Source organism: Triturus cristatus, chromosome 11, assembly GCF_964204655.1.
Source record: "Triturus cristatus chromosome 11, aTriCri1.1, whole genome shotgun sequence".
NCBI lineage: Eukaryota > Metazoa > Chordata > Amphibia > Caudata > Salamandridae > Triturus > Triturus cristatus.
The window spans coordinates 733,364,911-733,653,268 of NC_140594.1; the positions used below are offsets into that span (position 1 = coordinate 733,364,911).

General features: G+C 42.8%; 1 protein-coding gene across 5 annotated transcripts; it reads left to right on the forward strand.

The window, feature by feature from the left end:
* Nucleotides 1–21,123: 21,123 nt before the first annotated feature.
* MFF (mitochondrial fission factor) lies at nucleotides 21,124–213,132 on the forward strand. 5 transcript variants are annotated; one of them, XM_085634381.1, is made up of 10 exons: nucleotides 21,124–21,283; nucleotides 48,313–48,376; nucleotides 53,722–53,865; nucleotides 72,059–72,276; nucleotides 88,617–88,789; nucleotides 111,625–111,713; nucleotides 120,552–120,710; nucleotides 193,963–194,025; nucleotides 199,452–199,536; nucleotides 212,312–213,132. In XM_085634381.1, the coding sequence occupies exons 4-10, from the start codon at nucleotides 72,060–72,062 to the stop codon at nucleotides 212,441–212,443; spliced, it is 918 nt and encodes a 305-aa protein (XP_085490507.1). In that variant the 5' UTR covers nucleotides 21,124–21,283; nucleotides 48,313–48,376; nucleotides 53,722–53,865; nucleotide 72,059; the 3' UTR covers nucleotides 212,444–213,132. The 5 variants fall into 5 exon arrangements, with proteins under 5 accessions (XP_085490507.1, XP_085490510.1, XP_085490511.1 ...); XM_085634382.1 differs by having other exon boundaries at nucleotides 21,136–21,283; nucleotides 53,722–53,769; XM_085634383.1 differs by lacking the exon at nucleotides 21,124–21,283 and adding an exon at nucleotides 46,992–47,011 and having other exon boundaries at nucleotides 53,722–53,769.
* Nucleotides 213,133–288,358: the final 75,226 nt, after the last annotated feature.

Here is a 288,358-nt window from a genome sequence, read left to right on the forward strand (position 1 = left end):
TTCAAGGGCCGCAATCTCCTCCTCCACTTGCCGCACTTCGCAATCCCTCCGATTCTTGGCAGTCACCACCAGGGAGAGGGCCTCCCCCCGAAGCACGGTCTTAAAAGCTTCCCACAGCGAGATCGCCGAGTCCACGGTTCCCAGATTGTCCTTAAAGTAATTATCTACCTTCTTTACCAGGGCGCTGCGCATCTTGGGGTCTCGGAAATACCATGGGTTAATGGGGGCCACCCTCCCTCCTCCCTCCCGACCGAGATCCAGCCGGATCCACACTGGCGAGTGATCAGAGATACCACGTGCCATGTGCCTCGCCTCGGATATCAACGAGGCATGTGCGGCCAGAGTGAGCAGGTAGTCAATCCTGGAGAGGCTACCATGCGCCCCGGAGTGAAACGTGTATTGACTCTGTGTGGGGTGCCGGAGCCTCCAGCAGTCTATCAGGCCAAACGTGTCCAGGAGGTCTGGAAGCCATTTCTGAGCCCCCCCCGTGTCCCTGGGCGGGTATCTATCCAGCAGTCCGGAACCCACAGCGTTGAAATCCCCTCCCACTACCAGCATGCCCCCCGGGAGAGTCAGCAAAGCCCTGCCCAATTCAGCAAATGTGGCGGCCTGCAGGGCCGGCGGGACATAAACCGAAACCAAAACCAAAGTCCTTCCTTCCCACCGCCCCGCCACCGCCACAAACCTCCCCCTATCGTCAACAATGGTGGAGTCCACCTCAAAAGGCAGCGATGCTCTAACGAGGATGCCCACACCCCTGGACCCAGAAGAGAATCCCGAGTGTGCAATGAATTTATACCCCTTCCTATTCAGGGCATAGCACGTATTGCCTATGAGATGCGTCTCCTGCAGCAGTACAACGTCTGGCATTGAGCGTTTCAGAAATTGCAAAACAATCCCCCTCTTAATGCGATCCCCCAAACCATTAACATTCCAGCTTATAACACTTAGGCCTCTACCCCCCATCCTCAAACGGAAAGAGGCCCACCCCACACCCGAGGCGCCACCATGGAACAACCCTGAGGATAATCATCATGCCTTGCAAAAATAACCCCCCCAACAACAAACTCAAACTCCCCATAACTCCCCCCACCCTGCACCCCTGCTGCAGCTTAAAAAGCCCCCCCAACTTGCAGTGTGCCTGTCGCCCTACAAAAACAAAAATCTACAAAAAGTACCCCAAGGGAGGAAAAGAGCACCCCTCGTCCTCCCGCAACCCTCCACAGTTACTGCACTCTGTTCAAATCTTCAAATATGGTCAAATCAAGTCAGGCCGGCTTTGAGATATCAGCCCTGTCCATCTCGGCCACTGTCTCCATGCTCAGCTGTGTCGTCCCCGGTCCGTCGCCGGGGCAAAGCGTCCAGCCATTCGTCAGCCATAACAGGAGAGTCAAAAAAGAATGTCCGATCTTCATGCACCACCCGTAGTCTGGCGGGGAAAAGCATGGCATATTTTAGGTCCCGGTCCCGAAGTCTTCGCTTCACCCCCAGAAAGCTCTGTCTCTGTCTCTGCACCTGCTGGGTGAAGTCCGGATAAAAATTCACCGACGCATTCTGGAAGGGGACTGGGCCCGTCACCCTCGAAGCTTGCAGGATAGCGTCCCGATCTCGAAAATGAAAGAGCCGGGCGACAATCGGCCGCGGCGGGGCACCCGCCTTGGGCCGTCCGCCCGGCACCCTATGGGCCCTTTCCACCGCAAAAAACTTTCCAAGGCCCTTAGGCTTCAGATGATTGAGGACCAAATCTTCCACAAGCAGGTCCGCCGAAGCCTCATCCGAGGACTCCGGGACCCCGATGACGCGCACGTTGTTGCGCCTGGACCGGCTCTCGAAGTCCTCCAGCCGGCGGGCGGCGAGGTCACTCTCGGCCCTCAGCTTCCGGACCTCGTTCTGCAGATCCGCAACCTCATCAGTGAGGCCCGTGGTCTTGTGGTCCAGGTCCTTAACGCGTTCGTTTGTCTTGCCCAGGTCCGAGCGGATCAAGTTGACATCCACCAGGATGGCATCCACCTTATGCGCCAGGGCCTCGAATTGCCTCCCCATCGAGGTCTGCATCCCATCAAGCGCGCCCATGACATCCTGCAGGGAGAGCTCCGGTGTCCCAGGCGAGTCCTCCTTCTGGGCATCCGGCGCCTGGCTCGATCCACTCGGCGATGTCTTCAGGAGGGCGTAGCGGTCCATACTGTTGACTTGGGAATACGTTCCCCGCCTGGTGGACTTAGTCTTCGGCCGATCTCCTTCTGCCTTGCCCGACATAATGGACTCCAGGCAGTCCAATGCAGTGAAGACCGTCCCCTCCCAGAGAGAGGTATAAAGAGTGAGCAGGTCCGCCCTGTTCTGCCAAAGTAGCCCACCGAGCGTCCCCGGGGTTATAAAGCCACCCAGAGCACTACAGTGTCCGGGCAGACAAAGGGAAAAAAACCGAAAGTGAAAGAGCGAGGGCCTCCGTCCGACAGTTCACACCTCACCAGGCCGTTGTTGATCAACTAGGAGTCGGGCATCCTGCCAACTCTAGCCCCTGGCATCTCCGGGAGTTAGGCCGCAATCTTTCGCCAGTCTTAAGTCCGGTTCCCGATGGGCGATCCGACCGCGGGTAGCATCAATCGCCTCCCTGACAACTCAGCAACACGATGCCATGCATACCATCAGGATTTGAGACAGGATAGTCGACGGAGGGCGCGAGGGTCTCGGGAGCTCTAAGCTCACGCGGCCATCTTGGTCAAGCGCTAGGCTCCTCCTCATTAAGACATTTCTTAACCAATTTTGGCATTTTTGTGGAATGACAAGCATACAGCCTGTCTCCATTTTTCCTGGCTGCACCTGAGGAACCCTCTGTACAATTGGATCTCTGGCTTGATATGTTTGAAGCTTATGTGGATGTGTTAGAAGATGGAGAATGCAGGGCAGAAAGACAGTTATCTCTACTCAGACATAGATTTGGTGCCATAGGTTTAAGGGAATTTAAGAATGTACCTCCTTTAGTAATGTGGATGTGTATTGGTATGCTATCAAACAGATGAAAGAGAGGTATGGTAGGAAAATTAATGTTGTCCTGGAATGGTTTAAATTCTGTTCAAGAGCACAGGAGGAGGATGAAACAATTGATCAATTTGTTGCAGTTTTAATAGGATTAGCTGTAACATGTGACTTCATGCATATGTCTTATGACCAAGTTTTAAGAGATCAGATACTGATGAAGATGGAATCTAAGAAAATACAAGATAATTTATGGTTGTGTGGGGAAATGACTTTGAAGGAAGCTGTGGATGTTGCTAGAAGTATTAAAGTGTCCGAAAAATGTATACAAGCAGTGAGAAAGGAAAGTGATGTTGTTGTGTCGATATCTGGGGTTGGTGGGGGGAAGATACTAAAGGTAAAGGGAAGATTTATGAAGCAAAAAAGAATGAAGTGATGCAAACTGGAAGTAAAGGGTTGTTATGTTATAGATATGGATCAAGTAGTCACTTGGTTATTTCTAAAATGTGTCCTTCTGTAAGTAAGATATGCAGTATCTGCAAGAAGAAGGGACATTTTAGCAGAGTATGTAAGAGCATAAGTAAGAAGGTTAATTATATAACTGAAGATATTGATGATGAAGAAGGGAGCATGAAGGTAGAAGTTATAACGTATACAGGATGATCTTGCATTTGATGGAGAGAAAATTGTGAAATTGCCCAGTTGCACCGTAAGTATAGATGTAGTACTAATTGAATTGATGGTTGATTCATGTGCATGGTATACGATTATGAACAGGAAAATGTTTGACAAGTTATCTCCTGATAGACAAATGTATGAGTCCATCAATTGTTTCTTTTGCATTGAATCTATTGGAAGCCTGCATAGTTATTTGGGTCATAGGATTCCAATGCAAGGATTTATACGAGCTAATATAGAATTTGATTCCAGACAGTGTCATGGCAAGGTTTATGTGGCTACCAAGGGTGCTATGATTTTGGGTTGGTCTCACATAATGGAGCTAGGCATGAATCTAGATCCTGGTGCTAATACCCCGGTGCATTTTGTACATGATGTGGCACAAGTAACAGTTGTGATGAAAGAAGAATATGGGAATCTGAAGGATACATTTCCATGTGTAGTCAGTGGAGGTTTCAGCAAACTAAAAGGGTTCAAACATAAAATTGTGTTGTGTGATAACACTTTGCCGATTAGACAGAAACTGAGTAATGTACCCTTGAACTATAGAGAGAAATTAAAAGGGATACTACAGAATTTATGGAAAAAAAAGAATCTGTTGAAATTTCGGATTGACTTTCGCAAGTTGTGATTCACTCAAGACTAATGGTTAGTTAAGACTTTGTGTGTATTTGAGTTGCTTAAATGAAGCTATTGGGTAGATACTTTTTCTCTACCTAATTTGCAAGAATTCATGTCTTCAATTGGTGACGCAACAACTTTTTTCACGATCACCCTCACAAGGGAATATCACCACAGAAGGAATGTTTCAGTACAAAAGAATGCTGCTTGGTCTCGCAAGTGCTTCCGCTGTCTTCCAACAAGAAAAATCTATAATTTTGCAAGGTGTAAAAGGTGCAAATGTATTTCAGGATGACATTTTGATTTTTGGTAATTATCAACACGAACATGATGTGAACATACGACTAGTCTTGTCAGTACATATGGAAAATGGTTTAACTCTAAAGAGAGAAAAATGTATCTTTGGGAAGCAGCAAGGTGAATACTTAGGCCATGTAATATCTAATGAGGTTATTTGTCCTAAAGTAAGTAGTATTGAAGCAATTGTAAATGCACCAGAACCAAAAAACAAGGAACAATGTATGTCCTTTCTAGGGATAACAGAATTTTATTCAGAGTTTGAGGAGGACTATAAATCAATCAATCAGTCATTTGTAAAGTGCAGCACTGTCATCCTGGGGGTATCTGGGTGCTGTTTCTCTATCGAAGAGTCAGGTCTTGGGCCTCTTTCTGAAGTCTGCCAGTAGAGTTGGAGGGGAAAGTTATTCAAGGTATTGGCAGCAATGTAGTAGAAGAAGCGGCCACCACTGCAGCAGCGACAAATGCAGGGTGTGTGTGCGAGGGCAAGAGAAGAGGAGCAAAGGTGTCTGGAGGGCTGGCGGAACTTCAGCCGATGGTTGATGGTGGAAGGTCCTAGGTCGAGGAGGACTTTGTAGGCGCGCAAGAGGATAGTGGGATACACTTTCTCTGATGGAGTGTAATTATTCAGTCATTGAGAAGGAGCTACTGGCAGCCACGTTGGCAGTGCAGCGGTTTGGATTATATAGTATGTGGGGGGAAGTTAAAAATTTGCACTGACAGTAAACCAAACCACTGATAAACATTTTAAAACCTGATGGTGGAAGAAATCTTATTCCGAGGCTAGCAACGTTGGCATCGAAATTGCAATTTTTTTTAATGAAATTGTGTATGTGCCAGGAAAGAATAACAGCATTGCTGACGGACTGTCACCATTTCAGTTGGATGATGGGAATGTATTTGAAGCGGATCAGAATGAATGTGAGATAGGTTTTACATATTAGGATGTTGTTTTGTGTAAATGAGAGGAGTATGGGCAGGAGTTATCTGAAGTGGTGTTGATGTGCAAAATGGACAAGTATGTGGTTCTAAAGATGTTAAAAGAGTATATTTCTGGTGGTTAGTCTAGGAAATGGCAATTACGAGGGGAATGTACTGCATTTTGGAAGGTGAAAGATGAGCTATCCATGTGCAAAAGTATTGTGTAGAGAGGAGACAAGATTGTACCCCCTTGTGATATGCATGAGGGTATTATCAAAATAGGTCATGAGGGACATGGAGGAATGTCAAGCACAAGAAGAAAAATAAAAGAGAATGTTTGGTGGGCAGGGTTAGATGCTATGGTTGCCCGTTGGGTAAGGGCCTGGAAAGCATGCAAGGAAGGTGATAGTGTTGTTAAACCTTTATGTGTACCTTTGCAATGGTGGAGTTACCAGATGGACCATGGCACAAGTTATACTTTATAGGCCTTTCTCAGCTTTATCATCCAGAGAAACATATGCCATAGTATTTATTGATAATAATTAAAAACGGGCAGAAGTGCGCATGGTAAGCAATGTTACTACTGATGTGGTAGTTGAATTCCTTGAGGATGATTTTTCAAGGTAAGGTATTCCTGAAGTACTGGTATCAGATCATGGGGTGCAATTTACATCATAGAAGATGCAATCATTTTTAAAAGTTTCTGGAATTAAAAATGTGAGAGTATCTTTGTACCACCCAGAAGGAAATCAACAGGTAGAACGCTTTAACCGAATTGTAAAAGGAGCTATTCAATTGGCCTTAAAATCTGGTTTGTTGTGGAAGAAGTCTCTTCAGAACATGTTGTTGTCTTACTGAATTACTCCCCATTCTGTGACAAGCAGGATGCCTTTCGAGCTGCTGAGAGGAAGGCATCCTTCTTCCAAGTTGGTTCCGTGGTGGTTAAAAAAAAGGAATGAGATGAAGTCTGGAAGACAAACGGATCATGAAATGAGGAGGAAGATGGAATTGTTCTAGGAACAGACCAAATGTAGACATAATGTTCATAGTAAAATGGCCATCATAAACAGAGGACAGTATGTACGGGTGAAAAAAACAGGTTTTGTAGAGAAGGGTGGATCACATTAGTCGGAACCTTTAAGAGTTCTCAAATTTTTAGGAAGTGCAATGAAATTGTAGGATTAAAGAGTATGGAATTTATGATGTGTAAGTCCTTGTAATATGAAAAATATGATTGAGTGACTAAATGTTGTGAAAATGATATTAGAAGTGATTACATATGGTACTGGTTGGACAGATTCAGAGGCCGTGAGTATGATTGAGGACAGAGTGGGTGGAAATGAGCGTGGTGAGGAAGTAGTGGATGAAGGTAGTCAAGGAAGACAAGAGATACTGGTGCAGCATAGTACGAGAGAGAAGAAACTATCTGGTCATTTCGATGGCTGTGTGCTAGGGTAGTCACTCAGGAAGCTCCTTCAGGGTCAGTTGATTTTGTGGGATAAATTATTTATATAGGTGTAATTTTTATATTCATATTGCTTCCTTATAAAAGCACATTTTGTAAATTTGTTTGGTTGTATTATTTGGGGAAGGTATGTGGGACACATACATGGTATGAGAAGAATGTTGGTGGGATGGAATGTAGAATGGGAATGGGAAGTAAGATTCTGAGTGTGGCTGTTGGTGGAGGGCAGTTGATCTGATGGTCGCTGCAGGAGGTTCCTGCACCGCACCTTCCTTACATACATTATTTTAGATAAAGGAAATTGTATACCTACTTACCTGCGTGGACATTGTCTTCCTAACACCTTGCTCCTCAGATTCATCAGTTAGTTCTCACCTTTATTTAGCGTCTTTCTGTTAGTTTCTCACCTTTATTTTGCTCCTTGCTTCTGGCCTTTATTTTGCCTCTTTCTCCTTATTTCTCACCTTTATTTTGCCGCTTGCAGCTGGTTTCTGACCTCTATTTTGCCTCCTTCTGCTCTTTCTCACCTTTATTTTGCTTCTTTCTGCTCATTTCCTCACCTTTATTTTGCTGCTCATTTCTGACCTTTATTCTGCTTCTTTCTGCTTTTTCTCACCTTTATTCCACCTCTTTCTGCTAGTTTCCCACCTGTATTTTGCCTCTTTCTTCTCATTTCTGAACTTTATCCTGCCTCTTTGTGATTCCTTCTGACTTTATTCTGCCTCTTTCGGCTCGTTTCTGACCTCTATTTTGCCTTTTGCTGCTCCTTTATGACCTTTATTTTGCCTCTTTCTGCTGCCTTCTGACCTCTAATTTTCCTCTTTCTGCTTGTTTCTCACCTTTATTTTGCCTCTTGTGGCTGATTTCTGACCTCTATTTTGCCTCTTTCTGACCTTTATTTTGCTTTATTCTGCTTGTTTCCTCACCTTTATTTTGCCTCTTGCTGCTCCTTTCTGACCTTTACTCTGCCTCTTTCTGCTCATTGCTGCTGTTATTTTGCCTGTTTTGTCTCATTTCTCATCTTTATTTTCCCTCTTTCTTATCATTTCTGACCTTTATTCAGCCTCTTTCTGCTCCCTTCTGACTTTTATTCTACCTCTTTCTGACCTCTATCTTGCCTTCTGCTGCTCACTTCTGTCCTCTATTTTGCATCTTTCTGCTCATTTCTGACCATTATTCTGCCTGTTGCTGCTGGTTTCTGACTTCTATTTTGCCTATGTCTGCACCTTTCTGACCTTTATTCTGCCTTTTTCTGCTTCCTTCTGACCTTTATTCTGCTTCTCGCTGCTCGTTTCTGACCTCTATTCATACCTCTTTCTGCTCGTTTCTGACCTTTATTCTGCCTCTTTCTGCTAATTTCTCACCTTTATTTTGCCTCTTTCTGCCCGTTGCTGACCTTTATTTTGCCTCTTTCTGCTCCTTTCTCACCTTTATTCTGCCTCTTTCTGCTTGTTTTTTACCTTTATTCTGCTAGTTTGTGACCTTTATTCCGCCTCTTTCTGCTCATTTCTGACTATTATTTCGCCTCTTGCTGCTCCCTTCTGACCTTTATTCTGCCTCTTGCTGCTCGTTTCTGACCTTTATTCTGCTGCTTGTACTCCTAAAAAGTAACATTGTTCTTAGATACAAAAAGTTCACAGAGGCCCAACTGTAGGAAAATAAATTGTCCACGAGCTTCCACTCCAGCCATTCACATCTACCTTAAAGATCTTCATCCTCCGCATGTGGGGCACATGATGATCGCCTTGCACCAGAAAAGACAGCAGACCAGTAACCCAATTTCTAACAGCACTATACTGCAAGTCCAGAAGCAAGTGCAGTGTGCCTTGTGTGTTGCCTTGCCTCTGAAAGGGTAAGACACAGACTGGGGCTCTGAGGACAGCAGCCAACTGATGCAACTCAGGCAAATCACTGGCAGCATAAAAACTGTGCAGAACTACTGCCTACAAACTATATTAATATTATTGTTTTTAAATCATTTTATACGTTAGTACTTTGAAAATGCAGTAATATGTCATAGTTACACATGCTATTTACAACAAAACTAAAATGCTTTTTGAGTGCAAACAAGTCAAAAGAAATGTATAAGATACTAAAAGTTATAAATTAAATGTACATTTCTATTATTTTATATTCTGTATTTCATTCATGAACTGAATTCAATTTAGATCTGCAATGTCCTTACTTTGCTTAATTCTGGTCTCATGGAAAGGTCTCAAACTTACAATGTGAAGAGAAACTATGTCTCATAGGGAGAGTTTCCATTCGCATACGAGAACTGCTTGGAACAATTTTGCTAATTTAGGAACATCTGCCATGAGAAACTGTCCTCTTGAACTCACTCATGTGCTTTTGCAAAAGTACTATTGTTTGGAAGTTATACATACTGGATGGTTCGAGCTGCATATGTGAGGATCACCAACTTTTTGCTATAAAAAGGTGTCTTCTTTATGCTGCATGTCAAGCACCCTATACGAACTGACCAATGGACTGAGTGGTCTGACCAGATAAATGACCCAGGAGGTGTCACCCTGGAACTTGAGGATTATATTATACATTGATGTGATGGAAAACAGAGAGATTATTTGTTTCTCCTTACTTTTGGAACTTGCTTGCGTACTCTACTGGCTTTCCTTTGCCTGACGCATACGCTGTTTGCACTATTCTTGAACTTCTTTCACTATCATGGGAGAGTACCTTTGAGCTGTCATGGTTTATGTCCCTTCCTGGACTTTCCCTGAGATTTGGTAATTAATGGCAAACTCAAATTTTGATTTAACTATCTTGTACTCTTAGGTCCTAATTGCCTGGTATTGATGTAGTTACTCCTTTTAAAATTATGTTAAAATCTAACTTTAACTAAAACCGGTTTCTGTCTGTCCATGATTCATCTCCAATAATTGAGTGTGCATTCCAATTGGGTTATCAATGGTTGGAGGGAATTATAATTGAGAGGCCTCTAGACATCAGATGCTAATGTTATTATTCTGCATACCTCTAACTGAATAATTGGTTTGTATGATTGTGGACTGACTGATTTTCTTCAACAGATTTGACCTAGCAGTGGTAATACTTTACTTGTATATCTTAGTTCTGAGAGTTATATACATGAATCTAATTATGGGTTTGCAGGTCAGTTACCCGATTCCTGGTCCTCATTGGATAACTGGAGTTGGATACTGTTATATCCTGCTTATGTTATCTTATCTATCCCTGGTTACCTATCTCCTAGCTGCTCAGCCAGTGTGAGTGTTGAGAGTGGAATGTCGGTGTGACTGTGATGCTTGGAATGCTTGGGTGACTGTATAGATGAGTGGTGACAGTTGGAAGATGGGCTGTGCAGCAGGTAGGCTGTTCCTGGTGGGGCAGGAGAATAAGGAATGCCAGACTATTGGACATTTGTACATAATTATTATCCTGCAACAAGAAGTTAATAATTAAACCTGCAAAACTCATCTCGGCTACATGTGGTAAGATACAACATATTTTTGATGACGACCTGGACCTGGAATCAAGCGTACTTCTGGTCTTAAAAGAACTGTCTATGATTTGAACAAAGAGAAACTGAAGTAGCCAAGAGAAACAAAAAGTAAAGCATCAAGAATAGGGCTCTAGGAAAGCCAGCCCCACCAGTGTCCCTGTCAGCAGGCGGACCCAGCCTGGGCATGCTTCATTGGACTTTTAAAAATGACATTAATCCATGTGGGTAAGTGGTGCGAATCTCACTACTCCACATCTCAATTTGGGTATTTTCTACATCCAAATGGATCTTCATGTTTGGGTGGTGCTTAGAAGCATACAAGTTATATATCTGGGGCGTTTACAAGCACCATGGGCATATGGACGTGTGAGCAGGAAGGGAGAATGCTGCACACTGTGCTTTTGTTCCATTACTCTTCCCTGCAAGAGCAGTACTCTTCTCTGGTATGTCTATACATGTTCTTTCACTGCTGGTGCTTGATCACGGTGTTCGTACCACGCGAGAGACTTTTGCGTTTGGGACATTATTGTGGAGCCTACTTTTCCACACACTGTATTACTGACTGAGATTTGCCATGTTTCGAGTGCTACAGAGGATTTTTAGAGGTGAGCCATGCTTTGTTTTGACATTGTTTTGTCTCCGGAAGCCCCCTTTACACGTTGCAGTTTAACTGCAGCTGTATGAATTTGAAAAAGAGAGCGCATGTCATTCTCAGCATGTGCAGTCTCAACTGCACTTTGGTCTCCTGCTGTGCCTTTGTGGGATCCTTTCTGATGTCTTTGATTCTTTGTACCATAGGGCTGCTGAGGGACACCATGCTGCACAAATGCGCTGTGAGCCATCCGGCACAGCGTCCAGTATGTGCCGCCATCTTGTGGTTGGATGCTGCTGCTTTTCCGAGTTGTGGGTTCTGTTCTCCTTTGGCCAAGCACGTTTTTGCTTTGGTATGGCAGGCAACATGCACGGCAGAAGAGACGTTGTCTTGGAGTACGTCATCAACGCATTGTAATTTATGACGACACTCAGAGTTTGGTCATGGCAAGCGGCATTCTTAGGAAGGTCTAGTCCGGCGCGGTAGAGCTCAGGACTGAGAGCTTACGTCTTGATCTGCAGCGCATTCTCAGTGCATTGCAGTTACTGTGGTTTGGTTGAAGTTTTTCCGGAAAAAGAAAAGGTACATTTATCCATTTGTGACTGTCGCCGGCCCTCAACATTGTTCCATAATCCAGTTTTGGTTGTGACTGGTATAAGTTTCACGCTTCAAGAGGAGCCAGGGGGGAGATTTTTTTTTTTTTTTAAGTTCGGTTTGTGTGTGACATTGAACACAGGAGTTTTTGGCTGGTTTTGGTCTGTCTACAATTTTTAAAAAAAATAATACAAACACAAGAGACAAAGACAATGTGTTTACTTGTTTTATTGTTCGCATTTGTGTTATAGTAATTTCTGGCATGTGTATTAGTGATGCCAAGGTTCCACATGTTTCATTTGTTTTTTCAACAAGTTTCAGGTGGGGTGCACTGTACCAGAGTGTGCCAGCAGTAGTTCTTCTCAGGTGAGAGTTCCCTCACCGGTGATGGGTTACAGGTTAAAAAATTTACAAGAGGAAATAAAAAGAGTTTCCATTCGTCAGAGATTATTTTGTTTACATTTTCATCTATAGCACATTGTTTTAGTGATGCCACAGTTTGGGTTTCCTTACACATGGTAGGCTCTTGTCTTTTAGTGGGTGGTGGTCACATTACACTCCCTTACGTGAGGGATGGGTATGGAGTTTGGTTCCATTTTTACACTGCACTCTCTTGGCGAGTTGTTTCCCATGTCTATGTGTTGTAGTTACACCATACATATTGTGTTTTGTTGACTGTGTGTGAGTCGCCTTGCGCTACACGTTTGGTCTGTTATGTGTGTAAGTCACCAAGCGCTACATGTCTTGTCGGTTCGTTGTATAAGTCGCCATGCGCTACATGTCTCGTCTTCTTGGTGTGTAAGTCGTCATGCAGTACACCTCTTGTTTGTCTAGTGTGTAAGCCGCTTTGCGCAACAGGTGTTGTTATTGGGTGTGTAGTCGCCTTGCGCTTCATTTTACGTACATATGGTATGTAAGTCACTTTGTGCTACACGTGAACTTAGGTTTTACACCTTCACACAAGGTAGGTCTCATGGGTCGTGTCCCATTCACATTGTTTTCACCCTTTTGACAGTTGTGGGTCATAGGTGTTTGTCAATGGGTGTGGTCCACCTTTGCTACATTTTAAGCAGTTTTGAAAAACTGTTTATTGGGAAGAAGGGGTTATATTGTTTGTCAATGTTTTATTGTTTCTTGTCAATATTTACCTTTTCTTTCAGGTTACGTAGTGTTCATACTCTTGCAAAGTTGTATTTTAGGTTGCTTCCCTGAGTCTTGAATTTTTTTCTCTGCTTTTGTATATGATTGTGTATAGTTACTCCCATGTTCTTTTCATTTTTCATTTCAAAGGAGGGGGATATGTTATATCCTGCTTATGTAATCATATCTATCCCTGGTTACCTATCTCCTAGCTGCTCAGCCAGTTATTTGTACATAATTATTATCCTGCAACAAGAAGTTAATAAAGAAATCTACAAAACTCAACTCGGCTACATGTGGTAATATACAACAGATACGCTAGGTCCGGCCCCTCTTGAAACGTAGCAAGATCCATCGGAGGACCAAGTGAATGAAACTAAGGCAAGTGATAAGATACAGTTAGTGATCAAAAAAGCCCAGCGATGCTACTGAAATACTAAATCCCAAATACATAAAGTGACCAGATGTCCTGGATTTTCCCAGCCAGCCATGGTTTTGAGAAGATTGTCCCTGCATCCTGCACTTTTCTCATTTTGAAATTCATGTCCCTATTTTTTGGACAATGATAAAGTCATCCTGGAAAGCAGAATTGAACATATGCTTTTGATTTCACATACATCTCTAAAGTCTGAAACAATTTGCGTAATTTATTGTTTTCTTTCAGGCAGTGCAGGAAAAGGTCATCTACGTGTTCCCAGCAGAGAGGAGACAGAGAAGTGGCAGTGGAGGGCAAGGGGTCACAGGGTGGAGGTCCTGCCATAGCTAATGTTACATAAATGTAGCCTTGTAAATTAAGAATTTGGATGTAAACAAGTGTTAGAAAGTTACCGCCACACATCATAGGTGCCACGTTTACCAGGTCCATTTATGATGTGTTTTTTCAGTGCACGTTTTTTACTTTGAATTTTGGACTTGAAGTGCTGTTTTGTAATGGAAAAAACACAAGTCCCAGAATTCAAGCAAAAAAACCTGGACTGGAGTAGCTTATCACTGTAATGGCCTGGGGAAACCTGGCAGGGCAGACACATTGTGTGCCTGCCTCTCTCTATATTTACCATGCTCAATGTCAATGTTTAGTCCTATTTCTATGTCTGGCCTCGTCTTTGCTTCTCAAAATCTGGTATTCTCAAGTATACATTTAAACGAGTGCGCATTACAACCATAGAAACGTTACTATTCCCTTCTTCCTCCTTCGAACTCTTATCGGACGACACCCACCACAATTGAACAATTCATTAAAACGTTGCAATATACTCTTTTGTTCTTCTCCCTTACTGTCAGGGACACTGCACAAATCATAACTAGAATAATGAATACTATGACGTGCCTACACGCATGCGCCCTCCAGAAAGCGCATGCGCAAAGGAGGCGGAAGTACTATCACTGCACACCAGAATGTCAGAGTACGGCGTCTCTGCTGGTACAAACTGACCATTGTCATTTAACCTGTGTTTGTTTCTCTGTCGTTCTAATCTTCAAGTGCACTAAGCAACGGCTTCAAATATCGGTGAGTGCATAGAAAGCGCAATTCAGAAGAAAGCGGATAGTGTACATCTGCGCTGTTCGGACTAAGTATTGCTTGTTGCTCCAAAGCATTAATTGACCGCTGTCTTCCCATAACATTTTTCAGAGACCACTTGCCTGTTTGCCTGCCGCCTGTTGGTATTGCTGCTGCCCTGCTGCCCTGGAGGGAACTGGCCGCGCTGCCGTCACCAACACGCTGCTGCCACCAACACGCTAGCGCTGCTAGCGCCACTCGCCTGTTTGCCGCCGACATCTCACGGCAGAGAGCGGGGACTACAGCCCCCAAACACCCCTGCGGCCGCTGACGCTGCAAACGCGCCCGGAGGCGCTTTAAAATCTCGCGCCTTTCTCCGCGTCGCGGGACGCGCGCGGGCGGCGCCGGGCTGAGCCCGGGCTGAGCCCGGGCAGAGGGCGGGCCGTCTGTGGCCGTCCGGGGTCGACGAGGGTCGGGTTGGCCAAGTCTCTGACATCACGTATCAGGTATTTCAAGGTATTGCTATCTGGTTTATGTGCCCATGTTCTAAATCCAAGTCATGGGTAAGAGAAAAACCCCGGAGGGTGGGTCCGAGCCATCAAGATCTCTGGCCACTAAATCCAAGTTGAGGAGGACTAAAACGAAGAAAACCTATCACCATGCGGGGAGTAATTGTGTGATGGACCGCATAGATGTCATTATTGACGAATGCGAGGACCTACTTAATCCTACCTCTCAAACTGCCGTTGGTGGGAGGAGGGAGATTACCAGAGGTGTTGTTACGGTTCCGGACATGTTTCTCCTGAAAAAGGGTGGGGAGGATATATCTAATTTGGAAGTGGGTAAAGTAGTGGCTTCTACTACCCCTACAGCATCATTGTCTGAAGGACAAGCCCATTCCCCCAAGCCTCCTCATGCCTCTATTGATCCATCTGTGATTGTTTGCAGCAATAGGTTTTCTGTATTGAGTGAAATTGACATTGATACTAGTACCCTTGCTTCGCCTCCCATTGAACCCTTGGTCCCCAATCCGGGTGCTTCTGCATCTGGTGGAAGTTGTACCACGAATTTAACAGAGGTTCTTTTGGGGCCTGAGGCTTGCAACCAGGATGTGAAATCTCTAGTGGTGACAGTGGAAAAACTTTGCTCCTTGATTGAAACCATGCAAAACAAGATCGATTTGTTAACGGTTGTTGTTAAAAAACTAGAAGAATCTAATTTGGGCTCAGGCACCCACCATGACTCCATCTCCGCTGAAGGGGTTCGGCCTACAGCCCCTCCTGAAGTGGTAGATGGCTTACATAAGTCATTTAACATATGTAGTAGGACTCTGCCTCATGTCTCTCGCCCCTCGAGAAATCAGTCCCGTTCATTAGTTCAATCTAGGGCTAATGTTCATCAAGCTGTTATTCCAGCTCTTGCTAGTTATCCTACTAGAATCCCCCCTGGTCCCCCTGGTATGTGTCAGAATACTTTGTATGCTGGAGGACTCTCACGTGACGATGTAAGATCAGGCACCACCCCTAGGAGTATCTCCCATCTTCAATCACAAAATTCTGGGTCACAAACACGTGTTCCGCATCCTCGGAAAATCTATATGGTGAATGTCCCGAGCCTATCCTCTGGCTCTGATTATGAAACCAATGAATCCCTGACCAATAAGGTTATCCATTGGATTAGGCACGTAAGGGGCTGTTGTTCTGTAATTAGAGCCGACATAGCAAGAGTAAGTAGGATCCCCCAGGTTGGTAGAGGGAGGGATTCTATTGAGGTTACTTTTACTGACCCTACTATAGCAGACAACCTAATTAACCTCGAGTTTAGAAGCTGTTCCCCGGACAACTCTGCTATTCAAATGAGGTCTACTCCCACTGGCTCCTTTCGTCTAGATGGAGCCTCTAGTTTGCCCATGGGCAAGTCGTGCCTAGAACAAAATGACTGACTGCATAAAGATTGCAGCCTAATAGTCCATCCTATTTGCTCATTGCTGTCTGATAAAATCCCAAATGCTGAGCCAGGCACTTTGGCCTGTGTGGAAACAGAAGGCCTTTCCTTAGATCTGGCAAGGGCAAACCAATTGAGCACTATTCCGGTGACCCAAAAGACGGGCAGTGCATCACAAGCAGAGTTCGGGATGCTCTTGTCCTGGAATATTGCAGGGCTAAAATCTAAATTGGAAGATCCAAATTGGGTAACATTTATTAATCTTTATGATATCTGCTTATTCCAGGAGACCTGGATACTTGAGGCCCAGTTTTTGCTGGGTTTCCTGAATTATAATGTTTTGGCGATCAAGGGTAAAAAGGGTCGCCCTTCTGGTGGTCTCACTATTTGGATCAGGCAGGATCTTGGTCTCATTGTAAAGGAGCTTCCTACCTCACACCCAGATATCCAGTTGCTTAACCTCAAGTTTAAAGATGGAAAGCTTCTGGATATCTATAATGTTTACATTAGAAGCACAGGTGGAAAGAAATCTGATACCATAGGCCGATTGGATGAACTTATGCTTTTATATTCCCAACATTCCTATGTTATTTTAGCTGGTGATTTTAACACAACCTTTGAACCGCTTCTTGGTGTTGATCGGAGTATTTCAGTGGTAGAGGATGACCTATGGGGTGTCCCTAGTCTAGACCTTGAACCTGCCATTCGATGGACTGAAATAGCAATCCAGATTAATGCCCTTTGTTTGAACATGGGGCTTCGTGCAACAAATGGCAGGGCTGCACATGATAAGCTAGGGAATGCTACCTTTAAGTGTGGTTGCCGTACTAGTAGGATTGATTATATCTTATTATCATTAGAGTTGTGGGAGACCCTGAGGGACATGACGGTTATAGACAGATTGGAGAGTGACCACAATCCTCTCTCCCTGTCTATTTCGTATTGGGTGACCACCACTGCCCATAGTGATTCTCCTCCACAGTATCAACAAGATGTAGTTATTACTACCGATTTGCGCCATGTTAAGTGGACTAAGATTGTCCAAAGTCAAGAATGCTTAACACGTATTTTAAATAGTTTAGAGCTTGCTACCCAAGATTTAGGTGTTGTATACGACCAGTGTCTTTTGGATTCACATTCCACACCTGAAATGTCGATCCACGATTCTTTCTTCCTTGAACTTAAAAATATTTTTGTAAGGCCCTCCAGACTACCTAAGCCCAATCATGATCTCTCAACACGATGGTATTCTACTGAGTGCAGAGATGCCCGTGAGAATTTGGGAATTGCTTTGAAATCTGGCGACAGTCTGAAAGTTCGTATCGCCAGATATGACTATAAGCAAGCTATCTTTATAGCAAAGAGAGCGTGGGACTTTCAAAGATGGGAGGAACTTAGGGAAGCTGGTGCCCAGAAGGATATGAGACGTTTCTGGTCCGTTTTTAAATGGGGTACTGGGGGTAATCCTGAAAAACCCCAAAATTGGGTCTCGCAAGACGCTTGGGTCAAGCATTTTGAGGCCTTGTATGCTGCTGAAGAAGATACGTGCCCCTTTTCTAATTATCAAATTATTTTTTATAAGGAAGATGCATTTTCTTTAGGTGATGTTGACATTGCCCTTAAGACACTGGTTCCTGGAAAAGCCCCTGGGATGGATGGAGTCCCTGCGGATATTTTTCTGAATAATTGTAAATCTTGGGGAAATTATATTTTAATTTTAGCCAACTTGATAGCTAAAGGTGCCCCGATTCCCACTTCCTGGAAAGGGGCTGAAATTATCCCGGTGTTCAAGAAAGGAGATAAGTCCCTCCCTGCCAACTATCGTCCAATTAGTTTGATCGATACTACACAAAAGATCCTAGGCAGGTTGATCCTGAATAAAGTGCTGGACTGGGCTTTAGAGAATACAATCCTTTCCCATCTACAGGCTGGTTTTAGAGCTAGAATAAGCACCATTGATCAGGTGCTGCATTTTGCTATGCTCTATTGGAAAGTAGTCCACTTAGGGGGGGGCAGCTTATATGCTGCCTTTATAGATCTTAGGGCAGCATTTGATCTTGTCCCCCGGGCATCCCTATGGACCACCCTAGACAAGATGGGGATGCCTGCTGTCTTAATCTCCCTAATTGCCAGACTTCATGTAGACAATTTTGCACAGATCCGATGGGGTGGTGTCGGCCAAGTGACTAAACAGTTTCCTATCCAGAAGGGGGTCAGACAGGGATGCGTACTTGCACCAACTTTATTCTCCCTGTATATTAACGATGTTGCTGCATTACTGATAGATGCAAATGTAGATGCCCCCTCCTTGGCAGGTAAAAAAATTCCTATTTTAATGTTCGCTGACGATTGTCTTATAATTTCTAAAACGCCGAGTGGCCTCCAGAAGTCTCTAGGTATTTTTGAGGACTTCTGTCTAGCCCGCGGCCTTGAAATCAATGTTTTAAAATCTAAATTTATGTCTTTTAACCAGTCAAAATCTTTTAAAAGTAAAATATATATGAATAACATGCCATTGGACCAGGTCCAAGATTTTACTTATTTAGGTATTTGCATTCAACATGATTTGGGATGGAAAAAGCAAGTAGATTTGGCATCCCTTAAACATTCCCAGCTCTCTGGCGCGTTAAGCAAAGAGCACGCCAAATCCCTGACTAAACCCATTAACCCTGCTCTTCGGGTGTATGATGGCAAAGTGGTTGGTGCTGCGCTCTACGGGGTAGAGTTGTGGGGTTTTGATAATGTATATAAACTATCTACCTCTGAAAATAGATTCTTGAGGAATCTCATTAAACTACCTCAGAGTACTCCCCTTTGTCCCTTGTCCTATGATCTAGGTATAAGGCCAATAGCACTAATTGCCCTGTTTCGCCCAGTTTTATATTGGAGACGCCTATGGGTGACCCCTGAACTCAGGCTTTTTGCTCTTGGCCTGATGGATATCATTAAATTGGATACTTTTCATAAGGTCAAGTGGCTTTGTAGAATGCGTGATTCGTTCCAAGATCTGGGCCTAAAAAACTTGTGGGAGGATCCACTAAATGCTAGCTTCCCGTCTAAACAAGTATTGAAGGCTCTATACTGGGAAAAAGTAGCAACTCGAGTTTTTAGTTCCACAGCCCCGCTTTCATTGTCTGGTATCTTTCTTGATTTTAAGGATACTATTTCTCTGGCACCTTTTTGGGATGACATTACAAATCCTTTGGACAGGAAGCTATACTTTCAATTTAGGGTTGGCAGTCTCCCAGTTAGAGAGTTTACTTCTAGGTGGGCCGTGTCTAACGTGCTTAACTGTCCTGGCTGTACTGCACCTATTGAATCGGTCAATCATTTTCTGTTCCAATGTCCATCCTATGTAATTCCCCGCAAGCTCTGGCTAAAATCAATGTGCCGACTCCTAGGTACCAGAAATGCCAAGGTGGCAGTGCGTATTATGCGTTCTGCTGAAATCCCATTTGTTTACATATCTGTTGCCAAGTTTTTAGGTAGGGCATGGGTGATCAGGAATAAAATGTTGGCGGGATAACCATCCCGATATTTTGTAATGTTAATCCCTCTGCAAATGCCTTTATTTATTGTCTTAAACCATTTTTAATATGCTATTTGTAAATTGTGTATATATATAAATTTTGTATGCTTTTATGACAATCGTCGAATAAAGCTTTCTTGACTTGACTTGACTTGTTACTCCCATGTTCTTTTCATTTTTCATTTCAAAGGAGGGGGATATGTTATATCCTGCTTATGTAATCATATCTATCCCTGGTTACCTATCTCCTAGCTGCTCAGCCAGTTATTTGTACATAATTATTATCCTGCAACAAGAAGTTAATAAAGAAATCTACAAAACTCAACTCGGCTACATGTGGTAATATACAACAGATACGCTAGGTCCGGCCCCTCTTGAAACGTAGCAAGATCCATCGGAGGACCAAGTGAATGAAACTAAGGCAAGTGATAAGATACAGTTAGTGATCAAAAAAGCCCAGCGATGCTACTGAAATACTAAATCCCAAATACATAAAGTGACCAGATGTCCTGGATTTTCCCAGCCAGCCATGGTTTTGAGAAGATTGTCTCTGCATCCTGCACTTTTCTCATTTTGAAATTCATGTCCCTATTTTTTGGACAATGATAAAGTCATCCTGGAAAGCAGAATTGAACATATGCTTTTGATTTCACATACATCTCTAAAGTCTGAAACAATTTGCGTAATTTATTGTTTTCTTTCAGGCAGTGCAGGAAAAGGTCATCTACGTGTTCCCAGCAGAGGGGAGACAGAGAAGTGGCAGTGGAGGGCAAGGGGTCACAGGGTGGAGGTCCTGCCATAGCTAATGTTACATAAATGTAGCCTTGTAAATTAAGAATTTGGATGTAAACAAGTGTTAGAAAGTTACCGCCACACATCATAGGTGCCACGTTTACCAGGTCCATTTATGATGTGTTTTTACAGTGCACGTTTTTTACTTTGAATTTTGGACTTGAAGTGCTGTTTTGTAATGGAAAAAACACAAGTCCCAGAATTCAAGCAAAAAAACCTGGACTGGAGTAGCTTATCACTGCAATGGCCTGGGGAAACCTGGCAGGGCTGACACATTGTGTGCCTGCCTCTCTCTATATTTACCATGCTCAATGTCAATGTTTAGTCCTATTTCTATGTCTGGCCTCGTCTTTGCTTCTCAAAATCTGGTATTCTCAAGTATACATTTAAACGAGTGCGCATTACAACCATAGAAACGTTACTATTCCCTTCTTCCTCCTTCGAACTCTTATCGGACGACACCCACCACAATTGAACAATTCATTAAAACGTTGCAATATACTCTTTTGTTCTTCTCCCTTACTGTCAGGGACACTGCACAAATCATAACTAGAATAATGAATACTATGACGTGCCTACACGCATGCGCCCTCCAGAAAGCGCATGCGCAAAGGAGGCGGAAGTACTATCACTGCACACCAGAATGTCAGAGTACGGCGTCTCTGCTGGTACAAACTGACCATTGTCATTTAACCTGTGTTTGTTTCTCTGTCGTTCTAATCTTCAAGTGCACTAAGCAACGGCTTCAAATATCGGTGAGTGCATAGAAAGCGCAATTCAGAAGAAAGCGGATAGCGTACATCTGCGCTGTTCGGACTAAGTATTGCTTGTTGCTCCAAAGCATTAATTGACCGCTGTCTTCCCATAACACGGGTCAGTCATCTTCAGCATTAGTCATCAATGCCTAAGCGAAAGGAGACCGCCTAGCTCACTCTCTTTAAAAAGGAACCCTCTTTTAGCCACTAAGCAGATGATCATACAGCGAGGAGAACTGACTCTCTAGAGATGCTACCCGGGTAGAAAGTACCCCTCGCTCTCTGTCATCAGGGAGAGGACTGCCACCTTACCATCTAGAGTGGGAGCCGAATCCGAAAGAGAGATAGGATGTCGGGGTCCACAAACCTTAGGGATGATCTTGCAAAACGTATTCCCACCCCTATAGATAGAAGCAATCCACTCCCCAGGCCCTTCCGATAATGTTTTATATAGTGCTTTATATTATCTTTTCCGTTTCTAGGTGCTGTAAGTAACCGCTTGCACAGTGTAATGTTACTCAAGATTAAGGACCACATAGACCGCAGAAGCCCCCATAACCCAAAGGGTATGAATTTGCCTACTTGGCCCCAGAAAAGTAAGGGTAACAATAGTAAGCCGCCTTCTGTAGCTCACGTTGAGATCCACGCCATGCCACGGCCCTTTCACACAAAGTGTTGCGTGTAAAAGGGCCATATTTACAAGGACACAAAAAGCCACTGTGGCATTACGTGTCCTTGTAAAGATGGGGCAGCGGGTTGCGCTTCGGGTGCGTTATAAAAAATTATGCACTGGCAGCGCAAGGGGCTTTTAAATAAGTCCCTTTATAAAAATGTATTAATGTAATTACACTATCAGACACATCTGACATTATTTTAGTGAAAGCAAATCTCTAACATAGAGGGATTGTCTGTTAAGCCCTTGTGAACAACCTGAGTGTCTTAATTTCACTCCATGCTGTTGCCATCAAGGTATTTAGATGAATTTGTGTTAGCAAATGACACCAGGACAAAGTCAGCATAATTCGCTAGGACTGGCCCAGATTTAGGAACCAGGTCAATAATAGCTACTCGTTTCAGGATTTGGTTGGATTCCCCTCACAAACTTATAAACGCCTGCCACAATTTGAGAAAAACTCTTTCTTGTAACATTATTTCCCCAATTTTTGGAGAGAAGCTTACTTTGCAAAGTAATGCCTTGGCAACTTTTTCAGCACACCTCCCCCCACAGGAAACTGTAGCCATTGTAAATGTTCGCTTCACCAGGAAGGATGACTCAATAGGAATGTTACGTTGATAGAGATCCCCACTTTTAAATATAGCCTTCAGAAAGAGCTGTGTGATCCATTCTACTAACAATACCTGGAAACAAGGTTTTTGTTTGCAACGGACTTGGTCAGTACAGCACAAAGACACCGACAGCAGAATGCCTACTTTCAGCAGTACTCCTGGGAAGAGTAAGAGGTGTGTGCAGGATTCTGACTTCAGTGTTAAATTAATTTGATGATAGGCCGTTTATAGAGTCCACTAGCATGAATATCTCCCTCATTGTCCTTCTAATTTACAGTACTGGTTATTGTTGTTGTAGTCTGTGAATGTGGTTCTTCTGTTTGCTCTCCATAATCCGCAGAAAGAAGCTGCATGAAGTGAAACCCCATAGAGAGCTGAAATTATAATTTCATGTTAATATAATAATTTGCATTTTCTTCAAAAATCCTCAGTGTAGATTCCTGAGATTACTGCTTAAGTATTATAAGAAATGCAATTGATGGACGAAATGCTAAACAATGTCAAACACTCACCCACAGTACAGAGAACTGAGCCTAAATCCATCATTTTTTTTGCTCACCATCATTCCAGTTTAGACCCACCAATATGCAAATCAGTCTTGGGAGCAGTCCAGCCCGAACTGGCAGGTCAGGTCCTCCCCGTACCGTAAGCAAGTATCCTGGGACTGGTTTCGGGGTACCATCCCTCATCAGCAAGGCTAGCTTGACAACAGTGGGCATGGTGAGCACAGGGCCCACTTCTGGGCATACCTGTCCCACTCAGGGTGGCAAATGCAAAAAGTACAATTGATTGACGGAATGCTGAAAAATGTCAAACATTCACCCCCAGTACAGCGATCTGGGCTTAAATCCATCTTTTTGTTGTTCATCATGCCATTCCAGTTTATAACCAACCAAACGATGGATTAAACTCAATGTTTGCATTGTTCAGCATTCTGTCCATCATCTGTTCTTTTGCTTTTGTCACACTATGTGGGAAGGGTATGCAGAGACGTGGGTCCCGTGTTTACTGCTCCACTGGATTCAAGCTATCCCGGCTGATGAGGGTTGATACTCTGAAACCGGTCCCAGGATGCCTTTTTCCAGTCCAGAGAGGATCTGGATTGGCAGTTCGGGCTGGACTGTTCCCATGAGGAGCAGGGTTAAGACTGATTTGCACATGACTGGGTCCAAACTGGGGTGGCGTGGTGTGCAAAAACATGATGGATTAAACCCAGATCTGTTCACTGTGGGTGAATGTTTATATTATTCAGCATTCCGTCCATCATCTGTTCTTTTTTCTTTAGTACTCTAAGGAGCATTTATCATTTACAGAGTATTGTTTGATGAATGCTGCTTTAAAATGGTTTATCCAAAGCGATGAGTCGTAGTTTGAGAACAAAATGATCTGTTTGACATGATCCTTTATCCAAAGAATTAGAGAGCAGGGATCCTGATCCACAACTGCCTTAACCATATTTAGAAGCAGTGCATTTTTACAAATAGACTACCATTGTTCTCGGCGTAGTAACGCATGGCTGTCCCACATACTCTTCCCCTATAAGGAGTTAGCACACTCCAGTCGTTTGTGCAGATCTGGCAGCGTGTTGAAATAGTATGACTTAATTAAATGTATTTGTATACAGTCACATTAAATATGTTTAACATTAAAAATAATAAAACATGTTAAAAATCCAAAAAGATATTCAATGTAAAGAAAATAATTGAAAAAATTCATAGGATCAGATATCTCAGTTCTTGCTGTGCAGTTGTTAAGTCCATCAGGTACCATTTCTCTCCATAAAAAAGTTGTTAGTGTCGACGATTTCCTCCTACCATGGGCAGACTGTTAGAATATCTCCCTTTGCAAGTTGTCTATCAGTTGTTAGACCTCCTAATGAGCTGGGAAGAATGCTACTCCATCTTGATACGTCTTACTATTCGCGTGATGAATTGCCATGAAGTTACTTCAGCTGTTTGGAATTATTCAAAGCTTTAAATCTAAGCGAGACTATTTGAATGAATTTTCAAAATCAAGCCATCTCAGTTATGTTGCTGGAGTTGTAGCAACGTGATAGTACATCCTTACAGTTGTAAATTTCTTTGTTTAGAAACATAAATTTAACGTATTGCAACATGATTGCATAAATTCTGGGCAGCAACAGAGCAGATGGGTGAGGGATTTGTTTCTTTTTTATAACACATTTATTGTTTTTTTCCTAATGGTTTCATCACAGGATACGAAACAAGATAGCAACAATATTACATTGTCTCTTTTTCCCTGGTGTCTCCCAAGCCCACACCCTCTCCCGGGGCCTTCCCCGATTAAACTGAACTTCTCAGTCCATCCGAATGCAACCAGGCGCAGTCATCCTGTATGCGTACGGATTTCCATTTCTAGTGTTCTGGCTTGTTACTCCCCTGATGTGATAGTGATTCCCATTAGTCTGCTCATCACTTCCAGATTTTGACCTATTTTTGGGGGCTGCGTGTTGCCTCATATAAATGGTTTCTCTCTGCTCATACACTAGCTGAGACACCAGTGCCATTCCTTAACGGAAGGAGGTTCCCTGTCTCTCTATCTGCGAGAAATGTCTTTCTTAGCCACTGTCAAGTCCAGTCTCAGTAATATCATTGTGCTCTTGATTTCTTCGAGGCCTGTAGTGATGTGCAACAGAACAAGCTTTGGGTCCTGAGGCGCGTTACACCCTAGAACTGTCCCCTGGCACGAAAATACCTGTCTCCAGTACAGCTCTATCTTAATGCAGATCTTTATGCTGTGCAGTAATCATCCTTCCTGTGTTGTACACGGAAGCAGGTGAGGGAAGCAATCACCTGCTTTTTGCACATTTTGCTTTGTGGGTATATTCTATGAATGTATTTCAGCTGATTGAGTTGGAACCGCATCAAGATTGCCAAGTGTCATGGGACGGTTCTCACCTCTACCCACCCTTCGTCCGTGAGAGACTGAAGGCCCCTTCCCAGGCGCAGCAGAGCACAGCAAACGTGACAGGCATGTGGTGTATGAATGAGTGGGAAACCTGCATTACCTTGTGTTCCTCCATAAGTAACAGTGCTTCCAAGGGGTAATTTTGTGGGAGCTCTTCAAGACTCTATATACAGGGTATTAGTGCATATCGTAATAGGAAGTAACAGTAGAGATGGATTTGTTTTTACAATTGGAGAACCTGCATTTCATTGGGTAGGTTGTGCCATTCCTCCAGTTGGCTCTGAAGTCATTGATAGGCAAAGTAATAAGTCTTGCAACCAAGATGTAACTCTTACATACCCGGCTCAATGATTTTTTTAGATAATACGGCGAAGGTGATGTTTCGTAAGAGGAAAGAATTTGTTTGAACTGATCATATGACTAAATGTTCTAGGTCTGATTTGCTTGACAGCACCGCAACTTGTGTTTTAAGATGGTCTTTAATACCGAATAGGATAGGAGTTGCTTGAGAGGGTGTTCAAATTCAGATCTAAATCTCCGATGGCTGTGCCTAAGTATTAAGTACAATTGTTATCCAGTGCCTTAAAGAGCTCTTTTAACACCATCTTTAGCGACCCATCTTATGAATACATTAACTGATAGTAGTACATAATGAAGGAGGATTTGCATTCTATATGACTTGTTTTAGCAAACCTTTTTCCAATCGTATTTGGGAGTGGCGAGTATACTGAGGTAGCTCAAAGATTTGCCTATATGTCATACATTGCAGCTTGTTGTGCTGATTTTTAGCTTTAAAGATTTGATAACCATATGAGAGGGTGGGGGTCAGCTTTGCTTTTATAACCTTTATGATAGCTTCTGCCGGGGAGATATTTAGTTTTGTATTTAAGCAGCAGAAGCGAAGATTAGGTTGTTAGCTTTTTTATTATAGCTGTTAAGTGAGAAACTGGTTTGCCCATATCTGCAAGCCAGAAATCGAGGAAACTATATGATGTTGTATAAGCGATTGGGACTGGTCCCAGTTTCCAAGATAGCTTTGAGTTATTCTCGTGTTTCCCAAAGACCATCACTTTAGTTTTGTTTCCATTTGCCACCACCTTATTGCTTTCATTGTATTTTTGAAGTTCTTCCAGTGATCGCGGTAGACCTATGTTTGGTTGACCAAAAATAATGAAGTTGTCTGCATATTGTAGAATTTGAATCTTATGAGGACCTAGTCTTGGTGGGAATGCCCTCACCTTTTTTAATGCACATCCAAAATCAGCAATATACAGGTTGAACAATAATGGGGCCAATATAACTGACTTGCTTGTTGCTCCTGTTTGTTTAAGTCTTCTCTAAAACTTTGTCCCCTTGACCCAGCTTGATACTCACCCATGTGTTAAAATAAAGCGCTATTATCGCTTTGAGTACAGTTTGAGGAATACCCCAGTTGTATAATTTTCACCATAATATTTGTAGCTCCACACCGTCACAGGCCACCTAGTAGTCAACAAAACATGCAAACGGGGGCGGTTGTAGAGGCCGGTATGAGCAATATGCCATTTACGACAGTGCGACGATATTGTCTATGGTGGATGACTTATGCCTAAACCCAATCTAATGAAAAGGTATTACATTTTCCTTTTCAACCCATTGTTTTTGCTTATTTAGTAGAATTTTAAAGTGCATGATTTTTTTTTTCCCCCTCATTTGACCTTTGTAGCTATAGCAACCTCTCGGCCTGATCCACCCCTGCTGCTTATAACTTGGGGTACCAGTCTCAGCAGATGTTCTTATGGGAACCACCCGCAGCATACATCCTGAGCTGACCAAGAGGTATAATAATCATTGGAGCTTATCCTGTAAACTAGTCCAGTCTGATCAGAGAGTAAGTCATCTAGCAGGTTCCAAAATAACCCAGAGTCTGATCTTTCTCTATATGCATTAACCTTCTTGTCTAAATCTCTATAGTATCTTAATGAGTTCTACCAGGCACTCAACGTTGGGGGGTACCACCTGATGCCATAGTTTACAGATCTCCCTCCTAGCCAACAGGATCAGATAAAACACCAATTTGTTTTGTAACCTCATGGATCCTAACACCCCTTCTGGCGTCTATACAGTGCCAAACAGAATCAGAGTAGGGCTTACCTCAACCTCGGTACCCAGGGCCTTGGAGAGAGTCTTACCCACATTTCCCCAGAATTCTTGGATCTTGGGACAAGAAGCAAACACATGGATATCGTCCTCCTTCTGGGCACCACATCTCATACATTTGGCTTCTCCACTGCTCTTTATTCTGGATATGTTAAGTGGGGACCAGTATATCTTATGGAGTGTAAAAAAGTGGTTTCTCCTGAGTGAAGCAGATTTAATCAATGGGTAAAGTGTGTCTACAGATACTTGCCAAAGCTCTTTCAGCTCCTCGCTCGGCAAGCACTTCTCCCAGACCACGCATGGATGTTCCAACTTCCTGTCTACTGCAGCAAGGAGATGATTATACCACTGTGCTACTTCTTTCCTTTTTTGGGGTCAGGGCTTGTAGCCCATTCTCCATAGAATTGTCCGCCAGGGATCACCAATGTTGGCTCTTACACCATGATGAAATTTGGTAAACCTTAACCCTGGAGAGAGCTCTGCTGGTGAGATTCCTCCAAAAGTCCAAAGGAAGACAGTTGTTGCCCACCACAATGTCCTTCCAGTGTGTGACTCCCACTTCTTTTAGTGGCTGAACTAAGGAGTCCAACAGACATTCCGGTGTTCCAGGTGAGTCCCACACTGAGGCCCAGTTCCTGTAGTAGGAAAGACCAAAACAAACCGACAGTTCGACCAAAGCTGGGCCGCCATACACAACGTCTTCAACCGAACTTTAAAAAAAAAAATTAGGAGTGCCAAATTTATACATAAATCCTACCTCCTCTATGTCGGTTAGCATGGCTTTAAACATGCTACCAATCAGGGAACTATCTGGAGTAAGAAGTAGCATCCTACAGATTTGTGTGAGAATTTGCTCTTAATTTCTTCCAAGACAGACTTATCCCTTTACCTGCCCAAATGAAGGAGGAAATCTTGCCCTGTATTTTAAGCAGATCAACTTCACCAAGCTCCAGGGGAATGTTATTAATCAAATAGGCATACTTCAGGAGCACACAAATTTTGATCAGATTCACTCACCCGTAGTAGGAAAGCGGGATATTCTGCCATCTTTTTAATAAAACGTCCACCGCCTTAGAAATTGTTTCCAGGTTAATTTTTGGGATCTCTCTGAGATCTTGGGTTATTCTTACTCCAAGGTATCCAAGCACCTTGGCAAACTTCACCCCTTGATCTATGATGTTCCATGCCATGATCTCGGTTTTATCGCTGTTGACTTCATAGTCACAAAGTTTCCCAAAAACCTGGACTTCATTAAGAAGCTCCGGTAATGTGATATTAACATTTCAGGATAGTAAAATTAAATAATCCGCATATAATGCTAGTATCCTCGTGTACCCATTTGCGACAAAGGGGATGATCTTTTCATTCTGCCTAAAACTCTGGGCCAGAGGCTCGATATATAAGTCGAAAAGTATGGCAGAAAGTGGGCATCCCTGCCTAGTACTACGCTGTATTGTGACCACAGGGGAAAGGCTGCCATTAATCAAAATCTGAGCCCGAGGAGCTTTATATATTTTCATAAGGACCTCCCTAAAACCGTGGCCAAAACCAAAAGCCTTCAAGGTCCTACTCAAGTAGTGCCAGTTCACTCGATTGAAAGCTTTAGCTGCATCGACGGAGGTGATTGAAAGAGGGAGGCCCCGTGCAGTTGCCAGATCAACTGCACCAATTAGGGTGTACACCAAGTCCGACATCTGCCTGCCCGGGAGGAAGCCCTTTTGATCTTCATGAATTATCGGCCCTACGATCTTACAGAGCCGGGCATTCAGAATCCCTGTGAAGATCTTGTAATCGGAGTTTAATAATGAAATTGGTCGGTAAGACTTGCACTGGGTTGAGTCCTTCCTGGGCTTCAGAATCAGTGTAATGACAGCCTCACTCTATGAGTCGGGCAGAGGGGAAGTACCGCCTAGGATTTCGTTAAACAATTTCAACCAAACCGGGATGATTTCTTCCACCATTAGAAAATAAACCTCAATTGGGATCGCGTCTGGTCATGCCGCTTTCCCTTTCTTAGCTTTATTTAGGACGGATAGTATCTCACTCCCTGTTATTTCATGGGTGAGGATTTTTTGGCTATCCAAATTTAATTTTGGGAGCTGTTTCTCGGGAGCTGTTTCTCACTAAGCCACCTATAAATGTCCTCTTCCTCAACCAGAAGATCTTCACGATATAGCCCCTGAAAGAATTCCGCAAAAGCCTGCTCAATATCCCCTTTATCCTCTGTAATTTGAGTGCCCACTTTAATCTTACTAATATAATTGCAAGATCTATCTACTCTACTCTTCATGGCGAGAAGTGTGCCACAGTTCTCACCCTGATCAAAATCCTTCATTTTGCTTACCTACCACTTTTGAAGTCATACCTCCTCAAGCTTGAGTGTAAACTTCAGCTGGAGATCTTCTACTCTCCTTAGTAGGCTTTCTTTCCCTACTGCAGATGGCAGCCTAGCCTTTAGATCTGCCTCTGCTAGCTGCGTCTCTAAGTCAGCCATCTCTTTTTTCTCAGCATTAGCCCAACCCACAGCTGCCCCCTTTAACGTCCTTCTCAACCAGGCCTTAAAAGCATCCCACACAATATGTAAGGGGACTGACCCCAGGTTATGCTGGAAGAAGATGGCTGATTCCCTCTTTGTCAAGCCCGGGATAGATGGTTGAAGGAGAAGTCTCCTATTCAAAGTCCATCTCTTTAGCGAGAGCTCTGGGGAACGTTCCAGATTCAAGGCTTTAGCTCCATGATCGGAGAGGTGAATAGGAAGATATTCAATTAGACTTACTTTAGCAAGTTCTGGCTGTTCCAAAAATATATAATTGATTCTAGAGTGTTGTGAATTCTTTTTACTATAAAAGGAATACTCCCTAATATCCCCCATTTTTTTCCGCCAAACTTCACAAAGATTAAGATTTTTTAGTATTGTCAGAAGATGGGCTTTGACACGCGGTGCTGCTGTCTGGGATCGAGGGGAATATCTATCTAGCTTATTATTCAGAAGCAGGGCTCGAAAAATCTGAAAAATGGTACTGGTCCTGCAGGTCTAGTACCTTGAAAAATCTTCTTGACCTAACAGTAACCTTCTTGACCTCCGTCTTTGAAAGCGGAGCAAATGTGACAAGATAACAAGATTTAAAGGCATCTTTATTGCTCATTTGCTTTGTGAGCAATAAAAAGGCCTTTAAATCTTGTTATCTTGTCACATTTTCTCTGTTTTCAAAGACAGAGGACAAAAGTTAGTATGTTTTCCTACTCGCCAGAAAGGGCGAGTAGGACCTAAAAATACCTCGACCTCATTAAATTTAGCTCGCAAATGCGAGCTGTCGAGTTGATTTGTCGAGCCCTGAGAAGCACATTAAAGTCCCCACCTAGTATCAGTGGAGCCTTAAAATATGCTAAAGCAAGACAAGAGATTATTCGGAGGAGTAATATCGTCCTCTTTGAGACCATAGTAACTAGCTAAAGTATATTTAGCATCTTGACATTTAACTTCAGCTATTGCCCAGCGTCCTTTATCATCTAGCTGGGTCCTGATAAGCTCAACCCCTGAATTCACTTTAACAATTATGGTGACCCCCTTCGAACAGCATTGTTGGTCAAAAGCTACAATCTTGGCAACCCATCTTTGTTTATCAAACAATGCTTTACATTCTGATTGAAGCAGATGGGTCTCTTGAATCATAAGAATCCTAGCTGAACTATCTTTGAGATACTGCAAGATCACGCGCTGTCTTCTTCTGACTCTTAAACCATTCACATTCCAGCATAAAACTTCAAGATGTCTACTTCCTCCATGGGTAGGTCTATCCCTGGCTATGTCTACTGGAGGTTATTACGTCACATGAGGTCTCTAGTATGGATTTTTTGTTGTTGATTTTTTTCCCAGTGCTCCCCACCAGCACATGTGCAACATCCCCCAGCACCCCACACCACCCAAGGGAACCCTACCTGACCACTCATTGGCAATTAATGATAATTGCCTTTTTGAGCCGGAACCCAATAACCTCTTAAAAAGAAAACACAGTTACAACACCACAGATCTGAACTCCCTACAACTTTAAACTAAGGTTTGTTTTATGCCAACAAACTATCCACTTTCTCAGGAAACCTGAAATTATACATCTTTTTAGCCCAAACTACTTTTAGAAAGGCGGGGAACCGTAACTGTACTTGAGCTCCAAGCTTTCTTAATGCATCCATCCTCTTACCCAGCTCCCACCTCTTATCCTCTGTAACCCGCGAAATATCCGACCTTAGATGCATCTTGGACCTGTATAGTCTTAAGCTTAAGAGCAGTCCGAAGTAGCTGTTCCTTAAGAAGGTAGGATTGAATATATACCAGGATTTTCCTGTCCAGGGTCCCACTTTAAAAGGGTCCCTGTGGACATGCTGGATCTCCGTTTCCCAAACTAATGCCGCAGCGACCTGTGGGTAGGCTTTAGTCAAGATGTCAATGACATAGGCCTTAATATTCTCTCCTTCCAGCCCTTCTCTCAAGTCCAAAATCCTGAAATTATTCCTTCTGGAATTGTTTTCAAGCCTCTCCAATCTTTCCGCCAGGTCCCTTTCTCTTTCCTTCAGCCTGACCACTTCCTGAGTGTTATCCTTCGCCTCCAGCCCCAGCTCCCTCACTTAATTTTCAAGGGCCTCCATCCTATTCGCCAATGCAGACAGATTTTACTCCAAGCTGGTACAAGTAACCTGGATCTTCTTTTGGTTTATTTCTGAAGTAGAGAAACGTTCTTTGATCTCCACGGATTGCTGGCTCAACATCCCTTGTAGTGTGTCCGAGCTCAGTGATGCTGCCCCCGGGGACGCATCTCCTGACTGGTCTCCTTCGTTTTGACTGCCCCCCCGGAGTAGCAACTGACTCAGAGGGGAAAATCTGTTGAACAGAGAGATGGCATGGTTTGATGGCAGAGGGTCGGTCCCCTGATACTGATACGCCCTGTTTAACGTTTTTGCTTCCACATCTAATAGGGCTATTAGCCGATAATTTGCTGGGTCCCTAGTATTGCCCGTTTTGTGGATTGGGTGTAAAATGGATCTTCACCATAATTGTGGGACCTGTTCATGCATGACAGAAGCTTGGTAAAGCGGTGTTAGGTGTGTAGACCAGAATTCTGTATCTACTTTAAAAAGCAGCCCATGCAGTCCATTTGGGCCCAGGGCTCCATCTACACTTATCGACTTTAGCACCTTTATAAGCGTTCCATTGATCCTGTCCTCCTTCTCGTTTTATGTCCTAGGGTTATTCTCTGATAATATAACTTCCTGTGCTGTTTCTGCAGTTGTATATAAACCTTTTATGTATGCGATACGCCATCCATTTTTTTTGTTGAATGCCATTTCTGTTGGTATAGGAGGTTTCATTCAGCTGGTTTATATAATACCAATATTGTGCCTGATTGTTCTGCCCCAACAGTGTGTGTACTTGGAGCCACTTGTCTACATAATTTTCAGTTTTAGCTGTGCAAAGAGATAGCCGATATTCTTTTCTTTAAAGAATGGTGTGCTGCTTTATTTGATGTATCTTTCTTAAACGTTTTTGTTGCATTTTTAAGGGCTATTTTGCATTTTTTAACTGTGCAGTTGTAGCAGGAGTTGGATCTAGGGCGTGCAGCACTCCTTGATTTCATCAGAGTTGTTTGCCTGTTTCCCTCTAAACAATTGTTTAGAGAAGCAGTTGTGATGGGCCATCTCAGTATTAGGGTTTTACCTTTAGTAAAGTTCTCAACTAACTCTTCTTCAGTGAACAAAGTTTGCCAATGTTTGAACCGATCATGGACATTCTTTGTTTATTTTTTTTAACTTGTTTTTTTATTAAACAAAAGCTTAGCAACACACTTTGCTTTTCCCTCACAGTCATCATGAGGATTCCGGGGTCTTCATGCACACCCAGTACAATTATTCCAGTATCAAAACAGTGTAAGTAAATTCAACATCAATGTCATTCTATAGGCTTGTGAATCCCCCCCCCCGGCACAACCCCCCCCACCTCATCGTCTATGGCTGTATTGTCTTCAGTAACCTCTATACACCACCCACTGGCCACAGATCTTATCCCATTTCCGTGGGCATACCTGACTCTGGCACGCCACTTTTTCAGCTACACAGCACCAGTGAAGACCCACCTTCCATTCTGTCACCCCTGGAGGTCGATCCGTTCCCCATGACCTTGATATATTCCTTTTCGCAACTACGTCTGCCACCATTAGCCAGATCTTTGAGTATTACGGCCGTACACAGTACGTGCCATCTAGCCTCTAGCGAAATACCCTGGCCCACCACTCCTGACATAACCTGTGTTATCTCTTGCCAGTATTGCTGAATTTAAGGGCAGGGCCAAAGTGTCTGAAAGAAGGTGCCCACCTCCTGACAACACCTAGCACAACAGTCAGTGTCACTGCGACCCAGATGCCCTAGATGTGTATGGCCTATGAAAAATATTTGTGTGTGTATATGTGTGTGTGTGTGTATATATATATATATATATATATATATATATATATTTGTATAAGGAAAAAATGCACCCTTACAGCTACTTACCCTGGGACTCTGTATTGCCTCCCTCAATCGTCATCCTCCAGTATGCCCAGCTCAGCCTCCCGCAAGGCTCCCAGTGGGTCTGAAATGTTGTTCATTATCTTTCTGTATGTCAGGGAGGTGGCTTTTTTCTGGTATTGGGTCTAGCAATAGCCTGTCCTTAAGGGGTGTGTGTTCTGGTATTTGTTCGACCTCCGGGATATGAGCTCTCAGCGTGTGTCTTAGTTGCTAGTGACAGAATTGTTCCTTGTCGGGCATCTGATACTCTGCTTTTAGGTCTTCAAACGTAATAAATGGTTGTTCCCTCCAGATGACTCCTAGGTAGTCAATCCCCAGAAGTCCCCATTTACGAAGCCCTTCAATCCACCAACCTCACGCCCGAGGTCGACTCCCACAGAGGTGTCATTGGATCTTTCAGAGATATAACGCCACAGGGTATCCCCTCTGTCCTGTTGAGTGGTGATCAACCCTATAGGCATTATCCTCCCATCCCCCAAATACCTAGGCATTAATTATAACCAGTTGTGCAGCCCAGTAGTATTTCCTGAGGTTGGCAATCGCCATACCCCCTTGAACTCTTCCCCTCTGTAGCTTATGTTGGGCTATCCTAGAACTTGCCCAATCCCATAAGAGCTGTCGTACTTCACTTGTATGTACTTTTTCTTCCGCCCCTGCTTCCCTAGCTAACAACTTCTGGCTAGAGAAACAAAATTTGCTTATGCTTCTATTTGGAGGTCCCCTATTTCAACTTACCTACAGGAAATTGGCCGGCAAATTGGGCCTCGTGAATTGAAAATGCCCAATTATAAATTTAATTAAAAAAAACAAATCAAAGCTGAATCCCATAATAAGGATAAAATTGTTTTAGCTGCAAGGTATGTGATTAATTCACACCAGTCTTTATGCATCCAGCCATACCTTACTGCTATTTCTCTGCAAAAATAAAAAACACATTTTTAAACATCAATGTTGTCTGAGAAAACCCCCAGGTTTTTCAAATAAAAATTTACTGCCACTACTACCTCATAGCTTGCATGTCTATAAAGTAAGTCTGCCAAAGATTCACAGAAGTTCTCTACTGTATCTTTGGTGCTTGAATGTGAATTTACCTTGAAGGAATAAAAGACAAGAAGCGTTTGGCAAAACAGGAACAGTTGGTTTAATTAAAGCTGTGGCCGGGAGAACAGTGACAGATTTGTGGTCTGAGACTGTCTCAAAGTACATTGGTTTTGGCCGTCATTATATACATTTCATGTAGTGTCACAAAATGTGTACATTCCTTTAGAGAAAGAAATCTGGACCTAGTCACGGAGTCCTAAATGTGAACACCTGGTATGGAGCGCAGGTGGGTCTTGACTTTCCGTGGACACAGTACAGGCCTGTGCGTATGTGTGTTCCAGATGGTGAGCGCATGATCACTGGGTGTAGTGTGCATGCTGTGTTCTGATTGGCTAAGTGTTCCGAACTTAATGTGGTATCTAACTTTATGGTGTTTAGGGAAGGTGCACCCCTCCTGCCAAATGTGTTTTCATTGGGGCCAATCTCCTTGGACCATTGTGGTGCCGCTGCCTATCTGTGGGATCAGTCTGGAATTTTCATGTTTCGCGTTTTTCTACGGGCTACCTGTCACCCCACCTGTGGTCTGTCAATCAGTTGCTTCAGGCCCAGGTCACAGGACCTGCCTGACCACGCATTTCTGACTTGGGGCTGATGGGAAGGTCATTTTGGGTGGATTCGAAAACAATGATGGAGGTTCGTTGTTATGCATACATATATCATTGCGTATATTGACATTGTATTTTCTAATATTACCATTCCCACCTCTAGTTGAATTTTCATCTACATTATTTACCCCATACTTCATGCCAGTCACATTATTTGAGATTCCGTGTGTTTCTGTTGTGCCTTTTACTACTTCCATAGTTACTTGCACTCTACCTAATTTGAGGACTGTGTATTTACAGCAAAAAACCCCGCTTGTTGGAACCCACTCAAAAATAATAATCGGAAGCAATGACGTGCATAATCTGGTCACGCACCTGGGGAGCCAGGAAAACCAATATATTAACCAGTCCTGCTCAGTGGCACATACCTCCTTCATGTCTGCTTGTAGATGATGCAGTGCTTGGATGGTAAGAGCTAGCGTCCCGTTGTCTAGATCGTTACTGGGGATAAAAGTGCAGCAGAACACACCGATTGTGGCACACACCCCACCCTCCATTGTGATCATCAAGTCCAGCACATACCGATATTGCATCAACATGAGGCGGATGACTCTTGGTTCTTTGTCGATAGCATTTAGGCTGAGCACAGTATCGCTGCCCATCTTAAGTATTTCCCACCTGGTTATCTGCAACCAGCGGTAGTTGCTTTTGTTTACAGGGTGATGAAGGGTATGGACCCTCCCGCATTTAAGTGTCAGAAAACAATCTGAATTCTTCATGAATGTCCTTGTACTGAGCCCAGCCATTTGCAGTTTTTTTTTTCAAGCCTGATGCAATAGAGTTGTTTTCTTATGTAGTGGATGTTGGAACAACTCGGACGGGTTTTCTCCAGGGATGACCAGGGTCGAGGTGTTTATGGTTACAAGGGCACATGTCCGGTAGCGGGGTTCGTGTACCATGTGGTGTGTCAATTCTCGACTTTAATATGCTGTACTACCTGTTATGACTCGTTAATTGTCTCTGTGCCAATCTGTTCATGCTGAAGTCATGCTGCAGGGTGTGTCTTCTGTTCCCTTTGCCATCCTCACCCTCTGCGTCATCCATGTAAGAAACATTAATAACCTAGAACAGTGTACCCCCCGCCGCCCTGCAATCTGGGTTTGAAACTACCTGCTTCCCCAACTATGCAGAGTGCCTGTCACCATATCCCAATCTGAATTCTGGGGGACTGAGGTTTCTCTCCTTTGTCCACCGAATCCCTCTGTATTTTAAGGGTAACAGCACTTATTACAACTGTACGATTGTACTTATCCCTGCTGCTACATGTCATTCAGCTTAGCGTTCATTGGGGACCACCCGCTGGGGACATTAAACATTCTAGAGACCCATGTTTTTAATTGAGATTATTTATTTGAAAATGTTGATATTGACAAATCAACGTTTATCAATAATACATCATGACATCTGGCTGTCTGTATTAATGTGATGACACGCTGACAAAGCCAGTAAGCCTGCCTTATTTCGATGACACCCCATTATATTATATTGTTGCATCTGGCATAGGTGTGCGGAGGGGTATTTTGATTACAGAGTATATCCTGAAGGACATATTTGTAACTTCAAATGTGTGTGTGAATAAAATTGACTTTTTCTTTTTAAAAGAATAAGCACAGACTGGACATTAATTTATTGAGTGTTGTTGTGTACCAACAAGCTGGGGTTATTTGCCCACATCACCTCCCCTGAGTAGGCCTTGGACTGCTCTGTTTCGCTAGCCTGAGAGTCAAGCCTACAATGGGGTACTTTATTCACAGTAAAAAGACAATTGTGGATTTATTACTTGTGATGTACTCACATTCTTCGCAACTAGTACCCCAGTTTCTTATAAAATGTTAAAGTCCTTGCATTTTCTCCAACACTCTCTAGCTTGCCGCGAACTGAGAGACCTCATTCTACAGTTTGATCAGGTTCTTCATTGCAATTACTGTTCTGCTTAAATTTTACAAGAAGGGTAATTGGCCTTTAATTATCTGATTGTTATATTTAGTTGCTTATATTATCCATAGAGTGGACTAGTGTGGATACAAGTATACTTTGTTTGATTCCCCACCGGTTTACGTTCCAACTTTTTATTTGCGCTGTTGTCTCTATAAAAATGTTTAACAAATATTGTAAGTAGGTAGGGGGAAACTTGCTTTGAAGCTCTGGTTAAATACATGGGTGTATTGAATGATTTTCTTGCTATGATACGTAAAAAGGAACAATATACTTCATAAAAACTATTTCACTCCTTTCTAGCTAGCTGAAATACCAATTACCACATTTAAAGTTTTTTTTTGCTTTGACTCTCAAGATAGAATGCAGGATGTTGGCGTTGTGTACAAATAACTCTTTTTAATATTTTGTGTTCACACATTGATTTTCTTTCTTCCTTGAAACCCCCCCCAGGTCGGAAGCCAGTTCTTGATCTAATCAATTCCTTCTTGACTTTCACTAGAATGTTAGTACTAATCGCATGTTATTGTCAATCCAGAATCAGACTACAAGTGTCAGAAATATAGAGTAATACTGGCCTTAAATTGATATATTTAATTTCACATGTTTAAGAAGTTCATCCATATCAAGCAACTCTTTTTCCCGAATAAATGTATCCTTCTATGGTTCCACAAGATATTGACGAGAGCACTATAAACTTTGCTGCGTCCCTTGCATCATTCAGGATTGCATTACAATAGCTTAGTCAGTTTTGTGGTAGATCATTAAATTGTGTATAACACCTATTTTCTGTTTACTCCTGTTTCAAATGGACTTAACTTTTTGGTGTAAGAATGTAAGATCTGTTCCAAATTACATATTAAATATAAATCCATCTGACCAGCTCAAGCTATTTTTCCTCTGAATAATTTTGAAGTGAATATATTTTCTATTACTTCAAAGTAGAATTCCATCTATTTACTTATAAAGGGAAGGAACATCTGTTATGCCTTGCCCTACTCTATTAATTGCTGAAAAAGTTTCTTACACCTGTCTAAAAATCTGTTAGCTTTTTATTATATTTAAGGATTGGAAGACTGTCTCACCAGGTGTGCTTAGTTATTCAGCTTCTCCAATACATATAGTTCTTTTTCAAAGCATTGTCCAACTGTGGTGCTTCAAAATGTGACCAACAATTTCTTGCACACCTTTGGAGTATTTACAACAGAAGGGAGGATTTGAGAGTCTTATTAATTTCGTTCTCAATAAAAAGAAGAACATTTAGGGGCCGATTCTGATTCCGGTCGGAAGGGCTCCGACCGATGGTCGAAGCCCTTCCGACCGATTCAGATCATGCCGTCCGGATTCCTTTCCGACCGAGCCATTCCGATGGGCTTGGTCAGAAAGGAATCCGACACAGATTTCCGGATTGTGGATGACAGGCTCGGAGAGCCCGTTCGCCGTCCGGAAATCTCCCAGTACTCCCCCGGTCGCCTCTTTGCGACCGAGGGAGTACGATGGCAGCTTTTCACTGCCTTTAAAAGGCAGCCGGAAACAGTCTTTGGGGGCCCCCAGTAGGGCCCCCATGGGTGCGAGGCTGCCGAATGGCAGCCTGGGGGCACCTATGGTGCCCCTCTGTGGATCCCTGTACCCGGTGGCAGGCACCTTGGGGTGCCGCCCACAGGGTGCAGGGATGAACTGCACCCCTGCTTTCAAGGATGCAGGCATGCATTCCACTCGGAATGCATGCCTGCATTGTCTTGTATACGAGTGCGACCGAACCCTGTTCGGTCGCATCGTACTAGCAGGGCCGTAACCGACGACAGCAGGTCAGTCAGTTACGGCTCCTGACGGATGTCAGACGGACCTGAGTCCGTCCGACATCGGAATCGGCCCCTTACTCATAAAGTCAGCAACTTGCTTTCATTTGTGCACTATTTAGGGGAAATGGCATTTTCATGAAGCCAAATGTGTATGTGTGAAAAGCAGTCCAGAATTAGAAAACAGTCCCTCCAAAATGACATTCACAAAGCAAGGAATGCTGGATTTCTTTTGGTCTCCTGCAGTTCCTCCAAATATTTTTTAATTGACGGTGAAATCACATGGAAAAACATAGCAAAAGAGTTTTGGCAGAATAGACACTTTAAGGTATCTTGAAGTGACAACAACCGATATTGTTTCATTTAACGTCTTCGTATATTACTTCAATGTTGGATTTAAGTTGCAGTCATTATCAACCATACACCCTTAAAAAATCTGATCTATAAATGTTAAATATTTTTGTGGCCTACATGATATATTATGCGGTAAATATGAGCTTTATGTCGATATCAAGTGTTTGGGAGGACTTCCATTCTGTTCTATTTATCTGGGTGACCAGATATCATATCATATATATGAAACCTCAAAAGATCAAACCACATTTTATGATTCTTAATGATTTGAAACCATTAATAATGTATCTGTAATACTAGTTTTAATTGTCACCAGCTGGTTGACTTTCTTCATTTATATTATTGAGAAGGATGGAATGGCACATTACTTAATCCATCATTTTATCGATGTTCTGGATGTCCTCACTCCCTTACCAGCAACTGATGAAGCCTTTCTGTGACAGGTCAACTAGTTTATTTTAATACATTCACCAACCAATTTGCAGGAGCTTCAGAGGAAAAAATGTAGATTTTCCACAGCCTTGGTGGGCTGAAAATCTGGATTTTATTAAGGACACGGAGGCTAATATTATGCAATAAATCCTTTATTAATACCACCCAGCAGCAAGAAAACAAGCATCATGTTCTTAGAATAAAGAATATAGAATCTCTAAGAACATTCCATCACTAACTGACATTGCCTGCTAAAAGAGAGAAAAAAATTCATAACATGTTTCATTTCTTTTTAGTCCATGAGCACGAGACAATTCCATCAAAATGAAAATCTTCTTTCATTATTCAACGAAGAGATGATACTTGTCTGAAATCGGCCAATCCCAAAACAGTCTAATTTTGCCCAAGATATAAACATTAGGGTTGGGAACAAAAAACAAGGGAGGGATAATATTAGCCTCCGTGTCCTTAATAAAATCCAGATTTTCAGCCCACCAAGGCTGTGGAAAATCTACATTTTATGGCATGACACGGAGGCCAACATTATTCAAGTTCAAAGCATATCAACAATATTTTGAGCTGCACTTTCAATAGGTTTAAAATAACATTTTCTAAAAACATAATCTGATGGCCAATCTGCGCATTTTAAAATGTCTTGTAAGCTACCTCCCAAAATTCTTGCTTTTGATGCAGCTGCACCTGTCACTGAGTGTGCACCAAACTTACTTCTATCTATACCTGCTTTCTCCATTAACGTTTTCACCCATCTAGCCAAAGTGGGTGAAGAAACCGCTTTATATGGATACCTGAAAGCAATGAGTAATTGATCCACCCCAACTGGTCTATTAGGCCTTGTTCTATTTTCATATTCCTTCACACAACGTACCACACAAAGTTTTTCCTTATCTTGAAAGTATGGATAGAAAACAGCATCAGAATTTGTTTTTGTTCTTTGTTTAATATAAAAACAAACACCCTCGGGAGTGAAGCACCTGCTTGTTATTTCTAAGGCCCGAACATCGGAAACTCTTCTAAAAGAAAGTAGGCATAACAACATCATAAGTTTAAATGATAAATCTTTTAGTTCCAATAGACTATTATCATCCCATGACTCGAATAAACGCAATACTATGGACACGTCCCAAAGAGAAGTATACTTCGGGCCAGGTGGTTTAGCTAGTCTGATACTTCTCAATAGTCTCTTCACCATTACGTCTTGCCCAACAGAAATTCCATTCAACAAAACATGCCCAGCAGAAATTGCAGACCTATACAAGTTCACTGACCTATAAGCCAAACCTCTTTTATACAAATCTGTCAGGAAATTCATAACAAGAACTATATCTGCTGATACGGGATTCAAATTCCTTTCCACACACCAACCATTCCACTTATTACATGCAGACTTGTATACCTTCCTTGTTTCATGTGCCCAAGATTCCTCAATGAGTTTCGATGCCTCTGATGAAAGCCCTGGCTTACTCCAGACTCTCCTGAAAGTCTCCATGCCAATAGCTGAAGTTGACTTGAATCCACCAAACTGTGAACCTCCCCCAGAGGGCCCCGCAAGACCCCCTGAAACATAGGAATTCGAATTGGAAAATCCACACTCATCTCCAATAACATAGGGTACCATGCTTGTGAGCTCCAAAACGGAGTGATCATCACCACTGTTTCTTTCCATTTCCGAATTTTCCCTGTCACTCTGCTTATCATTGAAAACGGGGGAAAAGCATATGGATGTAGACCCCTCCAATCCTGCAGAAAAACATCTATTCCCATAGACACTGGGTCCGGATGCCAACTGAAAAATTGCTCTATTGAGTGTTTATTCTGTTCGCAAAAAGGTCTGTTTGAAAAGGGCCCCAAAACTGGTTCCACTTCGAAAATACCATCCTGTCCAACATCCAGTCGCTGGAATCGTAAAAATTCCTCGAAAACCAATCTGCCACTGAATTTGAGTTCCCGGAAAATGTTCTGCTTGAACATAAATATTCCTCTCCAAACAATACTCCCAAAACATTCTCGCTAGGTCTGCGAGACCTTTCGATCTCGGTCCACCCATCCTGTTGACATATCGTACTGCAGAAATATTGTCCATCCTTAAAATGACAGAACACCTCGTAGTCTGTTCCCCAAAACATTTTATTACAAAAGATACTGCTAATAATTCTAAACAGTTTATATGTAGATTATTTTCCTGACTTGTCCATCTCCCTCCAGTACTTACTGATCCGCATCTTGCACCCCAGCCTTCCAAGCTTGCATCGGATTCCACAATCAGATCTGCATTCTCTCCAAAAATTACTCGCCCATTCCATGCTTCCATATTCCTCAGCCACCAAATCAACTCCTGTCTTGCCTCCTGCGATAGACATACACTCTCTGAATATTTCAAACCATTCCTTAAATGGAAACCCTTCAACCTCTGTAAAGCCCTGTAATGTAATGGACCTGGAAAGATAGCCTGAATTGTTGAAGACAGAAGTCCGACAATGCGAGCTAACATTCTTAGGGAAATGCTGTTCAATTTCAATACGTTTTCCAATTCTTTCCATATCCTTTTAAATTTTTCCCTCGGAAGTTTCAAAATTGCTTCCTCTGTATCTACTACAAACCCCAAAAACTGACTTTGTTGACTGAGAACACATTGAGATTTCATCCTGTTCACTACAAACCCCAGAGACTCTAATAGATCTATTGCCAAATTCGTATGAGAACGAAGTGCATTCCTGTGCTGATACATTATCAAAATGTCGTCTAAATAAATTATCATTCGAACACTCCTCTCCCTCAGAAAAACTGCCACCGGCCGTAATACCTTTGTGAAGCACCATGGAGCGGATGACAGGCCGAAAGGTAGACACACAAACTTCCACATCTGGTCTCTCCAAACAAATCTCAAATACCTCTGATGCTTTTTCCATATTGGAATTGTCAGATAAGCATCCTTCAATTCCAACCTTGTCATCCAATCTCTTTTCAATAACACATCTTTTAACAGATGTATCCCTTCCATTTTGAAATGGTGATATACTACCCAATCGTTCAATTGTCGTAAATTTATCACAGGGCGCATACCTCCTTTGTCTTTCTTTTCCACCAAAAAGATATTGCTTACGAACCCCTCCACATTCTCTGTCTCCTTTTCGATTGCTCCTTTCTTTAGCAATTCTTTTACCTCTAAGTCTATCAATTCCATTTGATCTTTTTTGAAGAGCATACGATTTGGAATTTTTTCCTGAACTGGTTCCGCTAAAAACTCTATCTTGTAACCTTGAACCGTATCCAACATCCATGGGTCCTTTGTTATTGACCACCAATTCTCTATAAATTGGGCAAGTCTGCCGCCCAATTTTAAGTGGGTAACAGAAGGGTCTCGACTTACCAATCGAACCTCTTCCCCCGTCTGTCTCCTCTATTAAATCTTCCTCTCGGTCGTAGTCTTTGTGGAAAAAATCCTCCACCGCAAAAAAATTGTTGACCGTGGTAGCCTCTGCTTCCAAAACCACGTGAGAAGGAGCCTCTAGTGATTCCATTTCCTCGGCCAGGGAACCGACTCCCGGCCGAACCAAAAACACGCTCACTAAACACCTTCTTTATCTCTCTTTGAGATTTTTGTAGGCTGCTGAATGCCCCTACATACCTTGATAAATCTTTTATAAATTAATCTCCAAACAGGAGACCCTTAGCCAAAGGCCCTTCCTCTTTTGTCGCAAGGTCTACCAACTTCGGGTCAATTTTAAGTAGTAAACTCTTCCTTCTCTCTATTGATAAAGCTGTATTTGCATTACCTAACAAACATATAACTCTTTGAACCCATTCTCGAAGTTCTTGTACGTCTATATTACTTTTACCAACATAGGCCTCGCCTCCTCTGCCATGTCAAATTTTTTTGAAACTGGTCCAATCACACACAGTAACCTATCTTGGCAAGATTTTAACCCTCTATCAATTCCTTTCCTAGGGTGACGAACCCCTTTTGCAATAAAATGCAATCATTTTTGGGTCAAGTTCTGGCGTCATTAACACCTTATTATCGACCAAAGGTCGTGGGCACTCGGATCTGAGTCTTACTCTCACTTCCTTTGGAATTTCTCTTCTCGTCCAGTATTCCAAATACTGCGCAACGTGTTCAGATGGTGACCATTCTGGGGAAAATGGATGTTTGATAAGTAATGGGTCAAACATATCATCACCCAATGCATCTTTAATATTTTTGCTCACTGTTCTTGAACTTTCATCCTTTTTTCCACTTTTAACTTGTATGTCTTCGTAACTGTCATCCTTTTTTCCACTTTTAACTTGTATGTCTTCGTCAGAATCAAAATCATCACTACAACTCCGTTCTATCTCTGCACTCTCAGAGGAATCTTCACACACCACAGATTTATGTCTGCGTACACCTCTTTTTGCTTCCTCACTTGGGCCTCTTACTTGCCCTTCATTTACTCCCGAGGCTTCCACTATTTGCCTGTCTGAACAGCGATCATATTCCATTTCACTGGCTTTTGATTTCTTACCATGATCTTCTTTTGAAGATAAATGTTTTCTTTTTCTTGACGCCTTCTTACTGCTACTTTGCGCAGTTTCGTTCTCAGGAGCTGGCCAAAATCTTTCTTCCTCCTGTCTATTTGATTTTGACTTTGCTAATAATTAATTTCTTTTCCATTCTTAATGAAACTTCTGTCATTATTCTTTCTATTGCCTGATTTAATCTCTCCTCCATTGTTCCTTCTCCTTGTTCCATTTTTTTAAATTTTTTTTTTTTTTTTTTAGCTTTCAACCTTTACACGAAGGTAATCTGTCAATTAATTTTTAATTATTTGGTAACCTCTTATTCATCTTTAATTTATTTGCCTCTCTCAATCAAATTTTATTTTAATATTTTCCCTAAAATAATTTTTATCCAACTGTAAAACTAAATAAACTTATTTTTACTCGTTTTAATAATCTCCCTGCTCTCCGTTCCAAAAGCTTTCCCTCGTGATGTTCCTGACTGAAAAAATCACCGAGTCTCATGCAAAAACATCGTTGCTAGGCAACCAACATCTGTATGAGAACTTTAGAGGGACATTACTCTTTGTTCCTCAAGCGCGTTTCCTGAACAAACAAACGCGCGAATCACAGCATTCTTCTCACGTCGCATCAGACTATGCTTTCACGTTACGGTGAGCGCGTGAGCTTCGCTCGTATTTTTTAATCTTTACACTCTTCGCTCGTTACTCTCACCAACCGGCATTTAAACTATTTCCCTTGATTATCCAAATTACTCTACTCAAACCTCATTTTCCTTCGATCGGGGATGTTTCTTTTCAATTTTCCTTTCCTTGTCTAACTAAATAATGTGCTTATTTCAAAATAATAAGAACGGGCTAAACTCTTCCTATATCACATAAACCCCCAAGCGACGGTCATTTTCATCAGAATACTCACCAGATATATTACAGGCTTTAATTTTTTAAATCATTTGTTAAATGTTTCATTTTAAATAATTAATCTATACACCTTCAGATTTAACCAAACCAATGTTATATCCCTGTATCTCTCTAAATATATACCAACATTCTCCAAGCCTTTAATTTAAAATTACCAACATTAATATTCAAAATAATTTATACTTATCTCTTTGAGCAGCAGCAATAAAGAAGGGAGAGGGCATGATGTAGAGGAGTTTTGTTAGTGATGGAATGTTCTTAGAGATTCTATATTCTTTATTCTAAGAACATTATGTTTGTTTACTTGCTGCTGGGTGGTAGCAATAAAGGATTTATTGCATAATGTTGGCCTCCGTGTCGTGCCATAAAATTATGCATTTTCATTTTAGAGTGACCCGTTAGATTTAGTGATTAAATATTATTAAGCTTACATACATGCAGCTAAACATGTTTTGAATATACTTTCTTAATATTGTACATAGCAGGTACAAAATTACATTTATAAGCCTCTGATAAAAGTCCTCGTGAATGTATCCAGACCTGACACCTATTCCATTCTCATCCAGCTAATTGCCCTTTATATTTCTGCAATTTCATTGAGCATATCAGTCATCCTTTTTTCACCCAATGGGAGTGTAGGCACTTGAGGAACTTCAACAAGAAACTGGCACTTTTACTTTAGAGGTTTTTTATAAAAATGTTAACAAAAAGATGTTTACCTTCAACTTGATGTCACACTGTTTTTGTTCATATTGTCTGCATTTATTTTCCAAAATCCTTGTCAGTTGCAAGCTGCTTGCTAGTATATTACTCACAATAATCCAAGACATATGTGATATTTATACAAAACTGCAGTTTCTAGCTGAGCATTTATTTAAAATAATTTATTTTATCTTGACAGATTTTTCATTTTCACCAGTACAAGTGCAGTTTAGTCTCTGTTGCCATCTCGTAGGACCACGATAATTCATGCACCAATCTGAACATCAGTGCAGTCAGAGGCCATTGCTCTAGTTTCACATTAAAAGACCCCCCCCCCCTCCCGCAACTGTCTTGGAAGAAGTCTGTGATGGAGTATTATGAACTGGAGGAAAAATGTCCAGTTCATAAAAAAAGCATTTCTCCCACATTTCAAGATTGAATGCTTTCATAAAGGTATATCTTTTTAATATTTTTATGTTATTGGTTTATATCAGAGCATCAGTCTGAATATGCTTATCGTGACTGTATGTCCATTTAAGTCTTGAGGCCTATTTTCGGATTTCAAAGAATTACGTTTGGATCATAGACCTTTCCTTATATGATTAGGTTATTATCAATAATCAAAAGAAGTATCTTCTTGTTCCTCTGAATTCTGTCTAGAAAAAACACAGTTTGCTATTGAATCTGATCTGTAGACCTTTTTGCAGCATGACATTTTTACCTTGTGTCATTTATCAGGCACATGTACTTCAGTAGTTGCACGTCATTGCAAGAAGCCAAGAAATATAAGCTCCAACTAAATACATTATCTTTGCACACCAAAAATGGGATTCCTCTCTTAAATGAGATTTCACTTATAGGCTGATACACCTAACTTACAAACTTTAACTCCCAGAATGACTTAAAGCAAAGGAAACACTCTGAAACTCTCATGCCGTCAACTGTCCTGTACTGACTTATTGTCATATAATAGCAGTGATGACTGGCAGCATTACATTCCCTTAAACCTTACTTCTGCTATTACTTGTGACATTAAAATGTAGTATATTTACCACCTAATATGGCCTTTATATATTTTGGAGAAGTACTGTTTTTCAAAGTATTATGCTTTACAGTTTTATGCAGCCTGATTCGTTATCCTGTGTACTGTTTAGGATTGATGCAACATGTTAGTTAAGTGTTTTATTTCATGGTAAGAGCTTATTTGAGCAGCAGATAGCAAAGTGTGGTGTGGCAAAATAAGGATTGGCATTCTGAGGGAGAGTTTCTCTTAGATATGGAAGTTACCAATGCAGTGTTGCCTGAGCAGTGATCTGATGTCGCTTCAGGAGTAGGAAACTAGACTGTACCTCTCTTGTTATGAGGAAGACCTGTATTGTCCCATGATTTGTTGAATCTTTCCTTTTATTTTTTTACTTTTATTGTGTAGGTATTGCAAACATTAGACCTCTTTAATTGCAATCTTTCCTTCTGCACACCATAAGCATAATTATCAGAGAAATGAAAGATCAAATGCTTTACGCCTTGTGTCAACCCTTACCATTGCAACGGTTTTGTACTGATTAAAGACAGCTAAATAAATGGTTTATTTTAAGTTGGTTTAGGGAAAGGAGTTAATACACTAGATACAATAGTCAGTTATTTTTGACCTGGATTATACAAAAACATTGTTTAAACTGTAACAGCGTGAAGCTTATCCAGGAAACATCAGTATTTATATCTCGTTATAATTAGGTTTTTGTCTGTCTTTTCAGGAAGAGAAGAAATTCTTGGACTTTGTGATTTCAATGCAGTGTTCTCTAGTTGTGATTCCCAACGGTAAGCATGATTGTGTTTTCAAGTGGAAAAAAGTGAAACCGAAATCTATGTATATAATCTCTTGTATTTGACCACTTATACCTATACTCTCCGACGTGAGTCGACTGTACCTCATTGTGTCAGGGAACTAAAAAATGTAAATTTGTTTTTTAAAATGGAGAATACACCAAGAGATACAAGGATTACCTCATGTCATTCACACCCTAGCATTTCTTTGTGGTCATATTTTAAGATTCAAAGCACCAGCATCTTATTACTTCCCCAATTGTTTCAAAGTGCCATATTCCTCTGTAAACAAAAGATCTTTAATGTGGCACGTTTTGAAATTTTTGTGTTTCAGCACTGTGGATCACCTGTCTAAAATCAACATGTTGCGGCTGTAAATACAGGTTGTGACCTAGAGTTTGTCCCATTCTATTTTCCAAGCATAGTATGCTGAAACAGAAACACTGCAAACTGCTGTTGCCTCATCCAGCCTACCTTTTTCCCTCCTCCGCATCATGCTGCATTGCGATCACCTCCTTCAGCTTGTCTGGCTCAGCCCATCACAGAGGAGGTTACTCACATTGACTGATGCCTTGGGACAAACCCCAAGCCTGGCAACCAAAGCAAAATGTTTTAGAATCATCTTTAACACTTGAGTGCTCTTTGTTCCCAGATAACATGTGGATGAAAATACAGAAAGCCAAGTATCATTGTTGAGAAAAGTCTGCCTTTTTCTACAATCTTTCTCTTATAGAATAGGTAGAACCTCAGGGTCAGATGTATGAAGATTTATTGATGTTGCAAAAGCCCGATTTGTAGAATCAGGCCGTTAGCGACAGATAAAATGCCTTATTACATGTACCAGACCAATTTTGTGATCGCAAAATGGGTTAGAGATTCAGTATTAGGAAAGGGCCTGTTTCATTTAAGGAAAACGGTCTGCATTAAAATAAAACTAAAAACTATACTTTAGTTAAAAGCAAATGCAAGCATGGTGGTCTGCTGTCCCCCAGCAGGCCACCACCCCTGTGTTTTTAGCGATTCCCTAAGGGTCGCAAATTGCGACCTACCTCATGAATAATAATGTGGTAGGCCAATTGTGACCCACTGGGAATCGCAAACAGTGTAAAGCACACTGTTGTACATAGCTGTTTACGATTTCCTCTTAGCGCATCGTAAAAATTTGATATTGGGGAATTGCAAACTGAAGTCTATGTACACCTGGCCCATAGTCCTTTCAAGGTTGGATTACTGCAGTATCATCCGCGCTGGGCTGCACAAATTACACAACCAGGAATTGCAGAGAATTCAAAATCAGGCTGCCAGAATGTGCTGAACCTCGAAGAGTGCAATCCCATCTCTCCTACCCAGAGTGCTTTTATTGATATACACTACAGCAAAAGATCAAGTTTTAGGTGTTACTTGTCATGAACAAGTCACTACATAAAACAGACCCACTTTGTGGAATCTCGTCACATATTATTGCCGCAGGAGGAACTAGAGGTCTTTAAATGCTTCACACCTATACCTAGTAAAGATCAGAACATGGAACAAGATCAATGAAAGGCAGGAATGATTCTTTTTTTGCAAACTATCCCTGAGCAGAGTATCCTGGCTCTACACAGGGTTGCCATTAGTCCAAAGAAGAGCAAAACATTAAGCTGAATACACCAAATATTTGCAGAGGATAAAAGCTCTCAAAAGATTGTGACAATGGAAATGTTGTAAGGTTCTTTTCAACAGAAAGATAGTCATCATTCCTGCGGAGTGGTAAAGGAAGAGAAATCCACATTTTTGCCTCTAAAAATGAGAATAATCTATAGAGCTAAGTCTAGTTCTCCCAAAAGGTGCAATTTTAAGAAGATTATTTTCTGTGTAACGAAGTTGTCATGGGCGGTTGTACTGTTTAAATTTCTATTGCAAGAACAGAAGACCCCAGTTGGGAAAGGAACGGTTGACTATGCATGTAGCATTAAATGTGATATTAAAAGGAGAGGGTAGCCAATGTAGTATGCTCATGTGTAAATAGATGTGGGCGTATTTAGGAAGATGAAAGTGTAGACTTACAGAAGAATGTTGGATATGGACCAAAATATTCATGAGGCTTTTAGGAGACCTAAATAAAGTGGGTTATAGTAATCTAGTCACGGTAAGAATACTGCTTAAACTGTAATTTGAGCGGATCGGTCTAAGAAAGGGATGATTTAAAAAAAATAATAATAATAATTAGTTTAAAGAAGCCAGATCAGGAGTTTTTGTTTGTTTGTGGTACCAATGACAGTGAGTTGTCAAATAGAAAGCCAAGATTGTGTACATTTTCAACTGGTACCAGGAGAGGGAAGTCAGGTATAATGGCTACTAACACAGCAGTTCAGAAGTGTTTGGTTTACCTATACATACAATTTCAGTTTTGTCAATATTAACTTTTAAGGAATTCTCTGTCCTCCGAATGAGAACTCCAGTAAGACAATTGCAGAAGCCTCGAATGCAGATGGATTATTCTCGTCCAATCTCACCAGGTCTGGTTGTAATCTGCAAACAATTTAAAGTTAAATCGAAATGAACAGATTAGATTTGCGAGGTAGTCCACATTTAGGTTAAATTATGAGCTGACCGATGAGCTTTGTGGTACACCTGAGGTGGGTTCCTGGAAAGATGATGTAAAGGGTGCAAGAGACTGCTTGTGATTGGTCATTTGATTAGTCTTTAATCCAGTCAAGGGTTATGCCATTGATTTCTGCTTCGTATAGACTGTTGATCAACACCTGATCAGATATGATGTCAAATGCTGCTGACACATCAAGTAAAATGAGAGCTGCTGAGCCTCCTTGAACTGTTGGCATACACAGGTCATCAAGAATGGCGGAAAGGTATGATTTTATGCTTTGCAATGCTCTAAAACCTGTTTGACAATTTTCTAAGAGTTTGCCCTTCTGTAAGTATTGAGTAAGTACATTTTTTACTACTTTCGCAAGTATTTTTTATTATTATTGCAGTTCGGAAATGGGTCCGTAGTTACTGGGAGAGGAGGCATCTGTGGTGCATTTTTTAGTAAAAGCTTCACAATTGGCTATTTTTCCCACATTCTGGAAGAAAACAACAACAGTGAAGTTACAGATCGGAGTTAAGGTGGGACAGATTCTTTGTGAACTTTTATGCATGATACGGGCCTAGCATGGATCGAACAGTGAGCCGAATTTGATTGATTACATCACTAAGCATGTTCTCTCCGCCATGAGCTGACTAAAGTCTGTTCAAGATGGGAGTGGACAGTTTATAATTTGAAGAGGTAAAAGGACCCAAGGGCTGATTAAAGCAATTAGAGAATTGTGAAGTTTGTCACTGAGTTGTTTTAAGGGAGAGATGTTCACATGACAGTAATTCAAACTGTACAGTGAATTAGCAATTTTAAAGATTTTTTTTTTGTTGAGTTGAGACCATCGTGATTTTTTTCAGTGTAATAGGCTTCCTGTATGGTACATATTAATGATTTATATGCCTGTGATACAAATTGGTTTTTAGTACAAGCTACAAGCAGATTGGGAGTATGAGGACCTCGATGCATTTGCCGCCTTTTTTACTGCTCCGTTTAAAGTCCTTCAGCTCTTGGGTGTGCCAAGGGGACGATGGGTGACAACATACATTTCGTGTCTTTGTATGGAAGGCACTGCTTTGCCTAATGTGGATGAAATCCCAAAATAAGAGGTCAGTTAAACTATACTCAATTTAGGAAACACTTAAAGCCAACCTTTTCAGAGGCACATTCAGCACACTGCTGTCTTCATGGGTTCACTGGGCCTGGGACTTAATGGCTTTTTTGATATTTTCCAAGTAGACTCAGATCTCTCACTTTGATATTTGCCCAGACTTCACGGTGACTGAGTCATTCTGATTCATTATTCTGTCTGCAGTCTAGCACTGTTCCGAACTACACTGTTTCAGTCACCACCTCGTGGGGAGATATTGGTCACAAGGTGACCTGTCAGTGCTATATAAAAATCATTAAATAGATGAATAATTAAGAGGAAACATAAAGGAGAGGGACTAAGGCTGTTTTACTTGTGTGGGTGTAAACCAGTAATATGGGACTTTGTTTTACGTATGGGAAGTGGCAGGCCTGGGGGGAGAACCTCTTTTGAGAGATCTAGGTCGTAGAATACAACTTATGAGTCTGCTTTTGATGACACGAATTGGGCCTGTTTTGTACATATCAGGGAATGCAAGTATGCCTGGTTTGGCTCCTTTTTATGAGTTGGAGGACTTAGCAGGACAATTGGTAAGCGGTCTGATTTGGTGAGTGCGGGGATACCAGGAACAAGGTCGTTTTTGGGTGTGGCAAGAAGCAAGATATCAGATCTTTATTATGGAAGTCTGGATGACAGTCTTTTAGGGAGAGTTGGCAGCGTTTCTGGTGTGGATGGGTCCATATTTAAAGATGGGTGCAATATGTGAATAACTGATAGGGTCTATTTTCTGAGGATTGCTTGGGATGCCATGCATGGTGGTTTTGCGTGGTTGGGGACCAGATTTGAAGATAATGTGCTGAGTTGGTGTAAAGAATGCAAGTTATTGGTTTTATATTTTCTCAGTCAAGCATACCTCCTAAACCCATTTCCATTTTGTTACATGAGTCTTCTGCACCCTGCATCTTAGACTGGATTCCTCCAACTCTGCACTGTGTAGTATTTGTGCACTGTTTTGCCCCCTTTCTACAACACTGTCTGCCAGCATAAAAATCCACGTTTATTATTTATACTGTTAAATGCGACATACAAAATAATAATAAAACCTGTTTCCAGTTTAGTATGCACCCTACTTACCATAGTAGGTGATATTTTGGTTACGTACATTGTCGTAAAGAAACGTCATCATTCTGAGGAATAATGTCTAACATTTATTGAGGTTAACAGAATTGGACTGTACGAACACACTCTTGATGTCTCACTGTCTCAGCAAAATTGGAAAAGCATGATTTCCAAAAATGTGTTTGTGTGCAAGAAATAAAACCGGACTGCTTTTATTCTCCATAGTTAGAATAAATACTGTGTTGATTTTCAAATTTACCATTTCGGTTTTCTAGCTTCTCCCGTGTTCCCTTTCTTCCCTGTATACAAGCAGCTTAAGTATCAGAGTAAAGATCTTTAATTCACCCGTACCATATCGTAGATGTGTATATTATGCCAGTTAAAAGCACAGGAGACTATGTAGCCGATACCATATACTGAGGTAAATATCAAGCTTGTGGTGTTTTAAGAAAATATTTTGATTAAACTGACCTTTATAAAGTTCTGGATGCTTGATGACTCGGGACCCTTGACCTTTCTTACTAATAATAATCATATTTGGTTTGTTCTTTTCAGACAAGGAAGACACTTCAATGTAGCTTTCTCATTCTTTGATTGCTGACGGTAAGCATGGTTGTGCTGTGAAGAGAAAAAAGAAGAGTCCCAACTCTTCTCAGTTGTTTCCATCGAGTGACCTGAAACACACTGTCTGTATGCCCTGTAAGTAAATAGAGAGGTGAACCTCCATGTGTCTCACCACATCGCCTACTGTGCACTTAGAATTTAATTTACTATACATTTGTGATAGAGGTGCCTTGTATTTCACAGTAGAGAAAGAGAATATGGGCTCTGGCAGCACAAAGGTTTGCTGTTTGTACTAAATGTCTTTTTCTACAACTATTGCATCTTTGCCTACTACTCTAAACTTTGTGAACGCAGTCCATTGCAACAAACCTGAAACCCCAGCAGTCACAAAAATAGTGAAAGCTGATCATTTTAATAAAGGATAACCACTATGCAGAAACGTTATCAAATTCCGATACTGATATATTCATTTCTAATATGAGTACTCTCGGTCTTGCTGAGATGGTGGTTGGCTCCATCCTTTGCGCAGGCCACACACTGGATCTTCTTTTTACGAATGTATCAGAAATGATTGTGGAATCCCCTGAACCGTTATTATGGACCGATCATTACGTACTGAAATTCACTATTCCTACTATTCCTAAAGAAAAAATTAATTTAGATAGCGAATTCGTATTGCTTGGCGCAAAGTAACTCCGTCTCTTTTTCAAAATAATTTCTGTCCTGACCCGATAGACCCAGAAGCAAGTGTTAATCATGTGGCACTACAATTTAATAAAGCTATTCTGACTACATTAGACTTAATTGCCCCTGTACGGAACATTAAGTTTAAGACTAGAACTGCCCCCTGGTTCACTGATCAATTAAAAACCATTAAAAGTCTGTGTAGAACTGCCGAAAGACTATGGCGAAAAAGTAAAAACCCTGTAGATCGTGAAAGCTATAAGAAACGGGATCACGGCTACATGAACGAAATAAAATTGGCAAATAAAATCCTTTTGATCAACCGGATAAAAATGGCAGAAAATTCCTCCAGGGAACTCTATCACATTCTCAAAGAATTTACTGTTCCTATAAATCATCCCACAGTGTCTGTTTCCCAAAATTGGACTGATTCTCTATCTGAATTCTTTGAGGAAAAAATTATGAATATTCACCGGACTTTTCCACCCTTACACAATTGCACCCATTCTGAAGAACCACCCCGTCTCTTACCTGATCCTCCCTGTATTCTAAATGAGTTTATATAATGTGACCGCAAGTCTGTTACCTCGGTCATGCTAAAGATAAAATCAGGCTCCCCCGCTGACCCTTTTCCTTCAAATTTTTTTTTCTATCATGGCACCTAAAGTTTTAGATGGATTGATCAATCTATTCAATAAGTCCTTTGCAGAAGCTGACTTTCCCTCAATCTGGAAGGCAGCCAGAATCAGGCCAATTCTAAAGAAGCCGACGGCCGACCCAAAGTACTCTTAAACTATCGACCCATTTCTTTACTTCCCTATTTTGGGAAAATGCTGGAGTCTCTTATGAATCAACAGCTGGTAAACCATCTTGAAAGCCACGGGACTTTTAGATTCTTCTCAGTCCGGCTTTAGAACAGCGCACAGTACGGAGACAGCGCTGATCGAGGTTACTGACAAGATAAGACTAGCTCTGGATAAACATCAATCAGTTTTCCTCATCTTGCTTGATCTGTCTGCCGCCGTTGACACCATCTCCCACAAGATTCTTGAACAACGGCTTTGGGAGGTTGGTGTCAGAGGGAATGCTTTAAAGGCTACCTATCAGAACGTATAACTACTGTTCAGATGGGAAACATCACCTCTTGTGAGAGACCAGTAAAGATGGGTGTCCCACAGGGCTCTATTTTGAGCCCCACCCTTTTTAATCTTTACATGACCCCTTTAGCTGAGGTGATCAGATTATATGGTTTTGATGTCATATCCTACGCAGATGACACGCAGATTCTGGTCACCTTAGGCTCAGACCCCAATGATACTAAGCAACGTTTTAAAAACTGTTTGATCCATGTTGATAAATGATGAGATCTAACCATCTCCAGCTTAATGGGGGCAAGTCCGAGATCATGCTCTTTGGTAAAGCTACTGACCATTGGACGCACGACTGGTGGCTACCTAGACTGGGCTCGTATCCTGCTCCAAAGAACGTAGTCCGTAATCTAGGATTCTATATGGACGACTGTCTATCCATGGGGGGTCATGTTAATCATGTCGTAGGCACCTGTTTCGGTGTTATGCGTAGCCTACGAAAGGTTTTTAAATGGCTTCCCTTAGAGGCACGAAGACCCTTAATACATGGACTGATAATTAATGGAATGGACTATGGCAACGGTTTATTGCTGTCAATAAATGAAGATCTTACAAATAGACTTCAGTTTCTACAGAACACGGCTGCTGGATTAGTCCTCGACCGCCCATATAGATCTCCTTCTGCAGCATGTTTAAACACTCTTCACTGGCTCCCAGTGAAAAAACGAACCCTTTTTAAAATGCTATGCCCAACTCATAAGCATATGTATGGAACCTGTCCAAAATACTGGCTGCCAAAGTTACGCTGGTATCAACTGTCCAGAATGCTGCGCTCTAGTGATATGGCACTGCTGACCCCCCTTAGAATTCACACTGTTAGGCAAGGGGGTCGAGCGTTTTCTTCTTTGGCACCAGCATCCTGGAATAAAATGCCTTTCTATCTTCGCAGTACTCCAGACCACAGCAGTTTGCGCTAAAAGTTGAAGACCTGGCTTTTTGGAAATCAGATCTAGTCCGTCTATCAGAGCTGTCTGCAAGCGCCATGAGACTCGTGTGAGTGATATGCGCGCGATACAAATGTTCTTGACTTGACTTGACAGTCTAGTACCTTAGTGCATTAGCACTTCAATTGTACTTGGGCTCTGTGTCTCTGCCACAATGTGCTAGTATGTTCCTTATTTCTATGTGCTGGGCTGGACTACTTCGGTATCGGTTAAAAGAAATAGGCCTATTCTTCTACAGAGATACTGCTTTAACTGAATATTGAATTCCAGTGTGCTCAATTGTTATCCTACGTCTTCGTTCTAAATTGTTTCACGGCTCCTTGAATAAAGCTTGAGCGCACTCCACCCTCCTTACAAATGGGAGAGTTAGTTGTACAAATAACATTAACTGGGTGTTACCCATTTGAAGAGCAATAGTAACGGAGACCAAGGAACACCAGATATATATTGGAGTACTCACCATTTACAGTGCTCAGTATCCAGTAATAGCCCATGGGCCCAGATAAGAGGCCTCATACCCCTCCCATTCTCTCATGTTTGATAATTTCATTGGATTTCCATTTTACAGTATTTTCTTCTTTAAAGTTTCTTGCTTTTGATCCAAATGTATTCAGGGACTCACTGTATGTTTTTTCTTTTTTCTTAAATTTCTTATCAAAACTCCTCCCAGAATATGTTGTTCCTGTTTTTAACCCTTTCCTTTGACACCACATAATTCTTGTGCTGCACCCTGCTTCCTGTGGTCCTGCCCCATTCCCCTTTCCACTACAAACTTCTGACCATTCGTACGCACATCTCTTCATGTGTACCTTTTGACGAAATCTAAAAACCTTCTTGCATATGCTTGCCTCATTTAAAACTAATTAGTGTAATTTGTGTCACTGATCAATCAATACGTATTATCTCAACTATATCTTACACCTTACCCACTTATGTTTGTTATAGTTACACTTGGAGTCTTGATCTGTATAGATCTAGTTTATTGAATATGTCTTAGGTTTGTGCTGAATGATTCTAAGCAAGGTCACTATGAGGATACTGACATCTGATTCACTATCTGATGTAGATTATGCTACTCTTATTGCATTCTACCCTGTAATCCGATTTATAACCTACTGAAGCTTATTTGCTTCATCTGCTCCAAGATAATGATTCTCTAATCCAGGGTAATTGAGTTGGTTTAAATGTGATGCATTAACATAGTTTAAGGGAAGCTCAGACAACTATAGAAAGAGACTGGGAGAGACAGAATGTTGGTTTCCTTTCCGATTAAGGCAGTCAATTGAAGGAGTGGAGGCAGAGATAGTGCTCATTACTTGTAGCCCAGTTTCCCCTTGTATGGATACATATCCCCACAAATGATATCTACCCTCTGATTCCGCTGGTGGTCTAATCTATTGCAGAAGCACAGTGAAAGCTGTGCAGAAGCTTTGCATCATAGGAGTAGCCTTTTGACAATCGTATCTAGTGTCCTGTCTGTTTGAGGCAGGGAAAGATGGGTGAAGGGCTTATTTCATTGCAGGAAACGCTGTCTCACGATCCCACGTTACTGCTTGTCCAGACTGAGACAGATTTAATGTTTGAATCCTCTCTGCCAGGGAAAAATATTGCAAGCCTGATTAATGTGTTTTTTTGTTGTATGATTGGCTCTTGTAAATCTTCTCTGTAGGGTTTTGGCCTTCTATTTTGAATAAATACTCTTGATCTTTTGGTGGTATGTCATTAGAACCCATGATGCTATATTAGTGTTGCCCTACAGGGTATGAACTATTGCATGATCAGCACTCTAAAGATCTAAACTCTTTAAAATGTTTAGAGAGGTTATTTTCAGAATACTATTTGATGATCTTTGTTTTCTAAGTTCATCACTTACCAGGTGTTTCAACATAAGAACCAAGCCCATACAACTGCTTAGCAACATTTTCATCAAACCCATTCTTTACCTCAGCTAACTTACATGCTGATGACAAAGATATACTTGCATCTCTTTTGCTGTAAAGGTGCATTCTCATTCTGGTCCATCGGTCGAACAGCTATTCAGACATGGATTGGACACAACCGCAGAAAGCTAAATTTGGCGACAATAAAATTTCTTATGCTGTATCCAACACTGCTCCACAATTGCTTCTCTATACCCCTACTCGCTTTCTTCAAAGAAGCCGCACCCTTACAACTTCACTCTTCTGATATTGCAAATCACAAATGTGTTCTATGGCTATATTTTTTATTATTTATTCAATCACTTTTCTAGAGTACATATGTTGTTTTACGCTCATTTTAGAACGTTGATGCAGAGTATCATAATAGGTTCTTGAAACTCAGATGGCTTTCCTAATAATTACTATATGCCCAATTAAGACTACATTACACAGTAAAAAGTACACTTTCACATATTTGTTGGGCAGCGCTATGGGAAACTGGTGCTGTGCGCTTGATTGCTAAATAAATAAGACTATTGCCTACAATTGTGCATGCTACTCATGTGCACGGAAGATAACCGTGTACATGTATGGGTTCACCTGGTGCTCTGTGAATTCTCAGACTACATGCACCCTTTGAGATCAGGCCTCGATTGGGTGAATTACCCAGATCTTGAATTCAGCTTTAATACATTTGGGCGGATCACCCACACTGCTCAATTACCCCAAAAACTAATTGGGGCTATGGAGACCATAAATTAACTTTAATTGGCGGTTGGCACTGCTCACAGTAAGGAATAACGCAATATTTGGAGAAGTCAACTACATTAAATTTAAAGTCTGCATCCACTCGTTGTGCAATTTTTCATTTCACTTCTAAATAAGAAGCTCTATTCTGGGAGGAATATGAAGAATAGAAGGCTAACGTGGAATAAATTTAAAGGCATCATTAGAAAAGCTTGGGTCCAGTTCATGAAAAAAATAGTAAATCTGTAGCTGCAGGTTTCGTTTGTGTGTGTGCAGAAAACCTATCTTGTAATTCACAAATATTCCCAATAGTATAACTGGAAAGTTGCACTGGGTGCAGACTTCGAGATTACTACTGGGAATGTCTAGTCACTATTCCTGTGGGGTCTTGTGCCCCTCTGTGGAGTTCACCATAGTGGAGAGGTCTGTAAAATGGGACGAAGCCCTCTTGCTTATGCACAATTTACGTTTTTCTTTTCTCTTTGTGGAAACATTTTTCCCCCTGCCAAAAGCCCTTCTTCCTACTTCCCCATCAAATGTACCGGTAGTCTTTTTCTTCTAATCCTGGAAGGGGAGTTACTGAGTAAACCTCTGACCTTTTCTAGAGTAGGTAATGGTTGGGTCAGAGTTTGGGAATACCCACAAGTGTAGGTATTTGTGGATGATCTCAAACTTCCAAGGCACACCTTGACCCGGAATGCCCATTCCCACCCCTTGAGTGTAATTTATGAGTTTTAGGTTTATTGGCATTTGTGGCAGAGACGTCCGTGTTTGTTAAACCATTTACACTTGACAGGAATCACTTTGTGGATTTTTTGGAGGGGTAAAAAAGGTACATTTGGTTGTAATCCTACATTGTACGATGAAATTTAACTTTGTGAATTTGGCCCAAGTATTTTTGCTATCTCTCACAAGGACAATACACACTTCATACAAGGACGCTTTAAATAATTTGGATGTTAAATTAAAAAAAGCTGTTGAGGGCAGAGTCTTGAAAAATAACACTAATTCCTCATTTTTAGTGGCTATAGTGAACGCTGAATAGGTGAAAGGAAAATGGAGTATAGATTAATATGGCAGATCGGACAGACTACCAAATTCTGATTGTGTTTTAAAAATGGATTCACCTAACTAAAAATAATTATTGCTTCATTTGAATTAATGAAGCAACAAACTTGAAAAAAGCTGTTTATTGTCAATGTTGTGCTAAAGAATTTAGTAGACTCAAAACAGATCAGCCCCTTCACAGTCTCTGTGATAAACCAGTTTTATTTGTTTTTTTCTAGAACTAAAAATATAAAGAAGTAAATAAACAAAATTTTTTGGGTAAAATACTTATTAAATATTGTACCTTTCCCTTTCATCGCCTAAAAAAAAATCTCCTCAGATAGGAAGACTGCAGAACAAAATCAAATGTTCCAAGCGCTTGATACATTCACGCTATTAGTTAGGGAACAAATATTAAAGTTACTAAATCATGCCAAACAACCTGCTCACCAAAAGACTCACTTCCATGTAATGTCAATAAATCGTTGCTCAAAATGTTCAGTGGTTGCCGAGAGTATGCTTCATTATATTATATTACACTAGCACAAGGCATGATCCTTAATGTGCTTAACCCCTTGTGTGCCCATGACGAGCTGGACTCGTCATGGGCCGCGGTTGCGCTGTGCCCATGACGAGTTCAGCTCGTCATAAACCCCGCCCGCTAATGTAACGGCCGGCACAGGGCGGGGAAAGGGCGTGGCACACAAGGGGTTAAAGTAATATTGATCATGCCACTCATGAAAAGCCCTTCTCTTCTGATACCCCGTTTGCAGCCAAACATTACATTGTTTTCCATTCAGCATTGATTAAGAGACAACCATGAAAGTTAGGACATTGGTTTGGATATATTTACCTGTAAAATTACTATTTATATTGGGTTATGTTTGCAAACATTGAAGTTAGAAGTTCGGAGTTTTGGTTAGAGGATGTGTAGGTCTCTTCATCTGTTAAAATTTGTCAGTCTTTCCCTTAGAGAGAGGATTACCATCCTTAAATTATTTTGTGATGGTGTACTGCTAAAACTTTATTTACCTTGAAATATCAAAAGACAAGAGGCGTTTGGCAAAATAGGAACAGTTGGTTTAATTAAACACTGCAGCTGGGAGTACAGCTTACAGAAATGGGTCTGAGGACTGTCTCAAAGTACAGTCAGAGTGATTTTTATACAATTTTGGGAGCAATTAAAGTACATCTGGCATTCCTTGTTTGGAGAAATAATGTGGGCCCTGTCATAAATAAAAGGAGGTGGGCCTCAACTTTGCGGGGACACAATGGGGCGAGCGGGTAGTGGGTCCAGATGTCTGGCATAAGGGGCACGTGTTCACTCCTGTGTGTGTGAGTTGTGTCCTGATTGGCTGCGTGTCCCTTACTTTGTGGCATATGACATTATAGTGTTTTGGGACTGAGTGCACCCCTCTGGCCATGTGTGCTTTATTTGGGCCAATTTCCCTGGACCATTGAGTTGTTGCTACGCTTATCTGGGGAATGGACCTCAATTTCCTGTTCACACGTTTGTCTGCCATCTACATTCCACCCCACCTATGACTTGTCAATCAGTTGCCGCAGGCCTGGGTACAAAGCCTGTCTGATCACGTATTTTCGAATCCGGTTGATGGAGAGTTCGTGATGGGCAAATTTGACAATAGCGATGCAATTTTGTTTGTGTAAGCGTGTTGTACCATCATAAGCATTAGCATTGTTTTTATCAATATCACCAGGTTTACACGTTGCAAAGAGCATGGTGATCGTAAACCATAGATTTTTGGTGCATCTTACTACTTGTGTGTGTTATGTTGTGATTTATTGCTAGTTGTTATAATGTTTGTCTTTATTGTGATGACTATCTTATACTGTGCCTATTCTCGGTCTTCACACCATTTCTCATGGTTCAAACTTTCACTGGTCAACCAAATTACCCTGGAGAGGCAAGACTGGTTTGGAAGCCCTGCTTTCCTTCGCAGATCATGTGTCCAGTATCCTGGTAAATAGGGAAGCATGCAGTTTCCCCCTTAATACTGCTAGGTGCCACTTACAACTCCTAGTATCACAGCAAAAGGCCTGAAGCTAACAAAGCTCTCAAAAACGTTTCTCAGCGCTTTCTCTGTTTGCCTGTCCTGTCTCTGTTTGCTCAGCCTCTGTTCTCTCACCAGCCCTCTTATTTTTTAAATCACGGGAACAACAATTACAACTGTGCTTTTGCACTTGTTAAAGCTAGGCTGCGTCTTCTATACAAAAAACTGTCCGTTGTTCTTGTTTGTCCCCTGCTTAGGACACAATACTCAATACATAGTTATAACTTTAATTAGTTTAGTTATCGTCTGATGCTTGTCAATTGCCAGTTTATAGCTTCGGAACTGTAGAAGACTGGGTATTAGACATTCTTAAAATATTAAGGACTCTAAATACAATGTTTTAAAAGCGTGATAGCATGTAGGGAAATATGGTCATTTTGCAGCAAGCTGATTGAGGCCTATGAAAGAGCGGTGGATCTTGGCAGAGTAAGCACTTCCTAACAAACAAATCACTTGGACCATTCTGCCAAAGCTACTCACCCTTTACTCCGCTTCAGCAAGATTACTTTTCATAGTATTACACTGTTTCTTTAGGTATGAACCAGTTTTTCTTTTTTCCCCCAAGGCTGAATAGTTTTCCACTGTCGAGCAAGTTGAGTTATTAGGTGGCTTACAATACAACTCTGGTGCATTCATGTGTAGGTGTGGACATGGGTGGGCTGTCAGTGCTGTGTTATTATGAGTGCTGAATTATGGATTGTTTGTTGTGTTGTTGGGAAACATGCAGAGCCTGATAACTGGTTGTCTTGCTGTATTCTGTGCAGTGTACTTGATAAAGATTTCATTCAATCTTGAGAGCATTCGTTTTTGTGCAGATTCTATTTTTCTTTTAAGGAGCATCATTGTGCCAAATATTTGGCTTTGGGTTTGTATTGTGCATATAAGTTTACAGGAAGTATTTCTTTCATGTTCTGTTTCTGAAAATGATGGTGTTAAGAATAGGTTATACTGTTACGGAGCATAGTTTTGGCTTTGTGCGACTTTAAAGCTGGTTGTGTTTGTTAGAATGTGGAATGTCTGTTTACATGTTCCCTTGTGGCTGTCATTCTTTTGTAGCTTTCAGAATACTTAAGAGGATGCCTACCGTACAGATATGTACAATGCGATGAAACAACTTACAATAGAGCAAAGAATCTTGAAAATCTGATCTAAAAGTGGTTAGAGACATTCGCTTAAACCTGTACTAGCATTCTCCAATACAGTAGGTTCCGTAACGTTCTCTGGATCCTGCAAGGTTTGGGAGGGTGGGGTGGGGGAGGTGGGGGCTGACATATCTCAGTCAATAGGAAGTTTCAGTTTCACACAGTTCATATGTACACAGCTCTTAGATCTCCAACCATCATTATACCATAGAAGCTGTTTCATCACTAAGAAAATCATGCACCAGAAATCTAAATCTGGTATTTGTAAAGCGCGGACTACTCACCCCTGAGGGTCTCAAGGCGATGGGGGCCATAGGGGGCCCTAAGTGAGCTATTGTCCAGAGTCACATGGTGCTGAGGTGAGCTGCTGCCAGCGCCGGGGATTGAACCGAGAGCCCTGTGCTCCGGAGTCCGCACCCTGGCAGCTGCGCCACACCTCTCCCTTGAGGAAAGACACAAGACAGAGGAAACCCTAAGTTCCACTCAAACTAACTGCCTCAGCTAACACTCCACATAAGTTGAAGAAAATAGCAACACTTAAAATAAGATGTTCCAATGATTTCCCATAATGTAGGACCTACGTTGTTTTTTTTGCTCCAGATCCTAGTACTTCTGTGCATAGTTATTTTATTCATATCTTTTTATTGGGATCAAGAACACCTGGGGTAGTTGTCTGTGGCGCGATGATGTTCTAAGGTTTCAGTACAGTTTGGGGAGCCTGACATCCCAAATATAGTAAGGGAAGAAGAAAGCAGGGAGGTAGAGCCTTCCTTCCCGAATACTCCCTCATCTTTTTCGTACACTCTGCCCTCCCCGTCTGCTATAACTGGCTACACAAGGGGATGCATTGCCTTGATTAGTATGGGTTGGAGGCAAGGGGTTGTCACAGCTAACAGAAGCCATGATTTATATGAATAAATTATGTCTACGAATTATATGTGGCAATTTGCTGCCCACCACATAGCAAGTGAGAGAATATTTTCCAATTCATTATTTGCAGAATCTTCATGAATACTGCCAACTCTCCATCTCTTTTAACTTCTTGAAACTGTTGGCGTTTTGTATTCATAAATTATTAAAGGGCTGATTGGAAGGATCGGTATCATGTGTGTCTCAAAAGACAGGGTCCCAAGGCAAATAGAGGAAACATACACAAGAAAACATTCGAAGTACAAACCTTGAAGGTTTAATTGAAATTAAGAATAATTATAGAAAGCAAAAGGTAAAATGGTTAATAAATTCAAATCTGCATCTATATATATATATATATATCAAGAGACAAGTCTTAAGTAGAGGATCAGCAAGGGGACCAACAGGAAGTCTGCTTCTGGGGAAAGCAAGGAAAAGACTAGCACACATCCCAGAAAGCTCACTTTTTATAGGCTTTCAAACAGTGAAAGTCATGCTCATCATATGATGTGAAATGAAGTAATAATGTGAACACCCCAAATAGTTTCATAAGCGCATGATATGTTCAGTGAAACATTGCGACAGACGCCTTCAGAATGTATAATTAATGCTAATCCTTAGCCTAAGCACAGGAGAACAGCGTTACATCTTTGCATGTATTAAGTACACTGGATCTTTTCAGGAACAGGAAAAGTCATGGCTTGTTTCAAGTGTGATTAGAACATTGGAATGTTGGTAGCTCCATTGAAAACAATGGAGTGCTCCGGGTTTATAATTGCTGGTATAAGGCCGGAGCGCCAACATTCCAATGTGTCTTTGTGTTAACAAAGACTTCAGGGAGCCTGAGGGGATTTCAATCCCCTCGCGCTACCTGAAGGCTTTGTTTTGTTAGAACATTCTGCCCTCTAGTGGCAGAATGTTCTAATAGCCTTATAGCCCTTCGTAGCAGGGCTATACCGGCTTTTAAAGTCCTGCTGCTTTGTTAAAGTCCCTCGCCTTCGGCTCAGGCCTTTAACGCTGCAGCGGGCCTTTAACAGCCGGTATAGCCCGCTACGGCGGGCTATAAGGCTATAGTACAGTCTCTAGTCATGGGAATATGAGAATCGCAATTTCATTACAAGAACGGAGGCTACATTATGCATGTTGGTAGCTTTGTAAAACAACATCAGACATATGTTCAATAGGCTTGCAATAATGACGTGCAAAGGTGCTAGCATTGGACCAGTCAGCAGCTTTGAGAATGTCGTCCAACTTAACTCCAGACCAGAGAGATTTACTGGCCATAGCACCTCTAAGGGAGTGAGCTTGACATTTCTTTAAGTCAATACCTGCTAAACTCATAACAATCTTAACCCATCTAGCAATAGAGGTCGAGGTTATGCCTTATTGAGGTTTAACAAAGGATATAAGTAATTGTTTAACATCCTGAGGGCGAAGAGCAAACATTCTGCGATCATACTCTCTCATGCAGTCCACGATGCAAAGTTTTGGACATAAATCAAAACGTGGGTAAAAGATTTAATCAGAGTCTTTGTTCTACTATAAATCTCAAATTTAACTCCGAACATGTTATAAGATCTATTCGTAATCTCTAGGGTTTTGACATCAGAGACCCTTCTGCATGAGATTAGGTATAGTAGAGGAGCCAGGTTAATGGAAAGGTTTTTTTCCTATTGGGGAGAGTATTAACACTAAAACAGGCCAGTTATTGAAAAGATCAAGGATTAGTTTGACACACCAAAGACTTTCATATTTAGGTTTAGGAGGTCTTCTTAAACGAATGCTTTTCATCACTCTAAAAACAATGACATTTTTACCTACCGTTTTACCATTGACCAGAACATGACCAGCAGAAATAGCCGATCTATAGCAATTGATAGTTCTATAGCTAAGACCTTTATCAAATTGTTTAACAAGGAAGTTAACTATGTCAACAATAGGTGCTTCCAAGGAATCCAGGTTCCTTTCCAGGCACCAACGTACCCAGATTCTCCATATGTTGTTATATCTGTAGTGAGTGCCTGGAGCCCAAGACTCTCCGAGGAGAGTTTCAGCTGCTTCCGAAAGCCTTGAGATTTCATTGGATCTCCTGACACTCTCCAGGCAAGAAGGGTTAAACTCCCATTCTGAATTAGGGGGTGATCTACTCCGTCTACATCTGCAAGAAGATTCTCTAGGGTAGGAATTAAGAAGGGGGTTGCAAGCTAGTTCTAGAGTGGTGGGGAACCATGCTTGGGATGGCCAAAAGGGAGTTATTAGGACAAGGAAGCACTGATCCTGTCTCACTATCTGGAGAACACACTGAATCATGACAAAGGGAGGGAATGCGTACACATTGGCTCCTTTCCAAATTGTAGTTAGGCGTGGACTGCTGGAGCACCTGGGTCAGGCATCCAGCTGAAGTTGTTCTCCAGTTAGTCTGCTTGCAAATACGTCTATCTCTAGAGGGCCCCAGATCTTGTTTGGGGTACTGAACACGGAAACATTCAGTTTCCAATTGCTGTGATCTAACAGGAATCTTGAGTTCCAGTCTGCAGTGATGTTCGATTTCCCCGGAAGGTATTCCGCTTTGAGAGCGATCTTGTTTTCCAGACAAAACATCCAAAGTTTCTTTGCTAGATTCGAGAAGTCCGCAGATTTGGTGCCTCCCTGACGATTTATATAGGCTACCGCTGAGATGTTGTCCATCTTTAGAATGACTGACCTCCCTTGGAGAGAGTGTTTGAAGCTCATGAGGGCGTAAAGACCAGCTGTTAGTTCTAAATAATTTATGTGGTGAGATGATTCCTCTTGTGACCAGATACCACCAGTGTTCTGATTGAGAAGGCAAGCTCCCCAGCCATGAAGGCTTGCATCTGATTCTAAAACAAACTCTGGTTTTGAACCAAAGATTGCTTTTCTGTTCCACGCGTCTAGGTTCTCGAGCCACCAGGCTAGTTCCGATTTGGCTTCTTGATCTAGACAGATCCGATCTCCGTACCAGAGGCCAGATCTTAGGGCTCTAGCCTTTACCCTTTGAAGGGCCTGATAGTTGAGGGGAACGAGAAAGATGGCTTGGATGGAGGAAGAGAAGAGACCCAGAAGTCTGGGTAGCTCTCTCAGAGAGGAGTCTTGCTGTTTCCGGACGTGTCTTATTTCCTTCCTGATTTTGGTAGTCTTTTTGGAAGGTAGTAAAAGGAGACATCTCAATGCGTCTACTGTGAAACCTAGGAACTCCAGAGATCTGGAAGGGGACAGAATTGATTTTTCTTTGTTTATGATGAAACCGAAACTTTCTAGAAGATCCATCACAGTCTTCAGATCTTTGGCTAGTTGTGAAGGATCTTGAGACATTATAAGAATGTCGTCTAAGTAAATGATTAAACGAATGCCCCTTATACTTAGAGATAAGGCAACAGCTCTCATGACCTTGGTGAAGCACCAAAGGGCAGAGGAGAGTCCGAAGGGGAGAGCCTGAAATTGGTAAAGGTGACTTTTCCAGACAAATTGAAGAAAGGGTTGGTGGGATTCGGCCATAGGAATGGTGAAGCAAGCATCCTTTAGGTCCAGTTTGACTAGCCTCTAGAAGTAAATCCCTCAAGAGATGGATGCCCTCCATCTTGAAGTGTCTGTAAACCAAATATTTGTTTAGTTCTCTAAAGTTTGACAGGTCTCCAACCTTAGTCTTTCTTTTTTACAAGAAAGAGTGTGCTTATAAATCTTAAAGTTTCTAATGGGACCTCTATTATGGCTCCTTTCTGAAGCATAGAGGAGATCTCCTCCTCTATTATTTTTTGTTGCTCTGGAGAGAGAGGCATGTCTCTCCGGAAAGAAGTTTGCAAAGGTATGCGAGTCAAATCCATCATAAACCCATTGACAGTGTTGAAGAACCAAGGATCTTGAGTGATCAATCTCCAATTAAGAAGGAAGTATTTGAGTCTGCCACCCACTTTTTGGGGGGGAGAAGGGAGACGGGAGAGAGGTCTCACTTGCAGGGTTGTTTGAGATTAAGGTTCCACGGGATCTAAATCCTCTGATGCGTTGGCCTCGAATTCTCTAGGGCTAAAATTGAGGCACATTGTACTGCTGATACCCTCTTCCGAAACCACAGAATCTTGGAAATGGCCGTTGATTGAAGCGGCCGGTAGAGAGGCCCCGTCTTCTGGCCCACCCAAAAAGGTTAGGATTGAAAACTCTGCGCATATTTTGCTGTGCATTGTCCAGGGCGGTGAAAGTGGAGACGTATTTACTCAAGGATTTAATGAGGTCTTCTCCAAAAAGTAAACCTTTTGGGTTTTGCAAGGGTTTTTTATCCGCCATGTCAGTTAGGTTTGGATTTATTTTAGTCAGAATGACTCTGTCTTTCTGCATTAATGCTAGCGTTGGCATTACCCAGTAGAATTGATGCTCTCTGGCTCCATCCCCTGATGAGATTGGTGTTGAGAGGGATGCCATTGATGTGGTTGTCTTCTGCGGAATCTAGGATTCTGGCTAATGGTCCCAGTACGTCGAGAAGGCGGTCTTGGCACCCTTTCAGGGATTTTTCCATCCCTTTTCTTGGATCACGTCCAAGTTTGAACAGGAATTTAATGAGTTCAGGGTCCACATTGGGGGTATAGCAGCTTTTATCCTCAGTAGAAGGTCTAGAGCATTAATTTCTGAGGATGTTCCGAGTGTCCCTTTCTAAGAGGTTTCTTATCCATTTTTTAATGAATTTTGTGACGTGGTCCTGAGGGAACCACTCAGAACTTCTTGGGTGTTTCAGATTTAATGGGTAAAACATTTCTTCCCCTAAGGGCTCAAGGATTATGTCCTTAGAGGATGATGGGAGTTCCTCTTATGGATTGTAAAATTCTTGATCATCTTCATCAAGATCAAGGACATACTCATCAGGTGTGTCTGAGGATTCTATAGCATTAGATTCGTTATCTCCCATATTGTAAAGAGCATTATGATTTTTTGTGCCGCTAGGGACACCCAGATGTTTTGTGCCGCTAAGAACACCCAGATAAGTCATGCCGCTAGGGACACCTTGGGAGTTCGAGGTGTGAGGACCTCCATTAGAAGTTGAGGTGCTAAAACCTCCCTGAATTGATGAGGTGCTTGGACCTCCTATATTGCTCTTATCAATGTTTTTACTTTTCTTTAGTCTTTTACCCCTTAATTCAGTGATCTTGTCAGAGTAGGGGTTTGGAATTTCTGAGATTTCGTCCTCATCAGTGAGTGACCTTTTAGAGGACATGATCTGACTTAAGGTCTCAAACATGCAGGACCTCAATTCCTCATGAAGTATTTTTTGCAGGGCTTTGTTGTCTATATTAGGAGTAGAGGCAGAAGCCTTGTCTGAGTAAGAGTCAGACATGGTATATAGAAAATGTTAACTTGTAAAAAGTGGTAAAGCCCTTTAATGAAAGATAATTAGTGAGCATTTCCCTTAATAATCGTGACAAGGTTTATAGATGAAGGAATGTCAAGAGAATAATTCCTTCCTTATTATAATTAATTTTGTTTTAGAATGTTGAAAAGGCCATTTAAATGAGGATTTCCTGCTAAAACCCTTTTTTTTAATGAATACGTTTGTAAAATAATAACTACTTGCGGATGAAATCCGAAATAGTAAAAGGTAGCGATGCAGAGCCGCGTTGGAGTGCTCGGCCTGCATCGGTGGAAAGCGGTGAAAAACGGGAGTTAAACAAAGACATTAGGTAAGCTAATTATGGCATGAGGAAGTAGAACAAGGATGAAATAGAAGAATAATCGTTTACACAAAAAACTAAATATTAAGTTTCGATTCAACATCTAAAAATCTTTAAATATATTCAAACATTAGAAATAGTACATAAGCTCAAAGAAAAGGCAGGTTAATCTGGTCAGTCATGCAAGGATGGGACTAGGGAAGGGGGTGTAGGGAGATCTCCGTAAACTGGAGATCGGTATAGAGGCAGTAGGAAGGGGGGTAGGGTTAAGCCACACACAAGGAACTTCAAAATAGAGATAAAAATGAATAATGGTAATGAAGGAAAATGAACTTATCTGCTTGGAGCCGCATTTAAAAGAGGCAGATTGTTGATGGCTCATGCCTTTCATGTGTTGCTATTGTTCTATTCTGGAATCTTTTAATATTGTGATGTAAGCAGCTGCTTGGACTGCATTAAAGGAATAATGCATAATGTAGCCTCTGTTCTTGTAATGAAATCAGTCCTATTCCCTAACAATTAGTGCTTGTGTCCCCCTTCTGCAAGCCCTGCCTCAAATTAAGAAGTGCTTTAGTTGCAGTTTTCACTGATTCGTGGACACTTTTTGTAAAGTAAAATAAAATGTGTGTATGCCAGCAAAGGAACTAATTATGTAGAGAGCACTGACCTGTGTTTGGGGCCTCCGGGACTATTTCCTTGCCCGCCCCCTTTAGTGGAAACTACTACAACACTAAAAGCGGTTTACTCTTCTTTTTTTATTACTCGCAGTATGTTAATGTCACATAAGGCAAGAGGTCTTCTAGTATGCGAACAGAGGGAACAACTGGTTTGTCACTTTTTGTAGGGTCCACAACTGAGAGCTTCTTTGGTTCCCCTGGTCCCAGGTTCCTCCTCACAGTCAGGCAAGCATTGACCCAGAAAGCAAAAAAAAAACAAAGACAATAGGGCTCAGGCTACTGTTTTCTGCCACAGACCTAAAACGTAGGGGAAGGGGAAAAACGTGCACCGTCACCAGAGCCGAATGTGTGGCGTGTTTAGTGCTCAGGGAACAATAGTGCTCTCTCACTGGTTTCCCTTTAGGCGTGCCCACAGCCCCTTAACCAGCCCAGAACATGCACCCGGCACTTGCCATCTCCCACGACCCTCCTGGGCCGTGGTGATGGGAGACCCAGCCTCCTCGCCATTGGGGAAAACAGTGGTCCCGAGGGCAGTGCTACTTGAGCAGTCGTGCTCTTTCTTTGCTTCCACCCGACCGGTGTATGGGTCCCGTGTGGTCCGTCCTCAACTGGTGAAGCCGACGTCTTCCTCCTTTGGATCTGCGCTCCTCGCTCTCCGTTCGTCCTCTCCTTCGGGTTGCACGGCGTCCTCCTCTCCCGCAATCCACTCAGCAACATCTGACGACTCTCTCGGACGCCACCTGTCCTCTTCAACGGCCGCGTCCACCCAGCTTTCATTCACTAGACCGTCAACCGCACTTCCGGGTTTCTCGGTGGCGGCCTTTTTGAGTTGGTCGGCTGCGTCCGATGGTGGCAAACCATCACATGACCATAGGCTCCTAAATGGAAAATCGTAGTGAAAAAGTGTTGTTCTTTTTTGGGAACATTGCCTTCCAAAACAGGTAGTTTTGAACCATGGTAATATTACGTAACTACTGATATTTCATGGCTGCTATTAAGTTAGATACATTTTCCCCGATTAAGTGTGTGCTAAAGGGAAAGCAATTGTAAAATTGTTGGTTTCAATCACTGTGTTGGTCTTGTTAAATGATGTTTGTAAGGGAAGAAAAGGTAAATGCCAAAATCCCTTGCTTGCGAGAGTCCTGCAAGTAAGTGCAAATTTGTTAGATGGTGTGTAGCCTTTAACAAGGGCCATCCATTGAAAAATGTATTTTGGGACATAAGCAATATCTTTTTTTTTTTTTTTAAATAAAATAATTCCCTAATTTTCCTGGCTTTCTGTGTGGAAATGTTCCCTAGTTGTATTTTTTTACATTTATTGAAATTATTTTCCTAACTATGCTTTTTTATTCTTATTTCATCAGAATGAGCGTGGCAGCATTCCCTTCTCCTACAGGAGAGATGGCAGAAATGAATCGCATTCAGTATGAAATAGATTACACACATGGCATAAGTCAACGAATGAGAGTCCCAGAGAAATTAAAAGTTGCACCGACAAATGCAAACCTTGACCAGAATATGCAAGGTGGGATTCCAAATTCTGGTGCTATTATGCAAGTTCCAGAGAGGATTATCGTGGCAGGTTTGTTCCAGTACTAACATGTTTATTTCCTTATGTTTATTTTCACTGCTGTTTCAATAAACTGCAAAGTTGTAAACCGATTTTAGGGTGCGGGGGTGGAGGTGGCTTGTGTCTTTGTCTGTGTGTCTGTCCCTTCCTTCCTAATTTGCACGTATACTCCTTCAGTCGCTTCAAATAGGGTGGGCAATTATTGTTGCTCTCTAAATCCCTTTGACCCCAAGTCTTTTGTTTCCACTTTTTTTAATAGCTTACAAACTGCTTGTTTCAAAGATTTTAACCAGGCATAAGTCCACGCCAGGTTTTTATTGTCCAGTGAAAGATTTTATAGCTAAAACTGATGCCTTCTCTCCTGTGAGCAAAAACTAAGAAGCTGTTTAGTTTAAGAGTGGAAGGTCAAACTCCATACCTGAACCTTTTGTTGAATCTGTCCAAGCAGACACACTATTGCGTACTCCTCGTATATCCTGTGCAGCCTCAATTTAGTGAATACTGATTCATTAGGGTTTAATTCATCTGCATTTTTTTAAAGTGTGTACATTAGATGAAATATTAGTTTGTTCCAGAACTAGGAAAGGATGTACCACCCAAAGCATTACCATTTGTCCTCAAAGAGTTGCTGTCAGAGTGACTTTAACTGTCAATTAGGTGACAGTGCATAAGTGCAAGTACAGTGAGCTGATCTTGATGGACACTATGAAAAAGACAAATGTCCTTTAATGGCTTTTGGGTGGCTGCATGAGATCAGCAGGAACAGTACTTCCAACAGCAATCTTTCCTATGAAGTAGAACTGTTTGTTAGACTCTTGTGGTGACTGCTACCAGGGAGAAGTGTGGTCATTCAAAAACATTTGACTATGAAATTAAAGCAAACAAAAAATCCTAATGCTTTTTAAAACATTAGTTTACACTAAATTGAATGTATGGAAAGCAAAACAACCTGCTTTGATCACAAAAAACTTTCCCCCATTTTGACAAATTTACACAGACCGTTCTAAAATAATACATGCAAGCATATTTGATGTTTGAAGTTTTTGTGTGGATTGATCAGGACAGACTGCGGTAAGTTTAAGTAGATCGTCCTAAAAGTTGAATTTCACATGCCAAAGGAATTTTGGCAGTCTGCTGCAGCAAAATCTGCTTGGTAGACCTACACCATACTTGGAATGGATAGAATTTGTTCCATCTTTGACCCTTTGGTGTAAATTTGCTAAATAGTACTTTCAGAAATTTGTAAAACAAAATGTAAGGGCCTCTTGGCAATTAAATACTTAACATTGTTAACAAACCAAACAATTAGAGATGGAATTTGGTCCACCTTTGTCCCTTTGCTTGCTCTGGTGTAAATATGTTCAGTAGTTTTTCTATAAAGTTGAAAAGCAAAATGTGTGGATACCTTGTCGGTCGGATACTTAAAAAGGGTCACTAATCAAGAATTTTGATCTGACCTCTGATTAGCTCAGTCATTTTTTGTTTTGTTGGTCACTTTGCAGTTCCCAGTTCTGTGTGTTTACTCCAAAAGGATGCAAATTGCCTATTTTCTTGACGATTCAAGATTGAGATACAATATCCATGAACTGTCTGCCTTTGGTGATTAATTAATCGGTTCAACTGGCTCAAGAATCTGCTTCTGCAAAACAATTTCATGTGGCAGTGTCAAGTGCTGGAGGTGACTGTCTCATCTGCTTCTTTCGCTCAGTTTGTCCGAGATAAGGGTAGCTGCTTCTTATAGCCACTATGATTCTTAACACTTCCAAATAAAACAAGAAAGCAACAGACGTCTCTCTGAAGGGCCACTAAATAGATGAAAATGTCAAGTGGCATAAAAAATTCTAGGCTGGCAGGCGAATCCAACTAGAGAATAGTAGAAGAACCCACACTCTCAAACTCTGGACAGGCTGTAGAGAAGGAACAAATCTTGTTGAAGCAAGGTTCCATGAGATGGATAAGGGTTCCACATAATGGAGCGCTAGTGCAGGTAATGGGGCGGATTTCAGGTGCAAATAACCAAAAGAGAGTAACCCAGCACCAGAGCTGTTGCAACGCATGAAATGGCAGATTCAGGCTCTTTAAATAGATAAGCACAGGAAGTTGAATATGAGAAAAGCAGGAAGTGACACAGGGAATACCACAGCCATTATGGTTCGGAAAAAGTTAGTTGACTGGGAGTGCATATGTTACCATGTTAGTTTGGAACAAACAAAACCCTTCTCTTCCTGTCCTATGACTCAAAGCAAGATGGCCTGATATAGGAGAAGCATGCAAAATGATACAAACAACCTTAGAATGGAGTGTTAGAATCTTGTAATCAAACAAATGGCTGTTTTGGGTGAGGAGAAATCATGCTGAATGAAAACTATTTGCCTTGGGTGCAAGAAAAGCAATTAACATAGGAATATGTCATCTGCAAAGCTCCCAGGAACGCCTAGGTAAAAAGCCATTTTGCATCCATAAAAAGCGATCTCTTTAAGACAGTGTGGCAGTTCTCTTGGCCGGAGGATGGAGACGGCCTAAGCTGTAGCCACAATTTATAACAAGCCATGTGGGGGCAAATGGAGCACAACTCATCTGATCAGGAAGAGGGCACAGCCTACTTAGGTTGAAATTCCTATTTCCTCATTTAAAAAGTAAAATATGAAAACCTCTTTATGAAGGGGACCCTTACCTTGCCATGGTTTGTGAAACAGATTTGCCCATGCACAGACTGATTCGCACATTTTAAAAATAGTTTTACCCCTGGGATTCCAAAAATCAGTTAAGGAGGTCTTGGAAAGTTCTGTCAGATTGAATGGACTCTGATTGTGGCCTAATATATATATATTCCTCTCCAAAGCGTCCAGATCTTAGGGAGGCACACGACAGCTTGCATCTCTTCAACCTCCTCCAGCACTCCCGAATTCTCTCACTCATGCCGACGCGTTTCGAGGTAAAGACCTCTTCTTCCAGGGCAATATGTACACATGGAGCGCAGTGAGTACTTTCCTATTGGCTCAGTGCCTTTAAATTGATTGGCTTAGTGCAACTTCCTGTTGGAGTGCATGCTGGTTTAGTACAACTTCCTGTTGGAATGCATGCTGGGATATTGAGTCCCTAGGCAAAGTACAATTATTTTCCCTAAGTGGGCCACTCGCGCTCCTGTATTTTTTTTTGTCAAAATTGTTTTTATTGTAATTAAACCACAGACACAAACAAAAATAACCAAAGAAAGAAGAAGACATGCGACAATTCCGCCATAATTCCGACGCAGGGGAGTTGCATAAGATGAGGGGGGCTGCTATGACTAGCAAAGGTCCTGTTGTCCGGCCCAGCAGGGTAGTCGCGCTAAAGAGGATATGAGTGGCCGAGGCCAGTTCGCCGGATCGGGTGCATTACGGGTGGGCAAAGTCCGCCCTACTAACATGTACACCTACAGGTGGACCTCCAGGGCCGGCTCATCCAAGTTCCGTATCTCGGACCCGTCCCTCACAGATTCCGGGCTGTCACAATAATCATTCAAACCAAAGAAAAAACAACCAGGGAAACCCCCCCCCCCCCCCACCCTCCAGTGGTGGAAGCACGCACTCACACATACCGTTGCTAGCTTCCTGCGGTATTCACACTTGAAATAGATGTAGGGCTCTAATCGACGGTGAGCACACTGCAGCTGGTAGCCCCCGAGAGAGGAAGCGCACTAAGGGCCCCCAGCGGAAAACAAAGTTCTTAAAGTCCCCCAAAAATACGTCCGCCATTCGCTCCATGCTCAACAACTTCCACAACCTCGCATGCCAGAGAGAGATCGCTGGGGCCTCCCTCTTTTTCCAGGCCGCTGCCAAAGTAATTTTAGCCGCCCCAGTACAGAGCCAAAAGATTTTTTTGTCCGCTCGGGTCTGATGCTCTAGAAGCGGGTCTCTAAGGCCCAACAGTACTTGTTCCAAGGAGTCCACGATAGGGTACCCCAGGATGTCTTTAATATGGGCCAGGATCTCTTCCCAATAAGAGCGGAAAATCGGGCAGTCCCACCAGATATGGCGGAAGTCCCCCAGCAACCCACAGCCTCTCCAACATCTATCCGAGGTGTTTGGGAAGATGCGATGGAGATTGGCAGGGGGGAGATACTAGTCCATCATGGTTTTAACATGCGCCTCCCGCAGCTCCAACGAACGATTGTGTCTGGCCAAATCGCGCCATAGGTGGGACCACTCCTCGTCCGTGATGCCACGACCAAGGAGATCCTCCCAGTGACCCATATATCGTGGCCTAGGTGTGGCAGCAGTGGCAAGGAGGTAGCTATAGATGAAGGAGATAGCTCCACGCATGGTCGAGGTGCGGGAGAGAAAGGCCTCAAAGGGGGTAGGCGGCCGAGTTGCCGCCTCCCGTAGCGCTCCTGTATTTTAAAACAAATTGATCGAACTGATCGAAGTGAGGCGGAGCCAGGAACCATATCCAGGCAGAGAAGCACAGCGAGCCAGAAAGGAAGAGAATCCTCCCAGGCAGCTCCACACCCTACTATAGGGGATTAATTTGTTTTAAAATACAGGAGCGCAAGTGTCTTATAGTGCCTTAAAGTGCTAAGAAATAAGTGTCTAAGTGTCTAAGTGTCGCAGAGGAGTCTTTGATCCGTTTTGCCTGCTGTCTTCTGGAGCCCCGTTGGGCATTGGCATCTTTGAACCTGTGTGCAAGGAGCCCCGTTGGGCATTGGAAATTGAGTGGGGAGCTGCTGTGCAGGAAGACGGGACTGCGAGGCCCAGCAGGCTGTGCGTGTCCCATCGAGCACACCTGCCGCCTCTTCCCGTGACTCCGCCCCCTGCTGACCCGTGACTCCGCCCCCTGCTGACCCGTGACTCCGCCCCCTGCTGACCTGCTGACCACTGATAACCCCTCGCGGCCCCCGCTTCGCGGGAGCCGCTCGCAGAGGAGTCTTTGATCCGTTTTGCCTGCTGTCTTCTGGAGCCCCGTTGGGCATTGGCATCTTTGAACCTGTGTGCAAGGAGCCCCGTTGGGCATTGGAAATTGAGTGGGGAGCTGCTGTGCAGGAAGACGGGACTGCGAGGCCCAGCAGGCTGTGCGTGTCCCATCGAGCACACCTGCCGCCTCTTCCCGTGACTCCGCCCCCTCTATCCACAGTCAGCATAAGACCTGAAGTCATTACGCGTCAGCGGGACGCGTGTGCGGGACATCACCCGGGACAAAGCCCGGACTAAGGGCGGACCCTCTGAGACCCACAGAGACTGGACTGGGCCAGAATCCCTGGTCGATTACTGAACAGCCTAGGACTATTGTGTAAGTGCTTGGGGGGTACATTATATTACCAATCATTATGTCAATCAAAATACTAACCCCGGAGTTGCCTGGCCCTGAGAAGCCGGTGAGTTTGATAAATGGGAAATTAGATAATTACTTTAAGAAAACTCTCTTGGATTCTCCAACTACCCCCACCCTTGAAGAACTTCGGGCTGAGCGACGGCGGTCGGTTGAAAGCCGAAAGAATAGACCATTCCCGGTGTCACCAGTGTTAATTAGCTCTACGGGGGACGGAACTCTTACTGAAAATATCTGCACCCCCTCGCAGGACAGCATCCCTCTAATATTTAGAGAGGGAACACCTACGAGCGAATTTGAACCCTTAGGCACTACTAGTAAATTGTCAACCATTGTTACCACTCCCAGTACAACCAAATCTATTGTTATAACCAAAGCACAAATTACCCCTATCCCTAAACAAACAAAAGTAGGGCAAAAAAAGTCACGCCAGTTAAAATCTATGGCCCTCCTCCGACAAAAAGGCGTAAAAAATCTGACCTTCCAAAGAGGAAAATTAATCATGCAGACTTTGGCATTAAAAAGGACGACAGTACTAGGGGAGGACGGGTTAAAGTAACAGATAAAGGAAGGATAGTTAAATCACCTACGCATCCATGTGTAACTCCCCTTACCGACCCTGTCATCTCCACCGCCGACAGCCCCCCCACGGTGGTGACGTTACAGGAACCTTCAAACAGGGCCTTGATCGATAGCATAGAGTCTATAATGAGGACCTATACTCTGGCTATCGTAGATAGACTTAGTAAATTAGAAGACAGACTTGGGAAGATAGAACATGAACTGGGAACCAAGATAGTGACTAATAAAGTGTTGCCTAATCCCCCTATACAAACCCCAATTTTACCCTCTTCATCAGGTATTTTTGCTATAACTACTATACCTACCCCTGTTCAGACTACCATTCTGCCTCAATCCTCAAATAATATGAGTGGAAGTACATCAGGGAGTAACCCTGTTGGACCTAACAGTAAACCCACATTGTCCCTGGCTGTAACGTCTAATGGACAGCGGAATAATCTTGGTCAAGCCCCAGGGAATAAAAATAGAGAGAGAGGAAACGAGCGGCCGGCTCGAGGTAATTATAACAAGGGCCCCCTTCCAGAACTTCCACCAGAAGCTGTACCCTTTGTAGTAGTCCTTACTGGGGTACCAGAGCTGGAGAAGAACAAACTGGAGGGCTTTGCCCAGTTGAAAAATAAAATATCGCATTGGTTAAGTCTACACAGACCTATTGCAAATAATATCAATGGAGAAATTGTCCATGTCCGCCGCCTTCCTTGGCTGGGAGGAAGACCTAAAGATATTGAGGGAGACATAGTGGTCATTAATTTTAGAGATCAGAATGCCGTCCATTTTATACTTAACTGGCCGTCTGACCATGGTAGTAAATCTATTACCCCCCGTCCCCTAACATATTTTTATCCTCGCTCAGTGGTGTTCCCACCTAATCATCAATCACAGCGAGCCCCCCCGCCCCCGTTATTGAGGCAAATGCTCTCAAACCCATATCGTCCACCTGTCTACAATAACGGCCCTATATTTAACGACAAGCAACCACCTATAGCTGTAGATCTGTATGGGTGGAATACTATAGGCCCAAGGTACAACTCCCTAACACACAGGAGAATGGATCATCTCAAACCTTTTACACCCCTAGATACCACCAACAGGTTTGACGTGTTTAGTGGCCTGGAAGACTGTGACTGATGCCATCGAGCCACAGGGGAGGGGGATAAGGAATCCTGTGGAGACACAGGGGGAGACACGGGTGTAGGCACGGGGGAAAAAGGCTCAACTGATATTAACCCACCCAATGGGTACAATGCTACTTGTAGCTCTGGGGGTAATACACGTAATTCTGGGCAGCTTCACTGTAACTCAGATACTCCTACCCCGGCCAATGGAAGTACAAGTCCGACCTGACTATCTGAAGACCCCGTGCCAGGGGAAGTAACCCATGTCCACACCTTACCCCCACCATCTATTGAGGCTGTTAGTCTAACAGAACGGGGATATAAGATGGCGAGTTGGAATATTGCTGGGTGGAATAACAAGATAGATCGTCTAGGATGGTTAGAATTTATAACCCAATTTGACATCTTGTGTCTCCAGGAGACTTGGGCGGCCGAAGATGTCTATCTTGATGGGTATGTTGCCTATAATTGCCATGCTCAGCCATCCAACATGGGGAGAGCCAGTGGTGGAATGGTGATATTGCTCTCTGTGAGGTTACCGGTTCGAGTAAAAATCCACCGGACCGTCGGTCTGCACTCTCAGTTGTTGTGGTTACAACACAGGAATGGGCGAAATGTTTTAGTTATAAACCACTACAACAATGTCTTTAACCACTCAAAAACAGATATGGTTGATGAACTTGAAGCGGAGGTGGTAAGGTTATATGGGCGCAGTGATGTGTCTTTTGATATTTTGTGGGGCGGAGATTTCAACATTCACATGTGCCCATTTGTTGGCAAAAGGGTGTGTGGGCATGGGGATGAGGTGGGGGAAGATCAGACCCATTTTTTACATTCGGTTTATGGGGAATCCCTAAACACTCTTATGCTTAAAATGGATTTATGCATTATGTTACCTGGCGTAGACAGTGAGGGCAATTCGGTACCGACCTTTATTGGTAGGAATTGTGCCACGGTTATCGACTACCTCATTGTCTCCTCCAGTATTACAGCTTTGTGTTCCTTACCCGTAATAGTAGACCCAGCCCTAAGCGATCATAACTGTCTAACAATGTATCTCTCCTTGGGGGGGGATAAAGAAAAGGCGTTACATGGTGTAGTGACAGATGTAGTTCCACATAGACCCAACGGCCCTAGAATTAAATGGGGTAGGCAAAATGAGGAACATTTACTATGTACCATTGTGTCTGCTTGTATAGATGAGGTGGAATGCTGTCTCGAACCCGAAAAGGATAATGCTGATATTCTAGCTAGTTTCGACATCATTAATAAAAACATTGCAGAAATCTTAACTGGAAGAAAACCAAAGGGCCCTAGGATTAACGGGGGATGGTTTAACAGGGAATGTACTAAATCCTTACAAAGACTCAAAGTTGCTCTTAAGGGTAAACCCAGAGATAAGGAAGCAGTTAAAACCCTCAGAAGGGAATACTCAATTCATCTGAGGGATAGGAAACTGGAACTAAGGGAAGAGGCCTGGAACAACCTGACTAAGGCAGTGGATCTTAAGGATACCAAGCTTTTCTGGTCCACTGTCAATAGTCCCTTCCTCCAAAATGAAGAAGTCCCGGTAATGTCTGCCCAGGTATCTGAGGAACAATGGGTGGCTCATTTTACTAGTATTTTTAACCCCGAAGGACTAGCTGTAGGGGGGGATAGGGAAACCCTGGCTTTTATCCCCATACCTCTTAATATCACAGTCTCTGAGGTGGATGCTGCCATCCGGGTCAGTAAGGGGGGAAAGGCGCCGGGCCCTGATGGGGTACCCGTTGACCTTTATAAAGCCGAGATTTCCATATGGAGCCCATTGTTAACGAAGGTTTTTAATGCTGCTGCAATGATTGCGGCCCCACAGACTTGGGGGGAATCAATCATTATCCCGGTGTATAAAAAAGGGGAGAGGGGTGAGGCAAAAAACTACCGCCCGATTTCTCTCCTCACTGCTTCCCTAAAAATTATGAGTAGGGTATTACTGAGTCGCCTGGAGGAATGGGTAGAAGATAAAGGGATCCTTGCGGATTCTCAGTACGGATTCCGCAAGGGGTTAGGCACCATAGAACAGTGCATTAATTTAGACCTTATTATATGCAAATATACACGGGCTAAACAAGGCTCGTTGTTTCTTTGCTTTGCCGACCTGACCAGTGCCTTTGACTTGGTTGACCATGGCCTTCTGTGGTCAACCTTGTTGGACATGGGTGCTCCACAGGATATTATCTATTTCTTGGCCCAACTTTATAGGAATCTGACGGCTAAGATACGATACGGGCAATCGGGGGAGTGTACACCCAGTATTAAAGTAGGTTCTGGAATTAGGCAGGGATGCGTCCTTGCACCTCTTCTTTTCTCCCTTTTTATTAATGCAATCGAGTCGGAACTACGGACCATCAGTGCAGATGCACCGACTGCTGGCGGCCTTTCCATCCCAATATTGCTTTACGCGGATGACGCGGTTCTGCTCTCACAAACCCCTCTAGGGTTGCAAAAACTTATGAATAAATTTGCAGATTTTATTAATGGGAGAAAATTAAAAATTAATAATTCGAAAACTTTTATAATGCCCTGTGGGAAGAAAATTAAAAACTTAAGGCCCTTCACAGTTATGGACCAAACTATAAAAGTGGTGGACAAATTCTGTTATCTGGGTATCACTTTTAACAGTGGGGGGATGTGGACACCTGAAATGATTAATGTAAGAGCCAAAATGGCCAAGTGTTCTTTTGGCATATTTAGGTTTGCATCCAAGTTAGGCTCAAGACGGATACCAGACATGTTGTACCTATATCGCCATAAATGTGTTGCTCTGGCCCTATATGGCTCAGGAGTGTGGGGCCATTGTAATAACAACATGCTCCAGGTTGAGGAAAACAAATTTGTCAAAAAACTCCTGTGTTTACCATCTTCTGCCTCAACAAAGCTGATCCATCAGGAGGTTGGTCTAGAACATCTATCTGACTTGATCAGATTAAGACCCCTGTTAGTATGGAGATCTATATGGGCTAAGGAACAGACTGGTTTTACAAGAAAGATTATTTTAGATTGTCTTCACATGGACAAATGTTCCCGCATCCCCTGGCTTAACTATATTATCCGAACATTTAATGATGTTTTTAATCTCACGGTGCGTGATAACCCTTCTTGTGTTTTAGATCTCCCGAAGAGTGAGATTAAACATGAATTTCTGAGGGTTAGCATGGTGAAGCGTAACGCAGCTACTGCTCAGTTCTCCTCACATGTTTTTTACGACAGATACACTAAGGAAGAAATGGGGCTTTCAGGATACCTTAAATTGGTTACTATCCGATCCCACCAATATGTATTGACAAGATTACGGATGGGGATTGTTCATTTGCTTGTTGCGTATCCTGTAATGAAGACCTATACTACTGCCCCCTGTCCGTGTGATGGGATCACAAAGCAAAGTACGGAGCATTTTTCATTGTTATGCCCTCTTTATCTCCACCTTCGAAAAGTATATCTGAAACCGCTTTTCAAAAAATATAATGTATCCACTATTGTATCGGCCATGGGGCTTTTATTTGGACTTAATTCACAGGACATCTGTTTTTTTACTGCTGTATATATTTTAAAATCGATACGCTTGAGGAAAAGCACCCTCTTTTGATATGTGATTAACTTAAAACCTGCTGTACCCTCATGTTTTATTACTTATGTATGTATGTACTTTTATGATTATTAATCAATGATCGAATAAAGTTTTTTTTTGAATTTGAAGTGTCTATAGTGCAGTCAAATCCCGGAGGATATGCAGTTATATGAAAAATATGACTATGGATAGGATTCGAACATATTGAGAATACCTCCTGAAATATAGACTCAATTTTAAGATTTTAATCGAAATAGGCTGCTCAAACATTCTCATACTTCTTAAGCCCCCCCAATTCGCAGTGCATTGACTTTTTCACTTTTTTTTTTACCTGCTTCATTTTCCGAACCCATTCACCTTTGGTTGGTATAAGATCTGATCGCCATCTCTTAAGCAGGAGTGATCTAGCGACTGCCATTGCGATATATAATAAGTTGATCACCTTGTCAGGAAAATGTAAAGCAGGGTCATAACCAAACACTTTCAGCCGAATATTTGAATCTATTGTGATTGAGCATTCGGCAAAAAATTTCATTCCAGAACCTGTGATATGATGTGTGTCCAATTGGCTGACGGATGGTTTAGACAACGAAAGCACTGCCCAGATTGGTTGGGATAAACCTTCGATAGAAAAAGTGGGGTTCTATAAAGCAGCCATTTGCTAAAGAATAACATCCTACGCCAGTTGGCCCCCTTAGAGTGCTAAAGTTAGGTTTATTTAATACTGACCACATACTAGCTGTGATTACCAACTCCTCATGTTTTCCCCATTTAGTTATTGCTTTCTCTGCAAGATCTATACCCTTGATCGAGGCTAAACCCTGTTTCCATTCCCTGGGTTTCTTAACTAAAGTTTTGTCTAGTAATTCATATACACAATTTTTACGTTCGATAATCTGTACCAAATCGAGGTTACTTAAAAATGTACTAAAAATATTATATGACCCAAAGAGAAGGAAGTCCTTCGTAAATAAATCATACATTTCAGCAATATTCAGCCATCTATCATTCCTTAAGAAATCGGAGATTTTCCCAAAGCCAACCTTGGCCCATTTTTGTGTGATTACAGTCGAATCTCTAATCCCAGATAGTGAAATGAGTTCAGATAACGGAGTTGAAGAGTTAATTACGGGGATTGAATATCTTCTATAGAAAGCCTGACCTTTATAGAAAAACCACTGCATACACTTATAACGTACTAGTTTCGGAGATTTTACGATTTTTAGTGGGCAGCATATCTGATTCTCTTTACAAATTAACTTCATGAAATAGTTTATAAATAGACCTGTTTGTGGTTCTGGTTTAAACCTTGACATATATTGTGCAAAATATGCAAAGTAATAATCCCTGCGGTTGGGGAGAGCTAATCCCCCATTTTCCAGTTCATCATATAAAGTGCTGAGTGAAATTCGAGGGACTTTTACCCCAGAGAAAAGATGTAAACATGGACTCTAATTTAGTAAAAAACAAAACAAAAAAGAAGCCGTTAATACACAGGGGATCGCAGAAAATTAAAAAAATGTATAACGGAAGAACAGACATTTTAATCAATACGACCCTGCCCATGGTAGGTAAGGGAAGGGAATTCCATCGAAGGAATAAGTCCTGTACTTTTCGCTGAAACGGAGCAAAGTTTAAATCCTATAATTCAGTAATTCGAGCCGAAAAATAAACACCTAGATATTTTTTCGGTTTAGTATTTAGACTAGGAAGGTAACGGAATACAAAATAAGGTCTCCCAAACAACCAGGTCAAATACCTTCTCGGTGTCTAATAAAAGGACCAAAGCTGGTATCTTCTGAGTCTCAAAATAATCAAGTGCTTCAGCCAAATAGTGTGTATTGGTCCCGAGCTGGGATGGATCAGGTGCGAAGCAATTACATTGAATCGGTTGGCTAAAAGTTTAGTGATCATTTTATAATCCGAGTTTAAAAGCGTGATAGGGCGATAAGAAGTCGGGTCTTCACAATCCTTTCCCTTTTTCAAATAACTATATTTCCTTTTCTGAATGAAGATGGTATTAAACCACCCTCTAAAATTGAATTAGCAATCAGCAAAAGATATTCCAAAATGGCACTTAAAAAGGTTTTGAAAAATTCAGCCGGAAGACCGTCCGGGCCACAGGCTTTGCCACTCGGGAGATTTTAATAACATCCCCCAGTTCTTCTTTAGAGAAATGATGCGTCATTCTCATTTTATCAACATCAGAAAGTACCGGCATTTCATTTCTCTGGAGAAAATTTCCCAAAGATGCCTCGTCAATAGACTGTTGTTGGCCATATATATTCCTGTAATGTTGTAACATTATATCCCCTATGGCCCCTGGGTCTTCAGAATGAAGACCAGTTATAGGGCATCTCAGTGCACTTATCCGATTGCTTACTGCCTGCTCCCTGGCCTGCCAAGCACCGAGATGCCATATTGTTAAGGATTGAAATGGTTTCATTTGTTATAGAGATTTTAATTGGGTAAATTGTGCCAGAGGTTGTCAGTGGACACCACCAGCACTTATTTCAGAGGACTTGAAATCTTTACCAACTCCTTTACCATCACTAATCATGTCAGATTAGTCCTTCCTTTATTTCTAGTGAGCATAGAAATAGAAGAGGGACTGGCAATACAGTGATCCTTCACAATTTCACTGTAAAGGAAGCTCTTCTTAAATTTCCGCAAACCACGATATAAATGAAAATAGGGTATTGTGCTCTCTTCCGCGCGATGTGCATGATACTTATCCACCAGGCTGATGGTAAAGCTGACAAGTAGGCATTATTATAGTTGATGAAACCAGTATGCGGCAGTGGTGCCCTAGTTAAGGCTTGACTTCTACTTTTGGGGACCAGCTCTTATTTATTTATTTTTTTACAAATTAATAACTGGTTTTAGATGGGGCATCTTCCATTGCCAGATGAAATATTTTTCATCCGCTTTGTGATCAGTCTCTTCAAAGTTATTTATTCAGATTGACTTTCGATTTGCCAGCTCCTTCTACAAATTAAGCAATGGAAAAATGCTGAATGTAACTGTCTGGTTCGAATTCCCATTACCTCCAATGCTGTGAAGTGGCCAAGGTGGCATTGTGCGCATTATGAAACCTTTTAATAATGATTAATCACTCCTAACAATAACTATGCTGATTACACTCTATATACAGAGACTCCTATCTAGGTGCAGATAACCAGTGGTGATATATCTTGACTCTTGGATCGTTTTTATCAAATTTACAAGGTTCAGAGGATGAATGAAACTGTTGACTGTCAAACTTGTGACCATTAGATTACGGACTGATTGCTGCACATTCTTGACTTTCTTTCCAAATCGTGAATGATCCAATTAAGATAACTATTCGCTCCTTATCCACGAGCAAATGGGGCAGGGAGAGGCACACAGATGCAGAAAGAGGGCATATTGTCACCATTGCTATGTCTTTCAGTGTTGATAGTCTATAGATGATAGCATCTTCCCACACAAATATTTGGATCTCACAGCATGTGGTGACAGGTTGTGGGCTTTTTTAAGTCCATGATACTGAAGGTCTTAAGGTGGAGGAAAATAAAAAATACCTGCCTGTAGCATTAGCTCTACAATTTTGCATCCATGACCACTTTGAATTTACATGTGTTCTAGGCAGCCTCCCCTACTCTACACACTTTTTGCTTCTTTCTTTGAGGAGCACTGAAATATCTTGGTGGTGGGTTTTATTTTCTGGTGCTGCAAATGTGGTTGAAAAAAAAAGTACTCGTTTTTATTATGTATTCTAACAACAAGGGAATAAGGAGGGAAAACCTACCAAGGAGCATGTCATCCTAATCATAATAACACAACAATAAATACTGCTATTCAACTGTCATACATTTGAATATATGTCTGAGCTATTTCTTAAAGGACAAAGTCCCTCTCCCACCTAATGTAGACATACTCCATCTTGGTGCCCCTCCTCAAACTGACTACACCTATGATGCCTATGTGGGCTTCGACCCTCCTGAGAGGGGAACCTTTGTAGTAGGTGGAAAGATAAAAGGGGTTTCTCTATGGGGGTGATGTGATTGCGAAGGTATATAAATTGCTGAGTGAATAATAAAGGCAGCTAAAACTACCTCCTGGTGGCCTCAAAATTGTATTACCTTAAAAGATCCCCCAAAAGATTAGAAAGAAAACTGGGGTATCATTGGTAAATCATCGCAGGTCTCAGTAGTACGTGTTATCTTCCTGCTTGCTGAAAGAAACACTTGTACATCTCTTGAAAAAGAATGGATTGCCAAAACAAATACTCCTCATGATGACAGGGCCCCCCGTCAGCGAAGTGCAAATCAGGGAAAAGTGCTCAGTGCCTGCCAGTGTGCTCAAATATTATGTAGAATGTAGTTGGTGTCCGGATAGTCTTTTCAATATTTCCTGGCTGTTTAGGGAACATGGAGCTAATAAGGGCGGTCACAAGTATATGGCCGAAATCAGTGTTTTTTTACTTTCTGTTAAAAATAGTCACAGCATAAAGAAATGTTTACGGCGGTTGAAAGTCAGGAAGCGTACCTCAGTGCTTGCCAGGCCCCGATTGGCATCTGTACAATAAAGAGGTGGTCTCCACAGCGTCATTTAAATGCACTGATGGGCGCATTCGCACACATCCAGCATGATGACCTAGGCCACATGCAAGTGTCCACCTAAGATTTATGGTCCCCTCGTTATCTGATCTCTAGTGAAAGTGTGGTATTGTAGCCCAGAAAGGGTTAAAAAAGGTAAGGGGGGGGGGGGGGTTCAATGAATTGCATCGACCAGTATATTTATTCAATTCAAAACCTAAATCATATAGCAATTTAATATCAAAATGGGTCAAAGATATGCAGGTTTTAAGAAGGATGCTTAAGTGGCTGGCATCTATGATGTCCTAAATAATTGTGTGAGAACCTGCTCATCCAGTGGCCATGAATAGGAGCTGATCACAGGGGATTTTTCATAGGAGAGGTTAAAGTGCTTATTGGAGATTATTCTCCTGCATCTTGCAAAGTATTACAGGGTGTGTTGTCACTGAGGCCCTCTAAGTGGGTATTGAGTTTAAAAGCCCAGCGCTTTCCTTTCAAAAATAGGAAATTAAATAAATCATCTGTGGGACAGGAGAGCCTAGGTTTTTCAATACAAATGCCTTCACGCGTCTCTTTCATTTGAGGGTACCATTTAGGAAGAAGCGTGACCTCCCTTACTGGATTGTATTACCCCAGCAGTTTTTTTCCTTCTACTCACTGGTTCCAGAAATTCAATTTAGGAACCACCAAGATGTACTTTTAGCAGAACTGATGTTTCCCCTCTGCAATTTTCATTCCTTCTCGCACTCAAACCCCCCTTTGAGGATCTCCACTTGTTTTCTTAGCTACTTCAAGAGCTCCCCTTTCAGAAGGGTCATAGTGAGGAGGGGCCCAATGATGACACTTGCCACTACTGGTTGCCTGGCAGCCTTTGTCCTTTAATGTAACTGGAGCAATACACCTTAAATATATGTTTAATTTGACAGTTTACTAAAAATATTAATTGTTGTGTTATTAGTTTTGATGATTACTTTTTTGCTCTTTATAGCCATGGCACTTCTAGCTTGGTGAATGTGTCGACGTGAGTCCAAAAGAAGGAACGTCTTAGGACATGTATTTTATATTTAGTGGAGATGCCCTGCCAACAACAATAAAAACCAAAATGCTAAGAAAAATGTTAATAGTAGGATTTCTTATAAGAAACTCTCCCTGCTTCTGTAGGTGATAATGAAGACATTCCATTTGCAAGACCGCCAGATCTTGACCTCATCCAGGCAACTCCCTTTGAACCGCTAGCTCTAAAAACTCCTCCACGGGTTCTCACGCTTAGTGAAAGACCTCTTGACTTTCTGGACTTGGAACGACCCATTCCTGTAACTCCTCAAAATGAAGAGGCAAGTAAATTTTCACATGAACATGTTTGTTAATTCTCTTTAATTTAGTGGTGTGTGGTTGTATGAGTTTGGTGCATATTTTGCTGTGTGCAATTGAACAAATTGCCTTGAGATGTATTTTCAAATCAGCAGACTTTGGTTATAGATGTATATTCCCTGGCTTGGAAAATGTTACGGGTAATATGCATCTCGAATGATTTTGTTTATTTACCAACGTAGGCCCCCCTCCCCCCCCTTCTGTTTCATGCATAGCTTTTCCTGCTCTGCAGCTGTTCTTCTCTAATTGAAGAACAAACCTCACTTGAAGTTGTTTTTTGCAGTCCTCCTTAATATCTATCTGGTCATTTGGGAGATCTTGGTGTGGCTTAATGGACTGTTAAACATTTCCCTCCTAATGTTTGAGTCTTTTCCCCAGAATAAGCTTGCTTATGCTTATTTATTTATTTTTTAAGATTTTTATTTGGTGCTACCAGCCACTGGAGGGAGCCTGGTTGCATGATGTATCAAATCACATCACTATAGAACTAGAATTTTACTGACTAATAAAAGGTAAAAATGTAAAGCATCGAGGTCATTCAGCGTAGGATTTAAAGTTCTCTTATTTCACCATCTTCTCTGAGTGGCAGTATTGCAGCCATCAATAAGAAAGGGGGAAATAATAAGATATGTTCATCTCACTTGCCGGTTTCACATCTTACCTGAGATAGCAAACCCTTAGGAAAGATCCTGGATAATTGAATAAATCCTTTACTGACCGACATAGTCTCAGCAGAGCAGCAACACTTTATCCTTGGGAGTGATACTATGGAACAAAACAATTTGGCATGCATTCCTTTTGATATGGCCCCAAATTAGAATTGACCGCTGGCTATTGGAGAAAGCATTTTTATAGAGTAAGTTGTTTGTTTCTCCAAGTCATTGTAAAAAGAAGCCGGTTTCCATAATCCGTTATTGATGCTTTTAGGACTTTGAATGTTATTTGTGTCTATCAGACTCTATTGCATGCCTTCAGTTTAGAAAGATTCATGCTCTTTGTCCCCAGAAATATTACGTTCTACCATATTGGATCTTTCATATAGTCACTTGCTTGAATTGTACCCCATCGTCAGGCCGGTAATCTTCAGGACTTTAAAATAGCAGTAACCAGTGTTAAAATGGCCATAGGCCCACCAGCAGTGTTTGTTTTGTAGCACATCCTCCCCATTTGAAGCAACCTGAAATTCACCCAATGAGGTAGAAGTGCCAGCTTTCCTACTGCCCCTAGAGACCACCATAGTTCAGACTTCTACCCCACATCCTATATGACGAAGCCCATAGGCAGAGCTCTGCTCTTAACTTTCAGTGACCTTTAAACTGTTACTTTCCTGGTCTACCCTAGGACTGAACGTACCCTATCTTCAAGTACCACAACTCCATGAGTTGTTTTAAGCTATCACCAACTGTCATCATGACTGGCATGGAGGAAGATGAAAAAACAAATAAGTCTATATATTCGGATATAGACGAGTAGGAAGGGGATCTTCCACAAGGAGAGTATGGAGTACAAATTTAGGTAATGACTTCATCACTCCAAAAAAAAGAAATAACTTGTCCAATCCACTGGATTCGTTGGATGATATATCTTGCTTTCTCTCCTTAATGGGAAGGGTTGCCAAGACGTTCAACTTGCCAGTGACATCAGCAGAACAGCAATGTTTCCTTTGACTTTAAGGAACAACCCCGAAAACCTATAAGAACTATGTCAATCCTGGATATCATCTGGCCCTAATGGCTAATACTAATGAAGGCACTTGCTTCTGTTCCAGCGGTGATACCATGCCTGGAGAAAAAGTACAAGATCCCAGAATCCGCACCAGCTTGCCTTACAAGTCATCCAAAGCAATATTTATTGATAACTTTGGCTACTCAGAGAGATCTTGGAGCCCCAGGAACCTATTACATGATCCTCTGGTCCTCGAGACAAGGATAGCAGACGTATTGATAATCTTGGCCAAAGAATACGTCCAATGGCACATCTTCTATCAAGGTAGGCAGTACACTGGCAATTTTAGGACTTTACGATCGTCTGACGTGAAACGACATTGCATTGTGCAACTTAATCCCAGAGAATACAAAAGACTGCTAAAGCTATCCTCCAGGAGAGAGAACTTACTTCATAGCCATCATTGATTCAGCAATGGAAGCCTCAAATGCAGGCTTTCAACAACTTGCAGGAGGAGCTGTCTTAAGAAGACAAGGAGGGTTAAGATCCATTGACTTCCATCTGAAGTTCAATCGAACATCCTGGATATGCCTTTCACTCTCTCTTTTCTTCCACCAGGCGGGATTGTCTCTTGTATCTGAGACCATGTGGGATCTACCATGTGAGGAAATAAGGTTTAAAAATACTGCCTACCTTTAGAAAGGACACATTTTTATTAAGAGGATCAAAGGTAGTGGTATGATAAAACCAAATGTGACATGTGAAAAGAGAGGTATTGGGTGTCTCACATCTATCTCTGTAAAAACCAGGCCAACATGTTTCAGCCAACTTTGTGCCCTATGGTCGATGGCTTTCGTCAGGACTGAAAGTTTTTTTTTTTATAGGATCCCTTCATGAAGTCAAATCAAATGGGACACTTTCCCTCCAATTTTTGAAGTATGTTTCTTCGTTTTGGCCATTTGGGACTCTTTGTCCAGTCCTAGAAGTAGGCAAAAAGACATGGAGAACAATGCATTATAATCTAGTATTGACGTTGTCCCATATTTGTAATAATGCATGCACCCAATGATTTCTATAAATGTGTATTTTTCCTCCATTAAATGTGAACATCTTCTACCCTTTTGGGGTCATTAGTCTATGTGAGCAAATGTAATGATTGCTCATGTATTCCATACTAAGACGGATCTTAATTTGGGGGCTTTATTATCAATGGGTGAAGTACATTACAGTTAGGTTGAGTAGATTATTCAAGTTACTAGACCTGCAGGTTCACTAACATTTTTATGCTTTTTAGAGGCCTGGGTAGTGATGGTAAATGTCCCCAAGTGCTAAAGAAATCACGTGTTTTACTCCAGGTCTTTTTGATAAGAAAGATGACGGGCAGTGGAGACTAATTCTGGATCTCAGACAGCTCACCAAGTGTCTGATAAAACAATCTTTTCTGATGATTACACTTAAGGAAGTCTTACTGATGATGCAAGAGACTACCTGGTATCCTTAGATCTTGGCAATGCATACTGCCTTACACCCATCCAACAAAATTATAGACAATACCTCAGTTTTCTGTGGCAGAACAATATTACCAGTTTCAACGCACTTTCTTTCGGTCTCTGATCGGCACCTTTTCACCAAGCGCCTTTCTCCAATCCATGCCTTCCTCAGGTGACAGAGTCACCAATGGTACCTACTCATTACGACTAGCTTGTTAAAGTTCCATCAAAGGAATAGACAAGGACTTCCTCAGCAGCCTGCCCTAATTTCTTTCAGAAATTGAATCTCACGCTGGGCATGGAGAAAGTTTGCAGCCCCACATGAAAATCCAGTTTTTGAGTGCAATACTAGACATGCAGTTGGCAAAGACATTTCCACTTCCGGAAAGAGCAATTCAGCTCCAAGCCATTGCAAAGAGACTGTCTGCAAAACAGACAGTCACGGTAAGACAGTACATGTCCCTGTTAGGCCTAATGCCATCCTGTATAGGCCTCATCCCTTTTTGCAGGATTCGCTGAGATTCTCCAATAAGAACTGGACAGTCAATGGAAACAAATCAACGGCTCATGGAATGATACTGACCAACTTACGAAATGACTAAAAAAAGCACTGTTGTGCTGAAGAATCCCAGCAAATCTAAAATCAGGTTTCTATTTCCAGCCTGTAACAAAAAGCTTGTACTGACAATGAATGCGTCAATGGATGGCTAGGGAGTTCGCCTACAAGAACTTTCAAACAGAGACCTCTGGTCAGACACCGAAAAGATGTTTCACATCAATCAGAATGGACCACACAGCATCTATGTTCTACATAGACAATCAAGGGGGAACTCTGTCCTGACCCATTTCCAAAGAGGCGCAACACCTATGGGACAGGGCCATATCCTGCAAATCGACACTGACGTGGGTCACCTACCAGGTAGCCACCAAAACAATCAGGCGGATGTTCTCACTCGACAGCTGTCAGACTGCCACAAGTGGGAACTACATATGGAACAGAAAGATTACATATTCCGGCAATGGGGTCATCCTGTAATCAATCTCTTTGCCACCCTGATCAACACAAAATGTCGGTAATTCAGAAGCAGATTTCGACATCATGGGAACCATGGGCAATTCCCTTTCGATCAGTTGGTCCTAAATTATTGCTTACACTTTTCCTTTGTGTAAGGAAATGGGATTGTTGTAGATGTCCCCTGACATTTTGCCCCCATTTGGACCACTAGCTGCTGGTTTTTTAGGTCTCGCCTAGCGACGAAGCGCATGCGCTGCTCGCCTTGGCGAGATCTATTGTCATCGGTTTTGTTAGCGAAGGGGTACAGGAGATGTGCACGAGCCCGGACAGGCGTGCACGAACGCGTCTGGACAGGCGATGTGCACGCGTACGGCTCGCGCGTTCAGTACAACGCGCGCATGGCGCGCCTGCGCTCTCACTTTGTTTTTTTAATGGTCTTTGCTTTTGATCGATTTTCCTTGTGCAGAAAATGCATTAGAGAGATGAAAGAGAAGGTGCCTGTCCACTGCTTCTTCACATGAGGGTCCTACAAATCCCCAGCCTTCCCTGGGCCCAAGTCCCCTCCATCTCTTTATCAGCCACACTGGCCGGCAGTGATGCTCTGTATACAGTGGGAGACAGGGCAGCGAGCTTTGAAGTGAAGGCCTAGTCCATGCCCATGCCAGGCCTCGGAACAGCAAACAGAACAGGTTCAGCAGGAGTTCTCATCGCTGCCTCGTTTTTCAAACTCCGTTTCACTGTCACAAACATAAGCAACATTGAACACTCAGCCTCGTGGAGAGATAGGGCGACAGCGCTGATGGCAGCACCGCGGCCTCTTGAGGGGAAGGTCAGACTGAGAGAAGCAATTTTCTCTTTGTTGGGTTTAAATTCAGCATTGTGTGACTAACTTGTTTTTAAACGTGCCCAGTTTTTATTGATCAAGCAACTATAGGCCGCGAGATTAAGGGATTTCCCCTGGGATAGAACCACGCACTTCATGGAATTCATTTTTTTCTGCAGGTCCTCACATAACCATTAACCTCTACTGGATTGGCCTCAGCTAAGGAAGTTGTCCTGCCTTTGTGCTCCCCTTAGTAATTCGAGATCAAGTTATTTTAGGTCTGAGAATAAATGATGTTGGAAATACCCCACTCCCACACCGGAAAGGGTGGTGGTAACGGGGTCTCTCCAGACATACACAGTGGTAGCTTGGCTCGAGTGGTCAGGAATCAGGCACCGTGCTAAGCATACGTCATACCCATACAATAACCATGCGTGCATCCGTTCCAAAAACGACTCTACACCGTAAAAATTATGAAAATATCTCTGTTTATCTTCTTTTTCTCTTAGTTGCTGATTAAATAAATAATAACACAATCACCATATACAAGGCTTTTTCTCTGGAAGGGTACGTCAAATAAATACTGTCTTAATGATTCAATAAATAGGGGAGATCATAAATAATTAAGGCATAAATATAAGTGCATCACATACAGGCAATTAAATATTATGAGGCAATAAATACTGCAAGTCAATAAATATTGTGCGACAATAAATACTGTGGAACAATAAATACAGTGAGGCAATAAATAGGTTAAATACAATAAATACAGTGCTCTCAATAAATAATTAAAAGCTGACAGTGACACTCATAGAATCAGATCACATTTAGATTTCTATGGGCTGATTTGGCCCAGTCACAGCTTGTGGTTAGATGGATGGCTTGAGGGTGTCTACTCCCTGGCTTGGTCAAGGCTGAGGCCTAAACTGAGGTAGATCAAGGGGGGGAATTCTAGAGACCTGGCTCCCTCACTCTACACAACCCCTCTGAATTAGTCTCAGCTCACCCCTGGCACAATCAAGCTGGTTCCAGCACCTCTCTAGCCCCTAGGGTAGTCTCTCAGGATTCCACAGGGCCTTAGGCGCCCTCTATTCCACTTACTGCCCTTTTTCTGAAGCTCTGACGCCGCTGGAGTCGTGTCGACGCCGTGAGGCGGTTCCGGTTCGATGTCGGCGGCCTCGGCGCAATGTCAGTTCTTGACGACGCCGGTAGGCGGTTCCGGTTCGATGTCGGCGGCCTCGACTCGATCTCGTCCTCCGGTTCGATGACGTCGGGCAGTCTTGGCTCGATGTCGACTTCAGGCGGCTCCGGTCCGATGGCGACCTCAGGTTCGATGACGCCGGCCGGCCTTGACTCGATGTCGACTTCCGGCGGCTCCGGAGTGCGATCCCCACTCCCGACCTCCGGTGCTCCTCTCCTCAGGTTCCGGCGACTCCGGAGTGCGACCTCCACTCCCGACCTCCGGTGCTCCTCTCCTCAGGTTCCGGCGACTCCGGAGTGCAATCTCCACTCCCGACCTCCGGTGCTCCTCTCCTCAGGTTCCGGCGACTCCGGAGTGCAATCTCCACTCCCGACCTCCGGCACGCTTCACCTCGGTCTCCGGCGACTCCGGAGGGCGGACTTCACTCCCCCGTCGACGCCGCTCACTCGACCTCGGGTGACTTCCTCCTCGACCTCTGGTACTCTCGACGACCTCCGTCGGCGCCCTCTCTCGACCTCTGGCGGCTCCGGATACGACGTCTGCTTTTCCAGTCAGCGCCGCCTCTCCACCTCGGGCTCCGGGTCTCTAGGCTTCTCGACGTCGGACTCCAGGAAAACCAATAATCAGGTCAGGACTTTGCTGTTCTTTGCTTCTAAGGCCTGTTCCTGCTGTCCAGATCCTTAAGATGGTTTTTCTTGCATCTTCCCACACAGGGCTCCAGGCTGGGCTCAGTCAGTAGGGACTAGTATCAAGGGTGGGTTTATGGACCCCACTCCAGGCACAAGTTTCCACCCCTGCTGCCTCACTCCTTCCTCCTTCAGGTTTCTGCTGCTCTCTCTTCACCAGTCAGGTGCCAACTGCCAGCTCCAACTGCCAACTCTCTGTCTTAGCTTCCCAACATTCTAAACCGCCTCCAACTGTCACAGGGCTCCAGAATGTTGCAGAAGGTTCTAGTAGGTTCCAGTGGGTTCTGATGATGTCACAGGTGGCCACCATTTTGTGCTCCAGGCCCTCAGACAGAAGTTCCAGGGGTAGATAAAATGGCTCCCTGAATCTGCATCAATACTAAAAAGTCTGGTGGTTCCCAAAAAGATAAAATACTAACAGGGCTTGAGGCAAAAGTGGGACAAAATAAATAATGGAGAGGAGGGACCACCCAAAGGGCTGACAGGTCTAACACGCGTCCCCCCCCCAGCTGAAAGTGGGGAGAGCTACCCAACCCCTTGGGAGTTCTCTTCACTAAGGCGGAAATACCTTGAGAGACCGTCTGCATTGGCGTGGTCCACTCCAGGCCGATGTTCCACCTGAAAGTCCATTCCCTGTAGGGAAATAGACCACCTCAACAACTTGGGATTCTCCCCCTTCATCTGCATCAGCCAACGAAGGGGTCTGTGGTCGGTCTGAACCAGGAAGTGCGAGCCAAACAGGTATGGCCGCAACTTCTTCAGAGCCCATACCACTGCAAAGGCTTCCCGCTCTATTGCACTCCACTTCTGTTCCCTGGGAAGTAGTCTCCGGGATAGGAAGACCACGGGTTGATCCAGACCCTCTTAATTGAGTTGCGATAACACTGCCCCAATGCCATGTTCTGATGCATCCGTCTGGACAATGAACTCCTTGGAAAAGTCTGGGGCCCTTAAGACCGGGGCCTCGCACATGGCTTGCTTCAGCTTCACAAAGGCCTGCTGACAAGCCTCCGTCCAGACTACCCGTCGAGGTTGTTTCTTGGACGTGAGCTCCGTGAGGGGGGCTACAATGGTACCGTACCCCTTCACGAAGCGGCGGTAATATCCCGTGAGGCCCAGAAAAGCTCGGACCTCAGTCTGTGTCTTGGGGGGGTTCCCAGGCCATGATGGCCTCGATCTTCGCCTGGAGGGGTGTCACCGCTCCCCTACCCACCAAGTGTCCAAGGTACACTACCGACCCCTGCCCGATCTGGCACTTGCTGGCCTTGATCGTCAATCCAGCTTGTCTCAGGGCCTGGAGAACAGCTTGCAGGTGACGCAAGTGATCCTCCCAGCTGTTACTGAAGACGGCTATGTCATCCAGATAAGCAGCAGAGAAACTCTCCATTCCGGTGAGGATCTGGTTTACCAGGCGCTGAAACGTGGCAGGTGCGTTCTTGAGCCCAAAGGGCATCACACAGAACTGGTAGTGGCCATTGGGCGTGGAGAAGGCTGACCTTTCCCTTGCTCCATCAGTCAAAGAGATCTGCCAGTACCCAGAAGTAAGGTCAAAGGTACTTAGATATTGGGCAGCTCCCAGCCGGTCAATCAATTCATCCGCCCTAGGGATCGGATGAGCATCCGTTTTGGTCACTGAATTCAGTCCCCGGTAGTCCACACAGAACCTCAGTTCCGGTTGGGCACCCGGTGGTGCAGCTTTTGGTACTAGTACCACCGGACTGGACCAGGGGCTGCTAGAAGGTTCGATCACTCCTAGCTCCAGCATCTTAGTGACTTCACTGTGAATGCTGGCCTTCACCTTGTCTGACATCCGGTAGATCTTGGACTTCACAGGTGGGCTGTCTCCTGTGTCCACGTCATGGACGCACAGGTGAGTCCTACCCGGGACAAGGGAGAACAACGAAGAGTACTGTCCCAGGACCTGGCGGCAGTCCTCTTGCTGTTCAGGAGTTAGAGATGGGGAGAGAATCACTCCCTCCACCGACCCATCCTTCTCTTGAGATGCAAACAAATCGGGGAGAGGCTCGCTTTCCACGTCCTCTGCTCCGTCAGTCACCATCATCAAGATGACTTCGGGCCTCTCGTGGTGGGGTTTGAGGCGGTTGGCGTGCAGCACCCGTAGGGGCTGACGAGGGGTTTTAAGATCCACCAAGTAGGTAGCCTTACCCTTCTTCTCCAACACCTCAAAGGGTCCTGACCAGCGATCCTGGAGGGCGCTAAGCTCTCCTGGTTCGATCACCCACACCTTCTGGCCAGGCTCCAACTCCACCGGGTGAGCATTGTGGTCAAACCACGCCTTCATCACTGCCTTACTGGCTTCCAAGTTGTCAGAAGCTTGCTTCCACAACTTAGCCATTTGGCTCCGGAAGGCCAGCATGTAGCTCACCACGTCCTGGGGAAGCTTTCTGGGAGTTCTTTCCCATCCGTCTCTCACCAGGTTGAGAGGTCCACGTACAGGGTGCCCATACAGAAGCTCGAAGGGGCTGAAGCCCACTCCCTTCTGTGGCACTTCCCTGTAAGAAAAGAGTAGACAGGGTAGGAGGACGTCCCATTTCCTCCGCAGGCTTTCAGGCAGACTTCTGATCATGCCTTTCAAGGTTTTGTTAAACCTCTCCACCAGACCATTGGTCTGGGGGTGGTAAGGAGTTGTGAACCGGTAGGTCACTCCACACTCCTTCCACATCGCCCGCATGTACGCTGACATGAAGTTGGTCCCCCTGTCGGACACAAATTCCTTGGGAAAACCCACTCGGGTAAAGATTCCCATCAGGGCCCTAGCCACAACAGGTGCTGTTATGGTCCTCAGAGGTATTGCCTCTGGGTACCGTGTGGCATGATCCACCAGAACCAGGATAAACCTGTGACCAGCTGACGTTGGCGGATCTAACGGACCCACAATGTCGATGCCCACCCTTTCAAAGGGGGTGATAACGACAGGAAGTGGTTCCAGGGGAGCTTTCAGCTTCACCCCTGTTTTCCCACTGGCTTGGCAAGACACACATGTCCGGCAGTAGGTATCGGACGACACTTTCATTTGAGGCCAATAAAAGTGTGGGACAAGACGGGCGAAGGTCTTGTCTTGCCCCAGGTGTCCTGCCAATGGGATCTCGTGAGCCAACTCCAGAAGGAAGGCTCGATAACGTTGAGGGACTACCAAGGCTCGTGACGATCCGTGTAGGGGTGCCTTGGGTTCACTGTAGAGGAGGCCATCCTCCCAGTAAACACTGTAGTTCCCTTCAACGTTCCCTGCTGCCTGGGCTTGGGCCTGACGCCCTAGCCCCTCAAGGGTAGGGCACTCCCTCTGGCCCTGGCAGAATTCCTCCCTGGACGGGCCTCCCTCCACGTGCCACTCGGCCGGGATGGGTAGGTCCTCCAGTTTGGTAACGTCCCCCACCGCAGACTCCTGGTCCACCACCTCCGGTGGCCTATCCGTCCTACGGGGTGTGGACGCCGAGGCAGGCTCCTCCTGTCCTCGGTTCTTCCCTTGACTGGCAGCTGGCTGGGCCTTTGTTCCAGGCTCCAGCCGAAACGAACTCCCTCTCCGGGTAGTCGCGGACCCTGTGCTCACACAGGCCCAGTCAGGTGTACCCAGCATCTCAGTATGAGTCCGGTATTCCACCTCCTTCCAAGCATTGTGCTCCATGTCATTCCCCAGTAGACAATCGACTGGCACGGCAGGGCTTACGGCAACTCGAAGTGAACCTGCAACCCCCCCCCCCATTCAAAGGGAACCTCGGCCACTGGATAGTGGCCTGTTCTGCCGTCAGCCATCGCGGCTGGGTGGAGTACATCGGGAATTACCTGCTCTGGAGACACCAGTTGACTACGTACCATAGTCATACTGGCTCCTGTGTCTCTCAGAGCCTCCCCTCTTTGGCCGTTGATGGTGACCCACTGCCCATACTTTACGGTATTTGCGGGCACCTGGATCTTAGGAACCATCTCCCGTTCTCCCAGGGACACTAAAGTGACACCCGCCCACTCTCTTCCCTTAGTTGGCTGCTGACTCTGGCCAGGATTAGGGTTTCTGGGTGGGTTAGCCCTAGGAGTGAATTCTGTTCCCTTCCCTTGGAAGTTATTTTGGGGGCCTTTGGAGAACTCCTTTTTCTTTTGCCCTCCCTCTTTCTTCTGGGGGGCGCCCTGTCCGGCCTTTTGAGTATCCCCTCCAGTCCCCCTTGTGGACACCCGGGTACTAGCCCAAATGTCCGCCTCCTCAGCAAGCTTCCGGGGACTGGTCAGCTTGCTATCCACCAGGTGTTGACGCAGTTCAGGGAAACATTTCTCGAGCAGGTGTTCCTTCAGTACTAGATCAAACAACCCCTCGTAGTTCCTCACTTCACTGCCCTGAATCCACCCCTCTAGTGCCTTCTTTGCATAGTCCAGGAAGTCCACCCAATTCTGTGTGCCCAGTTTGTGACTACCCCTGAACTTCTGTCTGTACTTTTCGGGTGTTAGTCCAAACTTTCTTATGAGCGCCAGTTTCATGGTGGGGTAGTGGGTCTGCTCATCCTCCTCTAAGGCCAATAAAGCATCCCTACCAGCTGGAGGCATGTACTTGTACAATCCCGCTCCCCAGTACTTCTCTGGAACCCCATGGGCCCTTAACGAGACCTCATAGGCCGCTAGCCACTTGGCGATATCGTCAACCACCCCATAGCTAGCTACTATGTCCTTTGGCAGGTAGGGTTTGGGTTCCCTGGTGTACTCTCGTTCTTCGCTGCCACCGTTGGGTACAGGGTGTGCCCCGATTCTCAGGATCTGAAGATCTATCTCTTTCAGCCTTATCTCATGAGCCATCCTCTGTTCCTCCTTCTCTTTCTCCAGCCTTGCTAAGTCCCATGTGAGCTGTCTTTTCTCCCTCCGGTCTGTTAACTCCACTTCAGACAAGCCACCGCTAGAGGCACTGCTGCCCTTCCTGGAAAGTGTCCTGGGCCCCGCTAACAGGTTCCCCACCTCAGGTTGGTACAAACCAGCTCCCTCACTGTCGGGCTCTCTATCCCTGTCCTCCTCCTCAGCCTTGCTTTCTCGGCGTGCCTCCCCCCAAGCCCTTAAGCTGGTTTGGAGTGCACCCTTCTTTGCTCCTGGGGGACAATACACCCCCTCCCGCTGACAAAACTCCCTGATTTGGGCCACAGTGTACGTTTCTAAATTCTCCAGTACAAACTCCATCTTGCCCACTCAGGTCAGAGGACAGTTATTTGCAGTAACTATGCAGGGGGGTACCTTATATAATACCTCCTCCCACCACCAGAGTAAATTTGGAAAAACAAAAGCTCACAATTAGGAAGGCCGCTTTGAGAAAACTCCCGGTGTAGGCCTATGGACTACCCACAGTTATTGTCGAGTATACGTAGGCACAGCTCTATCCCACCACTGAACACCAATTATGTTGGAAATACCCCACTCCCACACCGGAAAGGGTGGTGGTAACGGGGTCTCTCCAGACATACACAGTGGTAGCTTGGCTCGAGTGGTCAGGAATCAGGCACCGTGCTAAGCATACGTCATACCCATACAATAACCATGCGTGCATCCGTTCCAAAAACGACTCTACACCGTAAAAATTATGAAAATATCTCTGTTTATCTTCTTTTTCTCTTAGTTGCTGATTAAATAAATAATAACACAATCACCATATACAAGGCTTTTTCTCTGGAAGGGTACGTCAAATAAATACTGTCTTAATGATTCAATAAATAGGGGAGATCATAAATAATTAAGGCATAAATATAAGTGCATCACATACAGGCAATTAAATATTATGAGGCAATAAATACTGCAAGTCAATAAATATTGTGCGACAATAAATACTGTGGAACAATAAATACAGTGAGGCAATAAATAGGTTAAATACAATAAATACAGTGCTCTCAATAAATAATTAAAAGCTGACAGTGACACTCATAGAATCAGATCACATTTAGATTTCTATGGGCTGATTTGGCCCAGTCACAGCTTGTGGTTAGATGGATGGCTTGAGGGTGTCTACTCCCTGGCTTGGTCAAGGCTGAGGCCTAAACTGAGGTAGATCAAGGGGGGGAATTCTAGAGACCTGGCTCCCTCACTCTACACAACCCCTCTGAATTAGTCTCAGCTCACCCCTGGCACAATCAAGCTGGTTCCAGCACCTCTCTAGCCCCTAGGGTAGTCTCTCAGGATTCCACAGGGCCTTAGGCGCCCTCTATTCCACTTACTGCCCTTTTTCTGAAGCTCCGACGCCGCTGGAGTCGTGTCGACGCCGTGAGGCGGTTCCGGTTCGATGTCGGCGGCCTCGGCGCAATGTCAGTTCTTGACGACGCCGGTAGGCGGTTCCGGTTCGATGTCGGCGGCCTCGGCTCGATCTCGTCCTCCGGTTCGATGACGTCGGGCAGTCTTGGCTCGATGTCGACTTCAGGCGGCTCCGGTCCGATGGCGACCTCAGGTTCGATGACGTCGGCCGGCCTTGACTCTATGTCGACTTCCGGCGGCTCCGGAGTGCGATGCCCACTCCCGACCTCCGGTGCTCCTCTCCTCAGGTTCCGGCGACTCCGAAGTGCGACCTCCACTCCCGACCTCCGGTGCTCCTCTCCTCCGGTTCCGGCGACTCCGGAGTGCGATCTCCACTCCCGACCTCCGGCACGCTTCACCTCGGTCTCCGGCGACTCCGGAGGGCGGACTTCACTCCCCCGTCGACGCCGCTCACTCGACCTTGGGTGACTTCCTCCTCGCCCTCTGGTACTCTCTACGACCTCCGTCGGCGCCCTCTCTCGACTTCTGGCGGCTCCGGATACGACGTCTGCTTTTCCAGTCAGCGCCGCCTCTCCACCTCGGGCTCCGGGTCTCTAGGCTTCTCGACGTCGGACTCCAGGAAAACCAATAATCAGGTCAGGACTTTGCTGTTCTTTGCTTCTAAGGCCTGTTCCTGCTGTCCAGATCCTTAAGATGGTTTTTCTTGCTTGTTCCCACACAGGGCTCCAGGCTGGGCTCAGTCAGTAGGGACTAGTATCAAGGGTGGGTTTATGGACCCCACTACAGGCACAAGTTTCCACCCCTGCTGCCTCACTCCTTCCGTCTTCAGGTTTCTGCTGCTCTCTCTTCACCAGTCAGGTGCCAACTGCCAGCTCCAACTGCCAACTCTCTGTCTTAGCTTCCCAACATTCTAAACCGCCTCCAACTGTCACAGGGCTCCAGAATGTTGCAGAAGGTTCTAGTAGGTTCCAGTGGGTTCTGATGATGTCACAGGTGGCCACCATTTTGTGCTCCAGGCCCTCAGACAGAAGTTCCAGGGGTAGATAAAATGGCTCCCTGAATCTGCATCAATACTAAAAAGTCTGGTGGTTCCCAAAAAGGAAAAATACTAACAGGGCTTGAGGCAAAAGTGGGACAAAATAAATAATGGAGAGGAGGGACCACCCAAAGGGCTGACAGGTCTAACAAATGATTAACTATATAAAATGGTATGGAAATATCTTGAATCCTATTTTTAAATAGGAATTTAACATGAATATCTATCTTGTAGTTAGGACTGATGTTAGTTGAGGAATCTTCACATCCATGACCTACATGAAAACGCATTGGATATAGAAATGTCATATCACACAATTATCACATTTTTACAGATGCATGTAAAATTAGGATCAATGTACTACTATTTTAGAATGTTTTATATTTTTGTTATGCTTATTCAAAAGTACATATAATCGGGAGAAACGTTAATTGAGATTATTATACATCTGCTTTGCCTCTTAGAGAAAATATAGAGCTTGATTCACAAAAGACAGTGCCAGCTTTCCAGGTTTATTTCAAGAATGTTTTGTGAATTGGCATTTTTGTTGCTGTGACTGTACATCATGTACAATTACGTTTGCTGGCACTTTTTCCACAGGGATTATACTCTTGTCTGTGGAAACCCCCTTCCTCTTCATCCTGCTCCAGAATTAAGGGTGTTCCCTTTCCTTTACCTCCATGTAAATGTCAATAAAGCGAAAAATACATTTATTCATATCACAATATTTAATTGAATGTACACATTATAAAAAGTATATCATAACAATTGTTTAAACCTACAAAACAGGCATTCCACAATAAATACATCAAGTTTTAAAAGAATTAAAAGCCAATTCTTGGTGCAATCATAACAATAAATTCTTCCTCTGGAATGTGCCTAGTACAACCATTGTGCAGTAGCATCTCTCAAACCTATCTTGGTAAAACAAAGCTTTGCTTTTAAATTTAGAAACTGCCTTTACCACTTTCTGGCCTAAAGTGCTAAAGTATTACAAAATTTCAGCTCACTCTTCAAAATTATAACCTGAGCTCTCACAAGAAATGTTTTGTGACTGTATTTTCTAAGTTCTTAGTTTAGGGGACATGTAAACAAAAATGTGTAATTATTTCTAGATGGTCCTCACAATGTAAACATTTATCTGAGATCCCATAACCAATTGCCCACCTAACAGCAGTCAAAGCCACTGACAACAACCCATTTTTGAGTTTTACATGAAGTTTGAGTTACGGAAGGACATATGTCCAATTGAAATAGGATGCTCTTTCTGACTCACAACTTCTATCTCAAATTCTATAATTTTGCATCTATGCAATTTGCCGGTCATCTCCTCTCAGTCCATTCCCAAACTTGGGTCTTAACAATCAATGACCCCCTTCCCTTATAGGCTTTACATTACTTGCCCTGACCAAGATTAGAGTTTGTTTTACATACTTTAACAATGGTAAAGATCAGCACCTGAAAACTCCACTACCCCTTTAATTCCCTCTTATAAAATCCAAGATGTATGCTTCACAATATCCTGGTCCTCCAAAGTAATGGCCTCAATACCATCTCTAGTTCAAATAATCATATTTATTGTTCACATTTGAGAGGAATAACCAGTGTCATCTTGGGAAGGGCCAGAAGTTGTTCCAACAACAAATTCTCTTATTTGGCAGTGACCATAACACTCTGCCCCAAAGAGAAAATGGGCTTTATAACAGATCAACATACTCCCCTCTTACCAACTTCGAATTAAAAGTTAATGTCGTCCCCTATCTACATGTGAATGTTTCAGATATGCCTGTGTCTGGTCAGTACATAAAGCAGAACTAATACATCTGATGCCCATATAGTCATACCAAACTATTTCATCTCATTGTGAGCCAACAAACCTCATTTGAGCAATGATTTTTTGGGTATCTAGATCACTGTTTTTGTTTTGGCAGCTTGACGTCGGGCCTATTTTCAAGGTCAATTGAATTAAATAAAGGTAAAAGATTTTGCAGCCCACAGCAATCTTAACACAAGTGAGGAAGAAGAAATGCACCATCCGCAAAGATAGAGATAGGACAACTCACCCAAATCAAGTAACCTCATGGTGTACTATTTACACGTCAAACAGCAAGGGAAAGTGGGCAGCTTATTCAACAACTATTTACAACACATGTTTGAGTGGATAACCAAAAGGTATATCTACAGGTAATTCAGAAAAAAGCATAAGGAGTGATTCTGCCAAATAAATATGTGCATAGGTCATTCTTTTGTGATGTGATTGTGAACATAGGTGGCATAACCTCTGCTTTTTTCAAGGGCAAGAACAAAGTGAGCTCTACCTTTCTTGATATGGCTGGGAAGCAAAAGGTCTTAAGCTCTGTAGGTACCATTTGATAGATCAAATGTTGTACATGGCTGGCTGATTAATTCCTCCAGCTTGTGATGTATAAAGTATGCAAAAGAGATTCTGTATCATCAGGCACTTCTGAGAATGTTAGTTAGTTAGTCAGTCAGTCAGTCAGTCCAATACAATGCCAATAGCTCAAACTCTCGTAAATGCGAGACCTATTGCATTACAAATGCTTGTTGATTCAGAGAATGCACTGAGGCCTGCTAACCAGACCTCTGTGCCAGTGTCCTTACCCATTACAAAATGTATGTCAAATTGGCTATCCCCAGTTGGGAAGTACTGACTTACTTATAACTCCTTAGTATATGGTACTCAGAGTACCAAGGGCATGTAAGGTAGAGTGTCCACCCAGGGCTGCAGCACTTTTTTGTGCCACCTTGTATGTGACAAAGTACAAAATGGCACCAAACCTGCCACTGCAGACTGGAAGGGCAGTTGTCACACTGCTAGTTTGACATTGCCATTTCCGATAATGGCAAAGCTGCCCCGTCCCTTAACAATATATGTAAGTCTCCCCCAAGAAAGGCCTTGGAGCCCTAATGTCGGAAGATGTATACTATTAAGTAGGACATGAAGGTTTATATGTGTCTTATCAGCAAAATCCTTAAAGATGTCATTTTTATGTGAAAATGTTAGTAACTCCATTGGCTGACAAAGAGTTACCGACTGCCATCTCAGCCTGGCTAACTTCTGAATGAAACTACCTAATTGAGTACTGTAAGGTCTCAAATTAATGGTGGCATTAAACCCAACCTGATGCCCAGGATTTGTCACTATTAAAGTAATGCAACTTTTAGAAAGTTGCCACTCAGTGACCCGGCTGGGCTACTAGCCTTACATGAGCACTGGCCCACAAACCACTTTATGCTTGCCTTGGGAGTTGTGCTTGGAAACAATAGCAGTCAGCTGCAGAGAGAGGTGTTGCCTCCCCCTTGCAGGAAGTTGCTCAGGGTTGTAACCAAAAAACATTGTCAAATGTAAAGCCGCCTTTGGTGGGCAAATGACAATAACACTCCAGAGGGGCTTCCCCTTGTTTAAGTAGATAGGCTGGAGACTGGGACAGAGAGTGGAGACCAATGTTCAAACCTGTTTCTCGTGGGTGTGTGGTCCCCAGGTAGCCCCACCTCTAGGGTGGGCTACCATGCTCCTCAGTTGATGTAAAGTTCACATATCTTGAAAGTGGCCAGAATAGTGTACTCTGGGATTGCCAGATGCCACACATTGCTGGAAAGTCATTACCAAGATTAAGGGGACTTTGTAGCCCGATGGCTAGTGACCACGTTGTCCCCTCTGGGCACTTTCCCAGTATTAATATGGCAACCCTGGCACCATGAACCTCAGACCATGTCAAAATCGGAACAAGGATCGAAGAAGGACTGCCCTGTTGCCCCTGCACTGCACAAAGAGAGGCTGCACTGTCTGCTAGACTGCAACTGCACAAAGAGAGGCTGCACTGTCTGCTAGACTGCAACTGCGGCACTTCGGACTAGTGAAGTTAGGATTGTGCCTGTAGCTCCTGGCTTGGTGTTAGTCATCCCCTAGCCCCAGACTGAAGCAGTAACTCCAAGGGTCAGTTGGCTAGTCCCCTGGAACAGCACCGGTGACATTAAAGCTGAAGAAGCCCAAACCAGCAGGTTGCTAGCCACTTCAGAGGAATCGCTGCTGACTGCCCCTAAGAGACTGATGCTCAACGGCCAAAAGTTACCCCTGAGTCCGCTGGACCTGAGGGTGTCACCAAAGTCCAGATTGGTCGCCTAACGGGACACTAGCCCCCTCAGTAAAGGATATTGCGGTGTGCGGAGACCGGTAGTCTAGCCACAGCTGGCCTTTCAGGGTCTCAAAATCACTTCACATCAGCACCCCCATCGACTGTACTGTAACTGGAGCATGAGAATCCTTAAGCATTTTTTCATCCTCTTTCCTCAGCATCCGACCAATTCCATTAAAGTCTATGGCGATCGTGCCATAAGGTTTGTTACTGGACTTGAAAATTCTCTGGTGGCCAGACAGCTGTCCAAATCTACCCTATTGGCCCCCCAGACCTTCTTCCTGTCTGACTTGGTTGCCCAGGCCGAAGTAGCCAAACTAAATTTCATAAACCTTTCAAACGTTTGTAAACGTTTGATCAATTGGCCAATGCTTGTTTGCAGTTGAACTAAAAACTGCAAAAACCTTTAAAAATCTGTATCTCCGCAATCCTCCAGTGGAATTTGCTGATTAAGGACTCTAAAAATTAAATTAAAAAAAATCTATTTTTATAAATTCTTGTTGTACATCTCTCGTTTTGTGGCTTTCTTATTTTGTTGTTCAGTACTGTTAAATGCTTTACACTAAGTTCATTTGTTCAAACCTTGCTGCTTGGAGCAATAGATACCCAGTGTTGAGCTTAAAGTTGTTCAAACGGGCCTGACGGGACCCAAGACCGTTTTTAAGCATGTAGTCCATGATAAGGCTACACAGCCATACCATATATTAGACCCATATCCTCTCAACCTGTTTTCCATGATCCCGCGTTTTTGAAGAAGACGAAGATGCATCATTGTACCCATGATGTGGCAAATCCACGCCCATACTGGTAGAGCGTACTCCTTCAGCAGTTGGCACTTCCAGACATTTCTCTGAAATTGCATTCCAGGCCACTTTCCAGACATTGCAGACATACCACACCATGACCCCATGTTGGTGATCCTGACAGCATGCTATATGACCACCTAAAGTCTGGCAAATTGGATCTACCACAAGACTGCTGAAACATCCGAACACTGGCATGTGATCCGGCAGCTACAAAATCTTTCAACGTCAAGTGGAAGCATTTGTGTGTCTGGTGCAAGAGCACAGATTTTCATCCACTTCAGGTGCAACCTCATCAATTTCTACCAGACATGTGGGGTCCGTCCAAGAGTAGACTCCAATATTATTCAGTTACAGTCCTTCTAGCTGCAATATGAAGATGCAGAAGAACTGATTTATTGTTATCTACTCTATACTCCCAACGCCTCATAAAGCAATTTAGGAGGGGGCTTTTCTAGGGCATTTACACAAATATGATGCTTAATACTGTGTTCAGTTAGTTGATGCTACCTCCCTTTGAATCAATACGCAAACCACACTTAAAATTAATCTCATGGAAGACGGAGCTTCTCCGACCATTAACATCAGCAAGGAGAGTAGAGGAAACGCAAGCATTCACCATCAAGGAACGTTTTCTCAGGTATACACACAACATAGTCATCCCGAGAATCTATGCCGGGTTCATACCCTGAATTCCTACTGACTTTGGCTTGAATTAAACAGTCATTCTATGATCTTTCTTCCCAAATTCATCTACGCCAGCAGAATGATCATTAAATTCATTGGACTTGCGTAGATGCCTCAGGTCCTACATTGCTAAAACAAAAGACCTAGTCTTATCAGATCAGCTGTTCACCACTTATGGACAGCCAGGAAGAGGTTGCCCCTTGTCCAAGCAGTTAATAGCATGTTGGCTCTCAGCCTGCATTGCCTTTTGGCACACCAAGGCTAAGCATCCACTCCAGGGAAGATACTGGAGAATTCCACCAGAATCCTGCATCAACTGCAGCACTATGTGCTGGTGTGCCCTTGCTAGGTATCTGCCTGACCTCCTGGAAGAGCAGGCACACGTTAACAAAGCATTACTGTGTTGAGGTGGACGCAGAAGCTGACGTAGCAGTGGGAATGGCAGTCACCAGCAACCGGTTTCGGTAAAAATTAGGCTGCTTCCCACTTTTATTATATTTCTTATATGTATACTGCTTACTAGTCTAAATCAAGCATGTTAATATATGAACGACCCAAAGTTATTGAACAAACTAGTCACTAACCTGTACTTCCAGTTCTCCAACATTGTAATCTTTCATATATTTACATGCAACCCTTTCTCCTCCCTTGTCAGAGGCTCACTTATTGCATACTCTACTCACACTTTGTGCTATGTAACCTGAGTTATGGTGGTCTCTGGGGAAGTAGGAGAGCTGGCACTTCCACCTCCTTGGCTGAAGCTCGGGTTACTTCAAATTAGGTGGATGTACTGCAAAACAAACACTGTTGTTCTGGTTTATAGCCATTTCAACATTACTATTTAAATGTGCTGGGGATTCCCAGCTACACTAGGCGGAATGTTTCAGTCGTGACTATATGAAAGATTCCAATGTTGGAGAACTGGATTAACAGGTAAATTGCTAATTTCTTCTACTGGGAGCCTTTGGTATTGGCAGCAGAAGAAGTTCTGTATGTCTTTCGATCTACTACAAGTGACCTAGCTTTCAAAGTTATGGTGCTCACAGATGAATGTGCTATAATTAACTACCAGCTGAGGGGGTAACTCAAGAGTTTGAAAGGTATTCAGGTACAGGCCTAATGCTGTGGAGTACTAAGTAATGCAAGACTGTATATTATCTTTTCTAGGAATATGAGGAGATTATCGATAATGTCTAAGCTTTCTTTCTGCAAGGCTTAATATATAGATATTTTGATTGTTTAACCATTGTGTTAGTGTTTTTGCAAAGTTATAAACAGAAAAGGTGTAGAGGGCTAGGTTATTATTAGGGTCATCCCTCACTGCCTTATAATGGTCAGCATGTTACCACTCTACAGCTGTACCGAGCTTATCACAGGCCTTTCTTCAGGACAAACAGTCAGCCACTAGACATTTATAGTAATGTCAAACTGATGGTGGTTAAAACATTCTAGTCTGGGCCTCCAGTACCTTCCATTAGTCTGTATGTTGAATTTTACACCTGTAGAACGTTAGCAGCTGGTGATTCTGGATAATATGTGTTGACTGGTGTTTATGTGAAGGGGCAGGCTTAGTACTTATGTTTGCAACTCTAGAGAGGCACTGGGATTTCCTTCCCACCGAATTGAGTGACACAGTGATCCTTAATATGGGGACATCTACTTTGAGGATAATGTTTGCCATGGTTTACAGTTGCTAATTTAATTACGGCACTAGCTTGGAAAGTTGTTTGCCCTATTTTAGGTGAACAGTGGTTTGAGAAATTATTGCTTTTTTTGCTGGAAAAAAAATCAAGGGAAACGCATGTTATTAACCAAAGAAAATGCAACTACTTTGTCAATGTAACAATATATCAAGGAAATAGGGGGAGATGGAACAAGATACTAGTCTCAAAATGTCAGAATTTGTGAGCAGTCTTTTTGTCCCCAGTATCTAATTTTGTAAAACTACCTATGTATATATAGGTTCCTTTGCAAAATTTCGATTCTGAGTGGGTCGCAGTCCATCATACCTAATGAATATTCATTAGGCAGGTCGCAAATTGCAACTCTTACCAATTGGCACTAGCACCGGAACGGTGGCCTGCATGGGACAGCAGCCCACCATCCCTGTGACTGCTTCTGATAAATGAAACTTAAGGTCTTAATTATTCTCAACAACTTCAGTGAGCATTGTCAATTTTCTGCTGAAACTTGCATGGCAAGTCACAAAATCGAAGAGGCCCAAAAGGTACCCCTGCACATTTTGTAAGTTACCACCTCTACTTGGGAGTTTTCAATGGTTTTCGACCGGATTTCCAGATGCAATCCCTTGATACATCTGTTACCGAATTGTGGTTTCAAAGGGATGCCTTCAACACTCCCTTTACAAACTGGGATTTAATATTCTGTCGCAGTCCCATTTCAGGAGTTTGTAAAACTTTACTGACTCCTAATATCGTTTTGTACATGGGAAATAACTTTTTGCAGTGACAAACTCTCAATCCTAGTGTTTACAATTGCAAAAAAATTTAGTACAGTACAGTTTTATTTGCAACACTGGAGATGAAATCTGTCCTGCTTAGCCAGCATGGAATTGTAAAGTTGTCAAGTGTTCAAAATGTTTGTATTGTTGTATGTTTCATTCCCTTACATCATTATTTTATTTTATTCAGCAGTATTTAACCTATTGATATATTTTCATCTATTCTCTTTATCGCCTTGTTATTTGATTACTGATTTAATTTCGATTTTTTTGAAATGTGGGTATTTAGCTGCTCTCGAAAATGTATGTTTTTCAAAGGCCTCCATTTGGAGAATGAGTTCAAAACCTCTAAACTATATGCAATAGAAGAGGCAGTATTTGTTTATTATGTAATGTTAATGGAACAACTATTATTTAATACATGAGTCCTTTAATTACTGTGGCATCGGTTCTCATCTTTTCGTTATGTGTCACAAGTATTCCAAAATAGATAATGGAAATGGTCTAAAGAGCAGTGTCTTTGTGAATTTATTTTTTCCCCTTTAGGGTCGGTCAATGGGGCGATCGAAACGAGAGCGTTCCATGAGTGAAAACACAGCACGTCAAAATGGCCAACTAGTCCGGCATGATTCCATGTGAGTTTAAAGCGAAGATCATTTAATATCTAAGTAGTTTATTAAGTTGTTTATGTAAAAATCTGATAATAAGTTTGTTTCCGGTTTCCTTTGTTGAATTGCTTTATTTAAGTCAGAACGATATGTGGCATTTAGAGTTTCTATCAATTTATTTTTATTGTTGATAACTAATTTATATAAAGGGAAAAAATTCTGTGTTCATTTTTTCTTTTGCAGTTGATTTTGTCTGTCAGTTTGATGATGGCTTGAGATTCATGGTGGGATGACCAACCATTATGCATATTTACAATGAAACCTAGCAAGAACAGCCACCCAGTTATGTTATAACACAGTATATTTTGGTCCAAGATAAATTCCACACAAATAACATGCAGATATATTGCAAACTTTCTATAAACTCTAGTAGACATAGTTCTGATGTAAACCACTGATAGTCGTTTCAAATCAGTATGTCTTTTATTGGCTACCAGTGAGTTAAGTCATGATATGTTTGGACGTAGTTTCCCGTTAGACTTTCTGTGAAATTTAAAGTACTTCTTCCTAATTGTTTGAGGTCAGTCCTTCATATTTTATTGTTGGGTCTAATTGACCTTAGGTCCATGTAACTCAAAATACATAAGCGGTTGTGACCTTAATGTTTTCCGTTAGCCTGAGGTTGATTAGAAAGAGTCAAATGCTTTAACGCTGAGCTTGTTTAATCTAGTACAACATAATCTTCTGGGATTGTGTTAAGTTTCATCCTAATTGGTATTTGAACACATTATTCCATTGCTTTTTCAGACTCTTTTAGCTTAATCTGAATTTTGAACAAATATTTGTTGTTGTAGATTTATGTTTGGAAGATGGAAAAAAAATCTCGAGTCATTTGAGTTGATCCACGGAAAATAAATGGAATATAATTAGCTTTACACATTCTCAGTCTAATTTGGTGTGACACTTACCATCCAATATTTTACTTCAGATCAACTGATACAAAGTTGGTTAACATTTGGAAGTCTCACTTATAGATGTGTTAGTCTGCCATACTCTGGGCTTTCTACTTTAAGTACCTCTGTTAAGGAACTTTTTTAATACGTGCTAAATAATAGGTAAAATAAAGAAACAAGAGGGTTTTAGAGGTCAGATAAATACTTTTAATGGTTTTGGATTGAATACTTTTTGCTTTAACCCGCCAAATATTATGTGGGACAAACTAAGTGTAACAATTTTGTTTGTGTGTGTGCACAATATTGACTTGAATGAAAACTATGTGCTCAATATGCCATTGGACCAGTCCCAAATATTTAAAAAAATCTGAATTTGTACATACTGTTTTTCCACTTTTTCATTTTGAATTGCATTTAAAGTAAGGAAATTTGGTCTGTCTGCCGGCAGCTTTCCAATAATCCTACAATGGGTGCATGCTTCAACATGTGTTCATTTTACTAAATGTTTATATAGTTTTGTGTTGTTCTGAATCCCAGTCATATAGCAAGTTCACACTTTTTTGCTTGGAGGCGCGCTTTCCGGATGCCATTATTTATTTTCTGCTTTTGAAGCTTGCTCATGGCTGTAGAATATCTGAAGACCTTTTCCATCACCATCTTTACCTGCATGCAGTTATGTATGTTTTTTTATTTTTTTTATTTAAAACTTTCTTGTATGAAGTAATTTGTTGCTATTGCATTTACCATAGTTGAAAGACCAATGATTAGCATTGATGACCACATCTATTAGATTGAACAAACCGATTTCAACTTCAAATCACCATTATATACAGCTTCCAAATTTTCTACAATACAGTATTTCTTCCAGTAGGTGCCACATTTTTGCTTTGGTTTATATTTAAGCCAAGGGTCATCCAGCTATTTTCTTTGATATTCTTCTTTGCTCACGCAAATTATTTGTTTTTAGTAATGCATACTACAGTAGGTCTCCCCCAGTTAAATTAGCTACAGTTTAAGGATCTTTGTTAATTTTTGCTTAAATTAGCTGTTTAGGTAGCCATCACTGGAAATTAGTTTGTGTAAATAACATTAAAATGCAATAAATCATCAATAATAGTAAACATTTAGTTGCATGCTTTTTAAAACATTGTCCATAAAATAGGTTTTGAATCAGTATTCTGCATTAATTCTTTGGAAGTGCTTATCGAACTCTAGTTTTAAATTTAGGGAAGAAAATGGTTTGCTATTGCGGTTATGATCCATAGGTGCTCACCAACTTTACAAGTAGTAGTGCGTAAATCATCATTCTGATTTGCATACGCTTGACATTTTCCAGGGTCATTATGGTGTAGATTCTACACTGTGAATGTTAGGAAAAAAACTAGGTAAAAAAAGTTCAGTTTATAGCTCCGTATTCAAATAATTTGTTTAAAAGCTATGGGTGTTTAAAGGTACTGCTCAGTAGGCCTGCATGAAATATTCCAACACTTTAATGCTGGGCTGTGCATACCTAATCATTTTGAAATGGTTTGGAACCAAGGGAAAAGAAGTGGTGCACCATCTCATCTCTCCGAAAACTTACAAAAATGGAGAGCTGGTGGTGCATTTTCATCAGAGTGGCCCTAAAAGCTATAGGTTTACAGGCAAGTTGAAAAGTATGCTATTTGACGTACCTTAAGATTTTCAAAATGTAAGTAGTCATCCTTCATTTCTTTTCTTTGTATTGGTCCATCCCGCTTGACTAAAGTAGATTCCAAGTTCTGAAAATGACTCAGACTTCTGGTAGTAGATCGAGGAGCTACCTCTAGGGTTAGATATATCTTAGAGGCACAGACAACAAAGCTACCACTCTGGTAATAGAGACTGTACAGGTTCAGACAGCAGAATTATACCTTGAGTTACACTAGTTATACAGACACCGTTGGTTTAAGACAACATCAGTGATAAATAATCTAATGTAAAATGTCAATATAAATGATGAAATACCTCAGCTTAAGTCACTAAATAGCAGTGCTTCACCAAATTCCCTTTGGCACCAACAAAATGGCATCAGCAATTTGTGTCCCTAATTATCACTGAACTATCAGCTTTCAGTATAATTTAGAAAAGCACTGGATGCCATTGAGAGCCCTCTAAACCATCAAAGCACACCACATGCATATTCAACCGCAAGCCTGCATAGATATGTCATCACACTATGTCTCTCTTTCTCACGTTCTCAGTGCTATTCTTTTACTCTCTATATCATTCCGTCACATCCACCTCAGTTCACAGCCTGACGTGATAGTGAGTAGGTAAGCCTGCAGATTGCGCTTTATTGAACATAATTAAGCACCATGCAACCCAAAATATTTGCTTCTTTTCTATTCCTGGGCTAAACCTCTGCCAATCAGACATGAGGCAGGACCCTGGTTGCTTTTGGGCCTTTTATCTTTCTTCATTAGATAAAGCTCTGGTTGAATAGACCAAAGGAACAGACACCTGTGGATTGTTTACATTTGGTAGTGTCTTAGGTGAGATTATTTCTTATTGACTTCGGGTAAAATTGTCTGGTTTTTCCTCCAATGTGAGTTTGGGGCTAAAGCCATGCTTGATGGGATTTCAAGTTATAGTTAGTACACTAAATCTTAATTGGTGAATTCCAGTGGTTCTTATTTTAACATTAGCTTGTATCCCTTTACCCAACACCTAACTATAATGTCACTTTAACAGTTTTTTTTTCCAGTGAGATGCTTTTTGTTCGTTTTGTTTTAGCATAAGTTGAGATCTTGGTACCTAGCATAACTGTAACATTACTTTAACCAGGCCTCAACACATTATACATTGTTTACCAGACATACAGATCTAGTGACTTTAATCTACTCTAACTGTAAGGCACTTGACCCCTAAACTGGTCCTAAACTATGTGAACTTAAGCAAGTATTTTATTTCACAGTCCCATTTTTCTTCATTATCACATATGAGAGCACAATCAAATATGTGAATTTAGCATGTCTGCTGCACAAAAAACTATTTTGTTTTGATTTAATAGACTTAACTTTTGCTCTACGTATAATAATAACCAAGCCCCTGGATAAGCTACACATGACCCCTGATTTGTTTATTAGTTCACTAAAAGCATTGTCATTAGGGCGGTGGCTGGAATGTTTCTAAGTTAATGGTATAAAAATTAAGCATGATGTGGTAGAGCACTGCCACTTACAGACAGCACATTTCCATTGAAATTATAAAACTATATAGCATACAAACGATAATGCATGAAAATCAGGTTTCTGAAAATATTTATTATTTGCCCATCACAAAGTAAAGTGTTCGGATTTGTTTTCATCCTGTTGAAATCTGTGTTTACATTACACTTAAGAATTACCAAAATGTGCTTTACTAACTGCTGATCTATTTTGAAATATTTGTACAGTTCATTTACAAGCTACTTAAATGATGTGTGTTGGAAAAAATCTGACATCCTACAACCTTTCATCTTACACTTCCTGTACCACAGGATTAATGTCTGACAGTTCACTTTACAAAATCATCTAACTTTACAGTAGAGAAATAAAAGGTAAACTCCAATCTCTATGATAAAATAAGCAGTAATTTGTAAGAAGATATAAGCTGACATTTTACCTCTGTGTTTGAATCAGCAAATTTGGCAACATAGAAACAGATGTAAAGGCATCTTTATTGATCATTCATTTTCTGAATGAACAGTACACCTGTTCTTTGCTAGCTTGAGCTCTCTTGCCAGAATGGGCCAGTAGGCCCTAAAAATAGCTGGCTGATGTACCCTCCCACCCCCGTTAGGTGCACCTGGATTTCAAATTGAAGATTTCTTCTTCATTAACACATTTCGGCAAAAAGCCTTTGGCTCCTTCTTTAACAATTGTTTGCCACTTTAAAAAATACATTATGCCTGAAATTACTAAACCTAATACCTCCTCCCCCCCCACACACACATTTTAACCTGGTTGCATACCTACATTAACATCTTAATACTCGTTTAGTGCCTGCCCCTTGGGAAAAGCTTTAAATTCAACTCCTCTTAGTCCAACAAAATGGTGTTTGGGAAAGCCTCACTTTTGTCTTGAACACTAAATGTTGGTGCTCATGTTATCCATTAGAACTCTGGTGACACAACAGTTGATTACTGGGAAGTTAACTGGCAGGCTTCTGCTGGAATTAGGTTTCACTCCACGTTTTACTGAAATAGATGAGGAATATTTTTGAGAACTCATGGAAAATGTGTCCTCAGTTTAAAATAGTGCAAAAAACATAATTTCTTTGACAAAAAAACACCCTCATTTTTTTTTTATTTACTACAGTCTCCTCTGTAAAATGAATTACATTTTTTCAGCTTCATTCCATCAAGGTGATGTTCGGGTGTGCCACATTTTTGTCATAAATACAGAATATTAGCACTCTAATTTTTCATTAGAACACTATTGTTGGAAATACTCCACTCCCACACCGGAAAGGGTTGGTGGTAACGGGGTCTTTCCAGGACATACAGTGGTAGCTTGGCTCGAGTGGTCAGGAATCAGGCACCGTGCTAAGCATACGTCATACCCATACAATAACCATGCGTGCATCCGTTCCAAAAACGACTCTACACCGTAAAAATTATGAAAATATCTTGCTTTATCTTCTTTTTCTCTTAGTTGCTGATTAGATAAATAATACACAATCACAATATACAAGGCTTTTTTAAATAGTGCAGGTCAAATAAATACTGTCTTAATGATTCAATAAATAGGGGTGATCATAAATAATAAAGGCATAAATATAAGTGCAATACATACAGGCAGTTAAATATTCTGAGGCAATAAATACTGTAAACCAATAAATACAGTGAAGCAATAAATAGGTTAAATACAATAAATACAGTGCTCTCAATAAATAATTAAAAGCTGACAGTGACACTTATAGAATCAGATCACATTTAGATTATTATGGGCTGATTTGGCCCAGGCACAGCTTGTGGGGATGTGGAAGGCTTGAGGGTGTCTACTCCCTGGCTTGGACAAGGCTGAGGCCTAAACTGAGGTAGTTCAAGGGGGGAATACCAGAGACCTGGCTCTCTCACTCTACACAACCCCTCTAAATTAGTCTCAGCTCACCCCTGGCACAGTCCAGCTGGTTCCAGCACCTCTCTAACCCCTAGAGTAGTCTCTTAGGATTCCACAGGGCCTTTGGCGCCCTCTATTCCACTTACTGCCCTTTTTCTGAAGCTCCGACGCCGCTGGAGTTGTGTCGACGCCGTGAGGCGGTTCCGGTTCGATGTCGGCGGCCTCGGCACAATGTCAGTTCTTGACGACGCCGGTAGGCGGTTCCGGTTCGATGTCGGCAGCCTCGGCTCCGATCTCGACCTCCGATTCGATGGCGTCGGGCAGTCTTGGCTCGATGTCGACTTCGGGCGGCTCCGGTCCGATGGTGACCTCAGTTTCGATGACGTCGGCCGGCCTTGGCTCGATGTCGACTTCCGGCGGCTCCGGAGTGCGATCCTCACTCCCGACCTCCGGTGCTCCTCTCCTCAGGTTTCCGGCGACTCCGGAGTGCGACCTCCACTCCCGACCTCCGGCACGATTCCCTTCAGGTTCCGGCGACTCCGGAGTGCGATCTCCACTCCCGACCTCCGGCACGCTTCACCTCGGTCTCCGGCGACTCCGGATGGCGGACTTCACTCCCCCGTCGACGCCGCTCACTCGACCTCGGGTGACTTCCTCCTCGACCTCTGGTACTCCTCACGACCTCCGTCGGCGCCCTCTCTCGACCTCTGGCGGCTCCGGGTACGTCGTCTGCTTTTCCAGTCAGCGCCGCTTCTCCACCTCGGGCTCCAGGTCTCCGGCTTCTCGACGTCGGACTCCAGGGAAACCAGTATCCAGGTCAGGATCTTGCTGTTCTTGGATTCTAAGGCCTGTTCCTGCTGTCCAGGTCCTTAAGATGGTTTTTCTTGCTTCTTCCCACACAGGGCTCCAGGCTGGGCTCAGTCAGTAGGGACTAGTATCAAGGGTGGGTTTATGGACCCCACTCCAGGCACAAGTTTCCACCCCTGCTGCCTCACTCCTTCCTCCTTCAGGTTTCTGCTGCTCTCTCTTCACCAGTCAGGTGCCAACTGCCAGCTCCAACTGCCAACTCTCTGTCTTAGCTTCCCAACATTCTAAACCGCCTCCAACTGTCACAGGGTTCTGGAATGTTCTGGAAGGTGCTAGTAGGTTCCAGTGGGTGCTGGTGATGTCACAGGTGGCCACCATTTTGTGCTCCAGGCCCTCAGACAGAAGTTTCAGGGGTAGATAAAATGGCTCCCTGAATCTGCAGCAACACTAAAAAGTCTGGTGGTTCCCAAAAAGGAAAAATTCAAACAGGGTTTGAGGCAAAAGTGAGACAAAATAAATAATGATGAGGAGGGACCACCCAAAGGGCTGACAGGTCTAACACGCGTCCCCCCCAGCTGAAAGTGGGGAGAGCTACCCAACCCCTTGGGAGTTCTCATCACTAAGGCGGAAATACCTTGAGAGACCGTCTGCATTGGCGTGGTCCACTCCAGGCCGATGTTCCACCTGAAAGTCCATTCCCTGTAAAAGTTTAAAATAGTGCAAAAAACATAATTTCTTTGACAAAAAAACACCCTCATTTTTTTTTTATTTACTATAGTCTCCTCTGTAAAATGAATTACATTTTTTCAGCTTCATTCCATCAAGGTGATGTTCGGGTGTGCCACATTTTTGTCATAAATACAGAATATTAGCACTCTAATTTTTCATTAGAACACTATGGTGAAGCTACATCAGAGCACTGGGTAATCAACTGACAGGCTGCTGCTTCTTCTGATGCATTTACATGCATGACTTAGAATTTCAGCCTTTGTTCTGACATGGTTGAGGAAGATAGTGTGAACCTATAGAAAATGTGCTCTAATTTTCTCTTCTGGAGTACCTTTAGTAACCTTTATGAGAAAATCAGGAACGATTTCTCTCAAATACCGTTCATCATATCACAGCAGAGGGGCAGCATTTATTACAAAGTAAAAACTGTGAGGTCACCAGAATTACTAAAATTAGTATAAAACCAACAGCAAATGATTTATGTTCTGACTAAAGTTTATCACCATTGATATGTGGTCCTTTTAGTGACCCTCAAAATGTGGCATTCACTATAATGCATTTCAATCAGGACTGTGTCCCACAGTCCTGTAATAACTGTTACAACATATTCTTCATGTTGTGGCCAGCTAATCAGGTTTGACTAGTCCCCTTTAAATTAGCAAATAAGAGTATATCTGGACACCAGTGGTCCAATATACCGAACTGTTTAACCCCTTCAGGACCAATCCAAGCCCCACTTTCTACGCTAAAATTTATTGGAAAGGTATGAGAAGATTTGGTAAACGCCACCGAAGTTATTAGCAAAACAAAACAAACACCACTTTGTAATACATGTAATATGGAATCAAATAGTTTTACTGGGCAGTATGATAAGGTTTGAAGCGATCTGTGAGAGTAGGCACATTCTACTCCACAGCCAATATATAGTGCTTTTGGCTGTCTCCTTTTGCTGATATCATCTTGCTAGGCCTTTGTACTATTTAAATGGATTTGTCAGTGTTTTTTGCTCACCTTCATTATTTTCAGACTACTTTTACCAAAAGTGAATGTTAAATGTGCTTCAGAAAATCATTGGAGTTTATAACTTTATTATTTTTATTTCCTTCACCAAAAATCCATTGGATAATTAACGTCAAACTCACATGCCCATAACATTTAAAATTCTGTAATTATTTTATAGTAGTTTTTATTTTTTACCCGCACATTGCTTTATCAGTTTCTGGTTTTGTTAAGAAGTCAAAGAGATGGAAAAAGGTTCTCTGCTTAAATCTGACTGCCCTGTTTCTTTCCATGTGCTATGCTTACATAAACAGTGTGACACCATCACCACAGCAGGTTCGTGTCTGTCCTCCCCCTATTCAACCCGAAGAAGGAGCTAACCATTACTCTACCCGTGGCATTTTGTCGATTCTTCAGTCTTCCACTCGTAGGGCATATCAACAGGTCTTGGATGTGCTCAATGAAAATCACAGGTGACTGGCCATCAGTGGTTCTCCTAGCCTTGCTCATATTTAATTTGAAGATATATTTTTTGCATTTATTTGCTTGCACAATATGCTTGTTTTTTGTTATGTAATGTTCAAAATTCACATTCTACAACATATATTTAGATAAAAACTGGGGTCTCGGTCAAAACGTTGGAATCTGTAATACTATATTTTCAGAAAATTTTAATTTACAAAAAAGTATAGTCTTTTATTTCTGTTGCAGTAAGAATATTTGTAAATGTGTGTGTTTGTGCACATTCACAAAAATATTTAAAGGGAAATTTCGTACATCATCAGTCTGGATTAGTGAGATCTAAGGTGCATGTTTTCAGCTGGTGATGTTTGCCAGCTGTCTTAAGTGATATCCATTTGCCAAGAGCATTTGTGTTCTTACACTGTGAGCTCTCTTAATCTTCTCAATTTATTTGCCAAATCTCACTGGATCAACCTTAAGGTTATTGATAACCTAAGCAAAGAAAATTGAATACAGTATTTTTCAAATTCAGAAATATAAATGGTGCACCAAATTATATTTGTTTCAATGGTTTTTGACATTTTAAAGTCCGTTCCATTCTGCATTGTTTTCTTAGACACTAGTTAGACACTAGATATTATTGCTTAGAGCTGAGGAAATGGAGAATTGTCTTTATGGTAATAGTTGACCCTCCACTGTGTTTCCATCTACTCCTTTGAAGTAACTGTACCAATTGTGTTCAAGAGTTTATTTATTAAAACTATATTGTCCTTTTTCAGTTAATTCATAGTTCATTTAGAATTTAGCAGTTACTGGTACAAAAAGGAAATCCACAGATACTTCCGATAGTAATGCATAAAAAATATAATTTTATGTAGTAATACTTTTGTTTTAATTGACAAATGTAACATGCGAGGAACTTCTGAGATATTGCAATGCACTAAATGTGAGACAGTCTCCTTATAAACAATAAAAAAATCCTATGGGCTTTTTTTTTTTTTTAGAGTTTTTCTGACAGTCAATCCGTCACAAACACGATGGATATCCCGTCCACCCTATTATAAGTGTATCACATCCTTGGCACTTGTGATAAGGCTGAGGGGATATCCATCACATAGTAACCCATCTGCCAACCTCTTGTTCAGGCACATAGTGTTCTAAATATATTTACATTTTTGGTTTTGCTTAACACCATTTCCTTGCGTTTAGTTTCTTTAAATTTCAGAATACAGTTCAGTAACTATTTTCTTTCGTTATCGAAGTTCACTTCGATTAGGTTATTAAAATACTTGATTGTGATCCATAGTGGAAGGATATTGCAAACAGTACTTGCCCAAAATATATCCTTTTAGATATTTGGAAGATAATGTTTATTTATTAAGCCATTGTGATTTCCTAAAAATATATATGTCAATGCTAGCTCTCGTAGGAGGGAAGGAGAATGTATAGACAAATAACTTTGAAAAGCATATGCAAAATAGTGGCTTTAGATGTACATTTACATAACTGGTTATATTATTGTGATTTGATAACCCATACAATCTTAGTTTAATGTATACATGTTTGATAGTTTATTCATTTTGATTAAAATTTTATTCATAACATTCAAGTATATTAACTAAAATTGTCATACAATTCCAATTGCCAATATTTTAAGAACATTAATATACACTTTTTACAAGGGACAGGAAACGAGGCCGAAACTGTTTAGTTCTACCTTCATACCTAAAACACCTATTTTTGGGGGGGGAATGTAGAAAACAATTACTGGATAAATGAAACACATACACTGTTAAGAGAACGTGAATTTTGGATGAGGCTTCATTTGCATGATCTTAAGAGATGTTTTTAACCTTGTTAATCCAATTGCATTCTTTATTTTTGCCATCATTGTAGCCTTGTTAATCAAAAATGTTTAATAGCATGTCCTTGAATTTGTTTTAATACGTCCCAAGAATGTGATAAGAATTGCACATTAATCTGCTCTTTGCTTCCCAGTAATGCATGTTTTTTTTATACTCCTGCATTCACTCCACGTATTACTAGCTGTGATAGATTTTAATGCTGTTAAAGTCTGAAAATATTTATCAAGGCTGAAGATGTAACTTGCCTGCTCTGTGTGTATTTTGTATGAATAACAAGTTTGCGCTAAATCAAAAGGGCCTTTCTTATTTAAAGTACAAAATACTAAACTACAATTCGGTTTAAGCGCTGATCATGCCTAACAAGCAGTTATTTTATTTGGATTATTTTATCTTTATGACTTGGGAACATACGTTTAACTCAATTAGCTTTTCCTACAAACTTCCATATTAGGTCCTCTATATTCGCTTTGAGAGCTCTGCAGGGGGCACTCTACGGGAGCACCTGCTTAAGATGAACTTTCAAAACTAGAGATTAGTCTGCAATAGCAACTGAAGAACGTGTTTGTTATAAAATCCTGCCTCCTGCATAGATATCCGAAGTTGGAGCCTTTTATTTATGGTGATTTTTTATTTTACCTTTCACTGTGGAAACTGTGTTTCTACTTGTTTAATTATTGTTTCTGAAGTTAAGATAATTCATAATGTCCTTAATTCCCTATTTTTTATTTAATTACTTTGGATTTACTTATTTCAAATTATTTATTCAAAAATAGTGGGGACATATTTCTAAACCAGTTCTTTTATCACTGACTAAATGCACCTAAAAGCTATGAAACCTGTTTTTTTTTTTTATGATAGATGTGTTCCCTTGTGTTTGTGAGTAACCATCACATTTTCCTGTTTAGAAGGAGTTTATAACTTGTTCAAACTAAAGTTATTACATTTGCTTGGCAGTTGGTAAAGATAGGAGTCCCATGAGCAAAAACCCTTTGGGAACAAATTAAAACTGCTGTTCCGTTATTTGAAACAAACTAATTCCCAACAATACGAGCGAGTCTGATATAGAGCATTGTAATTATTTGTTTATTAAGTCAAGGGTAATGAAAGAATTAAAAGTTGGAACAGTCTATTAGTGGTTCAGTTAAGTCTGAAGAGCTGCAGAATGGTTACATGATTTCGCAGCTCTTTCATGAGGTTGATCTAAGAAAACTAAAGGTTGCGATATGGTCGAGAGTGCGATATATGAAATAAATAAAAAATTAAATTTACTTATTAAGCATATGATACATTGTCATTCATTAAAATCCTAATAAAGTCTTGAAGTAATACAAAGTCCTAATTTTGACAACTTGTAATAGTTTAGAAAATAAGGTTGAGATACTGGACTTGATCCCATTTTTTCTTTTCAGGTTGTAGCTACCTGGACTCTAGCATCTAGGGCAAAATGCCTTTGACTCTTAACATTTAGTACAGCACTGTTACTATAACAGGGATCTGTGTATTCGTGTCCGATTAAGCTAATGCCAGTGTCTGGAGCCCCAGCCCCATTGGCTCTACTGGCACATTCTGTAATGCTCCAGTTAACTGTATTTAATCTGCATCCAAACTTTCTATAAGGACCATCAGGTTCAGGGCAATTTTCAGCAGATGAATTTTCAAGTTTACCTTACAACATGAGGACATACTTTGGTAGACGTGGGCATTGATCCTCATGTCTGAATGGGTGAGAGTTGGATCTAAAGAAGTAGTGCTTCTTGCGGCTAGCAGAAGTTATTGAGAACATTAGCCCAGATTCCTGATAAAGAAGCGTACGTAAGTCTTGTCATCAGTCTCTGCCTCAACCTCCTTCTCAAGCCAGTGCTCATCTTCAATCTTCAAATTCTCAATAGAATCAGGAGGTCCAAAAAAAGCCATGCTCTGAGACATCATTTTCAAACTTTCTGATTAAATGAGTATCCAGCATGAGGGACATTTCCATCTTTGCCTCTGGATACTCTCCTGCTCTCTCCACCTGTCTAGCTAATTCTTTCTCAGTCCAGTGTAGAATCACACAGGAATCTGCACGGTTACCCATTTTGTTTAACATCTACACAAGCTATCTAGTTAAGATCTTCAGCTAATTTTGCTTAGACTATATCTCATTAGCCTATGACACTCACCTCATCTTCAAACTTGACTGCCCTCAGGAAGAGAACAAGCATTTTCTTCATTTTTGTTTCCTGGCCATTAAAAGACAGAACAGTACTAACCTGTTAAAACTGTATGGAGACATCCCGAGATGGCATGGCTAGATAGAGTTTGGAGTGATGTTTTTTGACAAGGAACCCTTTTTGGAAAATGAAGCCAGTTCAGTTGTCCCTGCTTGTTTTTTCTAGCTAAGACGTCTGAAAAAGTTCTCCTCCTGATCCCCATAAAATGAGAGCCATATCGATAGATGCTTCAGTCTTGTCCAGACTGGATTTGTCTAATGACTGTTACCATTGGCTTAGTGCCTAGTCCATCACCAAAACTGCATCTAATGCTGAATGTGGCAGTAAGGCTGATTTCTCAGCTGGGCGAGTTTAATAATGTAATGAAAGCCTGCTGCAAATTGAACTGGTTGCCATTGGAAAAGATAATCAAATTTAAATCCCTGTGCCTGCTTAATCAGTATTATATGATTCTGACGCTCCTGCCATTCAGCCTTGAATTTCATTGCATTTGGCCTTACGCCCACTTCATTCAACGTGGCACATTAAGGCAGCAGTCGCATTTTTTAAAATGCTTATTTTGGAGGCACAGCCTTTTCAGTGGTTTCTCGATAACTAAGGGACTGTTTGTATATTTCTGTTATCGGCTTAACTAACCACATTTCCTTTTGTAAATCTCTGAAAATTCACTTGTTTCAGTAGCACTGCCTTAGATTTTACTCTCAGATTAATATATTTCATTTGAAGCTCCAAGAGGCCTATGGGTAAATGTGCGCTTATAAGTTTTTCATTCATTCAGTTGTGGTGCCTACCTATCTTAGCGATATATGTATATATGTGGCAAGGCCTACCCATATTCTCTAGGGAGTGTGGGTAACTGAAATGACATAAAACAGTGGCTCCCTAGAATTCACTTAGCAGTGATTATGAATCATCAGTGCTAGTTTAATAAACCTACGTGTATTTAAGGAGGAGTAGACAACCAATCCTATATCCAAATTGAAAACAAGCTTTGGCAATGCATTTAGGTCTGACTTAATTGTGCTGCACTCACAGACATGGTGCTCTAGCTACACTTAGAGGTACACTACTCACCCTTAATTCACGTTGGCGCTACCTACAGTTACTCATTGAGGTCATCATAGATCTCTGTGCTGAGGACTGTGTTGGTGGGAGGGTTCGGGTGTGGGGGGGTGTAATACTGATGATCTTAGTCACTTTTCTTCGTATGTTTTCCGTGCAATAGCGGAGACTGCAGGTGAAAGCTCTGCGGGGATTGTGAGACCACCAGCGGCTTGTCGAACCTCCGTAGCCTCAATGAGGCTCCCCTGTACATTGGAGGCTTTGACTGCAACACTGATCCTCACCCTCAGAGGTGGTATGTAGGTTGGACTGTGTCTGCGCTGCGGCTGCTACTTTGTGTCCCTGGGAAGGTGAGCAACCCCTTCTCTAGAAGACTATGGAAGGCTTCTAGTGGTCAGGGCATGTGAACTGAATCAGGTTCCAGCTGAGAGTGTGTGCTGCGTGATGGATTAGCACGGCAGGATAGGCCTATTACTGCCAGCTTGCCAGGAGCAAGTACTTCTTGCTGTACCTCAGGTGCTACTCATAGGTTGTCTGCTGTTGCAGGTCGGTCATCAGGTCAAGAATTGTGTAAAATTGGAAGCTGTGTAGCTGGAAGGAGACCTCCCTGCCCCTCACCACTTCATTACAGATTAGGTATTTCTGTGTGTTCACTCTTGATTAGAAAGAAAACCCAAAGAGAAGCTAATCTTTACAGCAGGTAGTACAGTAGATCTCACAGTCATGACGTTGGGTGTCCTTAAATTCTTGGTTACAGATCATTTTGTATTGCTTATTCCCCTTCATACCTGTGGTGGAGATGCACCTCCCTTCCCCAGTGCAGTTCTACTGTTGGAGAGATTCAGATATCGCCTCTATATGCATTCCATGATATCCATTATCAGAGCCATTTTTGAGGGCATCCTCTATTTTTGAAGAATCTTTTTCCGCTATGATGGATTTATCCATGTCCCTTTCCCTCTTCCCCATTGATGGTATGTCCCCTACTCTCCATTTTTTAGCAATGTTACGTTTGGTTAGTGTCAACCCCAAGGAGACCCAGAATTGCTCAGTGCGGGTTAGATCAGTAGCCTCCCATATATTAAGTATGCCGAGCTGCGGGTAGATGGTAATCCCCCCTCCCCTTCCAGTTTGGACGTGTGACTCCCTCCCAGAATGGTTTAAAAGCGGGGCAGTCCCAGAACGTGTAAAAGAAGGATCCCTCATGGGTACAATGTCGGGGACATTCTGTATCTGTTCTCTTCCCCATTTTGACCAGAGTTCTCGCTGAGAGGTAAGTGCAGGATTTTAAGTTAAATCAATTTGTCTCATGGGAATGGCTACTTCATGTGGGTAGGACAAAGCATCTTGCCATTCCTTCACCTCTAGGTCACCCACACCATCTGGTCCAGTAGCAACCTGTCCTCTAGTGGAGATGCCTCAAGGAGAACTTCCCCATCTGGAATAACAGCTTATGGGGTGTGCCTGATTTGTAAATATCTAAATGTGTCGGAGTGTGCTAGTTGACATTCCGCCTGCAGTGTAGCAAAAGAGATCAACCCGTCTATTTTCCACAGATCTACCACTGATGAGATGCCAATTATGTCCCATCAATCAAATCCAGGGCAAGAGCTCCGTCTACCAAGCTGTTTTAACTCCCTAAGAGGTGGTGTTTGCGTTATTTTCTTGTGCTAGACTAGTTTTTTATTAAATTGGTGCCAGATTGCTATGGCATCAAGACCACCGACTCTTTGTCCCACTGACTCATGGTCAGTGAAATTGCTCTCCCCCTCTCGCAGCTCCACCATCAAGTGAGGTCTTCCCCCGAGCCCCTGCACTCTCAAGTCTGGTGTTCGAGGCCCTCCTTCACCCGCAGGTTTTACCTGCGCCTCATCCCTGGTGGTCCAGTGGACCTCTGTCTCCTTTCTCTCGCTCCGCTCTTTCTCTCCGTTTTCACTTGTTTTTCACTGATTTCAATCTCCCCCTTTCACTCCCCGTCTTTCCTCTGTTTTCACTCGTTTTTTACTGATTTAATCTTCCCCTCTCACTCTCCTGTGTCTTTCCCCCACTTTTCTTGCACCTTTCACTGCCTCATTTTCACTCTTTCCTCTCTTTTTGTCTTTTCTGCCTGTTTTTCCTGCCGCTGCTGCCCCTGCGGCCCCTCCCCCCCACAGCACGACCAACGCGACCGGCCCAATCCAGCTCCCCTCCTCGCTCCCGCCTCCCAGCTGTCCAGCCCTCCCCGACCCCTACTTAATGGCGGCCGCTGCACGTCCAGGTTTGCAGTGGGCGTGCCGCTGGCGCGCTAGAGGCGCACCAAAGGCAAGCTCGTCTGCACCCGTCTGCGACCGGACCGTGACCAGCGCCAGAAACCCTGGACCTCCTCAACGCCAACGCTTCGACCCAGCGGCACTCCACGCTCTCAACCCAGGACGCAACAACAACTACAAGCTAGTATCACCTGCCGACACCCACGGACCCTTCAGCTGTCACAGCTACCAGCACACCTGCAGCACCGCCAAGACCACGGACCCGGCGCAACCCACCCGCAAGACCACAACCCAACCGAAGACCCTGCAATGCATCCTCATCAACATCCGATCCCGCCACAAACACGCCACCGAAATCTGGGACCTCCTTGACAGCACTACCCCGGACGAAGCGTTCTTCACCGAAACATGGACCAACACCACCTCTGGACCGAACATCGCCATTACCCAAGGATACAAAATCTCCAGGAAGGACCGCCCCACCCGCCCGGGAGGAGGAATCGCCATCGTCCACAAATCTAACCTCTGCCTGAGCACACTCCCTCACGAGCCCACAGACCTGATGGAAAACCTTCACTTCAAGATACTGGCCATCCCTACCACCACCACCCTTCGAGGAACCCTCATCTACCGACCCCCTGGACCCCGCTCACTTTTTGCCAACTCCATCACGGACATCATCTCCCAGCATGCCATCACGTCCCATCAACCACACCCTACTGGAAAACCTCAACTTCCACCTCGACAACCAACTGGACCCCAGCACCACATCCCTCCTGGACAACCTCCACAACACTAGACTCCGCCAGATCGTGACCGAACCCACGCACTCAGCAGGACACACCCTCGACCCCCTCTTCACAACAGGTAACTCCATCACCTTCAGCCACATCACCAAACTCCCATGGACTGACCATCGATGCGTCCACTTCACCTTCAGAACACCCACCATCCACAGACACCTGCACCTACTCCCAGGAAGAAACTGGACCAGAATCGCCGAAGACCAGCTAACCTCATCACTACGCAACTCCACCCAAACCATCTCGGAAAACGACGACCCCAACACCGCAGCCCGAGCCCTGCACAGATGGATCTCCGACAGCGCCAACACCATAGCCCCCCTCAAGAAAAACAACAATACCCATGCCAAGAAAGCCAGATGGTTTACCACCGAACTTCGAGAGTCCAGAAGCACGTGCCGCCGCCTCAAAAAGGCCTGGAGGACCACCAAATCCACAGCAGCCTACAACAACTTCAGAGCCGCCACCAACGCCCACCACCAACTCATCAGAAAAATGAGGAAAAAAGCGATTGAAGACCGAATCTCCACTCACGCACACAACAGCAAAGAACTCTTCAACATCATCAAGGAGTTCTCCTAACCCACCAGCGAGTCCACCGACATCTTTCCCTCACAAGACATCTGCGACAAACTCAGCACCTTTTTCCACCACAAAATCAAGAGCATCTATGACAACTTCGAAGACAACCAACACACTGAATCCTCCCCAACCACCCCCGACACCCTGAAGCCACCGATTGACAACTGGACAGCCCTCGCCACCGAAGACACACTGAAGACGATGAAGTCAATCCACTCCGGGGGCCCCAAGGACCCCTGCCCCCACCACATTTTCAACAGAGCCGCCAACACCATTGTACCCATGCTCTGCCACACCATCAACCGCTTCCCGATGACTGGAAACACGCCAAGGTCAACCCCCTCCTGAAGAAACCCTCGGCGGACCCCACCAATCTCAAACTACAGACCCATCTCCCTGCTCCCGTCACCAGCGAAAGTCACCGAGAAAACCATCAACGGCACTCCAGGTTACAGAACGAGATGGTCACTGCACACAACTCCGCATTCATATGCAGCTATAGGCACACATGGCACACACTAGCCCTGTAACGGACACTACGGATAACCTGTCCCAAAACCCTGTGGGACCGCCCCCTCCCTTCACGGTGCTGTCGTGGAATGTGAACGGACTGGGACATAAGATCAAACGGGGCCTGGTCCTACAGTACATAAAACTTAAAGGTCCTGCGATAGCACTTATCCAGGAGACCCACCTCACGGGGTCAGCTACCAAAGCCCTAGACGGGTGGAGATATCATATGGCGGTTTACTCGGAATTCACCACCGGCTCTCGTGGGGTGGGTATTCTGGTCCACAAACGCTTCCTGTTGATACTCACTAATTCCGCAATAAACGACCAGGGACGCTTTGCAACGTTCACATGCCAATGGGAGGGGCGGCCCTATAATCTAGTTTCAGTATATGTCCCATCAGCGTTGCATCAAACGACCTTCCCAGCATTAGGGGCATTTTTGCTATCTCTGCCACAAGGAGAAATCATTATGGGGGGAGACTTCAATGCCGCAATAGACGCCTCTATTGATAAGCACCCACACAGGGACCCTGGCATTACAAATCTCAGTCTGGCGGACTTCATAGACGCCATTGGTCTACTTGATGTGTGGAGAGCCAAACACCCACAAACTAGACAATACACCTACCACTCGGGGGTGCACAACAGTCTTTCCAGGATTTATTACATTTTCACGATAGTGGCTGGGATGGAGCAGGTTATAGAGATCCAATACCTGCCACGCGGAATATCAGACCATTCGCCTCTGTACATGCAATATGAATCCTATAGCACAACACAACGACTGGTATTCCCAATATACCCAGGCTATCTCAAAAATCGCAAGATAACCAAGGGACTCTGCACGACAACAACACAGTATTTCGCTGAAAATGAAAATTCGTGTCCTCCCCATTGATACTATGGGATGCCTATAAAACAGTGCTGCGCAGTCATGCAATCTCATTGATAGCTGGGCACAAGAAATTGCAGAGGCAACAGTTGGAGGACCTAGAACAGGGGGTGGCCGAGGCAGAGACGAACCATGCACGCGACATCACTGTTGACACCACGCATGCACTAACATTAGCACTACAGGAATATAAAGCATTTGCGTGGGAGACAGCGAAGTCCAAATTCACAACTACACAACACACTATTTATGAAGTGGCTGACAAGGCAGGCAAACTTCTTGCCTGGCTGGACAAAAAGAACCGCGCCAGTAGATGGATAGCCCAACTCCATTTAGAGAGTGGAGATGTGACATCGGACCCCCAGCAAATAGTAGATGCACTTGCTTCACATTACGCGACAACATACATGCCCACAGCCACAAATTCTATTGATTGAAAACCTGGCCTTCCTCAAGGACATTCGTATGCCCACGCTATCACATGACGACGCGTTGGCACTTGACGCCGAGCTCACCGTAGAAGAACTTAGCTTGGCGATTGGGGCGGTGCATACGGGGAAGGCCCTGGGACCCAATGGCATCCCGGTAAAATTATATAAAAAATTAGCAACCCAACTCCTTAATATGTATAAAGCCAGCCTGAACATGGGAGAGCTCCCCAGGGATCAACGCCTGGCAACCATAGTTGCAATCCACAATGCGGGCAAACCACCGCATGATTGCACGTCCTACCGACCTATCTCCCTAATAAATGCTGAAGCGAAAGTATTGGCCAAGGCGCTTGCAACACGACTTCAGCCATATCTGACCATGCTTATTCACCCGGACCAATCTGGCTTCATGCCCTGTCGCAAAACTGCCCTGAATCTCCGGAGGCTTCAGGGTGTCGTGGCGCGACAGTCTACCATTGCTGAAGACGCGGTGATCTTTCGTTGGATGCACGGATGGCTTTTGACATGGTCGAATGGCCCTTCCTCTTTGCAGTTCTCCAACACATGGGATTTGGGCCCAAATTTTGCGACTGGGTACGCCTACTATATACGAAACCCATTGCACATGTTGTAGCAAACGGCCGAACCTCCAGGGACTGGCAGCCCTCTTCAAAATGATGGTGTTACCCAGATTTTTATATATCCTACAGAACATCCCCTTTAAGATCCCCCCCCCCCCCCCCCCATCCTTTTTCGTGCTCATAAACACTGAAGTGACTAAACTCCTCTGGGATGGTGGATCAGCCCGTATCGCCATGAAAAAACTAGTGAAGGGCTGGTATGATGGAGGAATTGCCCTCTCACATATACAAACATACTACTGGGCGTCGCAATTGACCGTCATAAACCAGTATCTACATGCGCCACAGGAAGATCCGGCATATCGTATGGACCGGCATCTTCTTGATTCAGAAGGAATAATGGGGGCACTCTATAATAGACCTATGAAATCACGGTACACAGGCCCCACGGCCCATACACTACAAATCTGGCATGCGGCGCAGCGAGCAATGGGTTGGGACACCACCATCCCGCAGATGACACCACTTTGGGACACCCGTAAACTAGGACGATTAAGAAACATCAAGGGATTCTGGCAATGGGATTTAATAGGGTTCTCCCGGGTGGGGGACCTTTGGAAGAAAGGCGAGGTTGTTCCCTTTGCTCAGCTACAAGCCACCTATAAATTAGCGCAGACTGAAACATTTAGATAAGCGCAGATCCGACATGGTCTTCTAGCAGTGATTCCACCAGCCACACACTTACCGGAGGCCTTCCCACTGGAGGATAGACTCCTTACGGATCACCTCCAGAAAAAGGCCATTTCCTTTACATGTAAGAAAATAACAAACAATCAAAAAGACCCAACAGGGACATTGAAGGAGAGATGGGAGGTGGACCTGGGGGACCTAGACGAAGATGACTGGCGGGCGGCCGACCTTGGCATCCCCACAGGAAGTTGCAATACCCTCCACACTAAGGTTATTGCAATTAAAAATTCTGCACCGCATATACTACACAAGAACCCTGCTACACAGATTAGGCAAGGCAGATACTACTCTATGTCTCCAACAATGCGGTGCCGAAGGCACCTTCTGGCACACAATTTGGGTCTGTCCGAAAATAACTCGCTTCTGGGAGGCCATTACCAGAATTAAGATTCTGACTAACCCAAAACGATGCCTACTTAACTATTGGGAGCCCACGGATTTGAATTCTACAGACCAAGATTGGGTAACGCTCGGAACTGCATTAGCTAAACGTAACATAGCGCAACCATGGGGCTCGGGACTATCCCTGACACATCAGCAGTGGTGCCAGGATATGGACCGCACGATGGTTACAGAGAAATTGGTGTATATTTACCGGGGCTGCCCCCAAAAGTGTGCGCGTATATGGGGAAAGTGGAATCAATTTCGGGGCAACATTTGTGAACCTCCCCCGATAGAGCAGGAATCGGATGATAGCGATTGATTGGGATGAATGGACCAGACGAGCTATGTATTACCGCTAATATTGTGTTTCTGACTACCAGGAGCTTGTAGATGCTTGTGTGCTATTACACAAACTGTACCACTATTGATGATATTTAACTTATTTTTGATAATTGCCATTGAGTGATCCACTGTAATACTGATTTATCGTTCAAATACGTTTCAAATGCCAATAAAAATGTAAAAAAAAAAAAAAGAGAAAACCAACATCCAACTCGCCACATTCATTGGCGAGCACAACATCCTTGACTCCTCCCAATCCGGCTTCAGAAAAAAACACAGTACGGAAACCGCCCTCCTCGCTGCAACAGACGACATCCGCACCCTACTGGACAAAGGAGAAACATCAGCCCTCCTCCTCCTCGACCTCTCAGCGGCGTTCGACACAGTCTCTCACTGCACCCTAATATGCAGGCTCCATGATGCAGGGATCCAAGACAAGGCTCTCAACTGGATCTGCTCCTTCCTCTCCGGCAGAACGCAGCAGGTCAGACTTCCCCCTTTCCTTTCCTCTCCGACCCTACACCTGCAGAGTCCCCCAAGGGTCCTCCCTCAGCCCTACACTCTTCAACGTCTACATGGCTCTGCTCGCCCCCATCGTCAGAACCTACGGACTCAACATTGTGTCATACGCAGATGACACCCAACTCCTCCTCTCCCTAGCCAACGAACCCAATACCGCCAGACACAATTTTCGAGAAGGCATGGAAGCCGTCACCAAATGGATGAAAAACAGCTGCCTACAACTAAATACCAACAAAACAGAAGTACTGATCATGGGCCCAAACCCCGGCGCATGGAACGACACCTGGTGGCCCCCTGCCCTCGGAAGCCCGCCCACCCCCACTGACCACGCACGCTACCTGGGAATCATTCTGGACTCCAAGCTCAAAATGGACCGCCAGATCAACTCCGTCTTGTCCTCCTGCTTCCACACCCTCCGCCTCCTAAGTAAGATCTTCAAATGGATCCCCCTCGAACACAGAAAGTCCGTCACGCCCTGGTCACCAGCAGACTCGACTACGGCAACACACTCTACGCCGGAATAAACAAAAACCTCACCCGCAAGCTACAGAACATCCAGAACGCCTCCGCAAGACTGGTCCTCGACCTGCCAAGACACTGCCACATCTCCCAGCACCTGCACAAACTCCACTGGCTCCCCATCAAAGCTAGAGTCGCCTTCAAGATGCTCACCCACGCCCACAAGGCCCTCCACGACACTGTACCAGCATACCTGAACAGCCGACTCAAATTCCATGCACGCCAGAGGACCCTACGATCTGCCTAGCTCTCCTACGCTGTGGTCTCCCGCACCAGAAAGAACAGATCGGGAGGCCGCTCCTTCTCCTTCCTCGCAGCCCGAGCTTGGAACTTCCTGCCACTCCACCTCAGATGGAGAAAATCACTCCCAATATTCACAAGAAACCTTAAAACCTGGCTCTTTGACAGACCCACCCCCCCTTGATGGACTGGAGCTTGCTAACCCCCCTAAGTGGCTTGAGACCCTTACGAGTGAGTAGTCGCGCTTAAACGCCTGATTGATTGATTGATTGTGTTGGTGCTTGGGAATAGTGTAGAGGGCTCTACGGTATCCACCCTGGCCCAGTAGCCATTTGTCCATTTGATAGCTCTGCTCGTTTTGCGGGCAGTGGACCCACTGATTTAAATACTGCCAGTTGGGATGCCTAGTAATAATGTTTACCGTCCGGCAGGGAGGCGCCCGCCCCCCCCCCGGTACAATATTCTCACCAATTTTTGCGTTGCGATGCGAGGCGTCTTCCCATCCCACAGCAGATTCCTCACCGCACTCTCGATGTTAATGAAATATGTGTCTGGGACCTTGAAGGGGGTATTTTGCTATACATACAGAAAACGAGAGAACTCCAACATTATGAAAAGGGTCGCCCGTCCCAGAAGAGTCAGGGGGAGGACCCGCCAGTGTCACACATCAGCGTGCAGGCGGATATGTCGGCTCTGTCGGTTAATGTTGTGAAAGAGAAGTGGATCAGTGGTGATGAAGATTCCCAGGTAGCGGAATCCTTCGGTTGCCACAGAGACCTTACAGTCTGTTGGTAGTTTTAGCATTGGACCGTGGATCAAGTATAATATAGATTTAGCCCAGTTTATGATATACACTGACTCTCGGCCGAAAATTAAAAATAAGTGAAGGAAACAATGAATCGATATGGTCGGGACGGCAACGTATAATAGTATATCGTCTGCATAGAGGGAAATTTTGTCTTCATGGTATTCTGTCCGCCTTAAGCCTCTAATCAGGGGGTCCCCCCTTACCCACGTCTCCAGCGGTTCCAGTATTAAACCAAAAATGAGAGGTGACAGGGGACAGCCCTGTCTGGTTCCCCTTCCCAGTTCGATTTGTCGGGACGTGTGGCAGTTGACTACTATCTGCGCTTTTGGGTCAATATAGAGGAGTTTAATCAATTGTATGTAGTTAAGGCCGAAGCCTATGCGCTCCAGAACGGAGAATAAGTAGTACCATTCAATAGTATTAAATGCCATTCTGGTATCGAGTGACAAAAGAGCTGCATCCTCTTGGATCGTACCCCGACCTACCTAGCATCCCATGCAATCGGCAGAGATTGAGAGAAGCGTTCTACCCGGCATGAAGCTTGACTGATCGGTATGCACTATCTTGTTGATTATAGGAATAAGCCTGTTGGCTAGCGCTTTGGCCAGAATTTTAGGCTCTGCAGTGAGCAGTGAGATAGGCCGGTATGAACTACATTCCTCCACTGGTATGTCCTGTTTATCTATCACTACTATCGAGGCTAGTCTAAGCTCTCATGGAAGGGCACCTTTCTGATAGCTTTCCAGATACATGTCCAGGAGAAAGGGTGTTAACTTAGAGGCCATTAGTTTGAAAACTTGATTGGGAGCCCGTTACGTCCCATAGCCTTTCCGGAACATATACCTTGTATTGCAACTTGTAACTTCTCCTCAGTAAATCTCTGGTATCGAGGGCAGAGGTTGTGGTAGCAGGTGTATACATTTTGTCAAAGTAGGAGGTGAATGCCTCTGCTATCTTTTGTGGATCCTGCACGTCCTCCCCCTGCACCACCCTTATGAGGGTAACAGACGATAGGCCTGATCTCGTTTCTCTAGCCAGGCCAACAACAAGTTCATATATCTTGTGTTGTATGGCTTTTTGTTTGGATTTGGCTGCATCTGTCAAAAGCTGCATATAGTCTTGCTTCTTAGCATCCAGGATTTGTCTGGCTGACTCCTTGTTCGAGAGAGCTATTTTTCCCTCCCCTATCAGGATCGCTCTTTATAGTGTTTCTATGCGTGCCGTCAATTCTTTTCTATGCGCTACTATTAGAGCAAGAGCCCGTCCTTTGATGATGGCCCCAAATGCTCCCCACAGGGTTTGCGGAGAGGTCACTGTGCCAACATTTTTGTTAATGTAGAAATCTGCGTCCTTGAGCAATTCTGCTTTTATATGTAGAATTTGTAGCGACCATCGGTTAATCGTGAAGGTTGTGTGTCTGGGTTGAGTGCCCAGCGCCATCTGGACTAGCACTGGGGTATGATCGGAGATGCCTCTCGCCAAACATATGGCCTCTGTAAAATTAACGATGTCCTCTGCATGCGTCAATAGATAGTCTATACATGCCTAAATATCATGGGCTCATGAGTGGAATGTGAACTGGCGAGCCATCGGGTTGAGATGCCTCCAGATATCCACAAGGAAAAAGGCAGAGAGGAAGTCTGCCAATTTTGATCTGTCATGTGGGTCTCACCTGGGGGGGCATCTGTCCATTCACAGTCAAGTTGAAGCTGCCACTAATTACCAAAGTCCCCCCTGAGGAGTCTAGCATAATTTTACCGAGCTCTGCTAGTGTTAATTGTTGGAGGGCTGGGGGAATATATATAGATAGCACGTTAAGTGGCTTCCCCTCTCACATTCTGGTCACTGCTGTGAATCTGCCCTGTGCGTCCACTCATGTTTTATGTGCTTTATAAGAGCAGCTCTTACGGATACGAGTGCCTGTCCCCCGGGAGCCCGAGGTGAACCCTGCATGGGTTACTAGCTTGTATTCCCATCTATCTAGGGCCCTGCAGGTATTGCCAACTAAGTGTGTCTCATGTAGTAGGACTATATCAGGTGCCTGGCGCTTTAAGTACTGACGGATGATCTCCAGTTTGAGTTTATCTCCAAGTCAGTTCACATTCCAGGTGAGGAATTGGAGAGCTCTTGCATTTCTGCTATCCATAATTATATTTGTGTGTCGATCGGATTGCTATGTGTTGGGTTAAGTGTGAGGTTCCCATTTTATGGCGGACCCAGAACAGAATCACCCCAGCTGTATTAAGTTTGTGGACCCAGGTGTCCTCCCTGTCGCAAAGACTGACCTAGAACAAAACTTGGCCCCCCCCAACCCCCAACTCGAACATGCCCGTCCCTCCTTCCTGCCTCCCTGCATGGCGGAACTGGAACCTCCCGCCACCCCAACATGGCATAAGGTCGGTGGTGCGTGGGCCAACTCCACCCCTGGCATCAAAAGTAGACTATATTGAAGCTTATTCATTAGTCATATGGGCACAAATTGCTCTTTCTAGTTTAGCATATCTTGGTCCCCACAAAGCACCTTATATCGTTAGCAGGCCCCGTTCCAAATGAGGCGTGTGCAGTTCAGGTTGTTCTTATTTCTGCCCCCCTTTAGACTCTACATTCAGCTCAATCAGTCATTAGTGTCCACGTGAGGCCCCTCCACTGTCAGATTAGTGTCCGACTCGTCTGCCACATCGCGTTGTTCTCGGGTCAGACTTGCTCGCGTCTGTCTGTCTGAGTGTGCTTTCCAACTGTGCGCCATCCATCGAGCCAGTCCTAGGCCTCTTCCGTTCTGTAGAAAAACCATACCTTGCCTTCTGCTTCGACCCTCAATTTGGCAGGAAATTATATGGCGTATTTAAGCTCTTTCTCCTGTACGGCCTTTTTGATTTCCAAGAAACTGCAGCATTGTCTCTGTACTCTAAGCGTGAAATCAGATTTTTATTTTATTTTACTGCTTTCGAAACTGTTAGGTGGTGTATTGCGCTCTGTTTGTAGGATTACGTCCCTGTCTCGGAAATTAAATACATGAACCAGAATGGGCCTCGGAGGTGTACTTCGGTCTCCCCCCGGGTACCCTGTGTGCCCTTTCTATCGAAAAGTACTTTGACAAGCCACGGGGTTTCATGACTAGGTCTTCTACGAAGAGATTTGTTGCTGGGGCCCCTGTGTGCTCTGGAACACCCAGGATCAAAACGTTGTTGCGCCGCGCTCTCCCTTGAAAGTCACCCAGTTGGTTTTCCATCCTCTCTGTACATACTTGTATGTCCTTGATTTTTTTTTTTGTTGAGTAGAGATGTATCCGTGACTAGCAAGTTAGTGGTGGTCTCCATTTCTTTAATTCTGGCATTCGTGTTACGGATGTCTGCCCTAATTAGGGAAACTTCAGTGGAGACTGAATCCATCCTAGATTGATTCTAGAGAAGTGCGCACCGTGGTAATTGCGGACATAATATCCTGCAAGGTCAAGCCTGCTTGTGTCCCATCCTGCTGCGCCCTTGCACTCCCACTGTGAGTTCCTTCATCTCCTTTCGCTTGTGTTGGTCCCCTTTTGCCAAGCATATTTGTAAAGTTTCGCCTGCAGCGAGGTGAGGCCGCTCCTTCCTTCCTTCCTTCCTCCCGCCATTGCCGCACCCATGAATCTCCAAGGGTGCGCACAGGGAGGTCGGAGTCCGCCGGCTACTCACCACCACCTGCTCGGGCTGAAGGCCTGTCCGGCCTGTCTGTTTTCACCTGCCGACCCACCCCACTGTTGCGCACTCACCTTTCTGCTGTTACCGGGCCCCAGGAGTGTTTCCGCCATGCTGGTGTGCTACCAGGGTTCCCGTCAGGGCTCTGGTCTCCGTCTGCCTTGGGCCCCTGATTGCTGTCTTAGCCCAGCCTTAGATTTACGAGCGTTCACCTCTGGACGTCAATTCTGTGGGCCACTGATTTCGAGTGCCTGCCTTCAGTTTTGTTATACGGGGAAGACCGAAGCTTCAGTACTATTAATGGATTTGCCGGTGGGTTAATCTGGTTCAGTTCTACCAATGAGTGTCTGACCAGATCCCATCCCCCATGGGGCCTGCTCCGTGTGGTTAGTTCGCTCATCACCGAAACCGACAACCCACGGGTGCATTCGTACCTGGAGCCGATCGACATGCTTGGTCTCTGCTTCCCTGGATTTCCGCCGTCCAGCCTACCAGGAACTCGGTCCGCTCATGTCCATTTGGACCAATCTGTGGCCTTCAGTCGTTTGGTGTGGGCCGACCCGTCTCCCACAGTCGTATCAGTAGTGGGCAACAGCCGCGGCCATCACCACTGCGATGGGTCAAGGCGGGCGCCCCCAGCGGTTGACAGACTCGCGATGCTTTTATCTGAGAAGTAGCAAGCGCCCCTCCAGTTATCGGCAAACCGAGGGAGCAGCCAGCAACCCCACCTAGCACCCTCATCTCCGGTAAACTACACGCCCACCGGAGTCTCACACTCCCGTCCCGGCAGCCACTAGTGAGTGCCTATATCTGGGGCATTCGCAGCGTGTCTTTCTTCCAGGCCTCTCCGGTCCGGCAGGCTGGTCCGTTCCTTCGATTCTGGGCGAGAAACTTCTGCTCCACTCGGTCGGGGGGCTTGCGGAGTGCTGTTGACTCTATTGTAACTTGGATTCAGCTCTCGTTCCTGGATTAATGTACCGATTTATTTGCTGCCGGGCGTGGTGGGCCGGAGGCGTGTTAATGTGCGACCATCTTCCTCTGCAGTCGGCCACGCTCCAGCTTAGCTATTTCTGGCAGTTGTCAAAAGGCTGGGTGGAAAACAATTGCTTCTTCACCAAATTATGGATATTTGTAGACTAGTTTTTCTCAAAACAATGCCAATCTGTATGCCTTACTAAATTCATATCAGTGAACAAATAGAAATATTTCTAGCAAGAGGGCACTGAAATCCTCGCAGTAAAGTGCTCCATCTATTCTGTTGTATTGGAATGTCTTGAGCAGAGACGCGTTGTTGCATTTCAGCACAGCTACCATCTTAGATGAAGTGAAAACCTGCACAGACAGTGCTATCACGGCATAGTGGAGAGTTTAAACCTTTTCTTCGCTGCATCATAAACAGTTTAAGGTGGAAGCCGTATTAGGTAAGAGGAAGTGAACCAGGAGTATAGGAGTGCAATACAAGCATTTGGTGGAAGCTCACAGCTTCTGCAGAATCAAATTCTGTCAGACCGCCTAGGGTCTCCTGAGGCAACAAGTACAGCTGTCAAGCTAGAGCTAAAAAACCTATACTCGTAGTCATGTAAATTACACATAGTTGGGCTTTCCTGATTTCAGTTTCTGTTTTTGGTAAATTCTGGTGGTGGTGTTTCAGTGTTTTCAATACCTTAAAAGAACAGTGGTTATCCGTGGGTACACATTTTTGCACATTACAAACAGAAACAGTGTTTTTCTGGTGTTTATGGAATGTTTTGCTTTTACTATTGCTTGCTTTCTGCACTCATAGTGCATGTGTATAGGCAGTGTGTGTACAGGGTATATGAGGTTCAAATACATTTTTACAAATCATACTTATTGTAGGATATTATACAATACTTCTTTAATGAGTCTTTGGTCATGCGTGCTTGCTTTTTCCTTCCCATGTAAAATTTTATCTGTGAAAAGGCACTCCCAACAATGGCACTTGGGACGGGCAATGCCAAAAAAGCCAGTACACAATTTCTAACTCTTGCCACTGACATAGCTTTCCATGTCAATACTAGTGCACCTGAAGATTGCAATTCTCTTGGACAGGTTCTGCAACATATGCTTTGAACTGGGCGCATAAGCTCTCAGTTATTGAAGAGGTAAAAAATGTAAGTAGTACTTTCAATGTCCAGAGAAAACTTTTCTTTAAGGAAGGAGTCTTGAACTTGTGCAGAGAGCCACAGTGAAGCTTCATTGACTTCAAATGTCATGGTTGGTGAAGGGACATTTCTATGCATCATTGCAATCCATTTCTCATGGACTGTAAAATAAAATTTCCTGAATTGCTTCTCAACATTTCTTTGCTTACCAAATGGCAAGAATTCTAACATAGAATATGTTGCAGTGCCAAAGTTACTAAAAGTATCACCCAGCCTACTCTCAAGGAGATATTTCACATTCAACCAATTATGCTGAACACTTGGTAGACAAGGGTGTTTTCAGACTCTAGTTTTTTGATTACGTCCACTACAGCAGTCATGTTTTCTTGTAAAAATGTAAGAATGCAGTTAAGTTTACTTTTTTCACAACACTATGAATATGCAACCAAAGAGCCTTACATTTCTTACCATTGTTATTAACACTAAGTAAAAATTCTATAAAAGTCGCCACATGGATAATCTAGCATTCACGGCCTCTAGGAGTGAGAACCACTGGCTAAATGACACAGTTTGGATGACTCTTACTTTGATGCCACACAAAATGAGAAATATTTGCATTTTAGTTCCTGCACATAACGAAACAGCACACCAGAATGGATTACAAAGTCAATAGCCTTCATTAACTCTGAAGGCTGTAAAGATCCTTTCAGTATACCATCTAGCAAGTGGCAAGGATCTCTTACAGTGAAACACTTCAGCTTAGGTATCGATTTTGACAGGTCTTCACACAACTTTTTCATATACGTAGCTGAATTTCTGCAAATACAAACAATATCACTCCAATCTTTGTTGAACTTGGTAAAAGCTTTTTGCAGCAGTATTCCTACTGACACTGTTTTCTTGTTTTCCAAACGTTTGGTGTCATGTTTTGAACAGTATCTCAGAAGCTTGGTGACAGCACTCTTATCACATATAGCTGTCACTACACCTTGCATTGAAAGTTTAAAGCCTGGAGTGTTTGGCAGTTGTCCAACTATCAAAACTGACTTGCTAGAAAAAGGGGCTGATGTATCAAAGGGTTCCACCCACTCTCTGTCTGTGGGTAAATGTGATGGTACATATTGGGAAAGAATCTAATGAAACCAGCCATTGTACCTCTCAGTGAAAGAATCACACGTAGACAAAATATCAAATATGATTTTGATATTTCCTGATTCTCTATAGTTTATAAAATAATTGAATAAGACATAAAACATGCTTCCAAACTCTGCATCTTTAGACCGAAGACCACAAAACTGAAAAAAACAAAAGGAAGAAGAAACCATCTTAAGGTTCATTCTGCCAGGGCTGCTACCACTGCGTTGGCACGTAGACTTCCTATCCTGGGCATTTGCCAGGTTGGCTATGTGGGTGTCCTTCCACACGTTCACGAAGCACTGCTGTTTGGACAGCCAGATTTGCCGACTTTTCTGTTCGAGGTGATTCACAGACCCACCTCTGAATGGGTATTGTTTTGGTATCTATTCAAATGGTGAGGAATCTGCATTTCAAAGTCTTTATCAGAAGAACAAGTTATGTACCTTTGGTAACACTCTGGTAGCAACTCTATCTAACCACAGATTTTTCACCGTCCCTCCCATCCTCACCGCTCTGTGAATCTGATTCTGACACTAAAAAGACCCCAAGTCTGACAATCTAGATACTAGTCGATGCTGTTGCAGCTCTGCTGTTGGCTCCACATGTCATTTCCGGAGTGGAATGGCATCCGAGCAGAGCCTCATGGCACCCCCTACTGGCACACACAGGTACTGTTCACCAAAAGTTTCCTGACCCAGTCTGACGCTTGGGGAAATATTCAAAAGGTGAAGAGTCTGCAGTTAGTCATTACCAGAGTAACTACCAGGAAGACCATTAAGTAACTTATACTTTATGAGGTCAGAATTCACCACATTTGGAGGATTTTGCTGACTATCTTTGTGAATTCAGCCAGATTATATTAATGAGATGACTGTGTATATGGGAAGAAAGGTGTGTCTAGTGAATTATTTACCACAATGTTTTTTTGGTTGTATACAAAATAGATTATTTTTGGAGCGCAATTGGTTTCCATTTGTTTTCCTTACACACATCTATCTACCAGGTAGGAGAGTGATGCATTCTAGAAGTATTTAATTCTCAGAAAGCTGGAGAAAAATGAATTATTCTGTCTAAAGCATGGCATCAACCGTAAAAGGCGACCTACAGACTTTTGGGTTTTATTGACAAATTAGTAGTCCAGAAATATTGTTGACTGTTTATGCTTTAAATATTAGGCAGGAAAGAAATCATTTTATACTAGGAGTATACGCATATAGTTATGAAGATTCACATGATGATTTCTCCTACTTTAGCCTGATTTGTGCTTAACTTTTTATTTAATTTGAAAAACATTGTGGTATATGCATTTCATTTATGATGTTTTTATTACATCATTTGTGTAGCTTATACATAACTTATACACGTGTGCCATATTTCGATATTTTGATGGAAATAGTGGTACTAGATAGACTTGCCCAAGAATATTTGTCTTTAGTTTGTGAGGGCTTATGTCATTCTTGCATGGGCCCATGATTATCGCAAGAGGTCTCCACTTTCACCGATCTATTCCACCCGAAGCCAAAGCCGGAAGAGTAACGGATAACCAGTCCAACACATAAACCTCAGGAGATACGTTGTGCAATCCATTGACTGACTGGTAATGGATCCCTCTGGTACTCTCTTCGGGAGTTAGACGGCACACAACTTCAAATGAGATCAAGCCCCGGGCAGGTGATCGGAGGCAAGTGTAGTGTTGCTTCAAGCTTTATTTCTAGCTCTCTTGCATAGAACAGGAAAGTGCTCAAAACCTTTCTTGGGTCTTATCTCAATCCTAGAAAGCACAGGGACATCCAGGTTCCTTCGAGTGAACTCCGTTAATGAACAAAGACCTATTACTGATTAAAGTACCAGCTCTGAATGTTGAGTTTCTTTTATATCGCTGTCTCATACTGAATCCGATTTCTAAACTTTTGCCCTATTCCTGTACCAGGGTGTTACAGATCAAACATACTACCCCTTCTAACACTATAAAGGTAATACATGATTCTGTAATTGTAGTGGAGTTGTGGCTGAGACCCTCTGATATCAGTGGTAGATGATAGTATCCTCCAAGTTTACTGCCAAGTAACTAATAACTTCTACAGCATACTGGAAAAAGGCATTAAAAAATGGCAACCAAACAAACAACTGTCATGCAGGACATGCTGCTACTCCTTTGGATAGTGGGTGATTGATAATATAGTCTTAAGCTCCTGCTGCAGTCTGTGGCAGAGCTTAAGGAGCTGTTTACCACTAGTGGACACTAGTGAATGGTATGTTCACCCTAGCCCTTCTACTGCCTCCCATTTGCCCTTCCTTTCTCAGTTAATGCCATAATGAACCGCATTTTAGGTTAACAGTACTGATCTCCCCAACGTAATTCTGCACCTTTCATTTTTGACTGTGTGCTCTTGTGCATTTCAAATCACCATATCGAACTACTAATAATACAGTTCATTTGATATCAAGAGTGTGAGAGACTGTGAGCTCCCTGAGATATCTAATGATATTACCGACTGGCGGTCGCCAGTAGGTAGTTATAGTTAGGACCTATTATCCATAGTAAAATCGTAACATTCTATTCCCAATAACTTTGGCGCCGGTTGACGAATCTTCGTAAAATTTTCAAAACTAATGGCCCGTTCCGGTCAGCGCCTATCCTGAAAGTTTGGGGGTGATTCGTCAGGCGGGGGCTGAGAAAAAAGGGTGATCCCAAAACGCGTTTTCCCCATAGGAAATTTTAGACACGGCTACAGTCCGAACTGCTGAATGGAATTACACCAAATTTTGCTAAAAGGTAGCCCTTGGTTCAGAAAGCGCCCTTTTTAAAAAAAAAATAATGGTGTAAATCCGTTCAGTAGTTCCTGAGGAATTCAAAAAATAGTGGTGAAAAATCATTTTCCCATAGGAAACTTTAGACACAGTTATAGCAAAAACGGAATAACACCAAATTTAGCAAAAAGGTACTGTTTAGCTCAGAAAGCAACCTTTTAAAAAAATGGTGTAAATCCGTTCAGTAGTTTTTGAGAAATTAAGAAATAAAGATAGAACTATCTATGGCCACTGTGGATCCGTGCACCCTCCCGATCACGAGCTTCATGCTAATTGGCTGTCAACACTCCAAGCCAGGAAGTGTTGGCAGCCACCTTGTGCCTTGGTAGAACCGAACAAAACAAAAAGAGATGCCAGTGCTGCCCATGATTTAGCACCAATTTATATTTCGAATGTGGTCAATGAAACACCACACTACTGACTACTTTTTCTGTCGGATTTAATCCTCAAGTATTTTAATTTATAAAAAACACATAACCATATATTGTGCCCCAAACCTAAGAACAAAATTTACAGTGATAAACATTAATTAATATATACAAAACTCATTTTTTGTTTTGAGACACAGAAACACAACAAAAATATTTGTACACAACACATTAAATACATCAGTCATACCCATTCATACCACTCATAACATGTACGAATTACAAAATACAACAACATTGAAAAAGGCCATCAGTGCAATAGAACTCAGTACAATCTATTTGGATTTAAACTGAAAGATTGGCCTTAAACTACAGGTCGACGCGTTTCAGATCCCCTTTCATGTGGAGATCCTCATCAGGACCTATGCGTAACTGAAACACAAAAGAGACAAAAAAGACCTCATTTACCAAATGACCCCATATATTGTGCGTCACAGGCTACCGACTCTTTCAATGCAAAGCTTACCTGCAACAATGCAGAGACAGAAACAATGGACCTAAGGAGGGGTGGAACAAAGAGACTCGAGATATAGTCATACTAAGTTGCAAGAAAGCTACCGTCAACAAAAACAACAACAACCGTCAATGTTTTATGTGTACCAAATCGATTCTTACTTGTGATATCTTGATGTTGTGTGGACCCAGCTGCGGGCGGCGGTGGAGAGTAAACAGTGTGCTAGAAATGAATGGGCGAACAGCTGTAAGAACAGTGTTTACAGGGGTGAAACAAGTTATCACACGCTGTTGGATTTTTGAGAAAATGATACCTTTAATCGTGGCGTTTCCCGGTTGGGGACAGAGCAGGACTGGTGAGGACTTATTTGTATTGTCCGACAATTGTTAGATCTAAAAATAAAAATAAAAACGAGCGGATTAACATGCTATATAATAGCGATTGTGCCGATCGATTGCCCAGTGATGGAAAGGCATAGTTCGTAGTCTTTACCTCTGAGTGAAACAGTGTCCTGTAGAATCTCTTTCTCGAGTTAGCGCCTTCTCCGAAGTGAATTGCCTGTCAGGATCGCGTAATCTCGCGATCTTTATTGCCGCTGGGAATTGTAGTTTCTTTTCCGTGTCCGCCCTCGAATCAACAAGCTTTATTTAAAACCTGAGGTTTGTAACACTCTCCCTCGATATATAGTTATTACCCAAAGGTTTGGGACAGTATATCTTTACTTGGTGTGATAGAAATTAGACAGGAACGAACTCACTTGTTCCGATTTGTGGTAACGACTATCCGTGTGGGTCCAGCTGTTCTAGTTCGGATGTTTCACAAGTGGCCTTCTTCGGAGAGGCACTAGTTTGATGGAACGGTGTGGTATTCAGAAACTTGGTCCATGGGCGCTGTTCTTTTAATTCTGTAAAATGAACACTACAAGTTGTAAATTTCAGATAGTTCATTAAGCCCATCTGTAGATGTGTTAAATTTGATAATAAGCATCGCCTCGCGTTGTAATAGTTTAGAGTCAAGATCACCTCCTCTCATGTCCTGTTCAACTTTGGAGATGACGGTCCATCTCAGATCCTTTTCTGTATGGTCGAGAGCCACCCAATGATTTACCAATGGTGCATTCTGCACTTTTTTCCGTACTCTCGATTTGTGCTGTTGGATCCGTAATCGGATCTCTTGATTTGTTTTTCCAATGTATAATTTGTCACATGGACACAATATTCCATACACAATATACTTGGATCTACAATTGGAGAATTTATCATGTTTCCAATGTATTTCTTTGTGTGTGAAAAGTGCTCCTTCGATGGTAGATTCACAGCACACACATGCGCCACATTTGTGGTGGCCCTGTATGGGTGGCAAGTTAAGGAAGCCTCTCATAGTCATATTTTGGGTTTTCGGAAGGGCTGCTCTGACTATATGGTTGGCGATACTTTTGTCCTTTTTAAACGCAAAGAGGGGAACCTCTTTGAGAGTTGGATCAAGATTTTTTACTAGGTGCCAATTTTGATTTATAGTCTTTTTGAGCCAGTTAGAAGTCGGACAATACGTAGACACACAGACAATCCTGTCTGTTATTCTTTTATCTTTTCTTTGAAATAACGTGTCACGTGGGGTCCACCATGCTCGTTTGATCGCTCTTTTTAGAAGCTTTTTGGGATAACCTCTGGCTGCTAGATTGTTCTTAAGTACCTCTGCGTTTGCAAAATATTCATCCTTATATGTGCAGTTTCTTCTAATACGCAGGAATTGCCCGTAGGGTAAATTGTCTTTAAGGCTTCTCGGATGACTACTGGAAAAATGTAAAGCCTTGTTCCTATCTGTCTTTTTCCTGAAAAGTGTGGTAGCTAGTTTATCATCTGCAACGTACACTTCGACGTCGAGAAACGGCATTTTTGTTCTAGAGTGATTCATAGAGAATTTAATATCTGCTGTTCTGTTGTTAAGCCAGTTAAGAAAAGACACTAGTTGATCTTCTTCACCATGCCAAATCATGAAAACGTCGTCGATATAACGAACCCATGTTTTGATGTTATTTGCAAAGGGATTGTTGTCATAAATGAAGGTCTCCTCATATTTTGACATGAATAGTATTGCCAATTCTGGGGCAAATGGACACCCCATAGCCACGCCCTTTATTTGGAGAAAAAATTCATTGTTGAAACTGAAAAAATTGTTTTTTAAGGCAAAAGTCGCAAGGTCCATGATAAATTGTGTGGGCACCCTTTCTGGTTTAGGTCTTTTATTAAGCAGGCTTTCCAACACTGCTAAGCCTTCATCTTGTGGTATCTCTGTGTAAAGTGACATGACGTCTAATGTCACTAGAAGGTCATTGTTTTTTTCAAAATCCATTTGTTCTAATTTATTAAGGAAGTCTGTGGTGTCTTGTAGGAAAGATTTCACTTCCTGAATAAATGGTTTTAGAAAGAAATCGACAAACTTAGAGATCGGTTCCAAGAGAGATTCACAACCAGAGACTATTGGTCTTCCCGGTGGTTTGGATTGGTCTTTGTGTACTTTTGGAAGTACGTAAAAAATCGGAATGCGGGGATGTTTGTTTTTAAGAAACTCATGTTCCTTTTTGCCCAGAAATCCTTGGTCGAAGCCTATTTGTAGGATGTTAAACAATTTGCCTTTGAGTTCCACTGTAGGGTCAGATGTTATTTTTCTGTAGCAACATGCGTTGTTTAGTTGTCTGTTGGCTTCTGAGATGTACCGATCGGTCCCCCAAACAACAATTGAACCGCCTTTGTCGGCTTGCTTTATCGTTATAGATTGATCCTCTTTTAACTCTTGTAGTGCCTCTTGTTGGGCTTTGGTGAAATTAGTTTTTTTGTATTTTTTCTGCTTTTTTTCGGCTTCTGAAATGGCAGATAGAATTACTTTTTCAAAAAGGATAACCTCCTTAGGGACTTTGTTTGATGGTGGGCAAAAGAATGATTTTTTCCTCAGTCCTGTTGTTTCTGACTGCATCAATACTGGGTTGTCTTTAAAGAAAGTAATCAAACGCACTTTTCTGCAGAATTCTACCACTTCTGTTTTTATTTTAATGAAGTTGGTTACTCTTGCTGGAACAAATGTCAATCCTTTTTCCAATACGCTTATTTGTGCATCCGTCAGAATTTTGTCAGAAAGATTGTAAATTGGCGACACATTTAGTTTTTGTAGTGTTGTCGTCTCGTTGACATTTCCCATGGCTGGTTGTTGAATCTCACTCGTCCTCGTTGTTTCTGTTGGCCTCTTCCTAAAAAAGACGGTTGTTGTTGGTAATTTTGTTGGTAATTTCCACGTCTATTAAACTCAGGGCGCCCGTCTGGAGTTTCTAGATCACTACCACTTGAAGATGACGTTGTGTCAGAGAAAGTGATGAATTTGGTTCTCGATCTACCTTGATATTCCGGTAGAAACTTGCGTGCTTCCGGACGAGAGTAAAAATCAGTCTGAAGATACGGGTACACTTTGTCCAAAGAAAAGTTTTTTTTATCTTTTTCAAATTTGTTCCCCTTTTGATTGATTGAGAAATCTTTAAATTCTAGGATTTCCTTTTCAACTTTCTCAAGTAGTGATTTGGCGTCCGTGATTAGTTGGTTTGTTTTTATGTCCGCTTCTAAGCCAGCAATTTCATCTAGTTGCTGTTTTGACAGACTGAAACACAAAAGAGACAAAAAAGATATATTTTTGTTGTGTTTCTGATCCGACAAACTGATCCGACTCAAAGAAAAAACAAATTAGGACTGACCTTCATGGCCATTTTTTGATTGAACATCTTAGAGCTGGAACCATCCCCAGCGGACTACAGATACGTAATGTACCTGTGATCTTTACGGAAGATCCCACTTACAAAAAGGGTTATAGCCAGATTGAAACCAAATGCAGCAGAGACCTCATGGTCCTCACTGTCGAAACAGCACAGCGTCTGTCAAAACAGCAACTAGATGAAATTGCTGGCTTAGAAGCGGACATAAAAACAAACCAACTAATCACGGACGCCAAATCACTACTTGAGAAAGTTGAAAAGGAAATCCTAGAATTTAAAGATTTCTCAATCAATCAAAAGGGGAACAAATTTGAAAAAGATAAAAAAAACTTTTCTTTGGACAAAGTGTACCCGTATCTTCAGACTGATTTTTACTCTCGTCCGGAAGCACGCAAGTTTCTACCGGAATATCAAGGTAGATCGAGAACCAAATTCATCACTTTCTCTGACACAACGTCATCTTCAAGTGGTAGTGATCTAGAAACTCCAGACGGGCGCCCTGAGTTTAATAGACGTGGAAATTACCAACAAAATTACCAACAACAACCGTCTTTTTTAGGAAGAGGCCAACAGAAACAACGAGGACGAGTGAGATTCAACAACCAGCCATGGGAAATGTCAACGAGACGACAACACTACAAAAACTAAATGTGTCGCCAATTTACAATCTTTCTGACAAAATTCTGACGGATGCACAAATAAGCGTATTGGAAAAAGGATTGACATTTGTTCCAGCAAGAGTAACCAACTTCATTAAAATAAAAACAGAAGTGGTAGAATTCTGCAGAAAAGTGCGTTTGATTACTTTCTTTAAAGACAACCCAGTATTGATGCAGTCAGAAACAACAGGACTGAGGAAAAAATCATTCTTTTGCCCACCATCAAACAAAGTCCCTAAGGAGGTTATCCTTTTTGAAAAAGTAATTCTATCTGCCATTTCAGAAGCCGAAAAAAAGCAGAAAAAATACAAAAAAACTAATTTCACCAAAGCCCAACAAGAGGCACTACAAGAGTTAAAAGAGGATCAATCTATAACGATAAAGCAAGCCGACAAAGGCGGTTCAATTGTTGTTTGGGGGACCGATCGGTACATCTCAGAAGCCAACAGACAACTAAACAACGCTTGTTGCTACAGAAAAATAACATCTGACCCTACAGTGGAACTCAAAGGCAAATTGTTTAACATCCTACAAATAGGCTTCGACCAAGGATTTCTGGGCAAAAAGGAACATGAGTTTCTTAAAAACAAACATCCCCGCATTCCGATTTTTTACGTACTTCCAAAAGTACACAAAGACCAATCCAAACCACCGGGAAGACCAATAGTCTCTGGTTGTGAATCTCTCTTGGAACCGATCTCTAAGTTTGTCGATTTCTTTCTAAAACCATTTATTCAGGAAGTGAAATCTTTCCTACAAGACACCACAGACTTCCTTAATAAATTAGAACAAATGGATTTTGAAAAAAACAATGACCTTCTAGTGACATTAGACGTCATGTCACTTTACACAGAGATACCACAAGATGAAGGCTTAGCAGTGTTGGAAAGCCTGCTTAATAAAAGACCTAAACCAGAAAGGGTGCCCACACAATTTATCATGGACCTTGCGACTTTTGCCTTAAAAAACAATTTTTTCAGTTTCAACAATGAATTTTTTCTCCAAATAAAGGGCGTGGCTATGGGGTGTCCATTTGCCCCAGAATTGGCAATACTATTCATGTCAAAATATGAGGAGACCTTCATTTATGACAACAATCCCTTTGCAAATAACATCAAAACATGGGTTCGTTATATCGACGACGTTTTCATGATTTGGCATGGTGAAGAAGATCAACTAGTGTCTTTTCTTAACTGGCTTAACAACAGAACAGCAGATATTAAATTCTCTATGAATCACTCTAGAACAAAAATGCCGTTTCTCGACGTCGAAGTGTACGTTGCAGATGATAAACTAGCTACCACACTTTTCAGGAAAAAGACAGATAGGAACAAGGCTTTACATTTTTCCAGTAGTCATCCGAGAAGCCTTAAAGACAATTTACCCTACGGGCAATTCCTGCGTATTAGAAGAAACTGCACATATAAGGATGAATATTTTGCAAACGCAGAGGTACTTAAGAACAATCTAGCAGCCAGAGGTTATCCCAAAAAGCTTCTAAAAAGAGCGATCAAACGAGCATGGTGGACCCCACGTGACACGTTATTTCAAAGAAAAGATAAAAGAATAACAGACAGGATTGTCTGTGTGTCTACGTATTGTCCGACTTCTAACTGGCTCAAAAAGACTATAAATCAAAATTGGCACCTAGTAAAAAATCTTGATCCAACTCTCAAAGAGGTTCCCCTCTTTGCGTTTAAAAAGGACAAAAGTATCGCCAACCATATAGTCAGAGCAGCCCTTCCGAAAACCCAAAATATGACTATGAGAGGCTTCCTTAACTTGCCACCCATACAGGGCCACCACAAATGTGGCGCATGTGTGTGCTGTGAATCTACCATCGAAGGAGCACTTTTCACACACAAAGAAATACATTGGAAACATGATAAATTCTCCAATTGTAGATCCAAGTATATTGTGTATGGAATATTGTGTCCATGTGACAAATTATACATTGGAAAAACAAATCAAGAGATCCGATTACGGATCCAACAGCACAAATCGAGAGTACGGAAAAAAGTGCAGAATGCACCATTGGTAAATCATTGGGTGGCTCTCGACCATACAGAAAAGGATCTGAGATGGACCGTCATCTCCAAAGTTGAACAGGACATGAGAGGAGGTGATCTTGACTCTAAACTATTACAACGCGAGGCGATGCTTATTATCAAATTTAACACATCTACAGATGGGCTTAATGAACTATCTGAAATTTACAACTTGTAGTGTTCATTTTACAGAATTAAAAGAACAGCGCCCATGGACCAAGTTTCTGAATACCACACCGTTCCATCAAACTAGTGCCTCTCCGAAGAAGGCCACTTGTGAAACATCCGAACTAGAACAGCTGGACCCACACGGATAGTCGTTACCACAAATCGGAACAAGTGAGTTCGTTCCTGTCTAATTTCTATCACACCAAGTAAAGATATACTGTCCCAAACCTTTGGGTAATAACTATATATCGAGGGAGAGTGTTACAAACCTCAGGTTTTAAATAAAGCTTGTTGATTCGAGGGCGGACACGGAAAAGAAACTACAATTCCCAGCGGCAATAAAGATCGCGAGATTACGCGATCCTGACAGGCAATTCACTTCGGAGAAGGCGCTAACTCGAGAAAGAGATTCTACAGGACACTGTTTCACTCAGAGGTAAAGACTACGAACTATGCCTTTCCATCACTGGGCAATCGATCGGCACAATCGCTATTATATAGCATGTTAATCCGCTCGTTTTTATTTTTATTTTTAGATCTAACAATTGTCGGACAATACAAATAAGTCCTCACCAGTCCTGCTCTGTCCCCAACCGGGAAACGCCACGATTAAAGGTATCATTTTCTCAAAAATCCAACAGCGTGTGATAACTTGTTTCACCCCTGTAAACACTGTTCTTACAGCTGTTCGCCCATTCATTTCTAGCACACTGTTTACTCTCCACCGCCGCCCGCAGCTGGGTCCACACAACATCAAGATATCACAAGTAAGAATCGATTTGGTACACATAAAACATTGACGGTTGTTGTTGTTTTTGTTGACGGTAGCTTTCTTGCAACTTAGTATGACTATATCTCGAGTCTCTTTGTTCCACCCCTCCTTAGGTCCATTGTTTCTGTCTCTGCATTGTTGCAGGTAAGCTTTGCATTGAAAGAGTCGGTAGCCTGTGACGCACAATATATGGGGTCATTTGGTAAATGAGGTCTTTTTTGTCTCTTTTGTGTTTCAGTTACGCATAGGTCCTGATGAGGATCTCCACATGAAAGGGGATCTGAAACGCGTCGACCTGTAGTTTAAGGCCAATCTTTCAGTTTAAATCCAAATAGATTGTACTGAGTTCTATTGCACTGATGGCCTTTTTCAATGTTGTTGTATTTTGTAATTCGTACATGTTATGAGTGGTATGAATGGGTATGACTGATGTATTTAATGTGTTGTGCACAAATATTTTTGTTGTGTTTCTGTGTCTCAAAACAAAAAATGAGTTTTGTATATATTAATTAATGTTTATCACTGTAAATTTTGTTCTTAGGTTTGGGGCACAATATATGGTTATGTGTTTTTTATAAATTAAAATACTTGAGGATTAAATCCGACAGAAAAAGTAGTCAGTAGTGTGGTGTTTCATTGACCACATTCGAAATATAAATTGGTGCTAAATCATGGGCAGCACTGGCATCTCTTTTTGTTTTGTTTATCAGGCTAAGCCTTGCTGCTAATTAGCCAAGACCCTGAAAAGTTTTTTTGGTAGAACCGAGGCACATGAAAAAGAAAAACAAACGCGCAAAACACAAAAAGGGGGCAGGGTTGACCCCCAAGGCCTGCTTAGGGGTTACCAAATTTTTTTTTTGTGTAGAAAACCAAATCGAGGGATGCGTGGAGGATCCGCGGATCCGACCGCGAAATAAACAAACGAAGCGCGGGCTCCCGCGCTTTGTTTAAATAAAGCCCCCGGGTGGGCCAGGTCCCGGGGGCAGAAAAAAAAGTGTGAGGGGAGCCCCAATCCCCCCACACTGCCCCGGGGACCGCCACCCCCTGGGGCTTTGCTCAAAGATTTTCAGGTGGGCACAAGGCCCCCCCGCAGCCACGGGGACGGCAACCCCCCCCCCCCCCCCCCCGAGGCTTTGATTTTTAACTGGGGGGGGCATCCAAGCCCCTCAAACCCCGGGGACCGCCACCCCTGGGGCTTTTCAAAAGTATTTGCGGGGGCTCATGGCTCCCCCGCAGCCACGGGGACTGCCACCCCCCAGGGCTGGTACAATTAATGGTTGGGAGGACTCAAGGCCCCCCGAAGCCCCGGGGACTGCCACCCCGAGACTTTTGTTAAATATTGGCAGGGGGCCCCCGGGGACCGCCACCCCCCCCGGGCTTGTTCTAAAAAAAATAGATTTAAAAAAACGACCTGTGTGTGGGGGGCTTGAACCCCCTCACACGCCCAGGGGACCGCCACCTCCCCGGGGATCCCGCCCTGCCATAACAAACTGTGCTTTGGTTCTTGGAAGAGAGAGCAGGGAAACCTGCTCTCTCTTCCAAAAACTAAAGCAGATTGCTTTTCCACACGGGGAGTTGCATCTTAGCAGCTCCCCATGTGGAAAAGCAATGCCGGCTCCCGCAGGAGATGGGAAGCCGGCGGGACAGTGGGACATATTGAGAACCCCTCCACGGTCCCCAACGGAGAGGTCATCCTCCCCCATAATAATTAAAAAAAAAAAAATAAGTAAAACACGCAAAGGCTGGCCCCGGGGGATCGGGTCCCCAGGGCCCGGAATTGGCCACGGGAGGGGGGCCCAGGCGGCCCTCTTCCCGTTATTTTGAATTTTATTTTTATTGGGGGTCAGGTCCTAGGGTCCCCAGGGCCCCAAAAAAGTTAAAAGAAGGAGAAACAAGATCGTGCCTAGGCCCAGGCCCCTTAAGGAAACACTCTGCAAACGCTCCCTGTGGCGCTTTTTAAATTGGGGAATTAATTCCCCTTCAATACTGGGGGTCCCTGGGGCCAACTAGCCCGCCAGGGAGCTGCGTTGCAGAGAGGTGTTTAGAGGCCACGCCCCTTTTTACACCTCTCTGCAACACAGCTCTCTGTCCCCTTGAATCCTGAGGGTCCCTGGGGGCCAACTAGCCCACCAGGTACCTCCAGTATGCGCCAGGGAGACGCGTTGCAGAGAGGTGTTCAGAGGACACACCCCTTTTTACACCACTCTGCAACGCAGCTCTGTGGTGCTTATTGGAGGTACATGGTAGGATAGTTGGCCCCGAGGGACCGTCGGGATTGAAGAGGAATTAATTCCCCAACTTAAAACGTGCCACAGGGTGTGTTTGCACACATGTCACTGTAGTGTATGCCTTTAAGCTAAGGATGTTTTCCTTTAATGTTGTGTATGGAGAGCGTGGCATGGAATCCCTGTGGGGTTCTGGACAGTTTCCAATCCAGAACGTCAGATACTGGCTGATGTCCTGGAGAGCAAACTGTCTAGCCTGGCGCTCGCCTGTTCTTCTGAATTAAATAAATGATACTTGGATTTAAATACTGCTCCACCCTCATCATTTCAGTCACCTCAGGCCCCGCCCCCTTCCTTCACCACTGTGCAAACGCGCCCCCTGGCAAGTTGTAAGTTGGGGAATTAATTCCCCTTGAATACTGGGGGTCCCTGGGGCCAACTAGCCCACCAGGAACCTCCAGTAAGCGCCAGGGAACTGCGTTGCAGAGAGGTGTTAAGAGGCCACACCCCTTTTTACACCTCTCTGCAACACAGCTCTGTGGCGCTTACTGGAGGTACCCGGTGGGCTAGTTGGACCCCAGGGACCCTCCGGATTCAAGGGGACTTAATCCCCCAACTTAAAACGCGTCACGGGGCGCGTTTGCACAGTGGGGAAAGGAGGGGATGGGGCCTGAGGTGACGTGTGCAAACACGCCCTGTGGTGCGTTTTAAGTTGGGGAAATAATTCCCCTTCAATCCTGAGGGACCCTGGGAGCCAACTAGCCCACCAGGTGCTTCCAGTAAGCGCCACTGCTCGGCGTTGCAGAGAGGTGGTGCAGGCCGTGCCCCTTTTTATACCTCTCTGCAATGGCGCTTACTGGACGTACCTAGTGGGCTATTTTGCCCCTAGGGACCCTCAGAATTCAAGGGGACTTAATCTCCCAACTTAAAAAACGTCCACAGGGCGTGTTTACACAGTGGGGAAGGGACGGGACGGGCCTGAGGTGATGTGTGCAAACACGCCTTAATGGCGCGTTTTAAGTTGGGGAAATAATTCCCCTTCAATGAGGGCCCCTGGGGGCTAACTAGCCCACCAGGTGCTTCCAGTAAGTGCCACTGAGCTGTGTTGCAGAGAGGTGGTCTAGGCCGTGCCCCTTTTTACATCTCTCTGCAACGCAGCTCTGTGACGCTTACTGGAGGTACCTAGTGGTCTAGTTGTACAAAGGGACTTAATCTCCCAACTTAAATCGGCCACAGGGTGTGTTTACACAGTGGGGAAGGGAGGGGACGGGGCCTGAGGTGACGTGTGCAAACACGCCCTGTGGCGCATTTTAAGAGGTAGTTTTAATCCCCTGCCCTATTATATACTAGGGGCTTACAGAGGAGGTCATGCTAATCACAGGGGAACCCCAGTCAGTCAGAAAACTTTATTTCGCCAACACAATGTAGGCATAAAAAGTATACTACATATAAAAACAATTCACAACATTACAACACACAAAAAAGGTAATTACTTTTAAAAATACAGATATAAATTCATGTTCATTTCCACAATAGTAAAAAAATTTCATTTTGTAGGAATATAATTTCAAATGGTAATTGATCTCTTTTTCAGTGCCAATAAAAAAAAGGATGCTAAAGAGAAACAGATAAAAGAATCAGGTAGTAGCTGAAGATAATTAAGTGCTACACGACACTGTTTAAAATTCATTTTTCGCATAATAGGGATAATAAAACGTTTCCTTTCGTTATAACAAAATTTTCAGAAAAACAAAAAATGTATATCATCCTGCATAGATTGATTATCACAGGTACAAAATGGGAGTTCAGAGACGACATAAACATTGCGAGGAGTACCCAGCATTAACGTAATATAATTTAATCGAAACCTCACCAAGACATACCTATGTTGCAGATTAGTAACGAAGGTTAGCTATGTTCTATATGGGTTCGTTAAATCTATGGTCGGGCACGCCAGGTAAGATTTAACTGTTGGGAGATTAATATTTTTAATCTCCCTTCTTATCTGGCGATTCGAGAGCAGTCGAGCTTTTAGGTCAATTTTGGACATAGTACTGCAGTTAGAAGGTTCCAAAAAGAGGTAATGAAGCCCAGCCGCCTTTAATGTTATTTCAACATAAGTTAGCCAAGCAATATTACCTACTCCATCTAGTTTCAGGACATCTTTGATGATCTCTCTTGTCAAGGCTAGGGACTCCTTTCGCCATATTGAGTGCCACATTAGGATAGGGGCCATTGCAATTGTATCAGTTATATAAGGAGCACCTAATTCCATGGGGTCATTTGGTAAATGAGGTCTTTTTTGTCTCTTTTGTGTTTCAGTTACGCATAGGTCCTGATGAGGATCTCCACATGAAAGGGGATCTGAAACGCGTCGACCTGTAGTTTAAGGCCAATCTTTCAGTTTAAATCCAAATAGATTGTACTGAGTTCTATTGCACTGATGGCCTTTTTCAATGTTGTTGTATTTTGTAATTCGTACATGTTATGAGTGGTATGAATGGGTATGACTGATGTATTTAATGTGTTGTGCACACATATTTTTGTTGTGTTTCTGTGTCTCAAAACAAAAAATGAGTTTTGTATATATTAATTAATGTTTATCACTGTAAATTTTGTTCTTAGGTTTGGGGCACAATATATGGTTATGTGTTTTTTATAAATTAAAATACTTGAGGATTAAATCCGACAGAAAAAGTAGTCAGTAGTGTGGTGTTTCATTGACCACATTCGAAATATAAATTGGTGCTAAATCATGGGCAGCACTGGCATCTCTTTTTGTTTTGTTTATCAGGCTAAGCCTTGCTGCTAATTAGCCAAGACCCTGAAAAGTTTTTTTGGTAGAACCGAGGCACATGAAAAAGAAAAACAAACGCGCAAAACACAAAAAGGGGGCAGGGTTGACCCCCAAGGCCTGCTTAGGGGTTACCAAATTTTTTTTTTGTGTAGAAAACCAAATCGAGGGATGCGTGGAGGATCCGCGGATCCGACCGCGAAATAAACAAACGAAGCGCGGGCTCCCGCGCTTTGTTTAAATAAAGCCCCCGGGTGGGCCAGGTCCCGGGGGCAGAAAAAAAAGTGTGAGGGGAGCCCCAATCCCCCCACACTGCCCCGGGGACCGCCACCCCCTGGGGCTTTGCTCAAAGATTTTCAGGTGGGCACAAGGCCCCCCCGCAGCCACGGGGACGGCAACCCCCCCCCAACCCCACCCCCCCCCCCCCCCCCCCCCCGAGGCTTTGATTTTTAACTGGGGGGGGCATCCAAGCCCCTCAAACCCCGGGGACCGCCACCCCTGGGGCTTTTCAAAAGTATTTGCGGGGGCTCATGGCTCCCCCGCAGCCACGGGGACTGCCACCCCCCAGGGCTGGTACAATTAATGGTTGGGAGGACTCAAGGCCCCCCGAAGCCCCGGGGACTGCCACCCCGAGACTTTTGTTAAATATTGGCAGGGGGCCCCCAGGGACCGCCACCCCCCCCGGGCTTGTTCTAAAAAAAATAGATTTAAAAAAACGACCTGTGTGTGGGGGGCTTGAACCCCCTCACACGCCCAGGGGACCGCCACCTCCCCGGGGATCCCGCCCTGCCATAACAAACTGTGCTTTGGTTCTTGGAAGAGAGAGCAGGGAAACCTGCTCTCTCTTCCAAAAACTAAAGCAGATTGCTTTTCCACACGGGGAGTTGCATCTTAGCAGCTCCCCATGTGGAAAAGCAATGCCGGCTCCCGCAGGAGATGGGAAGCCGGCGGGACAGTGGGACATATTGAGAACCCCTCCACGGTCCCCAACGGAGAGGTCATCCTCCCCCATAATAATTAAAAAAAAAAAATAAGTAAAACACGCAAAGGCTGGCCCCGGGGGATCGGGTCCCCAGGGCCCGGAATTGGCCACGGGAGGGGGGCCCAGGCGGCCCTCTTCCCGTTATTTTGAATTTTATTTTTATTGGGGGTCAGGTCCTAGGGTCCCCAGGGCCCCAAAAAAGTTAAAAGAAGGAGAAACAAGATCGTGCCTAGGCCCAGGCCCCTTAAGGAAACACTCTGCAAACGCTCCCTGTGGCGCTTTTTAAATTGGGGAATTAATTCCCCTTCAATACTGGGGGTCCCTGGGGCCAACTAGCCCGCCAGGGAGCTGCGTTGCAGAGAGGTGTTTAGAGGCCACGCCCCTTTTTACACCTCTCTGCAACACAGCTCTCTGTCCCCTTGAATCCTGAGGGTCCCTGGGGGCCAACTAGCCCACCAGGTACCTCCAGTATGCGCCAGGGAGACGCGTTGCAGAGAGGTGTTCAGAGGACACACCCCTTTTTACACCACTCTGCAACGCAGCTCTGTGGTGCTTATTGGAGGTACATGGTAGGATAGTTGGCCCCGAGGGACCGTCGGGATTGAAGAGGAATTAATTCCCCAACTTAAAACGTGCCACAGGGTGTGTTTGCACACATGTCACTGTAGTGTATGCCTTTAAGCTAAGGATGTTTTCCTTTAATGTTGTGTATGGAGAGCGTGGCATGGAATCCCTGTGGGGTTCTGGACAGTTTCCAATCCAGAACGTCAGATACTGGCTGATGTCCTGGAGAGCAAACTGTCTAGCCTGGCGCTCGCCTGTTCTTCTGAATTAAATAAATGATACTTGGATTTAAATACTGCTCCACCCTCATCATTTCAGTCACCTCAGGCCCCGCCCCCTTCCTTCACCACTGTGCAAACGCGCCCCCTGGCAAGTTGTAAGTTGGGGAATTAATTCCCCTTGAATACTGGGGGTCCCTGGGGCCAACTAGCCCACCAGGAACCTCCAGTAAGCGCCAGGGAACTGCGTTGCAGAGAGGTGTTAAGAGGCCACACCCCTTTTTACACCTCTCTGCAACACAGCTCTGTGGCGCTTACTGGAGGTACCCGGTGGGCTAGTTGGACCCCAGGGACCCTCCGGATTCAAGGGGACTTAATCCCCCAACTTAAAACGCGTCACGGGGCGCGTTTGCACAGTGGGGAAAGGAGGGGATGGGGCCTGAGGTGACGTGTGCAAACACGCCCTGTGGTGCGTTTTAAGTTGGGGAAATAATTCCCCTTCAATCCTGAGGGACCCTGGGAGCCAACTAGCCCACCAGGTGCTTCCAGTAAGCGCCACTGCTCGGCGTTGCAGAGAGGTGGTGCAGGCCGTGCCCCTTTTTATACCTCTCTGCAATGGCGCTTACTGGACGTACCTAGTGGGCTATTTTGCCCCTAGGGACCCTCAGAATTCAAGGGGACTTAATCTCCCAACTTAAAAAACGTCCACAGGGCGTGTTTACACAGTGGGGAAGGGACGGGACGGGCCTGAGGTGATGTGTGCAAACACGCCTTAATGGCGCGTTTTAAGTTGGGGAAATAATTCCCCTTCAATGAGGGCCCCTGGGGGCTAACTAGCCCACCAGGTGCTTCCAGTAAGTGCCACTGAGCTGTGTTGCAGAGAGGTGGTCTAGGCCGTGCCCCTTTTTACATCTCTCTGCAACGCAGCTCTGTGACGCTTACTGGAGGTACCTAGTGGTCTAGTTGTACAAAGGGACTTAATCTCCCAACTTAAATCGGCCACAGGGTGTGTTTACACAGTGGGGAAGGGAGGGGACGGGGCCTGAGGTGACGTGTGCAAACACGCCCTGTGGCGCATTTTAAGAGGTAGTTTTAATCCCCTGCCCTATTATATACTAGGGGCTTACAGAGGAGGTCATGCTAATCACAGGGGAACCCCAGTCAGTCAGAAAACTTTATTTCGCCAACACAATGTAGGCATAAAAAGTATACTACATATAAAAACAATTCACAACATTACAACACACAAAAAAGGTAATTACTTTTAAAAATACAGATATAAATTCATGTTCATTTCCACAATAGTAAAAAAATTTCATTTTGTAGGAATATAATTTCAAATGGTAATTGATCTCTTTTTCAGTGCCAATAAAAAAAAGGATGCTAAAGAGAAACAGATAAAAGAATCAGGTAGTAGCTGAAGATAATTAAGTGCTACACGACACTGTTTAAAATTCATTTTTCGCATAATAGGGATAATAAAACGTTTCCTTTCGTTATAACAAAATTTTCAGAAAAACAAAAAATGTATATCATCCTGCATAGATTGATTATCACAGGTACAAAATGGGAGTTCAGAGACGACATAAACATTGCGAGGAGTACCCAGCATTAACGTAATATAATTTAATCGAAACCTCACCAAGACATACCTATGTTGCAGATTAGTAACGAAGGTTAGCTATGTTCTATATGGGTTCGTTAAATCTATGGTCGGGCACGCCAGGTAAGATTTAACTGTTGGGAGATTAATATTTTTAATCTCCCTTCTTATCTGGCGATTCGAGAGCAGTCGAGCTTTTAGGTCAATTTTGGACATAGTACTGCAGTTAGAAGGTTCCAAAAAGAGGTAATGAAGCCCAGCCGCCTTTAATGTTATTTCAACATAAGTTAGCCAAGCAATATTACCTACTCCATCTAGTTTCAGGACATCTTTGATGATCTCTCTTGTCAAGGCTAGGGACTCCTTTCGCCATATTGAGTGCCACATTAGGATAGGGGCCATTGCAATTGTATCAGTTATATAAGGAGCACCTAATTCCATGTGACACTTGTAATTAGCACATGACTGTGGTAACGAAAGGATCCTTTTTAGGAAATTGTCTTCAATAATCTGCAGTTTTGTGCAGTCTTTCATACCCCAGACAGCTGCCCCATAAGTAGCGGTAGATACAGTCTTGGCTTGGTACACTGTTTTTATTAGATCTATTGGTTTTAAGCCAGTTTTTTTTATAAACTTAGTTAGAGCCCCAATGTTTTTTTCCATCTGAGTTCCTCTATTAGTGATCATCTTTTGCCATTTTGTTTGAGAATCAAACATAATCCCTAAATAATTAAAAGAATCGACAACCCCTATTTTTCCCTCTTCAGTAGTGATTTGCGGATAATTTCGATGTTTTGAGCCTGCTACTAAAATAAATGACTTTGAGTAATTCACTTTCATGCTTAAATTACACATAAATTGTGTATAATCCTGGACTAGACGACGCAATGCATTACTAGTACGAGCTAAGAGTACAGCGTCGTCTGCATATAATAAAATTGGCACTTGTGCTGAGTTAATATAAGGGGTATCTGGAGTAGAGCCCAACAATGCAGATTCCACACCATTAGTATAGAATGCAAATAGGAAGGGGGCAAGAACGCACCCCTGCCTCACGCCTCTTGCAATTTTAAATGGCCTTGTGCACTCGACATTCCTCCCATAGCGAACACAGGCTGAAGCATCTGTATACAGGTCACGAATTATATTAATAATCTTCAGGTCAATACCCATCTCCTCCGTGATCTGCCACAGCCTAGGCTGTGCCACGCAGTCAAAGGCTGCGGACCGATCCATGAAGGCTAAATGGAGATGACCTTTTTTTGCAGCCGTGTATTTCGCCATAATTAGGCTCAGGTTCAGGCACTGATCTACCGTGCCTTTCCCTTTTCTAATGCCAAATTGGCATGGGATAATAATATTCTTTTCCACTGCCCAGTCCTCTAATCTGTTTAAGATCAATCTACCCATTAGCTTTGCAGTAGAGTCTATTAAGGAGATAGGTCTATAATTTTTCGGGATCGACCTATCCCCTTTTTTATATATGGGAACGATTACAGTTGTTTTCCAAGATGGCGGTGCTTTTGATTAAGCAATTTTATTAAAAACTTTTGTTAAAAGTGGAGCCCATAGATCTTGATTATCTAGTAATAAATCTATAGGAACTCCATCCGGTCCTGGAGCCTTTGCTCGTTTACATTGTTTTAGAGCATGTTTTGTTTCAATGAGTGTAAAGCTGACAGGGGGACCCCAACGCATAGTGTTCCCTAGTGTATGTAGGTGTTTTCACTGTATTCTGAGTGTCTTTTAACATAGCACTGGCTCTAGGACTGGTTAGTCAGACTCAGTTACCACCAGTATCCGTCTGAAAACGTTGAGGTACAGGATGATTTTGCAACCAGACTTCTTTCTGCTCTTCTGTTTGTTCTTTCTGCACGTTATCCTTCTTCCTGCACTTTTCTTCGTCTTTGAGGACTACTGTTGCTTCTTTCTGTATTTCTTTTTTTTCTTTCTGTGTGTTTTTTCTTCTTACTTCACATGTCCTATCTCTGTAGGCATAGTTAGAAATTAGCATTTAAAAAACCTTTCAAATTCACTGAAAAAACCATAGGTTTCATGCACGTTATAGTTAGGAATTCGCATTTAAAAACCTTAGAAATTCACTGAAAAAACCATAGGTTTCAGGTGCGTTATAGTTAGCTGGACTTTTCACTCGTACAAAACCATTAAAATTCCCCCGTTATTGTTAGTTCAGCTAACTATAACTTGCGCGCCCGCAATGCACTGCTGATGACGTCATATATTACATCACTCATGACATGGTCAGTGACATCACTCATGATATCACTGATGACATCTCAAACTATAAATGGCTTCAGGGCAGCAGGCATCACCTGCATCACCTCAAACCTCTGAGGATGAATTTTTGCCGGAGTTACCACGCAAAGAACGTTTCTTTTCAGCGGTATGGACATTTTTTACTTTTCCCGAGGGGGAAAATAAAACCAATGCCACCTTGGTCACATGCAAGATTTGCAAAAGAGTCCTATCGAGAGGGGATCCTAACCAGAAATACTCTTGCGGCATGGCAAGTATGATGAAGCACATGAGGACCCTTCATCCAAACAATCTTGCAAAAGAAGAGTGCCGACGGATGAGAAACCCTCCTGCTCCTGCGCCATCCATCTCATCGCAGCCGAGCACATCAAGAGTGCATCCATCAGACCAAACCTTGGACATCCGTCCTCAATTTACATTTTTAAAAGTGCTCTGCACTAAGTGTAATAAGACTTTGTGCTGTGGCGAGCAGTCGATCGATCTGATCTGCCGCCGCCAAGAAAGTCATATTTGCTAGGTTTTTTTTTTTATTGTTCCCTGAAGTTCATTCTTTGGTTTCTCCTGGGTTTTTTTTCAGAAAAACCAAAAAAATCACAAAAATGTTCAGAAAACCCCAAATAAAATATAAAAGAAGAAAGAAAAAAAAAGTTCTTGTAAGAACTAACTTTCCTGGTTTAAAAAAAAGAGCTAAATTTCTTTTAGTGTGTGAAAGTTTAGATGAATGTATGTGTAGTACGTAATTGACTGAATGAATGCATTAATAGCGTATGGTGAATGTAAATAAGTGCTGCAGCATCACACAGTAACCTCTTTAACTGCAGTGTGCTGTGGTACTTCCGAAGCACAGGGATGCAACAAATGTACATAAATATGTTGCAAATCTATGCTTCTGTCTGCACGGCTGCTTAAACTGCAGCCATGTGGTCACACAGGCACGCTTGCACAATAGTGCAAGGATATCTGTGTCATGTGCTGTTTGTTTTTCTACAGGAAGACACACCTTCCTGTACAAAAACAATGAGAAAATGCATTTTTCTCCTTCAATGTATGCTGAACATTTCAGCATGCATTGAAGATATAAAAATGTGGAGAAATTAAAACAATTCTCTTTGTTGTGCTTTCCTACACCAATTGTAGAATGGAGCACCATTCACACACATATCGAGATTTATGATTTCTGATAAATCTAGACGTGTCTTGGTCTATGAGTATTAAGTTCAATCATGCACAACAACACTTCTAGAACACCCTTTCAACACAAAGTGGTCTAAATGATGAGGTTGTATTTACATGGAGTATAAAAAGTGCACCGAGTGCCTTTTCCTCTCTTTGTAAATATAAAAGAGTGTCTTGCACAATAACTATGTTCCAAAAAGTGACATATTTCCGTTTTTAAATTTCCTTGCGAATGATAAAAGTAAGCACAGAGTTTTGTCTGCAAAGTTGTTCAAAGAAGAATGAATGAAATGATTGCGGTCTTTCAACAGCTAAAAACGTGAAATATTATGAACCCCTCAATTCTCTTTTTTTGCAGGACACATGATATCTGATTATGGTCAGATTTCAAAACTACATAAACAGAGTGTTTTTAGAAATGTGATCAACTTTGTAGCTTCATGCAGGCCTCTTCATTCCGCATATTGAGACTTAGTTAAACTTACCTTCACAGTAATGGGAATAAAATACAAATTGTTAAAAATTGCTTATTTTAAAATTTGGATCTGTGAAAGAAAAAAAAAATTATAACATATATAATAATACATTTTTTACAACACAACATAATTTCCACAAAGTAATTTGTTTGCCTTTTTTGCTGTTCTCAGAATATATTGAATTTCACTAGAAATAGTGATTTCAATGGTACTCATCACTTAACAGCGGGCAAAAAAAAAACAATCAGAAAGATTGTTAAAAAAACAACAACATACTATTCTCAGTAAAATACCAGAAAATACAAATCATACATATATGAAATGCTTACAGATTACAACATTTTATATCTTTAACTTATAAAAACTATAAATGTTGCCGCATTAAAATATTCACCGAATAAATGACCACCAAAAAGTTCATAATTCAAAAATATACCTTTCCTTGAGGCCAAATGGTATTTTTGTACTTCTTCTTTATGTAAATTGTCCAATGGTAGTCCTATTAAATTATAATAATAAATTCCTCAGAGTGAATTATCTTCCTAAAACTTTGGCTTTAAAAATATTAGGTAGGAATTTTGTAATTCCCTAGGCAAACGTTGTTTGAAAACCAACTGGGCATCATTACAAAGTGTCCAGCCTTTGTCACATTTTAGATAGGCACTGTAATGTCCAGATGTGGTGGAAGGACCATCATGGAAAATTATTGCAATAGCTACAAAAGTCCTTCCTGATATTGATACTTGTGTTGCTACAAACTGCTTTATTAAAGTATCCAATTTTCTTCCATCAGCTGTACAACGTTGCATCATTAAAATTATGTATTTTCCATATTTTATTAAGAATAATGTGGATAACATTTCTGATTTACATTGGCTACACTCCATATTTTGATTTGCACCTTTCACTAATTTATTTAAAGACACTGATTTACAGTCTGGTAATGTTAAATACAGAAATCTCTCAGTGTCTACATTGGTGCTACATGTATACATGCAATTTTCACAATAATGTTCCCATTTGTAAGAAAGGCCAAAAATATTTTCTATTTCTACACCTTCATTTTCAAAAATTGTAAGCATATACATTAAAAATTCCTGAGCATCTTCTTTTTTTTTTTTTTTTCTTTCTTTTTTTATTGTCCTCATGTGCCGCTGTTCCACCCATTCTTTCCTTGAAGCGCCCTAGGGTGTAAATCATCTCATATCTGAGGAAACTTGCCGACTAGAAAGCAGAAGGTGAAAAGATATAACCCTTTCACCTAAACTTTCCAAAGCAGAAACCCCAAGAGATTACCAGCAACTTAATCATAGGACCAAATTTTCCATCTTTACCATACTTCAAGATTTTAGAAGTCCTAACCCAACCCCTCACCCATAATGTCCAAAATCTATGCTTCTTGTTCAGGGGTACTACCATGTCCAGTTTACCAATAGCTCTCATAGCTCTAATCCACATCAAATCAGTAGGGGGATCCGGAGAAACCCAAAGTCTGCAGATTTCCCTGCGGGCCAACAATACAGCATAAAACACCAATTTTGTTCTGTCATCCAAGCCCTTACCTTGTAGGTCCAGTCTACCTGTAATAATAGTTTCAGGGCTTACCTCAATTTTCTGTTTTAGAATAACTGACAGACAGTTACTTACAGCGTCCCAAAAAATCTTGATCGCCGGACACGTTACAAACATATGTATGTCGTCCTCATTTAAGCTGTTGCATTTAAGGCATCTTACATTACCACCTTCTTTAAATTTAGCCAGCCGCTTTGGAGTCCAATAAGCCCTGTGGAGAGTAATCAAGTGATTTTTCCTTAAATTTGCAGGTTTCACCAACTTGTAAAGTATCAACATAGTTACTTGCCATTGATCTTCTGTCGCAATCCTCGGCAAGCTCTCTCCCCAGAGAATTTCAGGCAGTCGAAAAGGGCCATCTTCCAATTCGATGATAGCCCAGTACCACGTCGCCACCTCTTTTTTAAAACAAACTTCCAATGCTAGCTTTTCCTCAAAATCATTATGACGTCCAATAAGATGGTTTTTCCCAATGGCCCAGCTTTGAATCTGAAAATATTTAAATTTGGAGAATTTCGGACCCCAACATAAATTACATTCAGACCATGGTAACAAGATGCCATCCACAAATAAATCCCCCCATTTCTGGGGTCCTTCTGCCTTTAAAGTCTTTGCCAGTAAATCGTCTGTCCAGCTTGGGGCGCCTGGAGTTTCCCAAATTGGTGCGTTTGCACTAAAGTAAGGAATTTTTGTGGTCCTTCTAACCCGATACCAAACCATAGCCAGGTCTCTTAAAACCTTCAATCTTACTTTTTTGAAGAATTTTGGGTCCGAAAATTTGTACATAAAGCCAGCCTGTTTGACCCCTTCAATATTTAACAAAGTGGATAGTAGTTCCCCAATCACTGATTTTCCTGGACTACCCAAGAGCATTCTATAATTTTTAAGCAAAAAAGCCCAGGAATAAATTTGAAAATCCTGCCAATCCTCCCTTAATGTGCTTCCTCCTTATCTTTTTCCATGATAGTCTAGACCCCTTAGAAGACCATATAAATGACCCTATCTCACTTTGCAGCTTTACCAACCCCTTTTTCTCAAACATCAAAGGGATAGAGTCAAACAAAAAAGTTAACTTCGGCAGCACTGTCATCTTAATCAAGTTAACTCGACCAAAGATAGTGAGTGGAAGATGACTCCAGCCTTTCATTAGGCTAGAAATGTCTTTCCCAATTTTAGTCAGGTTGGTTATAGCAATTTGTGAAATGTCCTGCGTTATTTGTACCCCCAGATATCTAATCTGTTTTTTAAAAGTTACAGTCTCGGTTGCTTGATTCCAAGACATAATTTCCGTTTTATCCGCATTCAGACAGTATCCTGAAACTAATCCACAGTTATTTGTAATTATTTCTATTGTGGGCAATGTTTGATTCAATGATTGAGCATCTTGTTGGATATTTTGTGTAAATTGTGTAGAACCAGAACACACATCCAAAATATTACGAACATCTAAAACAGATTGTATTTTACTTCTATCTGTTGTCGATTTTTCATAAACAGAATGAAACAGAGAACAAAATCTTTTTTCCCGATTCTGCATAATTTGTGCTTGCAAACCTTCCAGATATAAAATAACATTGACCACTACATTAGCATAGCAGTTGACACCAGAACTATTTTCAAACTGATAACCAACAATCTCTTCAAAAGTGTCCAATTTTTTTTTACCTGCAATCGCAACATTATCTTGTTCTTTTCCCTTCTTGACATCTTCAGTACAGATATTCTCTACCCTTCTTTTCGACAAACCACACGCTTTTCAAATACAGGATATTGACCTAAATTTGGAGCATACACCCTTCTTAACCTATTATACTCTTTTACACAGTTTGCATCTGCAGTAACCTTTGTCTCATCAAAATTAATCAAAAACAAACCAGATAATGTTCTAACTCGCGACAAAGCAACATATGCCATACCCTCTTTAAATACAGTAGATCCAATGTTCACCAATGCACTGTCTACACTTAATACTTGAGATTTATGAATTGTCACTGCATATGCCAGAGAAAATGGAAATTGTTTCCTACGGACATATAAATCTTTAACAAGCAAAAAACGAACTGAACAACGACCAATTTCTTTAACTTCATCAATCTGATAAAATGTAATTTTTAAAAATTCAATTCCTTCTTTTTTCTGATAAATCACAAAATCCACCACTATACCCATTGCACCATTAACTAAACCTTTCTCTACATCCAAATTACGCCTTAAAATTACCCGACAGTTTACACACACATACAGAAGTCTTTCCCAAACCAGCAGTTTTAGATATTTTGTTTTCGAAACAATCTAGTTTTGATCTCAACTTACCCGTCAAAATAATAGTGATTCCTTCATGTAGTATTTTATCGATGGCTTCCATTTTAACAATTTCTTCATTTTCCAATTTTAATAATTCTTCGTTAAATATTGAACACTCACGCAGTGTCGGCATTAAGCAAATCACTGACTTATTTTTAGCAATTTCCACGTACACTTTTGCAGGAACTGCATTTTCATTTGGAAAGACATTGCAAAGTAATCGACTCTCCAAAGCTTCTTTCCCTTTTTTTGAAAGAATTCCAATTCTTATATCTTGAAGAATACTTCCATATTCAGCATCATTTGCCTGTCGCATATTTGTTGTCAGTTCTTTGTATTCAAAATTACTCCAAATGTTCACATTACCAACACTGCCAAGAGACTTTCTGGTATCTTCATGGGCAAGTGTTTTAAATACTGTTGTCCTTTTACCGGTGTCAGTTACAGTAGATCTCCAAAAACTATGATGTGTTTTCCTCCAAATAACACGTCATACTCTGTTTTAAGAATTTGCTGCATTCTTAAATGCACAAAGGTGAGCATCCAGTTTGAAACCATGCTCACCTCATCAGTAAGGAGAAGTTTCATTTTCTTCAGCACTCTTGAAACTTCACAACAAGCTTCTCCAGATAGCTTGTGGTATTCCAATTTGTTCTCATGCTCTACTGGCAGCATTAGTAAACGATGTAAAGTAATTCCTTTAATGTTATGTGCTGCCAACCCAGTTGGAGCAGTGACAACACAAGACAAATGCGACTCAGTTGTTTTTTGCAGATAACTTGTAATTACTTTAATTAAGAAACTCTTTCCTGTTCCAGCTTGACCACTCACATACATTTGGATAGGTTGAAATGATGTACATGAGCACACACTTTTCATGAAGTAATCCATGGTCAATCTGCTCTTTCACTTGCTGATATATTTGTTTCTGTTCAACATTTAGTTGCTCTTCCAAGTTTCCTAACTGTATTGCATCTTCTTGTGCTTGATACATTGCTATTTCCACCTCATTCATTGCAATCGCTGCTTCATTTTCAACAATTGGTTGTTCTAGTGGATCTTGACTCAGTGCAGCAGAACTTTGACTGTCTTGAGAACTGTCTCTAGCAATCTCAGCTGCAATTGTAGCTTTTTGATCAATTTCATCATTCAACATTTTTACATAATTTGCGAAAGCACTGCATTGTATGTTATCTTTACAAGCATTAAATGAATCTTCATAGCTGGGAAAATCTCCAAGTAATTCCAGTTCAGAACGCCATGGTTTGAACATTTGCAAAAGAGCTAAATAGTAAAATTCCCTTTTGTCAGCAGTGTCGCAACTCAGTTTTCTGTGATTAATTACATTTCCTTTCCTTTGTTTCACCAGACATCCTTCAGAACCAATCGCTCCATATTTTCCATCGTTGATGTTCTCTGTAATATTCCGTTTAAAAGTGTAGTTTTGCAGCACTTCATAGAGACGCATGTTCTCGAGATGATGACTTCTCTTTGGATAGTATGTGTCCAACATATTGGTTTTCAAAATATCTGTACTTTCAGGGTCATTTTCTGCTAAATATTCAATTTCTTGAACCGATTTCAGTACCCGATTTCGCATTCCTGCAAGACCTAGACTCACCGAAATGATTCTTCTACTTTTGGAATATAGACTTGCAGATGATAACCGATCTGAACATTCATATGCTCCAATTTCACGATGCGATAACCTCTTCTAACTGAAACTGTATAATTTCTTACTTAGTCTTCTCGTGAGAAATCTCTTCCCACATTTCTTTCAATTCAGTCTTTTCTGATTTAGTAATGTAAGATGTTACATATCGAGCAACAGCAATGGAATTGTCCGCAACATACTGAATATCCATGTTAGCGTTCCACATAGATAAAATAACTGGATTGTAGTCATTTATGTATATCGATTCTTCGCTTCTTCTTAAGTTGTAGGTGTTTTTCGGAGACTTTCTTGTGATGGTATGTCGTACAGCTGACATAAAACTGTTCACTCTTCCTTTGGCTAATACAGGACGTGGAAACCCAAAACGAAATTTGGTATAGAAATTATCCTTTGACTTGTACTTTCGTCGACAGTATTTTCCACACCTGTGGCTTTGAAATCGTAAGACTTGTTGTTTTAAGTTTTTCTCTTCTCTGCTATTTGGAAGAGCACATGTAGCATATTCTTCAATGAAAGACAACACAGTTTCATCTGAATCTGTTCCAAATTTGGGGGCGTCCTTGACCCATAACAACATATGTATGTGAGGAGCACCTCTTGCTTGATACTCCTTTCTCCAAAAGAAATCCACAACTTCTCCAAGAGGAGGATTCTTTTTATTGCAGATGAAAGACATCATAGCTTCAAATCTATGATTGAAATATCTGCATACATTGACAGGATCCAAAGAGCACAATTCTCCAGGTGTCTCGTATTCAATATTTTTTATATTGAAATTTGCCTCTCGAAGAAATTCAAGTAAATTATCCCAAGCCTACTCAGCACAGCTTAGGGTAAGAAACCACGTAGGAGTTCCCAAGTTCCATAGCATACATTTCAGTTCTCCATGTCGACGGTACCAATATTCATTAGTCCCACGCTGACATGCCATCAGATTAATCAACTGAGATTCTAAATGATCATCTCTCTGATGCACTTTATCCATAAAATCCTTTGTAGTTACATTTTGCAGATGCATTCCAGTTTTTAAAATGTGATTTACTGCATATGAAAGTCCAGACAAGTCACTTTCAAACAGAAGATGAAACATATAAGGGATACATTGTCGAAATCTTGGATCTTCTGCATATAATCTTGTTGTCCGATATTCAGATGCAGGAATCTGCACAGGACGTTCATCATATCGTCCTCCTTTTCCTATTGGAAACAACTGCGGGAAACAACGAGCTTCCAAGCTCTCTTCCCATACACTCATGGGACTTCCTATTTCTTTTTTCATTTGGAACAACTCAATTGTATTCCCCATCACCTATTTGGAATGAAGTGGATGTACACTGTAATGTTCATAGATCTCTTCACATCTGGACATGTCCACTTTTTCAATTTGTCCACTTAATGTTTCAGTATCTTCTGCTAAATCTATTTCTTCTTCTCCAACAAACACATTTCTATAGTACTCATTATTTTTTAACAGATACAATGATGCCTTTTGTACTTTTCTAACATCCACTAACTCTTGCCAGATGTTCTTATTCTTAGTAGGAACACCATTAACTAGAATGACTAGTGGCTCATTTTCTGCATGATCTACACCAATAGTTTCAACATTTTTCCTTAAATCTAATGGTAAATACACAACTCTTCCTTTCAATCCTCTTTGCAACTCTGATGGAGGTAATTTACTTGTTTTGGGCTCCATACGAACAATAGCCTGAAACGGGTGAACACATTGTATCAGAATAGACTCATACGTATTTAAATCAATCAGCTCTGGAGGAATAGCAACCAACTCTAGATTATTATGAACATCTGTAGCAGGCATTTTATTCTCATCTAATTTATTATAACAATATTTGCAAATACGCTGCTCACATCCCAAATCAAAACAATCCTCTACCAACAAATAAGTTGCAAATTCCATCCACTTATCATTATCTTCTATTTCACTTTTTAAATACAGATTGACACCCCTAGTCTGATTTTTATAGTGATTTCGCCGACAACAAATACAAGAAACATTTGGTCTTTCACCTGAAATTACCTTAAACTTTGTGATTTCATCCTCAAATTTTCCTGTAATTACAGGTTCTACATTGTCTTCAACATTTTGTTCTACTAATTTGTCAGTTTCTTCACTCTCTTGCTGAGGCCCAAAGTAACAAAACTCAATATCCTCACAAACCTGCTTCACATCTGAAACTGACCCACGTAAAAGAGCACTGTTCAACTCACTTAACTTTAGTGCTAGACTTTTTGCATAATACAACCTTCTCACTAACTTCCGCATTTGAGTGTGATGTACTGCCAGCTTTCTGAAATGGTGAAAAACACTTTCACAAACTTTCCTAGAAAGACTAGCCAGAGAATTACCTTGCAAACCAGTGTTTTCTCACTCTGCAAGGGTCTAGTCCTTGCAACAGCTTAATCTTTTGTTTTACACTTTTTTTAGTATAGACTCGTAAAAAACGACATCATTTTTCAATAGATTCCTGTCGTACACTACAAACACTACTGCAATCCCAAGTGTACACAGGACTTTTTAACGCGTCTCCCTAAAACTTCATCAGCAATCACTTCTTCTGCATTTCTTTCAACCATTTTCTCTTTCTCCATTGGACAACCATCACTAACCTCATAACCTCTACCACTGGTGTCAACTGCATACAACAATTTTTCACTTAGTGAATAACTCTCTTCATTAAAAAAAGGCTCTGAACTAGAACGGTTTCCATTCTCCCAAAAAAAATCACAATTTTTTTTAACTCTTTTCCTCCTACTTTTGGCCTTCATTACAAATATTGGTTTATCTAGTGATCGAATTCTGTTTAACAGTAAAATAAACAGTTTCCTTTTTACTTCAAAAGCCTTTTCCCCAATGCTTTCAATATGCTTCTTCTTTTTATAAAATAAAGCTGTCTTTTTATATTTCTTCACATCTTTCAGCAAATTATGCACTACTCTCTTGTAAAATATTTTTTTGCGTAATTCCTTATTCTGATTTTGTCTTCTTTTACCATACTTTATCTCCTTTGACTGAACATTTGCTTTTCTACTTTTCCTCTTATTTTGATTTTTTTCTTACTTAAAAAAATTTCTGAAGTTGCAGCATTCTCTACATTCTGTTTGCTCCTACAAACATTTTTAATAAATTGCTTAGTGATCTTACAATAATTTTTTTTCCTTTTAGCCACATTATCTTGTTCATTCAATACTTTTGGTTGATGTTTCTTCAAATAATCCTCCTGTCTCTGTTCTTTTCTTTTTCTTTTTTTTTCTGGCATAATTTCTCGATTTTAACGTTGAAAAACAGTATCTGCAAAAAAGAATCACAAATAAATGTATATTAATAACTTTAAAATTTACAGTATTCCATTACTGTACAAACACATTTTATATAAAAACAGACTAAGAACTATAGCCCTGAGCCACAAGTGTGACGAGGATTAAAACACTACATACATAGTGCATACTACTTTGAAGCAGTTCATGCCCTAAAGCCTACATCACTAAAAGACTACATGCTAAGTGACTGAATGATTACACTACTAAAAGGAGACACACTGGGTGAGTACCAGGGTGTTTGCTAGAAGTATATGAATACTAACTGGGGAATTGAAGGTGCAAAAGACAACTGTGTAGCTGATTAGAGAACTGAATGCATACTGGATACGCATTTAAAGCAGTCCATGTGCTAAGGCCCAGCTCACTGCATGAGTTCTTCGGTACTGACTGAATGATTAGACTACAGCAAGGAGACTGCCTGGATGAATTTATAAGTGGTTGGGTTTTCGCACAGGGAATGGATTAGTACTTGGTACTGAATGGGTCACTAGAAGAGTGCAAAAGGAGTGACAGGATGTTTGCTGGACTGTATGGATACTGACTAGGGAATTGAAAGTGTAAAAGACAAGTCTGTAGGTGGTTAGAAAACTGCATGCATAGTGCATAGGGGTTTGAAGCAGTCCATGTGCTAAGGCCTGGCTCAGTGCATGAATACTTAGACAGTGACTGAATCATTACAGTACTGTCAACAGAGTGTCTTAGTGAATTTATAAATGTTTGCGTTTTGGAACAGTGAATGCATTACTACATGGTGCTGAATGGGTCACTAGAAGACTGCAAAGGGACTGACAGGGTGTTTCCTAGAAGTGTATGGATACTGACTAGGGAATTGAAGGTGTGAAAACAACTGTGTAGGTGGTTAGAGAACCACATGCATACTGCATAGACATTTGAAGCAGTCTATTTGGTAATGAATGGTTCACAACATAAGTACTTAGAAACTGACTAAATCATCAGACTACTTCTAGGACAGTGCCTGGGTAAAAATTTTAAATTTTCAGCTCTGGTGCAGTGAAGACAATACTACATGGTACTGCACTTTAGTGTCAAATCTTGACTCATTTTATCAACACATAAGCAAAGACTGGCTTCGAACGATACTAAAACTTGAGAACATAACATGTTTTAAAACAGTTATCTGTCAGCAAATACACGATGTTACCAAATGGCTCTCTCACAGTGATTCCCAAATGTACACAGACTCAGTGTGATTCTAGACAAGCACCCCTATCCCTAAGAGTTTACCAAAACTCATTCACTACAGTGGAAGATATAAGGGAACTGCACACAATCTACATATTTCACGACTGCACTTTAGTGTCAATGCCGTACTCATTTAATCAACGCATAAGCAAAGACTGGCTTCTAATGCTACTAAAACTTGAGAACATGACATGTTTTAAAACAGTTATCTGTCAGCAAATACACGATGTTACCAAACGCTTCTCTCACAGTGGTTCCCAAATGTACACAGACTCACAGTGTGATTCTAGACAAGCACCACTATCCCTAGGAGTTTACCAAAACACATTCACTACAGTACAAGTGGTAAGGGAACTGCACACAATCTACATATTTCACGACTGCACTTTAGTGTCAATGCCTGACTCATTTAATCAACGCATGACTGGCTTCTAATACTACTAAAACTTGGCAACATGACAGGATTTAAAATAGTTATCTGTCAGCAAATAAACAATGTTACCATATGCTTCTCTCACATTGGTTCCCAAATGCACACAGACTCACAGTGTGATTCTAGACAACAACCACTATCCCTACGAGTTTACCAAACCTTATTTACTACTATGGAAGTGGTAAGAGAACTGCACACGATGTGCATATTTCAAAAGTGCACTTTTGTATCATTGCCTGACTCATTTAATCAACGCATAAGCAAACACTGGCTTCTCATACTACTAAAACTTGACAACATGACAGGTTTTAAAAGAGTTATCTGTCAGCAAATACAACATATTACTAAATGCTTCTCTCACAGTGGTTCCCAAATGCACACAGGCTCTCTGTGTGATTCTAGACAAACAACACTATCCCTTGCACTATACCAAAACACATTTCTTCATCTACAAGGAGTACTACATTTTACTGCAGAAACAGAACTCATTTTACAAATTCATAAACAATGACTGGTTTCTAATTCTACCAAAATATAAAAACTTCATAGTTATCTGTCTACAAACACATGAAAAAAACAATTCCTTATCACAAAATGGTTTCTACATGCACACACACTGTCAATAAGATTGTAGAGAAAAAAAAGTACTCCCTACACTTTAGCAGAAGAAATACATCAGTCTGATTAAAATAGAAAATAGTCTACATACATCGCCTCACAATTAAATAACTCACCTTTCAAGATGTTTTGTAGATTAAGAAGTATATCAGTCACACACCAGATATCAGTCACACACCAGATTTTCTTATACAGAATCTCTGCACTGTGCACCTGTCAGCAGAACCAAAGAATGGCAAAGTTTCCCTCTCATTTTCCACACATATACATGTAAACATCAAATCACATTCCTTCCCACATAAATTCAAAAGCAAACACACATTTCTATTGGTTAAACATTTCAACCCTTTCCAAATGACATAAACTTCAACCCTTCCCCCAATCTGCCTTCTGCCCGTTACCAAAGAAACAGGTCATGGAACACTGTACTGAGGACACAGGTCACAAGTTCAGCACACACAATGTTGCTAATAAAAACAGCAAGTGTGCTTGACTTCTCAACATATCAGCTTATCGTATATGATGTTCCTTACAATCAGTTTTTGTTAACCAATAAGAATCATGTGTTTAAAAAACAGAAATATGCACCCTACCTTTCAGTGTTGAAGGTTGTCAAACAACCAATGATTTCTTGTCCTTTTTCAAACTTGCATATTAGCCACCATTTCAGAAACATCTTACTTTCCAAACTGCCATTTCATTTACAGAGACAATCTGAGTACATCCAGACCGCCCTACAAGATGCTTACAGTGTGGATTGTGGGACACAGCTACATTTTCTGGAGCCAAAAGTATGCAGAAAACAAAAGCATTCACAAAGACCTAGGTTTGCCAAATGTAGACGTTAAATGGATTGGACAGAGAGGGTTAAAGTGGCACCAATTGATGCCATTGGTGAAATCCTTCATGCAAATTCAACACCCTGACCTCATAATAGTGCACTGTGGTGGCAATGACCTAGGCACTTTGACTGGGGTAGGTCTGGAAATGCTTATGAAGGACACCTTTGCAGAACTGATTTCACTTTTCCCTAAAACTGCCTTTGTGTACTCTAACATATGCCAAAGGCAGAAATGGAACTGGTCCGATCATTTTTGTCCACAGATTGAGAAAGCTAGGAAACATGTGAATAAATCTGTTTCTGCTTTTCTCCGAGACTACAGAATGGCGTCCATTTACAATAACAATCTGCGCTTTCATATGCAAGAGATGTGTAGGAGAGATGGAGTACACTTTACTGATGAAGGAAACAGAGTCTTCCTCAACAACTTTAGACTCTGTATAGGTACTTACTTATAAGTACCAAAAACTCTCAATGAACACAACGGCTCTTTTTAGAGCCACTCAAGAACAAAACACTTAAGCTTAATCTTAATCCCCCAACAATTTCATTTTTTTTCCCTTGCATCCGCGAACCCACCGCGTGAGCATCCGTGCATCCAACGCGATAGGATGCGTGCACCGTGCGCGCATTTCGCCGTTTTTTTTATTCTTTAAAAAGGGGGGCCCCAGGGGGTCCTTCTGGGACCCCCTAAGCACCTCTAGAGGGTCAGAGTATTTCCACTCTGCCCCCTTTATATGTTTTACACACTTATTTCCCTTGCTTCTTCAGCCTCGCTTCTACCGAGGCAGAAAATGGCCGCCAACAGTTCCTGGTTTCGAATGTAGAGAGACACTCGACAGCCAATTAGCATTCAGCGCGCGATCGGGAGGGTGCGCGCTCGGTTCGGGGAGGATGCGGGTACGGTCCGCGGATCCTCCCCGGCCATAGATAGCACTAACTTTTTTACCTTAATTTTCTCAGGAACTACTGAACAGATTCACACCATATATGCAAAAGGCACGAGTCCAAACTGAGGACTACCTCTTTGCCAAATTTGGTGTCATTCCGTTCAGCGGTTTGGGCTGTAACTGCGACAACAGATCCTTTGGGAAATTGCATGGGGAAAACACGTTTTGGGACCCCCCTTTTTTCTCGGCCCCCGCTTGACAGATCACCACGAAACTTTCAGGGTAGGAGCGGAGCGGGCCAAAAGTTTGGAAAATTTCGCGCGGATTCGTCAACCGGCGCCAAAGATATTCCCAATAGAATGTTGCGGATTTCCTATGGAAAATAGGACCTAACTATAACTATCTACTGGCGACCGCCAGTAAATAATATACACACATATATATACACACATCCTTACGGGAGGAGAGTTGATGGAACTTCCATGATATTGATCCATTCCTCCTGCAAAACTAGATGGTTAGGGACAGCAGGCTGTAATTTAAGCATAGAAATTATTTACAAGCCGAATGTTACTAGAAGTTTGATATTGGGCATGAAATGTTTGTTATGGGCTGCTTGAAGGCTAGAAAGATCTGGCAGACATTTTTTCCAAAATATTTAAAACCATAAATAATCCGGGTCAAGCTCTTAAAACTGTTTTTGTTAATCTTCACAGTCTGTTTACTTTTAACTTATTACCTACCATTTATGTAAGTAGAGCTGCATTGTTGGTGAGATGTCTATCATCAACAACATGGAAGTCAATAGGTGGCTATAATCTTTTACTTTTTGAAGAAGTCAGGCTGCCTACAGATTGTAAGTTATTGCTAGTTTACAGTGCTGCTAGCCAAACAATGTGAGGTGACCCTTTCCTATTATGATTTTGTAAGGCTAATAGTAAGAAATGCCCTTTGGAGAAAACGTCCCTTTATGAACTGCAGTCAGCATATGGTGATTAAATAAAACTATCTTAATTTAACATGTTGCATGCACTCTTCTTAAAAACTTGAAATGAAAACACTCCATAAAGCATACTAGCTACTGAGGATGATTTTATGAATTATAAATATTTCTTTATTATCAAAGTTATTATACAGACTTAAAAGTAACAAATGTAAAGAGGTCTGCAGCGAGCACTTACCTCCCTGAGCCAGCATACCAGTTTATTAAAAGAGACCTACCGCACGTAAAGGGTAGCAGAACCTTTGAATTATGATTGCCAGTTGACTCCATTCATTAAACTCAATAGCAAGGAAGATCCCAATGTTCGATATTTGGACAGTATCATTTGAAGCATATACTATAAAGTCCCTCTGTATTGAGCGATGACATACCCATATGACATGTAGTATCAAGATAAATGTCTGGTTCATTGGTTAACTTCTATAATTATTTTTAAAAAACATATTAGGTACTTGATAAATGGTTTTTCCTCTGTTTTATAGAAATAGTAATTGTTAATATTGATCATTTGGATACATAATATGAGTAGTTTTGTCATATCTTGTTCATTCACATTTGTTTTGAGGAATGTTTCTAGTTCCTAAGTTTTTTTCTGCTACCTTTGGATAGCAAGCAATGCCATGCAATTTATCAGATTGAGGAGGGTAGAATATGGGCTTGACCAAAAACATGGTTTTATTAATGTTCCTTTGAGAATGTTTACGTAATTGCAGTTGGCAAATGTAATTGCTGTATGCTAACATTCTTCTGGTCAGTCGGACCAGGGTGGATGGCCCTGGGGTACATGGGTGCTACTGCTCCTCTACTGTGGAGGTTCAGGTTGTTGGTCTCTGATGTCCCAGGGTCCATCATGCTATAGCTCTGCCACCTGACCCAAGCACAACCCTTTCAGCACTTGACTCTTAGTAATAGCAATGGAAAGCAGTCATTGGCGTCTCAGGGTAGTAGTGTGGGATTGCTTGAGCTCAAGATTCCAGTCACAAAACGGCACAATAACTGACTGTCCAACCCATTTACTTTAAAGGACGAAGAGTATTTTAATGCACTACAACTGAATACTTCACACACACTATATGCAGGGTACAATTTAGTTTACTAAGGGCTGATGTTGTGCTATCTCTCCGCTTCCCCTTTTCATTTCTGGTGTAGGTGGTTGTTGCCTCATACTAAGGCGATAGCTTGATTATGGCTTAGATTCAGGGTGAAGCAAACACAAGGAGATGATGGACGGAGCGCTGAAACCTTTAAGACACTCTCCCCCAGTCACAGATCTGGGTTGAATCAATCATCGTTCTTTAGCTAACTTCGCCACCTCAGTTCAGACCAAGCTATATGCAAATCAGTCTTGACCCCGTGCCTCATGGGAACAGTCCAACCCGAACTGCCAAGCCAGGTCTTCCCTGAACCGGAAACAACCATCATGGGACCGGTTTCTGGGTAACACCCTTAATCAGCCAGGCTAGCTTGAATCCAGTTGCAAAGTCTCTCCGCTTCCCCCTTTCATTTCTGGTCTAAGTGGTTGTTGCCTCATACTAAGGCGATAGCTTGATTATGGCTTAGATTCAGGATGCTCTCTGCACTCAGTCTCTCACAGTTCAGTTGCTCAGGCATTGCTTAGTTAAATTGGTTGTTTCTTGCTTTGTTCAGCTGCTCCATTCTTACTTAATTCAGTTGCTCAGTTTTCACCACCCATCATGGATCCGTCTGATCGGGTAGCTGATCGGTTTTGTCTCCCTTTGCCCACTCCTGAGAGGGAGTGCATGCAAACTGGCATGTCTGTCAAGGGCCTTCTCACTGATACCAGGCACCCACGGCCTTTTTGATGATGCTGCTGCTACATGTCTCCAATAGCTGTAGGCCGCTCTGTCGTAGGCCATGTTGGCTGCTTCTGCTGAAGACTGGATCACACATGAAACAGGTGGGCAGGAACTCTGGTATTGGTGCAGTCCTGCATGGGCAAATCTTCTTCTGTCATATGGCCACTCAAAAGGCCGATCTCAGACTGGCAGTGCAGCCATGCATAGGCTAATCTCTGACTAGCATTACAGGCAGTATGCGGCCGATCTTGTCCAGGCAACAAGCCTCACAAAGGCCTTTTTTTTTCTGTACGCTGCAGCTTAGTTCAAGTCACACTTCTTGTGGTCACTACTGTTTAATACAGGCCATGTTGGAAACCCGGAGTTATGCTTTGCTTCTCTTGGACAGTCATTCTACCTGCAGGGTTGACAGAGCTACAACAAATCAGCTGTTCCTCTCAGTAAGATGCATAATCGAATTTCTAAAGGATTCTTGCCTCCTTTCTACCCATTTCAGTGTCTAGTTCTCCTCCTTTCAGCATCAGGAATGGCAGCAATACACTTCCACTGTCTGGGAAATCCACTATAACTCCATTATGGGCAAACGGCCAGTACAGAGGTATGAAGCCTTCATTACCTTGGTTCACTCAAACATACAATAAATGTATCACACAAACTGTACACTTCAACACGCACAACAAACACTTGGGACTTTCTCACTTAGACTCTGGTAAACGCATAGAAGTAAAAATTCAGATGGGTAGGCTTCCACTCTAAAGACATAGGTAAAAAAGTCAAAAAAGCTAATTTAGCAACAGGTAAGGCTATATCTGACCTGCCACAATGTTCCCTAATGTCAGTACTGGTGCACGCATTCCCTGTACCATCCACTGAGTGACACTACTGCAAAGCAGAGAAATTTAGAAGAACAAATGTGGTGGTGCACCCAAAAGGAAAAAGTTCAAATCTTCAAATTCTTATATCTCCTTCTGACATCCTTTATTTCATATTCACAGAAAACATATACAGCCTCAGCCAAAGTGCTTCAGTCAAAAAAGGTATTTCTTCAGGGCTTTTCAATCCAATATTCCTTATATTTCCCGTAGTCCAGTGGTTAAGAGAAATCTCCCAAATTTTGTTGATACTTTTTCAATTACAGTTTCAGTTCCGGGTATATTTCTTCCCCATATAAAACTTTTTCAGTTACCAATCATAATGGCTACATTTCAGCAGTCGATAGACACAGAATCGGTTGTAAATATAGGGTACAACTGACCCATAATATGTGGATGTAGCCAGTTTACGACCATTATGATCGGTGATTCAAAAAGTTTGAGATGGGGATGAAATATACCAGAGACTGAAATTGTAAATGTACTGACAAGATTGGCCAAATTTGTCATAATCGCTGGACTAATGGAAATAAAAGGAATAGTGGATTGAAAAGCCCTGCTGAGGCTGTATCCGTTTTCTGTGAATGTGTAATAATGAATGACATAAGGAAAATAAAGAAGATATAAGAATTTGGAATACATTGACTTTTTTCTTTTGGGTACACTACCACATTTGTTCTTCTACACAGGTAAAAGTTTGGCCACAACTATGGATTCACAAAACAGTGTACTGCCACCACTATTCTATGTGCTAAATCTTTGACCAGGAAAGTAGTCCACCGTCTATCAATGAGGGCACACTTGGTCCGTCCCTGCAGATCACAGGACAGCTCCATGATCTCAATCATATCAAGGTACAGGCCAAGGCCTCTGCATACACACACACACACACTAGATTAGCATGAAGGTAGGACTGGGATAACAACTTGTCATACCAGAAACAAGCATTTGGGCGTTCAGGGCATTGGAACATGACCATGTACCATGCAGATAAGATTCCCTTTCCAGCATTGCAACAAATGTGAAAGAACTAGACTGGGATACATATAAGATTTCCAACTTTTGCAATGATAATATATGAAGTGTAGTAATACTATGAACACAAGTAATCCTAGACTGTAAGGTGTGGCTCACTGGTTAGAGGCGGCAGACCCGTAAGCAGCGAATCGGCCAGGGACCAGGGTTCAATTCCCGACGCGGCAGGGTTGTGGACCAGGGTCAAAACGGACTCAATAATTCTCGCCTCGGTACCTACTCTAACCAGGAACACACTCGGCAACTCTGGGCATTAAGCTTGCCTCATCTCTACAACGGCCCCCCACAGACGCCGGGGATGCCTGGTTTCACCTTGGAGATACCCAGAAAGGGACCATCTCACAGGGATAGCCAGGACGGGTTCCCCAGCGGTCTACAGCGCCGGGACGCCCCGTTGCTGGGGCAGCTGTGCGCTTTACAAGTCTACAACATTTACATTTTACATTATTTAAGGCTTCAATAAAAAGTCTGAATAACTGAAGGGTATCCTCTTCAGTTGAATGAATCTTGGCTAACTAATCAGGTTTATTCACTTTTTTTCAATGTAATCATAGATTTTTTCCTGTTGTAATATTATTCACTGCCTCAGGGTGTACTGCTTGGCTGATTAACTTTTATTTAAGAATTGTGCTGCTAAATGGTCAATGATTCATCATTCTAATAGCTATTGCTTGTAGAGGAGTACTGTTTTTTAGTCTTATTTCCAAGCTTGTTCTATTATGTTTCCCTCAATCAGCAGAGGTATAAGCTATGTTCAGTTTGCCCTGATTAAGGTGCATGATGTGAGCAAATCTGTTTTATGCTCTCTCATGCACTCCCGGGCTAGTCGAGAGAGTAAGGGGAGGATTTTAATTGTATCCGGCACAAACACGGGCTTGAAATCCAGAAGCCACTCTTTACCATTCTACTCTATTTCCCCTTCAACCTGGAGGGAAAGAATTCGAGAAGGTCCGAGAAATCTTTCTCCTCCGATCCAAGAAATCTTTCTCTTCAGATCCAGTGCTCTTTCGAAGACAGTGTAACCCCAAGAAAATCTTCCTTCTTAGAGGGCCTTTTTGAAACACTATCAAGCTTTTCAGCAGGCCGTCTATAATTTTGGAACCATCTAGTGTGCCCACTGAAAATGCTACAACTCCATCTGTTACTGTTGACCTCTGCTCCATTCCTGTGTCCAACCCCCCCTTTGTTCCTCTTTCACCCTCCACAGCAGTGGCATGGGTCACCAATGTCCACAAGAGACTACTACATTAGGTTGGAGGCCTTTGGTATTAGACTCTGCTCCAGCAATGAATGTACTAATTGGTACTCAGGCCTCTAGTTTCCTTTAGAACCTGCAGCTGCTGAGTACCCTCTGTGGTGCCTTGTTATTGTGGGAGAGGATTATACAAAAAAAGATCAAACTCTCACCCACGTCATGTGACGGTCTACATCCTAGAGTTTATCTCTTGGTTTTTATCATGGTTTGAAGAGAACTTGATGGAAGAGAAGCTATTCTCTTTTGTTGGCATCTTGCCATGGGCTTACATTACTACAGAGTCAGTTTGTCAGTAGTGCGCACTGCAGATGTCGCTGCCTACTACATGATAAACTGTCTTAACAGTCTTAATAGTTTATTCGCCACATTACCATTGAATTTGGTTGAGGATAGGCTAATTCTAATTTTCTTTTTGCCCCCCTTCCTCCACTCCAAAAGCATAAGGGTTTAATCTATCCTTCAACTCATCAAGGCAGCATGGTTCTGCACCATCAAGTGCCCCCTTCGGGATCATTAACGTTCGTCAGGGCAATAGTTATGGCGAGCAGTCTTTTAAAACGTTATCATTACTGTAAAAATATACTAGTGCACCAAGATGCCAGGTAATTTACAGAGCCTTTGACTTCCCAGTGAGATGCCTTTTGATTTTAGGAAGATACAAACATTAGTCAGTCAGTATTATCAGTCAGAGCACAGCAAAAAGATGGTGTGTTGAAATGTACACCAATCTTTGTTGCAAAATGGGCTGGTGCACTACACTTTCTGCAGGTTATAAAAGTCTCTTAAAATTGGTGAGGGTCTGTAGTAAACACAGTCAACCAGACACCATCTGCTTAGTAAAGTTGTCTTTGCTGGCAAGTCACAGCGACCCAAGCATGGCTGGAAATAAATAGATGCAATGAGAAAATATTTTTCAATTATGGTAAGTCAAACTGCATTGCCCAATACATTACTCACCGTTATCAGCCGTGCATTTGGGTAATCCTTACATTACCGCTTCCTGCACACAAATATATTACAGGGCAGGTGAAATGAGCAGCATGCACATTGATGCTTGCTGCATCAGTATCCAGAACCTCTGGTGCTTGTGGTCGCAGGTAAACCTTGGTAAAGATTCTCATGGCAGATTGCTGATATCGAAGTGGAGAGTTGCATGGTTACTACTGAAAAGGGGTGTTTCAGGAAGGGAATAGTTTTCATGGGATGGAATTGTATAAAAAATCTAATTGTCTAAATGACTGAAAGCTTCAGAAACCTACTTGCTCTCTTAAAAGAAAAAATGTCAAGTTGTCCCTTTTGATGCCATGTAGTGAAGTTAAGCCTACTGGTAGAGCTTTCGTTATATCCGAGCGCAGTGAATATACCCTCTGATTATATCAGGACTCACCATATCGGAGTATGTATTATTCTAGCAAGTTTGGATTTTGCCACCTGTCTGCAAATTTGCATACAGCGACAGAAAGTGGTTGGGAAGTATGGAATGGCCTATTAGTCTGTTCACACTAACAAACTAACATGTTTAAGGGTATTAACCAATTGCTTTCCAAACTCTTTCCACGCTTGCAAAGGCTGGGAAGGTACTTCGGACTAGGGTAGTAAAACATTTTCCACGGTGGGGGGAAAAAAGGGGGTTTAAGGAATCTAAGTTTTCAATCGATCAGCAGAATTTCACACGAGTACATTTGCTCATTTGAGAATGGAATTCATAGTAGCTTGCGAGGAGTTAGTTGGTTTCCAGACATATTGCTGTAAACTCTTGTGAATTTCCGAGGGAGGTGGACTTCCGTGATTTTTGGCATTCATCAAACACGTTTTACTAAATGATGCCTCAGAAAAATAGTATTTTAAGTTGCATAGTAGTTTCACAAAACGTTTTTTCCTGTTACAATTTTTTTGTGAACCTTTGATTTTGAAAGCAAACAATTGCCAGTCTTGCTTTTGCATTTATGAATGTATTTGCATATAAACATGGAGCATTCTAAATAGCCTCAAATTGTTTCACTGTGTAAAAACGAGTACGTCTGCAACGCAAGCTGAGCTCACAGCATTTTCTAAGCGCTCTTGTCCTAGTACGAAAGGCTTTTCATTATGAATCATATATGTTCTCCCCACAGAATCACGGTAATGGATTGGTTCACGAGCCCGCTGGTCAAAGAAAAGTATTTTATTCGGCAGAAAGACCCATTTTGACCACAGCCATGGTCTTGATATATATGTATCACAACAATCTCTCCATATCAGTGAAAGAAACGGCACTCTGGGTAGGGAAGGGATCTGCATCTATTTATTTCAGCAGGCCAAACCAGACAGGATGCGTTTCGGCTGCACAGCAGCCTTGATCACCTGACAAGCACAATTTTGTGAATGGTGTATATGCATTTATAAGTATACACATAGACAAAATACTGCAACAACACAACATTAGAAAAGGAACAAAAATTGCTAAATTATCGGGGTAATTGAATAATGCCTGCAAAATGATCATGTTTCTTTTTGATATTCTAAATCCTTTTGCCCTTCCGAAGTAAACACATTGGGTATTGCACACCAGTAGACATTATCCAATATCCTATTTTGTTATTTAGAACGCATTAGTGATGCACTAGATTTAGTACTTCGACTGGGATCGCATTTTTAGCTAAATAAGCGACATGCAAATAATGTGCGCCATTACAGTACAACCACGAGCGGTCAACCTAGTGCCTTTATAATTCAGTGCATTTACTAATTGTAACAATTACACCAGTGCTCGGGATCATCAAATGCCAACAACGTCGTGTAAGGGTTTTTTAAACAAATAAGGCTTACTCCTACTTAACGCTAAAATAGTCTCTGACTCTATATTAAACATTGATGTCCCCAAGATGATGTACTTCCACACCGCTTTAGAAAATGTGCACTGTTGCATTCCTAAGTTAAATATCTCAACCTCAGTTTGTTTTAATCCCTGTCGAGACATTTAACTTAGGAATGCAACAGTGCACTTTTTCTAAAGTGGTGTGGAAGAACGACATCTCGGGGACAATCAGTGTTTAATATAGGGTCAGGACCAACATTTTAATCACACAGCACCCTGCCATATAGGCTACCTAGGGTCTATCTTAAGAGGTGACTTATATATAATATAAGAGGAGTTTGAGGCTTGGCAAGGGGGTTTAAATGCCAAGTCGACATGGCAGTGTAGAACGGCATTCAGACTACACAGGCAGGCCTGGGATATGTTTTGAAGTGCTGCTTAAGTGAGTGGCACAATCAGTGCTACAGGTCTACTGGTAGAATGTAATTAACCGTCCCTGGGTATGTGGTATACTACTCTACAATTTAAGTAAATTAAATATGCCAATTAGGTAAATGAAAATCAAACCTTGTTTAGGAGAGTGAGCACAAGCACTTTAGCCCTGGTTAGCAGTGATAAAGGTCACAGAGACCTTAGGCCAACAAAAACTAATTTCAGCAAATATTGGAGGATAGTAGGCAAAATGTTTGGAGAGAAGACCATCCTAAGGCTGACAGGTCTAACAAATGCAAACCTTGGTGACCTGCTGACCAACCCACCAATGGCCCTATTATCACACCAACTTATCGAGCTCTTAGCTGCTCTTAAAATTGAGAAGGTTTCCTTACACTGTTTGCAGTGTTTTGCTTAAATAGGATAGTAAAAGTCCTTGTGATTGTTTCATTCTCTGGCAGGACCAGTTTGTTAAAAGGGATCAGGGGTGTTGTAACTTTGCCAGATCATACCACAGCAGATCGCTCTCTTCATCAAGAGGTTCTGATAATTGTACCTGCAATGTGGGAGATAGTCGGTATAGCATCAAAATCAGGACTGGGGTGCACGATGTCAGCCTTGCTCTTCAACCTGGTCTTCGCCTGGGTGATGTGACTCACAACTGAAGACCTAGCTAGAGGCATCAGATGGACCTTATTCTCTACACTGGAGGACTTTGAATGCGGATGACCCAGCATATCCAGGAAAAGATACTGGGACTGAAGATCACCGTGAAGAAATCAAGTCATGCCACTAAACATCCCAAATCCTTTATCAATCTAGGTGGGTAGGTAGAGAGGACCTAGTCATGACTGAGGAGTTCACCTACCTAGGCAGTGTCATCAAGAGCAGACTGTTTTGCTTCCTGAATCGTTTTCTGGCCTTGATCAATATGTGAAGGATCTCAGTATAGCACCAACAGTAAGCTGAGACTTTGACAGAGCTGAATCCTGTCCACACTTTTGAATGGATCACAATGCTGGCGGATGATGAAAAGCAACATCACCAAACTGTCAGCCTTCCACACCACTAACCTGAGAAGAATCTTGCTCATTTTTCTGACCACAAAGTTTCCACCAGGTATTTCTTACAAGATGTAAGCAAGAGAACATGGACACCATCATTATGAGAAAAAGATGGAGATAGGACACTCCATCAGAAGGGGACAAGACTCCATCACAAGAACAGTTGTCCACTGGATGCCATAAGGCAAATTAAAGAGAGGCACACCAAAGAACATCTTGGCGTGAACTGTGGAAACAAATTAAGATCCTGAACCACAGCTTGTGCAGAACCTCGCTCAAGGCAAATAAGAGATGGAGGTCCTTCGATGCTGCCCCCCCAATACATTAAGTATTTAATAGATTTATGTTTTCTGGAGGGCCATAATGACTGCTTAGGTTCTTGAAAGACAGTGGAGTGTATAGAAACATGTTGGTTAAAAAGGAGTATGTGTTCAAGGATTTTGGATTGTTAAAAAAAAAAAGTTCCATCTGCGGGTTGGTAGGTTGGCAAGAAGTCACAGATTTCCATCACTAGACTGGATCTAAAGAAGTTTAGCAAAAGAGGCTCATGTTGGACAACCTGAAGTAACACTTACCCCATTATTTGCAAGGACTATTGGTAGCTTGGTAGTGATACGATTATAGACAGGTTGGTAAAGGAGTGTGTAGATTCTTAGTAATGACAAATACTCGAGTATGATGGCTGGTGTTTTAATTCCATGTATTCTACCCAACAGGACCTGTGAAGTTTTGTTTTGACATACTTGACCAGATTAGTGCATAGTAATAATTAAGTGATTGTTTTTCTCAGAGTTTTTTTCAGTAGAGTTTTTTTTTAATAAGGGAAGTGTATTGTAGTCAGTTACGAACTAACTATGTAGTAGAACTGATCTCTTGGGAAATATAGGTTGGTTGATTAGCAATACTGAAAATACTACAGACGTGTTTGTACTTGATTAAAACTGCCAGTTATGGAAAATTTCATATAAGGATGATCGATGTCAGTTCAGTGCGAGTGTTACTGACAAATCAGAAAGTTTCACTGAACCACGCCAAAGTATGAATCCCGAAGCACATACCTACATATGAATATGTACGATTTTCTTTCTATTTACCTTCTTTTCAGAAGAACAAGTGTGTGTTTGTATGTAATTAATTTATGTGCACATAGACTAGACCTATAAAATGCCATTTCCATCCTAAGCAGCTGCACCTGGAACTAGTGGAGATGTTACTTGTTTCCAGTAGGCTGTTGGGTGTACTTCTCCCCCAAATAAAGTCCAGTTTCACTACACTCTAGTGTTGAAACTTTACTTCGCTCTTTCTTTTTTTCCCAACCGAAAATACTGCACCCAGCCATTCTAAAGAGTGAGTAGTCTCGATTTCTCACCAATCCAGAGCCCGGCAATATTCAAGGATTACATTTTACTGAAATTTGGTAGAAGTTAGATCTCCCCTTTACTTTGTTTGTTGCAGTGTTCCTCTGCTTTCTTCCTTAATCAAAATGTGTTTTAGGTGGTTTCTTGGTTCATTGTGTTACTTCATCATGTCTCCGAGGCACTAATAAATGAATTTGTTTTCACATACTGGCCCGTTTCACTTTAGGAGGTCTGATGGTGATCTTTAAATGTAAAAGGAAACCAAAATACTGTTTTTAATCATAATTTCCTACACATTGAAGGATGAAGACATTTGCCGGCATCTGTTGCTTTCCACCTAACCTGAGGCATACCCATATCTTTTTACTAGTTTGAAATCCACCAGTAGCAGCATGAGCCTTATTCATCTCCATTTTATTCCATCAGACGTGGTTTCTTATTACACAACCCCAAACTTCAGATTCAAGGTCTTAGGAATATGCTTATTGCGCGCTACTTACAAAGCATTCATAGAATGTTCACCATAAAAAAATGTTTCTCTTCCTTCAGTACAATTACACTCACTCTTGGGACCAAAATTTGTGTAAAAAGCCCGTTTCTAAACTTCTACACTGTATTGACTCTTTTAAATCTGTTCCAACCCATATTACTGTAGTGGTCACCGCCAGCCGTGTGTTTTACATAAAATATCTGCAGACGGTTCAGATTTGCCAAGCACTTGACCAACAAATGCGACTACCGCCTTTGTGTCAAAGAAAGATTGCTCTCTTAATATTGGCAGTTGTTCAGACATATCTTTTCTGAGAACCTTATATTACCTTCCTGTTAACAAACTCTGTACAGCAAGCTTGGCCTTTTACTCATTTATCAGACCAGTATTGTCCTCACTTCCTATGTGTACAGTACCAAGAGACAATTAGGCGTTTCTTTGTTTATATGTTCTCTTTTTTTTAGCACATTATGTTTATTAAAGCAGAGCAGTACTCCAGGATCGCAGACATTAATTTGTGTAAAAATGTAAACTATATATTACCCCCATGCACCCCAATGGTTTCAAATAAACCAGTTTGTATTAAATTTTCACTTTTCTTGATAAGGCCTCCTGCTTATTGTAACTTTCTGAAGCTTTCTCTTTGCGCGGAAGGGAAATGGAGATTCTAGGAGCTAAACTTTGTCAACCCCCCAGATATATGAACTTTGTAAGAAGATTATTGTTCAATAATGCCTCATAAAATCATCCAATTCCCTATCCTATTGTAAGCTGTTTTTTTTCTCTTATCAAGAGCAAACAATGCCAAACTCAATATCCACATGTGTGCTCAGACGTCTTCCCCCTTTTCCTTGCAACCCACAGTCTTTGCACTTCTCTGCTATCATTTCTCAGCACATTCCCATAATGAAGAATCATGTAGCAGATATGGAGACATTCCAAGACAATTATACATTGACTGGTGCCACGCTGTCCTCTTTCATGTCTTTCTTCTCAGAAGTCCATGATCAACAATGAATATTCAGAATTATCAGACTAACGGTAATTTGTATTTGTTCATTTCTCTTCTGAGCCCTACCACTGTTTGTGGAGTGTTTTGACCAATAAACTGTTTTGGTTGTAGGCTTTGGATGAGACCGCCTTATAGGGCCTTCTGTGTTGTTCCCTTCAATGCCAGTCTCAATACATGTATGTACAGTTGTAAAGTGATCTATCTTTGGGGCATTGTGGACAAAGAATTCAGTGGGGTATACCCAACTATTGCCAGGTATCTCTTTATTCTGTGCTACATAGATGTTTTTACGCTTCCTTCTGCAAGCCATTGCCTGCTCTTTACTTCCCCCAAGATCAACTTAAATCTCCAAATCTCTGCCACAATTAACAAGGGCCTCTTTGATTGTATCATGGAAAGGCAAGGTTCCTCTTGAAACGTCCACTGACTTGGCTGTTCGCATCTAGACCTCAACCACTCATCTCGTGGCAGCAGGGTACTCGATCTTGAAGCCACCAACGCATTGCGTCCCACTTGAAGTGCCTGTGTGCAGTCTTGACTTCTCACCTTTTCATTCTGAAATCTAAGACTACTAATAGGAGAATCGCCTACATTGTTGGCATCCTGTTCCTCTTCTAGAAGTGATATCCCGCCCTTATTGCAGTTTCCTTGCCTACTTGAATAAAGGCTTAAGCTCTCCATGACTGCAGGCGGGCCTTTTTTTCTTTTTAGGAGAATGCCACCTTATTTGGTACTCTGGAATGGTGGAAGGGCCGGCCTTCAAATACTACTCACCCGTGAGCATTCAAAACGTCACACTGGGAGGGCTTTCATTGTGCATCATTATTTCTCTAGCTTCTTCTGTTTGTAGTGAAAGAATCTGAAACTCCATTTGTAGTGCAGGGGTGCAGGTCCTGAGCATCCATGTAGTATCTCTGCTAGCTCTGACTTCTTGGCAGTTTTTTTAAATATAAAATAACAAGCATGCTTGTCAACTTGGGCTATCCCAGGTGCAGTTCCTTCAAGTAATATATCTGCAGTTTAGGCATAGGAAAGATAAAGGCTCTTCTTCTGGGGTCATCTCTACAATGCTTAGCATGAAAGCATCCTGAAACAAATGCCCCGTTGTTGTCCTCCCTTAAACAGTGTAATTCTAAGTAACAGCTCAGTAGTTGGGATAAAGCCAACATGACAGTCGAGTTGGCAAGCTCAGAGAGGTAATTAAGTAGTGTTTGCTATGTAATTAACCACAACAATCTAATTTATTTCAAGTGTAAATACTGGGCTCCTCACAAGAAATGTAAGAGGACAAAATAAACAGGCCATGCCAAACACATTAGTGATGGGTCTTCCCAATTTCTTAAATATACTCTCAACAGAATTAATATCAAATTATATCTATATTATTTGTTTAGTAATCTTTTGTTTCACTGAAACCGGATCTTAAACCAGACGAAGCAGGGGTATTTGTTTAAAGGACCTTTTTTGGCCACTCATCTGCTGCCATTCATGAATGGCTGTTTAAATAGTAAAATAGTCGAGGATAGGGTGGCTGAATCATTTGCAATTTGAAAACTCCGAACTTTGCCCCTGTAGATGCTGACTAGTCACTGAAATTTGAAACCGTGTAGCCTTCTCCACTGTGCGGTTGCCAAGCGCTTTAACTGAACACAGTGCCCGCAGTTTATCTGTTTACACTGTAAAGAGAGCAGCAAATTGGTTAACTTCTCCAAGGTGAATTGGGAGTCGGGCCCTGGGATTTTGTGACTCTCCCTCAACATTTGTAGACGTAGAGGGTTGGATATCTTCGGAAGTAGCAGCATTGCAGCGTTTCCTTTCAGTACAGATTTTCACCTGTGTTCTTTTTTTTCTTTTAAATCAATTTGATAGAACCCTGATGAGTAGCCCTAAAAAATGTGTATCCGGGTCAAAGTCATTATGCTCTTGAAAGTGCTGTTTTGTATTGAAGCTGTTTAAAAAAGGATATCGATCACAGGGTGGGGAAGGGAATCTTTGTACAAATTATCTGAATGAGATGAATTTATATTGTATATAAGCACTATACAATATAATGCAATAGTTTCACTTTGTCCCTGTGTTGTGTTTAGTATTTCTTATTTCCTTTTTCCCTATTATGTCTTTGTGTCTCATTTCTGCAAATCCCAACCTTAGGCCAGTGTTACGTGGTGGTTCGGGTGCTGTCACTTCCTCCAACCCTCATCATGACAACACCAGGTAAACTAATTTATTTGTTGGTTGAGGTGTAAGCATGGACACTTTTACAAAGGACCAGATCTTTGTAGCTCACACGCTGCAGTGCACTCTTAACATGCTTGATTCACAAAATTGTAGTTTTTGAATTAATTTTTTCAGCTAAAAATAAACTTATATGAATAACAATGTGAATACTGCCAAACAATTAATGCAATGAGCAAGTGAACATATGTCAAGACCGCAGTTTGTGTTAAATAATAAGTAACATTTCTCCAAAATGCTTACGCTATTTTTGTAAAAGAAAAGAGTCCGGGTTTGAAACCACCAATTGTAAGGCCTATGATGAAAAAACACTTTCCTTTCTAAAAATGGCTTAAAACGTTGCTGGGTTATTGAAGTTAACTTTACACTGGCTCTGAAAAGTACTGTGTTGTTACATTGTCTTAACATTGCTTTGTTGCTTCTCATGTTCTTGTTAGAAATGAGAGGCAGTCTCTGTTAGCCACACCCTCATTGATGTCATAGAAGCCAGCTGGCTAGGTCATACATTGTTCAGGTCTACATAGCATTAAGTATAATGCCTGCCTTGTAGCTGCTCTTATTTACCAGCCTTCATGCCAGCCCTCAATCTTCTCAGCTCCATTCTTCAAGACAACCTATTCTAGGAGGGAGAGCATAGACGGGTCATCAGCACAGACAAGATTAATACATGGGTAAACAGAATAGCTATATTTGTGATGGACAAGGAACAGGGGCCTGCAGAGTCAGTATAGTGAAAAATGCAGGGAGGGTCTCTAGGGGAGGAGGGCAAATTAGGGGATGGGCTAGAGAAGGTGGCTGAAGAAATGGTTATCAAACATGCTCTGGCAGCAGAAGTGACGATAGAGAGATGGTTCATAGTGGCAAGGGCAGCCAACTGTGTTAGTCTGCAAATGAAGGGGTACAGAGAATGAACAAGATTGAGATCATGACTGACTTTAAACAGGAGATGGATAAGTGGAGGTGTTGAATGGTTTGACAGCCGATTTGAGGATGTAAAAGTGCAACTGAGATCCGGAACGTTGTAAAATTTGAAAGGTAAAAAGAGGGCTAAACAGATGCCAAAGGAGGACCAAAGGGTCCGAGGTGGAGAGCAGGAGAGCGGACAGCATTGCAGCAGTAACTATCGCTAGAAGAGCAGTATGTGGTGTCTACAGATTGTAACAAGAAATTAGACTTGCTCCTAATGGAGAAAAACAGCAGAGAATAACATTAAGAGAATTATAGCACAGAGAAAAACTAATTTTTACACTGAGTAAAGGGGGCCTGGGTGACAGAAGAAGCAAAACATAGAATGCATGTCAGAGGTGTAATCTGACAAATTGAAAATGGGTTGTATGACAGAAGCACGCATGGCTAAACCATGCGTGCCTCAACAATGAATGCGTTTTTACCACTCGTGCCTTTACCATGCATGCCTATACCACAAATTTTGTTGTAAAGGCATGATCGCTAAAGAGATATGCATGGTAAATTGCATATTCCAGCCCTGTACCCAAACGCCCAATAACCCAGCCCTGTAACCAACCCCGCCCCTGTCCTCAAAACTACCATGACCCCTCACCCTAACACTCCGTCCCTGCCCCAAAAACTATACTGACCCTCTCCGCCCTTAGCCCTAAAATTCTGCTCCCTACCTCAGCCCCCCTGCCCTGAGTCCTAAAACCGACCACTTCCTGCCCTTAAAACTACCCCATCTCCTCCACCCTGAGTCTTAAAACCCTACCCCATGCCTAAAACTACCCCAACCACAGCCCCCCCTCTGAGCCCTAAAACGTACCCCCGCCCTGCCCTTAAAACCGCCCCATTCCCCTCATCCCGCCCTGAGGCCTAAAACCCTGCCATAAACAACCCCAACCCCCCCTCCCGCCGTGAGCCTTAAAACCCTGCCCCCTTCCAAATAAACTACCCGACTCTCCCCTCCCCCCCCCCCCCCACCTTGAGCCCCAAAAATACCCCCGCCCCTAAAAATGACCCACCCAAACCCGGCCCCAGCCCCTCTTACCTGTCCTGAGTTTTCTGTCCTGACGCTTCCTGTTCCTCTTCGCCAGTCTGGAAATCTAGACCGCTGTCTGCCTGAACCATGCATAAGCAAGGCAAGCGTTGTTCCTCTTGCAGGGAAATGGCACGCGTGGCTCAGATGGCGTTGTAAAGGCTGTTTAACTTGAAATGGAGCTCTAGCACCAGGAAGGTGCTTGCAGTTTATGATGCAGCAGAGTGAGTGTAATGCTAGTTATCCTTAGTAAGGACAAAGAAAAGCTCAATGAAGTTTGTCAAAGAAACCATGCAGAAGGGTGTGGCTGGAGATGAGTAGCCCCAGTTTGCCTGCCTTATTACCACTCTCGGACTCAGTATGCGGTTTTACCTTCATTCCATATTAATTAACTGTCACAGTCAGTTCATTGTATGGTTATGTGCGACTAATTTGTGATTGCAAATATGCATGTAGCAGTCTGCATCCTTTTTTTACTCCACTTTCTCGAATGCTTTTTTCAATTGCTTGTCAATTAGTTTAATGTCACTAGATCCTGCATCTCCCTGTTCTTAGTACTCTGAAACAGTTTATGCCTGCTGCCAATGATTTTAGACAAGAGTTTGGGAACTAGATGCATTGGTTTGTACTTCTTTTACTACCGCCAATCATAATCTAATTAATTTAGTGGTTGAGATTAGTATAGCTTTGTGATCCTAAGACTTATTTGGTTTTAAAGCTATGTATTTAATCTGATCTGTGATTTCTCTACTCCGTGTTTTCACAAATGCACATTTCACTTCTAATATTTATAATCAATATAAATTGAGGCTAGCAGCCCCTGTCCCAATTAAATGAAGGATTATTATCCCACGTTCAGTTTTAGAATGCAATGTTTAATTCAATACTGTGGTCATATATGGATGCAATTAGCATTTGTTGTATACCATTGACAACATTTATTTAAAATTATCGGCCATCTGTTGTATTGCACTTAAACCGCTTATCTCTTACCGTTTGTGTGTACATAGTTATATACGCTTTTGAATTTGTTGCCATTCCGTTTTCTGTTCATTAAAAGTAGAATCGACCAGAAGCCCTACAATCAAGAATTCGTAATAATTGACTCTTCATTTTAAATTCTGAACATCCATCCAAAACTTAGACATGAGTTTATTGGCTTGTGTATTCTTCTCATGCTCTTATTTGATAAAATATGGTACTGTTTTATGAAAAGTGTGGAAAAAGCATGCATGTTGCAAACATGCGCCTGACTTTTTTTCTGGTTTTTGTGCCTTATGCAGTCCCATATCCCCTACTCAAACAGTGTACCGCCTCTAAATTACGTTTATCCTTAGTCTGACAAACACGTCATCCTTACAGTCCTCAGACACTGTCTGATAGTAGGTTACTTTGATTTCATGAGTAAATTAGTGGTAAACCAATAGGGTGCTTTTCATCTGCTTAGTATGTTTGTAATAAAGTTTACTTGTAAAATGCAGACTACATTAAAGTAGAGTTGAAATAGTTGCGCTAGTAATATGCCTGCACTACCTTGGCAATTAAAACATTTTCAATTTTAAAAGTCAATTTTATAACATGCATTCATTAATTTATCTAACTGCACCCTATTAGCCCCTTGGTACCACTTAACTTCCTTGAACCCTAAATGACAATTACTACCTCCTAATGCTACCCTACTGATCCCTAAAAAAACCTTACTTGCAACTGAAAGTTACACTTCCCTGAACCCTAAGATCTCTTACTACCTATGAACACTACCCTTCCCTTAACCCCACAAACCCCTTAAAAGAACCCATCCCTGATCCCTTAAAAAAATCCTTACTACCCTTTAATGCTACTCTTTCCTGAACACTAAAAAATCCATTACACCTTTTAGACTTCACATCTCGAACCATATAAACCCCTATTTGCCCTTTAACGTTAACCTTTCCTGATTCCTAAATACCCTTTACTATCCCTTAACACTACCTTTCCCTGAATCTTAAAACCCCTTAGTACCCCTTGAAGCTACCCTTCCCAGAACCCTTAAAACCACAGGCTATCCCTTAATGGTATCTTTTTCTGAATCCTAATATGTTGTCCTTACTAATCCATAACTCAACCCTTCCATGAACTTTAACTAAACCTTACTGCCCCTTAATGTTACACTTCGCTGAACCTTAAAAACCTTGATCACCCCTAATGTTACAACCACCTGTACAAACCCCTGATTACCCCTTAGCGTTACCCTCCTCTGAACCCGAAAATCACTTATTACCTCCTAATGCTACCTTTCCCTGAACCCCACAAACTCCTGGATGTCCGATAATACTTCCCTTCCTGAACCTAAAAAACCCTTACTTCCCTTTATCACTAGAGTATACTGAACCCTAAAAATCTCTTACTACCACTTAACACTACTCATCCCTGTACCCTACTATCCCAAACTACCACTTAATGCGACCCTTACCTGAAACTAAAAACCTTTTACTACCCTTTCACGCTACCATTCTTTGAACCCTAAAAATCCCCTTCTACCCCATAATATTACCTTTCCTTGAGCCCTAAATGCTGCTTACCACTTAACACTTCAAATGCTGGAACCATTCCAAACCCCTAGTAGCACTTAACCACTACCCTTGCCCTAAAATCCCATTACAAATCCCCTCCCCCAAGACACTGTAAATGTTTCTCAACACTTTATCAGAAGGGTACTCCATTGCCCCTTCTTCCAATACACTTACCTTTGCCCTCTGAGGCACGTTTTATATTTTTTCTTTGTAGCTACTTTTGTTTTTATCCAGTTTGTTGCAGTATGTGTGATGATTTTAGCAGTCTAAGCCCCAGTATTTTTAAGTCAAACTTCTGCTTGTTATCTCCAACGGATTTTTGGCTAGTTCCCGCACCAGAAACTGAATTATGTTTCAGTTAATGCGCAAATACTATCTTAATGATATTCTCATTCAGAGCACAGATTACATACCAGCTTGCTTTTCACGTATGGAGAGTTTCGCTTTTGGATTTACTTACATTTGCTCAGTGGTACGCCTTTTCTATGCCACTTTGTGCAATGCCAAAATAGATTCCAAACATAGAATATAGTTCTGCACCCCCTTCCTTCACTCCTCTGGTAAAGGTCGAAGTTCTGGATCAGTCCTTGCTCCACATGTCCAAGATAATTTGGCTTTGTGAATTATTGCAACTTTGCACCAAAGTGAGAAAATAAAACAAAGCAGCTCCTAAATTATCTCACCTGTTCACTTTTGGAGTTTTACTGACATGCGGTCAGCATTTTTAACAGAGAGGGATTGTGAAAGAGGCCGGTTTCTTTATAATTTTAAAAACATTGCATGATATATAACAAATAAATGTTTATGGGTTAAAAGTAGATGTTGATCATAAACTCCTTTGTGTGTTGTCTTACCTACTTTAGATATGGGCTTGCTACATTAGACTCGGCACTTGAAGGAACACCAGATGACATGACACCAGTGGATGCTGCTTCCCTAAGAAGACAGGTATTACTTTAATTGATGAAAAAATAGATAATATATTGACTTTACCCACTTTGCTCCATTTCGGTATGATTTTTACATGTTTAGATCAAATTACAATGGGCTTTTTAGGCAACGTCTTTTTTTATCACCAATGTTTTAATCCAGTTGCACTTAAGAGAAATTTTCCTTCACGATGTTGATATTTTCAAAAACGTTTTCCCCACTGATTTCACATCTTCTAAAACATGCTAATTGTTTTTATAATTTCTGCTGTTATTTTTCAATGTATTTTTCACTTGCTGGCTTGTGAAATTTAAGATTAGATTCCAACCATAGTCAAATGCAATCTGTGGCAGACTCTTAGATACATGTGGTGTCTTTGGTCTAGCCATGTAACCAAGGCGTGTTCTGTATGCAGTTAGATGCACTCACAAACCCTGAATGAAATGAAGACCAAATTCTTGGCCACAGATTACAAGTACCATGGATGTTTGTTACACTCAAAGTTGTAAAGGGATTATAAGAGGGGCACATCTCTCTTGACTCTTCCTCTCACCCTATATGCATAAGGAGGAGAGCTAAAAGCAGGATTTCCTAGAGTCTGAGTCTGTGTCTTCTTCAGAGAGATTATTGGTTAAAACGCTTGTTTGCATTACCAGTAGTCATGCAGATACCTGAAAATTTCACCCTGCTCCTATAGAACTGCAGATTTTGAGGTGCACCCTACTTCATGGAGTCTGTCTCCAGCGTAAAAGCTAAGTCAAACATGCTTCACTTGAAATATGTATGTGCCTGGTGCTGGTATGCATTTTCCTTTGAACATCTGCCCCTCTTGTCATTATGCGCACCCGTCTCCTGAGATGGTTTATTCACACATTTTGGAAATTTATTGAGATATTGACCCTACATGTTTTGGATCAGCACAGCGAGCATTGGTCATGGATCCGTGTCTAGAATGTTTTTCTTTGTGCATTCATGGATGTCTGTGTGTGTGTGTAGAGATATATATATATATATATATATATATATATATTGCTATTTATTACCTATATATTTAGGACCGCTGTTCAATAGGAAAAGCACTTTGTGTCGCTAATAATTTTGGTGCGGTTTGACGAATCTCCACGAACCTTACAAAAAGGTGCAACTGTTTGACTAGTTTGTATATGGAAAGTTTCGGGATGGTCAGGCAAGCAGGGCCCAAGGAAAACAAGCATTGGCATAGCCAATAGGACTCGCTTTTGGGACCTTATAAGTATTTAGTTATGCAACTGTTGCATGGCTAAACACTTATAAGGTCCCAAGGGCGAGACCTATTGGCTATGCCAATGCTTGTTTAAAGTTTCAACAGGGACAAAATACATTTCCAAATAAAGAAAAGTCCCTGAACGCTGAGGGACTTTACTCAATGTTGTTAATACAGGAGGCTTTCGTTTCCTTCCGGGCACCGGCTTCATATTATTTATAGAATTTCTACAAAAGCACAGCCGGCTTCATATGTTAAATAAAGTCACTACAGAAATGCAGATGGTGTTTCATTCAATACATTAATGTGCTGTGGGGAAAAGGGCAAAACATTAGAACACGAAAATTTGTAAACTAACAACCAGACTGGAAACATCGTGCCCCAGTTGGAAGAGGGCGCCACTGCTATTGGGCGATATCAAGGGCCAATTACCGGACAACAATTGTGAGCAAGGACGCGACCCTGTGTTCTTATTAGCGGCTCTCTGTCCCCGGCGGCATGTAGAACATTCTATTATCCTCTGAGGGTCAGTGATGGCAAGAAGGTCGGAATTGGGTGACCACCAACCAGGGGGGCACATTCTGGGCAGTGACTGTAAAAACTGAGGACTAAGGGTGAAAATTAAAGACAGAAATTCAGGCGAAATGGTCACTTTTAGAGACACATCTAAGTATGTCAAGAAGGGATATAAAAGTACGTTAATAGACGGCGGACACGAATACATGTTAAAGTACATGTGCGTTCTTTGGTTTGTATACTAGTGTGAGTTTTGTACAAACATCCATATGTTACTGCATTTGTGTAAAGCTATAAATCCTTGCAAACATATTGACACTAAGCTGATATAAGGGACCATTTGTCACACAATTATGTCCCTTTAACGTGAACAAGACTCACTTAAATGATTAATACTAAATTGTTCAAAATATGTACAGTATGCAGCTAGTTTGTTCATACCCATGAATGTGTGCATCCATCCACCAAAGCATCAATTCGCTCATCCTTCCATGCACCTACCCAGACCCATCCATCCTTCCACTCAACCATCAGATTTTTTCCATCAATCAATCCATCTACGGGCCCATCCATAAGTGTTTCAATCAATCAATCCCATCCATCTGTCTATCCACCCATCCCAAACCAAAAAAAGATCAAAATAATAGACCATGCTCAACATAAATGAAAGCTTGCTGCGAGTGTGAAATACTCAGTGCCATTTACATGAGAGGAAAACAATTAAAAAGGAAAATAAAATGGAAAACCATTACAATAAAAGAAGGAAGAGAGCAGAGCAGGAAACTGAATCGAGCATTTCAAATCCCGTTTGGCTGAAGACAATGTCTCAAGTCTTTTGTCCATTACCCTATGCATTATATAACTATTTAGATTGAATACCCTAACTGTATGTGACACTGCTCCAACTAGAAGTAATAGGTATATTTTAATATATATTTTATGGTGTAATGTATTTAGCTCAATTTAGTATATTGTTATGGTTTTAATTAACTAAACAATAAAACGTATTCTGATTCTGTTTGGCTGAAGACGTTTCTGTTCCCTTCGGTGTCTATCAACAGGAAGGGTGAGGGTTTTACTTTGTCACAATGAATTGGGCAAAGGTGGGTGCCTTGTCCATTTTCCTCAAGGGCGAAGTTCTCGACTTCCCATGTCTACCCAGCATAATAAAATCTTCTACCAGCCCGAGACAAAGTATGACATAAATGTTTTAGGAGGTGTAAACGTGAAGGCATGTTTGTTAGAATTTGAATTGTGTTGTTTGGAGTTAGGTATGCTTACACGTATTGTAGAGACGCTTTCATTGTGTGGATGCATGTGCACCTGGTTGTAGGCGCGGCTGGGTGAATGGCTGTGTGAGGGAGAATATTGACTATTACTTACATGGCAATGTTAATCTGGTGTAAGGCAAACTGCACAAAGAGAAAACATAGCTTACTTGCAGTGGTAGTCTCACATAAAAACAATTAAAGAAGTCCCTATAAGCGGTAACCAGACACTCCAGAGGTGCTCATGAACTTGGTTGCTGCTGAATCATCATACAAGGCCAGGCGAGACTGCTGCACAGGCCTGCTAATTCCCTGAGTGCCAAACTGAGAACTGGCAGAAGGCCTCTTATTGTCTGTGTGATTTTAGCGGTATACAACACAAGCCGGCCCGAGGATGTTGGTTCCCTTTACTTTTGCACCAGATAAAATTATACAAGGTGATATTCACTGATATAGTTTTTAAGGAACGATTTAAGTGATTTGCCCAGAATTATAGGATGTTGAGCTGATGCCGTACTCGCACGTCTCCGATTTATATACTGAAGAGACTCCAGAGAAGACACTCCAGATATCCAGGGTGTTTGAGCCATCACGTGACTCAGAGTGCCCGACTCTGGGAAGTGGATTAGGGCTGAAATTACAGACAAATGCTGACTTTCCATAGAGGCGGACCATGGAGGCTTCGCAGCGGGCTTCGGACACGAACCTCCGGTGGCTCTTGTAAAGTACGTGCAAGAGTCAAACAAACAACAAGCGGGCGAAAGTGATCGCGATCAAACATCAAAGCGGCCATGCGGCTGCGAAAGTGAAAGTAATCACGGTCAAGCGCGGCGCGCGCGCCCACGCACTGTAGCGCTAGGCTGGCCTGGTAGCACTTTTTGGAGCCCTCTCAAAAAGTCTCGCCAGACCAGGGCAAGCGCTGGGTCAGGCGAGACCTAAAAAGGGGGTCCTAAAACACAAAATCTCCATGCATTTTATACTCCTTTTAGAGGAGATACAGCAAAAACGTCTGTATGGAATTACATCGGATTTGTCAGGAAGCCTGATTTTGGTCCGGAGATTGTGCTTTTTGGTGATTTGCTGTGAATCCGTTCAGTAGATTTTGAGAAATTTTGGTTAAAAAAGGATTGTATATCTGGAAGGTTGGGTCCGCAAGAGTCTTGAGAGACTGGGCCCTTGGAGGTGGCATTGGTGCAAAGAACTGAAGAAAATCCATTCACCGACCTTCAGCGCTTGGTTTTCCCGCCGCAACAATGCTGTGTGATTGAATAACCAACACATTACCATAGTGCAGTGAAAGTCTCGACACAGAGCCTGTCGTGTGGCTAAAAGATCTCCGCAGCCCAAGTACCGAGCACAAATATATTCGCAAAATTAAGTTGGCTAAAATATTTGCAGAAAATGAAAAAATGGCAAATCATAAGAAACAAACACCACTACCAACAATGGAATTAACAGCAAAGGATTCTACGGAATTTGTAGTACTAATGGAACTCAATCAAAACCCAGATTTTGCAAGCCTGGGATTGGGGGCACACTGTACTCCACTTGCAGCAGGAACAAGTGGCAAGGAACCCAAATCCAAATTTTATCCCCAACTACCGCATGGGAATAAAATCGATATGTTCCATGAAGCAGTTATAAGAGAGCTTTACCAACTAAAATGGATGAAAAAATCAGATAATTTGACAAAACAAGAACGAAAAGCATTAAAAAATTGAAAAAATGCGAAGAAATCGAAATAAAGATGGCTGACATCAGTGGGAACATCATTATTATGGACAACGAAGCATATATAGTGGAAGCACATTCCCAACTAAGAAATAAAGAATACCCGCTCCCGCGCTTCGTTATTATTTAGCCCCCGGGTGGGCCAAGTCCCGGGGGCATGGTCAAATGTAATTGCGGGGGCCCAGGGGGCCCCCGCAGCCCTGGGGACCGTCACCCCCTGGGGCTTTTCTTAAATATTTGCGGGGGGCTCACAGCCCCCGGCAGCCCCGGGGACTGCCACCCCGGGGCTTGTTTTTTGAATGTTTGGGGGGGGCCTCCAAGGCCCACCAAGCCCCGGGGACCGCCACCCCCAAGCCCTGGGGACTGCCACCCCCGGGGCTTTTATCTAATATTTGCTGGGGGCACATGGCAACCCCGCAGCCCTGGGGACCGCCACCCCCGGGGCTTGTTTTCTTTAAATAAAAGATAACCCTGTGTGGGGGGACTCGAGGCCCCCCACACACCCCGGGGACCGCCACCTCCCCGGGGCACTAAAATGCAAATTTGGGGGTCCGTTACGGACCCCCGGGGACCACCACCTCCAAGGGGCTTCACACACGTGATGGGGGGCGCGACCCCCCTCCTGGAGCCTGTGATGGCCCTAGGGACCGCCACTCGCCATGGCCGGCTCCTGCAGTGTCCCAGGTTGCTCACCCCCGGGACACTGCTGTTTGCTATGGCAGAGCAGGAGCCCCTTTTTACACCTCTCTGCAGTGCAGCTCTGTGGCGCTTTCTGGAGGTACCTGGTGGGCTAGTTGGACCCCAGGGACCCTCAGGATTCAAGGGGACTTAATCCCCCAACTTAAAACGTGCCACGGGGCGCGTTTGCACAGTGATGAAGGGAGGGGGCGGGGCCTGAGGTGACCTGTGTGCACCCACGCCCTATGGCGCGTTTTAAGTTGGGAATTAATTCCCCTTCAATCCCGAGGGCCCCTGGGGGCCAACTAGCCCACCAGGTACCTTCAGTAAGCGCCGCTGTGTTGCAGAGCGGTGGTCCAGGCCACGCCCCTTTTTACACCTCTCTGCAATGCAGCTCTGTGGCGCTTACTGGAGGTACCTGGTGGGCTAGTTGGACCCCAGGGACCCTCAGGATTCAAGGGGATTTAATCCCCCAACTTACGACGTGCCAGTGGGCGCGTTTGCAGAGTGGTGGAGAAAGGGGCATGGCCTTTGTCTACCTCTCACCAATCCCACTGCGTTGGGCTTACTGGAGGTAAAAGATAGGCTAGTTGGCCCCTAAAGGACCCCCAGCAGTGAAGGGGATTTAAATCCCCATCCAAGAGTGCGCCAGGGAGCGCGTTTGTAGAGTGGTGGGCAAATTGGGCGTGGCCTGGTACGAGTACTTAACAGTGCTGCTGTGTGGGACAGACTGGAGGTAATAGTTTGCGAAGTTGGCCCCCAAGGATGTCGTTGGGGGCCAACTACCCGTCTTGTTACCTCCAGTAAGTCCCACACTGTGGGATTGCTAAGACGTCTTCGGAGGCCATGGCCTTTCTCTACCACTCTGCATATGTGCCTCGTGGCAGACTTCGGGATGGGAGATGAAGTCCAATTTAGTCCTGAGGGAGTTTTGGGGCTGAGAATCCCTCCTGGTACCTCGTGTAAGTCCTACGCAGCAAAATTCTTAAGCGTTGGACGCCCATCACCCTTTCTCCACCACTCTGCAAACACGACTACTAGTTAAAGTAGCATATTTCTGCACCTCAGATTTAGAGGTAGTTTTAATCCCCCTGCCCTATTATGTTCTAGGGCCTTACAGAGGAGGTCATGCTAATCACAGGGGTACTCCAACGCATAGTGTTCCCTAGTGTATGTAGGTGTTTTCACTGTATTCCAAGTGACTTTTAGCATAGCACTGGCTCTAGGCCTGGTTAGTCAAGAGTCAGTTACCACCAGTACCCGTCTGCAAAAAGTTGTGGGCACAGGTTGATTTTGCAACAAGGCCTCTTTCTGCTCCTCTGTTGGTTCTTTCTGCACGTCTTGCTTCTTCCTGCACTTTTCTTCCTCTTTGTGGACTTCTGTTGCTTCTTTCTGCATTTCTTTTGATTCTTTCTGTGCGTTTCTTCTTCTTTCTTCACATGTCCTACCTCTGTAGGCATAGTTAGAAACTAGCGTTTAAAAAACCTTTGAAATTCACTGAAAAAAACATAGGTTTCAGGCACGTTATAGTTAGAAATTCGCATTTGAAAAACCTTTGAAATTCACTGAAAAATCCATAGGTTTTAGGGAAAGTTATAGTTAGTTGGACATTTCACTCGTACAAAATCAGAGAAATTCCCCCGTTATATTTAGTTCAGCTAACTATAACTCGCGCCTCAGCAATGCACTGCTGATGACGTCACATATGACATCACTCATGACATGGTCAGTGACATCACTGATGACATCTCAAATGTGAAGCTGCTTCAGGTGTGGTGTTATGCGAGTGCAGCATGGGAGGTTGAAAGTGATTCTGGCTGCCGAATTCTGAAATGGTCTGCAGCCTTCTTGAGAATTGATCCCAGCATAGATAGTGTTCTCATAGTCCAGCTGTTTGTGAAAAGAGCATGTGTGATTTTTTTTCAGATGCTGATTGGAATCCATTTGAAAGATTTCCTCAGCATCATTAGGGTATGGAAGCATGAGGTGTTGATGACATTGACTTAGGTGGTCATGTACATTTTGCTGTTGATGACGATCCTGAGGTTTTTGGCATCAAGGATGGTTTTGATCCTCACTGTTGGCCACTAGACAGAGTCGCAACTTCAGACAGTACACCACATAAGAGTTACAATTCTCTATAGCTCGTGTCTCCAGGGCTTAACCTATTACCTTGCTATCAACCCACACATGTGCTGTCAGTGCCTCTATGCTGTGTATGACCAATGTCATCAGTTATGTAATTTGAGATCTCATCAGTGATGCTAACATGTAATTAGTGGTGTAATATGTGAGGTTGTTAAGCTATAATGTCACGTTATCCATTGCATTGTTCAGTGAATGTCTAGGATTTTTTAGGTAGGACTTTGGCTGTGGCCTTAAGTGCTTTCTCAACTTGTGCTCATTTCATCTTCTTTTCAAACTACCATTTTTTATGCAATGCTTCTTTTATCTTGCTCGGTTGGTTTCGATTTCGTTTCATGCTTCAATACAATACCTTTGTAGTGTTTATGAATATATTCATTACTTTTCTGCTCTCCACCATCCTTGTTATTTACCTTGTTGTCTGCCTGTTTCCATACTATGCTCTCCTTCCTGATTGATCTAATCACTTGTTGGCACTGTAATATTTTGTAAAGTTTTTTTCTGCCTGCTCTTAACCAGTGTTACAAACATCCGGTACGGCTTTCTAATCTTGTTTCCTGAACCTTCATGCTGCTTCACCTGGGTTTTTGGTTCTATGGTTTTACTTAAATATTCAAATGCTTTAAAAAAGTGATCTCTAAAAAAACAAGTAAATGGAAGAGAATATAAAACTTCCCAGCTAACGTAAAGGAACATTTTACATTCTACTAAGGACTCGAAGTCAAGGAGTATTCTTACTCTTTTTGCTCTTTATTTAATAGTAGGTCTCAATTTTAACAAAACGCTACATTTTCCAGGATGCTCTGATTAAAAAAACACAACAAAAGGCATTACATAACCCTTCTCAACTATACTCTGGTCCTCTTTCTTCATGCAAACTCAACTTCCACTTTCCTCTTGAACTCATTCCTCCTTTTGAACTATAACTACAAAGAATAACATTCCATTTTACTTATCCATTGTCCTAGTCAAATTTTACATCACAGTGCAGCAGCAGCAGTTTTGGCACCTGCATTCATTCTGGAATAAAAGTTCATACAGAACCAAACCATTATCTTTTGAATTAGATATGACCATCTTTCTTGCTCGAATCTTCTTAGGGTTCGATCATCCAATATATATATGCCCTGTACATATTTGCTGGGTGGGATAATCCTTTCCTCTGTGACCTTAATAGAATCGAATACTTTCCATTACGTTAACTAGGAAATGTTATATTCTGTGTCCGAATCAGAGACAATGATTATGCTAGTTTAAAGTTTACTTACTACCAATGAAGCCACCTTTTTTACTGGCTTGAAACTAAATGCTTAAAAATAGAATCCGATGACCAGTCTGTCCTTTTAGTGATATCCTCCAATCGGGCTCCCAAGGAGAATGTCTTGGATGTTTAAGTTTCTACAGCTGTCTACACCTACTTTTTGCATCACTCATTTGACTCATATTGCTTTGGCTAGGGAAGATACAGGTTTGAAAGGCTTTTTAATGGCTATAAGTAACTGACTTACTCCTGGTGGTCTGAATTCCTTTATCATAGCTTCATGTGCACTAATGCATCTAACTTCACAGTTGTGAAGACTGAGTGATTTCTGGATAATAAATCATTCTAATATTTGATTTCATTCCTCTGGAGACCGAGATTCCATGCAGAGTAAACATCATGCCTGAAACCTGATACTGTTTTGCATGTTATTAAACAAAGAACCATATCCAGCATACCTGACAGCACCGCCCTGGACAGATGTAAGTGTACTGAGGTATAGGTGGGTATTGACAATCTCATCCGCCTCAATAGTCTGCAGACCAAGGAGTGTTAGCCAACAGCCGCTCCATCCATGCACACATGGCCTGCTGATATGTCTGGTCTAAAAGTATTTACTGATACGCAAGATTGTCTTTCTCTGACTGCCTGGATTAGGAAGTTTGTGTTATAGACTAGGTTGTCTTGACGGGATCCAAACCCCATTCCATACACCAACATGGCCATAGTCTCCAAGCCGATTTACATCTTTTTCCCTTGTTGTCGACCAAGTTCTCTTGATGAGACTTTTAGGCTGGTCAGAAAGCTCCAGGTGTGTCCACCCTCCCCTGTAATCCTCAATTCCATAACTCTGAGCGATCCCTACATAACCAGGCGATGTTGTTCTCCTTGTGGACTTAAACTTTTCTGAAGGCCGGGTACACAAATTGATGAATCCCAGGAAAGTTTCATCAGAACTGGGAACCATATTTGTGACTTCCAGGTCGGGGTAAACAGTATCAGATCTGCATTTTGCCTTGTGCTGGCCAAATTGCAATCACTGTGAAGAGAGTGGTAGGGGGGCATAGTTGATTTCCAGAGACTATAGCTGAAGAAAGGCACTTTACTGCTACTTTTGAATCTGGTCTCCAGCTGTAATATCTCTCAATCTGATGGTCTAAAACTCTAATCTGACTTCAAGAAGGTCCGAGTGATAAAGACCCTGGATCTCCATGAGTGTCCAAAAAGCTCCAGTGTAGAAACGTCTGGGAGCTGATGAGATTGCCAATCTGCTGTTGTGTTGTGGTGTCCCAGCAGGTATTGTGCTGTCACCACCACTTGGCTGTATAGGCAGCTATGTCAGAAGTTCTTTGACATCTTCACGAGTAGTCATGACCGGATTCCTCCTAGGTGATATATGTATGTTACTACTGAGATATTGTCCATATTGAGGAGAACACACACCACATTTTACTCTTCCCTTTGTCCTATATTTGACAGCAGAGTATCCTGCCAGAAGTTTCAGGTGGTTGATATGTAAACATAGTTAGTCTTCTTACCATCCGTGATGGCTGCTCAGGATCTATAAAAAGTGGGGCAGCGGGGGGCCAGAGGGGGACACGAAAATTAGCACAGTCAAAAAGTGCTGGGATTGGTCTGAGTGGCCTGGTTTGCCACTCGGACAGTGCCTGGGAGCCTGTGGCTTTTCTCCAGTCGGCTGTTCAACACAGTCGGGTGGAGAAATGCTAAGTGTGCATGATGGTTTGGCCGGCTAAACCATCATGCGTATTTAGTAGTGCCCATCACTCCTCCTCCCAACTGCATAACCCCGGCCTGCCTTATGACGCGCTTGCAGGTAAGAAGACTTAAAAAATGATAATAAAATTGTTTTATTATCATTTTATTTTTAATTTGTTTAAATCTGCTGCCACCTAGTGGGCGATGCTCCTCCGCCATAACAGACGACCTGCCCCTGCTTACCATTTTCCTACTGTAGACAAATCTCCGCATCCGGATTCTCAGCAAGACTTGGTAGCATCTGACTCTATGATCAGGTCTAGCGTGGAACTGAAGATTGCTCTACTGTTGCAAGCTTGCATATGTTGGAGCCTCCAGTGAATTTCTTCCCTGGCATCTTCTGTGAGGTCCATAGAACCCTCTTCTCAGATGAGCAGCCTAAATTTGTTGCATTGCCCAATCAGTGCAGTGGTCCTGGAAACATGACCTGGATGGATGAGGCTAAGAGCCCCACAAACCTGTCCGGCTGTCACAGAGCTATTTTGAGCCTGATGAGGGCTTGTCCCAATTCTTTCCTGATGTTTCTAATTTTTGATGTTGGTAATTTGATTGTCTGTGATCGAGTCCACTACGAACCCCAGGACATGAATCAATTGTGTCGGGATGAGCCCTGACTTCTCCCTGATGATCATGAAGTCTAGGTGCTGTAGCAGCGTGAGAGTCATGCGTTAATTTCTGACAAAACAGAATGTCTTTGAGGCATATTATCAATCTTGCACCTCGTGAGTGGAGAAATTCCACTGCCCGACTCAGGACCTTTGTGAAGCACTCCTCTATATACCGTCTATCCATCCCTGGCTACAGAATAGGCCTCCAATACGTGAGTGATCCTGCTATTTACTACAACGGTGTGCCTTGCCTCTTTAAGAACCTTGCATTGGAAACCGGTGAGCTGTCTTTGCTCATTCCTTTGCTAGCCTCTCCATAAACCTTTTAGTTGAAAGTTTTCTTTATAGAGGACTGGCTCATGTCCAGGCAATTGAAGGTAAACATGTACTGCCTTAGTTCCTTCAGAATTGAATCACCACTGGACTTCCTTCGGCTACCAGACTTGCTTTGACTTAGCATTTTTGCCCAGCTTAAGGTCAACCTTGATGAGAAGTGATCCGTGCCCCTCTATTGAAATAGTGCAGTTTATGTTCCCTAGAAATATCACCGCTCATTATGCCCATCCAACAGGATCTCAGGAGAGATGAGGGACCTGGTTCTCTCGCCTCCTCTGCCTTGTCAAGAATTGTTGTCAAAGGACCTGTTAGAGACAGTAATTTAACCTGACAAGCCAGAGGGGACCTCTCAGTGCCCCTTTTTGGATTCCTAAGAAAATTTGCTAGGAATGTGGCCATTTTTCTGTCAAATTTATGTGCCTCACCCACTTTCCCCTCCAACGTTGCTTGGAAGATTCCTCTGTCTCTACCCGGGCCTCCTGCTGATCCAGCTGTTTTCTGAGACAACTGTCCAAGTTTTGTGCTACTATCTATGGTGCGTTCCAAGCTGAGCATATGGAGTGCTAGATATCTTTTGCATCCAACATATCACCTGGTGTTGTCAGTTGTTAATCCTGCTCTTCGCACTCCTGCCTTTTTGGGTCAGAAGATGGATGCCACGGTCTGCCTACATCAAAGGCATCATCTAAATCCCCATGAGAAACGGGGTTGTCTCTAGCATCTTCTGGGGAATGTATTGTTGCAAGCTTGGAATCATTGGTGACCTCTGTAGAGGCTACAGTAGATAGATCCAACTGCAAGCCCTTTACCCTTGTTCGTGCTCTTGGACCATTCGAGGAAGACATTTTTTAGCTTCATCTCCCTTGGGTTCCTCCCTTTTCTGTTTGAGATTGCCATTGGTGGGAATCTGGCCTTCTGGGTATCGGGGTTCAGCACATCTGAAAGAGAGCAGCGAAGAAAGAGGACTAGAGGATACTCTGGAAGCGTTATGTATATGGTTATTGACTGCCATGGTTGTGTGTTGTTGTGTTTTGTTAAAATTGGGGCTGCTACTAAAGGGAAGAAAGAATCTGCATTATCCTCGCCTTGGGTCCTGACAGAGAATCAGTAGTGTCCTTCATATTACATGCCCTTGTTCATTTAAAAATGGAGACCGTAACTGTTGTCATATAACTGTATATCCCTCTTAAGAGCCTGTTCATAACATTTTAAAAAAAACTTCTTGTTCCAGATAATCAAGCTAAATCGACGCCTACTGCTCCTAGAGGAAGAAAATAAAGAGCGCGCCAAGAGAGAAATGATCATGTACTCCATCACCGTAGCGTTCTGGCTCCTCAATGGCTGGCTGTGGTTACGGCGCTAAAGCTTTGCAGTGTTTACTGTTAAACTGGCTGGAAGTGTAAAGAACCAGCAAGATCCTGTTTCTTCTGTACATTGTCTGCTGTCTTAAATTATATGCACTGAAACCCTCCTCCATTTGAAAAGGGCATAGAATTCTAACATAAAGGGAGGACATTCAAAATCTCTGTTGTATTCATTTATATTTGAGGTGACATATCCTTTAATACCGTGTGTGCATGCCTTCGTGTACGTAAGCAGGGAACAATTTTGCAGGCAAATGATGAACTGACCAACTTGGTTGACCGTATCATGCAGAAAGTTTGAGTGGAAAAAGTATAAACTGTATAGCTGAAGAGAGTGAGCAAAAGAGATCTAATTAATCTGTATACCGGTTATTTCGTATTACTTTGTCTTTTTCTAGTTAGGACCACCGTTTTCTTTGCCACCACCATTTTGCTGTTACAGCAATGCCAGGTGAACTAAATTAACGTAACCCACTTTTTTTAAACAACATTTCAATTGTGAAGCACAGATTCAACTGAATTTTTCCAAACAGTGTTCATTTGACAGATCACCCAAAGTTGTGTACACTTTTTTAGTTTCATTATTGCAGTTATTTTTCTATGAGAAGCATTTTAGCATATTGTATGATTACAGAGATTACAACTATGGAACCAATGTGGTGTATTTAATAAACTATAAAATAAGGTGTTTTACTGGTCTTTCTATAAGCCGTTGCATGAATACGTTTTATTTTTTAACTCAGATAAAATAGAAAATTATGCCATTCGAATATGGCTTGCACTAGAATATATTTTTACCGAGTGTTGTCATATGGTTATACTACAAACATAACAATATGACTGCTTGCATGTCTATTAGAGGTAACAATTTGTGACTCTCCAGTCAGAAATTTAAGGCAGGGTCAATTACCAAGATTGAGAGCTCAGAATCCACCTAAGACTTGCAACCTCAGCAGATTGTCCCGAATTATGGGCAGAAGTTCTGAAATTTCACTCCCACACTGTGATTGTGGATAAAGGTTTACCTAGCTGTGTATTAGGTGCCAATCTGTAGATATGTATCCTGCTTCCTAAGTGATTAGTTCGACATTGCAAAAGGGCTTTTAATGAGCCCGTATTAGGTGACATATCCCACGTGTGTTTAAACCGCAGTATCAAAGGGGATTTTCTAAGCTTTGAATATTTTTATGTATTTGTTAATATAGCCACTAGATTTGAAAAAGAATGAAATGCATTAATATAGCTGTGGGTCGAAACACCTTGAAATTAGCTCTTTAGTATGTTCAGAAAAAAGTTATTTAAATTTGTTTTGTGAAACTGTTTAAATGTATTTTACGAATTCTGTCCGTCCTAAATTTGGGGTCGAGTATACAGTTTATATTTTAGGTGCAAGGTGTGCTAATTAACTTCTGGTGGGATTAATTAAGCACCTGCAAACCTGATTCTCGTTGAGTTTGAAAAAATATCGGGCAAGTATCAACTAGAATGATTACAGTTTAATTGACATCTTGATTGACAAATGCAAAGTTTCAAAACTTTATTCTGTTGTTGTTATGCCATTTTATACATAGTTTTGATTTATTTAAGGTTGAAATGATTTATGTATAAAAATTAATTTGGTTACATCTTGATTGTAATATCCCTAATCACAACTAGCTTATCCTGATGTGCGGTTATTATGCCCAATAAGCATATCATGACAAGGTACATTATACCCAGCTAGCACATCTTGACTAGTTTCTATTAAGCGCAAGTTTCATTTTATTGATAGTTTAAGCTTGTTTTATTTAAGGTTGAAATGATTTATATATAGAAATTACTTTGGTTACATCTTGATTTTACTATCACTAAAACACAACTAGCCCATCCTGAAGTAAGCTTGACCAGTTTCCATTGAATGATTATAATGAATAGTTAACAACGTTTATTATGTTATGATAATTTATTCAGACCTCGTCTGCAGTTACTGTGTTCTTGTAGTGCTGTGTGCTTCTCTAGATTGTGTGCTTCTGTGTTTTGAGGGTTTGAAAATCGGAACATGAGTCTTCATACAACATGTTTTGAGTACTATTTTCTTATCCTATCCTTGAGACTGTATTGTGTCTAAAGGGGTTTGTCAGATCATGATCTTAGTCATTGAGGTAGGAGTATATGATTTTATTAAAGGGAGTTGTGATGAGAGAGCTACACAATTTTATTAGTAAATATCTTACGCCAATACAATGTCTTTAGCCTGGGTATCAGAGAAGGTCTTTGTGTTGTGTTTCTGGCTATGGGGCCTTCTTGAACTATGTGGAACATGTCTGATATTCTCTCAAAGGTGTTATGTTGTGGAAATCTCCATGGTGGTCTGGGTGATTGGGAGTTATTGGATACCTTTCTAGTTGCCATCTATGCTGAGTTCAGTGTGTATCATTTGTGCAGTTTAAGGAAATCATTTTATTGAATGAGTATAGAATAATTTTCTATTGTATTTCTGTATGATATATGGTAGTGGCTAATGTTGTTGGGGTTACCATGATAGTCAGCAGTATGATTTATCTGCGCTTTGTTAGATGTGCAATGGGTATTCTGTCTTTTATGTTCTCCTTTGTTTGTCCTGTCTTGATGGTTAGTGCTGTTATTAGTTCTGGACTTAGTGTCTTATCTATATGGAAGTAAGCCAGGTGTTCTGTTGCATTTGTATGTAGGGGCCTCCGAATGATTATGCTCTTAGTAGCAACACAGGTGTTGCCTGATGGCGTATATGTGATGATTTGGGAACAATGGGTGCATCACATTAATTAGAAGGAATAGCTTTCATTTAGTTACGAAAAACCTTGGCTAAAACAGTAAATGTCTCACAAGTTATTTCACATTAGTAATACACTGATATGCACATTTTCTTACTGCTCTGGAGTGTGTTCTGGTGGCTGCAGCTATGGTACTTTATCATAGTTTTGGCTGTGTGACAGACACTAGTGAGAAGTACTCCCTTTGTTGGTGGACAGTTTGACGGGGTAGGATTACAGAGCTTAAATCTCTAAACCCCATGATCAACATGACAAAGCAGCAACTGTGGATTGTTTGGCTAAACATGAGCACAGGATGGACGAAACCTTACATCTACACGGAGCGGGGTCAACAATTATATTCATGTTCTGAGATAAATGCAGCCTTTAAGTCTCCCTATGACAGTCTCTACTCAGCTAGTGGTATTGGCTGCACTCAAGCAATAGCTGATTATATGGGGTGAGCCTCTCCCCCCAGGATCACACACGGTGAAGCTGTAAAAGATCTGGCTAGAGAGAAAGACCCTGGATCTGACTATCTACTGACTGAATTTAATGTGGCATAGCTGGGTGTGCTGGCCCACAAACTAGCAGTGCCCTTCAGCGTGGCACGGAATGTAGGTGTCTTACAACCCACAATAAGGGAGGCAGCTATTGGTTCCCTTTTCAAAAAGTACAAAGATGACACACAAGTAACCATCCTATCGACCATTGCCAATATTTAACGTTGACCACAACGTCCTAAGCAAAATATTAATGAATATATTTCTTCTTAATGTAAGTGACATTGTCTACCCGGACCAAAATTGGTTAATCCTTAAAGGCAGCTTCATGCCCAATATTAGGAGACTGATATAGGTCCTGGATGCTCTTATGACTGACTGCCCTTCAGCCTTGGTGTTGTCTCTCGACTTTGAGAAAGCTTTTAATTCACTGTTGTGTAACTTTCTATACACAGTAATTGAAGGCATGGGTTTGGGACAGGAATTTTTTAGATGGGACAGAGTACTATACACTACCCCACTGGCTAGGGTAAGAACGGGCACTGTAATTTCAGAGCCCTGCATCGTGAGCAGGGGCATGATGCCGGGTTGCCCTCTTTCCCCTGTCCTATTGGCCAATGCAGTGGAACCATTAGCTCTAACGGTTCTGCAGGTCTAGAACTATCGGGATACAGCTTGATGGCTGGTCTTTATTTATCTTATTTTTTACTGATGACATGATTTACTTGCGTGGAGGGGAAGCAAATGTGGGGGTCGCAGTCAGGGCATTGAAGGAGTTTAGGAACCTCGCTGTACTAAGGGTAAATTGGGATAAAACATACGGATACTCAGCTACAGAAAAAAATAGGCTGCATGTTCTTGGCATGGTTATAAAGTAGAGACCCACTGTTGAATTATTTGGCTGCCCGAGTTTACTAGTCTGAAAGTAGGCTGCGGGAGAGAACATCATAACGACACTGGCATCGTCGCTTTTTGGAATACACTTTAAATTTCAGTCTTGCTTTATCAAAAATTAACATACTGCTCAGACAATTCTACTTCTCCACCTCCCTCCTGAGATTGATCCCTAGAGTAAATTCTGAGAAATGGATCTTATGCTAGTGGACTTTATTCTGAGGCACCAAATGGCACATAGGGGTTTGTCAAAGCTAAGAATTGTAATGATGCAGGAGAACTAGACGCTCCTCACTTTGAGCTATATTATTTAACCGCTCATCAGTTGTAGTGGATATGTAGGTTGCATGCATCCTGTTGAAAAGAATCGGTGATGAGTGGTCCTGGCACCCCCTCGTAGGTTCTCTTAAGGCGATTGCTGCTAGACCTCGTTCAGAAATAGCTTGCTAGAGGTCAGGGCATATTGGGTATCACATTCCGTTTTGTCTGTGCACGGACACTACAGAGGACACGTTTACGCCTCCAGTATTGAATCTTTCATAGATTCACATGCTTGAATCTTCCCCATTGTTGAGCAGTATTTAGAAAAGTATTGCACAACATTGCTTAATCAAGTGCCATGGTTAACCAATTCACATCATTTTAACAAGAGCCAAATTTCAGCCAATCAGGAAGCAGCTTCTAGGGCACTCTTCCCCTCAAGGGCTACCATACCGCAGATTTCTAACTGCAGGTTTTGTGTGAAGAAAGTCTCCATGAGATCTGCTCAGCTTATCTGCTTTTCAGCTGATTTTGATCATCTACTGACCATACTTTAGCCTTATTTGAATTCAAATCCATAATTCCATTTACTGTGAAATAAGTTTGACAGAAAAATGTCTGAGTCTGATATAAAAGGTCTTTTCAGACCCTGTGGATTTGCAGTAAATTCAGGTTATATTCTGAAGACCCCCGCAGTACAAAAGGGGGTGGTGATGGACGGAGAATCAGAACCAATCAAACACTCACACCCAGTCAACAGATCTGGGTTTGATCGATCACCGTTCTTTAGCCCACTCTGCCACCCCAGTTCAGACATGGCCATATGCAAATCAGTCTGACCCTGTGCCTCATGGGAACAGTCCAGCCCGAACTGCCAAGCCATGCCTTCCCTGGACCGGGAACAAGCTTCCTAGGACCGGTTTCTGGCATTTCAGCCGTCTTCAGCCAGGCTTGCTTGAATCCAGTGTCAAAGTGAGCAAGGGACTCACGTCTGAGCATACCCTGCCAACTTGTGGCGAACAAAGCAGTACAAAAGGGGGTGGTGATGGACGGAGAATCAGAACCAATCAAACACTCACACCCAGTCAACAGATCTGGGTTTGATCCATCACCGTTCTTTAGCCCACTCTGCCACCCAAGTTCAGACATGGCCATATGCAAATCAGTCTGACCCTGTGCCTCATGGGAACAGTGCAGCCCGAACTGCCAAGCCATGCCTTCCCTGGACCGGGAACAAGCTTCCTAGGACCAGTTTCTGGCATTTCAGCCGTCTTCAGCCAGGCTTGCTTGAATCCAGTGTCAAAGTGAGCAAGGGACTCACGTCTGAGCATACCCTGCCAACTTGTGGCGAACAAAGCAGTACAAAAGGGGGTGGTGATGGACGGAGAATCAGAACCAATCAAACACTCACACCCAGTCAACAGATCTGGGTTTGATCCATCACCGTTCTTTAGCCCACTCGGCCACCCCAGTTCAGACATGGCCATATGCAAATCAGTCTGACCCTGTGCCTCATGAGAACAGTCCAGCCCGAACTGCCAAGCCATGCCTTCCCTGGACCGGGAACAAGCTTCCTAGGACCGGTTTCTGGCATTTCGGCCGTCTTCAGCCAGGCTTGCTTGAATCCAGTGTCAAAGTGAGCAAGGGACTCACGTCTGAGCATACCCTGCCAACTTGTGGCGAACAAAGCAGTACTTAAAGATCTTTAGAACCTTTCCAGCAAAGACTCTAATGGACAAAGGGCTGGTTCCAACGTTTGCTACAGAAGAGAAGGTCAAAGGAGCATTCATCAACAGGAAATAAAGGTGAGGGAACATCTTCACCTCACAAGAAACCGCATAAAAGTGAAAATACAAGGGAAGCGATTCCTCTCGGGAACTCCAACAAAATCCATAAGGATGGTGAAAATTGGTCTGCAAGTAACTCCTGCTTCAAAGAAGGAGTAATTAGAAGGTAAAAAAAACCCTCAGCAAGTACAGAAAGATCCAGGTTGGAGCTTTCCACTCCTTTTTCAAAAACATCTTCTAAGGTAAAAAAAAGAAAAGACACTGAGGAACTTCTCTACTGCCAGGATGATTTTGATTAAAAAAAAACGCTGAGTAGACCACGGGCGACGACGTCCATGGCAATCTTATCTACAGTTACAAAGATGACTATAGTATTTGCATAAAAAACATGGACGATAAGTAAATTTGTTTTGATGGCTCAAACATCAGTACCCTGCAACATTTATCACACAAAAACATCCATCAACGTCGCCACCTATGGACCTATCACCAGCACAGTTGTTAAAGGAAAAAAAAGTCATGCTGATGAGAAAGAGATTCCGTTTAATATTCCTGAGCACACCTCCCCCGTTAAGGTTGCTCCCTTGCTGGCCCTCAGTGGCTGGATATGGAGGAATCCGAAGATTATGTTCTTTTCGGACCTGCATAGAGCCCCACTAAGCTACACGTAAAGTGCTAGAACCTGAATGAGGAGGACAACACATATTTAGAAGAGGATTTTTCCTTCCCAGAGAGTCATGAAAAGTCCACATCTGTAGAGGCTTTTACAGATCAGCACAAATATGACACTTACACTGATCAAGTGCAGATGATGCAGTTACCCGCAGCTTTTGTAACAGATCTTCAGAACACATTGGTAGACTACTATAAGAGCTTTCCAGAGTCAGGACCTCAGCCAACGCTTTCCCAGGCAACGTCTGCCCCAAAAACCACACTGTCCCCACATAATCCTAGAATGCTTCATACCTTATCTAATTCCAGATTAACAGATTGAGAAGCTGCCTCCACCAAGATAACCTTCACCTATCCCCATACATGATGACTATACTGATGACGAAGAACCAGAAGAGGGCAAGATAACACTTACGGAGGGAGCTGCAAAGAGATTTGACTTGCCTATCTCAGTTGAACAGGCGGTCTGCTTACTTTATGATTTTAAAGAGCTTGCAAATTGGTTAGATCCATACCTATAATGGACCTCAAATGGTCAGAGTGTTTGAAGCAGATGAAGGACTCTGGAACGGTGGCTACCATCGACCCTTGTCAAGACACAAAATATAAAACCTCAGAAGATGTATCGGCTCACCTCATAGGACACCTGAGAGCAGATTCAGAGGTTATGCAGGCAGCGCAAATACATTCTCTGAACCTTTATGCTCCTTGCTCAACTCCAGAAGACAAAGAAGGCAGGTGCCTTGACAATATAGGCATGTGACTTTCTGCAATGACTGTTACCACTGTCCAAGCGTTTAATGCCCTGACTATATTGGGAAGATACGATAGGCAAATGGGGTTGATCTTAGAGCCTATTTTGAATATTTGCCTGAAGAGAAGGGGAAAAAAGTGACAGCGATCATCCAGGACGGCGAAAGAACATCCCTCAGAAAAAAGACACAACTATGGATGAGGCAACAAAAGGTTTCTTTCAGCTTGGCGGAGTAGCAGTTCTAAGAAGGCAAAGTTGGCTGAAGGCATACTCTTTTAGACCTGAGGTCCAAGCACAATTTTATGGTTTAAATCTTTTATTGATTTTCGGTAAACAAGAAGAAGACCACCAGCTCCCTGGAGACAGTGCAGTGAAGACAGCTGGTGTCGCAGAAATAGCATTACAAAAGTAAGATGCTCGGAGCGGGTCTACAGAGGAAGACAATAAATGGGGATAAGGAACACAAAACAAGCATTAAAACCTAACCCTACCCCCCCCCCCTCCCCCTCATCCACGGACGGGGAAAAAGAAAAAAGGGGAAAGTGCCTCTACAATCAATGTGCCGGCTTGGGGTTGCGTGAGGTGGCTTTTTTCGGGATTTGTGTATCCGCAAGTCGGAGAAGTCTGAGATATCGGGGGCATGTCAATTCTCAAAATTCAGCAATGAGCAATGTCAAAAATGGTCGCCACAGTTTGGGGAATTCAGACACTCTGCCTGCAAGAGTAAGGGTAAGCTTTTCCATGCCCAGTACCTGCTAAAGCCTCTGCAACCATCCGGAGTGAGTTGGTGGATGAGTGGAGCGCTAGTGCGCAAGGATGTTCTGTGTATCCGCCCCTAGAGTGATAGCTATCAGCTTGCCCCTTCTGGATTTTAGAGGATATGTGATAGTTGGGCAAGCCCAGGCAGACGTACACGGGGAATCGCGGGATCTGTGTATCAAAGTGGCTGTCCACCTCGTCTAGTATGTAAGACCAGTAGTTCTGGATGCGGTTGCAGCTCCATAGCAGGTGTTTAAGGGTACCCACCTCCCCACATCCCCTCCCGCACAGGGCACTTTGTCGTGAGTCAAATTGATGTAGGCCTTCTGGCGTGTAATACCAGTAGGTAGCTACTTTAGTCAACGTCTCCGGGTGGCTTGTCGGCTTTGCAAAGTAAGGGAGTGCCCTGCAGGGGCATAGCGGCCACCGCCTGGTCTTGGAACAGCCAATGTTTCTCCGACTCGAGACGGTACCATTCCACCAGGTACGGAGTTGCGCAGAGTTAAAATAAAGCTGTAAGTCCAGAATCCCCACCCCCCCCCTCCGGTGGGAGAACCGCCACCGCGTGCCTGAACCGAGGCTTACGGCCCTGCCAAATGAAGTTCGCTAAGTCCGCCTGAGTCTGCCGAATCCAGCCTGCGGGAGGCCAGATGGGAAGGGTCTGAAAAAGATACAGGACTTGGGGAAGAATGGTCATTTTGATGGCAGCTATTCTGCCTAACCACGAGAGTGTGATGCTTCCATTTCCCCAATTCCTTGCGGACGTGTGAGCGAAGGTTGGAATAGTTAACGGCAATAGTGGTTGGAATGGTGGGCCCCAATTTAATTCCCAGATATGGGATCGAAGAGGTCGACAACTGGAGAGTGTGTTCCTCTTGCAGGTAGGCTAGCGTGGCAGTGGAGAGGGAGATATCTAACGCTATAGATTTGTCGATGTTGACCTTAAAGCCTGAGGCCTGGGCGAAGCAGTACAGTTCTATGAATAGAGCGCGCATTGCAGGGATCGGGTTGGAGAGGGAAAGCAAAATCTCATCAGCGAATAGGCTGATGGTGTGGGTGTCCCTTCCAACTGTATTGCCTGTGATAAGGGGGTGGCTTCAAACCCTCAACGGCTCCATATAAAGCGCGAACAGGAGGGGTGATAGGAGACACCCCTGCCTCGTGCCTCTGCCTATGGGGAAGCGCGAGGACATCTGGCCATTTACCCGAACGGTTGACTTGGGTAGGCGATAGCAGTTGAGTATCTAGGAGCGTAGTTTGTCCCCGAGGCCAAACCGAATCAGGACCTGTTCCAGATAGGGCCAGTGGACTCTGTCGAAGGCTTTTTCGGCGTCTATAGCCAACAACATGTATTCTCCGATCGTGCAGGATGCCTTCTCTATCAGGTGGAGGATTCTTTTGGTATTATCGCTCGTTTGCCGTTGGGGGATAAAGCCGGCCTGATCTGGCTCTATCAGTTGTTTCATGTATGGCGCCAGTCGGGTAGCGAGAATACTAGTGTATAACTTGATGTCAACATTCAAGAGGGAAATCGGCCTGTATGCGCTGCATTGCGTCCTGTCTTTCCCAGGTTTCGGTATAACCACTAGCGATGCTTCCAACATCTCCGGTGTAGCCCCGACATTTGAGAAGGTGTTAAACAAGTCGCGCAGTATGGGTGCAATTTGTGTGCAAAAAGTTTTATAAAAGGCCGCCGAATAGCCATCTGGCCCAGGTGATTTGCCCAGCTTAAGGCGAGAGATCGCTGCGATGACCTCCGTGCCTATATCCCTATCTAGGTGGTCCGCCTGTGCTTTGGTGAGGGCGGGTATCGCCGCCGTCCCCAGATAATCACTGCAGTGTTGTGCATCGAGGTTGTCGCCCGAGTAAAGTGTTGCATAGAAGTCACGAAAGGCTTCTGCGATGGCTGTATCCTCAGTGGTGAGCTCCCCCCCCCGGAAAGTGCAGGTCGTCTGCACGCCCTGTCGCTGCCTGGTTTCCCGTAGCTTGTGTGCTAGGAGGCGACCACATTTATCAACCCCAGTATAGTAGGAGTGACGGAGTCGGAGAGCCGCAAACTTGGCTCGGTCCTGGTCAAGCGCCTCCAGTTGCTTCCGCTCAACACAAAGTTGACGCCAGGCCCTGGCCTCTCCTGTGCGTTGGTGCATCTGTTCGAGCTCGGCCACCCGTTGGGTGAGTTCAGCCCGCTTGCGACTGCGGTCTAAGTTTTCAGCAGTGGAAATGGCTATAAATTCCCCTCGTAACACCGCCTTAAGAGACACCCATTGTGTCGCCAAGGATGTGACCGGGGTGTTATTAAGAGCAATGTAATTTGTGATCGCAGCCTTAATCTGATCGACAGTGGAGACCCGGTGCAATAGTGTGTCACGCAGCCGCCATTGTTTCAGCGGGTGCCGCGTAGGGACTGGAAGGAGGCAATGACTGGGGAGTGGTCTAATAGAGACACTGTCAGGATCTCAGAGTCGCACGCAAGTACTTGCAACTGGGTAGTGCCAAGGAGATAGTCTAGTCTGGCGTATGTCTTGTGTGCTCCCGAGTGAAAGGTGTAGGCTCGGCTGTGGGGGTGAAAGTGGCGCCAGATGTCGACCAAGCCCAGGTCCCGGAGGTGACCTGTCACTGCCGGCGAGAGAGCCCCAACTTGGCTCGATCGCTGACACGAGTGGTCATGAATGTTATCAAATACCATATTCAGATCCCCCCAGCATTAGGCGCCTCTCCGAATTAGCCGTCGCCTCTGTGAGTGCCTTGTGGAAGAATGGTTCCTGCCCTTCGTTAGGAGCATAAAAGGATCCCACTATAAAGGAGACACCTGCCACCTGGAACTGATATCCCTTGATTTTCGCCTCCTTCTGGAGGACTTTGCCCTGAAAGGAGCGGGAAACCAGGATGGCGACCCCAGCCGATTTAGTAGAGTTAGAAGAAAACCGCTGTGTGGGAAAAGTGCTTGACTTCATCCTACGGTGGTCTTTGGGAAGAAGGTGCGTCTCTTGTAGGAGTCATATGTCGGATTTGGAGTGCTTCAGATAATGAAGTATGGCCATGCGCTTAATGGGGTTGTTGAGGCCGCGCACATTAAAGGTCAAAATGCTAACTGAGTTATGCGGCATGGGGGTTAGTCGAGAGCGGACGCTGTGTCACCCAATGAACAAATGTGTGGGCAGAGGGTCGGAGGCGCATGAGAAGGCAGCCTACCCCGCGAAATAGCTGAGCCTCATACCGCAGAGGGAGAGGGTGGACGAGGGGACCCAATCCAAAAAAGGGAAAGGAAAAAAAAAAAGACCCCTAAAACTCGGCCCCAATACATCAACCAGGTGGGGACAGTTCGATCATACAAAGTCAAGTAAAATTGTCCGCCATCCCAAGATGGCCAGTCAGAGAAATGAGGGGGCTCCACGTCGTGACCAAGGGGAAGAGTACCACTCCGCCCGCCCATTTCCATTTGGGAACATGCTAGATCTCGAAGACCAAATAGAAACTACAAAATCCCCCGTGCTTCACTTGGTCCTGGGACCCCCCGTCTGTGAGGGCCTCTGCGACTGCTGTGATGGCCGCCTGCTGACTTCTGGCAATGTCAGACTTGTGTCGTTTCCGGGAGCGTCTTCTCCTGTCCTGCCTTTGCCATCCCGACGGGGACATATCCGGGCCTGACCCAACGCTGTGCTCGTCGGTCTCTTCACTTGGTAGGGCAAGACCCAGCAGCTGGCACGTATCAATCAGCGATTGGAGTTGCTGAAGCCTGCCGTTGATCCGAAAGATTAGGAGGAATGGGTGACCCCATGAGTATGGGATCTCTTGCTGCCGAAGGTGCTCCGTTACCGGGTTAAATTGTCGGCGGCGTTGCAGGGTGATTAGAGCTAAGTCCTGGTATAGCACCGGGTAGTGGCCGCGGAAGGAAATGGGGTGCAGAGATCGTGCCTTTGTGAGAATGGCTTCTTTAGTCTTGAAGTCTGTACACATACCAGTATGTCTGCTGGCGGGGCGTTGGGCGCCCGATGTGGCCCGAACCTGTGCGCTCTGTCCAGGATAAAATCAGATGTATGAGAGTCGCCTAGGATGTGTTGGAAGAGGCTGTTGGAGAAGGGAAAGAGATCCTTGGTATCGTCTGCTGGTTTCACCCCCCGAATCCTAATGTTATACCTACGGGACCTGTTTGCTAAGTCCTCCAGGTGCGATTGGATATCCACGTGCTGGTCCTGCACTCTGATCACCTCCTGCTGTAGCACCGTCATCTCCGTCACAGTAGCATCGCTTTTCTCTTCTAGAGTGGCCACTATCTCTCCGATAGCGTCCATGTCTTTCCTCTTCTCCTTGACCTCTGCTGCAAATTCGGTTTTAACGGACTGTATGTCGTCCCAGAGGGTAAGGAACAGCGATTCCAGAAACGCCTTTATCGGTTCGTCTTCCGCAGATGCTGAGGGTTTAGCGGTCTCAGTCACAGGTGCTACCGCCGCCATGTCAGGGTTGCACAACGAGCGGCCAAGAATGTCCTTCAGTGGCTTCCCCTTCCTTGACCTAGACGAGGACATGCCCCTGCGTCGTCCCCATGTCTGGAAAAGTAGGCGCGTGTCAGGGGGGTCCCAGCCTGTCCCGTGGGGCACCCAGCGAGTGACACTGCCGTCGAGTGGCCCAGGCCACTGCTATTTCCCAGGCGTGTCTCAGTCTCTCACCCCCATCACAGGGGGAACGCTCCCAAGCCGTGACAAAGTGCTCCGTCTCCACCCCTCTGGTTCAGCAATTGCGGGTCCCGTGTGACCCCCACTGGGAAGAAGCAGTCAATAGGCAGCGACCGGTGGCAAGGGCAGCTAATAAGGGCCAAAAGAAGAGTTAGAACCCAAATCCAATAGAGCAGGCCGGTTCCCCGCCGACCCCTCGACCAGCACAGGGTCTTCTTGCTGTGATAATAATGTCTGCCAGCATGCAATTATCGCCGCTATGACATGCTGAGGGCCACCCGTCTCCAGACCCCGCCAGGCCCTCCTACCGTGAGATCGTCCAAATGCCGGTACCTGTAGGTCACTGCAGCCAGTCACAACAGCTAGCCTGATAGGCGAAACAGCCTGCAGTTCAGGCACAGGCGTCTTCGTATTCAGCGGTCGATATCTGAAGTCCAGAGGAATCCCGCCTTGAAGACCGGTATTGCAGCCAATAGCCCCCACTCTGCACCACTGCCGCCCCTGAAGTCGCAGTCGGGGAACTCCGAGGCTCAGTCCCGGGAGGCCTCCGCTATAGCCAGGGTGAGGCCCAGATCCAAATGCACCAAAGCTGTGGCTGCGATTGCCCTGCGCGGTACTGGGGTGCCGGCCCCCTGCTGGCGGCTAGATGGGCGCAGGAATTCGCTGTCCGTCTCTGCGAGGCCAGCGCCGAGCCTGTCCCAATCCGCCTCCGCTCCCCCCTCGGTCTTCAGACTTCACCGCCAAGTGGGGTAGTGCTAGTTGCGGCCTCGCCATCCACAACCCTGCACCGCCTCCTCACTCCTCGGTGGCGCGCACAGGTGCAGATCGCTACCGCAGCTGAGCCGGCCTCTGGTGCGACCGCGACCGGTCGATTTGACAGCTCTCCCCGCTGTCCAGAGGGCCTCGCAGATATCCCCCCTCAATGCTGGAGGCGCAGGTACTTCTCAAGTGGCCTCCAGCTCGCTGCCTCCGTCCAAGGGCTTGCGCTGGCCTCTCCCGGAATACCGCACTGCAGCAGGCTGCGCCCAAATTTAGGCCGGCGATGCCGTGGCCTAGCAGGCCGCACTTCAGATGATGCGGGGGCTCGCCTCACCGGTGCACACCTCCCGCAGGCCAGCGGGCGCCCAGGTCTCAGTCCAAGGGCACTCCGAAGCGCTCATGTGCAGTGCTGCCACAGCTCCGTCACCACTGCAGTCCCGACTGCTGCTCGGGCGGGGCCCCACCTTTCCTCGGGCCTGACACCCCGGTGATCCTCCTCCCCTGAGTCGGCTGGGCGGTGTCGTGTGGAACCCGCGTTTCTTCCGGGTTACCGATCCGACGGCCGGGTGAAGGGAAGCTGGCCCCGATGGTCCGGAACACCGGACCACCACCTTGGCGAAGCCGTCTGCGCTGTACAGCATGGTAGGGCCGCGGGTCCGCCCACGCGGCCTCGGTGGTGCCACAGCGGGGGTAGAACGTCCGCTCGAAGGGCCCCCAGCTAGGAATACCCTCCGGCAGTCCCGCAGGCTATTTTTGCCCCTCGGTGGAGGGGGGGGTCCATAGGTGCTGTTTTCAGCGGGCGGCAGACAGGAGCTCTCAACGACACGTCTTGCTATGCCGCCATCTTGGCCACGCCCTCCTCAGCACAATTTTAGATATGCTTTATTGCAATATTTTGTCAGCATGTAAACCATGCTCTTCAATTGATAAAGTCGGACCCAGACAGCACAAAATCTGTGTGTGTTCTGCAGCAGTGCCGACTTCCGCCCTTCCTAAGTTCAAGAGGATGTTGGTTGTTTTCATCTCAAGGTCATTACCACGCATACAGTATCAGCCATACTTGCAACTTCAGCTGCGATTTCAACAAAAATACCACAAGCAGCCGTACAAACAATCATCACCTGGGGCTTATTTTAGATAGACTCCATGAAAAAGGCCTACGCAGTCATGTTGTGCATAGTACTCCTCCAGGAGATAGTATCACCCTTCAGCTCTGTTCACCATATCGTCCTCACAGCAGGTTGGCGGAGGGATTTCTAATTGCTTAAAAAGCTGGAGATTTAGCACTACAGATCAGTGAGTGCTAGATATTATTCATCATGGCCACTCTTTAGAATTCGTTCAGAATCCTCCTTGAAATCCACCTCGAAGAAAGCTACATCAACATCTTTGTCTTTTAAATTTGGCGATTCTTTGATTCTCTGAAAAGAAGCTATAAATGAGGTCCCTACACTCAGTGAAACAAGTGTTTCTATTGAGGCTTTTTTTGTAAATCAAGAACAAAATATGGCCAATGGAGACTGGTATTAGATCTCCTGCTGTTAAATTCCTGAAAAAACATTAATTTCAGATGTTCACACTGCAAGAAATTCTCCATTTGCCAAACCAGGGAGGTTTCATTACATCACTTACTCTCCTGGATGCTTTGTTTTATATTCCAATCCATCGAAAAACATTTAAAATTCTTAAAGTTCAAGGTGGTCGGTTGTAAATGCTAAATAAAGGCTATGGCCTCCAATCTGCATCACAGATTTTTTATAAATCAAGGGCTCCTGTTGAGGCTTTTCTAAGGAGAAATGTGGTTAGGTTTTTCCCATATCTGGACAAATGGCTTCTGAAATGTCCTTCACTACACTTCACACAGTAAACATCTCCACAAAGGCATGCCAACAGTTATTCTAAGATCTGGCTTTAAGTTTAATAATAGAGAAACCTTGCCTTTATCCCAGCAGGAAGGCAGTGTTTCTAGAGGCGATCAAAAACACTAGGAAACATCTAATGCAAAGCATTCTTTACAGACGAGAGACTACAGAAAATAATGAAGTTGACTGCATCTCTTATAAAAGAAAGTCAATTTCTGTTTGAATCATTCCTGGGAATAATATCCGCCTGCATTCCCCTCATTCCCAATTGCCGACTCTGCATAAGACAGTTTCAGGTGGAAATAGACAAGCAATGGGCACATAGTCCAGGATCTTTCAACCGTATCCCTCCAGAATGAGAAGCCAGTACTCGCCAATGGAGCTACTAGTTTTTCCACAGTAAGAACAGCAATTTGGCGTTTTTACTGATAGGGAATAGAATTGATCCTAACAGTAAAAATATTCTTATAATATTATAATAATATAATTTTAATATACAGCCTCTTGCCTTAAATCAAAAGGACACACACACACACACACACACAGAAACGCGCACACGCACACAACACGCACACAACACACACACCACACACGTTAGCAGTTTAAAACTGCTTTACCAGTCTGCAATGCCATGCTGTTTTACCTTGTCACACTCAGGGAGGCACAATAAGTGCTGTAGTCCCTGAAAGACACTTGGGCACCCCTGGTACCATATAGTAGGGACTTATGACTAAGTTAACTTATGCTAATTGGATATAAGCCAATCGAACATATACTTTTGAGGGTCAGAGAACTGGCACTGAAGTCCGATTAGCAGACCTCAGTGCACTGTCTGTCGAAAAACCATCCATGTTAGTCCATAACTTTGGCGTTGATCATGCACAAGTAGGTATTTCCTTACATTGACTAGGCTTGCTATGGAGACATAGTCGGCAGAGTGGGAATATAATGGAGTGGAGGGAAGACTACAAGGCAGCAGAAAGGAGTCTGTTACAAGTCCACAAGGGGCTTAGGGGGTGGAGGGGTGGAAAGAGTCAGAATTGTTCACAAGAGGACTGTTTTGTAAGACAGATTGTTGGATACTGGTCTAGGAGAAAGCATAATGGAGATATCTATTATTCTCCACCGAATCTTGACCCGGACCCACAAAAGAAGAATCTGAGGAGTTTGAGGGAGACTCTGGAGTACTGGTTAGAAGGGAATAAAACCTAGAGACGGGTAACAGCACATATGAGTTTAGGACATGCAAAATACATTGGTCATTCACAACTATCAGTGGCACATGATTAACTGAAATCTCAAATAACTGATCTGACAATTATTTGAAACATTCATAGAAGTTACTGGAGTTCACAGACTATACTGTGTTCAATCTTTTTTTCATTTACCAAAATTACATTTACCTTCAAAAACAGGGCACCGCAATGTGTTTCTGGTATTTTCCCATATTAAGCTGACCGCTTTAAGGATAGGTGTGAGAGAGAGTATGCCTGGAATGAGAAAAGTAGTAGCAACATTATTCTGTCGTTAAGTTATATTGAGTATATAGGTATGGTTTGGAAAAGAACTAAAGAAGAATTAACAAAATATTTTTTTTTATTTGACCAATAATTATTTCAACATATAATTGGCTTTAAAATTCAAGTCAAATTAACATAATTTTCTTGGATGCTAAACTTTACATTGAAGGGAATACTTTTAACTGCAATCTTTCTTTTGTAATATAGCATTAAATAGCACATTTAATATCGCTTTGGGTCATTCTAAAAGAAAGATTGAAAATATTCCTTATGGCGAATTACTTCCAAACAGGAGGAAATGTAGTGAAGACCTCTATTTTAAAGAAGGAAGCGATAAACAATAAAAAGATTCAGCTGATATTCTCAGAAAATATTGAAAAAATCTTTAACTCAAATTTCAAATATATCTAGTAATTACATTTTGAAAGGTAAAAATGAACAAACTAAAGGGCGACAGTCAGATTTATAATGCATTATTGGATGCAGACTAGACAAATTTTCATAATCTTGAATATATATTGAAAGGTAATGCTTAGCTTAATAAATTGCTATCCGGCTTTCCTAAAATAACATTCAGTAAAAGGTAAAACTTGAAAGACAATACTTGTTCTCAGTCAGTTACCATAATAAATCAGCTACAGAAAGCATACTGTGAAATCTGTTGTTCTATAAATGTTGACCATGTAATGTCAGCCAGTAAACATCTGATGGTACGTTTAAATTTAACAGTTACAGTGGCACCAAAAACATATGTGACTAAAACATTAATCAACTGTAAACCAAAATGTTATATTTATTTTATCACTTGTGTTCGTCAAAAAAACAGTATGCTGGATCCACCGTACCCATGTTGAAGGATGGGTGAAGTGAACGTATTAGGGCTATTAGAAAAGGTGATACCAAATATCCACTAGTGGTTCAAATACAAGACACATTTCATCAGGCTATTAAAAAATATTACATTCATTGGTCTTGACTGCATCCCAAAGAACAGGAAGGGGGAGACTGCGAGCCAAGATTGAGAATAAGGGAATCCTATTGGTTTCTTGAACTTCATACAGTAGTGAAAGGCTTTAATGTGAATAGTGAACTCTAATCCTTCTTATAAAATGGTGAGATATCTTATTTGACCAATGATTCTAGTAAGGAAAATGATACATACCTAAAAGAAATATGATCAACGTTCACTAGTGGATATCGGCTTATATCCTCTGAACGTTCTTTTTCTGATGTTCCTACTTAAAAATCTAAGATGCACCAATAAGGGATGTTTACGTCCTTATATTAATGCACTTTGCCCTACCTATGCAACAATTTAGGTTATTTTGTTAAATGTTATATTGGTTAAGATAAAGCACTTTGTTTAGCAATTCACTTTCATTGATAACCCGTATAATGGCCTGGATGCTCTCCTTCAGAGTCAGTTGATGCAATATACTAACAATAGCCATGATGAAATGTTTGACAGATACTGTTTGAAATGAAATTGTACTCTTGTATGGTATGCAGCATCAATCTAACATGGCAGATTTGGGTTGCTCTTATCAAGAATTCATCAACTAGCTACCTTAATGAGATGTTTTCTTAATTGGGCAACATTTATTTCCAGCCTCTAATGTAAAAGATTGGGACGGAATACATAGATTTTGATTATCTGAACCCTTTCATCTCAGTTGTTTTCTATTCTTACCCTCTGGTATTAAATACAACTTCACCAAGGTAATGGATGTAATACAACAAACTTGTTACATACAAGCTTCTGACTTTTGTGGACGCTGCTGGAAGCTAATTTGTCATCATAAATGGCAGTAATGGCAACAAAACTAAAGTATACGTTGAAAGCCATTTTCATTTTAAGGAAACCTAATTAAGACAGTTAGGGTAATCGCAAAGTACTTTGTAGATATAAACAACTGTATGATTTGTTGGAACTACTTAGTCATTTACAACCTAATATTAAAAATGTAATTTATATTTTCAAGAAGACTTCTCGTAGGATGTTTTCATTATTGGGCGTTCGGCAATCTTCAATACATTTAGAATCTGCAAGAACGGATCTATTGAAAGTTTGGCAATATTAATGTACTGTACCTTTGTGCCCTTGCTAATTTTTAATGATATCAAGCATATCATTAACAGCATTTATAATTTGAGGGCAATTGGGAAGGTTAGAACGCTCGATCAAAATAAAAGCACTCAAAATACAATTAATGAACTTTGGAGATAATTATCAATGAAGAATAATCAATTGAATGATGACTCATTATAGATAATTATAGTGAATAAGTAGTGATTCATACTTTTTTTTATTTATGTCCCTACTCGTACCTTTTGCCAGGATTTGCAGCACCACTGCATATGGCAGCTCTTTTTTTAAGCTTCTTCTTTAAGTTAATTTCCGATTCTGGTTGCCGCAATGCATTACTTGTCTCTTTTTGCTCTCAACCAGTGGGGGTGAGAGGAGTATGTGATTGGGCAATCCTGAACTGGTCTTGAATATAGAGAACTCAAGGCTGCTTCCCAAAAATCAAATGTAGTGCTTCCCTCTGCGAACATTGACAGAGGCAAAGGGTGTCAGGGAAAATCCGAGACTGTCGGGAACACAGTCAGGGACTTGGATGAGGACTGGCAACTGGGTAGAAAACGTACAGAGAAAGCGGAGTACAGCGCTGCCCAGGATCACATAGGAAGTCAGAGGAGAAAAGGGATCCAAAGGGGAAGCCTGTACAAGTGAATAAGATGGCTAAGACTCAAAGGACGGGCACTCAAGAGGCAATTTAGCATTCAAAATAACTACACCCAGGATGGACGTGCAGACATATATATACACACACAACATTAACAATAAAGGGAATGTGGGGGTAAGGCACTCGGGAGCTCCACACAGTAAGACTGAAGCTCGATAAGTTCCTCACCCACAATTGTTGTTACATATACTGACTGCAAATACCCACATATAGGATATTCATGCAAAGGCAGTGTCTGTGGAGCTGATACCTATGGTGATGTTATAAATGTAACTCAAAAACAATACTCGCAGTGAGCAAGAAATTCCACCTCGGTTGTCAGCTGTGCACACGGATAATGGCGATCAAACAGGAACACGCAAGGCAGTAACAGCAAGGGGGTAGAACTAAATACAAGTACAATAGACAAGGAGCTGGCAAAGAGTAGTGCTTAACAGGAAAGGAAGGAAATCGCAGGGCACACTTGGCAGAAAGCAAGTAACAAACATGCAAGGTAATAGAAGCAAGACAGCAGTAATAGTAAGACTGTAAACTAGGAACTGGAACCAAGGAAATGGGAAGAAAAACAGGGACTGGAAAAGGATATACAGAAGGGGGGGCTACAATGGTATGCTATAATAGAGTTGAATCAGGAGTCAATAAAACAGTAGAATTGAAGGTTGTGCTGGAGCAGAAACAAGAATTGAGCAAATGCTATAATTCAAGGTGACAGTGCTAGTTCAGGAACAGGAAATTACTATAGCTCAGGAGTCAAGGTAGCACTGCAGGCAGTGCTAGTTCAAGGAAACAGGAAATAGCTGCACTTCAGGAAACAAGGAGTCAAGGGAGCACTGCAAGCAGTGCAAATCAGGAACAAGAAATAGCTGAAGCTCAGGAACTGGAACACAAATTAATTATAGCTCTGGAACCCAGGAAACAAGGTAGCACTGCAGGCAGTGCTAATTAAGGCACAAGGGAGTAGCTATAGCTCAAGAATCAAGGAACAAGGATTAACTATAGCACAGGAATCGAGGAATATCAAAAGCTCAGGAAACAATGATTGGCCTCACGGGAATACCGCTACAATGACCAACCTTGGCCTGAAGGGAGCTGGGGCATAAAGGAGCTCACTGTAATCACTTGCATCAGGTGTGAGCAGGATAGCAGCAGCCAGCCACAGGTGAGCTGAATTCCTCCAGCCATCCTTAGCCAGCAGGGGTGGAGACGAAGCAGTGAGCAGGGAATTCTAGGTAACAGTGTGTCAAACATTAGCAGGCTGGCTTCAAGCATGAGCAGGCTAGCTTTCACAAAACCCTGCATGGGTTGGGAATGGATGTCAATTCCCAAATAGTTACCACATGGATGGAAGTCAGGATATGCATGCAGGGAAGTATTTGGAAGCTTATTAGAACACAGGAAAGTCACACTATGCACCCCTCTGGAGGTGGGCACGAGAGTGCAGGGAGCGAATCGTGACAAAGGGATTGTGTTGGGTAGTTGTGGGGGTATTGCCAGTGAGAGGGGTACCTGCTGGTTGTCAGCACACAGACATGCTGTCTTTTACCTGGAAGAGGTTCAGAGTCTGCCTGGATATGGATGGTGTGTGTGCTTGTTTAACAGAGGGCACAGGAATTAAATGCTTGGCAGTACTAGGGATCGGTTCAGAAGTATGTGGAGAGTTGGCCTGAGTCTGTGCAGAATGAACCAGTGGATTCATGAGGTGATCTTTGACCTAAGAACAGTAGAGCGTTGCGCTTAGTGTTTCTACACTTGTGGGAAGATTCTAGTGTTATGGTAAACAAAACTAAGATTGTAAGTATGATTTCTTCCCCTCTGCACTAGCAAAGGAGCCAAGATACGGTGGCAGAGGGATGCTATGACATAAGCCAAGGTAATTTAGCCAGAGGCCAAAGAAACATAATAGCCACCGTAGGCACTATTTAAAAAAAAAAACACTGCCATAGTGGAAATGAAGTATGCTGTAATAGAGGCTAAAGTACTGGGGGTGGAAGCGACCTTAGAGCACTGGATGGTAAAGGATGGAGAGGAGGAGTCTACAGAATGAAACCAGGAGTTCTAGCGCTTGGTTATCAATGTTAGATTCATACTGGAGAGTTGGAGGAAAGCAACTGAAAGTCAAGTTGACCCAACCGATTTTTGGGTTTCCCCACTGAGAAATTAACTCCTCGGAAATTCCTTATATAGAGTGACTGTTTTCCCCTGAATCATATTTAATGACTCAGTCACAGGCTAATACCCATGTACAGAGAAAGCAAACAGTGTCCTATAAAGATCCTTTGAAAATACAACCATATATGGATGTGAAAGGAATGGTAGTTGAATGGAAGTCTACAACTAAGCCCCTACTCTGGCGGACAATAATTGATTGTTAAACTCCTACTTAACTATTTACAAAGCTCATTTAATCAAAAGCATTCGAGAAACCAGAATAAGCTCGATAGCCCAGTGTTACATTTAATAGAATGAATGAAAGGTATATCATTATAGTCAAAGAGGCCACTGCAACAGCCTCTAAGCGAATTTTTGCAATGTAACTCTAAAATGGAATCATACCCAACCCCATCTTTATCGACACCCATTAACTTGTACTTTGAAACAACTCCTGAGATTGAAATCGAATGAACTCCAATGGTAAGTGTTGCCGATTACCCCCTTTCCTATTTCATCTATAATGCTTTCATACAAAGCACATTGGAAAGTTATTAACCATACAAATATATGTCAAAGACAATGTTTTAAATGCCATAACTGCTATATTGCGAGTTCTGACTGAACCGTCTGTGATTGAAGTATTAAATTGATCAATATTCTTCAAAGTAGATACTGTAAAACAGGCTAATAGTCCGGAAACCGCTGATCAGTCAGAAATGATAAGTGCCCAACAAGATAACTGTACATATCTTGACTCAAACACCAGTTGAAATAGATTTCTTTTTTTCTTTTTTAAATACAGAGGGTGCATAAACAAAAAATAATTAAACAAAAATGAATAACAATTAAATACATGCATATAGTAGATAATCATAACAAGCTAACAAAAAGGGAAAAAAAAGACTATATATGTCTAGGGAATCACACAGATCACAAGAGAAATTCCCATATGGAGCTACATTTTTGCACTGAGCCTATAGCTCTAGTTTTGGCCACTGACCGTTCCCTCTCATAGAGGTCTTTCATGAGAGCCAACCATTCAAAAAAAAATAGGAAGGTTAGGCGACATCCATACTCGCAATACAAAGGCGTGCAGCAACTAGTGCAAAGGATAAACCACTCCTCATAGCCCGATCCTCACTCTCCTTAAATCCTAGCATGATTTCTATATTAGCAAGTGAAAAATCAGAGCCCAAGCATTGTGCAATATATTATGTAACTTTCTCCCAAAAATCACATAACATAAGACAAGTGCAGAACATATGGAGAATGTTAGCTGCCATTAGAATGCATTTGGGACAGCATGATCTATCTGCGCTCTCTCCCACAGACCCCTGTGCCTTTTGTTGCCATTTACTAATCCTTTCAGGAGTATAATAAAGCATACAAATAGTTCTAAATTGTTGCATCTTTAAACGTATAGAGTGAGTGGAATTATCTAGAGATCTCCAAAGCAGAAACTATCTCAGAAGCATCCGTAATAATATCTAACATCTGACTCCATTTGGAAGCCAGGCGGCAGGCATCATCACCCCTGAAGCGGCGGAGTTGCAGTTATATTGAGCTAATTCTAGCTTTAAGTGAAAGATTAAAAAAGTAGGCCAATAAATCATGAGAATGTGGGAGCTGCATTCGTCGATTTTTAAAAAGATGCAAAGGTACAGAAACCGTTGGTGTCCTAGAGGTGGCCGAGCCATTCAATTCCACACCATGCCCACCTGAAAGCAATAAGATCATGAAATATGCTTGGCAGAATGGATTATTCCAAAGTTTAAAGTATTCATGTTGTATGAGATCTTCGAAAGTAAGTGAACAGTAACCGATAATTTTGTGCCATATGCGGACCACATCCCTAATGGTTTTGAAACGGCCCCTTTTATAATAGTTAGGATCATTAATCCTATACAAAAACATTTTGCTATCTGTGCCCAATGCCAGAGAGAGGCCAAAATATAGTTATCAGTTAATGAGCTTTGCAAACGCCCAGTAAATGCTGCCCAAAAATAAAGTTTGAAATCAGGAAGTTGTAATCCACCCAGCTTATAGGGAAGTTTTATAGAACGTATGGCTCGACGTGCTTGCTTATAGCCCCAGATAAAACTGCTAATAGCACCCTCCAATTTTTGGAAATAGTAGTTGGGGACACGTATAGGGATAGCTCGGAACAGATATAAAAGCTTATGTAAGATTGTCATCTTAATTATATTAGACCTGCCAATTATAGTTATTGGAAGTTTATTCCAGCTCTTCAATTTTTGTATAACTGAGTGAAGTAACGGTTCATAATTAAGTCTCCGGATTTGTTCAATAGTAACAGATACCTGGACCCCCAAGTAAGTTACAACAGCACAGCCTCCAGTTATAGGAATAAGTAAATCTAAGTTGTGGAGAATTTTGGTTTTATGAGAGTTAAGTTTATACCCTGAGAAGTGGCCAAAAGCTTTTGCTTCTTCATGAATTGCACTCAATGCTGTTACTGGGTCAGATGTAAAAAACGCAATATCATCGGTGTACGCAATGGCCTTCAGTTGACACATCCCTTTACTAAATGAAGTGATACTAGTGTTCCGATTTAGTGCTTTACAGAATGGCTCTATATATAAAGCAAACAGTAAGTGGAAAAGTGGGCACCCCTGTCGGGTACCACGACGTATCAGGAAAGTAGCCAAGTGCATGCTAGTATATAAAAGTTTAGCCTGTGGGTTTATACATAGCGCACGGATCCACTTAAAAAAGCGGCCTGGTAGTCCGTTGTTAGATAATGTTGCCCATAATACATCCCACACAACACGATTGAATGCTTTTTCAGCGTCTAAGAGGACCATTCTCAAACTGCGAGATGTCCTATTAGCAATATCGAACGCTGTTATGGCTGTTTTAACATGAGCAGTAGTATCTCTATATCTCTACCCATGATGAACCCATGCTGTTGATCAGATACAAGGTCCGGCATAGAGGGCGCTAGCCGGTTAGCCAGTGCTTTGGCAAAAATGTTAGCGTCACAATTAATGAGGGAAATTGGGAGATAAGACCCGCAATCATCCGCAGATTTCCCCTTTTTAAGAAAGAAAGCAATATTTGTCATGTCCCAGGACTTAGGAGCTTCCATACATTCTCCTATCTGATGTATAACATCATGAAGTAGCGGGAGGATAACGTTTTTAAAGATTTGATAAAATTCTGTTGGCAGAGCATCATCCCTAGCAGCCTTGCTGGAAGGCAGCGCGACTATAGCAGATGTTATTTCTTCATCAGTAATATCTTGTTGAAGACAATCCACTGCTTCTACATTCAGATATAAGGGTTCCCCAAGTTGTAAGTATCTGTCCAGTGCACATTTATCTATGTTACCTGGGAGAGTGTAAAGTTCTGTATAGAATTGGGTAAACTGCTCTAAAATTGAATCGGGGGATGTATGTAATCGGCCATCTCTACCCTTTATCGTTTCTATCGTGTTTTAGCTTTTTATCAGCTATCTGGTATGCTAAAATCCTCCCAATCCGGTCGCCATATTCAAATTGATGAGATCGATTTTTGTTGAAAGCAGCTGCTATCTTTTCTTTGAGCTTCCTGCTATATATATTAGATCTCTAGTTGGGCCACTAGACTTAAGTTCCTCCGCATGCATGATTTCTAACCTTTTTAATGTATTACAAGTTGCCTTCACGTTATGTCGTTGGCTTTTATTTATACGATAAATATACTGTTAAGTAGTACCCCGTATATAAGCTTTCATTGTGTCCCATACAATGGAGGGAGAAGCAGTATTAATGTTAGATCGTAAAAACTCCGCAAGAACCCCTTCAGTGTATGTTATGAACTCCGGGTCAGTCAGCAAGTATCTAGGAAACGAAAAAGATCACTTGTTCTTATCTCCAACTACTAGCTGATAGCTAATCAAAACAGGGTTGTGATCAGAAGTTATCCATGGGCAGACCTCTATTTGAGCTGTTGCTAAAATGCTATTACGAAAGCCAAATCTATTCTTGAATGTCGATGGACCGCAGAATAATATGTAAATCCTGGTAAAGTGGGATGTAACGTCCGCCATAAGTCTGACAAACCATGAAGCCGAGCCAGTTCATAAATTGACTCTCGAACCCTCCGCATTCTCGGAAAAGCGGACCTATTCGTTGAATCGATATCATAGTTTAAAGTGAAATGAAAGTCCCCTATAATAATTATTTCTCCTTGCCAGTCAGGTAGATCTAGCATTAATTTATTAAAAAGGGTGGGATCATCCAAATGTGGACCATACACCGTACAGAAGACACATTTTTTATTATAAATTTCAAATTGTGCAATGGCCCACCTACTGCCTGTGTCAGAAGCGGTTTAAAGTTTTTTGCAAACTAGCCGCTTATGCTTGAGGATCGCTACTCTAATTGCTGCACCCTGTCAGGTACATTCAATTGTTTCAAAACCTAACTGTTTGAGCAAATCTCTATCCTTATAGGCCAGATGTGTCTCTTCAAGAATTCCCAAATGAGGTTTATAGAGCTTAAGCACTTCCTTAACCAATGGGCGTTTGGATGACAAATTCAGGCCAGCTACTTTCCAGCTAATTCACCCAATTATCCCCATTGTAAGATATATAACAACTCATACTATACATAATTTTTGCCTTTCCCCAGACGTTATCCCTTCAGAAGTTTAAGGAAAATAATTCCCAAATACAAGCCTTAGAAGAAATAAAACCATTGCATATGGACACTGAACATCTCAATTTATCAAATTGTTTACAATCTGTACCCCCTGTACTGTAGAACCCCAGTACACTCCTGTATTCCATCAGTGAACCTCCTGAAAATCGGCCCCAACCCTGAGGTCAGAAACCACCCTCCTCCCACCCACCCAGTGTTCTAGAAAAGGAATCACCCCCACTAACCTGATGTCAATCTAAGACAGCCTAGAGGAGCAGCACCCTCAAGAGCCTCTCTACTGTAATTAATAATACAGTAAGATATCTAATAAGCAATCGGGGAAAAAAAAACGTTCCACTCGAGTGTCAGAAGTCCCAAAAAGAAAAACATGAGATGACTAGGAGGAGGAGGAGAGGCCACTGGATAATGTCTATCCATGTCACTCTTTAGAATTCTGCTGCAATCTAGAAAGTTCCAGCTTTGCCTCCAGGTCTGAATAAAAGATCTGTGAGTGGCCATCCTTTATAACCTTCAATCGAGCCGGTTCTTGTAAATAGACCAGGGCACCAAGCGCCTTCCAGGGGTCAATGAGCTGTCGCATCCTCCATCTTTTGTCCATCGTAGTTTTACATAAATCCGATCTGACCATAATAGAGAATGATTCAACTATCACCAATGTAGTAGGTCGGGCTTTGATAGCAATAGCCTGACGTAGTAGAAAGTTACCTACATAGATGAGCATTGGTCGTGGACTACGTAAGTTGGACTGATCTGCTTGATTAAGAAAAATCGGCAGCCTGTGGGCTCGTTGAATTTGAGAGTCCCAGTCCCAATCAGGGAGATCAGGGAAGGCCTTCTGAAATAACTGAACCATGTAGGCCAGTGGATTGGAACCTTCTTTACTTTCTGGGACCCGAAATACTCTCAGATTATTCCGGCGTTGCCGGCTTTTCAAGTCTTCAATTTTTCCTTGTAAGACTGTAAGTTGACTGTCAGGGTCGTGAACCAGATTAGTGGAATGTGAGACCGCATCCTTATTGTCAGATAGTCGTTGCTGTAGTTCCATCACTTCGTTAGTAAGTACAGCCACCTTGCTGGTTGCTGTGGTTAGTGACTGCTGAATCATGGCATTGTCTGCCCTAAGCTGTATATAGTGCTCCTGCGCCTCTGTTCTTTGTGCTGATAGTGCCTGCAAAATTGAACTTAGCGAGGGCTCTGATGTTGGCTCTGATGTTGACTCAATCCCTGATGCAGTAGTAACTGTATTCGCTGATAAAGCACTACTCACAGATATGGAGGCCTCCTTTGCAGATTGTATAGGACCAGCCGGATAAGCAATGAGAGAACCCCCAATAAACAATCTTTTGATGGGTGTTCTGTTATGATTTGAGAAGGAGAGCTATTTTGACCGTTGATGAGCGCAGGAGCCTGCCCTGAGCCAGATAATCGCAAAATGATGGCTTTAACTTCTTCCTTCGAGGTCACCCATTTATGTAAAGGACTTTCCCTGGCCTTTGCTTTTGAGTGTACTGATGCTGGTATATTACCTTGTTGATATATACCACTAATACACTCAGTAGCCTTTCTGATAGATCTAGCCTTTTTTTTTTCTTTTTGGTGGATGAAAGGTTAGCAGCATCCTCAGGTAGATGACCAGATGAATCATCTATATTCGTCATAGGTGAGGAAATAGATAACATATCATCTTTAGTAGTCTGCTGTATTGAATGCTCATTTAAATGTTTATCACCATCCAGAGTAGGTGAGTCTGCCAATACTGAAGATTGCAGAGGCTCTAGATAGAATGTATCCCCCTGCTCAGCAGTTTCAGTTTCAAAAGCTATTAACCCATATCCTAAGCCTCTCACAGGCTGCAGAGTAATTCTCTTATTGTCAGCTGGATCGCTTGAATCAAAATCACCCAGAGCTGGTAGCTGCACAGATAACTGTGTTTGCGTCGGTGATAACGTAATGTCAGTTACACATGAGCCTGTAGAGCCAGAGGTGGTAATAGCGGTATCACTCACCGCTGAATGGGATATCTGGGGAGATCGCATACCCTCTGGTGCAAGTGGAGACATCAGAGCCCCTGCAGAGAGCACCCCCTTGAGGTGTAATACAGCCAAACGTTCTGAAGGGGATACCGGTACTGTATCGCAGGCTGAGTCGGGCGATCCTCCAAGACCATGCTGTACTGCTTCCATTACAATCTCAGCCACAGCAGCTTCTGGGGTAGCAATAAGAAAATCTGCAGTTTTCCCCGACTGCAGTAGTTTCATTACCGTTCTGTCAACTCTAGGCTCGTTCTTCTTGCTTGCGCCACTGGGCGGCTCCATTGTAGGATTGATAACAGTAGCCGTGGCGGAGTTTTGGTTCGATCATCCACCTCAAAGTGAAGTGTTCTTAGGAGGAGCCATAGCATTCGAAGCAGGAGGCAGAGAGGGCCAGTAGAGCACAAAGAACCGCTGACCGGTCCGTCGATGGATGCAGCTCCACGTGTTCCCGAAGAGGAAAAGAAGTTGAGCGTCGTGTCGGATCATCAAAAGTAAGTAAATATCATGGAGTTTTTAAAGTTTCAGTTTTGCATTTCAAGAGAGAGTGGTATCTTCTCTCTTACTCCAGTTGAAATTCAGCAATAGAGAAAGAGGTAGCATTCCGGAGCATTCAAGAGACCTCCTAGGAGCCTGCTCCTCGCGAGTCAATCTGCCATCTTCCTTTTCCCCCAAAATAGATTTCAACCCCCAGATATTAATGAACCCAGTTTGATGCTGACTGGGGAAGACAACCCCAAAGTGAGGGATAATGTGAAAGTTACTACTTATGAATGTTAAAGACTGTAAAAGAAAGTGAAGATTGGATTAACTATTAAAGTTGTAACTCCTGAGTTAACAAGACTACGAAAGAGGGACCCTGAGTAAGTTAAATGGGTGAGGAAGTAATCAGGGAAGTAAAGTTATCAACAAAACAGGCTAAACTTCCTACACGTATATACTTCAATAATGGGCAATATGTCCATACAATAGATCGAACCCACAGACCAAAAGTGTACCAAAATAGTTATTTAATTTATTAAATCATTTTCATTATCATAATGTTTATGTAGCAATTTTTCTCATCTTTTAAAAAAAAAAATATATATCCTACAAAGTAAGTGACAGTGATGAAATGAAGCACATCCTGACCAGCACAAAACGTAAAGACAAGAATAAGTAACAATAACAGAATATGAAAGAATCAAAGATCTGAAAATAAAAAAACAACAATAACAGTGTCACAAAACAGTGAGCAACAACTGAAAATACATTAAACAATTGCTAAAAAATACACAAAAGACAAGCGCCGACGTGCGTTTTGGAGATCTTATGATAACTCAATAGCTCCTTCTTCAGGGCGCACAAAGTGAGTCGTTTAGTGGAAAGCAAGTTTTAAATCTTCATTTCCAACGTCATTTCGTTATAGTGCCGGGCTTTATTCAACATTAGAAAACTGTTGGTCTGTGGGCAAAAGAGAATTTGGGATAAATATCTAGGCATTACATAGGACTGCAGCTGGATCAAGGAGGAGGGAGAGTAGCTGATCTAGGCATTACCAACAAATTAAGAGCCCACACCAAGTGAGTTTGAATCATCATATTCAAAACTAAAGAATTGTTTATAAGAGAAATGAGGTGTCTGAAAAAGTGATGACTCTTTTATTCGACCAATATTGTCGCTCGTTTTGGTGAGGGTACTCTTGTTCAGCTTTAAAGTAGCCAGCTCCCAAGTAGGGATAGATTCTCTCTTCGCTAAAGTACCTAATGTCTTTTTTTAGCTTCTCAGTTTTTTTCTTTATTAGGTACTCACAAAAGGAACTCATTTCACGGTTAATTTCTTCAAGTTTCTTTTTAGCCTCTTCCACAGGGTTGTTTTTCTTGAGTGTCTCCTCTATTTCCGCAATCTCCTTGAGGAGGGTATCTACAACTTCTCTAGCTGTCTCAATGATCAGCATCATGAGATCCCTGGAGCACCTATTGGCTATGAGTGACCATCTTTCCAGGAATCTCCTAACTTCAATAAAGAGGCCTGGTATGTTTCTAACACGGAGTCCATTAGGGATGACCCCTGCCCTAAGGTACTCAAGCATAAATTCTGCATGAGACTCCGTCCTTCTGGTCTTTTTTTTTAAGATTGAGAAGTTTGAACCATTCATCATTTGTGTTATTTCCAATGGTAAATTGTCTGTCCGAGGCAGAACTTCATCCCAGGAGCTTAGAGAAGTCCTCATCCGTAAACCCAAAGGTTTTAATTTTTTCCATAGTGGAATGTCTAAAGGATGGAAAACCAACAGGGCTAAAGACCAACAATACCAGAGATACCGGCCTACAAGGTCAACCCTAAGGAATAGTTATAATTGAAGGATTAAACCAGTGATGCTCCAAGAGGAAAAAAAGCAAGAAAAAGAGGTAAGTAAAACAGAAGTTAAATAAGAAAAAAGACAAAAAATGTATGAACAGAGAAGACTCCAGCCGCAGAAGGAAAAGAGCAACCCTTACGGCAACGTGCCGGGGAAACTAACAAGACTACGAAAGAGGGACCCTGAGTAAGTTAAATGGGTGAGGAAGTAATCAAGAAAATAAAGTTATCAACAAAACAGGCTAAACTTCCTACACGTATATACTTCAATAATGGGCAATACGTCCATACAATAGATCGAACCCACAGACCAAAAGTGTACGAAAAATAGTTATTTAATTTATTAAATCATTTTCATTTTCATAATGTTTATGTAGCAATTTTTCTCATCTTTTTAAAAAAAAAAAAAAAAATATCATACGAAGAGGAATAGAAGTTGAGCGTCGTGTCGGATCATCAAAAGTAAGTAAATATCATGGAGTTTTTAAAGTTTCAGTTTTGCATTTCAAGAGAGAGTGGTATCTTCTCTCTTACTCCAGTTGAAATTCAGCAATAGAGAAAGAGGTAGCATTCCGGAGCATTCAAGAGACCTCCTAGGAGCCTGCTCCTCGCGAGTCAATCTGCCATCTTCCTTTTCCCCCAAAATAGATTTCAACCCCCAGATATTAATGAACCCAGTTTGATGCTGACTGGGGAAGACAACCCCAAAGTGAGGGATAATGTGAAAGTTACTACTTATGAATGTTAAAGACTGTAAAAGAAAGTGAAGATTGGATTAACTATTAAAGTTGTAACTCCTGAGTTAACAAGACTACGAAAGAGGGACCCTGAGTAAGTTAAATGGGTGAGGAAGTAATCAGGGAAGTAAAGTTATCAACAAAACAGGCTAAACTTCCTACACGTATATACTTCAATAATGGGCAATATGTCCATACAATAGATCGAACCCACAGACCAAAAGTGTACCAAAATAGTTATTTAATTTATTAAATCATTTTCATTATCATAATGTTTATGTAGCAATTTTTCTCATCTTTTAAAAAAAAAAATATATATCCTACAAAGTAAGTGACAGTGATGAAATGAAGCACATCCTGACCAGCACAACACGTAAAGACAAGAATAAGTAACAATAACAAAATATGAAAGAATCAAAGATCTGAAAATAAAAAAACAACAATAACAGTGTCACAACACAGTGAGCAACAACTCAAAATACATTAAACAATTGCTAAAAAATACACAAAAGACAAGCGCCGACGCGCGTTTTGGAGATCTTATGATAACTCAACAGCTCCTTCTTCAGGGCGCACAAAGTGAGTCGTTTAGTGGAAAGCAAGTTTTAAATCTTCATTTCCAAAGTCATTTCGTTATAGTGCCGGGCTTTATTCAACATTAGAAAACTGTTGGTCTGTGGGCAAAAGAGAATTTGGGATAAATATCTAGGCATTACATAGGACTGCAGCTGGAACAAGGAGGAGGAGCTGATCTAGGCATTACCAACAAAGTAAGAGCCCACACCAAGTGAGTTTGAATCATCATATTCAAAACTAAAGAATTGTTTATAAGAGAAATGAGAAAAACCAAAAAGTGAAAATAAAAATAAAAAAATTGAAAAAATATGAAAAAGATAGCTATCAGTAGCACCAGCCACCACACCCTCTTAAATAAGAATATAAAATCCTACTTTAACAAATGGATGGATACCCTGCTAGGGGTGGAGCCAGACCGGTTTGATCACTTCAAAGAGTTACTTGCAGCTTGAAAGGGCAGAATTAGAAAAGAAACAACATCAAAACAGTCTGCAGAACCCAACATATACAGAGTTGCTTAATGAGTTAAAGAATTTACAAATCTATAAGGTACTAAATAGTTCCTAATATCCAAAATATTGGAAAACAACCATGCTAAGTATACAGTAGAATAAAGCTACAACAATAAAAAGAAAGGCAGAAAATACATAAATCTCAAATACATGAAGTAACCCACAAATGGGTCCAATGGGCAATATTAATGTGATCAAATAAGGTGCATGGACGTATTGCCCATTATTGAAGTATATACGTGTAGGAAGTTTAGCCTGTTTTGTTGGTAACTCCTGAGTAACCCCCAAAATAAAAAAGTAAGGAAATGCGCCATTTCCTCTCCTCTTCTCCCCTTGACCTCTCTTTTTTCTTCTCCGTTTCTATTTTCTTCCCTTTCATGATATTTTGATTGTTCTATTGTTTTGATTTGTGTTTTCAATACAAACAGACTTGGAAGAAAATAATTCTATAAAAAAAAATGTAAGGAAATAGAAATGATAGTAAATCATGACATGAGGAAAGATTCATTGAGAACTTGCTAAATCCTAATGTTGAAGGGTATATACTGGTGTGTCTTGATAAAGTATCCATTCAACTATTCACTGAAGTAAAGAACACCAAAACTGAAATGGAAAACTCTACCTCAGCAACATCATACCCAGTCAGGTGTAACATTGACACCACATATATATTGTAAGGAGTTTTTTCTCAAACTAAAGCTAACATTATGATATCTACTGCCAACTCTGAGTTATTTGTGGATTTATTTCTGTCTACATATGTATCCCTACCAGTAAATCGAGCATGTATACTGAGCCTGCTGCCCCCAATTAATTAACTGAGACTAATATGATCTAGTGATCTGAAATTAGTTAAGATTTGAAGAACTGATAAAAGTAGATCTGATTTCTTTATTTATTTATTGGCATTTAGTGAGATCTCAACAATAGATCACACTAATTTGTCAACAAATATATCAGCACATAAGGGAACAATGAGCATAATACAACAACATAACCGCAATCTAAATGGAAGTGCAATTTGTGCAAAAGTATACTTTCTGTGTCCACATCAGAAAAAAATGTAGTAAAGGTCATTACGTTCCCCAGGGTGATGCCAATTATATAGGAACAAAAGAAAACAAAATATCTTAAACGGCGATCCAGGACTTCAAGGGCAAAAGCAGCGGCACTATATCACAGGTAAAATAAAGTACATGGACCATGACAGGAGCATCTGTATGGGAGTGGATAGGGGAGTAGGGCACACCTCTTGGCTAGCCATCAGAGCCCCTGATGTGGATAATGGAGGCGTGATAACTCCCTCAGGGCTCCTCATGGAGTTCATATTCAGGGCCGGGTTCAATTACTGGATATCCATACATTCAAGACCTATGCAGGAGCATTCAATTTGTCCTGGAGTTTAAGCACATATGTGTCCCAGAGCGCAGAAACTCCGTGCCCCACCCCCCCCCGAGCTGCAAGTCACGTAACAGGGCATGGTCCACCGCTGCTGCGCATGTATGTACATCTCTCTGTCAACATTCAGTCAAGGGCGGCTGCGCAGCCTTCCAAGAGTTTGCTATGAAGCGCTAAAAAGGTCCATGGCCAGGTGCACTAGTTTTATCTACTGTTTGGTGCATTTCATTCGTTTGGTAATCCTCAACGAGCATAACAAGGGGTCAGGTTACTACTGCACACCCCCCACTGCTGAGATATGCTCCATCACCTGCAACCATACCTACGCCAGTGTGGGACCCCTATTCCATGTGTGGAATAGTTGCATCAGGTTAATTACAACGTGGGCATAGCAGGGCCATGCCCGGGAACATCTTGTGAAGCTGGTGTGGTGTAAGGTATGTGTAATGCAAGTAGTTGAACTGTGTAAACTTGAGGCGGGCATTGCAGGAGACGCGTTACTTCTGTTCCGTGACCATCTCCCATTGATTTGTTGATTAAAAAAAAAAAATATTAAAAAAAAAAAAATTGAACTAGGCTTATTCCCACTCAATTTTATTATTAAAATTAATACATAATTCAAATGACGCTAAGACGGATATTATTAAACATAAGGTACCCTACGTTGATTTGGGAACACCCCCCAATGCATCCTAATTTTGCTGGTGGGGGCTCTTTTTTCCGTTTTTTAGTGACATAAAACTTATTAACCTCGATTACGTAAAGAAAAATGACTATCAACTGATTACTTATTTATCTAAGATTGCGACTTTGCACATATTTTTACTTCATTGGTAATACTGGATATTTTTAAATAATATCTTCTTTTTAATCTATGTTTTTTAATCATTGTAAATGTACAGTACAAATGTTTAAATGTAAAACTGTGTATGCTTTCATGGTTTGTAAATTACTTACCGAATAAAGCTTTTTCTGATCTGATCTGATTTGTTGTCAGTACGATCCTCAGGCCCTCCTCCCAGCAGAGCTTACTGCATATAGCATGATCTGCAGCTGCATCCTGTCGAGCTGTGTATAGCATTGTGGCTGCCTTTCTACCTAAGCTGTGTATTAGGATGCACTGTAGTCCATGGTGACTGGTTGATTCCTTTTGCCCTACCGTCCAAGTGCTTCTGATATCCAAGATGAGCACATTATAGGCAAGAAATAGACCTCTTCCAAACCCCTACTTATCCTGCAGTTCCTGAAAGTAGCGTAGGGCTCCATCATTATAAAGGTCGCCTATGCAGGTCACTCATGCTTCCTGCTATGGTGTAGAATCATGTGCCCCCAGCAGAGCTCAGATCTCCGGCACGCCCCAAAGCAGAGATTGCGGGCTTATGTTGTCTCTTTACACCTGGGCTGTATGCACCTATTCCAACTGAGCTTAGAGGTGCACGCCAATTCACCTAGATCCCTGGAGGGCCCCCCTCGTCGGCAACCAGTCCAGAACCCCTATTTTTCCCAGATCCTCACAGATTGCCCTACTTTCTCCCATTGTGTTCCCTGCCAGCCATCACATGGGCCACTGTATCTGTGCCGTTGCAAAATGAAACTCGAAGTCTGGCAGCACCAGACCACCCCCCCCATCATTGGGTGTTGGAGTGTCCAAATGGTTACTCACTTACGAGCCTCGCCCCATAGGTCAGATTAACCAACGCAGGTCTCAGAAGAAGGCTCCAGTCGGGACTAACAGCACTGCTGCAAAAATGTATAAAAGCCGTGGTTGGTAGGTCCAACACTATGGAAGCCTAGTGTTGGACCTGGCTCTCTCCCCAGGGTTATTCCAAAATGTTTTGCCTTCCTCCGCCTGCTTTTCTGACCTTTTTGTTGGCTTTAGGACTCTGAGCACCTAACCATTGCTAATCAGTGCCAAAGTAAATGTAAATGTAAATGTATGGATACTTGTATAGTGCATGTGCTCTCGCCGCTAAATGTGGTATGATTTGGTTTACACCTATTGGGCATATTTGCTTTACTTCGAAGTCCCTTGTAAAGTGGTATCCCATATACCCAGGGCCTGTAAATTAAATGCTACTAGTGGACCTGCAGCACTGCCTGTGCCACCCACAGAAGTAGCCTTTCAAACCTGTCCCAGACCTGCCACTCCAGGGCCTGTGTACGCAGTTTACTGCCACTTTAACTTGGCATTTAAAACTACTTGCCAAGCCTAAAACTCCCCTTTTATTCTACATAGGTCACCCCTAATGTAAAAAGTAGGTAGCCGTACGGGCAGGGTGCTGTGTAAATAAAAGGTAGGGCATGTGCCTTTTATGTGTGGCATGCCATGGTAGTGACAAAAACCTCTCATAGGCTAGCATTGGGAATCCCTTTATATGTTAAAGTGGTAATTCCTGATCATAAAGGATTAGCGTTGTCATTTTTGGTATGTTAAGAATAGTGGTGATAAATCCTTCTTACTTGTTTAGTTGGGTTTTACATTACTATTTTAGAAATACCACTTTTAGAAAGTGGGCATTTCTCTGTGCTTGTGACTGTTTGTTCTTTTACAGCTTTACTCCAATGAACGTCTGAGCTGGGTAACAGCTATTGTACATACTTTCCAGACAGCCACAACACAGGAAGGGCATGGTGCTACTGGGGATACATCTGAATTCATCTGCATACTGATTGTCTTCCTGGGCTGAGAGAGGGAGAGGTGGTTCACACTTTACACTTGCCCTCGCACAAAATACTGATTTACCCTCTACTGATCGTCTGGAGCCAGGGTTGGACTGAAAGGGGTTGATGCACACTTCTAAAGGTTTCTTTGAAGTCACCCCTTCATCACAAACATTTTTTAGTATAAATGCAGGTGCTCTGACTCCCTGTTTTGAGACACTGCATGGACTTGTAACCAGACACAGCTTTCTCTACAATCTGCATGTTGCCCGAGGACTGCTGTGCTGCCAGGAGGGACTGCCATTTGGACTACTTGCTTTGTTGTGCTGGCCTGCTGGAGAAACTACCACTCCATAATTGGATTGGTTTTCTGGCCTGCCTGCTACCCTCTTTGTGCCCTAAGTGTGCTCCAAGGGCATGTTGGCTTTCCCCCTGTTTTTGCAATTTCAGGGCCATCAAAATTTGCACATACACACCGCTACCGTGGGACTCTGTCGCCTGTGAGTCTGGTAGCAGTGTGTTCTAAAGCAGAGCTGTGATTAACTGTCTTGGCCGCATAACAAGTGTGTGGAGCTTTTCTCTTGCTCCAAAAGTCAGTGTGTGCCTAGTGCTTCATCATTTGCCTCCAGGGACTAGCAAACACATTCTAGTCTGCTGTCCTGGGCTGAGTGTCTGAATTGAGAGCTGCTCCCTGCCAGGAAGGCCAGTAACTGCTGCTCCAGGCCCCCAGAAACCGCTGGTCAGAGCGCTTTGGCTAATTTCTAGAAGCATGTGACGAGCTCTCGTTTTTACCTACAGAGCAGCATCTGAGGTGTGAGTGCTGTGCCAAGGCACCCGCTTCCCTCAGACATACTGCAGCCATAAGACAAGGCTGCCACAGCGCCACTCTGTGCAACTTTTTGAATCCAGTTGCTTGGCAACCAAGGGCTGACCAAGCCCACAAAGCTCGTGTCGTCAGCACGCCCATGGATTCAGTGCGGACGACATGCCGGCAGCCCAGATTCCGCTTCTGAGGCCTACTAACCTCTTCTCATGCCCCGAGGGATTCTCTGCAAGAACGATGCCATCGCCCGGGTCAGGAGCGACCTTGGTGGTGCCTAAAAGATACTGTTTTGTGGTCAACTGCATCGCACGCTCGTGGGGAGTTGCATTTGGACCCTAGGAGAGTGAGGGACCCAGCAAGGTTCCTTGCGGGTCTCCTGAGTTGTACCATCCCCCCTCTCTACAATGTGGCTCAGATTTTAAGGACATTTTGTACTTCTGGGAGCATTACCAGGAGAGACCTCGATAGAGGCCCCCCATTTGTCTTACCTGGCAGCCCCATGTATGGTGGAGAAGAGGGGATACATTGCTAGGAAGGAGAAAATTACTGTAGTACATTTGCGTGTAGGTGCTCCTGTGCCCTAAGTGGGATGTCTGATGACCATATAAAGTGTAGTAAGAGTGCAGGTGTGCTGCACCTTATGCTTATGATGATATTTTATGATCCAAGTACTTATGGTGACATTTGGTGATTCATGTGTTTTTCACGAACCTATCTGATATTACATGCGCTAGTATTATGATGTATGTCGTTTATGGACTTACCTTGTTCAGGATAACGAGTACTACCATAGTGTTTGCATAGTATGCGCAGTAATTATGATTTATGTCGCTTTGGTCTTGTTTTATGTACAATATACTATATATATAGTTTTATATAATCCTGTGTGCAGTCTCTTTTGTGGTGTATTCATGGTGTTGTGTGAATGTTTTGCACAACTGCTTTACACATTGCCTCTGATGATAAGCCTGACTGCTCTGCGCCAAGCTGCCAGATGGTTAGTACGGGTTATCTTTAGTGTGTAACTGACTTGCCCTGACTAGAGGAAGGTTCTGCCTGGCTTAGGTGCATACCCTAGCCAAACCCAATTTCTAACACCCAGCCCATAGGCGACAGGGGATGACATGTCCAGAAGTCCAGGGATGACGTATCAATGTTAGGGTTCTCCCGTGATTACCATCCAGGAAGTTTTTGTTGGCGTGGTACACATGGACACCAGGGTATCAAAATGTCTCAAAGCGCCAAGGTAGGAGGTTGGGTACCGGTTCCTCCATATGTGCGCACTCCACCTTGCATAAGGAAAAATTACAAGTCTTCCCCCAGTTTCCTGGGAGGTCCGTCATATCTCCTAAAAGGTCTAGTAGAGCAAATAAGGCTGGCATCACTCGCTCGTAGTCACGTAAGTAGATCAAAACATCATCAGCATAAAGGGAGACTAAACCGGTCTCACCGCTATCCCCTCCCCCCGTCTCAGCCCCTCGCTCACAGCAGTGCAGCCAGTGGCTCCATGGGCAATGCACCCTTATGGGTGATAAGGAGCAGCTCTGGCATGTGCCTCTGCCGGTCTCAAACTGATGCGAAATTTGGCGTCCTGTTCTCACCCTGGCTCTCAGTGCCAGCTAAAGCAATCTGACCCACCCAAGAAACACCAGACCCGTCCCTGGAGCCATCATTACTAGCCTCAGGTACAATCACCTTAGGGTGTTGAATGCTTTTTCAAGTCTAGAAAGACCACTACACTGAGTACCTTGGCCTCTTCGCCTGCTCCCATAATGTGGCACAGTCGACATGTATTATAGTCCGTTGGCCTGTGGGGGATGAAGCCACACTGGTCACGGTGGACCAGTGTCCAAAACCGTGGGAGCAGCCAATTGGTGAGCACCTTGCTTAAAATCTTATAATCAGTGTTGAGCATTGATAATGAGAGATAAGAACGCACCTCTTAAAGATCCCTACATGGTTTGAGCAACAGCACTATGAGGGCCTCTCGTAAGGAATCGGGCAGTATGCCTCTTTGTTGTGCCTCCTGGTAGACTGCCAGTAGTTTGGGGACAGGGGTGGCCATTAACATTGCGTAGTATTCCACAGAGAACCGGTCAGTCCCGGGACTTTGTTCCGGACCATCTAACATATTGCTGCCTATATCTCCTCTATTTGTAACGGATGTTCCAGCTCCTGGAATTACAGGGGAGTCAGAAGGGGAAGGGTGGCCCCTCAAATATAGTTCCGGACCTGGTCCGGGGGAGAGTTCGAATGAGGGAAATAGAGTACCTCATAGTATTGGACAAAGACCTCATTTATATCTACCTGTGTGTTCACGGTGTCTCCAGCAGAGTACAAATCACTCCTATTAGAGTGCTAGGTACTGCTGAAGGCAGTAGCCACGTCAGAGAGCATCCTGGCTTGTCACCGTCTGCATGCTGGTGAGCCAAAGAAGACTTATAGTTGGTTACTAAGGCGGCGCAACTCTTCCCTATATTGTCCCCTAAGTTCCGTCAGGCTTGCATGAGCCTCGACTACTGTCACTGCCTCGAATTCGGGTCACCCGCAGGTGCACCTCTAGCTCTAAGACTCTATTGCACAGGGAGGATCGCTCGCCCGTGGTCTTAATACAATTACCGCACATGGCTACTTTCACTGCGTCCCATTCTATTTTTTTTTCCACGGATCCCTCATTTCCTTCAAAATAATAAAGCAGATGTGCGCTAATGGTGTCCACATATGTCGTTTCTAGAAGGGCTTCTAATCTCAGTCACCTAGGTAATTGTGCCCTGAACTCTCTCCAGCGAAAGACAACTTTAAGAGGACTGTGGTCGGACATTGCTCTGCCTAAATATTCAGAACTGAGCCCCTGAGGTGGCCAGAACTCTGCATGACAGAGGATATAATCCAAGATCAAAGTTTATTCAGTTTTACTACCTCTTACGTATTTTTACAAAATAGTCTGTGAGGTTGGAAAAACGTATTTATTTTCCAAAGTTATCTATCCAACAGTTTTTTAAAATCCAAGAAAAATAACAACTTGGCCTAGGTGCCTCTTTTACATTCTGCTCAAAATCATGACTTACCCAAATCTTTCCTAACCTTTTTATTACTATCTTGTCCTGAAATGTATCCAGTCTGCAGCACCTTCTAAAGAGTGACAACATGCTACCATTTGTCTCTCAGAGACGTGGATGTCTAAGGATTTTGATTTGGATGATTTTGTTGGATGCTGTTCAAAAAAGCCCAAGTACTAAGGGTGATGCAAAAGTTAGTTATTCCATTTTACTAAGAATGGATATAATTGAAATGGTAATCTTTCACCTGTAACAACTTGATTCAATTTGTGCATCTCTAATTTCAGATAGTCCAAGAACTAATTTCATTGAATCTTTACGTACCTTTAGACATACAGAAGTCATGGCAATTTGAAACGATGGCATGCGTCCATTGGAAACCCTTAAACCATCACTATACTTTTATTTGTGTCTGGGGTTGTTTTAATGCTTCTTGTTCAACCAATTTATATGCAATCTGTGGGCGTTATGTTTTAGATGAATGCCAGGACCTATTTTGTGTAATGCACATTCTGACGGACATAGGTGCTCTTTATCGACTTGGATTCTAAACCTACATCTTACTTTGTTCAATGAGACACTAGAGGGGACATCGCTAGTAAACCATCTTGGTCTAACGGACGTTTTTCGTCACAACTGACTGTATGTTTTTATTGTCACAGGAGTTGAATTAGTCACAAAACTTCATAATGGATTACATTTCAGCCCCCAAGATATCACTTGACCATCTTGAGACAGTGTTCATATTTTTTTCATAGGAGCCCACTTCAGACCACACTTGGGCTACAACAAGAATCATTAAGCAGAGGTCTACCACTCCATCCAGGCCATCCCTGGTGGTTATGACAAATGCCATATCTAAATTCCTTAGTGTTGAAAGAGAAGGCACAGACTGAGCAAGTACCACACCTGCGCTGTTACTTGATTCATGAGAAGCCAATAGACCTGTAATGGAATTATCAAGGGGATTACACTTGCATGCTCTGACTAAGAGATCTTTTATATTATTTTCATTTTGGATGGAAGATAATGGTAAATTATTCGCAAGATTGGAAGCAGTAAGTATTTTCCAATGTTTCTTCACAATCTTAACAATTTTGTCCTAACACAAGGAGAACATGGTTAGGCAAGGTACTCGCTCTGATTCTTTAAAAACCATGCCCTTTCTATAGCCCTCATCTTGGAAATAGCCCTCATCTTGAAAATTACTGTCTTTTGAGTAGTATCGCTAGATATTTTATGCCTTGACTGTTTTTACTGGCTGTTTAACTCAGAGCACTGTACCCCTGTTAACCTCTGGTAAAGTGCCTAGATTCCCCCTTTCAACATGATAAAATTGAAATGCCTCCGATTGGCATATTTAACTTTTCTATAAGTCCCTAGTATATAGTACACACCGTACCCAGGGACTGTAAATTAAATGTCGCAAGTGGACTGCAGCAGCTATTGTGCTATCCACTACAATGACAGTGTACACATGGCTGCGGGCCTGCCTTGTGTACCCTGGCTGTGCAGTTTTAAAAATGCAAATTTAGCTTGTTAAAATAACCCCTTTTGACATGCCTGAACCTTCCTTTTAAATGTTGATAAGACACCCTCAAAATTATCCTTACTGCATAAAAGACAGGGCGCATGGTATTTAAAAGTGGGACATTTAAAAGTTTAATGTTAAACATATCCATACAGTGAAAAGGCCCTAAAAGCTAGTTTCACTGTAGCAGGGTTGGCTGCTCCACAGGAAAGCATTAGGATGAAATATTCAATTTAATAATGTTATCTGTGGCTAGGAAGCAGTTACAAATTTAATGTTTAGACTTTTTGAAATATTTTCTACAAGTACGGGTCATTAGTGAAGTTGGATTTGTAATCAATATTTTTGTAAAAAGTACTTTAGAAAGTTATATTTCCAATGCCTCAAGGCTCTGGATGCCATTTACATGATCCCAACTGTCACCTGAAGTGAATAGCTCCCTTCATGAGGTGTTCACGTATTCCCAGAGCTGAGACAAAGGCCTTGGGTGTGGGGAGGTATTCTATTCCTCTGGCAGGATGACTGGGGCAGGGCTGTGCCCAGGAACTTAATTAACTTCAAAGAGGCTTACCTTGTCACAGGCAAATATTAGCTGACACCTGGGCAGGGACCTTCTTTTGTCCCCCTAACCAGGCAGGTTCCAATCCCACTGTAAGAGAAGCTGTCTCCAGAACTGGTTTAGAGTGACCACAGAGAAAGGGTTGCTCATTTCCCTGACCACACTTCTGAGGTTGGTACAGGCACTCTGTACATGGGAAGAAATGTTTTGCTTTCTTGGGTTTAGGTAGAGAGGCGCACTATGGGATTATTTGCTGTAGGGCACATGGAAATTGCTATAAAAGTGGGAAGGGATGCCCCTGACAACATTTACCCCGTTGGTTGGAGAGGGTCCAGGAGTCACCTCCACCCACAGGCTGGTGCCAAGCATAAATGTGTCACCTACAGTGCCAATCTCAGAACACTTTTTGGGCCATAGAAGAATAAAAGAGGATTCGACCTGCTGTTTGTGACCTGAGAAGTGCCTATTTCAATTTCTGGGGTTCCTTTTGGGCTGGGGGTGCAGGATATGTGGGTGAGCCTGTGTCCTGTCCGCTCATTTACTCTTTGAAGACCAGTTTGACTGCTACACTTGCTCGGCAGCCACAGATCTCCTCCCACCAGATGTCTTTTGTCTCTATGGAGGCCACTTCACATCTCATCAGAGCAGTTTGGCTCAGCTTGCCAAAGACCGGCCAATCAGGAGTGGCTGCTGAAAGGCTGGATTTCAATTAATCAGAAAAGCAAGGTCTATAACTTATTTTTTGTGATAGCTATAATAAATCTAAACATAGCAAGCTGTTGATTTATTCTATCATTTTAATACTATGAAGTATATTGTTATCACACTCCTGTCAATAGTTATACTTTATTAAAGTATTTCCATGTTAGCTATGGAGCCACTGAACTACAATGGGAAAAAACAAAATTGGCAGTTTTTCCCTCACCAGCGCGTATAGAGAATCTTTTAAAATGTTCCTGCTTATAGTTACAAGGCACCCTACCCCTGGGGCACCTAGGGGAGACATATGTAAAAATAAGGCAGTTTAAGACTTTGGAACGACCTTTATTTCCAAATTCAAATTTGCATACAATTCAATTTTAAAAGCAGCCTGCAAAGCAGGGCTACCTTTAAAATGACAGCAGGCAACTCAACAGTGCACACTGAAGTGGATTAAATTTGCTGGGCCTCTAAACCTACATGCCCTACCATATACTAGGGGCTTATGGGTAGGTTGTCATACCAATAGTAATTACACCTAATTACCATATACCTTTTACACAGAGCACTGGCCCTACGTCGGGTTAACAGTCAGTTACTACCAGTACCAGTTAAAATATGGGGGCAATCGGGGCAAAAATAAGGATTTCCTTACACAGCCCCACCCCCAGACGAAAGGTGATGGGTAACTAACCTACTCACTGGTAGTCCTCATCAGCTAAGTGGAAAAACCTGGAAAGTCCATCTGCATTGGCATGGGCAGTCCCTGATCTGTGTTCCATTGTGAATTCCATCTCCTCTAGGGAAATAGACCACCTCAATAGTTTTGGATTAGCCCACATCATCTGCATGAACCATCTGAGAGGTATGTGGTCAGTTTGAACACAGAAGTGAGTGCCAAACAGGTACGGCTTCAACTTCTTCAGGAACCAGCCCATAGCAAAGGCTTCACTCTCAATGGCACTCCATCTTTGTTCTTTGGAAAGAAGCTGCCTGCTAATAAAGGCTGCTGGCTGAGCTTGACCCTCCTTGTTTACTTGTGCCAACACAACCCCAATCCCTTGTTCTAAAGCATCTGTCTGAACCACAAAGTCCTTTTTGTAGTCAGGGGCCAGTAACATTGATGCTGAACACTTAGCCTCTTTCAGAGTGTCAAAGGTCTTCCGACACTCTGGGTCCAACTTATTTTCTTGGGCTGCTTTTTAGAAGTGAGTTCTGTCAGGGGAATTACAATGGTCCCATAGTTCTGAACACATCTCCTATAGTACCCAGTCAGACCCAGGAATGCCCTGACCTGTATCTGGGTTGTAGGACCTCCCCAATTTAAAATGGTTTGATTCTGGGCTGGAGAGGTTGTACATGGCCTCCACCTACATGGTGATCCAGGTATACCACTGAACTCTGCCCTATCTGGCACTTACTGGCCTTGATAGTCAGGCCCACCTGCTTCAGGGCTGCCTGTAGCACTTCCTACTTCTTGAGGTGGTCCAGGCATTCCTCCCAGGTGGAACTGTACACAGAGATATCATCCAGATAAGCTGCACAGTCCTACTCGAGCCCAAACAGAACCCCATTCCCCCAACCTTTGGAAGTTGGCAGGTGCATTTTTTAAGCCAAATGGCATTATTTTGAACTAGTAATGTCCTTCTGGTGTGGAGAATGCTTGACAGAGAATCTGTACTCGGTTACTTAGCATCCCCTAGCCCATCAATGAGCTCATCAGCTTTAGGTATAGGGTGAGCATCAGTCAGTCTTAGTGACTGCATTCAATCCTCTATAGTACACACAGAATGAAAACTCCTTTTTTCTACCCTTGGGATTCAGGTTTTGGTACCAGCAACACTGGGCTGGCCCCCAACTCCAGCATCTTAGCTACTTCAGACTTGATGCTGGTTCTGACATGGTCAGATAGCATGTACAGCTTCGTTTTGACAGGTAGGCTGTCACCAGTGGCAATGCCATATATACACTAGTTGGTGATACCTAGGGTCAAAGAGAACAGACCAGCAAACTACTCCAACACATGCTTGCAATCTCTGTGCTGCTGGTCTGTCAATTAGGGAGAGAATACAACTCCCTCCTCTGACCCATCTTGCACATTGGTAGAGAGGATATCTGGCAATGGCTCAGTCTTTTCCTCTCCTCCATCTGTGGCCATCAACATGGCTATGTCTGTCCTGTCGTGGTGGGGTTTCTAACCTATTGACATGAAGGACACTGTGGGGAGTTAAGGTCTACCAGGTAGGTAATATCACCCCTCTTCTCTAGGATTGTGTAGAGCCCAGACCACATGTCCTGGAGGGCCCTGGGAGCTACAGGCTCCAACACCTACAACAATTGTCCTTGAGTGTACTCAAGCATAGTAGCCTTTTGGTCATACTAGATCTAAATGAGTTCTTGGCTGGCCTCCAGTTTTCTGCTGGCTTTTTAAGTGTACTCTGCCTTGCATGATCTCAGTCCTAGTACATAGTCAAGCATATTGTCCTTGGCTTCCTTGAGGGGCTTTCCCAAGACTCTCACCAGACAAAATGGCCCTCCTACAGGGTGCCCAAACAACATTTTGAAGGGGCTGAAGCAACCACTTCTTGTGGCATCTCCCTGTATGCAAACACTAGGCATGGGAAGAGATGGTCCCATCTCCTCCTGAGTTTGCCAGACAAACCCATGATCATACCCTTCAGGGTCTTATTGAACTTTCCCACCAGACCATTAATCTCAGTATGAAATGGGATGGTGAACTTGTAGGTAACGCCACATTCCTCCCACATCGCCTTCAGGTAGCCCAACATGAAATTTGTTCCTCTATCTGAAACCCTCTCCTTTTGGGAAACCAACTCTGGTGAACACACCAAGTAGTGCCCTAGCCACTGAAGGAGCAGTGACTGTTCTGAGGAGTATTGCTTCAGGATATGTTGTGGCATGGTCCACTACCACCAAGATGTATCTGTTACCTGAGACAGTTGGTGGGTCTAGGGGAACAGCAGTGGCCACCCCACCCTCTCAAAGGGAATCCCAACCACTGGCAGTGGTATCAAGGGAGCCTTTCACTTGCCCCCTGTCTTGCCACTGGTCTGACATGTTGCACAGGAGGTGCAGAATGTCTTCACTTTAAAAGATTGTTGAGCCAATAGAAGTGGTTAACCAACCTACTTCATGTCTTACTCTGACCCAAATTACCTGACAAGGGGATGTCGTGGCTCAATGTGAGGAGGAATTCTTTATACTTTTGGGGGACCACCAACCTACTTGTGGATCCTTCCTTGAGGTCTCTGGCCTCAGTAAATAGGTCTCCATCATCCCAGGAGACTTTGTGGAATCCACTAACATCACCCTTCTCTTGCCCGGAGGAGGATACCTCAGGCTGTCAAGAGTGGGTCTCTGTCCCTGACACAACTCATCAGTGGAGGCTCCACCAGCTCCTGTCAATTTTGCCAAGTCAGACACATCTTGCAGGGGTGGAATCCATACCTCAGAGGTCAGATCCTCCCCCTCCGGGTTAGATTCCTGCTTCACCTCTGGACTTCTTTGATCTGGCTCACCAGACCTTGTGCCCTTTTCCTTGTAATTGGATGCTTGGCCCATTGTTCCAGGGTCCAAGTGTCCAGCATTTCTTTTATGTGCATTTTGTGACCTGGTCACAGCATATACCCACTCAGGGAGATCCAACATCCTTGCATGGACCATTGACTCCACCCCTGACTCGCCAGATACTTCAAGATCATTTTCCAGTTTACACTCTACTGGGAGTGCAGGAGACACAACTACCTTCTTAGGGCCCCTCACACCTCCCCATTCCAAAAGCATCATTGTCATGGGATGGAGTTTGACTCTGTCTGCATAGGTTACCCGGTGATTCACAGAAAGTATGATCTGCCCTAGGGAAACCAGTTTCTCTGTGACTATAGTCACACTGGCTCCTGTATCCATCAGAGCCTTAACCTCAGTTCCATTGATTGTGGGCCTCTACCTGTACCTCGTCATACTGGGAGGTGAGGCAGCAGGGTTGCAATTTCCACCCCACACAAGGACAGTAAGGTTGCCTCTGTGAGCCCCCTTTCCCATCTCTGTGACAATCTCTACCCTCACACCTTCACTGACAATCCCTTGGGACTGCCCACCAGTGGGCGGCTTCTTTGTGCAGAGAGTATCTCCTCTCTTGCGTCCTGGCTGAAACTGTCATAACACTTCCCTGCCTTAATAAGGTCAAGGAACTTTATTGCCTCTGCTGGGTCAAAGGATCTCCCTTGATACCCCTCCCCTTGAAAGTGGATTGGCTCAGGGTCCCTTCCCCCTGTGCAGGTGTTTGTGGATATTTAGATGACTCTTGATTTTTATAATCTTTTCCCTGAGGGGAGCCTGTCCACCTTTCTCCTGATCACCCCCCTGGTGTTGATTTGAAATCCTGGTTCTTAACCACTAATCAGCTATCTCCCCCAGTTCCCTGGGACCAGACACCTTAGACTTCTCTGGACACTGGTGTAACTTCTCTTGTACACAATGAGTCAGGATGTGCTCTTTAAGGAATACATTGTACAGCCCCTCATAAGTATTCACCTGGTTACCTTGAATCTAGCCCCGTAGCACCTTCACTGAGATGTCCACAAAGTCCACCCAGGACTATGTGTTTACTTTCTGGGTGTCCCCGTACTGCTCTTGGGTGAGACCACATTTCCTGACTAGACATTTTCTCATGTGGGAATAGGATTGTGCCTCATCCCGCTCTAGGGTCAGGAGCCTATCCCTCCCAGCTTCGAGAATCAACTCCTACAGGAATTAATCCCAGTATTTACAATGGGCCCTTCTCATCTTAAGGGCCCTTTCAAATGCAGTCAGCCATTTGTCAATGTTGTCCCCTCTACATCCTTGGGAACTATCCCCTTGGGAAGCCAGGGATCAAACCCACCACACCCGGACTTCTCATCATCTTCCTCATTTTTGCTGCCACCATTCTTTCTTGCTTTCTCCTCTTCCCACTTCTCACTATCTAGGTCCAACTTCATCTCTTTCAAAGCTATAGAATCTAACTGAGCCTTTAGCTGTCTCTCCGCAAGGGGCAGCTCTGGTTCTTCTGTGGAGAGCCTCCCCTACTTCCACTAACTGGAATTCAGCACCTAGTACTAGAAGTAATGGACAGGTTGTCATCATTGTCCTCCTGTAGTTTATTGGAGGGGTCCTCCTCCCCCCTCCCCTTCATTCCATGGAGCTGACTCTGCCCAGGCCTTAAGTGAGCCAATCATTTCTGCTTTCTTAATTCTATGAGCAGCAGGTAGCCACTTGGCCCTACATTGTACCCTAAGCTTACCTACTGTGTTAGTCAGGTTTGTCTACAGCAAGCAAGATAGAAGAGGCTTGAAAAGTAACTAAAGGTCTCCTGGGTTCTTAGAGAACAGCATGCCATCTCAAGGCAATAGTGTGCATTTTGCTGTGTGAATGAGAAATATAAATGTGCAAAGAATATTATGAATGCTCCAAGAAACAAGATGGAGTTGAGGCTCATATAGAGTCAGTCAGATCTTTATTATGTCGATGGTGAAGACGACTTCATCTCTGCTGCCAACTTAACCCTGAGACGGCCCAACAGAGTGAGGACCATCAAAGGTTTGGCCATGTGTCCACTCACCTGATTTAGAGTGAAAAACATACTTTGCCAGTTTTCACTGTCCATCACTGCCAGGTAAATCTAGTGGTAAGGGGTAGTGAAAACTGCAAAAGGCCCCCCTCACCATGGGAGAAAACATCTGTGGCAAGGGAGACCTTACTTTTTTTATTTTCCAAAACGAAGTCCCTTGTTGGGTTTTGGTGAATATATTAAAACATTGTAAGTTTGCCATGCAACTCCATCATGTTGAAGAGCTTCCGTCACACTTACAATGGATTGACAGGGACTGCTGTGATAGCTGTTATGGGAAATACTAGAGATGTCTGCTCGGCTGACGGACATCTTAAAATTTGGCAGGTGGGGACTCCGTACTTTACTCCATTGCTCTGGAGGACTAAACCATTGTCTGTGAACATTTAATTCAGGCCCATTGTTCTGTATATCACAGCATTATTGTTTAAATTGCAAAAGGTTCATGTAATTAAGCCAATCTGATTCTAATCAGAAAATAGCTGTAACAAATTGGAGAGAACTAGAAACTCCAATAGAATGTGAGACCTCTAATAACACTCAATACTTTAAGTGTCCTGTGAAAGATGCCAAAGTCAGCCTGGAGCTCTGCTACAGCATCTGTCCTCTTACAGTCCTGTTCTTGTTAATTGCACAATTTCATAGGCTTCTGAGCCCAGTGTCCCTGATTAAACAAGGTCTCACTGGACTTTAATGCTATGTATATTGTGCGGTTTTTGACAGTGCCATGTCAGTGTGTCTAAGTCTAAAGATAGATGGAAATGTAGGAGTGTTTTGATCGCTGAATGTGCCTGTTCTATTTCTTAGGATTATTGTGAATAGTGCCTGGTATTAAAATTCAAACATTCGAGTCATTTGAAGTTGACCTCTGTGCTAATTTTTGAAATGTGGAAGTTTTTCAAATTTGGTGGGGTAACATTTTCCCAAAAATGCTTTTGCCAGAGATTTTCCCTGGAGAGATTTTTGGGAGGAGAGTTCTCCTGTAAATAAAATAGTCGTTTTTTTTTCTTCAACAACAAACTCCTTTTTATTGGAATATGAATCCTTTATTTTAGGTCATGCTACAGACAGCTTTAGCTTTGAATCTGACCTTTTACCGTTTTTTCAAATTATACATTGAGTCGGCCTCGAGTCTCCTCTGTAGAAGAATGGCTTTCTCACTCCTTGATGTTGGCTGTATCATTCTGCCTCATATGTTGTGCTGTCATTTGCAATATACGAGGTGCTATTTTACATGTAAAAGGTATACCTAACCAAACATTGAATTCTTTATATCACACGTGCATCCTATATATTAATCAACTCTTTTTGGTGTTAAATGTAACTGATGCAGACTTTTTAAATTATTTGGATATCTCCAAGGGCCTTCATCGAGTACTTAAGATCTTCCACTAGCACAGACTGTTGATTAGTGTTTCTCCTCTAGGTATTTTTTCTTCTTTAATCTGCCTCCAGGCATTTAATTTGTGGATATGTTGCATGAGTATGCCTATGGAGTGCTTTTGTTATCACTGATTCATTTCAGGTGCAAATTAATATGAACATGAGATAGTCACAGATCGCAAAAAGATGATCCAAGAAAGACCATGCCTGCAGGGCTGGACCTATATATAAAACCTGCTTGGCTACTGATGCCCTGTGCTTAATGGCTTTGCTAATCATGCACTACAGCTTAGTCTTTCTCCAAAAGTTTCCAAATTTGCAGACGCCTTTCTTCGCCTTCTAGTACAAAGGACCAACACGTATTTAAAAGACACCAAAGACGTGCTGAGGCTTTCGCATGACATTAAATTCGATCCAACCAAGGAACTGATGATGGGACTAGACGTGGGGAGTCTCTACACAAGTCTTCCCCAGAACGAAACCTTAAACATCATAGTGGATGTCTTATTTGGGATAGGCTGGGAATATCAAACGCCCCGCAACATAGTAATGGACTGCTGTAATCTAGCATAAACCAAAAACTTTTTCCAATACGAAGACACATTATACCTCCAAAAGCACAGGACCAGCATGGGCAGCACATTCGCCCCTAGTATAGCTGGTCTACCATCTTGAAACACACAAGATCCGACATACGAGCAACCCTTCCCAAGAACACATCATGGTATGGAAACGGTATATAGATGACATGCTAGTCATATGGAATGGAGAAGCAGAAACTGCCAACAGATTCATAACCTGGCTCAACTGTCAAAATGAATACCTGAAGTTTACTAGCACCATCTCAAACACGGAATTGGTATTTTTGGGTTTGAATATTTTCCCAAAGGAAGGTACACTGAAAACCACAACACATTTTAAAACCACTGCAAAAAATTCTCTCTTCCTATATGACAGCTTTCATCTGCAACACCTGCGGGACAATCTCCCATATGGACTATTTTTATGCCTAAGGAGGAACTGCTCTGAAGTCAAAGACTTCAAGGAACAGGCAGCAGACCTACGAAAGAAACTAGAGAAACTGAACTATCCACAGAAAATAGTGAACAATGCTTTCAAACGAGCAAGGAATAACAACAGGGATGCCCTGTTGGAATCTGTACCTAAGAAACAACAAGAAGAAAGACCAATATGTATCACTATATTCAATAATGGCTCCAACCAAGTCGCCAAGATCGTCAACAAGCACTCGCGCCTACTGAACTGCGGTCATCTGGATCTACATAAACCTGTGTTTTCCCACAGGAGAGGAAAGAGTCTACGGGACATGGTAGTCCACACGAGACCACGCATAACTGCACGAGCTGCGGTTACTAGTACCATGTTCTCGCCAGTAAGGGGTCACCACCCTTGCGGCCTCTGTAGCTATGTCATTTGACCAAAAAAGCAGAGACATTAAATTTACCAACAGTACGGAGTGGGGACAACTCCGTTTTACCAACTGTAATATTAAGAATGTAATATACATGATTACCTGCCCATGCAAAATGCAGTAATCGGAAGGACAACACGTCCAGTTAAAATACGCATTGGTGAGCACAAGAGCAATATTAAATGCAAGAAGTCAACAACCGAAATGGCATCACATTTCTTGGATGTAAATCACACCACTGAGGACATACACTGGACAGTCGTTGAACAGGTGAACAACGAGGCAACACTTTTTGAAAAAGAACAATGGTGGGTGTTCTGTTTGGGAACACATATCATAGGACTTAACGATGACATCCCCTGGGGACAACTCAGATAGGGATTCCCACCTCCCCCTTTCCATCTCCCAATACCACACTACCTATTAGTGGTCTCAGGGTGAGAAACCCAATTATAAGCTTTGCCTGGATCCTAATGACAGTCACAGCAAGCTAATTTTGACACTAAGTTGCCATACATGAAGAGGTGTCACCATGTAAGGGACTTTCGTTGGTATTTAGCTAGTCATGCTGGGTATGCATACCCTGATGAACATGTTACTGAGGGCATTTTTCATAACCAAGTTGTGTCACACATTTTTTCTCTTAGTATAGCAACCGGTGCAGCAAGGCACGATTATTAGAGCAAAGGTGCGTACCATTGACAGCCACTACAGATCACATACAGGCGATACAACGCTAGAGACTGCGTTCTTAGAACAAGGTGATCCACTAGATTTGCCCACCTCTTTTTCAAAAGTTGGCGCTACAGCTGGACAGTAGAGCTACTATTTACAATAGCCCCACACCAGCATTATAGATATGCCGTAATAATGGTGAGATCCTGTGTATTCGTCCAAGTTGGGGTGTTACCATAAGTATTATGACAAGTATCACATACAAACTTACGCTCCCATGAGGATAAGTAAATACACGTAGATACGGCAGTAACCATGTTTAAGGAACGAAGAGTTCGGTTTTCAGGCAGCCATTTTGCAACAGTTAGCACTCCAGCTGAGATGTGGGACCTTAACGCCATTGTGAGGCGGAAGTAGCCTAGCCTACAGGAAGTGTGTGCCATTACTGGCAGCCATGTTAGTTTTATTTAACATTTCAGCCATTTTCTTCAATCGCGTACGCAACACGGAAGGGAGGCATTACCTGTTCATCGGAGCCTCAGAGAGGTATTTTTCTGAGCGAGCGAGCAGCTTTGACGAAGTGAGTACGGCGTAGCCGACCACTTGAGACAACGAGCATTTTTTCTAGAAAACATTTTTTCCAGGAGACCTTTTTTTAGAGATGCGCGACATTGGCTTTAATAACAAACCTGATTTCTAATACTCTTTATCCCCTGCAGTGTGTGACTACAAGCGCTCCTCCCCTCCCGTTATAATAGGTCATGGGGCTATAGAGTGGTAATAATAGTGTATGTTTAACTTTGCTTTTCTACGCTTTTATTTGTAGGGGCATCGGGATGTATTTCATCCGCATTTTACAATCATTGTATAGTTCACCTGACTCTAGGATATAGACCAAACAAACAGAACTGATAAATATAGTGTGTGTGTTTTATGTTTAATGTCGTTATGTCTAGTACTGTATTGTATGTCACTTTCATGGGCAGCACGGCACCCACTTAACTCACAAGCTGTGGTGCACTTAGTGAAAAATATATCACTTCTCAAAAACCTCCCACAGATATGGTGATGTGGTTCAGTAATTATTATACTTCTGCATTTAACAATGTTGTTTCTTTATCCTTCCAGATTAATTCAAGCAACTATACCAACCAGGGTACAGTATTAAGTGCATGTTACTTATGTGCATTATATTCTGCTAGATTGATTTAGCAGACCACATTGTTGATTTTATCTCAGAGTGGTGTAGGGATCATTTTCTTGGTCCTGATGAGAAGCCAAGGGGATGGCATCGAAACATGTAGACTAGGGAGGTGGTAGCCCATTATAGCACATATCCTCCACTCCCCATTTTTAATCATACCAGCTAGAAGGGGCATTAAATAGTAGTTTTCCACATAGCCAGGTATTTTTTAACTTCACTATTTTCACTTTGGCCCATCCACTCACACATTATAAATGGTAGATTCACTCCTAAGTGCTCCCACGTCTTCGTTGGTTGTAGCACGCCCCGTCTCACATCTGGGGCAGGAAGAACCCAATGAAGAAGCATGCCACCAAGGGACCTTTTGGTGGGTGAGGGTTATTTTAACAAAACACTATGCTTCTGTATACATTGGTAGGGTACGCATAGTTCATGAACAGTGTTGAACATACTTAGGAAGGATATCACTATTCAGTTGATCAAGGTGGATTATTTTTCGTTTTTTCATGATACATAGGACGAGTCCACCTTTTGTTTCAACCTCTTCACTCCCTTTCTTGTTTATCAGTACCATAAACCTAAAATAGACATGTGTCACAAAAGAATCCTCATGAAAGAGCAATCCCACAAGAGCGATTGATATATTCTGCACATACTCAAGGGTTGCTCATATTTAATGCCTAAAGTGTGTTGCTTTTTTGGCCTGGAAAGAGTTACCGGGTTCACATATTTTAAGGAGAGGCTGATAATTAGCATCTGGTCATTGGATCATGAGATATTGTTTTGCAAATGCTCTGTTGATGTATTTACTTATGTCTTTATCGTAGCAAAGTAAATGGAAATAGCCATAGAAATGTATGGTCAGTAAGCATGTATTGATTAGTGTCTCTATTACAGAAACTGAATTTCTTTTTTTTACAATGAACAAGCAACACCGAAGATCAGAAATACTCATTTCTTGTAGACATCTCAATGACCTAACACTTATATTGGTCTGTGCAGTATATTTGGCGACTCCACGTGACACTACCTGGGCAATGTCCATACTTGATGCTGTCAAGGCCTTCAGTTGTGTCAATTGGCCTTCTTTTGTGACAGTATTACTGAATGCTATGATGCTGTGCAATCATTTTTAAGTCTCGCCTGAGCCAGCGCTTATAGCGCTGCTCTGGCGAGAGTTTTAGTAAGCGGGTTTTGGCAGTGCTAACCTAGTGGCTTTTTTCAGGCCTCCAGCTTGCGTTCGCGATGTCGTGCACGCGCAGAGCTGCTATCCTGGTTTCTAGCATTCCTTTCCTTGCATGGCTGGCTTTCCTCCCCCTCTCTCACCCGCTCCTCCCCCTCCCTTACTGCACGGAAGATCGGTTGTGTTTCTAATCTTAGACCGCTTTCATTCTCTGCCTCTGCTAATTACTTTCACTTTCGCGGCGCTGCGATGTAATGCTGCTCTGGTCTGTCTCATTCTCTCATGCTATCTCATTCTGCCTCAGATCAGACTCTTCTCTTCGAGGTCTGTCTCGTGAAGTCTCTGGTGTAACTCACTCACATCTGTCTCACTTGTTTATTTAATTGCGCGCCACACAACTCCCGGCCGGGTCGCGCTTATTTTTTTTTTTTTATCCAGAGTTTCGCGCTATCAGTTTTAAATGCGTTCCCTTCCCCACCACTCCATCCCGCGCTTCACCGACGTGACCATTCACCTTATGTGCCTTTAAAAATTTATTTTGTTGATTAGGAATTGTGGCATCCTCGCAGCTCGCAAAACCTCATTCTGCCCGCCCTCCCCACCTTTAGAGACAGAAATTGCAGTCCGATTAAGGTCTGAACACTTTCAGTGTGCAAAGCGGGAGATGCTCACTTCGTTCTATGCGTGCATAACTTTTCACATGGAAGGAAAAGCTGCTCATTTTTGCCCTACTTGCTTTATGTACCATTAGCAATTCCTTTGGTGCTGCTCCTTGATTTTTGTCATTTCCTGATTTAGCAAGGGTTCTGCTAACTAGAGTTGCAGATCACCCATCCGTTGTACAGCTCATTTACTGCCCTGTGACTTCAGGTTACACTATAGTTAGTCAACCAACTTTATTCACTGGCTGTCCGCACTATGAGTGAGAGCATTTTGTTTGATCACATGTGCACAGGAGCATGAGAAGGAGTACACTTCAGTGCATGTGCTGGCATGTTGGAGCTCTGGCCTGCTCCTTTATTTTGTATATTTTCCCACTCTTTTTCCACATTGCAGGTTTGCAAAATAAGCAAACACAAGCATTTGCATAGCCAATAAGTCTCGCCTTTGGGACCTTATAAGTGTTTAGACATGAAACTGTTGATGTTGTTGCACCAAGGATATTGTACTGCATAACCAAATACTTATAAGGTTCCAAAGGCGAGACCTATTGGCTATGCCAATGCTTGTTATAAATCTCCCCAAGCTACTGTTTGGGTGAAAGGATCCATATCCTGAATATTGCCTAAAAAACTGGGACCGGGCAGCTTATTGTTTCTGACTTATTAATTGAAGCTTTGATGAAGCTTTTAAGGACGGACAATGGGGTAATTTCATCATAGTGCAAAGTCTTTTGCCATAAGGTGATACTGCATCTACATGATGTGACCATGAGTAGACTACGTTTTTTTAATAATGTTTTTATTAGCATTTCACTGAAATACACCTCGAGTTCAGGCACAGGAATTAGTGCCAATTAGGTTTCAGTCCAATGGGTACCTACCCTTTCTTTACAGATATAGCTTCTCAGTTCACCAGACCAGGATTGTTACCTCAGCAGGAGATAATATCTAGCACTTTTGTATCAGACTGTATAAAGAAACAGATAACAAATTACCAAAACCCTCATCTTCCCTCCCCACACCCTCACATCACTCCATCAAGTACTCAGAATGTCAGTCAGGAAGACGCTTGACCTCACTTAGGTGTCCCGCTGTGAATGTCCATAGTCATTGTGGATAGCTCAGTCTCCCAGTCCCTTCCATGCCTAACCCCTCCCCTAGCGTGTCTGTATGGACGTGGATGTCTGGGAGCTCCCCTGGTCCGAAGCAGCAGTATCATTTGGGGAAGAACTGGCATGTGGCTCAGCCAGGTCTTGTATCATACCTCCCCACGAGAGAAGGTTGTCAGCCAGGTTCTCATCGCGCCACACTCTTCTCATATGTACCTCTTCCGCTGCCGTTATGCTGCTAGGGGTGCTTTGGACTCAACCACCTAATAGATATGTGCCGCTTGGCCAGTGATAAACTGAGCAGTGCAAATTTCCTGCTGAATTTCTTTTTTTTTTTTAACTTTCAGGTATCGGGCGTAAGAGGCATTGCTTTATCCCAAAGGGGTATATCAGTCCGTGGCCCGATGGAGTTGCTCTAACATCTTCTCCCAATAATGCATAACATAGGGGCAGCTCCAGACCACATCGAAAAAATCCACTGGTATGCTTTTACAGTGCATACATCCTTTGATCTCTAGCTGGATATATAGTAAATAGTTGTTTAGGGTAAAGATTAGCAAGGTGGACTATATTACATTGAATGAGCTTAAATAGCACATTGACTGACACCATACTCCCCTGTGTACACTGGCCCACTCCTTTGCTATAATAGGATCATCGCTATACTGTTGCCAGGCTTCTTCACTCTCCAAGGGCGTCATCGGCCTATCAGTCTGTAGGGCGCGATATAAGTGCGTGATAAGCCCCGCGCACCCCCCTGCCATGTTCAACAACACGACCAGTGTCGGCGTGGGTTCAGGGGCCTCAAGGAACGTGGGCAGTATTTCTCTCACCGTGGTGGCAATCTTTGGGTACTGAAGGGACTGTCTCCGCCCCAGGCCAAAGGTCTCGAAGGTGTCCTGCATATGATAAAGCAGCCGTCTGGATCTAAATCATTCATCATAGTGCACCCCTTCACGCCATCGGTCTATGGTCATAGTCTAAGCAATTTGCGCAAACAGTCTTTACATCCAAACTTCTAGCTCTGACGCATAGGTTGCCCCACGGATCACGCCACTTACTGCTCTCTCCCAAAGGCCACATAACAGTCGGATCACAAGTTTTCAGCTTCTCCACATGTACCTGCCAGTAAGGACTTTTCCCTGTTGCTTCCCTCATCATACCAATGTACTGCTTGTTGCAGCTGAGCTGCAAAGCAATACAATTCAAGATCGAGGACCTGCATTCCTCATTTGCCCCATTCTAATTTGAGTGTGGAGAGCCCCATCCTGCATCTTTTCCCAGCCCTCGGTAGCTCTACCAGGAGCTGATCTAGTTCTTGAAAGATTCCTCGAGGGATTTAATACATGGTGATTTGTAGCACATAGATGTAGTGGGGCAGCATTACCATTTTATTCAGTGCAATTTTCCCCATCAGCGAAAGCTTTGATGTGTTCCAGAACTTGATATAGGGGTGGAGGTTGTTAATTCCCCTTCCCAAGTTAAGCACCCCATGTGTGATATGTATCCCAAGAGACCGGATGCTGTCTGTTTTCCACTGTAGTCGCACCTCCGAGAGAAATTCTGTGGCCACTCCTTTCAACTGACAGATCGGGAAAATCGCAGACTTTGACTGGTTTACGTGTAGCCCCGAGTGCTCCCCGAAATCCCTCATGACATTCAGAAGGATCTGAACCGAAGTGACCGACTGCCGCCAACCGATCATAGCATCATCAGCATATAATGACACAACATTACACAACATGGACTGTACTGCCTAAGTAAATCCCCCAACCATTCAGTACCTGGCGGAGTCTACAGGGCACAGGCTCCATTGCCAGGGCAAACAACAGGGAAGACAGTGGGCATCCTTGCCGCATACTCCTCCACAATGGAACTCACCAGACACACAATTCCCAGTCCCCACTCGTGCTGCTGGTTGTATGTACAGCAGCTTTATCCAGCCAAAGAACTTAGGTCTCAGCCCAACTCTCACTAATACTTGCTATATATTTGTCCCAGCACACCAAATCAAATGCCTTCTCTATGTCCAGAAAGGCTAAGGCGTATTGATCTTGTTCCAAGCAGGGACCATGAAGAACGTGCGTCAATTGCTGCAAATTTCAGAGTGTGTTCCTGAGTGGAATTAACCCCAACTGGTCCGGGTAGAACAGTTTCAGGACATATCGAAGCTGGCATGCTACCAGTACATGGCTGAGTATTTTTTGATCCACATTTAACATTGATAGGGGGTTATAAGACACTGCATCCAGCGGGTCCTTCCCTCCTTTTGGTACCAGTACGACAAGGGCCTTCTGCATGGAGTCCGGAAGCACCCCTGATCGAAGGCCTCCAGATAGACAGGTAGTAGACTATTAACCAGAGTCTCGGGAAATGCGTAATATAGTTCAGCAGGTAGACCGTCCCCCCCCCCCCGGGCCCTAGCTGTCTTAAGGAAGTCTTTTCCAGGAGTGTGTCCTGTTTCATCAGTGGGCTCTCCAGATCCAACCGTTCCTCCACCTCCAAGCATGGCAGCAAATCTAGGTAGGCCTTGACCAACGGTCCTGTTGCACCGCAAGAAGTATACACTCCCTATAGATACTCCGTGAATGACTCGTTTATGGTCTGCTATGTGTGTATACCTCTCGGCCTGACTGGTCCCTAATAGCTAGTATGGGTTGTGTGTACCTCTCATGTGTAATCATTCATACATCCTGCCCTGTCTCCCTCCATATGTAAGCTGCGCCTGTAGGTAAGTTGCACATGCTTTTCAGGTCTCTCCCACATTCCCAGTGCTCCTTCTGATCATGTGGGAGGGCTAATTCCAAGGCTCTCAATGTGCCTTCTTGTGTTGTCAGGTCCCTCTCTAACGTTTGCTGGATAGCTGTGGTAGAAGCCATATCCAACCCTCTGAGCACCACCTTCATCGCAACCCATTCTATTGCCCTACTCTGGGTACTCTCCCAGTTATGGGCAAAGTAGTCCATCAGGGCGTCAGCAATCACCTGCTTATAAACCGGGTCCGTTAGTGCCTCTGCTTTCATCCATCACAGGATAGGGGCCTGGTCAAAGAATAGGTCAGCAGCAGGGGTGAATGATCAGACAAATACCTAGCCAAGTATGCCGTATCAGTCACTGTCAGCGTCATGAATGGACTAAGTTGCATGAGATTTTAGGTGTCTTTCTAGATATCTAATAAATAATGCTACATGTAACAAATTGGATTATTATTTGGGCCAGGTGACTACCCACTTCAATGAACAATCACAACCTTTCTCAGGAAGAATCCTCAAAATCACTAAATTAATCTGAGCTCAACCCCCGGTAGCTATGGCACAAAGCAGACAGGCTTAACTAGGGGCAATGTGTAAAGTCTTTATGCAGTACCAAAGCAGTAATTAAGTCAAAACACCAAGCAATAAAAATCCCAAACTAAATAAGAAAAATAGAGTAACATTTAACAAAGTGACACAAAAACAACAAAAATCAAATAAGGGGAACCAAAGTTATGATTTTTCAAAGTTTTAAGTAGAGAGAGCACCACAAAAAGTACCAAGTGACAATGATAGTCACTAGTTATGGTAGACTGGAACCTAGGTGTTGGTGCTAATGCTGGAGCGGGTAGTACAAAATGTTGTATACCCCCCCATTCTGCATGTTTATATTAATCTGAATAATCAATTCATTGTAATATTATTAATTTGTTTGAAGTGATAACTCACCAACTATATTTACAAAGGAATTACACGTGGGAATTGCACTTTGCATGGCTATATTAATTGTAAACTAACTTGAGTACGCATATTAATAGTAGAAAACTAGAATATTGCATATTATATGTTGCTTTGGTGATGTATTTGTGCTTTATTCAGTGAGTATAAACCGCTCTGAGTGTTGCTTCTGCTAGATAAATACACACACATATGGGTATTAGCAAGGGGATAACATTTTATTAGCCATTTCTATGTTTTAATTACGTTTTTGTGTTTCATTTGCTTAAGTTGACCATTTTGGCCTAAATAAGATGGCTGAACGAGACGTTAAACGTGACTGCCCTGACAACACAAGGTTCAGGGTGAAGTGCGCAGGCGTCACCGCCAGCAGCAGTGGCCTGGACCTGACCCCGGGAGAACATGTACCCTTCAAGGACGCTCCGGTAACTCATCCAAGACAAAGGACAATGCTTGATTTAAAAACCGGAACCAGCAAGTGCGATGACTTCATTTTGCGGACTATGTGAGAACTTCACCTCACAACCCCAAGTTGACCAATCCGGACTCTCTAAACCCCGATCTTGATACTTTTTTATATTATTTTCATTATAAACGTAGGTAGGAAATTAGGATAGTTAGCTACGCCGAACCCGATTTCCTGACGTTATGCTGACTGAGAGGACGGTGACACTGCTGGACAACTGTTATCCTGAATCTTTGAGAGACTGAATTGCGGCCTAACTTTGCTGAATAAATTCTTCTTTGACTGATTGACTTAGAGGACGACTTTAGCCAGAATAGGTAAATATGATGCTCTGAAATGTTGATGATGATTTCTAATTTTCTTGTGATATAATTTAGATAAAGAATATTTGATTAATTGACAAATGTGTTGTGTCGATTATTTGAATAAGAGATATGTGGTAAAGAAGTAATGTGTAGATAGACGAGCATTATTCATTAAAAATAAATAAATAACAACTAACTGATCAATCTCCTTATGAGAGGGATATCCTAGGTCAATGTGTTTAAGGTAAAGGTATTACTCTCATGTCAGCGTTTGGAAGCGTATTTTACCTCAGAAAACAGATCAACGGAATGTAAGTATATTGGTGTTATGGGCCCCACCAATGAATGTATTTGAGTGAATTGGATGCCAAGGTAGTTGGTCTGTGCCGAAGGGGGAATTTGACGTTCAGTGCTGCAACAATTTTCTGGTAGCAAGACGATGGTTTTTATTGTTTTGGTTTGGTGAATATTGCTTGTAAACTGCTTATTGATTATTGGTTATTGATATTGGTTTATGTACTAACACTCTATGTTGAGTCGTCTTGAGTTTTATGTTGTTTGCACGGCTTCTGGGATGTAGGAAGTCGGAAGTTTGTAACGGTTCCGTAGTAGAGCAGAGGTAAGCGCTATTCTCGGGAAAGATGGAATTGTTGTTATCCTGTAGGTACACAGGAGAAAACGTGTGACGATTGAAGTTGCACGACGCATTGTCTGGGTTCGATTGTGTCATGTGTTGCCATTAGAGACATTTCTGTGTGAGAGAAGTGTGTATGATAGCAAAGGTTACCTGTGAAATTCTGGTCTTAGGTACCAGGGATCCAACTGGCATTCCGATAACGCTGATCACTGGAAAGGTAATAGGTACTCTCTGAGCTCGATAGAAGGACAAAGGAGAGGTAAGCGCTGCTTTGTTAATGTATGTCATAATTCTGTAGCAGGACAGACTGTTCGCTGTTCTCGGGAAAGACAGGATTCTGTGTGAATGTACTACATTTTTCTTGTGTGAATGTGCGTGAATGAAAAGGCATTTGGGTTAATTGTGAAACTCTAGTTTTATTTCTCAGGAGCATTGGGTCTCCAACTATGTGTCTTAAATACTGGAGAAACGGTTAGCTAATGCTTGTTAGCAGGGTGAAGTGAAGGGATGTGCTACTTTATCAACGGAAGTAACGATTACGTAGTAGGGGAGAGGTAAGCGCTGCTCTCGGGAAAGACGGAATTCTCGTGAGAAAGGTCTATTGCTATTCTTTGGATAGCGAAGCGGACAATGGAGACGTTTTATGTTGTTACTAACAGAATTGTAGAAATTGAAACAAAAATTTACTGAGCAGATTTGTAAAGGAAGGGTAGACAGGAGCAGGAGCTGCCGAGGCGGCTGCTGACGTCAGAACGACCGCGCTGGGATTGGACAGTCGTTCAGAAACGTAAAACGCTCCGGATTGGTGCATTAGTGTACGCCGCGCTAGGAGTGGGGAAATACAGGGTGACGTTAACGCTCCCTATTGGTGCGTTAGTGTGAGTCGCGCTAGGATTTGAGAATTGTGACAGTGACGTAGACGCTCCGGATTGGTGCGTTAGTGTGAGTCGCGCTGCGATTGGATAGAAAAGCGGTACAGTCGTAAGGAGAAACTAGTGAGACACGAAAGAAAGGAAAATGTATTACGATCCACCAGAAAAATAGAAAAAGTCATGGTTTAGTAAAATTAAGAAGGGGTTTAAGAAGGACAAACCGATCATAACTAGGGAAGGACAGTTACTTCCTCCACCGAAACCCCTGCATCCTTAATGATTGCGAAATATGGATATCATACCTGTATTTGGGTAGACAACTTGGTTAAATACACTGAGAAGGATGGAGTGTTGGCTTTTCCAGAGCATGGTTCATTTAATTTGGCAGTTTTTAGAAATTTGAGAGAGAGAATGATGAATTTAGAACCGAGACCTAGACCGACTCAATTCGAGGCTTTGACGGAGTGGGAAGACGAAATGCATGACCGAGAAAGACAGAGAAATGGTAGAGGATATAGGTACCTGTTTGGTAGATCATACGGACATGAGACGCATGATGATCGAATGAGAAGGTGGCGAAATGCGAGTATGACTAAGGGTTTGTTTCCCGTAAGAACTGCCGGAGAGAATGAAGGACGAAAGTGTGTAGAAAAGAGGCATAATGTGGAGTCGAGAGGGTACGGAGTGATTGAAACAGAAGATGATGTTCTTGATGATATGTTCTATAAGAATCCACCACCATACCGACCCGAACCAGAAATATTAACTCCAAGTGCCCCAATGAAAGAAACAGTACGAATCATAAAATCGGAACCAGAGTTCCAAGATTTGGGAAGGAACAATCCTATTAGAGAGGTAGAAAGGAAGTCTGGAGGAAAATTGGATGGAGAAAATTCAGCAGAATTGGCAAAAACAACCCTAGAATTAACGGAGAAAATAAGAGAATTGACTAGGAATCTGGAAGCGGTAACTGTACCAATAACGATAGGTCCAGTAATGCCTATTTTTGACAAGCAGAAAGACAGCGAACATTGTTTGACAGTCCCTTATAAAAGTAATAAACCGGTTGAACAACCAAGAATGAGTCAGAGTAAGAATCCATGGAGACAGACTATGAGTATTATTGAACCAAGTTTTTCAAATAATCCATTTGTAGGTCAAAACTGTGCAGAGAAACGTATGACGATGATAGAGACAATGTCAGAAACTCAAAAAGATTTTGGACAAGGTAATGTAGAGAAGCCAGTAGGACCATCTACAGAGGAGTTGAGTGAATGGTTGAGAAGTTTGCAAAAGAAAGACAAGGAATCCCAGTCAATAGATGTAGCTAAATTACGAATGGTACTGGAAGAATTAATAGTAGGAACTATTCCGACAGAGAAATTAAAGACGTACCAAGATGAGGAATTGTTATTTCTGTGCAAAAGCGTAACATGGAGAGCAAAAAGTCTTCATGAAAGATTAGAAGAAGTGGCAAATGAGATGGGTATTGATATTGAAAAGGTAAAAGCCTTACAGAAACCCTATCGAGTAGATTTCACCGAAAAAGACATTGAAAACATGAATACCACAGGACGAATAGATCAGATTAAGGATATAATTATTTTATTGAGAAAATGGGGAGATGTGGACAAATGGAAAAGCAGATGGTATCGTAAGCGCGACGAAGTTTCAGACAAAACGTTTTCAGCTTATCCTGTGAGAGAGAAAGAGAAGGTTGTGACAGAATGTCCTATGAGAGAGATTCCGGGAGGAGGATATGTGCATGTCCCATGGACTAGACAGGATATTTTGTCATTTATGAATGACTTCCCTCGACTGCGTGAAAATCCCGTCGAGTGGTATAGACAGGTGGACAGATTTGTGAAGCTAACCAAAGTGTTGTGGATTGACCTGAATAGCTCGTTTGATATAATAGTACCAGCAGACCTATGGACAGAATGTAAAATAGTAATAGATTGGCCGACAAAGGAATACCCAAGGGATGCTAAGACAGGAGCTCCAGACCCCGAGGTAATAAAGAAATACGAACAGGTTTGGCATTCTTGAAGAACAAGGTACCCCCTAAGGAGACAGATTGGGTGAAAATTGACAGAACACATCAAGAAAGGAAAGCAAAGAATCAGTACATGCCTATTATGAGAGGTTAATTTTAGCCTTTAAACAATTCAGTGGAGATGAAAATTTGAGTGACAAGGATTTGAGTCATTTCGTATACAGGTTTGTATATGGTCTTCGTCCAGAAATTAGTGAAATGATAAAACAGCATACGGTAGATGGGCAAAACAATAAAATAGACGAAGTATTGAGACATGCTAAATATTTCAGTGATGAAATTGAAGCAAAACAGCGAAAACTAAAAGAGAAGGCAATGTGGGCACAGGTAAAAGTAGCAGAGAGACAGGAAGCACAATTGGTGAAACAAGCTGGGTCAAAACAAAGATTTAATCCTGGGGAAAATAAAGGGAATATTGAGGAAGCTAATAAGAAATTTCCGTGTCATAATTGCGGTAGGATAGGGCATTGGAAATCCGAGTGTAAGAATCCACCAAGTACTAATTATGAAAATTCATCCTTGAATCCACAGGTGCAGAATGAGGTGAGAGGTCAACAGCAACGACAACAGCAGGGTGTAACACAACAGAATCGGGTGCCAAAACCACCTTTTCTACAGAACAAAAATTGCCAGAAGTATAGTAAGGAGAATGGATTCAACAACGAAGAACAGGTAAATAAGCCGCAACGAGCTAGCGCTGCTTCGCAGTATTGGCTGCAACGCGATGAAAGCGATTCAGAAGAGGGTTATCGACGGTGCCGAAGGGAGGAAGAAGAGTGCGTACTTGCCGCAACTCTAGAAGTAGACCAGACAGGCCCATTTGTAGATGGAAAGGTTAATAATGAAAATATTACTTTCCTAGTTGATACTGGTGCTACACGATCAACTGTTAGATCAGCGGATGTTAAGAATCTTCCTCTCTCGGATGAAACGATCCAAGTGGTTGGTGTGTCCAACAGACAGATTGAAACTTACCTTACAGAACCAGTGAAATTTAGTATTCGGAAATGCACAGATTTGTAGTATGCGACACTAGTCCCGTGAACTTGTTAGGTAGAGATTTATTGTGCAAGATGAATTGCACTATATTTTGTACTCCGGATGGAATAGCCTTTGAAACACCAGATGATGATGTGTTGTATAAAATGACATTGGAAAATAGAGAGAAAGAAGTTACAGGAACCTATGCTGTATTCAACCCTGACGAACTACCAAAAGAATTGAAACAATCAGTAAAAGCAGAAGTTTGGGACTTCATAGGAGAAGATGTAGGATTGATGAGGAATTGTTCTGCTTGGGTTTTCGGATCAGATAGAACCCGCTCATCAGAGCCTCTCTAACCCAGCCAGAACGTTACCCTCTCCCTAGGGCCTATTCACAACAAGTATATATATATACCACCTAAGGACAGGGAATTCCTACTATATATATATATATATATACATATATATACATACATGCACATATATATATATATATATACATACACATATATCTAGACCTCTTATAATACAAGTGGCGGCCTCGCGATCCCAGACGGACCCAGGACTTCCTACCCAGACGGCAGCCTTAGCCTCGCGGTCCCAGATGGACCCAGGACTTCCTACCCAGACGGCAGCCTTAACCTCGCGGTCCCAGACGGACCCAGGACTTCCTACCCAGACGGCAGCCTCAGCCTCGCGGTCCCAGACGGACCCAGGACTTCCTACCCAGACGGCAGCCTTAGCCTCGCGGTCCCAGACGGACCCAGGACTTCCTACCCAGACGGCAGCCTCAGTACAAGTTCATCCTATGATTACCATAACATACAACAGGGGAATCAGTTTTACTATTTATCAGATCACACAAGAACTGCCAGCTTGAGCACAACCTGTTCTCTGGTTCGAGGGGCTCCTCTCTCCCTTATTCAGCTACCACTTACCTGATCAGGGTTAACATCTGTTCATGTCAAGTCACAGCTGACTAGAAGAATAGGCTACCCTCTTATACAAGAACACGCAGCACATGTTGATTCACTACAAACCGGATACTTTATTATTTATTATATACGCAATCACATAACATTACTGTGTAACACATAACCTGCAAAGAAAAGTGAAAGATTAGGTTGTACACTCTAATAAGAAAGGGGTCGACATCACCTTAGTCGTGTGTAGCCTGCACTCAATGGTCATCTAGGTTCCCTTCTCGTCTGTGCCTCGGCTCGCCTGGAGGTCACACCTCCGTAGTCTCCCTTCTCCGAGTCACTGGGACCTCTTCCTCATCGGCTACTCTCTCCTCTCTGGCAATTCTGCTAGACGAGTATCTGTCTCTCGATTTTTCTCCGCCTTCAAGTTTGTCATCTGTCTTCCCTGGAATAAGTAGTAGCTTTACTGCTAACGGCTAGATGCCGACTACGGACTGAAGTAAGTGCCCCGTAACTGCCTCAGACTTTCACTAATATAGAGGTGCATTTCCTCATGGAAAATTCCGGCCCGTAACCTGCCGCCCACCAAATTCTTGTACCTCCCCTTACCAAGGACACTTTCCCAGCCGGCCGGCCTGATGTAGTGTCTTCGGCATGAAGAAAAATACAATCCTTCGATAAGGGCCGGTCTGAACCGGTTCTCTCCAAGCGAATAACACCTCATAACTAAAACATCCCCTTTAACCTAGAAGCATCTCAAGCTGCCGGAGCAGAAAGAAAGATGGAGTCTCTCCCGTTTGAGGCCTACCAGGCCTGAATTCAGCACGGCTCCATGAAATACCCTCACTACAGGGCAGGTTATCCCTAATACTAACGAATCTATCCCCTAGGATATGTGTGCAAGCCCTAATCTATGGGGAAGAACACAGGATCATGTCGAAGTGCCTAGTAAATAGACTTCATTCACTACTCTAACCCTTAGGCTTGAATGGTAAGAGACTGAAGTCACCCTAATCACCCATCAACACAATAGGGCCGGGAAAATCGAGCAGTACAGGAATGTAGATCCAGTAAAGATAACTGTAAAGGAAGGAGTATGTTATCCAAATGTCCCACAATATAAATTGACCCCTGAAATAATCGAAGGAGTTACTCCTGTGATTGAGAAAATGATAAAACAAGGAATTTTTAGAGAAATAATGAGTAGCCCATGTAATTCACCAATAATGGGACTGAAAAAGCCTAGTAGGAAGTTCAGAATAGTGCAAGATCTGAGAAAGATAAACAAAATTGTTGTACCATGTTGTCCCATTGCAGTGGCGGCTGGTGAGTTTTGAAAGTGGGAGGGCGTGAAAGTTGGGGGATGAGTGTTATATCGCGGGTGAGGAAACAAACAAGCCCAACTGAGAACATTTGAGATCATGAGTGGTAATAGAGAGATGGGAGGAAAGGATAGTGTGTGAAGGGGGCATTCTGCCAAGAGGAAGGTGCAGGCAGAGGGAGGAGCAGACGTTAGAAGGAGGGGAATATAAAGGGGAGATGAAGATGGGATAAAACACAAGTGTAATTAGGAGAGGGGTGAGCAAGAAGGAGGGAGTAGTGTAAAAAGGGTGAAGTATGTAATAGACAGAGATCTGGGAGAGTGGGACATTGTAAAAGGGTGATGAAGGAGGGAGAAAGCAAGTGAGTAAGATGTATGGAAGACTTGGTGGAGAGAGAGACAGGCGGGTCTAATGATAAGTCAGAGAGATGAAGGAGAGAGATATGGGAATGGACAGCCAAGAAGAAGCAGAGAGATGGAGAGAAGATAGGGAAAAATGTAACAGAAAGAAGAGGCGTTTTATAGGCAACTGAAGGAGCAGTGGAGAGTGAGTGAAAGCTTGGAGAGCATGAGTTAGGGTGTATCGGTAGAGAATAGGAAAGAGTGGGAGTACAAGCGTGGAGAGAGTGGAGGCATAGGGGGATTGGATTCAGCAGTTCCTGGTACAGTGCAATTGGCGGTTAGTCAAGAAGCGAGAAGCAGGTGAGCGGCCCCTTACTGAACCTCTGTGCATTACTAAATATTAACTGCCCTTGTCCAGCACTATGCACCCTGCCAACTCTGGTACAGCACTGCGCACAGGATCAGCCTCTATACAGCTTTGTGCACACAGTCAACCTTGATACAGTATTATAGACACTCCAGGACGTCTTAAAACGCTGGTGTAGAGTCTTTTAGAGCAGACGGTCACTCTGCACAGTACTGTTCATCTTTCTAAGGTTGTAAAAAATAGTGCCTCTTGGTTAGTTAATATCTGTACCAAGTTATAAAGCTCATAAGTGTATGTGTGTGTGTGAATCCATGCATGTGCTGAGGTTGAAAGGGTGCAGCAAAAAACTGTGTCTTCTTCATCATGGTGGGGAATAAAGTCTAGGTTTTGCATTAAACATAGATGATAACCATATATTGCATTTCGATCACCAAACCCCTTTTATTTTCAGCATTCTTAGGATCACACATCAAAAAAGTGATTGGCCTTCGGTATGCTTCGGGCAGTGACGTACTGTATGTAACGGGCACATTTTCATAATTGGACACTTCACTACCGGGAAGAGCAGAGAGTAACTGTTTGAAGTGATGGGGGGGGGGGGGCGGATAAAGGAGGCGCTGTGCTTGGATAAACGACCCTAACAGCAGACTCACATCCACGAAGGCTAGGTGTGGTCGACAACAAAGCTATCAGCTTTTAATAAAGATCGCATGAAGAATAATTTCTCGACAGTTTCAATTTGGCAACTATTTCACCCATGAGTAACTTTCACCATCAATCTAAGTCCTGCATCTATTTAAATTCAGCATCGTTCTTAGGCCGGCTGACCATTAGTTTTAGCCTATGTCTTTGCCTCTTGTCTGTAAAATGCTTCAATGGACTAATGGCACCCACTGTAGAGATCTGTGTGAAAACTGAAGACTACAGCTTCACATCTCGCAGTGCCTACTAAACGTTGCATCCTTGCGAGGTCGATGCAGAGTTAGTTAACAATAATAATACTGTTAGTGCCTAAAGATGGAACAAATCGTGAAGTGTGCCTTTGTGACTGTACTGATTATTCCGCACACTGGTGCCCTGGCATGTAGGTTTGAACTCTGTAAAAACCCCGACTAAATGAAATAAATAACAGTGTGATGAATCTGAAAGACATGTCACAGAATCACAGTTGGCACAGCGTGCCCTGAATTCATTCCAGTGGATTGGACATTTTCTAAATAGTATACGATCCATTTATTTTGGCCTTTTAAACATCAATACAAATATATTTTACTGGAAAAAGAGCTGGTATGACCCACGACGTTCTGAAATCTTTTAAATTTTACAATATTTATACATGGTATTGCACCCTGTCAGCAGCGGCGGCCGACATGCTGGGGGTGGGGAGGGGTGGCGGGGGGGGGGAACAAACAAACAATTAAAATAAAACATTAAACCTACCTGAGTGAGTGCAGGGGTACCGCACCGCCTCCGCTCCAGGCCGGTCACTGGTGAGTCCTCGTGTTCGTGCTGCAGGAAGCAGGCAGCTTCCTGCTTCCCTGTCCTACGCAACGCACTATGCACACCAATCAAAACGCTGGTAGGCGCAGCAGGCGAGCGCCCCAGCCGGGACATTTTCTCTGGGTAGAGAACAAGGGAGAATGGGCGGTCCCGCTCAAGGGCAGGGGGGGAGTGGCTTACCCACTGTTGTGGGTACTGACTGTTTGGTCGGCTCCAGGGCGGACCAGACAGTCAGTACCCACAACAGTGGGCAAGCCACTCCCCCCCTGCCCTCGAGCAGGACCACCCACCCTCCCGCCCCCAACCAAGCACAGATGCACTTCTGCTTTCTCGCAATGCGAGAAGGCAGAAACATAAATGGTAATTTTTACCATTTATGTTTCTGCCTTCTCGCACCGCGAGAAAGCAGTGGGGCAACGCCCCAACGCCCTAATGGGGGAGCCGCCACTGTCCCATTGTACCGAATCCATCTGTGATTTTATATCAGATCCCTCATGACGCAGAATGGTACACAGTGATTGATCTGTGCCATGCTTTCTTTTCCATCCCATTACACCATGACAGCCAGCAAATGTTTGCATTTCGTTTCGGCAAGCGTATTTTGGCGTGGTGCCGAATTCCACAGGGGTATACAGAAAGCCCCTCAATATTTAATCAGCTATTGAAAAAGTCTTTGGAGAGTCTAGAAATGCCTGAAAATTCAGTACTAGTCCAGTATATCGATGACCTACTTGTGGCATCGAAAACTCGTGAAGCTTGTGTGGTAGACACGGTAGCCTTGCTGTATCACTTGGCAGATGGAGGACTAAAAGTGTCACCATCGAAATTACAATTCTGTAAGAAAGAAGTCCAATATTTGGGACATAGCATTGAGAAAGGACACAGGAAAATAACCATAGATAGAATCAGGATCATAAAAAGAATGAGCCCACCAATGACCCAAAGAGAAGTGAGAATGTTTCTGGGAATGGTTGGATATTGTCGTCAATGGATAGGCAATTTTTCATTGATTGCAAAACCTTTGGTACGTCTGACAAGAAGTGATGTGAGAGATCCTATTGATTTGAACAAAGAGGAGTTGGCAGCATTCAAGAAGTTAAAAGAAGGATTGTGTGAAGCGCCAGCATTAGGTATGCCTGACTACGATAAGGAGTTCGAATTGTATTGTAGTGAGAGAAATGGATGTGCACTCTCTGTTCTAGTACAGAAGCATGGAAAACTGAAGAAACCAATTGCATATTTTTCATCCATGTTGGACCCAGTAGCTGTAGCCCTTCCTGGGTGTCTGAAAGCAGTAGCTGCTACATGTCGAAGTTTGGAACAGAGTGAAGGAATTGTGATGGGATACCCTGTGAAAGTGTTTGTGCCTCATGGTGTGGCGATTCTTTTAACAAGGAGTCGTACTCAGTATATGACGCACAGCCGACTGACTAAGTATGAAAAGGTCTTTTTGGGCGCAACAAATGTGAGTCTTGTGAGATGTGTGAATGTGAATCCTTCAACATTGTTGCCTGATGTAGAGCATGTGGAGGTAAGAGATGAAGCAGATCATGATTGTTTGGATGTACTTGATTTCTCTACAAAACCAAGACCTGACATAAAAGATGACCCTTTACCAGAAAGTGATTATGTCATGTTTGTTGATGGATCTTGTTTGAGAACAGATGATGGAGTGCTGAGTGCAGCATATGCAGTATGTACAGTTGCAGCAGTGATGGAATCATCATGTTTGAAAGGAGTAAGGTCGGCCCAAGTAGCTGAACTTATTGCCCTGACCAGAACCTGTAAGATTGGGAAAAGTGTGAGAGTGACTGTAATAACTGATAGCCAGTATGGCTACGGGGTGGTCCATGATTTTCGCCAAATTTGGCTGCAAAGAGGTTTCCTGACCTCAAGTGGAACTCCCATTAAGAATGCTGAAGTGATTGGAAAGTTGCTTGAGGCAATACAGCTGCCTAGGCAATTGGCTGTGGTAAAATGTGCTGCTCATAGTCGCAGTGGTGATTACATTGCCACTGGAAATAAATTCGCCAATGACATGGCACAGTATTGTGCACGAAATCAGAATTCAATCAATCGGGCAAAGGAAAGAGAATTGGTTTCTTGTTTCCCAATGTTTACTAACACTGTGGGAACATGGGATGAGGTAAGACAATTGCAGGAAGAAGCAGGAGAGGAAGAAGTAAAAAAGAGAAAAAGATCATGTGTGGGTCTATCGAGATGGAAGACCAGTTATGCCTGATAGCATGATGTCTGCCATGGCACGGATGTATCATGGACAGGGACATAAAGAGAGAGACGCCATGATTAGGTCTTTTAAACAAACTTGGTATAATGCCAAGTTTAGGCATGTGGCAGAAAGTATTTGTCAAAGATGTCTAATTTGTCAGCAGTACAATCCCGGAAGAAAGACAGTGGTGAGTCTAGGAACAATAGGTCGAGAGGGAGGGCCTTTCACTAGAATGCAAGTAGATTTCATTGAGATGCCTCCTTGTAACAGGTTGAGGTAGGTTTTGGTAATGGTATGCCTATTCTCTAAGTGGGTGGAAGCATTCCCAACAAGAAGAAATGATGGAATGACAGTGGCAAAATTATTGTTGAGGGAATTTATACCTAGGTTTGGGTTCCCAGTAACAATTGAATCAGACAGAGGAGGTCATTTTCATAATGAGATCATAAAACTGATTTGTGAAGCATTGAATGTAGGACAAAAACTGCATTGTGCCTACCGACCAGAGGCTTCTGGTGTAGTGGAACAAATGAATGGTACTATCAAAAACAGAATAGGGAAAATGTGTTTAGCCACAGGTATGAAATGGCCCGATGTCTTGGCTCTAGTACTCATGACTATTAGATCAATACCAGACAGAACTACTGGTTTGAGTCCTCATGAGTTCCTCATGGGACGCGCAATGAGACATGTATTTATACCAGTCAACAAGCTGATGACAATACCTGATGACATGGTATTGGAATACTGTAAAAGCCTGGCTGACACAGTTCATTCTGTGTTTCATCAGGTTGGAGCAGATGCCACCACTCTTGAAAAGAAGCCAGCTCATGATCTAAGCCCAGGGGACTGGGTAAGGATAAAAGTACACAGAAGAAGAAACGGTTTGGTTCCCAGGTGGGGAAAACCAAGGCAAGTCATCTTGACCACAACAACAGCTGTGAAGTGTGCTGGATTGAAGAACTGGATCTATGCAAGTCATACTTTGAGAATTCCAAATCCAGTTGACTGTAAAGAAAAGGAGTATTTTGATGAATCCGAATCCAGTACTGAGTCGGATGATGGAGAGCCAAAAGACAAAGAAAGAGAAAGCCCTGAAAGGGGGGAAACAGAGCTGAGTTTAACTTTGGTCCCCAGAAGTAATTCCCTGAGGAGAAGGTTACAGATTTCTGATGCCAGTTCAAACTCAGAGACAGAACAAAGAGCACATTCTTCCAAGAAAGAACAAGGGAAGAACAAAGAAAAGGACATTGGAGAGACAATAAAAGGAATCCATGAGAAGGAAGTGCCAGATGAAAGATTGAGGGAAATTCCACCTGAAACAACACCTTTAGATGGACAGGTGCCAGATACAGAGAGATTGGGAAAGATTATTGCAGAAGACCCCCGAGGAGGTGTAGGGAACTCCCACATCCAGTTAGAAGCAGGGACAAGTAGTCAGCAGGAAGATTGCGTGACGGAGATTCGAGGAGGGACAGAAGTAGGGAAAACAAAAGAGGTGGAAAAAGAACTCCTTGAAGGTAAAAAGCAAGTTGAAACAGATTTTGAGGAAAGCGAAGATGAAATACCAGAAGGCCGAGTTCTGAGAAAGAGAGCTTGGAGAACTGAAAAGAATGATAAAGGGAGTAAATTGAAAAGAGCAGCCAAAGACGAGGTGTGGCCAAACAAAATAAAGAGACTGAGGTATCAACTGACCCGTGTAAATTCGTCAAGAGCTGAACAGGTGAATGAAGTAACGAGTCAGGAAAAATCGAAAGAAGAAGAACAGACAGTAGTCAAAGAAAACAAAAGAACAAGAAAACCTAACCAGAAGTATAAATCACCGGAATGGACATATGTGGCCCTGCCTGAAGTGAAGGAAGAGGCGGATAGCCAAGGAAATCCAGAGGCGGTTGTACTGGAAGTGGTTGAGGAAGAATAGGAATCGGAAATCCTGAGAGTTATCTTGTCTGATATTGGAGAAGAAGCGGATATTCAGGACAACCTGTATGTTGAAAACGAAGGGAAGGTGAAAGATGATGAGATGCCAAACTGAATGAGACCAGGAAGTTACTGATGGAAAAACAATAAAAAACTGAAAAAGACACAAACTGGTAGAACCACGTAGTTGCTTAGAAGCCTTGGGTTAGAAACTAGTTGTGAAGTAGAAGAGGCTAAGTCAAAAGACACGGCTCATTTTAGAAAGATGGCTAACATAGAAAGTAGCAAAAGTAGATGTACCTTTCTTAGAAGATGGTGCAAAATGTGTTGTTGTACAGGATTATTAATGCTTCTTTGAAGTATTCTCGCTCTACTAATTTCATTTAAAGTTACTGTAAATACATTAGAAGGACATAGTGATAATATAACTAATATAGGGAAAGTTCAAAAGGTAGTTCCAACTAGAATAGATAAAAACTATTTACATAAAGATAGGTCAATAACAGATTTTTCTAACAATGTGTTTTCAAAGTTGTTGTATGAATATGTAAAAACAATGGACGTAAGGGATTGCTACGTATGTATGCAATTACCTGCATCTGTATCTGAAGGAGTGACTTATCACCTTCCTGTAACATATGGATTAACATGTAGTGTAATAGCTAGTTTATTTTATCAAACAGGTAAATTAGAATATTATTTTTCAGATGTAGGTACTATATTTTCACAAGTACCAGCAATTAACAAACTAAACAAGGTAAAACCTGAAAAGGTATTAGGTGAATTTTTCTTAGAGACAAATGAACTAACCTTAGAATATATATTTAGAAATAACCTGACTTGCAGTTTAAAGAAAGAAGAGAAGACATTTTTAGATATGGTTGAAGAAAGGAGATTGAAAATGCAAAGGAAGGTTTCAGAAGGGAAAGTGGAGAAAACGGTTTGGGATGTAGAAACGGAGAAACATTTAAGAGGGGAAACGAGTCCAACTATGGCTTTAGATTGGCCTCAGAAAGGGAAATTGTGTATAAGAAGGAATCAGACGGCGTATGACAATTATTTTCTAGGGAATAGTGAGTGCCATGATACATACCGAATCATGGGAGGATGGGGATTTAAAGGTGGAAGAGATCCAGTCTTTCCAGGACTGTATTTCATTTGTGAGAACAGGGCATATTATCGTTTGCCAGACCATTGGTATGGCACATGTTATGTTGGCCTGGTTTTTCCAAAGATTTTTCACATGGATAGAGGAGAAGATTGTGTACATAGTTTAGGTAGTTATTTAGCACGTAGTAAGAGA

Bases quoted from the DNA above. Each gene is read 5' to 3' on its own strand.
- MFF (XM_085634381.1), top strand. From the start codon at position 72,060: ATGAGCGTGGCAGCATTCCCTTCTCCTACAGGAGAGATGGCAGAAATG. The intron at 88,790-111,624 runs GCAAGTAAATTT...TTTCCCCTTTAG, and splicing joins TAACTCCTCAAAATGAAGAG to GGTCGGTCAATGGGGCGATC. The intron at 199,537-212,311 runs GTATTACTTTAA...TTCTTGTTCCAG, and splicing joins CTGCTTCCCTAAGAAGACAG to ATAATCAAGCTAAATCGACG.